Raw genomic sequence first — 280334 nt, 5'->3', positions numbered from 1 at the left:
ATTGGGACAGTAGGAAGTTGAAACGATCACTTCAGAAACTGCTTGGTGTGGAATTGGGGACGGTCCCGGGGCCCGGCTAGAACCGCAGTATGCCACGCAGTGACCCCAGGTGGCCACGGGATTTTCCGCGCGCAGGGAGTGGGGCTTGCCAGGTGGGGGAGGCGGGCGGGGCGGGGCTTCCCTGGGTCCGCCCCTTTCCCAGGTGAGGCGCCTGAGACCTGGGCGCGACCGGATGACGCGCCCCCGCAGTGTTTGAGCAGTGTAGGGTGCCTGGCTGTGGGGTTGTCGGGCCAGGACTGCTTGGTGCCTCGGGACTGGCTCGGCCGGCCGGGCCTTTGGCGGGGGTGGAGAAGGAGGGTGGGTGCCGCGCCCTGCCCAGCCCAGGTGTCGTCTCCGGGGGCGGAGTTTGGGAACCCGGCTGCGGGAGATTCCCAGCCGGACTGGCGGGCGGACGTCGAGGAACAGAAGCGGACGAGATCGGACACAGCTGGCGGCTCCGGGAACTCACAGAGCAGGTAAAGGCGCGGGGTCGCCAGCATGTTCTCCCGAAACCACCGGAGTCGGGTCACCGTGGCCAGGGGCTCCGCCCTGGAGATGGAGTTCAAACGCGGCCGCTTCCGACTCAGCCTCTTCAGCGACCCGCCCGAGGTGAGACCCGCGTCCCGGCCTCCCCCTTCCCCCGGCTCGGGCAGCCCCGGCTGCCCTCGCCCCCCCGCCCCCGGCCGCGCGCACGCCGAGGGGCGGAGACGCCGCGGTCTGGGTTCTAACCGGTTGTTGTTGACTTCAGAAGTGAGGCGCGCACCGTCTGAAAGTTAATCGAACCCGTGCCACCCCCGACACTCCCTGGCCAGTTGGGATGACTTGTCTCTGCCTGGAAAAACTCCGGGTTGGCTTGAGTTTAAGGGTCCGCAGGCTCGATTCCCAAAGTGTGCCTGGACCCGGCCTATCCAGCGCATCCCGCGGCGAAGGGCGGTGAGCAGGTAGGCGGGCCCCAAACAGCTCGGATTCGTTTGGGCTCTCTCTTCTTCCTCGGCCGCCAGCCCTATCTCACAACCTGTCTCAACCATCTGGGACAACCTTCATCACCAACTCGACTTCTAGGCCAGGTCTGACCACTTAGTCGCTGAAGCCCTCCCCAACTGCTCCTCTGTGCCCCTGAAGGGCTGGGAGTGTGTGTGGTGGGGCGGGGGAGTCCCTTTTAATGATTTAGGCGTTTACCACACCAAAACTTTGCAGCCCAGTCTCTACTCACAATTTCCTCCCCGGCCCACGGCTCTACCCCATTACCTTCCTAGTCTGAGCCCTACCTGTAACTCCCCATAGAGGCTTGGGAGCGGCTGAACGTTGTGGGCCTGAGTTAGGACCGAGGGCAGTAGCGACAGCAAAGAGGCTGTCCCCAAGGTCACCTCTCCTTCCCTGCAGGACCTGTAAAGGGTTAAGTGAGGGGGCCTTCCTCCCGCCCCCCTCTCCCTCCGGGCCGAGATTCCAGGCCTGGCTTCTGCCCTTTCCCCCCAGCCTGCCCAGAACAAAGGCCCTTTCACATCCACGTCCTGGTATCCCGGGCCTTCTCTGACTCAGAAGCCAGTGGACCTGGGGGAGAGGGGCTTTGTCGGGTTCCTCACGAGCAACCCAGCGTGTGACCAGCGTGGGGGAGGGAGAGGCGAGGCCTGGGGACCAAGAGGAGGGGCCTGTGGGCTGGGGCCGCCCCTGGGATAAGCTGGGCCTAAGGGGCCAGAGCAGAGGAGCCAGAGGAGCCAGGGCGGAGTCGCAGGGCCCGCCGGCCGCTGAGGGGAGTGTGACTCCGTGGGCCGGGTTGGAGGTGGTGGGGCGGGGGGGCAAAGCTGCAGCTGGCTGGGAATCGGGGCTGGTTTCCTGTCTGGAAGGGAAGGGGCCCGCAGAGGGGAGCGGGGGCAGCAGCAGACAGGCACACCCCTGCCTTTCTCCCGCCCTCTCCTCCCTTCTTCTGGAAAAGCGAGGTAATTGTGAGCCCAGGGTGGGGCGGGCTGGATAAGGGCCCCAAGTTGGAAGAGGTGGCCCTGGGGGTTGGGCCCAGTGTACCCCTTTGTCCCGCTCCCTGGGCTCACCAGTCAAGTCCTCACCTCCATCCCTCTTCTTTCTGAGAGTGAGAACCCCTCTCAGAAAGCTCTGACCTCCTGCCAAAACCCACAACTCTGTAAAACCTGCGTGAGCGTCCCCTCCCTGCCCCCTTCCAGCTGTGCCTGCCCCTCACGCCCTACCGGCACACAGACTCTCTGTCCACCAGGCCAGGGATGTGGGCGGGGGCTGGGGAGGGGCCAGAGTCGGAATGAAAGGGCCTTTTTCTTCCACAGCTGGGAGAACAGCTGCCACCAAAGCAAGACTGGACACTCTGTGCCCAGAGCCCCCTCTGCAGCTGGCCTCCCTTCCTGGGACCTTCCTCATTCTCACCTCGCTTTCCTTTCTTCCCATGCCTGGCTCCCACCAGGACTCTGGAACAGTGGTAGGCAAGGGAAGTTTGTCACAGCTGCCAGAGGGGTGTAACAGGAGTGCAGAGGGACGAGGGCAGCTTCTGCCCTCTGCCCACTTCTTTCAAGACCAGGGAAGCAGCGGGAGGAGGAATTGTGGAGCAGCGTGGTGCCTGTCCAGCACCCCCCCTCTGGAGGGGTCCACAAGGGAAGGGGAAGTGGGGGCACAAAGATGCAGGACAGATTGCACATCCTGGAGGACCTGAATATGCTCTACATTCGACAGATGGCGCTCAGCCTGGAGGTAACGCCCCCACCCCTGGAGTACATCTCCTGTGCATGCACCCCAGCCTCAGTTTGCCCCCACGCATCCCTGCTGGGGCTGAGGAGGGAGGGTGGGACCTGCTCAAAGTGGGGAGAGGGCCAGGTGGTTCTGTATGCCTTGTATTAGATGCTGTGTGTGGACCTACGCTCAGTTCTGTTGAGCAGAGCATTATGTTGGCAGAAGGGTCTTTATACCTGTTTCTGAAAGCTCTGTGAGTGGGTGTGGATGTGTGTTTTGGAGGGGGTCATTTAAGTGTGGAAAGAAGAGAGGACTTTGATGTAAGAGAAGTTTGCAGGAAGGCTGTGGCCTTGCTAGAGAAGGGGAAGGGGGTTCTGAATCAGGATGTAAGAATTCTGTTGGCCCTGGAGATGGCAGGGAGCTGTTTGTTCATTTATTCTTAAACACCTTTATTGAATACCTCTATATGTCAGGCTCCTTTCTAGACCATGGGATACCTCAGTGAACCAGACAGGAAAGGCCCATTCACCTGGGGGAACATATAAACATGCAAACACATAAATCATCTCACACAGTGAAGTGATAGTGAAAATGGGATGTAATACACATCAGGTAGGGAAGGCAGCATTCAGTGTGGAGGTCAGAGAAAGTCTTTGCAATGAGATCATGAACTGAGACCTGAAGGATATGAAGGTATGTAAAGACTGGACAAAGGGCTTTCCTGACAGGGCATAGCAGGGGCAAAGCTCTCAGATGAGGATGTGTTCCAGTTCCAGTGTGGCTATACCTGGGGCTGAGGTCATGGACAGGGTCCAGATTATGCAGGGCCTTGAAGGCCCTAACAAGGCATGTAGATTTTACTCTAGGTATGCTGTTGGCCCATGCAAAGTTTTGTTGGTTTGTTGGTTTGTTTAATTTTTAATATTTATTTATTTTAAGAGAGAGAGAGAGAGACGGAGCATAAGTGGGGGAGGCTCAGAGAGAGAGGGAGACACAGAATCCGCAGCAGGCTCCAGGCTCTGAGCTGTCAGCGCAGAGCCTGATGCGGGGCTTGAACTCCTGAATCACAAGATCATGACCTGAGCCAGAGTCAGCGCTTAACTGACTGGGCCACCCAGGCACCCCTACCCATGCAAGGTTTTTAACCAGGAACAGTACTTGTCTAATGTTTTAAAATAATGACTTCTGTGGACAATAGGCTAGGCAGGGGTTGGGGGTGAGAGAAAGAGTTGGCAAGAGTGGCAGCAGAAGACCACTGGACAGCAAGTTGTTACAGCCTTAGGGGAGTGAACGTGGTGGTGTGGAAGAAAGTGCTGGTGGTGGAGACAGAGTAGGGGCTGGATTTCAAATGACAGTGGTAGATCTGACAGGGCTGGTTGATGGATTGGACATGAGGACTGGACACTGATGGATTTGCCTCACAGCAAAGAGCGTTCCAGGTGTGTGGCTAAGCAGCTGAGTGGTGTGGCCATTTACTGAGATGGGGAAGGAGAAGGAAACCACAGAGGTGACCTCCTGGACAAGGCAGGAGATTGCTGTGGGGGAAGGTCGGAGGTGGGATTGTAAAGAGAGCACATCCTTGGCACAAATTGTGCAGGTTGTTTCCTTCACAAGGGTGCCACGCAGAGGCAGGAGTCCTGGCCTGCTTTGGGGCTACAAACCTTTGGAGGGGACACCTTTATCTAACTTGTTTGCCTGGAGAGGGTCACCTATTTCTAAAATGCAGAAAGATGCTCGGGGTGCCTGGGTGGCTCAGTCAGTTGGGTGGCTGACTTCGGCTCAGGTCATGATCTCACAGGTCATGAGTTTGAGCCCTGCATCAGGCTCTGTGCTGACAGCTCAGAGCCTGGAGCCTGCTTCAGATTCTGTGTCTCCCTCTCTCTCTGCCCCTCCTCCACTCACATTCTCTCTCTCTCTATCTCTCTCTCTCTCTCTCTCTCTCAAAAATAAATAAACATTAAAAAAAAAAAAAAGATGCTCAGTGAGCCCATTGGGACTCTGATACCACCTATTGTCCTGTGTTGGCACATGGGATAAAACCTAGTCCTTTGCACTGTCCATGTTACTAGTTACATGTGGCTATTTAAATGTATAATTTAGTTAATTAAAATGAAACAAACAATTTATTTCCTTGGTTGCTCTAGCCACATTTCAAGATGGCTGCTAAACGTGTCCATCATTACAGGAGATACTGTTGAACAGAGCTGGTCTAGGTATTTAAATGTTTAAATTCTGCACCTTCTCCACTGTCTTGTGCTCCCTTCCCCCATGTAATTTTTCTTCATGGTAAGTCTGTTCAAGTTCTGGGGCAGAGGAGGGGGCTTAGATTTCACTTTGGTCATCTCTCCTTCAGCTACAGGCTGAGGGTGCTGTGTTCTTTCTCCACCAAACTCAGCAGTCTCCTCCCCCCAGCCCCCACCCCCAACTCAAGAGAGAGATCCACTGATATTTCAGAGATTGCTAAGACAGGTACTCATGGAAGAATAAATCCAAGAAGACTTTCTGGAGGAAGCAACTTAAGCTGCAAGTAAAGGGGAGGTGGGAGTGAGAGAAAGGCTGTTTTTAAATATGTGCTGGGCCAAGGAAACAATTAGACTTTCCCACTTAATTCTCAAACAATACTATGAAGGAGATAGAACACTCCCCAGTTTATAGTTTCCAGAGGCTAAGTTCTCACAGCTAGTCAAATTCCCAAGCCAGGATTTGGATTTAGCCCCAGTGGAGATTCTGAAGGGAACAGAGGTGATGAGAAGCAGAGCAGTAAGTCAGGGACAGAAGAGAATGGGAGGGAGGGACAGGAAGATGTCCACGGAGAGCTTAATGTGTGCTGGGCTTCTGCCCATGACTCATCCTCCTTCAGCCCCTTGGGCCTTGACCCAGGTCTGGCTGACAACCAATTCTGGGCTCTTTCCCAGGAGAGTCTGGAGAAAATGCCTGCTTGGGGAGAAAGGGGTGTGTGGGTGGGGAGGGGGAGACAAGAAGCTATCCTTGGGGTGGGGAGATGGGGGCTAAACACAGGGATCTAGAAACAGTGCCAGGATTCCTGAGATGCTCTGCCCAAAGGGAGGAAGCAGGGTTTCTAGAGTCCTCTCCTCCCTGGAGCTGTGGGAGAGTGGGTTTGGGGCCAGAGTAGGGGGGGATGATAGCAGGCTCATTCATTTAGGCTGAGCCCAGAAACTTTTCTATGGCCCCAGTTATTCCAATTTACACACTATCTTCTTCCCCCATGCTTTTGGGCAAGGGGTCACCTTGGAGGGTAACCGCAAAGCAGGAGGGGCCTCTGGCCTCCTGCAGCTCTAGCCGCACCAAGGCCAAAAAGCCCTTTCCAATGCGACGTGGGAGCTCTGGGAGGCAGCCTTGTGCACGACTGGGTCTCCTGGCTGCGCAGCTAGAGCCCGGAGCCTAACCCTGCCGGGAGCTGGGAGGGACCGCCTGCGCCCAGGAACCCCTCGACTGCTCTCGCGGCAGTTGGGAGCTGATGTCACCATCGCCCCAAGCGCCACGGGCGGGAGCGTGCTTGCGAGTCGCCGGAACCAGCGCGTTGCCTGCGTTGGTGCCACAAGCGCAATGGACAGGGCTAGGGAAGGATCCGTGAGTGCTGGGGCCCGGACAAAGAGACTAGCCAGGAGCGGGCTTGAGGACGCCTCTCTGTGCCCTCCCTTCTCTCATCCGTTTGTGGTGTTTGTGACAGAAGCTGGATGCAGAATGGGATGGGGGTTGGCAAGCAAGAAAGCTTAGCAGAGGTGGGACCCTGGTGCAGACAGACATAGAGGGGCTGAGGGGTGGGGGTGGGGCAGGAGCTGTGTAGTCTGGGAGGGCTTCCTGGTGGAGGGGGCATTGTGAGCTGGTTGGCCTATTGCTGAAGTGTCAGGAAGAGAAACAATGCTGGGAGAGGGGTCATGAGAGTCAGGCCTAGCTCATTGGTGGCCCAGGAAATAAACAGTGGAGGAAGAATGTTTTCAGGGAGGCTGGACAAGGCTTTTGAAAACAGGAATTTAGGGTGTTCAGGTCTTGGAGATGTGGAGGCTGGAGCCACCGGGGACAGAAGAAAGTGCCCAGTGTGATAATTGGTGTGAGGGAGAAGACAGGTTTTGGGTGATCACATTCACCCCCCTCTTCCAGCCTGGTGTCTCCACTTGGCTTCCTCTTAAACTAATCTTATACTGTAATGGGGTTAGTTTTCTACCTCCTTTCTGAAGACTTCCCCATCACTTCAACCAGAAGCAGACATGGTCTCTGTCCTGTGAGTGTGTTTATACCATGACATGGCACTTATGGTGCAGCCATTAATGTCTGCATCTGTCACCTCCCAGCTGGATTTTAAATGTGGGCCTTGGACAGCACAGGGATGCTCCAGGTTTGTTGGATGAATGCTACTGCTGTCAAAATAGCAGACTTTAAAAAAGCATCCTCACCATTCATGTATACTATGTGCTGGGCATTGTGCTAAGTGCTTTGCATTCCTGGCTTACTGAATTTTCACAAGTCTGGGATGTGGGGACTATTTCCATCCTCATTTTACAGATGGAGAAACCAAGTCTTAGGGAGTTTGAGTAAACTGTCGAGTGTATTTTAAATAAGTTTTTTTCTCAGCTTATCAAGACTGGCAGGAATGTCACAGACCCAGGTTTGTCTCATGTCAGACTGGTGCTCTCACCCTCTGCTCTCTGCCAAGACCTCCAAGGCTCTTTCTGAGTGAATGTTCCTGAGAATCCTGGTGCCTCTCTCATTGCCTACCCACCCCCATCCTTATGCACAGCCTGTTTAGCCCCTCACTCCTGACCCCCTGCCTTGCTTGCCTTCCCATCCCCAATCCTTGCCTCTGTCCTTAACCTCCCAAGCTCAGATCTCCTTAGGCAGGTCCCCTAATTTGGAGTGCATACAGGGTTCTGTGCAGCATGGGTGAACTCTATACATGGTATGTTCCTTCTCCACCGATCCCTTACTAACTAGATGCCCCCCTCCCCGAAATCATCACTAGAGTCTTTGGTGTAATCCAGGATGGTCTTTAGCATCTTGTCCATTTTCTTTAGTTGGTGGTTCTCAGCCCTGGCTACACCTCAGAATCACTCGAGGAATTTTCAAAAAAACTCACACACTCCACTCTTAGAGATTCTTGTTCTGCACATCTGAGGCAGAGCATGGTAATGTGTTTTTTGTTTGTTTTTAAATGAGAAGATTAAAAATTTTTAAGAAGGTAACAATTTCCAAAAGTATAGTAGTAAAGAAGGGTGTATATATTTTTAAAGGTAGCATAAATCTGTTTTCCATTCCTGGCACCCAGGCCCACAAACTCATATAGTACACTAATGGTAGAATTGTGTAATACTGTTTTCTTTTCTCACTTAATATATTTTGAAGATTTTTTTCATATCTACGCACAAACGTTTACCTCACTCTTTAATGTCTGCAGCCTTCCATATTCCATGATATAGAAATGTTGTGATTTATTTAACCAATGCCTGAGTGAAGGACTTTTAAACTTGGTGCTTTAAAACAATGTTATAATGAGTGGTGTCTGGGTGGCTCAGTCAGTTAAGCGCCCAACTTCAGCTCAGGTCATGATCTCATGGTTTGTGAGTTCGAGCCCCGCATCGGACTCTGAGCTGACAGCTCAAAGCCTGGAGTCTGCTTCGGATTCTGTGTCTCCCTTTCTCTCTGCCCTTGCCCTGCTCATGCTCTCTCTCTCTCTCTAAATAAAAACATTTAAATTTTTTTTTTAAATGTTGCAATGAATATGGCTTTGCCAATAGGTATAATTGTATTTGTAGGATAAACTCCTAGATATTGAATAGCTTGATCAGAGGATACGTGAATTTCTAGTTTTCATAGATTTTTCCAAACTGTGCTCAACAGAGGCTGAAGGAATTTATGCTCCTACCATCAAATGCATGAGTGCATCTGTATTTTTACAAAGCTTTTCTGGTTATTCTTGGGTAGCTGAGGTTGAGTTGCCTAAAACATAAGTTTCTTATCTGTTTCTCCTGGGCCACAGCCCACTTGGGGACTGGAGGGTGCTTCAGCCTGCCCCCAACTGACATTTCCTTCTCATCCTTTCCTCCAACTCTGGCTAGGACACAGAGTTGCAGAGAAAGCTAGACCATGAGATCCGGATGAGGGAAGGGGCCTGTAAGCTGCTGGCGGCCTGCTCCCAGCGAGAGCAAGCTTTGGAGGCCACCAAGAGCCTGTTGGTGTGCAACAGTCGCATCCTCAGCTACATGGGTGAGCTGCAGCGGCGTAAGGAGGCGCAGGTGCTGGGCAAGACAGGCCGGAGGTGAGCAAGGGGGAGGCAAGGCCATATGGGGGGTAGTCGTGTACTGTGTGTATGTACGGAGTGTGGATCACCCTGAAGATGACTTCTCCTTGAAGCCTTGTCAGAGGCCTGGGAGATGCCTTGGTGTTTTATCACCACAGTGTGCTGCCCAAGGTGCACTAAGGAGTAGCTAGGGCTAGACTCAGGAAAGCCAGTGTATCTGGTGAAAGGCTGTCAGTCTGAGGGGTTATAATGTAAAAGGGCTAATTTGCTAAGCCCTGCCTGTGATCCGATGAAGCTGGCTGGCTGGCTGGCTGGCTGGCTTCTGGAAAGATAATTTTCTCAAAGTGGGTTCACCAGATGGCCAATTTACCACAAACTGACAATAGTGTACCTAAGGTTCACCATCACAGGCAGTGCTCGAGAAAGGAAATAATAAAAAAACATTTAAGGGAAAGCCTATCTGCTCCCCTAAATTAGATTGTGTATTCTAAAAGGGGTCAGCTTCTGGATGTGAAACACCAGCTTCATGACATTAGATGTTGCTCATCTGACAAATCCACGGTGAATTGGTTGAGGTGATGCTCTGGTACAACTAAAGTGTTTGGAGAAAATACCTGGCAAATGGTGGTTCTGAGCATTGGCCACTTTTGGTAGCCTGGTCATTTGGAAAACTGGCTCTGGCAAAATAAGCCTGTTTGTCCCCACTGCTGAGTAGGGAGAAGGCTCCAGCTGCCCACTGGCAGGGTGCCCATCCCAGCTTGGCCATGAAGGCTGACACAGGAGAGGTTGCCAGGAGCCCTCCACCTGTGAAGCCCCTGGGGGAAGGCAGATAACCAGCTCTGGCTTCCCCATAAATCTAAAGGGCAAGCAGGCTGGGAGGTGGGGGGCAGTTTCCAATGTGAGCTTGCTATCTTCTGAAAGGCAGCTGTCAACAGGCTCTGCCCTAGCCATAAAACCTAGGCAGTGTGATTTGAAGTACATCCCAAATTGCTGACAGCTAAACACACTGTCATCAGTGCTACATCATTTAGCTTAAGGCCTTACTAAGTTGATAATTAGTGGGGCTGTGAATTTGTATGGATAAACTCACTGTCACTTTAGGAGAGACACATGCTTGGTGACTCCTGCTGACGGGTGGGGAGGGGAGTAAGGCCAGGTGTCTGGGGCCCTGCAGTGGGGTACTGGGAAGGCCCAGCCTACCTGGAGATGGTAAAGGAGAAATCAAAGCTGAGGGGGAGGGAAGAGAGGTTTATCGCAAATGGAACACAGATATTCTTTACTTGAGTTCTTGATTTTCCAACCCACCCAGTATCCTCCTATATCAAAGAAGTGATGAATGAGATGGTGGAGAAGAACAGCCTCCCCCATTGTTAAAAAGAAAGCCTGCAAACTCCTCCAAGTTGGGTTTAATGGAGAAGAACTCTTGAAAAGGAGTCTCTGCGGGCACCTGTTCCCTCAAGCCCCACTCATCCCTGGCAGGGGTCTGGGGAGGTGGTCAGAGAGGATGCTTGGAGGGGGAGGAGCCTGGAGCTTATACTGCATGTGAGCTGATATTCCTCCAGTGTCCCCAAGCCCAGTGACTCCCTGGGTTCAACTGACAGCTCTTACAGTCCCTCAGTCCTGCTAGGTCAGGCTGGTGGGGGACCTGGGGTTGGGCCCTGGGCTGGAGGCAACAAAGAACCCTTGGGAACCAGAACCGGGGGGTGGGGGGGTGGGCATAGTGTCTAGAGGCCAGGTGGCGATGTTGTGATTTGCCCACAGGCCTTCTGACAGCGGGCCGCCTGCTGAGCGCTCCCCCTGCCGTGGCCGGGTCTGCATCTCTGGTAAGAAACACAACTCCCCTAGTCACTGGCACTCTTTGCCCAACCACAAGATCTGCTGCCCTGTCTCAACATCTCTTCCTGCCCCTCTGCCCCTCAGACCTCCGGATTCCACTCATGTGGAAGGACACAGAATATTTCAAGAACAAAGGTGGTGAGTTGCACACATGCTGGGACAAATGGAGGGAGTGACCTGAGGTTGGGTGTTCTTGTGGGCACATCTTTACCAGTTTTGGCCTCTGTCCCCAGACCTGCACCGCTGGGCTGTGTTCCTGCTGCTGCAGCTAGGGGAACACATTCAGGACACAGAGATGATCCTGGTGGACAGGACCCTCACAGACATCTCCTTTCAGAGCAACGTGCTCTTGTGAGCACCTGGTCCCTGTGACGCCCTCCTTTCTCCACTCTGCTCCAATCCCTGGATGCCATAGCTGCAGGGGGAGAGGAGAGGGAGGAAGGGAGATGGGCCTCACCTGGGGAGTTGTCCTGTACTTGCACCACATCTGTCCTTCACCCCTGCCCGCCCCCTCATGCCTCCCTGGACTTCCCCAGGAGCATCCTCCTCTCTTCCTCCCATACTCCTATAGCACTGAGGCAGGGCCAGACTTTGAACTGCGACTGGAGCTGTATGGGGCCAGCGTGGAAGAGGAGGGGGCCCTGGCTGGAGCCCCCAAGAGGCTTGCCACCAAACTCAGCAGCTCCCTAGGCCGCTCCTCAGGGAGGCGTGTCCGGGCATCGCTGGAGAGTGCTGGGGGTTCGGGGAGCAGTCCCATTTTGCTTCCGACCCCAGCTGTGGGGTAAGGCTCTATATTCCTCCACTGCCCTCAGTTGCCTCTGCCCTGGCCACGGGTGACCTCAGAGCTGTGTTGAGTATGCAGAAACTATTTTGTGCTGCTGCCACAGCGTGCAGACCTACATGAAGTAGCAGCAGCCACACAGCTGGGGGGCACTCTGGCCTACACCCCAGAGCAGGCCCATGTCAACTGAGAAGACCAGTAAGAATGCAGGGAGAGCTAAGCTCTGGGGTCTTCAAGTTTTTGCAGCAGCAAATCCATCTTATATGGATAGAACAGAGTGCTCTGGTTGGAGCAAAGTAGCCTGGGTCCTGAGGGGTTGCCTGCTGATGCCTAGAGGCACCCAACAGAAACATGGGGCCTCTGAGAAGCAGTTTGAAAGCTCTAGGGCAGTGAACAGAATGCTGACTTTGGAGACACACATGAGTTCAAATTCCAACTCCACCACCTACCAGCTATAAATTTGGGGCAAATTTCTTAACTTCTCTAAGCCTCAAGCTGTCTCATCTATTAACAGAACAATGCCACCAACCTTCCAAGGCTGTTGTGGGAATACAGTGGAATAACATAATTAAACCACAGGACCCAGCACTCAGCAGGAGCTCAGTAAATGTTCTAAGCCCTGTGGAGGAGGCAAGCTAGTTTTCTGTGGGGCCGCCTGAATGACGGGGCAGATCTGCTTAGCCCTCAGATCTCCTGCTATTTAATACGCCAATCATGGGGCTGAAGCCCACTTCTCTGTCTGTCCTGCAGGGGTCCTCGTTACCACCTCCTGGCTCACACCACGCTCACCCTGGCAGCAGTGCAAGATGGGTTCCGCACACACGACCTCACCCTCACCAGCCATGGTGAGTATGTGCTGTGGGGTGGGGGGGATGCTGGACAGTGAGAAGAGGGGCTGTTGAATGGTCCATTTTCATTCCCTATCCTTACCCTGCACTTCCTGTCCCCCAGAGGAGAACCCCGCCTGGCTTCCCCTTTATGGTAGCGTGTGTTGCCGCCTGGTGGCTCAGCCTCTTTGTATGACTCAGCCTACCGCAAGTGGTACCCTCAGGGTGCAGGTGAGGAGGGCGCCCTGACGTATAGAAGGGAACCTGGAGAAGGAAAGCTGGATCACCTAGGCACCAAAGGACTACTGAAAAATCAAGATCTGGGTGGAGGAAGGAGGGACAGGGCAAGAAGAGAGTTGGATCAGACAAGAGCATGGGCAGAGAGGAGCAGATTCTCACTGGGGGAAAGGGAAGAAGGGTGTTGGTGGTGTGATTTCCCCAGGTAACCTGAGTCATTTACACAGCAAGCTGGGGAGCTGCAGGACTGGGCACGAGTGCATGGAGTCCTGAAAGGCACAAACCTCTTCTGTTACCGGCAACCTGAAGACGCAGACACTGGGGAAGAACCGTTGTTTACTATCGCCATCAACAAGGTGATGGGTCCCTTGGTGAAGCTACCAGGTGCCGGGGCCCAGGAGTGTCTCCTTCAGGTCCCAGGAGGGTGGGTGCAGAGAGATGGAAACTCGCCTGCTGCTCCTAACAGCACCACACCTGGCTTCAGGGCCAGGAATGTTCTCCCTCACCAGCATCACTGGAAAACTCTTCTACTCACCAGCTTCAGCCCCTGCCAAGTCTCAGAGGGTCCCATGGCCAGTTTAGGATTTTCATCCTCTTTCTGCCTTTTCCCTCAGATTCCAATCTGCCCCTACTTCACCCTTTCCTGGATTTCTCTCCCAAACCCAAGTCCAATGACTTCTCTTGGTTTCCGAGCCCTTTTGGTGGCTTTCCTGCCAACTTTTATGAAAGTACTGAGGGACATTAGGCCTCAGCATTCCTGCATGCCTCTGTGCCTTCCCTGCCTCACTCAATCCCTCCTTCCCTGTCTCCATCTGCTCCACGTTCCTGACCGAGGACGATCTGTCTCATCTCCAGTCCTTTCCTGCCATTCCCTCCTGCTCTGCTCAATAGGAGGCAAATAAGAGGGCTTGAGGAGAGACCCAACAAGTTCCTCCTTCTAAGGCAGGGATGACCAAACCTGCCTGATGTCACTGCTGACTTCTGTGACCAACGTGAAGGTGGCAGCAGACCCCTTCCTTCTCCTGCAGGAGACTCGAGTCCGGGCAGGGGAGCTGGACCACGCTGCGGGCCGGCCCTTCACCCTGAGCATCAGTAACCGGTATGGGGAGGACGAGGTGACACACACCCTTCAGACAGAGAGTCGAGGAGCCCTGCACAGCTGGATGGAGGCTCTGTGGCAGCTTTTCTTTGACATGAGTAAGAGGAGGAGGCTGGTTTGAATCTTGGGAGGGATTAAGGTTTGATGTTTTTACCCAAGGCCTCTATTTCCAAAAAGTGTGGAAGGGAACGTGGCAGGGGAGAGGATGGCCTGGCCCTCTCAGTCTTCCTCCTCCCACCCCAGTCACTGCCCTCCTTCCAGGCCAATGGAAGCAGTGCTGTGATGAAATCATGAAAATTGAAACCCCTGCTCCCGGAAACCACCCCAAGTACTGGCCAAGCAGGGGTCCTTGTACCATGAGATGGGTGAGTGAAAGTGCACTCAGGGAACCTGATGGGCAGTGGGGTTGGGGGCTTCAAGGGAGCCTAGATAATGGCAACAGAGAGAAAGCACTAGACTGAGGCAGAGCTCTGGGGACCCAAGGCCCACTCGGTCTTCTTGTATTTGTTTCTCTTCTCCAGCTCTTCTTAGAGCCACCTCCACCAAAGTTCCAAACAAACCCCCAAAGAGCCAGATTCATTTCATGGACTTCTGTCCTAATTTCTTCTTCTCTGTTTCCCTTTCTGCATGTGGATTCCTGTCTCCTCCTCTGACCCTCCACTTGCCTGGCACTGCTTTCATTTTCCTCCTCTTTCCTTGATTTTTTCACCCACTTCTGCCCACCCCCTCGTCTCCATCCCCCCTGCTCCTCATATCCCATAGTTGTATCAGAGCCAGTGGCTCCAGGGGGCCCAGGTGAGGGGCTTCTCCTGCAGGATAACACAGTCTCGGCTGAGATCCGGGCTTTGCTTTCCTCCTATTACAGTGACAGGTGATGGTCAGGGCTGGGTAGGCCTGGGGCCTAAGCTCTGACTAGCCCCCTCCCCTCAACCCCTTCCTGATGCCACAGCTATTGAGCCGCTGGATGACATCGCAGCGGTGACAGACATCCTGGCCCAGCGGGAGGGCACAAGGCTGGAGACACCCCCACCCTGGCTAGCAATGTTTACAGAACAGCCTGCCCTGCCTACCCCCTGCTCACCTGCCTCAGTGGCCCCAGCCCCAGCTCGGACCCACCCCATGCCCTGGGGGCGACCCCGAACATTCTCCCTGGATGCTGTCCCCCCAGACCACTCCCCTGGGGCTTCCCGCTCGGTTGCCCCTCTCCCCCAGCAGCCATCCCCACGGTCCAGAGGCCTCTTCAGCAAAGGCCCGTCCCGCACTTGGCTCCAGTCACCAGTGTGAGAGAGAAAGGTGCTGGCAACAGGATCTGGCCAGAGGAAGAGAAGACCCATGAGCAGTCGGGCTCTGGATGCGGTGCTGTCAGTAGAAGGTTGGCCAGCTTGGCCTCACCTTCCTCTGCTGGACTTGGGGTAGGCTGGGGAGGAGGAGCAGAAGCCCCTCTTAAGCTGTGGTTGCCAAGGTGTTGAGGGGCTCGTTCCTGGGACTGGCTGGTACCCCCGAAACCCTTCCTGGGAGAAAACTGGAACCAACCCTGCCCTACCTCCCTGCACTAACCAGCTTTGAGGATGGCACTGAAGAGCCTTGGGAGGGAGTGCACCTCCCTTGTGACTCTCACATCAACCATTAAAGTTATTTAACGGCGGCCTTCCCCTGGTTCTTGAGGACAGGTTGCCTTGCTCCTTGGTCTGGACCTGCCCCATCCCCTCATCCCTGGAGCTTAGTTGACCAGGAGTTGTGAAGTATAACTGTGATACTGAGTAATCAGACAAGGGCTGGGAGGAGGGGTACTTTATAAACACCACAGGGAGAAAGGAGGACTGCTCTTCTCTCACACGCTGCTGAATCTCAGGATCTCAGCGAGGTCATAGCCAGTCACAGCAAAGGAGCTCCCCGAGGGGTCACAGAATCGGGCACCACACACCTGGGTGTCAGGCACACACTCACCATGACAGTGTTCCACCTGGGGGAGAAGAGGGCTGCTCAGGGCCTGCTGCCTCAGTCTTGGGCCCCCCTCTCCACTCCTGCCACCACACACACCTCAGTGTAGCCACTCTCTGGGCTCCTGCTCAGTTTCCAGATGTGTACAAAGGTGTCTTCGGCTGCAGAGAGAAGCTATAGAAAAGGTGGTGGGCTGAGTGGGCATTGGCACATGCCGACAGGGGACCAGGATAGGCTGGGGTGCCTGGTCCAGATACCCAGGGAGAGGGCTACACTGAGCAGCAGAGGAGTCTGTGGACTTTCTCTCAACATCCCCAGCACCAGGAACAGGGTATGGAGGGATGAAGAAGGAGACTGACCTTGCCCACCTCAGGAGCCAGGTCCAGGGCACAGATGGCCCGGGCATGGGCGCTGATCTGGACATGCAGAGTTCCTGTGCCGGCCTCATACAGACGCACCTGCCCATCCCCGTAGCCTGCTGCTACTGTCCCATGCCACAGCTGCACGGAAGGGCATGGGACCCTGCAAGGGTGATAACCCACTTTAATTTCCTTGGACCCCTCAGGAAGGCATCAGTCTCCTTCCACCTCACCTACCCAAATCCTGGAATTCGGGTCAATAATTTGAATTCGGGCCCTGACCGCCAGACACACAGCAAGCCTGAGTCATCTGCCGTCACCATGTCAGCCACACAGTCCTAAGGAGAAAAGCAGGATCAGTCCTTCCCTTTCCCCCTGCTGGGTCCTGTATACAGAGCAGGAGGGGAGGGGACACAGCATTTGCATCTTTGTCTCTCTAGGGAAAGGGCAAGACATGCAGCTCTCCTGGGCTGAATGGAGGGTTCCCCCAGGATGCATAAAAAGCTTTCTTTGCTTTCCTTAGAGCCTCACTCCCCCTGACCCCACAAACCATGTGTTAGAAGAGGGATATAACTGTCTTCACTGGAAGGATAGTAAAACTGAGCCCAGTGTTACAACCTTCTGGAGGTCCTGCAGGGAGCCAGTCACAGTCATGACTAGAGTCCAAACCCCTTGAGAACCCCCAACTCCAGGCAGCCAACATAGCCCATGGGCCCAGCTGTGGGTCAGGTGCGGTGGAGCATATGAATTAGAAGATACATCCCCTGCTCTCAGGAGGTTTGCAATCCAATTAGGGAGACAAGCGTTGTCTTTGAGAGTAGTGCTGATTCAGGGTTCTGCCAAGGGAGATCAGTGGGAGCGGAAATAGGGGGATGGCTTCCCAGAGAGAGTGGCACTGGGGGTGGGCCTGAATAGGTAGGACTTGCCCAAGTCCAGAAAAGGAAGCTGCACGTGTCAGACTTGGAAAGCATCTTAGAAAACATCTGTCCCAACTCCTCAATCCACACTAGTATTGAAAAGTGTTCATGAACTACTAAATGCCACGTAAATGGAAAGTCGGGCTTCATCACTGGACTTAAGGTTGCTGAAGCCTAGGAAAGTGCAGCAATTTGCCCAAAGCCATCCAGCTGCTTAGTGACAGAGTCAAGACTTAAACCCGGGTGTCCTGCCTCCCAAAGTGGGAAGGCTCCCAAGCTCCCTGGAATTGGTAGGGGGAATCCACTCACCTGTCCCTGGGCAGGTTCAGTGGCAATGTCTGTGACTGGTGTCTGGTGCCCAGCCAGCTCTTCACTCAGTACAATGTTGGGACCCTTGGCTGGGATGTCAAACACCAGTATCCGGCCCGACCATGTTCCTGCGGAACCAGTGCCCCACTGATGGCTTCCTAATCCTCCCCAGTGTCCAACCACCACACGTAGCACTCCTGTCATCCCGTAAACCTTCATAACAACCCCCCGACATGGTGCCCCAACAGCTCTGCTCCTCCAGTGACCACCATTATTCTATCCTACCCTGCCCCTCTGAAGCCCTCCATGCTTTTCTGGAGTCTCTAAGGGCTTCCTTCGATCCCATCCTTCCCTCTAACCCTCAAAAATTCCCTCAAACCTTCAACATCTTCCTGGCCAAAGCCCACACCCCTATACTCCAGCACCCCCCAATTCCCTGCCTTTGGCCCCCTCACCCACACAGATGAAGTGGCCACTGGCAGCAATCCCTCGGGCAAACACAGCCTGTACTGAGTATGAAAGGGGAAAACAATTAGAAATACCACCTCCAGCCCCACCCAACACTCCCTACCCTGACGGCACTCAAGTCCTGCAGGTACCTGGAGATGCATCTCCAGAGTCCAGTGCGTGCCAATAGACCATGACAGAGCCATCTGACTCGTACATCTGCAAGACAAGAAGCAAGGATGGGGGCACAATCCAGCTGACCTTTGCTGAGCTGTGTACTTCACATATTCATGTCAGGCCTTAGCCCATTTAATCCTCAAAACAACTCTGGAAGGCAGGCAGTTTTTATTCCCATTTTACAGAGGAGGACACTGAGGCTCTGATAAGCTAACTAAATTGTCGGAGGTCATACAGCTAGTAAAGGGGCAGGTATTGGAGATGGCACTTGGGAACTGGAAAAGATGGGAGAAAGGAAGATGAGAACTGAGGAAGAATGAGCTAAACATGTGAAAAGTTTGTAAGATTTAGAGACAAGCAGGGAAGGGTCTAGGGGCTTTGGGGAGGAGTTGAGAAAACTCTACTGGGGGAGGGTAGGAAGCGCCTCTTCTTACCTGTATTCCTCGATGTGACGTGAGTACCAGCAACACTCGGAAGGGGAGGACACACCAATGGACCTAGAGGGAAGTGGCCCAGTCGGAAGAAGTGGTCAGAACAGAGGACAGGAGGACTCAGAAGAGCGTTAAATCAGAGGGTTAGGGAAGGCCTACTCCTTGAGGTTTGGAGAGGAAGGACAGAGCTTAGGACCGGGTTCAGCAACACCACTCACCTGGGTGATAAGCGGAGGGCTCACTCCGGCTCCCTCCTTAGCGTGGAGCTGGCGCTGGGCCAAGGGCACACCTTCAGGGGCAGCGCTGACAAGCTGGGCGCTGGGTCCATGGACTACCCCAAAATGTGTGAGGTTGCGGGAGGGCAACTGCAGCACACTGAGGTTGTTGCACAGTGCAGCGGCCGAACCTCGAAGGGGAATGGAGCGCTCCCGGCGGAACATCCTAGTGGAGAGAGGCTCGAATCACAGGCGCGCTGCGAACAGTAGACAGCGGTGATTACAGCGGGAGGAATGGCGGGTGCTGTCATGAGGCACTAAAGACCACTGGGAGTGGGTAAGGATGTGATGGGGAACCCGAGGATGGCGATAGGAGAGTCCGGAGTGGGGAGGTCTTGGGGAGCGGGAAAAGGGAACCCTAGGGCTGAGTCATGGGGCGATGGGGAAATCCCAGAGGAGGAATGGTGATGGCACAGGACCCGATAGCCCCAACCGCCCGAGCGAAGGCGGGGTGAGGCAGGGTAGCCACCGCACCCCTCTTCCCTCAGCTGGCACCCTGAAGCTCCCGGCGAGGGTCAGAGTTCACACCCGCAGATCCGCTTGCCTGACTGCGGAATCTTGAGGTCCCTGCGAATCCACCGCCACCATAGAGACGACGCACGTACGCACGGCCAATAGGCGGGGCCGAGCAACCCAAACGTACAGAGCGCGGCGCGGTTGCCAGGGCAACCGTGGGCGGGGCGAGTCTGCCTGCGAGGGGTGAGCCTCTCCGTGCTAGGCGCCGTTGCTAGGGCGACGGTTAGGCAAGAGCGGCGGCAGCAAGGCAGGGAAGCTGCTTGAAACCCCGGAGTTGGAGCGACCGCTGCGGCGATGGCTCACGAAGGCTCGGTGAGCTTCAGCTCGTCTGGGGGTGCGCTGGAGCACCGGAATCGGCCTTTAAGTTCGGTGGCGGGAACCATGCATGGGGTAGGCTCCGCGCTAGTCGGCGCCGGCCCACCATGGGAGCGTTCGTGGTGACCAAGGAAGCCACATCAGTCTCGGGCAGAAAAATCTACATCTCCACCACGCACGCTAACACGCTCTGCCACAGTCGGAACCTGAAGGAAAAAGTCAAATGGGTGGTGCAGAGCCCAAGAATAGGGCTTTTTGGAAGCAGCTAATGCATGTAATAAGTCTCTTATACTGAGGTACCCATTCAAATGGATAAACCAGAATTGGTCAGGCATTGGGGAGAGGTGTTGCTAAATAAACTCCCTTTCAAGGATTTTTAAGAGAAAGAAATGGATTAAACAACTCTGAGGCTGCACTTAAAAGTCAAATTGTTTATGGGGCGCCTGGGTGGCTCAGTCAGTTGAGCGTCCGGCTTTGGCTCCGGTCACGATCTCAGGGTTTGTGAGTTTGAGCCCCGCGTTGTGCTCTGTGCTGACAGCTCAGAGCCTGGAGCCTGTTTCAGATTGTGTCTCCCTCCCTCTCTCTGCTCCTTCCCCGCTCATGCTCTGTCTCTCTCTCTCTCAAAAACAAATAAAACATTAAAAAAAATTTTTAAGTCAAATTGTTTAAAAGCCAAGGAAACTTTAAATAAAACAGATTTGAGGAGGTTTTGTGCTATAATATTTCTAGCCCCTCTGGTCAGGCCATGTCTAGGCACGGTCACTATCACCGGTGCCACCCATGAAACACTGGGAGGGTAAATACAAGAAACAGACTCTCCTCTCCGGATCCTACGTGCCCTGCTCTGGCCAAGCCTGGTCTGGGCTGTGGGTTATTCCCTGGGTTTGCCACCAGGGCTGTTTTCACCAGCAGAGAAGGGAAATGACACTTAAGGGATTTTGAGGTTCAGTGTAAGGTTTAGGAAACACCAGATTTGGGGGAGAATGAATTTGGGAGGATATCTGGTATGAAGCAATAAGGTTGGGGTGAGGAGGCAAAGATTTGGGAAGATTACATTTAGAGGTAAATTTTGGAAAGAACCAAGTTCAGAGAGACTTGAAGGAAAGTGAGAAGGTTCCCAAGAATCTGCTCATAAATTTCTTATGTCCCTAAAATGAATTTATGGAACCAATCTTTTTCTTTTTACGTGGCGTTTTCTTGATTATAAAAGGATAAAGACTCATTATAGTACAGAGAACTTATAAAATAGAGAAGAGCACAAGAAATAAACATATCCACTGTTACAGTTTTGGTGTTTTCCTTTTCTTTCACACATAATGGTTTATACAACTGAGATGATATTGATATGTCATTTTATATCCTGTTTCTATCATGTATCATTACATCATAAGTATTTTCATGTGCCATTGTAAATTCTTCCTAAAGATTATCTTTAATCATTGCATAATATTCCATAATATAGAGGGCACACAATTAACCATATATTCTTTTTGTTACACATATGTTTTAAATATGTTTTAAATATTATGCTATTGTAAATGACAGCTCAGAGAGTACTGAAGGATATATTGTGATTTTCACTTCAGAATATGCCTTAAAGGAAGGAAGATTGGACACCTTTTCAAATGTTTGTTAGTCATTTGCAGTTCCACTTTTGTGAAATGTTATGTCCTTTGCTTATCCTTTGGGTCTTAGGCTTTTTATTATTTTTATATGAGTTTCTAGTATACTTGGGAATATTTATCCTTTCTTATATTTATTGCAATTTTTTGAAAGCAGGATAAAGTCAGGCTCTAGGGGCAGACAGACCTGCATATGAATTATGACTCCACTACTTCCTTGCTGTGTAATCTGGGCAAATTCTGTAAAATGAGGATAAAAATAGCAAGTAGTCTAAAAATGTAAGACTTGAGTGGATTGTATGTAAATGAAACATTTAAGTGCCAGTAAATGGTAACTACTGTCAGCTTGTACTTAGGAGTGTTTTTAAAATATGTATAGGAAAAAATTTGCATATATATACATATATATATATATATATATATATATATATATATATATATAGCTATTTCTTTATTATTTCTTACATAGCTTTTATGCTTCGGTAGGTCTTTCTCGCCCGGAAATTGTATGACAATTTAACCTATTTTTTCCTACATTTAATTTTTTGCTTATATTTTTATTTCATTTGCATGTGTGTATCCTTTAATTCATCTGGAGTTTATTTAGATGTATATTGTGAAATGAGGATCTAAGTTGATTTAGGGGAGGGAGGAGGCTCTAAAGAGCACTAACCATTTATTGACTCCTTAAGTTCTTTGAACTCTCAAGAACTTTGAACCTTTTGAACTAGTGCCAATAGCAGGGACTGTGTCCTTAGAGCTATATATAGTTTGGGTATACTCTGTAATCTCAAGCAAGTGATGGTTAATTTGTGTTGTTTCAGTTTCTTTGTAAAACGGATTTAGTGAGCTGTTAAGAAAATTAAATTAGCTAGGTCAAACATCTAAAAACGCATCTGACACATCGTAGGCTCTTAGTGGACTGACTGTTCCTTTCAAAAGGCTTTTCCTTCCTACTGGACAACTTGAGAAAGCTTCTTCCTAGCCTATAGCTGTGTCTCCATTCCACTTTTCCAGGTTTCCTGCCCTGATTGCCCCGTTCTTTCCTCACAGAGGCAGATCCGGGACCGCGGGGTGACCCGATCCAAGGCGGAAAAGGCGCGACCGCCTACGGTTCAGGTACCACAGGTGGACATCGTGCCTGGGCGGCTCACGGAAGCGGAATGGATGGCGCTCACGGCCCTCGAGGAGGGAGAGGATGTTGTGGGGGACATCTTGGCTGATCTGATGACGCGAGTCATGGACTCTGCTTTCAAAGTCTACCTGACCCAGCAGGTGGGTCTGGATGGGGGTTCTCCAGACCATCTCCACCCCGCCCCCCCAAACTGGGCTAAGACCCTCTCTCGCCTCCGTAGTGCATTCCATTCACCATCAGTCAGGCCCGGGAGGCGATGCTGCAGATCACCGAGTGGCGCTTCCTGGCCAGGGACGAGGGAGAATCTGCGGTGGCCGAGGACCCCACGTGGGGCGAGGACGAGGAACCTTTGGCATGCACGACGGATGCTTGGGCTCAGGGATCAGTGCCCGTGCTGCAAGCGCCCGCCTCTGTGGGGCTGGAGGAGATCTTCCAAGGCGAAGTAAGCCCAGCCCCCAGCTCCCTCCGCCCCTCATCCCCCTACTCTGCGCCTCGCCGCCGCCGCTGCGTCTTCGTTCTCCTCACGGCCTCTCTGGACTCCCCCACCCTTAGTTCCTCTCTCCCCTTTCCGATGTGTCACTATCCACCCTCCACCCCTAACCTCGGTGTATATCCCTAGGACCGAGGGAGCGTGGACCAGATCTCTTTAGGAAGATCGTGGACGGCGAGAGGCTCTCAGGAGCAGATGGAATCTTGGGAGCCTTCTCCAGAGCTGCGAGTCACTCCGGGCCCCCCACCTACCCCAGAGCTGTTTCAGGAGACAGGGACCGAGGGCCTTTTAGAGGAACTGGACGTCCAGGCCGGAGACCACCAGTCCTCGGCTGGATCCTTGAACTCGAGCAGCCAGCTGTCGGTGGAGATGGCGCTCGACGGCAGTCCCCCACCTTTTCCGGATCTGTCCCAGGTAGCCAGCACCCAGGCCTCGGCCCAGAGGGTACCGCCCCGCAGCTCCCAGTTCTCGCTGGAGGACCTCTATCATTGCACCGCCCAGCCGCACGCGGCTGGGGACTGGCTGAAGCTCAAGAAGGAGAAAGTGCCCCGCATGGACTCGGGCATGTCGGTGGCCCGCCCCTCCTCCTCATTCGAGCCACAGCAGCCTAGGTGCGCGGACGCGCTGCGGGGCGCGCGTCACTACAGGGTGGGACGCATGGCCCGGGCGCGCCTGGACCCCGCGCGGCTGCCGCGCCACTGGGTGCGCCCTCTGGCTGAGGTTCTGGTTCCAGACTTCGAGGCGCGCCCGCCGGAAGCCTACCGCGGGAGGAAGAGGGGCAGGAAGACCGAGGCTCGGGCCAGACCCCTAGCACCGGGTCCCGGTGTCCGCGTCTCCCCGACAGTTTTCTTTTCTCTCTCGCCTAGTGCTCCTTTCCATGTCTTGGGCCCGGGCCCTGCTCTCCAATCCCCCTCTTTGAGCTTAGGCCCACCGCCGCCAGGCTTTGGGTCAAAGTTGGCCTTTCCCAGCCCTGGGCTTCGCTTTCTTGCCACCCACCCAACCCTCCAGGATCTGGCCCGGAGCCCCAGCCCTAAACAGTGGCCAGGTGCCAAGTGGCCCAGTGGCTGGGAGGGGGCGGCTGAGTTGCTGGGCGAGATGTGGGTAGGCCGCTGCCACGTACCTCTGCATGGCCTTCATCCCAGGGACCTGGAGGGTCAGGATCCACACAGGTGGCCTCAGACGGCATCCGGAGTCCTCGAGGCCACCTCCCAGGTGATGTGGAAGCCCATGTTGCTGCCTGAGGCAGTGAAGCTGGCTCCTGGTGTGAGCTTGTGGAACCCAACCACCCAGGTGCTGCTCAGATCTGCAGTACCCCAGCAGGCAGACACAGAAGGCAGCATCTCTCTTCCCATCCAGCAGCACCCCATCCAGACTGGTGCCCCAAAGCCTCAGGTGACCATGAGACAGCTAACGAAGAATTCAACACCCAAAGTGTGGCCACTCCTCTCCAGGGACCTGACCCATTCTGGGTCCTGAAGCTCAGCCAGTACTTTCCTTCTTTCTACTTGCCAGAATAAACACCTCAGTTGCTTTAAGAGTTGGCCTGATGTCTGTCAGTTTCTTCCAAGGGTGCTTACTCAGGAGCAGTTGTCCTGCCGGCCTGGAAGGATATGGAACACTGGGTCCAGGGAATAACCCCATTTCCACCCTTAGGAGACCCTGCATTAGGGCCAAGGTTGCTCCCCAGCAGAGGCATTCTGGAGAACCATCTCCCTCTCTACAAAGGAATAGACATAAGGGCTACAGGTGGGGTCTGCTTCAACTGGACGAACTTAGAGTCTCTTTGCAGCAGGGGACTGAGGGGACAGCCCTGCTTAAGCACACCGTGATTAAAGACAGGAGAAATTTGATATTTTGCTTCTCCAGTTCTGGAGCTCATAAATTCACCTTAGGATGGAAGTCCAAGTTTCACTTGTAGACAACTATGAGCCTACACAGGAGAACACTGACTCTAGGCCAAGGATAGCAGTGAGGCAATCAAGTGACTAAGGCACTCAGCTGAAGGTGGAGTTCACTCTCAGTTTCAAACAGGACGCTTGAACAAATCAGAGAGTGACTGCCTCTTTAAATTTTGTGTCCTGGACAGCACACCAGCCTGACTGCTCAACCCCACTCAGCTTTGACTAGCTCCTCCCCAACTTACCTTCACTTCGGCACAACACTTCTGGTAGCAGGTCAGCAAGTTTTTGCAATGTTGCAGTGGTCTCTACTCAGCACCCTTGTCGGGAGCCCTGGCTCTGTCCTGCTCATTCTGGTCCTCCTGCATAGACTATGTATGTGGCCTTGGCATAAGTCTCATCTTTGGGACCTCCAGCACTGCTCCACAGACTTGACTGGGAAGACAGCGGTGGTGACTGGAGCCAACAGTGGTGAGTGCCCTTCTCATCCTGCCACCTCATTTGGCCTCTCAGTCCAGTCCCCCAGTAGCCCCAGTGAGGCTGGCCAGAGAGCCAGCACGCACTTCAGTCACACCCCAGACTAGCCTATTCTGAAACTGCCCTTCTACAGGTATTGGGAAGGCCGTGTCCCAGGAGCTGGCCCGCCGTGGGGCCCGGGTGATCCTTGCCTGCCGTAACTGGGAGTATGGACAGCAAGCCCTGGCTGAGATCCAAGTAGCCTCGAAGAGCAACTGCCTCCTGCTTGGCCAGGTGGACTTGAGCTCTATGGCCTCCATCCGTAGCTTTTCCCGGTGGCTTCTGCAGGAGTGTCCTGAGATACATCTGCTGGTTAACAATGCTGGAACCTGCGGTACATGCCTTGAACTGCTGCCCCCAGACACATTGCAGGAGCCTCCTTTCCAGTTCAGGGACCCTAAAACAGGCACCCCCAAACCTAACTGGTGCACCCTGCTGAATAACTTTAATTTGCACGTGATCCTAAAAAGCCTACCTTGAGTAATAGCCTCCATCCTTGCACGTACATGTTCCTATGGAGTTTCTACTGAATGCCAATATATGCCCTAGGTCTGTATCCCTCCATCACCCACTACCTATGTTCTCATTTCCTCCCAGGATTTCCCAAGACACTTACCCAAGAGGGCCTTGATCTCACCTTTGCCACCAACTATGTTGGGCCCTTTCTGCTTACAAATCTACTCCGAGGTAAGGAAGGATGGCTGCCTACCTTCTGTGCTGCCCTCACTTCTCATTCCCCTGGCATTTTCGTAGCTTACTGTTTCCAATGGCTACTTCCCTTCCCTTGGCCTCAGCTGCTCACTGAGTGATGACACAGTAAGCTTTTTGATGCACACAGCAGGGCAACCCGCCTGACCTAAGTCAGGACTGGGAGGCTGGTACTGAAATCGGTCAGGCCAAAATATAACCAGCAAGGGGATATAAGATCCACCTCTCTTTCCCCCAGCTCTGAGTTCTAGGTAAACCAGTAGAGTCAGTCATCTCGACAAGAGCTTCTTAAGGGTGGCACTAGACCACTAGGAATATAGACACCAGGAATGCCTACTTCCTGCTCTCAAATAGCTCAATATCCCCCAGGAATCTAGACAGAACACATCACTGTCTTGGACCCAAGTCCTTTGACTTTCCGATTTTTTAATCTTTTCTAATTAAGGAGGTTTGGGTTCTTGCTGGGGAAGCTGGGGCAGAGTGAGTGGTGGGCACTTTCTTCCTAACATTTTCTCCTGGATTGCACCCTCTTTAAAATAAAATCAATTTGGGGGGTTAGGTAATATGTGTCCAAAACATAAAACTGAAAGTGTACAAAAGGGATGACATTTCAAAAACTCTCCTCTCGGGCGCCTGGGTGGCTTGGTTGGTTAAGCGTCCGACTTCGGCTCAGGTCATGATCTCATGGTCGGTGAGTTTGAGCCCCGCGTCGGGCTCTGTGCTGACAGCTCAGAGCCTGGAGCCTGTTTCAGATTCTGTGTCTCCCTCTCTCTGACCCTCCCCCGTTCATGCTCTGTCTCTCTCTGTCTCAAAAATAAATAAACGTTAAAAAAAATTAAAAAAAAAAAACCTCTCCTCTCAGGGGCGCCTGGGTGGCTCAGTCGGTTAAGCAGCCAACTTTGGGCTCAGGTCTTGATCACTCTGTTTGTGAGTTCAAGACTTGCTTTGGGCTCTGTGCTGACAGCTGGGAGTTCAGAGCCTGGACCCTGCTTTGGATTCTGTGTCTCCCTCTCTCTCTGCCCTCCCCCACTCACTCTCTGTCTCTCTGTCTCTCTCTCAAAAACTGAATAAACGTTAAAAAAAATTAAAAAAAACCCCAAAAAACAAAAAACCCTCTCCTCTTCTGCTTGAAAATCAGCTACGCGTTTGCCTCTTGGGAGGCAATTTGTGTTGCCAGGATCTCATGGGCTCTTTAGTGGCTGATTAAATTAGCCACAAATGGAAAGTGAACAAGCGCAAGGCAAAACTGCATGGGTTTGCAAGTAGGAATGTTTTGTCTCCTTTGCAAAAATTCTAACACCCTGGCTGCACCTTGCTTAGTAGTAGGTTCTTAAACTGTCTTTTCTCTTCTTCTTCTCTTATCTATTCTTCTTCTTGCCACTTCTAGAAATCACTTTTCACCATATTACTTGCTTAAAATCCTTGGAAGGAAGGTGCTCTATCCTTTACAGGAGAGACTCTAAACCCCTTATCTCCACTTACAGACCCCCTGCAGACTGAGAGCCTCGCCTTTTGCCCCTCCTTAATCCACACTTTTCTCTCTAGCAGACAATCTGTAGCTCTTGGTCCGCACTTTTTTCCCCCCTCCAGCTGTGCTTTTTGCACGTGTAGTTGCCTCTATCTGCACTGTCCTCTCCCACTCTTTTACCCTAACTTTATTTAGTTCATCCACCAAGACTGAGCACAGATACTGCCTGTGCTGTGAATCTTGTCCTTCACCTCCCCCAGCAGCCTCCCATTTATGGGGCTCCCTTAGCCTTTGTACACATCTCTGTTCCTGCATTGACATTGTTCCAGGATGATCGGTCTCCAGTTAGGCTGTGAGCCCCTTTAGTCTTTATGTCACTATGCCTAAAAGTTTGGGGTCTGTTCTCTTTAAGAATAATTCTGTTTCCAGCAAAATTTTGGCTAAATACCACCTGCTCAATTTTTCATTTGTGATTCTTAATTTAAATGTAGGGCTCAAAATAGTTTTAGCATTTTGAACACTGTAAACTCATATGTGACAACTACTATTTTTAGTATTTTATAGAATCCAGACTCTATATATATATATATATATATATATATATATATATATATAATGTTAAGTGCCTTACTATGTATATATATATAGTAAGGCACTTAACATTTTTTTTAATGTTTATGTATTTATTTTGAAAGGGGGAGGGGCAGAGAGAGAGGGAGAGAGAGAATCCCAAGCAGACTCCGTTCTGTCAGTGCAGAGCCTGATGTGGGGCTCCATCTCATGAACCATGAGATCATGACCTGAGCTGAAATCAAGAGTGGGACACTCAACTGACTGAGCCACTCATGTGCCCCCCACCCACTTTTTTTTTTAAGATTTAACTTGTACTATTTATTGTATTTATTATTATTTTTTTTTACTTTGGAAGATAGTGGTTTGTTTTTTTTAACACTTTCCCAAGTGTCTCTATACACATTTCTTTCCCCACTCAACATAGCACCCTTATGTCCTTAGCACCTATCTAGGTGTCTGCCACAATCCAGAGACCTAACGAACATTTGGGTGACAAATATGTGAAAGACAGGTGACATGATGTCTCCAGTCTCTCCTTTTCCCTCTTGGCCACCAATGAGGTAAAACATAAATAAGGATCCATTAAATTAGCTCCAGCTGGCAAGTGGAAGAAAAACAAGGCAAAAGTCCAAACTCTACAATGAAAGAGGAGGAAAAACATTAGGAAAGTAGCTAATGAAAATGAGTCTCAGTTCACATTAAGCTGTCCTGTGCCTAGCCTGGGGAATGTGGGGGGTGGGCAGTGACCCTATCCTGAAAATCCTGGATGGTCCCTGCTCTCTTGGAGTCACCTGGAGAGGTAGGTTGGGGAGTGGGCATGGGAGTTCACTCCAGAACTTGGATCGAATGAGTGTGGTTCTCTTTCTACCCAGGGGCCCTACAGCGGGCAGGGTCAGCCCGGGTGGTGAATGTGTCTTCCTTTCGGCATGCACATGGGTATGTTGATGAGGAACATCTGACAGGGGCTGGTAAACCCTTGATCTTTAACCAGAATTATGACTGCAGCAAACTGCTCTTGACCTCCTTCACTGGGGAGCTTGCCCGGAGACTTCAAGGGACAGGTAATTGCCTATGAAACCCCATTATTCCTCCATTCCCAACACCACCTCCCAACAGTCCACATCTCATCCCAATATGTTCTGGCTAGTGTCCCCCAACCCAGCTGTTAATCTCTGCCATTTTTCATCTATGCAGCCTGTATTTCACTCAAGTCTGTCTTCACATCTCCCTTTCAAGCTTTCCAACTCTTATCACTCCTAACATCCCTTTCCTCTCAGTATTTTCCAATACCAACACCATCCGTTATGTTCCTCCTAAAGTTCACCCAATGCTTTCAAATACTTATGTCTCCTTACTGGCTTGAACACTACCATTCGTGTAAGTTCCAGAGGACCGACTTCCTGGACACCACCCCAAGCCTCTGGTTACGTCTGCCCACAGACCTGGTAGGATCTTTGCATTATTGCATACTGGAGAACCGCACTTAACTCTTTCTTCCCATGCTCTACTTGTGTCTCATCCTTTCAGGTGTGACTGTGAACTCTGTGGACCCGGGTATAGTGTACACAAATATCATGAAGCATTTTTCTTGGTCATACCGCTTCCTCTTTTGGCTCTTCAACTTCTTCTGTAAGGTGGGTAGGGGAGGAGCTGGCTAGCCTGAAGAGGGTGGGGCAGGGCTCTGCTTCTGTGCGTCCCCAGTAGGCTAAAGTCAGCTTGGCATGACTCCTTCTCTTCTCCCATGTCTCTACAGGATGTCAGACAAGGTGCAGTCCCAGTCCTCTACCTGAGCTTGGCAAAGGAGTTGGATGGCATTTCTGGAAAATATTTTAGCAGTTCCTGTAGGATAATTCTTCCCGCGAAAGCTGCTCAGGATCCTCAAGTGGCCCAAAGGCTCTGGAATGCCACGGTCCAGCTAACAAACCTGGACAAGATGGACTGATCCCCCGTGCCCCCAGCCCTAACTTTGCCATCCTCCCTGATTCCCAGCCCCTACTCTGATCATGCCTTTTGTTTGTTGGCTCCAAGCATCAATCACCTTGTCTAGTATAGCGATCACGTCCTTTTCCTGTTGCCTCAGTGGCATGAGAGCTCAGATTAGCCAGGGGACAGTTTTAGCTTCTACTTTACTGCCAGTTCTCTAATGGAAGTGTTCATTCCTTGGATGCTGGGATCTCCAAATCTACAGAGTCCCACGTTGTGGTGACCGGGGGGTAAAACTCCTTCCAGTGGAGATTAGGGGTGCTGGAAGAAGGGAAACTTCCACCTGTACCTCTTAGTTTCTACCCATGTACTTACTGACTCTGGGGGAGACAGCACCACACAATGCCATCTTGATTAAAGCATATACCACATCCTGTAGGATAGCAGTCTGACTTCCCAGAGTGTTGTCTCTCAACTGGTACTGTAACTGAGCCTGCAGATGATCATTCCACATTTCCGTTAAACCAGCTGCTCCTGGATGATGCGCCAAGCATTCAGATCAGTGAATTCTGGTGGTGGGAGCCAATTGTTTTTTCCCTCAGGTCTTGGTTCATCTGTATAAATTTGGGGATCGGCTCTTCAAATTTCACACACATACATGAATACTTTTTGTGGTTGCATTCCATCTATGATGTGCAGTTTTCCTAACCTTGGACAAGTATACTCCTATCTGTTTAACTCTCTTTAATATCTTTACCAAATTTTCAATAATTTTATCCATAAAGATCTTGCACCAGTTTTACTATATTTAATTCAGGTACCTTGATTTTGACACGATTGTAAATGGGGCTCTTTAACATTTGTGTGCTGATTGTCTATCAAACAACTTGGAAAAGTTGTCTAATTTTAATGAGTTCTCTGTAGGTGCTTTTGGTTTTCCTACATAGAAAATCACCCCATCAAGGAAAAATAAGTTTTACTTCTTCCCTTTCAAGTATTCTAATTTTTGTTTCTTTTTCTGGGAGACCCTCATAGATATTCTGGTGTTAAACCAACCCTGTATTTCTGAAGTAAACCCAGAAGCCACCTAGCATTTCTGGTCGCAGTGTTGCATAGACATTGCTAAATTGAACATGCTCATTATTGTTTAGCACTTTGTACTGTGTTCATAAATGAGATTGACCTATACTTTTCTTCTTAAACTTTTATTTAAGCAATCGCTGCACTCAACGTTGGGCTTGAACTCACTGCTCCAAGAGGAAGAGTTGCACGCTCTTCCAGCTCAGCCAGCCAGGTGCCCCTGGCCTGTACTTTTCTTTGCCTATATTGCCATTGTCTGGTTTTGCTGTCATGGATCTATTCATTTTATACAATGAATTGGGGATTTGTGTTAATCCATGGACGTCATCTGAGAAGCAGTTGCCAAGTTAGGATTGAATGTTCAAGAAAGCTATTATGGGAAATGGCTGCAAGAGAAAATGGGGAGGAAGCTGGGAGAAGCTGAGAGGGCCACCAGACTGTGATCTGAGTATGACCCTGAGTGAGGGAGGGAAAGAAGGCTGGTTGGAGCCTCTTAGAGTACAGTGCAATGATTTTTCCATTTGTGGATTCCCTCTCTTGTTTTGAAAGTATGCAATCTATTTATGTCCTTTAGTGGTTAGTCAAAAAATTTCAACCTGCCTATTTGAAATTTGGTGGGCCTGTCCTAATCAGGTGAGCCCTTTAAAAGTGTTTAGGTTTTCCCAGAAGCCAGAAAGACTCTCCTGTTTACCATGAAGAAATAAATCGCCACATTGTGGAGAGGGCCATTCCTCGGGAACTGAATTCTGCCAATACCCAGTGAGTCTGGAAGAGCACCCGGAGCCCAGATGAGATTGCACCCCTGCAGTACATGGTGATTTCCTCCTGGTGAGACCCTGAATAAAGGATCCAGCTAATCTGTACCCAGGCTCCACATCCACAGAAACAGACAGCACCCGTGTTCTTTCAAGCCGCTGAGTAGTAATTGGTTATGCAGCAATAAAAAGCTCATATGGGATCCAAAGAACCGTCTCAGTTTTATTTGCTTGAAAATGTCTTTATTTCACCATTTTTGAGGGATCATTTTGCTGGCTAAGGAATTATAAGCCGACAAGTATTGTCTTTTATCTCGCTGAGCATAATTTCTTTGTCTCCTGGCTTTCATTGCTGCTATGAGAAATCAGATGTTAATCTAACAGTACTTTGTAGGAAATGCCTTTTCTGTGTTGCTCCTTTTATGGTTTTATTATTGTCATTGCTTTTCTACAGTTTCACTACTTTTAATCCAGATGTGTATTTCTTTTTGTTTGTTCTGGTGGGAATCCCTTGGGTTTCCTGAATCTGAGGATATATATGTCTCCTGTATTTCTATTTATTTATTTGATAAATCTGACACGTTAAATTTTATAAGTTTAACGTGTACAGTGTGTTACTTTGATATATTTATATATGTAATATGGCTGCCATTGAAGCAATATTTATCACATCATTACAGTACAATATTATTGTCTATGTCCATCACACCATGCATCAGACTTCTATGACTTGTTTTCTACTCGTTACAAGTTTATATCCTTAAACACCATTGATCTTATCCTTCCTATCCTCCATCTTGTAGTAACCACCATTTTACTTTGTTTTTTTCACAAGTTTGACTTTTTTAGATTGCCCATATAAATGATATCATACTATATTTGTCTTTCTTCATCTGACTTATCTCACTTAGCATAATGTACTTAAGGTCCATCCGTGTTGCCACAAATGGCAAGAGATCCCTTTTTTCTCATGGCTCAATAATATTTAATTATCTATCTATCTATCTAGATATATACCTACACATATCTGTATATGTATAATACATATATATATATATATATATATATATATATATATATACACACATACATACATACATACGTATAGTAATCCATTCATCCATTGATGGATGTTTGGGTGTTTCCATATTATTTTGGCTATTGTGAGTAATGTTGGGATAAACATGGGTGTACATATACCTTGTTGAAAACCTGTTTTCATTTTCTTTGGGTATATACTCAGAAGTAGAATTGCTGGACCATACAGTAGATCTGTTTTTAATTTTTTAAGGAAACTCCATATTGTTTTCACCGTGGTTAGACTAATTTACATTCCCCCCAACAGGTTTTATAAGGCTTCCATTTTCACCTCATCCTCACCAGCACCTATTGTCTCTTGTCTTCTTAATGATAGCATTTTCTTTAACAGATAAGAAGTGATACCTCATTGTGGTTTTTATTTTTATTTCCCTGGTGATTAGTGATTTGGAACAACTTTTCATGTGCCTGTTGGTCATTTTTATTGCCCTCTCTGGAAAATTTTCTATTTAGTTCTTCTGGAAATTCTTTAATCATATTGTTTTTGTTGTTGTGTTAGTTCTTTGTATATTTTGGATATTAACCCTTTATTCGATATATGGTTTGCAAAACTTTTCTCCCATTCTGTAGGCTGCCATTTCATTTTGTTAATTATTTCTTTTGTTGTGCAGAAGCTTTGAGTTTGATGTAGTCCTGTTTCTTCATTTTTACTTCTGAGTTTGGATAGTGGTGATGGTTGTGCTGGTTTTCCTTTACACTTCAAAAGTATTCTAGCTGATCTAAGAATTAAATTGACGTGGGACAGATTAATAGGAGAAAATCAAATTCTGAGTCTCCCTCTCTCTCTGCCCCCCCCCCCCCATACTCACACTCTGCATCTCTCCCTCAAAATAAATAAACATTTAAAAAAAAAAGAGAGAGATAAGGGACATAGAAGAGACTTTGATCAAACAGGCAGTGCCAGGTTCCTCCCTATTTACCACCCCTAGTTAATATTATAATGTAGTTATCTATGGTGAGAGCTCTCTTCCTGAAGAGGGTCCTCTATTTAAGTTCTTTTAAGCAGTTAGATGGGAGGTCAAAGTTTCTTCCTCTTTTGGGCCTTGATTATTTTTAGCTTGAAATAAGCTGCATGCCAAAGTGACACATTTTGGGGTAGACTGCCATTGGCTCCTACAGTTGCAGAATAATGTAAGTGTACTTAGTTCCATTGAACTGTATGCTTAAAAATGGCTAAAATGAGCATCTGACTCTTCATTTCAGCTCAGGTCATGATCTCATGGTTGTGAGATCCAGCTCCTCATCAGGCTCCATGAGGAGCACAGAGTCTGCTTAAGATTCTGTCTCCCTCTGCCCCTCCTCCACTTGCACTCTCTCAAAAAAAAAAAAAAAAAAAGGTTAAAAGGGTTGAATTTATGTATGTGTTACCACAAGAAAAAGTATGTGCATACAGTGCCTTTTAAATTTATTTTCATATGCCATTTCTCTTTAATTGAAGGGAATGGAGGCCATTTCTACTAAAATTACAGATGCACTTACTATTTGATACAGATTTATCCTATCTGTATATACCTACTCACATACGGAGTGTCATGTGTACAAGGTGATTCACTGTAGCCTTGTTTGCAACTGGCAAAAGATTGGAAATAAAGTATCCCCCCCAGAAGAGGCTGGTTCATACATTATGTATATCCAGGCAATAGAGTACTATGCAGCTGAAAAAAATGAATAAGGAAGATCTCTATTTACTGATTTAGAAAGATCTCCAGGATATATTAGGTAAAGAAACCAAGGTACAAGTATATATAGCATGCTACCTTTTGCGTAAGAAATGGGAGGAGTAAGACTATGTATTCTAATTTGTTTGTATTTGCATAAAACATTTAATGGATAAGCAAGAAACTATAAAAACAAGGGTTACCTGTAGTGGGCAGGGGGAAGGAGTGGATGGGAACTAAGTTTGAAGGGAGGTTTTTCAGTGCATACTGTTTATATTGATTTGATCTTTACACCCCAATGTGGGGTGTAAACACATGACCCTGAGACCACAAATCAAGTGCTCTACTAAGACAGCCAGGCACCCAGGTTGTTTTCACTCTTAGATTAACTGAGATAAACAAAACAATAGTTATCATTCAGTCTTTTTACATGGATTCATTTAATCTAACAACCTAATAATATAGATACTATTATTAACATTCTCATTTTACAAGTGAGGAAACAGGGACATGGAAGGAATTAAGTAACTCACCTAAGATCTCACACAGCCCACAAATTGCAGTTAGAATTCAAACCCTCCATCTATCAAATCCTGGCTCTCCCAACATCCTTGCACAAGTATCTTTGAACACTTGTCCTATTATTTCATTTCTTTGGCTACACTATTAGAAGTGGTTACATTGGAGGCACCCGGGTGGTTCAGTCGGTTAAGCTTCTGACTTCGCTCAGGTCATGATCTCCCGGTTTGTGGGTTCCATCCCCTCTTAGGGCTCTGTGCTGACAGCTCAGACTCTGCTTCGGATTCTGTGTCTCCCTCTCTATCTGCCCCTCTCCGTCTTGCGCTCTCTCTTTCTCTCAAAAATAAACATTAACAACAACAAATTTTTTTTTAAAGTAATGCTTTAAAAAAAAAAGTGGCTACATTGGGTCAAGGAGTTTGTCCTTTTAATTTTTTTTTCTTTCTAAATTAAAAGAACCAAAATGCCATTATGTACATTGGCATTATTTTACATTCCCATCATAAGGGCATGAGGGGGGGTGCCTGGTTGGCTCAGTTGAGCGTCTGATTCTTCGCTTCGGCTCAAGTCGTGGTCTCGAGGTTCGTTTCATGAACCTGCTTGTTATCTTCTCCCTCTCTCTCTGCCCCTTCCTCAGCTCGAGATTTCTCTCTCTCTCTCTCTCAGAATAAATGAATAAACTTGTGGGGGAAAAAAACAAGGGCATGAGAATGCCTGTATCCCCATATGGATAACACTGAGTAGCAGCAAAATTTATTTTTTTCCTCAAGCTAACTGATGAGATATGGCTTGCCACTAATGTTTTAATTAGCAGTTTAGCACTCAAAAGCTTAGCGAATGACCCCCGGGGAGCCATTTGCCTAGGGCAACGAGTCCTCCACTCCCGGTGCGCTGTCTCCCCTCGGCCGGCAGAGGGCACAGGCTTAGAGGCTCCTCTCTCCTGTGGTCCTCGTTGGCTTCCCAGGCACAGTGCGCACGCGCGTATTTCGCTCCAGGTGTCCAGCTTTGTGCCTGACCGAGGTCTCCTCGGCTGCGCTCAGCGCGCAGTTTTTAACCCTGGCTGGTTTTCGGGGAAGAGTAGCGTGTTCCCTGAACCCCGAGCGACTCTGGGCCTCTGGGGCGAGAGGGTGTGGGGCGGGCCTCGAGGGGTCGGGCGGCGCGTCGGGCAGCCCACGCGGGCGGGGCGGGCGGGGCGCGCCTGGCAAGGACTTGGGCGTCGGTCGCCGGTGGTGGGGCCAGAGCCGGGCGCGGAGCCCCTGACAGGACAGGTACGGAGGCGGCCACCCTGCCAACCGTCTCCGCCGCAGCCCCCCTCGTGTTCGCTAGGTTCCCGGCGGTGGACTGGGGGCCGGGTGCTGGACTGGGGCGCGGCATGGAACCCGGTGTGCGGAGCGGGGACGGTAGGGATGGGCCGCGGCGGGGTGGGCGCCTGCCTGAGTCTGGGCCTGTCCGACCCACCTGCACTCTTCAGTCTGGTGGTGTTCTCCCGGGGTCGGAGTGGTGGCGCCTCCTAATTCCTCCGCAACGGCGAGGGCCCCCCTCCTTTCCTGGGAGTGTCTGAGGCACCTCTGAACCCATTCCGAGCTACAGGTTTCCTTGTGGGCACATGGTTGAGAAGTTTGTGTCAAAAGAAAAACAAAAAAACCGTAGAGGACTGAAACGTGGGGGCGTGGATATGGGTTTGTTGTGTCTGTGCCTCCCACTGCTGGGGTCCGCCTTAACTGGCTGCATGACTCTTGAGAAGTCATCTTGCACATTCCTCTTGTCTTTAGGCAGAACTACAGGTAAATCACACACACAGGAACTCCGCCGTTTTTAAAGAGGCAATGATTTAGAAGCTTCCCCTCATCTATTGCAGTGATGAGAACAGCAAGCCCATGTTGACCACTTACTAATCCAGTATGCTTAAGGTACTGAGAGTCAAAGAGCGATGAGGTCAAGATAGACATTCTTTACCCGGTGTACTGCCAAAGCCTCAGCCACTGGGATGTTAAAGGAAATTACTATAACGTTTTTCTTTTAAGGCATTATGTGCTCAAATATGTTTTGAAACTTCATGGTTAAAGTTTCCTCTGGAATATTTCAGAGCCTTCAGTATGCTAACAAGATCACTGAAAGTATGGTATGGAGACTTTCCCAGATTTGAATGGGAAATGCTGTTTTTTCTTGGGTGCTGACTCTGTTTAACATCTGAGATAGTTTAGGAAGTGCAGTTCCAGAATTAGAAAATCAGGGTTTGGAAGGGACTGTGTAGGTCAGTGCTTTTCAAACTTTAATGGCTCATAGACTTGCAGGTCTTGTTAAAAACAGATTCCAGGGGGCTCTCCATTTCTTTCTATTGTTATTATTATTATTATTATTATTATTATTATTATTAAGCACGCACAAGCAGGGGAGGAGCAAGGAGAGAGGGAGAGAGAATCTCGAGCGGTTTCCACACTGTCAGCACAGAGCCTGACTTGGGGCTGGATCTCACAGACTGAACCATGAGATCATGACTTGAGTCATGATTGAAGGTCCCACACTTAACCGACTGAGCCACCCAGGTGCCCCTGTTTCTGCATTTCTAACAAGTTCCCAGGTGATGCTGCTGCTGCTGCTCTATGGACCACACTTTCAGTAGCAAGGGTGTTGATCACTGGATTGAAATTTAGAGACCATGTTCTGCTTCCTGCTTTGTAACATAAATTTTGCTGCCTTGAATGAGCCCCTTCACCTGTTCAGGTCTGTAAAATAGGAGGCTGGACTAGAAGAGTACTAAGGTTCCTTTCAGATCTAAAATGCTTGTGATTCAAGTTCAGTAACCCTTGTGATAGTTGAAGTCCATCTAAAATATCCTTCCCAAATGGCCAGTTTGGACTTGAACATTTTCTAATAATGGGGAATTTACTACATTTCATCCTGAGATAGCTTAATAAGGAACTTTTTCAACTTACTGAAATACATCTCTACAACTTCCATCCTGTTGGTACTAGGTTATTTTTTAGAATTGAACAGAAAAAAAGTGTACAGTCCCCCTTTAAAAAGGTTACTCTTAAAGTATTAGATGATGGTTGTCCTCCCAAATTTGCTGAATTATTCTTAATTCTTCCATGTCATTGTTTCAAATCCCTCTTTTAGTATTTTTTTTTTTAACATTTATTTATTTTTGAGAGACAGAGAGAGACAGAGCATGAGTAGGGGAGGGGGAGAGAGAGAGAGGGAGACCCAGAATCCAAAGCAGGCTCCAGGCTCTGAGCTGTTTGGTAGCACAGAGCCCGATGCGGGGCTCGAGCTCACGAACTGCGAGATCATGACCTGAGCCAAAGTCGGACGCTCAACCGACTGAGCCACCCAGGTGCCCCTCAAATCCCTCTTTTAAATTTAGTCTTTCTGCATGGAGTCTAGTGGGGTTTTGGCTAGCCTTTGAAGGCTGGGTGGGGCTTGCAAGACTAGGGAAAGCATCCTAAGCAGCTGCCAGTGGTGCAGAGATGACGCTGCATATGTCAGAGCCAGGATTGTTTGGTTAAGTAAGAAATGGTATGTCAGTGAAAGATTTGGGGCAGGTGAGTATATGGACAAAATATTTTAGAGTGCATCATCGTGTTACTGTGATATATAATGTGGTTGGAAATGGAGAAGGAGAGAGGCAGGGAGCCAAATATACTTCACATCCTAGTAGTAGAGGACTTATGTTGATGATAGAGGAATGCCTTATATTTGTGTATAAGATTTTACAGATTACAGAACCTTCCACTGGCATGATCTCATTTTATTTAATAGTCCTGTGAGGTGGGCAGAGCAGCTGTTATCCTGCTTTACAGATGAGGCGCCAAAGGGGGAAAATGCCTTGCCTTAATTCTCAAAGCTATTAAATGGTGACCAAAGTGGTGACAATGGTAATGGAGGAAAAAAGAAGGATGCAGGAGGCAATACTAAGGAAGAATTGGTTAAGTTGGGCCTGACTGACAATGAGGATACAAAGGAGAAGAAGTTGTTACAGAGAATTCAAAAGACTCAGGAGACTCATACTACCATTGACAACTGCCACTCTATGTTTTACTCTACCTTCTCTGTCATTGCTAGTGGCTGCCTGGAGTTATGGGTTGAGAGGGATTGTAGTAGAGGATTCCCAGGTTGCTTGGCCTGTCTACAGCTACTGGTGGTACTGTGGGGACTTGGGTGTCTGTCCCATACTAAGGGAAATGAGAACTGGATCCACATCCCTGAGGAGGTAAGTGCTGAGCAGTTGACTGATTGAAATCTACCTTAGGGTCCTTGCCATCCTGGAGACTCTGGATTTGGCTTTATATCATTTTTTTTTTTTTTTTTTGAAGTTCAGGCTAGTACCAGTAGCACTTGGCTGATGGCCAAATTGAGTGTCCATTCTGACCTCTTGAAGCTCCTACATATCCCCTGAGGGTTTCTCTTAAGCAAATACTAGACCTTTGTCACCCGCAGAGCCTCACTCAAGCTGTTTTCCCAGATCTGCACTTGCGCTAGAGCCTAGAGGTCTCTCTGTGGTCCTCCTACTGTGGAAGCATGTGAGATTGAGAATTAGTGTCATTGCCAAATTTCATAGGACCTGGGGCTGTCCCTACATTTTTAGTTTCTTAGGCTCCTATCTGGAGAGGAAAGAGTACATCTGCTGGGGTTCGTGTGTGCATGACTGTTAATTTCCTCCATGGTGGGGGTCTTTTTAGGGTAAGCTACTCTGGGAAAGTTGACAGAGCCAGCTTATATCCCTAGAGCCTGGTGTTGGTACAGGCTTGTATTTAACATTAAATGTCTTCTGTGCTCAGTGCTTAGGATACTGAGATGAATAAAAACTCCCTTCCCTGGAGGAATTCGTGATGGGATAAGAGAGACAATATTTTGATAAAAATGTGGTGTTGTGATAGAGATCTGTCCAAAGTGCTGTGTGAGGGCACAGGGGGGAATGGCTAGCTCTACATGGAGACATTGGGAATCTTCAGGAAAGAGATGATAATAGAGCTGAGCCTTAATGATGAGAAAAGAGAATGGCCTTGGTGACATTTGCAGCATTTATAGAGGCAAAGGGGGGAAGGTAAGTAGATCCATGTAGCTGGAATATACGAACTTTGGGATCAAAGGAGAGGTTATTGATGAGACTAGATGTAATGAGGCCAGGTTTTTAATGGTCTATAGTGCTGTGCTCAGAAGATTCAGTTTTGTGGGCAGGGAGATGATGTGATTCTATTTTGGGAAGCTAACTGAGGAAGTAGACCGAAAGGGGAGAATCTGGATCAGGGACATTAGTAGGAGACTCTTGTAATAACATAGGCATGGCTTAAGACTGAAGTAAGGATTAGGTTAGTGGGGATGGTAAGGGGATGGATCTGAGAGAAACCGTGGAGACAGTCAACCTAACATAATGATTAACTGGTTGTTGAGAACAAAAGAGGGAGTTGTTAAGGATGACTTGGTCTTCTGTTTTGGGTGAGTGGTGGTGCCAGTAGTAAAGAGGGAATATAGGGGTGCCTGGGTTAAGCATCTGACTCTTGATTTTGGCTCAAGTCATGATCTCACGATCAAGCCCTGAGTCAAGAGTCCTGTGTTGAGTCCTGCCTCAGGCTCTGCACTGGGCATGGAGCCTGCTTAAGAGTCTGCCTCTGTCCCTGCTCATTCATTCTCTTTCTCTCTCTCTTTCTCTCTGTCTCTCAAAAAAAAAAAAAAAAAAAAAAAAGAAAGAAAATCCTTTTTTTTTTTTTTTTTTAAAGGGAATATAGAAAAAGAATATTTTTTGAGGGGGAAGTTACCAACTGTGTTGTTTTTTTTTTTCCCAACGTTTTTTTATTTATTTTTGGGACAGAGAGAGACAGAGCATGAACGGGGGAGGGGCAGAGAGAGAGGGAGACACAGAATCTGAAACAGGCTCCAGGCTCCGAGCCGTCAGCCCAGAGCCTGACGCGGGGCTCGAACTCACGGACCGCGAGATCGTGACCTGGCTGAAGTCGGATGCTTAACCGACTGCGCCACCCAGGCGCCCCACCAACTGTGTTTTAAGTTATGTTGAACTTGGGTCTGTGGCACTTAGCAAACAGGTGGAAGTGTGGGTCTGAGGTTCTGAAGAGAATCTGTGCCTGAGGCAGTAGGTGTAAGTGGGAGTTGATGCTGCGGGAATGGATGAGCCTGGCTATGCTTATAGGAGGCTGAAGGTGACAGAGGAGTCAAGAAGGATTGGTGTGCAAGGTAAGAGAATGTTGTCCAGGGAGCTTGGAGAGGAAAATGTTCCAGGAAGATCAGCAGCTTCAGTTGCTACAGGGAAGTCAAAGTAAGACGAGCTTGGAAAATGTGCCTTGAGACTGGATTGTTGGATCACCAAGGCTCTTCTACTTATGGAGTGTGAGCAGCTTCCGAGAAGTGGTAGGGACAGGAGCCAGGTTGAGCCAGATTGAGGAGTGGATGGGAAGGGAGGACAGGGAGGGTGTACTCACTTTGAGTAGTTTGGCAGGGAAGGAAGGGAGAGAGATGGTGGCATCTCATGGAAGAGGTAGCGGTGACTAGAGACAGTTTTTCCTAGAAGAGTCTTGAGCATAGGTTACCTGATCCTGTATAAGAGCTAGTAGATAGGGTGCAGTTGAAGGTAGGAGAAAAAAATATGATTGCTAAATCAGGTCCTCAGAGGAGGGTGGAAGGGTTGGCTCTGAAAAGAATGGGACATCATTTTCTTTGAAAGAGGAACGACAGAAGAAAGAATGTAGGAAGAAAGGCAATGATGGTTGCAGATGTATCTAAATTTGCAAAGGAATTCTTATCTAACAGGTTCAGTTTTCTTTTTCAGCAGAATTATTTGCTGAGGAGAGTGGGTGCTGGTGTGGGCTCAAATAGGAATAGGACTTGAAATTAGTAAGGGAAGCTTGAAATAACTGTGCAGAGGCAGGGAAAGAGAGTAGACCTGATATTCTCTTCAAGAGAATCTGAACTTGAATCTTGCATTGTAGGCCTCTCCTTCCTCTTTCTCATAATAATAATAATAATGGCTGACATTTATTGATGCTCCATACCAGGTGCTCTTCTAAATGCTCTAAAGACATCCTCGTGTAATTTTCACAACTTTGTTAGAAAGGTATTGTTGTTGTCTCTATTTTACACAAGGGGAAATCAAGGCATGGAGGATTACTTAGGCCTAGTAGTGTTTATATTTGATGAGTCTCTTACCTCTGCTGAAATGGCATTCCTTCCTCTTAGGCACCAGAGAAGGCAGAAATTTAATCCCAGCCCCCAGTTTTCTGGACCTAGAGGGGCTAGAGTCTCGGGCTGCTAAGAGCAAGTCTTACCTGGCCAGTGTTTGAGCACGACTGTGGCATGGGTGGGCAGGGAAGTGGGGTCAGTGTTGCCACTGGCCTTTTACAAATAGGTAGGAAACTCTGAAATCCTTGAATGAGAGTAGCATCCTGACTAGAAAGACAAGTAACTGATAGTGATTTGACAGGTATTGCAGGCAGAGATTCTGTCACCTGAGACAGTGAATATGTAAAAGAGAATTGTCTCCATCAACCAGAAAAAGAGAATTTTTTTTCTGCCACATATGGGAGTAGACAGACCTATATAACCTTACATAATAGCATAGATTATTAACACTCGCCTTTTATGTTATCCCCTTTAGTGTGATAGAATTTGCAGGTAAGATGCCCTTGAGTGAAGGGGGAGAATGGTGGGATAGCATGAATGGAAGAGAAACAGGCTTACCTTTTTCTGCTGCAGCCACTGGAGCATCATTTCCGTGTCCTTCCTCTTGTGGTTGCTATGGATACGCCTTTGCGTGGTGACTTGAGGAGATTGATTTCCATTATGATCAAATGATGACGTGGATTTAAAAAGAAAGGACAGAATGCTCTGCTTCTGGGGAGTGGCTGGTGAGCTGCCCAAAAGGCAGAATCCAAGCACAGCCAAGGTGGCTGTGGCTTTGTTGGCTGCCTTGGCTTTTGCTGAAGTTGTGAAATGGTGCATCTCTCTCTTTAGAGCGCAGGCTCAGGGTTCCCTGTCTGCAGGGTCCTAGTGCCAGAGATTTGCAGTTGATTCATGGGGAGGAACCGGCAGGAACTTCAAACAGGCTGTTAAGTAGGACTCCTGCTAGCACTGGGAAGGTTGTAGTTCTTGAGTATGGGGCTGGGGGCTGCACTCAAGTACCTGTTACCTTCCTGCAAAAGTTCCTTTATTGAGGATAAGTGAGGCATATTGTATAGCTTTCCTCCCTGACTCTTCAGGGTCTGAACCCTCTGGAGGCAGGCCTGGTAGTCTTTGGGTATTCTTGGAGGAAGGGGATACTTTGGGAAGAAGTCAAGCTGCATTCAGATTGGGAGTGGGCTGTAGACATTTCTGGGATAATAAGGAGCTGGAGAGGTAAAGAAAGCCATTTAGGTGGTGCCTGGATGGCTCAGTTGGTTGAGTGTCCAGTGCTTGTTTTCGGCTCAAGTCATAATCTCGTGGTTTGTGAGTTTGAGCTCCACATCGGGCTCTGTGCTGACAGCGTGGAGCCTGCTTGGGATTCTCTTTTTCCCTCTCTCTCTGTCCCTCCTCTGCTCGCTTTGTCCCTCTCCCTGTCCCTCTCTCCCTCCCAAAATAAATAAATAAAAGTTTAAAAAGTCCATTTAGGGTTTAAGTCCTATCTGTATGAGATCTGTAAAGCAGATACGAGTCAGACCGAGGAGCAATGGGCTTTGTGTGTGTCTAATTTCTGGGTTCCTGTGTGTGTCTGGAATCCAGCCTTCCACCCTCCTAGTCCCATCCTTCCATACCCCCTGACACTCAGTGAGCAGACAGCTCTTTTTTTCCTGATTCCTGAGGGACTTACATCAGTACTTCTCCCTTCCTTACTAGTGCTTTCAGAGATATACAGTTTTATCCTAGTCTGAAGAAAATCTGAATCTTGTTGGTTACCATTGTGTTAATCTTTGTTGTTTTTTTTTTAATGTTTTTTATTTATTTTTGAGACAGCATGAGCAGGGGAGGGGCAGAGAGAGAGGGAGACACAGAATCCAAAGCAGGCTCCAAGCTCTGAGCTGTTAGCACAGAGCCTGACGCGGGGCTCAAACTCATGGACTGTGAGATCATGACCTGAGCCGAAGTCAGACGCTTAACCAACTGAGCCACCCAGGCACCCCAATTTGTGTTTATCTTTGTAACCAAACTTACAAACTGCCCAGTGCCTGATACAATTCAGTTCAGGTGTGTGAACCTTGCTCTCAGACTGCCTGGGACTCAGACCACTTCCTCTATGAGTGGGATGAGGGAAATGAGACAGTTCAGTTAGCTCAAGATCAAGGTTAATTGAGATGAGACAAGAGGAGGTCAAGGGCTCAAAGGATGCTGGGGTGCTAGTAAAAGCGAGGTAGAAATGGTGCAGGCTGGGCGCCAAAAAGGCTTTTCCTTCTTACTTGTTCCTTCTTAATTCTTAACAGTCTACTCATTTTCCTGTCATTTTCTGAAATAATCTCTAAGATCATTGGTTATCTATTTATCAGACATAGATTTTCCCCTCCTCTCTTCCCATTTTCCTAGATATTTTAACAGTATATAATATCACTGGGGAGAAAAATGGATTAGAAATCCAGGGTGTATCTGTCTCATCTCTGGCTGAGGGAACACATAACTCAGAATTATTCTGTGTGACATGGGATGGAGCCCAGTGGTGCTATGAAAGGATCACCTGTCCGTACAGCTAGTCAAGTGTGCCGCCCTGTCATTTTCTGGCCATGAGACTCAGGAGAGTCCTTTGACTTCTGAGACTCAGTTCCATCACCTGTAGGATATAGAGATACTGGAATCTGTTTTGTTGGCATCACAAGTTCATTTTGGAAGGAGATAGTGAAATAACGTGTCTGCGTGCAGTTACGTTTGTTCCAGAGAAGGCCCTAAGAAAAGACTTATCTTCTCTCCCCTAACATGTTCCATTTCCCTTCCCGGTTCCTCCCAATTCTCTTACTGTTTTCGATTATCATTCTTCTAGTACTCATGCTTGAAAGCTCCTGGGTTTGTTCATTCATTTTCATTTTTGTGCATTCATTCATCCATCCATTCATTTATTCATGCAGCATTTAAGTTCTTACTGTGTGTAAGTCATTATTGATGTATCTTCTCACTAATGATGAAGACAACATCTGCATTTTGTTGAGCATCTAATCTGTGCCAGGCACTGTGCTAAATGCTTTACTTCAATCTTTAATCCTCACAACATCTCTGTGAGGTAGGTATCATTTCCCCCTTTTTTCAGATGAGGTAACTGGGGCTCAGAAAGTTCAATATCTTGACCAGAGTCGTACAGATGAGGAAATAGGAGAACCAAAGCTGTGTGCAGGTCTGTCTGTCTCTGGAGCCGTGCAGGCCCTCCGCCTCTGTCCCCATGTGTGATCTATCCCAGGACCTTCTCAGGGCGTCTTTGTACATCCTCTGAATTGGTTTCTGTCCTCTCCTGCTTGAGTTCAGACCCTCCTCACCCGTTGCTCATTATGCAGCAACCTCCTTGCTGTTATCCTGTTTTTACCAAGTTGCTCCTGCCTCCACTCCAGCCTGTTCTGCTTCCAGTTTGATCTTTGTAAAATAGTTTTCATTATGCCAGTCTCCTGCTCAGGAAGAAGACACACTTGTTGTTATTAGATCATGGAGATGGAGTTATCTTTCTCTACCTGAATGTTAAGCTCCCTGACTATCCATACTTAACCTACTAGTATATCTCAACATTGATGTGTTTATTTATTCAATAAACATTTGGCTCCATGAGCTAATGGTGATGGGATCACAGAGACAAAAAGTTGTGGGCTATGCTTTTTTTATTATTTTTTTTAAGTTTATTTATTTAGAGAGAGAAAACACCAGCGGGTGAGGGGCAGAGAGAAGGAGAGACAATCCCAAGCAGGCTCCGTGCCATCAGCACAGAGCCCGATGTGAGGCTCGAACTCATAAACTGAGATCATTACCTGAGTCAAGATCAGGATACACTGACTGTGCCATCCAGGGCCCCTGTGGGCTATGCTTTAAAAGGCTTATAGTTTGATAGAGGAACTCATCTAGAATTCTTTACTTCAGCCAAACTAGTCTACTTTAATATTTCCTAGTCAAGCAAAGCTATTCTGTCCCTACTCAAAGTGTGTTTACAACTTACAGTGTTTGTAGGCCTTTCCACATATCCAGAACAAAACAAAACAAGGCATAGTCAGGTACCCCTTTTCTTTTTAATTCACCTATTTTTTGTCTGTAATTCCTATAATTATAACATTGCCTAGATATTTTATTTTTAGATTTATATACTACATTATGTCAGCTGATTTTTTTTGCATTTCTACAGCTTCTGTACTTTTTACAAAGCACTTTTATGTGCTGTCCCTTATTTGAGCCTCATAACATTAATGTAGAGATGGCAGCTGATATTCCCATTTTATAGAAGAAACAGCCTCCAAGAAGTTAGGTGACTATATATACACTTGTATGGTTGGTGAGTTATGAGGTCATTTTTAGATATGAGTTCTCCTGTATTTTGGAAGACAGTATGGTCTAGAGGAGGAGCACGCCCTTGGAAGAAGCCTAGAGATACATGTGGTAAACAGTGAGGCTAGTGGAAAGTGCAGAGGGTTCCAGTTCAGGCTTTGGTTCCAGTTTTGGCTCCATTCCTCACCTTGTGTGTAACTTTAGGGAAGTTACTTAGCTCTCTAAGCCTCAGTTTCCTTGTTAGCACTGTCCCAGGCCTGCCTTTCTGTGGAGTTACTGTGATTTACAAATATGAGGATAACAACATTGTTATTAGCTGACTTTTGTTGAGTACTTACTAAATGCCAGGCAATGCCTTAAATGTTTTACATGGATTATCTTGGCTAATCCTCACAACAGCTCTCTGAGATATGTTCTTTGCTCCCAAATGACAGATAAGGAAATTGAAACACAGAGATGTTAAGTAACTGGACCAAGTTTATGCAGTTCCCAGGGGGTAAAGCCAAGAATTGGACATAAGCAGCTTGAGTCTAGAAAAGTACTCTTAACCATGGTACTAAAACTTGTGTTTTTTACGGTGCTCTGTAGGCTGTAAAGTGCTCTGAACATGCGAAGTCCAGGCTGCAAGGAGCTGCATGGCTCTGCCTACCTGGGTAAATGTGACTAGGGAAGAAGAGGGCAAACATGGAAATTTTGCAGGGGAGGAAAGAAATGGTTTCCTATGGGGGTCTGGCCAGGATTGAAGATGTGAAGAGGTGTTTTGGGGCCATATATCTAACTGTTGACTGTCATTCTACTTTTGGGCTTTTTGGCCTGCCTTAGAAAGAGGGTGGAGTGGAGGAAGATTCTGTTCGGCCTGTGAAGACCAGTGCAGAGAAGACAAGTATCCCTAGGCCCAGGGAATCTAGATCCACTCTGCACATAGTGGAGCTATATAGGGCAGACCCCAGACCAGCCTTGAGTGCTTAGGGGCGGAGACTCTGGTTTGTCGGTTCCTAGGCCATGTTAGATGGGTAAATGAATGAAGTGGTATTATGACATAGCCCTCTGGAGACTTCTCACTGGAATACTTAATCTTGTTAAATTAAACATTTTCAATTATAAAAGTAATACATGCTTATTAAAGAAATTTTGTGAACTATAGAAAATAAACATCTCATTTTTTTCTGTTAAGGAGATGCCTAGAAAGCAAGGCCAAGAGTGTAAGGGGCAGGTAGTTGAGGTAGATTGGGCCTTGTGCTGTAGGGGGCATGTGGAACTCTCTGCTCTTACTCATCCAGTTGAACCTGATAGTCTTAGAGTTCAAGCGTGTCCCTTTATAATGATCAGAAGGGAGGAAGGGTATGGTAACCTTTTTCAGTGTGGGGAGGACTGAGGTACTTGACTTGCTTTTCTGTGTGTATGAAATTATCTCCATTACTGCCCTTCCTTTGCTGGGTAGTGGGCAGGGCCTGGCTCCTTTGGCCCAGTGTGAGATTGAAATCCAGACTCTATAATTATATGGGTTTGGGTCCTGAGTTCAGAGTTTAGAAAAAGGAGGGAGAGAGAAGAGCTCCAGATAGCGAGTAAGAGACCCTTATTTTGGCTGTGTGGAGGCCTGCTGGTAGCTGATCTTTTTGAAGTGTCACTTGATGCTTGTGGTCCTGCTGAGGCACATTGTAGGGGGAGGTGTTGGGGGGGGGGTGTCAGTGATGCTGAGGGGTGAAGACTAGGAGGACCCACCAGGGCTGTGCTCCCAGTTTACTCTAGAGGTGACTGCTGAGGTTCCGTGGTGTGGGCCTAGCCCCTTAGTCCCTGCCCTGCTTGTCTGGGCCAGGTGAAGCAGGGGGGCACTAGGACCCAGATGCAAGCACGGTTCCTGACAAGTCTAGAGCAGCACTAGCGCAGAGTGAGACTCATCAGCTGGCAAGCAGGATTCGGTGTCTCTGGGTTCAGGAATCATCAGGCAGCAGAGAGGACTTGCTCCTCAACCCCCATCTCTGCCCCCACCCCTACCCCGGTAGGCCACCGAGTGAGGTCCATGGACTGGGGAGGGCCGTGCCTGACGGCTTCTGTGTCTGTCCATGAGGGCCTGGAGCCCTGACCCTCCTGTCTAGGTTTCTGCCTTTTCTCTCTGTCTTTGGCCCACTGGGGGAGGGGGTAGAGGCCGGGTGAGCAGCATGGCCCAGAGCAAGAGGCATATGTACAGCCGGGTAAGTGGTCCTTATTGGGATGGCCCTGGGAGGGCTGCTCGAGAAGGCCTGGGTGCCTGTGGACACAGCTGTGGGGGCTGGGGAGACAGGCTGGAGCTAGACTGGGGCCACTCGCAGCAGGGAGTGATGGTGCTAGGCTGGACAGGCCTCCCCTCCCAGAGTTGGGCCCTCAGTGGGGAGTGGCAAGGCCTGACCTTTGACTCTTAATTGGACCTCTGGCCAGAGGTTCCTGAGGGGATTGGACTATCTTGGGGCTCTGAATGGGGTTGGTGGGTTGGAATGGCCTTACAGTGACGCCTTTCTTTAGAACTGCTTTGTTGTTTGTCACTTGCTTTTTCTTTCTTCTGGTTGAGATTGAATCTGTACCCACTATTGTGTCCACCTGGATCTGAGAGGCTTGTTAGGATTGGGAGGTTGGGGGAGTCTCTTGAGTGTGGGGCTAGCCCTGATGTCACTGTCAGTTCTTTTTATCGTCAGATCCATGAGAGCCACTCTGCTGTGCTAGGTGTGATTTGGGGTCCTAAAGCCCCTGGGAACTATATCCTTATCTTCCTAGATGAGCTCTTTGGGGAAGGGATTCAGGGAGTGACAGACTCTGGCAGAGCTCCCTTCTGAAGCCAAGTGGGAGCATCAAGGGGAGCCCTGTGGAATCTTTAGGACCAGGGAGTCACTTTCTCATGCCTCATTCATCTGTTTGCTGCAAGGCCCTTGGTTCATGGAGCTGCTGTTGCTAAAAATGGCTTAGGTGTGATTTTCTTCTAAACCATGGGCCTCTTTGGGACCTAATTTCATGTTGTGTCCTGTCATCACGGGTGTGTCAGAAGCTGAGAACTTCTGAAGGACAATGTTTAGTCTATTCCTTTGCCTTGTCCATCCACGGGATAATAAGCTATCCATTTGGACCACTGGCAGAGTCTGGGAGACAGTGCAGGTCAGATCTAAGATATCTGATTTACCTGGCCTTTGTTTTTCTTTTTGTAGCAACATAGCTGGGGGAAGGATCTCCTGAGCTTGGGGTAGAGTTGATAGGGCATGGCTTGGGCCAGGGAGAAGGGAATTAAAAGGTTGAATGGGCTGTGGTGAAGTATCTAGGAATGTCATGGTGGGTGTGTGGATGGGGTGGGGGCTGGGAGTCAGGGCTGGAGGGAGGCACAGTTGTGTGCCTTTGAGAGTGAGAGACCTAAGAGCTGTTTGACCACAGGGAACACAGACAACAGTGGGGAGTGGAACAGGATTCTGTGTGGGAGTAACCCATGAATCACCTGTCTTCCCAACTTAGGCACCTGAGTCAGGGTATTGGGCTTGGAGAGCCTGGTCTAAACTGAGTTATTCGCTTGAGCTTTACTCTCCTGCTTGGGGGCAGTGCTCCTGAGAAAGAAGCCATGTGGTGACATTCACAGATCTGTCATTGAGTTCTGATTTGTTATAAAATTTAAATATAAACTCCTAAAAATTCTGGCAGATTCCAGAGGAGTTTGGAGAAGTCTTAGAACATATCACTGGTATTTTTCAAAAGGGAATTTGGGGTCCACTTCACCCTGAGAATGGGGTTCAGGAAAGTGACTTCTTGTCCTTTTTCAGGCCAGGATCTTGTCCAGACCTTACTTAGGATGCATTAGGATGATATCCTTGATGTGAGGCCTTTAACTGCATATATTTGCATGTGTCTTTCTTTCAGACGCCCAGTGGCAGCAGAATGAGTGCCGAGGCAAGCGCCCGACCTTTGCGAGTGGGCTCCCGTGTAGAGGTGATTGGAAAAGGCCATCGAGGCACTGTGGCCTATGTTGGAGCCACACTCTTTGCCACTGGCAAATGGGTAGGCGTGATCCTGGACGAAGCAAAGGGCAAGAATGATGGAACTGTCCAAGGCAGGAAGTACTTCACTTGTGATGAAGGGCATGGTATCTTTGTGCGCCAATCCCAGGTACTTACACCCTGCTCTGGGTGTATGCATGTGTACATACTCTGTTGCTTGGGTGGCTTTTGTGTTGGTGCTCCCTTTTTCTGGGCATGAGTGTAAGTCTCTGGTTGAGAGAATGGGAGGTAGTGGGGGAGGGAAAATTAGAGATCCATCCTTATGGAAGTTGCCCTGTACCCCAGGCTCACTTGGGGTCGGGAGAGGGGCCCATATTGCAGCCATCGCTGATCTGGCTATATTGAGTTTGTTCTGTGGCCTCAGATCCAGGTATTTGAAGATGGAGCAGATACTACTTCCCCAGAGACACCTGATTCTTCTGCCTCAAAGGTCCTCAAAAGAGGTAACAGCCACCCAGTTAAATTGCTTTTTCACATCCAGGAGTCCTCAGGACTTCTTCCCAGAATACAGGGCCACAGTGGATCCTGAGATTTCTCCATCCCCACCATACTCCCTTGTTATATCTCTTCTACCCCACCACAATGATCTCTGCCCCTACCCCCATATACAAACACATGCTTTGTTTCTGTTTGCTTCCTACAGAGGGAACTGACTCAGCTGCGAAGACCAGCAAACTGGTGAGTGGTTGGGGGTAGGAGTGGGGAGTAATAGTAAGAGGGGAAGGAGAAAGAGAGGAGGGAGACTAATGCTAGATAGATAGAAATAGTAGGTGAGTAAACGGAGTTAGCCTTCCAGTCTCCAACCTCCCTGGAAGCTTTCTGGGTATGAGCTGCTGCTTTAGGGGTAAAGGTGGTAGCATGGAAAAACTGTTAGGGCCCAGATGTTTAGAGTCAAAAGGGGCCGAGGCTAGGAGTGATAGGGAAGATAGGTCTGACCCTAGTAGTGTTGTTGCCAACTTCCTGCCTTATGGTACCCAAGGCTGCCAGGCTCTAAAAGGACAGAGGGTAGGGGTAAGGTGAGAACTAGAGGAAGAAGGAGTCCTCCTATTTGCAAACGAATGGTAAGGAGCTGTGCCTACTGCTGCCTATTTTAGGCTGTATGCAGAGGGCCTGTTCTAATTCTCCTGCACTGCTCTGCGCAGGGTATATGAGGGTGGGGATTCAGATTCTCCACTTTCTCTGGGCCAGGGTGTGGACAGCCTGGAATCTGATCCTTGAGGGACCCCTCATCTCACTTACCAGGACTTGGCAGTGACCTGACTTCCCCCTTTACCTGTGTGTACCTGAGTTGGTCTTAACACCTACACCCAGGATGTCTGGCCAGCTAGTCACACTGTGGCGTTTGTTCTCTAACTCTGCCCTTTCCTACTCCTCATGCAGCGGGGACTGAAGCCTAAGAAGGTGGTGTGTTTACTATTTGTGACTGGGTGGGTGAGGGCCATGAGCCTCCTCCCCAGCTGTCCTGCATGTCCTTGGGCTGCTGCATGCATGTGTGTGTGACCTTGGGGCTGGGATGGCCAGAGGAAATGGCAGCCTTGGCTTTCAGAGTTCCTTTGAGGGATGCAGGGACATCAGGCTCAGTACCAGGCTCAGATGGCACTCATTAGAGATGATTTCTGCACCTATTTGCCCCTCTCCCCACTGCCTTAGGACTTCTCATCAGACACTCCAAACATTTGACTGTGAATGTAAAGCAGCAGCATGGAATACAGCATTTACTGGACTACATTACTGGGTTTTCAGCTCAAGTTTGGGGGCAGTGGGAGGAAACACTGGGAGGCTAGGTGAAAGTACCAGGTGAGATGATTGGGCAAGGAGGCGGGAGGCCAGGGAGAACAGTCCTGAGTTGGAAAGCCTGATAGTCCATGTGCCTCCCTCTGGGTGGGCACTGCCGTGGATGCCCACCCTCACACTGCTCCACTAGTCTTTCCCTGCTTCTTCCTTCCTCTGGTGGTGTGCTTGAGGCCCAGCCCTTGCAGACTTTCATCAGCCATCACTGAATGGGGCTCAACTGTGCCACCCCCAGACTCTTTTGAACTCCTAAGTCGCTGCCATGACCACTTCCTCACACCAGCCCCTGCCTTGGGCTTGTGCCCGGGCTATCTCTGACGTGCTTGTGCCTGTCTGACCTGTATGTACTGTGCTGTACGTATGGTTCTGTGATTTCCTTGTCGCCAATGGTCTCAGGCCCTTATGACCTGCATGGAGAGCTACTGGATCGGGGCAGTGGGTGGGGAGAGGAAAACATCTTTTCAATTCCTGGTTGTTAGTGGGTCCTCATTTTGGAGTCTTGCCACGGAAGAGACCACATACTGGTACTTGCTCTGAGGTCCTGGCTCAGGTGGGAGTGGAGATGTGAGAAGGAAAATCATGCTGTAAAGGATGCTGGACCAGTTACAAGGTCATAGAACAGTGGCTTCTTCCCTTGGTTTTTGTCTCCTGTTGGGGCTCCCATCTTGCCTCAGGCCCCTGAATAGAGAAGAGCATGGACCTGCAGTCTGATATCGTTGGAGGAGTTCTCATCACAGGCTGACCTGACCTGGGCGGGGCCTGAGTCATGTCTGAATGCTGGGGTTTTGGCAGCTGCCTGGGGAAATGTGGCAAAGCCCAGCATAGACTGCCTGTGCTGGGATGCGGGGCCTTCTTTGCTCCTGGTGCGACGTGCCAGTCAAATAGTCAAGTCCGTAGCCAGATCTTCCTCTCCAGTGGTCCTCTCATAGCAGACCACTTAGCCCAGGGCCCTGCTCTCACCCTGTGGGGAATGGAGAGCTAGCACTAGAACCAAAAACAAAGGAACTTTGAAGGGGAGGGCAGAAGAGAACCCAGATGTCTCTAAAAGGTGTCCACTCCCTTCTGGAAGGCCTTTAGAGACAGGCTTTAATCCCCCTTCAACCAGGGGAGGGTTGGGATAGGAGCCAAACTGTCATTAGAGCTACTGCTGAATATTCCCCAGGGTTTCTTAGTGTCATTGTTGCCCCTCAGAGCAGATGCTGTCACAGGAGGGGTGTTCTGGGTAAGGGCGTTGTCTTGTGTGTGTAAAAGACAAGTGGAGTTGATGGGCTGTGGGCAGAGGGAAGTATATGAAAGAGGCTGAGGGAGCAATGAGGCTCCATGTCCCTGCCCAGTCATGCCCTGGCCCCAGAGAGTACCATTTCTGGGATGGCCCCTAGCCCAGTTTCTTGGAGCAGACTCTTGGGGATGGGGTGGGGGAGGGATGGGGAGGGAAGAATCAGAACCTGTTCTTTGGAAGAAGAAGCAGGGCGGGTTCTGCGCAGGACTTTATCCAGTCATGTGGGGGAGGAGGAGCCAGCAGAGCCTGGCGGTTGCTAGGTGACCGTGGAGCAGTGGCTCCACCCCCACGGATCAGAGGAGGGTGGGTGCATGACGTCAGGTGGAGCCGGTGCTGCGGCCACTGAGGCTGCCATCAGCCTTAGCTGGTGAACTGGGCCTGGCGCCTCTCCGGTGCCTGCCGGAGCCAGGCTGACCCACTGCGCACCTGCGGGGGCTTCTGCGTCTGAGCCACAGCCATTTGCAGGCTGGGAAGCAGTCCGGCAGAGAAGCTGAGGCTGCATTGTTGGGATTTGATGCACTAATCTCCTGTCTCCGCCGCCTTTCCCTCTGTTCGGTCTTTTTCCCTCCCTCCCTTCGTCTGTCCTTCCTCTGTGTGTTTGTCCATCCTCCTCTGTCCCTCCTTCTCTTTCCTCTCCTGGCTTTCTTTGGTTTTCTGCAATGATGAGACAGGCACCGACAGCCCGAAAGGTACTCTTGCTTGCTCTGGTCCTGCTGCCGGGTTGCCAGGGCGATGGTGGCAGCAGGCTGCTGGGGTGGGGGTGGGGGCTGATTGACTTCATCTGTCTACCTGGTTGGGGGAGGAGGGTGGGGTTGAAGGTGGGGGGCAGGGAGAGGTGTATGTCACTGCCATGCCCCACACTCTGGAAATTTGCTCCCTGCTCTGCCTGATTTGGCCTCTGACTGAGTGTGTTCTGGGCCTTGTACCCAGTAGCCTCACAACCGTGGGGTTCAGGCAGCTTTTGCTGCAAACTGCCTCTGGGAGTTTCCTGCGAGAGGATTTGGGAAGCAGGTCCCTATGTCTTCATGTCTTTAGCAGGACTACCTCACCCTTATCCTTTGCTAGGATGCCTCTTGGTTGTACTCCCAGCATCCCTCCCCCACCAGGGTGTGTATTAAGGGGCTTTCCCAGGGTGGGATGGGGACCCTGGAGGTTTTTGACCCTCAGCTATGGAGGCTAAACTCAGGGTAGGAGGGGTGGGCGTTGGTCTCCTTGGACTCAACGTCTCCTAGAAGCAGGGCCTAGGCCAAATCTATCTTTGCTGGAGCTATGAGACTCTGGGTAGCAAGAACATAATTTGGGAGTCAAGATTAATCATGTGTTTTAGTTTAGGGCAGTAGTTTATTTATGCTGCTGCCCACCTCCATGTCCTTTCTTGCAGCTGGGTGGGGTTACTTTGCTGAGCTCTGGGCTTCTGGTTAATGCAGTATTCATGGTTCTGTCACCTGAGCCCTCTGCCCTAGGGATGGAGACTGCTGCAGGATCTGGCCCTGGGGAATGGGGTAGGGTAGAGAGGATGGCTGCCTTAGGGGCCTGATCCCCTCTGCTGGGGTCGTATCCCTCACTTCTGGACTTCTAGCATCACTCTGGTCACACAGTATTTCTAGGGAGTCTTCTGTAGAGTCTAGCACTTAAAGGAAAGGGCTGACCTGGGAAAGTCCTTGGGAGTGGTGGGTGGGTGGGGCCTCTGGCTCTGGGCTGGAGTGCCAGAAGGACTAATCTCTGGGGACCTCTACCAGCTGCTGCCTTTGGTCTCCTGTGGCTTAGCCTAGGAGACGGGGATTTCTGGGATATCCAGGGTGTTCAAAGGGGTGAGGTCTGCAAGGGTTGGGCATAAGTGGGACAAGGAGCCAATGGGGGAACAGGAGTTCCGAGTTCTTGGCGTGGGAACAAGGTAATTCACTGGAGGGGAAAAAAGGACGGGGTGGGGATGGGAGTGGGTAAGCAGCTAACTGTAGCCCCATTCCTGGTACTTCTTCTGCTCTCATTGCTGTCCCTTCTGCTGTCTGTCTTTCTGCCATTATCCTTTCTTTCCTGACTACTTCTCCTCTGGCTCCTGTTGCCTGTCCAGACCACAACTCGGCGGCCCAAGGTGAGAAAAAAAAAAAAAAAAAAGCCTCTGTACAAGCCACTGCTGAGTGTAGACACACATTTCAGGCATGTGCATGTGTGTGGGCATGTGTATGAGCAAGTAGAAGTTGGTCACGGTGCATCCTGGGTTCTCTTTTTCAGAGGAGTGAGGGGACTGAGGGTAGTGACAGGCCTCTCCTGCAAAAATGACTTCTCAGGAGAGTGTATGGGCCAGTAGCCTGAATGCAAAAGAGATATGAGAGTGGTTGTGGTTAATCAGGGCTGGCTTTCTTCAAAAAGGGCATTTTGACCAGTTTTGATGCATGAATGGGGGTAGAAGTTGGAAAAAAGGTAAAGAACTTGGCAGTGTCAACGTCAGGGGATAAGGAGCTGGGGGTGTCTGTGGGTAGCATGTGGTCTCTGAATGTCAGCCCACCAGGAATGCTTCGGGGCTCAGTACTTCAAGGGAGAGCACTGGACAGGCCTGTCTGCTCCAGGGCCTGGGGCTTCAGAGAGCTCCTCTGCCTCAGCCCCACAGGGCCTGGGTAGATACTGCCTGATTAGAGCCCCTCTGTCTTGGGGGGAGGGAGATGACAGAAGGTTGGCTGTACTGACCGTGTTTCAAGGGGGAGCCTAGGAGTACAACTTTCAGTCTGGCCCTTTTACCTGCAGGGTCCCCTAAAGTAGACCAAGGGAGGGAGAATCAGCTCAACTTCCAAAGAGTGGGATACAGAGCTTGGTACCTGCACTCCTAGCCCAGAATTCTCTGGGAACATGGAAGTTAGAGAACAAACTCCAGTTTGTTCTTTTGCTCTGGGAATGACATTGGGGTACTTTTTCTTCCTGGGGGAAGAGGGTACAGGCCCAGAGCAATGATAGGACTGGGAGTGTTTGGAAATTGCCAGAATGATCACAACTGGGTCATAGAGGGGAGGTCTGGGGAGTAAGGGATTCTGCTGTAAGTGGGTAGTGCCAGAGCTGGGAGGAATGTGGGGTCAGTGCCAAGGGAGGAGCATTATAATCTTATGTCTTCTTCTATCACTTCCTCCCTCTCCCCTCTGCCTGCCTCCTGTGCCTCCCCCGTCCTTTGTCACCATTTCTGACTTTGTCATTTTTCCTCTCTCCTTCACTTTCCTTCTCTGTTCTCACTGTGCTTTGATATTCTCTCTCACTGTCTTTTTCCTTCTCTGTCTCCTTTCCTTGACATATTCTCATATTCTGTCTCTCACCACCCCTGTTCTTTTTCTGGTCTGCCCCTGCCCTCTCTGAATAGCCCACCCGCCCAGCCAGTACTGGGGTGGCTGGGGCCAGTAGCTCCCTGGGCCCCTCTGGCTCAGCATCAGCAGGTGAGCTGAGCAGCAGTGAGCCCAGCACCCCAGCTCAGACTCCCCTGGCAGCACCCATCATCCCCACACCGGCTCTCACCTCTCCTGGAGCAGCACCCCCATTGCCTTCCCCCTCCAAGGTAAGGACTAGGGTTGGAGTGAACAAGAACCAAGATACAGAGGGGGCCTATGACCCTGGGAAGGATCTTGGAAATTTTCCAGGGTTGGGGGAGACCCAGAATTTGGATCAGCAGGGTGGGGACATAGCATATGGTTAGCCTGTCATTGATTTGGCTACCCTTTCTTTCTCTCCTTCTTCCACACTTGCCCCTTATGCATTGGTCTTTTCTCAGATGTTTATATGCCACTTGCTTTTGACCCTGGGGCTCTAGAATGGTGTTTGCATACAGTCTTGTCCCTTTGCTCCAGCTCAACCTTGGTGGGAGGAGGGGGAGGCTGTGCACTCACTGAGGGGTTTCTCCTTTGTAGGAGGAGGAGGGGCTGAGGGCCCAGGTACGGGATCTGGAGGAGAAACTGGAGACCCTGCGGTTGAAACGGGCAGAAGACAAGGCAAAGCTAAAAGAGCTGGAGAAACATAAGATCCAGCTGGAGCAGGTGCAGGAATGGAAGAGCAAAATGCAGGAGCAGCAGGCGGACCTGCAACGACGCCTCAAGGAGGCGCGGAAGGTGGGACTTGGGGTGAAAGGGGCTGGCTGGGGAGCCTGGGACCCAAGCCACTGTACCAGTAACTGGGCCAGAGCCTAGAACATCCAGTGAGAAGGGGCACATGAGGCATCTCTCTGCTTGCACTCCCACCAACCTCCACTCCTCCTTAGGAAGCCAAAGAGGCACTGGAGGCGAAGGAACGTTACATGGAGGAGATGGCTGACACTGCTGATGCCATCGAGATGGCCACTCTGGACAAGGAGATGGCTGAAGAGCGGGCTGAGTCCCTGCAGCAGGAGGTGGAAGCATTGAAAGAACGTGTGGATGAGCTCACCACTGACTTAGAGATCCTCAAGGCTGAGATTGAAGAGAAGGGTAAGGGGCCAGGAGCTGCTGGGGGCCAAATGGTGGGGTTAGAACTATGTCTGAAAGTGTTAATGGTCTTCCCCAGGCTCAGATGGGGCAGCGTCCAGTTATCAGCTCAAGCAGCTCGAGGAGCAGAATGCCCGCCTAAAGGATGCCCTGGTGAGGTAGGATCCCCTCCCTGCTTGGCTCCGGAGCTCACTCTCCTGTCCCCAAACGTATCATAGCGCCCATTGCCAGTGATGTGGACACACTTTCTCCCTTCTCCCTCCCTGCTTCCCCATAGGATGCGGGATCTTTCTTCCTCGGAGAAGCAGGAGCATGTGAAACTCCAGAAGCTCATGGAAAAGAAGAACCAAGAGCTGGAAGTTGTGAGGCAACAGCGGGAGCGTCTGCAGGAAGAGCTGAGCCAGGCGGAGAGCACCATCGATGAGCTCAAGGAGCAGGTCTGGGGACCCCAGCCTCTGGCCCAGAGGACCCCTCTCCAAGGTTTGTGCCTCTTTTTTCTAGGCACCTTTCAGCAGCCCTTTTCTCTGTTCCCTCCATGTAACACAGGTGGATGCTGCTCTGGGTGCTGAGGAGATGGTGGAGATGCTAACAGACCGGAACTTGAATCTAGAAGAGAAAGTGCGAGAGTTGAGAGAGACCGTGGGGGACTTGGTAAGAGAACAGACCCCAGATTTCCCACCCCGATGGAGGGTGTTTGGAAGACGCTTGCTGAAAGAGGGACTGACACATGACCCCTTTGAGCAGGGTGTGCGGTGAGTGGCCCCACCCTGACCTTCTACTCTGACTCTGCTTTTCCTTTGCCTCTACTGCCTTGGCACCTTCCAGGAAGCGATGAATGAGATGAACGATGAGCTGCAGGAGAATGCGCGCGAGACAGAACTGGAGCTGCGGGAGCAGCTGGACATGGCGGGCGCGAGGGTTCGGGAGGCCCAGAAGCGTGTAGAAGCAGCCCAGGAGACTGTTGCAGACTACCAGCAAACCATCAAGAAGTACCGCCAGCTGACCGCCCACCTTCAGGTGCCTCCGTACCCCCTGCTGTCCACTCATGATTGCCCAGGGCTCCCTCCTGCCCCAGCTGTGCCTCATTGTCTGTCTCTGCCCCCAGGATGTGAATCGGGAACTGACAAACCAGCAAGAAGCATCTGTGGAGAGGCAGCAGCAGCCACCCCCGGAGACTTTTGACTTTAAAATCAAGTTTGCTGAGACTAAGGCTCATGCCAAGGTCAAGAAAATGGATAGACCAGAGAGTGGGGAGTGTTGGGGCATCCAGCCTGGGTGTGGCCGTAGGCTGATCTGGAGTGGGGTTCTGGACTTCAGGTTGCTGGAGGAGGGGGTGCTTTGTGTGGTGGTTTGGAAGACTCCTGAAGCAGGGGACCTGGTGGAGCAAAGCATGGTGGCTCTGAGACTCTTTCCAGCCTGGCTGAGAGCCTGCTTCCCTGTCCACCTCACAGGCAATTGAGATGGAATTGAGGCAGATGGAGGTGGCCCAGGCCAACCGTCACATGTCCCTGCTTACAGCCTTCATGCCAGACAGCTTCCTTCGGCCAGGTGGGGACCATGACTGTGTCCTGGTGCTGCTGCTCATGCCTCGTCTCATTTGCAAGGTATGGCCAATCAGTCTAATCACATGTTCAACAGGAATCTGTTGAACTTGCTGTGTGACGGGCATTGAGGATGCTGAGCGAAGATAGCAGCCAGCATCCCTGCTCATAAAGAGTTTATGATGTAGTGGAGGAATATAGTCAACAAAGTCGCAGAGGAATGTGTATTACAGATGGTGGGTTTTGATGAGGAGGTAGCTTCTTTGAGAGAGCATGGTCTGGGCTCTGATTTAGATGGGGTGGTGTCACTGAAGGAGTAACATTTGAGCTGAGACCCAGAAGATGACTAGGAACTAGTGGGGGAATAATTGTCAGGATAGAATTCAGGTAAAAGGGTAGCAGGAGCAGCAGTAGCTTTAAGGCAGGAAAGAGCTTGGGCCCACTGGCTCCACATTCCAAATCCTCATAACCACCAGTAATCACATCATTATCTTTTCCCTGTGTGAGACTCCCTGACTATCTAAGAGCCGTTTCTGCTTTTCTCCTCCACGTGTGTCCATGCTCCCGACGTAGTTGCTCAGTTTTGTGTCCTGTATTCCCGAGTCTGTGTTCTCTATCCTCTTCTCTGAGCCCCAGGTCCCTGGTGCTTCTTCCCACAGGCAGAGCTGATCCGGAAGCAGGCCCAGGAGAAGTTTGAACTAAGCGAAAACTGTTCAGAGAGGCCTGGGCTCCGAGGAGCTGCAGGGGAGCAGCTCAGCTTTGCTGCTGGGCTGGTGTACTCACTGAGTCTATTGCAGGCCACACTCCACCGCTATGAGCAGTAAGTGATCCCTGGCCCCACTCTAGGGCCGCAGGCTGAGATTGGATAGAACCGACATTGCCTGGCAGGCCTTGGCCTCAGAGGACCCTTCTCTGGTCTCTAGCGCCCTCTCTCAGTGCAATGTGGACGTGTATAAGAAGGTTGGCAGCCTCTACCCTGAGATGAGTGCCCACGAGCGCTCCTTGGATTTCCTCATTGAGCTGCTACACAAGGATCAGCTGGATGAGACTGTCAACGTAGAGCCTCTCACTAAGGCCATCAAGTACTACCAGGTCTGGGGCAAGAGTTCAGGCTTGGCATAGGAGGGAGGGAAGGTTTTTCCTGGTAGGGCTGTTGGCAGCATAGCCAAGGTTGTCTGTCCCCAGCTGGCTGCCTATGGCTTGACTTGCTCTTAGAGGAGCTTGCCTGAGGATCCAGTTCCCTGGGGGTTTCAGATTCTCCTGTACCTCTGGAGTCCCATGATGACTGGGGCTCCATTTACAGTTTGGGAAGAATTCTCCGTCCTTCCAAGACCTAAAGATTGCCTGTTGCTCTGTCATTTCCCCTCAGCATCTGTACAGTATCCATCTTGCTGAACAGCCCGAGGACAGTACCATGCAGCTGGCTGACCACATTAAGGTAAAGGTTCTGGGCCAGTGGTTGAGCCCCCTGTAGATATCAGAAATGGAGGACATCAGATCAAGAGATCTGGCCCTCGAGGTGTCACATAAGACTGGAACAAGGTCAGATCAGGGAAGCCAGAGAACGAACATCTTTATGGGGGTCAGTGGAGGGTGGGGACTTCTTAGAGATGGATGGTGATGGTGCAGAAGGGCTCCTGTTGGGGGCTGACAACCACATGCATCTATCCTTACAGTTCACCCAGAGTGCCCTTGACTGCATGAGCGTAGAGGTGGGACGGCTGCGTGCCTTCTTGCAGGTGAGAGCACAGTTTGATCTCTTGGACCTCCTCCTCCTCCTTGTTAACCCCTGCCTCCTCACCTCCAGCCCTAATGCTGACTTGGTTCCCCGTCCGTTTCATATTCTCTGAGTAGGGTGGACAGGAGGCTTCAGATATTGCCCTCCTGCTCCGGGACCTGGAAACATCATGTAGTGACATCCGCCAGTTCTGCAAGAAGATCCGAAGGCGAATGCCAGGGACAGATGCTCCTGGGATCCCAGCTGCACTGGCCTTTGGACCACAGGTTTAGGGCAGCGATGGGGGGAAGGAAAGGAAGCTGAATAGAACCAGGAAGGGCTTAGAGTGTCAAGATCTGGATCTGGTCAGGGAACAAGAATGGTTTTAAGGTAACTGGGAACTGTGGTGCTGGACTCCGGGTGGGCTCCTGACTCTGGGCTGTTGCACAGGTGTCCGACACACTCCTAGACTGCAGGAAACACTTGACGTGGGTGGTGGCTGTGCTGCAGGAGGTGGCAGCTGCTGCCGCCCAGCTCATTGCCCCACTGGCAGAGAACGAGGGACTGCCTGTGGCTGCCCTGGAGGAGCTGGCTTTCAAAGCAAGCGAGCAGGTAGGCCTGGACGGCAGGGCAGACATGGTGGGGGAGTGATATGGCCAGTGTGAGATTTTCACTACTGCCCTCGGCTCCTGTAGATCTACGGTACCCCCTCCAGCAGCCCCTATGAGTGTCTGCGCCAGTCGAGCAACATCCTCATCAGTACCATGAACAAACTGGCCACGGCCATGCAGGAGGGAGAGTATGATGCAGAGCGGCCCCCCAGCAAGGTGGGTGGGGAGCTCTGTGGAGGGGCTTCGGGGGCTCAGGGGAACAGGACTTGGCAGAGCTGCTGCTGGTTGTGGAAGGACTGGGAGGCGGGAGCGGGGAATCCAGAGGGCACCGCCCTGCTTAGAAGGCAAGGTTTTCCCTGTGCCCAGCTCTCTCTGGAAGGAGAATGTTGGTGACCTCCTCTCACTACCCCTGCCTCTGCTCTCGCTTGACCCCTAGCCTCCCCCAGTTGAGCTGCGGGCTGCAGCCCTTCGTGCAGAGATCACTGATGCTGAAGGCCTGGGCTTGAAGCTTGAAGATAGAGAGACAGTTATCAAGGAGTTGAAGAAGTCACTCAAAATCAAGGTGAGGGTGTAGGGTAGGCTCAGGAGCTAGGGGACTGGGAAGTATGCTGAGGTACAGGTCAGCACTGAGTGTTGGGGATCTCCTGGGGCTGAGACCGGTTGAGGGTTGAGGGGAGAAGTGGCGCCTGTATCAGTGTGGGGAACAGCTGTGGGCCTTTAGGAGCTTTCTGGTTCGTGCTCTGTCACAGGTCCCTGGGGGCCCTGGGAGGATGTAAAGGAGGGTATAAGGGAACTGGACACTCTGACCTTCGCCAGGGGGAGGAACTAAGTGAGGCCAACGTGCGGCTAAGCCTCTTGGAGAAGAAGCTGGACAGTGCTGCCAAGGATGCAGATGAGCGCATCGAGAAAGTCCAGACTCGCCTGGAGGAAACCCAGGCACTGCTGCGGAAGAAGGAGAAGTCAGGCACCTTCCCTGGGCCCTTGCTTATTCCACCCCTCCACTCTGCCAGCCAGTCTCCCTCCTAACTCATCCCCCTATCCAGGTCCTATCAGAATGAGACTCTCCCCAGGGGAGCAGATGCCATCTCCTTTCCCCACTGCCAACACCATTGTGTCACCCCAGTCATATCATGTGCTGCTCCTGGCTCCTCACCAGCAGGGCTGCTCCAAGGACCTGTCTGGACTGAGAAATGGGGACGGGGCTCTGGGGAAAGGGCATTGCCTAAGCCCGGATTTCTTTTTCACAGAGAGTTTGAGGAGACGATGGATGCACTCCAGGCTGACATTGACCAGCTAGAGGCAGAGAAGGCAGAGCTAAAGCAGCGGCTGAACAGCCAGTCGAAGCGCACGATTGAGGGGCTCCGGGGGCCCCCTCCCTCGGGTATTGCTACCCTGGTCTCTGGCATTGCTGGTGGTGAGTGCAGTGGGACAGGCACCATTGGTGCAGAGGAGATTGAATGGCCTCCCTCCTGTCCTTGGCCTCAGTTTGACTTCTACCCGTCTCTTACTGGACGTTCAGCCAGGAATGTGCTCGCCCAGTTTCACTCTGGCAGTTTTTCACCAAGTTTTTACTTCTCCTGAAGATATGTGCAGAGGTTTCCACCCCCCCCCCCCCCCCCCCGCTCCCCCAGCCCTGATCAAGGTGGGCCATTACCAACTTGTCAGTGGACCTCAGAATTACCATAACAGTTAGACTGTAGCATATGTCCCTTTTGGACCTGCAGTCTGGCCTTTCTGTCCCAGCCCTATATCCCAGAGGGTCATCAGCCTGCAGCAGATTGGGCTGACTCTGCTGCCGTATCCAGCCATGCCTGGTTCCTGCACTCGATTGCTCCTCTGCTTACACTTTGCATTTCCCCCTACTGAATTCACATGGCTTTACTCCATGGTGTGGTTGTCTGTCCCCTTGCTGACTTCTCCCACTTGGGGCTTGTGTACTGACCTCTGCCTGGTCTCCAGTGTGGTCAGGGCTCCTTACCTGGAGTTTTTCTGGTTATTGGGCCCAGGCTCCCCAGTTTTCCTGGATCATGGAGGTGGCTACTGCCATGTTAGTTCTCATCTGCTCTATAGTTTTTCAGTTTCTTACCTCCAGAAGACAGACTTCTTGCCCTAAAGCCCTCAAGATCTCTAGCGCTCCCCTGCTATGCCTGTCTTGTCACCTGGCCTCACCCAAGGTCTTGTTCTCATCAAAGCCCCCCTCACTGGTGCCTCTTGATCTTGGGAGGTGACCAAGTACCTTGTTGACTTTGGACTCCTGTGGTACAGTGGGCTCCTGTTCTTTGGGGAAGGGGTCTCCAGAAGTTACCAAGTTGTGTTGTTTTGGCACAGGCTTTTTAAACATACCGGTTCAGACTTACAAAATTTCCCACCAAAAAGAGTGTCTTTTGCCTCAGAACAGTGGGGAACCCAAGGAGCAGGAATGTGGCTGCTTCTTCAACTTCAGCTTTGCTGCTGTGGGAAACTAGGGTGCAGACCTCTCAGGGTCTTGGGAGCATCCCCTCTGCCCTTCTTGGAGATGGAATATGAGGCAGGGAGGCTGGAACGCCACATGCCCCAAGTGCTTCCTCCACGCACACCCCCACTGCTGTTCTTCCTTATGCTCTGCACCCCGTCTCATGGCCTTATTCCTCTTTCTTATCTTTCCTTCACACGTATTTGCTCATACCCCAGATGCAGAGGGCAGAGGCAGGGTCTTATTAGAGGAGGAGTGATTAGGGTTTCCCTGTAGGTTGTGACCAGCATTCCTCTGGTGTGACCCCTTAGCCCCAAATTGTCTAACTCCTCTCTCCTCTCTTCCTGCTCCCCCATGGGCTATTCCGATCACAGAAGAACAGCAGCGAGGTAGAGACCCGCCCTGGTGGGGGGTTACCGGGGCTGTGGGAACCCACCCTGGTGGGGGTTACCAGCCTGGGGGAGCAGGATAAGGCTCCCCCCTTGGGAGCAAGCAGGACTGGAGGTGGGAGTGGATAAGGAGAGGGGTTGAGTGGAGATGGGGCCCATCTTCAGCCCTCTCCACTTGGAGCTGATGGCATTTGTCTTGGTACACACAGGAGGCACCCCTGGGCAGGCTCCAGGGTCTGTTGCAGGCCCTGGGCTGGTGAAGGATTCACCCCTGCTGCTGCAGCAGATCTCTGCCATGAGGCTACATATCTCCCAGTTACAGCATGAGAATAGCATCCTCAAGGTGAGTTGTTCACAAGGAGGACTGGGGTGCAGGTGGAGCCCCCCCTGCCCCATTGATGATAGATGGCAGGGCCTTCTGTCACCTCTCACTGCCATTCCTCTTCTTTCCTTCACAGGGAGCCCAGATGAAGGCGTCCTTAGCAGCCCTGCGCCCCCTGCATGTGGCAAAGCTCTCACCCCATGAGGGCCCTGATAGTGAGCTAACAGCTGGAGCGCTGTATCGTAAGACCAGCCAGCTGTTGGAGACGTTGAATCAACTGAGCACGCACACCCACGTAGTAGATATCACTCGTACCAGCCCTGGTATGGAGCCACCAACCCCTGAGATTAATAATATACCCCCTCCCTTTGCCCCAGGGCTGTAACCCCTACCCAGGCAGCTGCCATACTGTAGAGGCTCTTCCTGGCATTGCTTTTTGGCCTCAGTGTTCAATTTGCTTGATTCACCCATTACGTACCTGCTCCATGAGAAGGTCTAGTATCTTCACTTTCTGACTCTTAATCCAGTACAGCTGCCTGCTTGGGCCTTGGTGGGCCTCACTAGCCTTCCCTCCCCACAGCTGCCAAGAGCCCGTCGGCCCAGCTCCTGGAGCAGGTGGCTCAGCTCAAGTCCTTAAGTGACACCATCGAGAAACTCAAGGTTAGCTCAGACCCTGCCCTTCCTCAGTCTACAGAGTTTGCTTCATAGTGTTCCCTGGTGGAATCCTTAGCACATTTGTTTCCACAGGCACTCCCATATTTCCTCTGAGCCCAGCCCTGTGATAAGAGGTAGAGGGCAAGGTGGGGTTCCTGCTTTGGAAGCTCACTGTCTCGGTGCAGACAGAAGACAGATTCTCATCAACAAAATGGGTTGAGCTAGGATCATCTTAAGAGTGTGTGGTTTGGGTGCAGCTTCTTCAGTGCTGAGATCACTGTGGGGTAGAATGGTTGCGGATGGCTTCCCAGGGGCCGTAGAATCTGAGTTGGACCTTAAAGGATAAGGATCTGTAAAGTAAGGATATTGGATGGGGTTGGCGGTGAGAGCAAAAGTATGATGACAGAGAGGACCAGGTCCCTGCCCCCTGATATTAGTGTCCCTGTGAAGCCAGGGAGATACTGGGCTAGCCTGTGGGGGTCCCCTCAATGAACCCTTGTTCCACTCCTTGCCAGGATGAGGTCCTTAAGGAGACCGTATCTCAGCGCCCTGGAGCCACAGTCCCCACTGACTTTGCCACTTTCCCTTCATCAGCCTTCCTCAGGGTAAGAGGGAGCATCGGGGGGAGGATGGGCAGTATTGAGGGTTCACGCGGGTCCTTCCCCTCTCCTCCAGAATATGAAGAGGGCTTTGGGGTCTCAGGTCCAACAACTACACAACATGAGTTGCCTGGCCAAGTCTTACTTATAAGGGACTCAAGAGTGCTTGCAGTGCTTCCAGAAATTCAGTATTTTAGCAGTTAAACATCTATGATTTTTGACACCAGGAGAGACTCAAAACTCCCTTGTCAGACTATGTACCTCAATTCTGATTTGAAATATGTGGTCACCATAGTTTAGGATCCTCAAAGCCTATCTCACAGGGACTGCCTTAGTCTCCATGCTCAGAGGCCTTGTGAGTGGCACACAGCTCAGGTGACCTCTTCCCCTTGCCAACTCCCAGGCCAAGGAGGAGCAGCAGGACGACACCGTCTACATGGGCAAAGTGACCTTCTCGTGCGCAGCTGGCCTTGGACAGCGACACCGGCTGGTGCTGACCCAGGAGCAGCTGCACCAGCTTCATGGTCGCCTCATCTCCTAAGTGCTCCTTCTCCTCTCCCACACCCACCCCTTGCCCCATCCACTTCTACCCTCAGCCCTCCTGGTGCCACTCTGCCTGATGCACAGCCACCTCAGTTAGTCCCCATTGTAGAACCGTGTGTGTACAGCTGTTCCTGCCCTACTCAGCTTCACTTCTGCCAGTCAGTGCCCTGCTCCTGCCCCTCGACTTGGGTTCCCCTATTTCCATTCCCTGGCCTCTGCCAGAATTTGCTGTTCAGCTGCTCCCTCCTTCCTGAGGGGCCTCAGGGCATGTGGGGGGTAGGCTGAGACCCCACCACCAAAGGTTCAGTGAGGTCCCCCTGATAGAGGACTTCACCCCTTGATTAAAGCAACTTCTGCTTCAGTGCTTTCTGTGTGTTGTTGGGAGTGGGACTTGGGCCTTTCAGCTCAGAGTGGGAGTGGAGAAGAAGGGATGCTGAGGAGGCTTTGGCTGTGCCAAATTTGAGAGGCACAGCCTCTCAAACGATAGAATGTTCACGTGCAATAAGTTACTGTGAACAAGGGGGAAAGGGCTGGACCAAGGGTTTGGCACCTAAGTTCATCTTCAGTTAGGAGAGCTGGGACTTAGGCTCAGCTACCCAACCTCCATGTGTCTCTCAACCAGTTCCTGTTGACGGCAGAGGGACCTTTCCAGATGCAAACTGGGCCATGTTATTCCTTGCTTTAAATCCTGAAATGATTCTTCCAACTAAAATGCAAAATTTAGATAAAACCCTGAAACAGTTTCTCTAAGTATCTAGAGTATAAAATTTGAATTCACTAGAATAGCACACCTACTAGAATAGGCTGTCTATGATTTGGGTCCTGCCCACCTCTCCATCCTCTTGTGGGGCTACTTGTCCACATGTGCCTTGTGGTCTAGCCTTAGTGAATCCCTACAGTTTCTTTGCCACCCTGTGCTCTCTCAGACTCCTTTCCACTGCTCAGAATGCTAGCCCCCCTCCTGCCCTCTGCTCCACCTCCCTGCCCCCATCCCGCCTCAGCTGACATCCTGTTCATGTATTAAGACCACTCTGACATTGCCACCTTAGGGAATCTCCCAATTCCTGTTGCTTGTTAGGTGCTCCTCTTCTGGACGGAGCAGAGACTATGAACTTTTTTTCCAGGTGTGCTTGGATTTAGTTGTTTTGTTACTTGGCAAGGTTTCTAATCTTTAGTCTGTTTCTGAATCACAGCATGGAAAGAATGATACCTTACAGGGTTGCTGTGAAGGCTAAATGAGATAATGCACATGGGCTTCTAGCACCGTGCCTGGTGCATGGCAGGCTTTCTTCTCTTCCCCAGTACACGCACCTGCAACACTGCTTTATGCCAGGAAGCCTCTCTTTCCATTGTAATCGTTAGTTAACCCATCTGTCACTCACTTTAGACCAACAGAATTCCAACAAGATGTCTTTTATTTCTTCATCCCCCCAAACACAGGAGAAGAGTACACATTTGGGGAAGAGAACTGTGAGTTTCATTTTGAAAATGAGTTTGAGGTGCTTGTGAGAATGCCCGAGTGCAGATGGCCATTGGCAGTTGGAGCCAGCTGGGTCTGGAGCTTAGGGAAGTCTAGGTTGGAGATACAGATAGGGGAACGAGCTGTGTCAGTGGTGGTTGGAGATTTGGATGAGGTGTAGTGTCTTAGTTCAGGTTCCTCAGAAAATCGAGCCGGAGGCAAAGCTGAAGTGCTAGTGCTTAAGGCAGCTGCAATCCCCAAGCACTGAGATGGAGGAAGAGGATTGAGGGAAGCTAGGCAGGGAAGAAAAAGAAATGAGGTATGTTTTTAGGAGTTGGCCGCTGCTTCACAAAGACACAGCTAACCCCTTGCCTGTGTGTACCGTCTCTGGATAGACTGTTGAGAAACACTGTGCCCAGCTGGAACATTCCATTGGGATTCATGGAAGGATGGAGAGCAGATTCACCTCCTCTTCCTCTTGTCTTCTTTTGTTGCTCCAAGTTTTCCCTCCCTCACTTGCTGGGATTGCATTACTTGGCCACCAGGAAAGCCGGATCCCATGCCCTGCAGCCATCCAAGTCCTGAAGTAGTGAGGTGAGCAGAAAGGCACTGGCCCAAAGGACTTGGTCAAGGCAGAGCAAGCAACTGAAGGCCTGGAAATGAGGTGAGGCCTCAAGTCACCCGAGGAGAGTGTCCAGGGCAGGGGGAGGCAAGAACCCGGGGCAGTCCTGAGTGTTACAGAGCCTGCAGTGGAGCTCAAGGGAGCATCCATTGGAGAAAGGTCCCCAGAGGAAGTGTCACAAGGCCAAGGAGGAGAGGTAGTCAGCAGGCTCTGATACAGCTCAGAGGTCCTGTGGGCTGCATTCTGGAAAGTAGCACCTGATTCTCAGATGCCTGATGAGCTGACCAGAGCAGTCTTGGTGGGATAGAGGGAGCAGAAACTGGGGCATGGTGGCAAGAAAGGGGAGAGAGCAGCATGTGTGCACTGTGTCCCAGTGTTCAATCGTGGAAGCTGATGCAAGCATCACTACAGATGGTAATGGGAGCTCCTCATGGGGCCCAAGAGGTTTCTGGAAACTGGGATGTGATGATGGGGTAGAGAAGCCTAGTGAGGCACCCTGTACCAAGGATGGAGCACAGCATGGGAAGAACCTCCTTTGATGCATCCACTCAACTCCCAGTTGTGCCATGAGAACCAGGCAGACTGGCTGGCGATTGGCAGGGGCAGGGTATAAACAGTCTCAATTTTGTCACCTAGGAACCCCTCTCTTTTTGGGGCTCTTGGGCAGATTCCTAGGGTCAACATCAATTTCCCCAACATAGCAGCTTTGTGAAGTAAGAATAAGGCTCATATCCCAGCTCTTCCTCTTATAAGCTGTGTGAATTTGGGCAAGTTGCTTAAGCTCTTGTTTCCAGTTTCTGTATCTGTACTGAGGCTAATAACACCTTCCTCAGGTGGTGTTCCTTCCACAGGTAATTTCTAGGGGAAGATTAAATGAGATACCATGCTTGACACAGGTACTCAATAAAAAAGGATATTTGGGAGAGGCTGAAACTGAATAAATGAAATACAAGTAGCCATGTTCCTCAGACATACATATGACACAAATAATCATATTTTGGGTCCCAAGGGATAGGCAGTCCTTGGCGCTCAGCTTTTAGCTTGTTTTCATGGTCTGTTACCATCTTACTTTCTGCCGTCCAGGTACTGTTTCCTCCTACTCTTAGCAGGCCAAGACTGAAGGAGAATCAAAGGTTTGTGGCATTCTCCCTCCCCACCCCAATTTGAATTTGCTCGCTTGGTTCCCATTTTCTGTGCTACCCCACAGTGGGGAGCAGGAATGGAGGCAGTACGGAGACTTGAGTCTCTGCTGGCTAATCCTAGGAAACGTGCAAGGCCCCAGAGCTGACTGTGCCCTACCCAGCCTTGGAGCTGAAAGTGAACCAAGAGCACGTGTGCTCCACAGCTCCAGGTGCCCAACTGGGGCAGCTTCAGAGGATGGAATACCTTTACCCCTGTCAAGTAGGCCCAGGGCACCTGGAGAACATGGGACCTGAGGGTGAGGGTTCCTCCTACCTTCCTGTGGGTGTTGTGATCCATGTAGTTCTCTCCAATATGTATGTTGAGAAACATGTCGTTCATCCAGGCTTCTTTCATCTTTACCACATGTGCAAGCTGAGACTGGTACTGCTGCTCCCCGGGACAGATGGCCGTTACTGCTGAGGTGCTCAAAGGGGTGGCCTGGGACATTTGGCTTCCATTCCTCTCCGGAAGCCTGGGGAGTTTGGGAGTGAGACCTGGATTCGTCTTGTTTAAATAACTGGTGTCGGAGTAAATATATGTCTGTCACTCTGTGTTTTGTTTTGTTACTTTTTATTATGGGAAATTTTAACGTTCAATGAAGAGCGTAGGGTATAATGAATCTCCATTTGCCTGTATTCACCATTTCATGACCATTCTTATTTCCTCGACACTCCTTCACTCTTCTTTCCCCCCAGATTGTTTTGAAGCAAACCCCAGGCATCATCTTACCATTTCATTTCAAAGTATTTTAGTATCCCTAAAAGATAGTTCTTTTAAAAAAAAACTACAATACCATTATCGTGCCCCAAAACTGTACTTCACCAAATATCCAGTGTTCAAATTTCCCTGATTGTATCATAAATGTTTTGTTTTACAGCATGTGTATTTGGGTAAGGTTCAAGGGAAAGACAGCACACTACAAATAGTTGTCTCTTGAGTCCCTTGTTCTAAATTACCATTATTGCACCAATATATGCTTTATATGTATATACTTTAAACTTTATTTTTAATGTGTCAGCAATTTATACACGTATTATCATCTTGAGAACACAAACAACATAACATGGAGGAAGATTGAGAACATAGGTTCCCGGTACTTAGTCACTAATGATTGTGGAGAGTTTCCTTTTAGGGTTTTTTCTCTTTTTTTTCTTTTGAGAGAGTGAGAGAGCGAGCGTGCATGTGTGAGTGGGGGAGGGGCAGGAAGAGGCAGGAAGAGAGAGGAAGAGAGGGACAGAATCCCAAGCAGGCTCCGCACTGTTAGCACAGAGCCCAGCATGGGGCTCCATCTCATGAACCGCAAGATCATGACCTGAGACGAAATCAAAAACCGAATGCCCAACTGACTTAGCGAACTAGGTGCCCCTGTTTTCTATTTAAAATGTTAATTTAAAGATGTCCTGCTATGGCTCTGCAAGCATAGAGCTGCCGGAAGGGGAGTACAATGAAAACAAAATGGACCCAAAGTTAGGAAGAGATAAAGAAGCAGAGTCAAGAGAGAATAGACGTTGAAGCTAAATATAAGGATTTCCTCCATTCAGATTGCTAGCCTCAGTCTTCCCCTGGGCTGCTGGAGCAAAATACCATGGATGGGATGGTTTATTGGCAACAAACATTGATCTCTCTCAGTTCTGGAGGCTGGGAGTCTGAGATCAGGGTGCCAGCAGAATGAGGTTCTGGAGAAGGTGCTCTTCTGGTTGCAGGCAGCTGACTTCTCAGACCCTTACATGGCAGAAAGTAAGTAAACTCTGTGGCCTCTTAGGAGGGCACTAGTCCTATTCATGATGCTCCACACTCATGACCTAATCACCTCCCACAGACCCTACCTCCAAATACTGTCACATTAAGGATTAGATATCAGCATGGATTTTGAGGAACACATTTAGTCCATAAGGGCATCCAAGTAAGTGCTAAGAAATTATATCTTCCAACCCCACCCTCACCCTAACAGACAATCTTCAGATTGTCCTTTAATTAACCAAACTGATGGGCCCCATTCATCTGAGAAGGAACAACCTCCTCACAGCACTGTACACGGAAAGGGGCAGAGGGAAGGAAAAGTGGTGGGACGGTAACCGCTTTTGAGGTTCTCTAGGTGTTGGGTAGTAGAGCCTTCGCTTTGGGAAGCCTGTCAATTAGCTGGAGCTATGGCCCTTCAACTTTATAAATGATGCTATAACATATTTCTACTGAAGAACTGCAAGATTGACCAAAAAATGTTTACAGAAAGGGACCAGATACCCAGGCAGTATGGCAACGTGGGTATTGATCATGAGCTGAGTGCTTTCGAACTCTCTGCTCCACAGGTTAGGTTAGAAACTCCAAACCCATGACTTTTGATTGGACAATGGGGCCAATACCAAGTGAAGCTTTGCTTCACGTGTGACAACAGGATGGAGCTACAAGAAAACAAACACTTCCGTAGAATATAACTGAGAAGCCCCTTGAACTTCCTTCAACCAAGCCATACCTACTGGCCAAAGATGATGTGCTTTTCAACCGACAGAGGATAGTGGAGATGCCATTGATGCCACCTTTTACCATAGGAAGGGACATGTGAATGTACAAGAAGGTGATGGAGCTGCGGTCAGCACTGGATGCAGCGGATGCAGCAGGATAAAGAAGGATACAGAGCAGCGCCAAGAAAGGTTAACTTTCTCCATCCCTATTCCTGCCCAAATTCTGGATTTATAAGCACTCAGGTCATTCTGTCCACTTTCAGAGAATTGGCTTAGGGGAGAAAGAAATGCAGAGATTTTTTGTCTCCTGAAATTGCTAAATAGGACTTCACAAAGAGGTATGTGAGGGTCTGAGATGACTGAAAAAATTTGAATTTAGAAGGTGGAGAATTTTATAGGCATTCGAGTCACTTCTCCCTGGGCTGCTGAGCCATTCACAGTAAGCCACAGGTATGGTAAGTCCCACTATTCTCGCCTTGTTAGTGAGCAGGAGACAGCAGATACATAGCAAGTAACATAACAAGTATGATACCAAATTACATAAACCAGCTTGCAATGGTAAAGTTAAGAAAAAGACTGTCCACTAGTTTTAGTTCTGGGACAGAGAAGGGTTTCCAATTTAAAGATTTGTGTCCCCAGAGTCGTGAGTCCTTTTTTTGTTTGTTTAATTTTTCATATTTTATTCCTAGTATTAATAGGTTAAGAAAGTAGAATTTCCCAATTATTGATTTATACTGTTTATAAATGCACAAAATGCTCAATTTCATAAATAGTGATATTCACTGATCTCTTTAAATGTAATTTCAATCCTTATTTTGAGTGTAATAATAATTTAATACCTAAACACACACAAAATATGTATATCCTGAACTACAGGAAGTTGAGGAAGTGGTTTCCATAAACCATATTTGATTTTAATCGAGTACACATTTTCACAATCAACAAGTGCTAACAAATATGTTAATAAAACACTACCCCAAATGCTTATTCTGGCATCAGCGTTTTAAGCAATTCCATTCCAACTACTGCTAAAAACATGTATTTTAGAAGCTTTAATCTGATCCAGGAAAATGAGTTCTACAACTTGACAAATATTATTGTCTAAGCCCCAGAGCTTTTAAGTCAAAAAAGCCTTCCAACACAAGCATTCACGTGAAATTTAGTTTCTCCCCCAAATCACTTGCTATCTAAAGAAAAGGACATGGAAGGCAATTATCTTTTTTTTTTAAAGTTTATTTATTTTGAGAGAGAGAGAGAGAGAGAGAGAGAGTGAGAGAGCGAGCATGTGTGTGAGTCAGGGAGGGGGAGAGAGAATCCCAAGCAGGCTCCACACCCAGTGCATTAGATGCTCAACCAACTGAGCCACCCAGGTGTCCCTGAAGAAAATTATCTTTTAAGGCAGATAAACAGTAGTACAAAAGACTATATTCCCATATCATCTACTTAAGAGAAACACAAACCAGTTTACTATCTTTTGTTAAATTTTTTATTTAAATCCCAGTTAGATATTAGTTGCAGGTGTACATTATAGTGATTAAACCATTTAGTATCCTTAATAATCTGTTAGATTACTGTTGTCTAGGAACTTGGGTTCAGGTATCACAGGGTAAAGGTGACATTTAGATTTCACATATTAAATAGCTATAGTAGGGGCAGCTGGTTAAATAGTTACATATTTATATATAATATATGATAACATTAAATAGTTATAGTAGGGGCTCAGTCAGTTAAGTGTCTGATTTCAGCTCAGGTCATGATCTCAAGGTTTGTGAGTTTGAGCCCCAAGTGGGGTCTCTGCTGTCAGCACAGAGCCTGCTTCAGATCCTCTGTCCCCCTCACTCTCTGTCCCTCCCCTGCTCGTGCTTCCTCTATCAAAAATAAATCACTTAAAAAATAAAAATAAATAGCTATAGTATAGCTTACAATGGCACAAAGTCATCTAATATAAGTACTACTTCATCATTTAGATAGTCAAAAGTCAGAAGGAACTGTGTGGTTTGCAAGATAATTTAACTTTTGTGTGGTCATTAAAACCCAATGAGTAATTCAAATATGGTATTATCAAAGCAGGCAATTAAAATCTCAAATATCACTCTAAAATTGAAGACATGAAAATTTTGTGTTTCTCCATCTTTCAATTACATGGACCTTACTGTAGAAAATATTCAGTTATTATATATGGTTTCCACACAAGATACTGAAGCTTCATAAATTACAAAAAGTGTCAAGATCCATAGTAGGCTTCATCAAATTATTTTCCGGCTCGTTTCAAATTTTCATTCACAGTAATCACGAGTAACCTTAGCAAACTTCCCTGGGTCCTTTCATATCAAAAAGATGAATCCTCAACTTGTACTTACCTTGTCTTTCATTTGACATTCCCTTGTGCGTCGTTTCAGAATGAACTCTATGGCAATGTCTTCAAGAATATGCACTGTCTTAGTGTAAGTATTCCGATCATCCAGGGTACCTGGGTGGCTCAGTTGGTTGAGTGTCTGACTCTTGACTTTGGCTCTGGTTGTGATCTCACAGTTTGTGAGATGGAGCACTGTATGGGTCTTGACACTGACAGTGTGGAACCTGCTTGGGATTCTCTCTCTCTCAGAAATAAATAAACATTAAAAAAAAGTATTCTGATCATCCACCAAACAAATGCATTATATATTGCAATTCTTTAGAAAAAGTCTTCTCTGTACCTCCGCCATTTTCTTCATCAAACACGGGGTTTTCTATCCTATCTTCTCAAGGTCATTTTTATTCTTCAAGTCTGTTCTTGGTGTTCTGCCAAGGCTATTCAGTCCTGGACTTAGTTGGATGGCTGTGGTGCCAGGTTTGGAACAGAGCTGGAAGCAGTGCCAAAGTCTCCCCAAGTCATTTCTCAGAGACTGGAGCTGGTGTTATGACAAGAATGGGAGAAGCCTAAGATATCTATGTCACTGCCTCCATGGTTAGATTTGGAATGGGTGGTGGGGGCAACATGACTGCTCGTGGCAACCTCTGAGGATGGAGAGGGAAATAGTGACTTTGCCTCCAGGTGGGGCTAGGGCCAGGTGGGGCTTAGGGCTTAGGAGTGCCTAAGTTTAGTAGTCCTGGGCTTAGAAACATATCATCTCTTGGTTGCAATGTTACTATTACTCAACTTGGTGATCTGTCCTTCCTTGAAGCCCAGATCCAATTTGGGATGAATGTCTAGTTCTTGAGATTCTTTGGACATCTTAGATACTTGCTTTACCTACTTGAGGTGATTTTGCAGAAGGATGTTAAAGTCAAAGGCATCACCCTGATCTATGAAGTAAATGTCAATGAAAGCACTATGCCCAGTGTAGTCCCGGAACACAGTAGAAGCTGGAATCTGCCCCTACCTCCTCATCAATGGTAAGATATTGTTTTCTGTTGGTGCCCAAGCAAGGAGCTCCTGTGATATTTTATACTTGAGTTGATAGGCAACCTTTCATTTTGAAGTGATTTGGAGGTGCCCAGTCTAAGCAGGCTGGCCCAAATTCCAGCCTGTACCTGCTGTAGGAGGCCCTGGGCAAAGTCTGGTAGATGTTGACATCTAGCTTCATACACAGGTCAAGTCTTGTATTTCCACCTTGCTGCTATATTGGCCCTGCTCTCCATGCCTGTTAAATCTCTTTTAATCTCTAGGTTCTTAATTTCTTTTTTTTTTTAAGTTTGTTTATTTATTTTGAGAGAGACAGAGTGTGAGCAGGGGAGGGGCAGAGAGAGAGAGACAGAGAGAGAGAGAGGGAGAGAGGGAGAGAGGGAGAGAGGGAATCTCAAGCAGGCTCCACACTGTGAGTGCAGAGCCTGACACCGGGCTCCAACCCACAAAACCGTGAGATCATGACCTGAGCTGAAATCAAGAGTCAGATGCTCAACTGACTGAGCCACCCAGGTGCCTCTCTAGGTTCTTTATTACTTGATTTTTCCATATAATTTATTTGTCAAAGGAACTATTTCTCAGAGTCTGAATTTAAAATACATTCTCATGGTTTAATAGGATCCTCTGCCTTTCACATTTCCTGTAAATTGTTAGCTTTTCCTATAAATCACAGCTGTGATTCTCAAAGTATGATTCTCTGGCCACCAGCACCAGCACCACCTGGAAACTTGTAAGATATGTTAATTCCTACCCCACCAGAGGGGCTGGCCATCAAAGCCAGCATCCCATGGCCTTGGAAGGCTTAGCATCCCATTTTTGAAGTCATCAGTTGAAGAAACAATGTCAAAACAACTGGGGTAGGGAGGGGTAAAATATTGGTGAGGTAGTAGTTGGTCTCTTGATGGGATGCCATGCAGGTATTTCTAGATTTCAATCAATGAAAAATTTAAAAACTTTTTTTTTTGCATCATATCAAAACAAATGGAATGGTAGACTTATGGTTAAACAGCTTAGTTGATTTAATGTACTGTGAAAACTGTATGACTACTGAGGTTCCAAGTTTCCCTGCCTTTCTTGGAGAAGTGAGAGGACAAGTGTTCACTAGGTTATCAAATCTTGACACTTTCTAGATGACAAGGTAGCTCAGATATGGAAGACCCTCTCCTGGAGTCTTAGGTCACCTAGGTACTTAGCAGCTGAGAACACCTGGTTTAGAAGACCCTTGGCTGGGTCCTTCACCTGCAGCAATGGCTTGTCAAGTTTCTGTAGAGAGTTGAAAGCCAGGCCTGTTTTCCCTTCTAATCTTAATGGAAAGAGCTAGCCCAGGACTGGCTGTTCTAGAAGACAGTGAGAACCTATGCAAACAATTGAGCAAGGACCAAAGGTGAAATTCAAGTTTTGTGAACTTGTGGAGTAAATACAGCTTGCCTACCAAATTGTGAAATCAAACTTTGTTTTCCAAAGTCTCAGTGGACAAAATCTAAGATAAATTACTTTAGACCCATATGGACACTCCTTTGTTAAAAAAAAATGCTGTAAATATTTGTTAACACTCATGGAACTGACTGCCAGAAGAGAATGGATTTTACTGTACATTAACTTTTTAAAATGGATTAAAAAAGAAAAAGAGCACTTAGACGCTTAACACAATGATAAAACACAAGTAGTTGACCACAACTTGTTAGAGTTTTCCTATATATTTACACAATGATATAGGAAATTCACTTTTCAGTGGGAAAAAATCCTAACTATTTTATAAAGTAGGTAGTTGGACTCCTGTCTTTTTTTTTTTTTTTATGTAGTTTTGAGAGAACCTGAGTGGGGTAGGGGCAGAGAGAAAGGGGGACAGAGGATTTGAAGCAGGCTGTACGATGACATCAGTGAGCCAGATGCAGGGCTCAAACTCATGAATGTGGGATTATGACCTGAGCCAAAGTTGGACACTCAACTGACTGAGTCACCCAAGTGCCCTTGGGCTCCTGTTTTAAATGAAGACATGTTTTCTGAAAAAGAAACATCCCCCCTGACACTAGGTCAGTGGGGATATAGAATGACGAGGGGTGCAGAGGCTGGAACTTACTTATCCGTTCTACTTTTGATGGACATCTGGGTTGATTCCAAGTTTGAGCACCTATAAACTACGTGATGTAAATATCCTTGTTTACTTGGCCTGGTACACATGTACAAAAGTGAAATTGCTTAGTCATTTTGATGAGGGAGTGTAGGGCAAGCGGAGGGCAAAATACAGGCTAACAGCACCCCCCACCCCAGGAAAATATGTGTGATATTGCTCGGACACTCCTGGCTACCCAAGAACAAAGCAAAGGGGTTTAAGTGCTTGCCATGGTAATGTGGGAAACTAAGGCAAATGAAAAATTGAATTTCTTTACTGCCTACAGCCCACTGACAGGTCCTTGAAACCTGCAGAGTGACCTCCCTCTAGGAGCTCAGCTACCTCAGGATGACACTTTGCTAGGGGCAAAAGAGAATCTTAGCTTTACATTATCCCAACCTCAGGGATCCTGTAAATCTACTTCCTTTATCTCAACTGCCCCAAAATATATGCTGGCAATCATACTCCAAGCTTATAGCCTCCTGATATGCATATGAAGGGTCTCATGACTGAGGTTTTATTAAACAGTAATAAGTGGTGTTTCCCTGGCAACAGCTAGCCCCTCAAGGTCCTGGAAATCTTGTTCTCAAAATACCTTAGAGACTTCATCCCTCACCCCCTCCCAACCTGAGGGTATATAATGAGTTACCCATCACACCCCCAGTGCAGCCCTTTCTGCCCATGGGTCTGTCCCCATGCCTTAATAAAATCACCATTTTTGCACCAAAGACATCTTCAAGAATTCTTTCTTGGCTGTTGGCTACAGACCCCATGAACCCCCCTATCACCCCAAAACTTCATTAATTTGGTATGTGTATTTTCATCCTTATTAACTATCTCCACATTGTTCTTGCAGAGTGGCTGTCCTGGTTTACAATCCCAGATCAAGATGGATCTCCTTGCTTGGATTCAAGTGCTCCCCTGTAGAGACTGGGGGAAAATAAGTGTTAGGAAGAACAAGGAAGTTTGGCAAGGGAAGGCCTTGGGTGCCAATCCAAGGAGCTCAGACTTCATTTGACTGCCCTGGAAATCCTCTGGTGATTTGGGAACAGAGAACAAAATGCAAAAATGCGGTTTTAGGAAGGTGACCCTTTAAAGCTGACAGTTGGTTTGTGTTGTGGGGAGAGTGGGGATGGTCATGGGGCTGGCTTAGGCCAGCAGCAGGACTCAAGTTCACAAGACAGAGATTTGTGGGGTGAATGTGCAAAGGGGGAACTGAGCAAATGCCATGGGACAAGAGATCTGGACCATACCAGCTCTACCAATGCTTGTCCTTGAATAATCCCATTAGGCCATTGCACACTGCTGGTGGGGGTATGCATACCACATTCCTTCTGGAAAACACTGTGTCATTATTTAGCAAAGATGAAGATGCAGATACCTAATGATCAGAAGTCCCAAAATATACCAAAACAAACAGGCAAACAAAACCACTTCGAAACGAGGGACTTCAGGAAGGAAGGAATTTTCAACAATGTCGAAGGTAACAGAGAGGCCCGTCAAGAAAAGCCTTGAAAAGCATCCACAGACTTCGGCTATTAGGAGTCTGATGATGAGTTTTGCCAGGGAAATGTTTGTGACATGATAGGAACAAAATGTAGAGCAGAGTGGTTTGAGGGCAGAGCAGATGGTAGCAAAAGGTAACTGCGTGTATAACGTGCTGTCAGGATGGTTGGCTGAGCACAGACTCAGCACACGGAACATTTGGGATGTGATAAAAGCAGCATTTCAAACTAGTGGATAGAGGATACATAATTTGACAAATGGTGATGTAACACAGGGGAACAATCATAAAGTTAAATCCTCGTCTTACACCATATACTAAATTCAAGTCAGACGGCTTTTAGAACTAGACGGAAGTATAGGTGTACATAAAACTGGTGGTGGTTAAAGTGTTTCTGAGACTGGCAACAAAACTAAAACCTTAAAGGAAAATATGGATACATTTGACCTCATTAAAACATGCACGCACACATGTGCACTGGACCTCCTGGAAAAGAAGGAAAGGTCACTGACAAAATTGAATAACAAATGACAAATACAGAAAAATATTTACAATAGATGATAAATAATTCTTATGCATAAATAAGAAAAAAGAGAAACACACTGATATAAGCATAACTATGAATAGCAATTCACAAAAACTCCAATTGTTTCATATTAGCTGCAAAAAAGTCAATCTCAGTAGGAATCAAAAACTCTAGTTCGAGATGAACTGAACTCTTACATTTACTTCTCTTCCCTCCCTAAGTTCATCTGAAATTACTTTTTTTTTCAATGAAAGAAAGGAAAGAAAAGGGAAAAAATTCCAAAGCAGTGCTGGAAAACAAGTAGAGTAGTTATCCCTTACCCATGGGGTACATATTCCAAGACCCCCAGTGGAGGCCTGAACTGCAGATAGTACCAGGCCCTGTATATACTGTTTTTTCCTATATATAACATACCTATGATAAAGTTTAATTTATCAATTAAGCACAGTAGGATATTAATAACAACAATAATAAAATAAGACAACTATAGTAATATACTATAAAGAAAGTCATATGAATGTGGTCTTTCTCTCTCTCAAAATAGCTTATGGTATGGTACTCATGCTTCTTCTTGTGATGCTGTGAGATGATAACAGGCCCACGTGATGAGATGAAGTGAAGTGAATGACGTAGGCACTGTGACATACCGTTAGGCTACTTCTGACCTGCTGATAAAGGAGGATCACCTGCTTCTGGACCACGGATGACTGCAGGTAATTGAAACTGCAGAAAGTGAAACCGTGGGTAAGGAGGACTCCTATACAGTAGATTCTTTGGGATCTGACACCCAGCACCTGTCCCTTTGGCAGGAAAGTCCTCCAGCCCCACTCTGTTCATGTGGTTCATGAGAGACTGCCATGTTCTTGCAGAGTCAGCTTCCTAGCCGTGGCTGAATGACCCAGGCTTGGGCACAGTTAGGGGAGGGGATGCCTCTCACTCACACCTCCCTTACCTTGCATTCTATTTTATGGCACAAACACATCATAGTCAATTGGAAGACCAAATATAGCTTTACCAGTTGGTAAAGACTTAGAAACCTTGTGGTACATTCTTGGATAGGCTCTCTTAAGATCCCTTTTGCCCTCCTTTTTATTTATTTAATTTTTTTCTCACGTTTATATTTATTTTGAGAGAGACAGAGAAAGAGAGCAAGCAGGGGAGGGGCAGAGAGAAAGGGAAAGAGAGAATCCCAAGCAGGCCCTGTGCTGTCAGCACAGAGCCTGTCTTGGGGCTCTATCTCACCAACCGTGAGATCATGACCTAAGCCAAAATCAAGTAGGATGTTTAACCGACTGAGCCACTCAGGCGCCCCTCCTTTTCACCCTCCTAATTGCACAGATTGGAAAGCCCCAAACCTTATTTCTCAGTAGCCATTGCTATTAGAGTTCTGGATATAAACTGGGTTCTACCAATTAACTATGCTTGCATCACATTTGCTGAGGAATCTGCCTCCTAACATGGAGAAAAGAGGGAGTCACCTGAGAATTAGGTAGAGTAGGAAACCCTGCAGCTCTGAGACAGTGGGCATAGTGGCAGCCAGTGGCAGTGGGGACACTTTGGGCGTGTGCCCCACAGTCCACCCTGCCTGTCCCTTTGTTCACATACAGCAATTGAACGGCTGTTTTTCTACAACAAGGCAGAAAGGCTCTCAAAGTAAATAAGAACTCTTGGAATAACGTTTTTTTGTTTTAAGCCAAAAAAATGTAAATAAGAATGTGCATTGGTTGACAGCGAAGGTGGCATTAGAGCTGGACAGAGGAACAGTCAAGTGCTCCAGGGAACTCTCGGTGGACACTGGATACAAGCAGGACAGCACTCTGCTGCCAGGGCAGTTCCCTCCCCATTTCTTTTATCTGGAAGGATCCTCAGCCTGCAAACCTGTCCCCTTTGTGCATCCTGGAGGGAAAGCTATCTGCCCATACCTTCCTGTCCCCTCACTAACCCAGGGTGAACCTCACCCTCTAATTCCTGCATGAAGTGAAAAACAAAAACTAAAATATCTGAACTAAATATCCAAATGATTTAAACAAAACCTGGGTGGGTGGAAACCAAAGGGTTTCAGTAGAATGCTTGGTGGTAACAGCCCAACGGGCCTTAGCCCCTCTGCTACCATCCACTCTGAGTCCGATCACTCCATTCTTGCACAAAGTCCCATTTCCCATTCCTTTGAGCTCAGACACATTTGCTGATATTTATGTCTCTCCCTAGAATGGCCCAAACCTTTTCCTCCCCAAACTTACTGTGTACGAGGGAAACTGCATTCTTCTACCAGTTAGGTCTTTATTTTTACAGCTTCTTCCCTCTGCCTCATATACACCCTTGTTCTGCTGTTCCAAATCCCACCCCTACCCTTTCCCCTCACTGTCCTTCTGAGGCCATTTTCTCCATGAAGTGTTTCTTTAACACACAGGGCCTAAGCTAGGGCCTGGGCCCTCCGAGACAAGCAACGATCATTTGTGAAATGAGTCAGTCCTCCAAACACATATGATTTTTTTCTTACTGAAACCCTCCTTCCCTTTGTGCTTTTTTTATGGGGCCTTGCACTTTTCTGCTTGTGCTTTTGTCTAATTTCTGATGTGCTAGAGACTCCATGAGGCTGGAGACCGTACCTTCTGGGCCAGGGTATCCTGATGGCCCCAAGATGGAGGGGTCCCCTGGCTTGTTGTCCTTTCAGAGCTAAAACCAGGAAAGTGTCAGACAAAACAAGCTGAATATGTTATCCTAGTCTTGCTAGTCTTTGATTCCATGGATTGTGGAAAGAAACTAGGATGTAGGGTTAATATTATGGCTCAGACATGGTCTCCAAAACATATGCCCATATGTCTGCTACATGTGTGGCTTTTCCATTGGGGGAAACCTCAGTGAGCTGGGAATAGAGGGAGGACTTTATACCAGAAGATAAAATTCCTATCTGAAAGAGAAGGTAAACCCTGAAATATGGGTCTGAAGACCTTCAGTAAATCTACAATAGGGCCTGAGTAAGAAGAGGGGTGGAGTTCATTTTTTAATGGAGCTTCCAACCCCGGCTCTTCCTCCTATATCTATGATTCCATGGGCTACTATTACACTCTCTGAGGCTCAGTTTCCATATCTGCAAGATTTCATCTGGGGATGAAAATCCTTACCTGGCAGGACTATTGAGAGTTAAATAAGGGAAGGTGTATATGTCACCAGGCCCAACACTTGGTGTCTAGAGATGCCTAAGCACTGGAGATTTCAGCATGCTCCTCTTCCTTGCCCCTCCTGTGTGCTAACCCTCCAACCCTGTGTGCCCCCACCCAAACCCTGTGTACCCACACCCCCACCCTATGTACCCACACCCAACCCTATGTGCCCACATCCCAACCCTGTGTACTCATACCCCAATCCTGTGTACACACACCCCCAACCCACACCCCCAACACTGTGTGCTCACTGCCCAACCCTGTGTGCCCACACCACAACCCTGTATTCACCCCCCACACTGTGTGCCCATACCCCCCAACCCTGTGTGCTCATACCCCCCACCCCTGGGTGTCTACACCCCAACGCTATGTACACACACCCCCTAATGCTGTGTGCTCACTGCCCAACCCTGTGCCCACACCCTAACCCTGTGTACACACCCCGATACCATATGTTCACACCCCCCCGACCCTGTGTGCCCACACCCCCTGACCCTGTGTGCCCACCCCCAACCCTGTGTGCCAGCACCCCAACCCTGTGTATACCCCCAACACTATGTGCCTGCACCCCCAACCTTGTGTACACACCCACCAACCCTGTGTGCCTGCACCCCAACCATGTGTACACAAACCACCAACTCTGTGTGCCTGCACCCCCCCAATACTGTATGCCCACATCCCCATTGCTGTGTGCCCACACCCAACAACCCTGTGTACACACGTCCAAGCCCTGTGTTCACACCCCCAACCCTGGATGCCCACACCCCCAACCTGCTGTGTCTGTATCTGAACCCTGTGTGCCCACACCCCAACCATGTGTACACACCCCCAACCCTGTGTTCATACCCCTCGACCCTGTGTACACCCCCCCAGTCCTCTGTGTCCACACTCCCAACCCTGTGTGCCCACCCCCAACCTTGTGTGCACACCCGCCCAACCCTGTGTGTCCACACCCTGAACCCTGTATACACACCCCAACCTTGTGTGCCTGCATCCCCCCAACACTGTGTGCCCACCTCCAACCCTGTGTGCCCACATCCCCCAACACTGTGTCCCCATACCCCCCAACCCTGTGTGTCCACCCCTCAACACCATGTGCCCTCACTCCAACACTGTGTCCCTCTCCCACACCATGTGCATGCCCCCACTACCGCTTCTTTTCCCTCACTTCCCACTCACTGTCTTGTCCTCTTCCCACCGATTGCTCCCTCAGTATATCTTTCCTACTTAAAATGAGGGCAAAAATCAGCACAAAACAGAAAATCACAAAGTACACCTTTTTCTTGTAAGGTTTGATTTGCTCAAATGCCTTCTTCATTTCTCTTGTTCATATCTTTCTCTGAAGAGTCAGGAATTGTGGTTTGCAGAGCTGGAGGGGCTGTGGGATATGGAACGTTCTCCTTAGCTTCAGGCCTCTGAAGAGAAGAGGCAAAAGATCTGCCATTTTCCCAGAGGATTATCTCTTTTAGAGGAGCTGATTCTCTTGGGGTAAATGCCTGAGCAGGCTCATTGTGCTTGGGCAAGCTAAACTGTCAACAATAAACCTCCCTAGGACACGCTGATTAGATAAACCAATAAGAATTACAGAAAACACAGACATTAGATTAAAAAACTTAAAATGAGTGTTACTTTTACAGTGTCTGTGAATAGACAAAGACTTTTGTTCTAAAATAGTTAGCTTGTGAGGCAATAGAGGAGGGACTATGTTAGTAGCAGAGGCAGAAAGAAGGAGAGGTGGGTGGGTTCCAACTGCAAGGCCAACCCTAAAGGATTGGATTCAAGGGCCCCAGAGCAACAGGCCAGTGCACCTGGGTGAGTAGAGTGGATTTTAAATATATGGAGTTACCAGCTTGACTGTAGGTTCTGTTTTTGGGACGTGAATGAATGAACCCAGTAGAATAGGCAGGAATCTCCAAGCCCACAGAAGGTCAAGTGAGAATTTTGCTGCTTTTTGCTAAAGGCCTGTGCAATATTTAGAGAGCAAAGATAAGGAACAGCCTGATGTTCAAGTTAATTTTTAACTATTTCAACATAGCGAAAGACAAGTCAGATAATGACCAGGTTGTCCTGTGGTAGTGCTGCTATTCTGTGTTTCCCTGTCCCCACCTTTGGAGAGGGGAGTGTCCATGCACGTGTGCATCTGTGTGAGGTCAGACCTGCACTGAGGGGCTGAGATCTAGATCTAGTCATATCCTTTGCATGGAGCTCCAACTACCCTTCTCAAATCCATGCTTTTCAGCCATGGAAGTCACAATGGTTGGTCCTGTGTTTACTTCAAGCTTCTTCCAATTCAATAAGAGTTATTTTCAGCATCTTCTTGGAGGTTCCTAAGAGTCCAGGAAACATGAGACTTGTATAAAAATCCCCACATCAACTAAGCGTTCCCACCCGAAGGAGGCATCCTTTGCCAAGGATCTGCTTCTTGGGCTCTAGGGAATCAGAGGCAGGTGATAAATGAGAAACCAGGGAGCCGGTCCTCATCTGTCTTCCTAGATGTAACAGACTGTGCAGTCTTGCAGGACTCCTGGGGATCCATGTGTATCCAAGAAAGGGTCACCCAGCCCTTGATGAAATCCTAACTTAGAAATCTTGAGCCCTTAGCTTTGTGGGCTTCTGTCCCTGAGAAAGGGTATTTTTATTCTACTGGGATTTGGGACTGAGCTGTGAGTTAATGAGCTGAGGAATGTTCTCAGGAACATCCTAAAAACCCCACCAACTATGCTCTTTCTTCCCCTAAACTCCCTAGCTTATTTTGGGTTGCTCAGTCTGAGGAGAGCCATCTTTCCCCATCCACTGAGGGTGTTCTGTAACTGGCTGTTGCTTGACTGAATGCCTGACCATCCTCCCTTCAGCCAGGTTCATCTCAGGCAGGCAGTAATCAGGCACTTAGACCTCTTAATGGAGATACTCAAATATCTTCTCTTTTACCTCCCTGCTCTGTGACCATTGATGGAGGCCATGCCAACAAAAGAGATAACTCAGGATGAGTGAGGTGGTCACATGAAATGGATGGCAGAGTGTATTCTCCAATGTTACCATCCCCAAACCAGAATCAGCTGGTCTTTGGTTTCCTTTTCATAACCTTCATCTGTAGAAAATTTTGTTTCTTGAGCTACTTGAGATCTACTACTTCCTTATTTAAAGAGTTGGGCTCTGTGCTTCTTCAGCTAATTTATTATCTCAGAAGTACATAACTTGGATCATTTTATATAATCTTGAAGACAGGAGCCCTTTAGGATTCCTTACTCAAAAATGAGTTCAGCTCAGTTCCAGGCCTAATGGGGCACTTGCATTGTTCACTCATGGTATCACAGGGCATGCGTTGGGTCTGATCACACCTTCCTCTTGTGTCTTAGCCTTCTCCTTAATTCAGAACAAGAGCAGCCTGAACAGAGAAACAGAACATGATCATCCACACCGACTTCATCTCTGTGCCTTTTACTCTAAGTCTGGGTAACCCGCAACATCATTTTATATCAGAATTCCTTGAACACAGGCTCTGTCTTTAAGAAGAGTCAGTTCAACTCAGCCAGGACTTGTTATTCACCTGCTCTGTGCCAGGCTTGGTGTAAGTACACTAATGGCCTGGTGTGGACTCACTGGGAATAATCCCTCTTGGTCAGCAGTGCAGTCAACAGCCATTTCAGTGCCTACTGTGTACACACAAGGCACTTTGCTGGGTTGTGGTGGCAATATAAGGATAAATAGCACAGGGGCCCTGCCCTCTGAGAGCTTATGATCTAGTGGGAGATGCAAGATCTATGCATGTTAAGTAACAGTTGAAGATAACATTGTGTAACTGTTCCCTTAAATAAGCATGTCTCATGGGGTAAAATCAGAAAGTAACCAAGTTTTTACCTCTTATTGCTCCTTTAATTTATTCTGGGTGGCTAGATCTTGCTCTGCCCCTGGATGAAATTTAGACAAATCACACGATTGTTCTGGTCACACTTGGTCTCAGTCTCATTTCAGAAATTATAATGTTGATCCCAATGATAATCCACACTTCAATCTCAATTCAAAACTGAGGCCTCCATTTGCAGCAATGTGGATGGAACTGGAGGGTAATGCTAAGTGAAATAAGTCAGTCAGAGAAAGATACCATATGTTTTCACTCATATGTGGATCTTGAGAAGCTTAACAGAAGACCATGGGGGAGGGGAAGGGAAAAAAAGAATTACAGAGAGGGAGGGAGGGAAACCATAAGAGACTCTTGGATACTGAGAACAAACTGAGGGTTGATGGGGGTGGGGGCGAGGGGAGAGTGGGTGATGGGCATTGAGGAGGGCGCTTGTTGGGATGAGCACTGGGTGTTTTTGGAAACCAATTTGACAATAAATATATTAAAAATAAATACATACATATACACATACATACCGAGGCCTCTTCCCATCCCAACCTGGTGCTGCTGAAGAAGAGAAGCTTATAGTGGTTGGTGGTCTGGATGGAAAGTCCTGGTTTCTACTTTCCTCACTTATTTAACTATGAGGGTCTGCAAATGCTTGAGGGTTGTTTCCCAGGGAGGGAGAAAAGATGAGAGGAGTAAGAAAATTCTCTCTACTCATGTCTGATATCCAGCCTCCCCAGGGTCCTCAGCGGGGATGTGGCAATTCTTTTACACATCCCTGGTCTGACCCCTTGAAGGTCAACCTTTCTACTAACCTCAAAATCCACCCACAAGCTACATACTCCTGCCTCTCACCTCCTTCCTCATGGAGAAAGTCTGTGTGGTCAGGTGGGAATTACCTCTTCTTCTGCTCTTGCCCTTCATCTCTTCCCTTCCTGTCTCTTCCCTATCTTGGATGAAGTTGCCCTCTTCCCCTGATCCTACTTCAGCCTTTCACCTCCACTCTGTATCAGGGATCCCCCAGAAGCCAGTCAGCATGGCAGGTTCACCTGGCATGGTGAAAGACAGGGTTTGGAGACCTGGGTCATTTTCCAGATAGGGCTTATTCTTTGTGGTGGCCCATACAGTACAACACCTTCTAATCCATTTCTATATCTAACAGAACTCTAATCAAAGTAAAAAAAGGACTATTTAATTTTTTAGTGTTTGTTTATTTTTGAGAGAGAGTGAGAGAGAGCACGAGCCAGGGAAGGGCAGAGAGAGAGGGAGGACAGAAGATGTGAAGCAGGCTCTGTGCTGACAGCAGAGAGCATGATGTGGGGCTCAAACCCATGAACCATGAGATCATGACCTGAGCCAAAGTCAGATGCTTAACCGACTACTGAGCCACCCGGGTACCCCTAAAAAGGGACTATTTTTAAAAAGTGTTTAAGGGGCACCTGGGTGGCTCGGTCGGGTTAAGCGTCTGACTTCCGCTCAGGTCACGATCTCGCGGTCCGTGAGTTCGAGCCCCGCGTCGGGCTCTGGGCTGATGGCTCAGAGCCTGGAGCCTGCTTCTGATTCTGTATCCCTCTCTCTCTGCCCTTCCCCCGTTCATGCTCTGTCTCTCTCTGTCTCAAAAATAAATGTTAAAAAAAAAATTAAAAAATGTAAAAAGTGTTTAAAATTATATTTTATTTAAAATTATATTAAAACTATTTAATTTTTTTGTGGTAAAGTATATATAACATAAAATTACCATTTTAACCATTTTTGAGTATACACATTTAATAGCTTAAAGTATATTCACATTATTGTAAAATCACCATCACCACCATCTGAATCAAGAACTTTTTCATTTTCCCTAACTGAAACTCTATACCCATTACACAGTGACTCCCCAATCCCTGTTTCCCCAGCCCCAGATCTACTATTCTGCTTTCTGTCTCTGTGAATTTGGCTGTTCTAGGTACCTCATATAGGTGTAATCATACAGTATTTATCTTTTTGTGTCTGGCTTATTTCACTTAGCAAAATGTTCTCAAGTTTCAGCCATGTTGTAGCATGTGTCAGAATTTCCTTCCTTTTATTTTTAAAAATTTTTTTGAAGATTTTATTTTTACATAATTTCAACACCCAACATGAGGCACGAACTTACAACCCTGAGATCAAGAGTCACATGCTCCACCAACTAAGCCAGCCAGGCACCCCTCCTTCCTTTTAAAGGCTAAATAATATTATATTGTATGGATATGCCACATTTTATTTTTCTATTCATCTATAGATGAACATTTGGGTTTCCACCTTTTGCCTATTGTGAGTAATGAATGTTAGAGTAGAGTACTAGCACCTGTTTGAGTCCCTGCTTTCAACTCTTTATCCAGAAATGGAATTTATTTGTTTTTTAATAGAAAATACATCCCTATGGTGGACAATATAAAAGGTACAAGTGGTTGTACAGTGGCCCCTGAGCACCTGCCTCCCGGTTCTGCTCCCAGGAATCTTCACTGAACCCAGGTTCTTGTGAATTCTTCCCTGGAGAGACTTTTGCAGCCATAGGCATGCCTGCCCCACACAAAAATGGTGGTAAACCATAAGCACCCTTCTAAACCTTGCTTTATTCCCCCCACCTAACAATAATATTTCTAAAAGATCATTTCATAGCAATGTTTAAAGAGTATTCACTGTATTTTTTTAAGAGAGAGAGAGCGCACACAACGAAGGGAGAGGGGCAGAGGGATAGAGAGAGAATCTTAAGCAGGCAGCGCACAAAAAGTGGGGCTTGATGCAGGGCTCGACATGGGGCTCAATCTCACAACTGTGAGATCATGACCTGAGTCAAAATCAAGAGTCTGACCCTTAATCAACTGAGCCACCCAGGTGCTCCATTAGTATGCACTCTATTTAAAAGCTTCGTGGTTTTCCATGTACAAAACTTTTTTTTTTTAAATCAGTCTCCTATTGATGTATATTTAGGTTGTTTCCAGTGCTTTGCTGCCACAAACAATGCTGTAATAATAACAGCCAGAATTTACTGAGCATTTACTATGTACCAGGCCCTCTTTAAAATCCTTTCCATATATTATATCATTTAATCCCCATGGTAATCCTCTGACATAAATGCAGAAAGGTGGGTAACTGCTCCAAAGTACACATATGTCTTTACCCACTGGTGAGACTATATCCGTAAGATAAATTTCTAGACAAAGAGTTGCTGCTACCCAAAGGTATGTACATTTTAAAGTTTTATAAATATTGCCAAAGTGGCTTCAGAGAGCCTGTGCCTAACTGCAGAATCACCAGCCATTGTGTGGAAGAGGGCCCATCTCCTTCCACTATTGCAGTTGTGAAACCTTTTAATATTTGCAGATCGGAAAGGTAAAAAAATGGTATTTCACTGTGACTGCCACTCTAGTTTGCTTCTTTTTTAAAAAATAAGGTTGAGCATCCTTTCAAATGTTTAAAGACCACTTGTTTTACAAATGAGGTTTTAAAAACTTGACAAAATGGAGCCACTTGGGTGGTTCAGTCAGTTAAGCACTGGACTTTGGCTCAGGTCATGATCTCACAGTTAATTCATGAGTTTGAGCCCCACATCAGACTCTGTGCTGTCAGTGCAGAGCCTTCTTGGGATTCTCCCTCTCTTCTCCCTCTCTTTCTCTCTCTCTCTAAGTAAATAGACTTAAAAAAATCTTGACAAGTGATTCCACAGTTTATCTAGAAGAATCTGTGGGCAAGGTAGCCTGGGTTCCTTAAAATTTCCATTTCCCTCTATATTTTTCTGAATAGGTATAATCACAATATTATAATATAATGTAATCACAAGATTATATTATATAATCACAATGATTATTATATAATCACAAGAATATATTATAATCACAATATTATAATATAATATAATCACAAGGTTCAAAATTTAATAGGAGTAAAATGGTATAGAGTAGACAACCCTCCTTACAAGTCTTTTACTAGCTGCCCAGTTCCTATCCCTAAATGCAATCTGGGTTCTATTTCTTGTCTCCTCCTATGGACATAACCTGGGCCATGCTGTTACCCTGAGCTGTTTCGTGTCTGAAATACTAAGTTCCAACATCCACTCCAATCCCACCAGTGTCCTCTTAACTCCACACAGTACCTGACCTACAACCTCACCAAGACTCCTCTTGTGAGGCATCATCTGCCCCTTCCATTCGCATCCAGGCGAGATTCTCTGCCCCTCTGGAGCTTCACTTTATTGCCCACTGGCCTCTAGTCCCCCCAGCCTGGAAGTCTTTTCTGTTTCACATCACCTAGCTGACAGTTGCTCATCCACAGGATTGCTTGAATTTTAAAATCTTAACAGAGTAACCACGTAACTGATTGCCCAAACCGGAATCCTTTTTGAGAATGAAAAGGGGGCACTACTAACAGTGAAGCCAAGACAAGTGGGCAGATGGTGACTGTCCAAGGCAAATTGGGATGCAAGTTTCAACCCTAGTTTTAAGGACAATCACATTTAATTTCAGGGCAGAGATGAATGTGCTGAGTCCAACAAATGAATACATTGCTGGCTTTGTCCACTGCCCAAGATTCTCCTCCAAATTGAAAACATTTTTAATAGCACATTTCTCCAAATCTATCCTTTGTAATATCAGTTTCAGCCCCTAAACTGAAGTGTATTAGACACAGTTTATTTTCTAACATTCTTCGCATATATCTTGAGCCCCCATTTAAAAAAAGGTGCTGACACTTAAATTTCTGTTGGTTCCAGTTTCCCTTTTGGGGTTGGAATGGGGTGGGGTGCTGGACTCTGAGGGAACTACTTAGGCCCCTACAATTGATGTCATCTGTCCTTGTCCCATCTAGTCCTAAGCCCGTCCCCCAGGCCAGTTTAGCCATTTACCGGCTGTGTAAACTCAGACAAATTACTTTATCCTCTCAGAGCTTAAATTTCCTTATCTGTAAATGAGGGTAACAGTAGTTCATGTTAATTAAATGCTTAGCACTTGACAGGTGCTGTTCCAAATTACCTCATTTGATCCTAAGCCTAAATTCATGAGATACATACTGTTATTCCCATTTTACAGATGAGAAAACCAAATCTCAGGGTTATAACTATCCTGCCCAAAGTCATGTGATCTCCTGCTGTTAACCACTGCCCAACCCTTTCTTTCATAAACAGTAATGATCACATAGGGTTATTGGAGGATTAACTGAGGTAATTTTGTAAAGTTCTCAGCCCAAATCCTGGCACATAGTAAAAGCTTAATAAATTCTAAGCTAATGTTTTAACCATGATTTTTTGGTTGTTTTCATCCAAAATGCCATTGGAATTGTATTTAAAAGATATATAAATTTGGAGCGCCTGGGTGGCTCAGTTGGTTAAGGGTCTGACTTCTGATTTTGGCTCAGGTCATAATTTCACAGTTCGGTTCATGAGATTGAGTCTCACATCAGGCTCTGCACTGACAGCATGGAACCTGCTTAGGATTCTCTCTCTCTCTCTCTCTCTCTCTGCCCCTCCCTTGCTTGCATTCACTCCCTCTCTCAAAAGAAATAAACATTTTTTTTAAATGTATATAAATTTATGAATATTTAACATGTTTGCTCTATTCGGCTTTCCCATTCTGAAATATGTTACCTTATTTTATGTTTCTTAGCAAAATTTTATCATGCATTCTCCTATAAGACATGCATTTCTAGGCAAGTTTATTTCTAGATGTTTTAGGAGTTTTGTCACTATTGAAAATGAAATCTTTCCATCAGACAGTATGGGTGTGCCCAGATTCTTGTTAATGAATCACCCCCCAGGGGCCCTGAGAGGAGTGGCTTTCCCTCTCATTTTAGGCTGACAACCTGAAGGCCACTTGACCCACATGGTGACACACAGTCCGACAGGGAATGAGGCACAGGCTGAGGAACGGCTTTCCATGGGGGCTTAGGTTGGCTGACAGATCACTGTCCTCTGTCTCCAGAAGTACAGCCTGGGGGAAGGGAGAAGTGGTTTTGCTCTGGGTCTCTCCTGGAGTCTGAGGGATGAATTCCCAGGTACCTGCCTTTCCTCTGTGGCCTCAGTGATTCCTAACTGAGTTTGTCAAATGATGGCTCCCACGGCAGCTTTGTCAAGGGCCAAGCTTGCCACCTTGGGAGTGTGGCTTGCTTAAGAAAAGGGATTGCTCATTTTTCTATGGTGAGTAAGTCATCTGTGGAGTCCCTAACAGTCCTCTTTGGCCAGCCTTCACCCAGAGCCTTCAGAGGGCAGCAGAGAGCAGATGCAGAGGTTCCTGGCCTGCAGAGGGATTTTGGTTCCCAGGGAAGTAACAATGACTGCTCCGTTCCTGCAAATGGCCAGGAATACCACTCCCCACCTCCTCAGAATAGGCATATTGTGAACTTCCTGGGAATGTGCTAATTATTACTGGTTGATACTAAGTGTGTTCTGTGGGCCAGACACTGACCTAAGATTTTATATATATATATATATATATATATATATATATATATATATATTCAGTCAGTTCTCATAACAACCACTGGGGTAGATACAATTAATATTTCCATTTTTCAGTTGAGGAAATTGAAGGGAAAAAAAGATAGGCAACTTGCTCAACATCCCATAGTTTGTGGAGCCAGGATTCGAACCAACCATCTATAAGCTATTATGGGTGTCAGGGATGCCTCAGTGAACAAGACAAAGTCCCTGCCATGTTAGAGGATAGACAATAATGAATGAATAAACAAACATATAATGTGGTTTTGGATAGAAATTCCATATGGACCAATAAGGCAGAGTTAAAGAAAGGGGTATTTTAGATAGGCTGGTCAGGAAGGACCTTCCTGGGTAGATAACATTTGACCAGAAAGCTGAATACACGAGAGAGCTGAAGGTTGGGGAAACAGTAAATGCAAAGGTCCTGAGGTGGGAATGAGCTTAGGATGTTAGAGGAACAGCAGGATGTGCAGTGTGTTTGGTGCAGAGTGAGCTGAGGTCTGTGCTGTTGCTGGCCAAGGCCACAGCAGTGATTGGAGGTAGATGGAGATGAAGTAGGGAGAGAACCCATCCATTGTATAACCTGAGCCTGGCTTCCTCAGGCTTCTCAGCTTCCCTGTAAGCTATCTCTCATCTTTTTTTTTTTTTTTTTTTTCCTTCCTGACTACAGTATTGACATCCCACAGTATGTTCCCTCCTCACCCTGGATACAGTTCAAAAGCAGCTAAAGTGGACAAGAATCTGGGGCAGCCAGTCTTGTACCACCCACCAAAGCTTCACACAAACAATCTGAGAGAAAAAATCTCACATACTGGCATGAGGCTTGCCCAGCTTGTGGAAAGCCTCTTGTGGGTCCCCAAATAACTCCTTACTCCCACCAACACAAGGGTAGGAAGCTCGCTTTTCCTTCATGAGACTTCACCCCCTATGCCAGCACCCTATGTCAAACCTGCCTACACCCTACTATATGTGAAACCCAGGTGGGGTTCAGATGGCATATAGCCAGAAGATGGAAGGGAATCTTTCCCTCTAAATTAACCACCCCTGTCTGCTGGGTTTCTAAAGGAAAGGGAGACCCAGAGGTCAAAAGCTGCAAATTACTAAGAATCTTTGCCCCTCCTCCCTCCCTCATAAGCATCCTGGTGATTGAGGTGGGCCCATGTGAAGTGTTCTTTTGGCCTGGGTCACAGGCATCCTGGTTTCTAGAACCAGAGGGGGCTGAACAGTCTAATCCAGGATTTCTCAACCTTGGCACTATTGACAGTTTGGGCCAGCTCATTGTTTGTTGTGGAGGTGTCTTGTACATTGTAGGATGTTAGCAGCATCCCTTGCCTGTACCCACTAGAGGCCAGTAGAGCTCTCATCCCAGTGTTATGTTACAACCAGAAATGTCTCCAGACATTGCCAAATGTTCCCAGGGGTGACGGGACACCTCTGACTAAGAACCCACTGGGTCCAATCTCTTCCCTTTCTCCTAAGCCAATGCATGGGTCTCAGCTGTTACCTCTCTGGTGGTGAGGGAGGACTGAAAACCCTCAAGCATTTGTCTCAATGCATAATGCCAGCTGGGAAAACCAGTCCTCTTGGCAGAGGCCAGAGGTAAGGAAGAGGAGAGAAATGGGATGGGCAGATCTTCTTTCAACATTTTTCACTCACAAAACTGAACCATGGGGAAGGGCAGGGGTCCAGTTGGCTATAGGTACCACTGGACTAGGTCCTCTCTCTCTCTCTCTCCATTTGGTCTCCTTAGTGTCTCTCTCTCTCTCTCTCTCTGTCTCTCTCTGTCTCTTTCTCTCTCTCTGTCTCTGTCTCTCTCTCTCTCTGTCACACACACACACACACACACACACACACACACTCTTCTACCACTCTGTGTCTTGGCTCTGTTCTCTCTCCCTGAAGACAGGCTTTCTCCAGAGATAAAAGAGAGCTCAGTGCAGGAGAAGAAGGGTAGCAGGTGGGTTGACAAAGACCAAAAGATTGGCAGGACAGGAACAAGAGATTTTGGGTATCAATGAGGTAAGAGTGAAGTCATTCATCATGGGGTCCAGGTCAGAGTGGGGGTAAATGAAGCCATGCACAGCTGGTGGAAGGGGAGAAGAGGAAGATGTGTGGATACTAGAGGTCTTCATCAGGTTGAAAAGCAGAAAGGAAGAGAGGCGGAGATTGGAGCTGTCCGCTAGAGTCTCAATCTTCCGCCCAGCCTCACAAATATTTGTTCTGCTTCAGAGACAGGCTTGTAGAATCACAGGATGATAGAGCTTGAAGGAAATTTAGGGACCCTTTAGTCCAATCAACTCCATGGAGGTTCTTTCATTAGTTCATCAGCACTGGAATTTGAGAATGATACTTGTTTACAATCTTTCCCTCTATGCTTGGCATCAAATGAGAAATAAGATATAGAAGTCACATAGGTACAAATCAAAATAACTTTGTAACAAGTAAAGCTGATTAGAGAATTTGGTTTAGAATGTACAACCACAGTCACACTTCCCAATTTCCCCCCAGAATTAAACCTGTGTACCCAGCACTGGAAGACTCCCTACCTACACAGTGAGAATCTGCACTGGAGGTTTCCTGTGAAGAGAGAAGGAGAGGAGCACAGCCTGGACTTGCTCTGAAGCAGGCAGTTCTCAGAAGGATCTGAGTCATGGCACAAACCCATTCATTCTCCCAATCACCTCCTCTAGGTAAGAGTGAGTAGGAGGCAGAGAGGTAAGTGAAAAGGACCCTTAGCAAGACTTCAGAAAGGACAGAAGCTACTACTTTATAAGGAAGGGTACGGGGCTTAGAGGGAGATGGAGGGGTTCCCCTAACAAGATATCATGTCTTAAGTGCAAACTCGGCTTCGAGAAAACTGGAGCCCAGAGAGGTGAGGTGATTATCTTAAGACTACACAGCTTTGGGGACAGAAGGAGGTTCTTCAGACTTCTCATGCCAAGGCCTTACCGTCTCACGCTTGTAATTGCAGCAGGTCCGCTTCATCCAGCGTCCTCCACGTAATAGTCAGTAACAAGAATCTCCTGCTCTATCATTCAGAAGCCTTCTTGCCCCTTTCTCCATCACCACCACTCCCTCCACCACCTCCATCTACCCCTCATCACCTCCATCTACCCCTCTACGACCTCCATGGGCATCTCATCACCTCCATCCTCGCCTCCACCACCTCCATTCATGCCCAACTACCATACTGCCAATTCTACCATTCCACCTACCACTTCTCTCTTTACCATTTCCACCATCATTACTACCATCCCCTTTTTGGTTAGCAGGAAGCCAGCACAGACCACTTGGGTGGAGAGGCAGAGGTGAGCTAGAAGGCTACTCACATGGCTGTGGTCTTGAGATGTCTTCGGGGTCTTTGAGATCGAATATCTCTTCAGCTTTTGATGTCCCCAGTCCCTCCAAAAATATCATCTTGGAGTGTTTTAAGAAGATTGTGATAGAGATACATAAACATAACTGCACACATTTAAACTCTTTGACCACAAGTATAAACTGCCACAGTTTCTTGTCATGCCCTAATCTGATAGCTACAGATTTAGGCACCTGCAATGTGATAAGATTCATTACTGGCATCTCAGTAGTCCTCAAAGCTCTAATGACCTAAAGGCTGAAGATATTCAAGTAAGCTGTAATTTGGTGCCAGCCAGCCGGGGTCCCCCCAGTATATAATACAAAACCAGTATGTAATAAAAACCCAGGCCTCTGCAGGCTCCAGGAAGGGCTGCCACCGATCTGTGCAATGGGTGGCCCTGGGCAGGGGTGGGGGTGGGGTGGGGGTGGCTAGATCACCTGTAAAGTCTCTTCCAGCTCTAACATCCCTCTGAGACAGAATCCAAAAAGGACATGTGTATAAATCATGTAGGGAGATAAACAAGTATTTAAAAACCAGCGCTGAAACACAACACTGCCTTAAGAGGATCACTAAGTTAAAATCCAAGAAGAAATTTAGAGCAAAGTTGTCCGCCTATGATTATGGCCAGCTCTGTTTAGACTCTGCACGACCCTGGTATGTCAGCTAAGCAGGCATCAGTCCCTTCCCCTGCAGGAGTGTCCCTTCCCCCACCCTGGTCACATGGCTGACCGCCACTGAGCCCCACAAGTCAATCTCCAATGCCCCAAATACTGTTCAGCCTGGAAATCACAGAGCGTCCCTCTTGCCACCTAACAGCAACAGAGCAAGTGACTCTGGTCTTCCTGAGATTTGGATCCTGGTTTCCAGTGCTAAGATCGTGAAGGTAAGTTTGCAGCTTGGAGTTTCAGAGATAGTAGACAAGACTATGCAGATAAGGGAAAATATGCTTTATAATATGAACATAGAGTATTTGAGAGTGAGCTTCACACACACTGAGACAGAGAATACCATGAAAGCTGAATAAATCATCCAAATGAGCATTGTATATTTGCCTTTTCTTTAAAAAATTATACTGTATTAGTCACCCTGGTGCCTTGATTTCACTCCAAATTAACCAAAATGACATGAAGAGTCACTCTCTCTTCACACCATGGTGACTTAGTTCATTGTTGTTCTCATCTGATGGAACTGGGAATCTTTTTCTTCTAGGCAATGCAAATTTCTGTTGCCTTTGCCAAATTTACAAGGTTGGCTGAAATTTTTATGAAGTAAGCAAAAAGCCTGAGACCCACTTCTTCCCCAGAAAGCTATGGGAAAATAGATTATATCTGTTGATATAACCTCTCAGGATAGAAAGTAAATAATGGCTAGCCTCTTTCATTACACATTTCTGTTGTTTGGTTTGGAAACTGTACCTGGTCTTGTTGCTAGTGGTTAGCTTGGGGATACTTTGCTTATTTTCCCTTCCTCTTCTGGGGCATTCATGGGTGAGGTCTGCAGGGCCCAGAGGCAACGAATAAGCTACCGGTTGGGAGGGTGGCCTTTCTCTAGCTTCTGAGCTTAGTTTTTAAAGCCCAGCATGACCCTGTGTCATTCTTGTCAATTCAGTTCACAAAATAATCTCAGATGAGCCCTCGGGGAGGTCCTTTTTTTTGCAATTCTTTGGACTATCAGAAGAGTTCACTGGATATGGATGTTGGACTGGCCCCTGTTCTTAGATATAATTAGGTCAAATGGTTTAAAAGATGGGATGGTAGGAAAAACTCCCAAAAGACTGACTGGTAAGTGTGACACAGTCCTTTTTCTAATTAGTTCCCCCCACCCCGAGATATGGATGTCTAATCTTGAGGATTTATTGCTATATTTTGCCCCTCTTCCCTAAGAAACTATTTTGTTCTGTTTGTTTTCAGTGTCTAGAACAAATACCTGGAACAAAGAGGATTTGTTGAGTTGAATTGATGTGCCTCTGTGGACAGGGTTAGGGGGTTCAGAGAGGTGGCAGTGTTAAATGTCAGGTGATTCAATTACCAGAGTTTTGATAGTCAAAATGTATTGCATACCCATGAGGTTGGCTGTATCACCACCTCCTTGCTGCTCTGCATAAGGCTGCTTGGGGAGGGACTCTGATTTCTGTTTCCTGGTGTTGCACTCTGGTGCTTAGCCTTGCAGGCTTAGGACATTGATTTTGTCAGTAGGGTTTGCATTCTCAGGGATCCAATATGGGATTCCAGGCTGGTGGCAGGGGCAGTAAAGTGGGAAAGAGAATTTGGTCTGATTCCTCACTGTAAAGCCATACTCACCCCAGGCTCTAAAGATGGATGGGAGAATAATGATGAGTGAGTCATGTTACCCAGTGGAGGGGCTGGTGTAGGAAAAACTGCTGCTGCAAGTTCTTTCATTTGCAACATGCCAGGGGCTGGTGTGTAACTAACACAATTCCTTTGGCAACATATTGCAGTGGCCGGTTGTACTGGTTAATATTCTAGGGATGTAAATAACTCAAATGGACTGAAGCTAGCTGAAGAGAAAAGAAGGGTTTATTATAAGGCCTTTGGGAGGTCTTGCAGATGGGAATTCAGCTGGACATCTGGATAGGCCTAGAACTCAGAAGTTGATGGCCTCTTCCAGACTCCCCTATCTCTCATGTCTTGACTTCTTTCTTTCCTCTCCTATCCCCTCTCTCCCTCCATTTTCTCCCTCCCTTTCTCTTTCCCTGCCTTCCTTCCTTCCTTGGGTTGGGGAATCAAAGAGAAGCGAATTTCAATTATAGCTCCACCATGCCTGGCCCTGTGACACAGGAAAAAACTTAACTTAATTCTCTGAATCTCCATTTCTTTATCTGTAAAATGAGGGTGAAAATTACGCACTTCACTGAATTTTAGTCTGGATTAAATGAGATTATGAAAGCATTCAATTAATATGGATTATATAAAATGTGGAGATAGAAATTCTGTTTCAAGGGTTAGGTCACTTTTGGAAATTTTTCTGGTGAGCCATTGCTGCTGCTGATTAGAGTAGTAGTTTATTTAAACACTTTGCAAATGGCCAACATGCTGCTTGATTTGTTTCAAATGAATGGTTTCCTTTAAAGATGATCAGGGGCAGCCTGGATTCTTCTCCTACTTCTGCATACTCCTGGAAGGGAGCTTCTCTCAAGTTGTGAGGAGGTAGGAACCAGCACAGAGGAGGTGGGGAAAGAATGGTCTCAACTAGTGCAGAGCTGGGAGACGTGCATCTACTTGAATATGAACTACATTACATCTCCATGCTTCCATAGTTGTGTAAAGTTTTCACCTGCTCACATCCGTATTGCCATTTTGCATTCACTTTTGTTTGGTTTCCAATCTGAGAATCTATAGTACTTCAAATATGAAAGAATATGTTTTTAAACCATGCTGGAAAAGCCTCTTTCATTTGTATTAGTCAGGCCGGTTCAAAATCCACTGACTCCGGGAGTTACAAGTTATCAGTACTTCTGATACTGTTTCTCCACTTTTCTTGGATGCTTTCCTCCATGTGGCAAGCAAGATAGTAGCACCCAAGCTTGTCAGCTTCACAACACCAGCTCCAGAGCCAGAGCCAGAGCCAGAGCCAGAGCCAGAACAGTTAGTTTTTGGATGGACCAAGTGGAAATGTCCTGGGAAGAATTATGATTGGCCCAGCATTGGGCATGGGATCAGCATGCAACCAATCTCTGTGATGGGGGAAAGGGGATTATTTGATTGGCCAGGCTGGGTCACATGGCCTTTCCTGTTTGTGGTTAGGGAAAGGTGGAATCTTCTCCACCTAAAAGATTTGGAGGCAGGTTCTATTTGTTAAAGAGAGAGGATCTGTTACTCATCTTCTCTACTCCTCATGCTATGAGGGTGGAGGAAGATATAAATTCTCAAAAAATCACCAACCAATCGGAGCTACCAGTGCGTCCATGCTAAGCTTACCAGTACACAATACCCGGCTTGAATGCAAAGATGTAATCTTGTTATGTATGTGAGGCTCATGTGAAGCAAACTCCGTGTACGGTGATTCAGTTTAATAGACACTATAAATGGGAGTTGTTGTCTTTTTAAACAGTGGTTCTCAAAGTGTGGCCCCTGGATCAGCAGCTTCAGCATCAACTTGTTGGAAATGCAAACCTTTAGTCTACACGCCAGATCCACTGAATCAGTAACAGTGGGGTGGAGCCCAGAAATCTAGGTTTTAATCAGCCTTCCAGGTGACCAATACATGCTTAAGTTTGAGAACTACTGTGAACCACTTTCTTAAAGATTCTTTGTTTTATAGTTCTCCTGAATATTTTAAACACGATTCACTTTGAGCCAACGGATTTAACCATGGATTTTCAGGGGGATACAATTATGGCATGAAGGGGGAGTACACATGCCATATTAAGTTATTTGCCTTAAAATATTTAAAATAAAAATAATATATACCCATATTTAAAAAATCAAGTAACACATGTAAGAGATTATAATAAAAAGCAAGAAAAACTCCATTCCAGCTTCCTACACACTCCACTGTTCCACTTCCCAAAGATGATCACTTGGAATTCTTTTAGCTTTTTCTGTTGACTACACCCGCCAATAATTATACATATGGTTTATATAAATGTATCTCCTGCAATTTTTCAGAGTTGCATAGTAGCCATCCACAGGTGAATATTTAATTATCTTATACCACACCCATCTCTTCTTCATTCTCTCAATGTACATATATCATCATTGTTTTTAGTTAATTAAAAAATCAGTGTTTATACTCCTATGACCATGTACCATAATCACATTTTATTTCTTGCAGTTTTAATTTTTTCCTGGTGTTTCCAGTTGCCTTTCTTGGCATTTTCTGTCTTTGTCGCTGTCTTAAATTGTTCCAGATTCTCAAGGAGTGTATCAAATCTCTGGCATTTCATCTTTTCCTTGAGTGGCTCCTTCTGAAACCTCATTTTTAGCTCTTCTGAGGACTGACTGGGGCTGTGGCGCAGCTGTCATTATTCTTCTGGTTGGACCCCTCTCCTGGATCCCATTGTCTTCCCCTTCTTGGTTCCTGGTGGTAACATACTTAAATAACTTCCCAGGAAGTTATGAGACTGAAGTAAAATGTAAAATGATTTCTTTTTTTTTTTTTTAATTTTTTAAACGTTTTATTTATTTTTGAGACAGAGAGAGAGAGAGAGAGAGAGAGAGAGAGCATGAACGGGGGAGGGGCAGAGAGAGAGGGAGACACAGAATCTGAAACAGGCTCCAGGCTCTGAGCCATCAGCCCAGAGCCCCACGCGGGGCTCAAACTCACGGACCGCGAGATCGTGACCTGAGCTGAAGTTGGACACTTAACCGACTGAGCCACCCAGGCGCCCCAAAGTAAAATGATTTCTTGCTGAAATCATTGCTGAGTCTGAAAATGTCTTCTACACTCTGTCTTGACTGGCTGAGTAGAGAATGCTAGGTTTGGAAACCATTCTCCTTCAGAATTTTGGATGCGTTGCTCCATCATCTTCAGTTATCCAAGTTGCTGGTAAGAAATCTTCTGATAGTCTGATTTTTATTCATTTATAGGTGACCTGTTCCTGTTTCTTTCACTCTAGAAGTTTTTAGGATTTCTTTTTTCTTCACATTCATCTAGTGTTCTAAAATTTCATAATAACATATCAAGGTGTGATATTCTTTAGTCATTCTTTTTGCAAGGTTCTCAGTTGGCCCATTTTATTTGAGACTGTTATGTCATAGTGTTGGGGATTTCTCTTATTTCTTTTAAAAAAACCTCATTTAATATTTTTAAATAAAATATTTCAAACTTGTAAACGTAAGACATTCACATATCACTGTCCAGAATTAACAGATGTTCACATTTTATCATATTTGCCTTATATCTCTCTATAGCTATCCAAAATATCAAAGATACAGCTAAAACATCAATATTAAATCTTACCTCTCCCCAGAAGTAACCGGAAGTTAGTGTGTCTCATTCCTCTGCATGATTTTATGCTTTTACTTACAGTGTAGCGATGAACAGTAAAATGTAAAACAATGTTTTCAAGTTTTATATAAATAATGTCATTTTGTTTATATCTCTTTACAACTTCTTTTTAAAAAAATTCCTTATGTTTTTGAGATTTATGAATGTTAATACACAGGATCTAGTTAATTCATTTGATCTCCCCATAGTATTCCATTATGTATCAGTTAGGAAGGTCTTTAGCTAAAAGTAACATAAAATTTGGCTAGCAATTTAAATATACAAAGTAGATTTTTTTTTCATGTAATAGGAAGCCCAGAGATAAGTGGTCTGGAGCTCAGTGACATTATCAGGAAGGAAGATTTGCTCTAGCTTTCTGCTTTGTCCTCAGCCTGATCCGTTGCTCTCATACCCATCACATCATTGGTGCAAGAGGGCTCCTTCATGTAGAAGTCTCATGTCTGAGGTCTATGCAGGAAAATGGGGGAGGTAATTGGCCAAATGTGGATTCCAGAGGTGTTTGTTACTTTTTATTAGGAAAATAAAAGCTTTTCTTCAAGCTCTACCCAGAGGACTTCCATTTAAATCTCACTCACTTGATAGGATTACATGACTACTCCTAAGATCAGTTACTGGTCAAAGGCCATATGATCACCATGAGTAATTTAGATAGATCACAATTCATGCCTGGAGTTGGGGAAGGTGTCTACAGCCATGAAGAGCCCTGTGTCTCTACCTGAAAAAAAAATAGGCAAGACAAGGAGAGGATGGATGTTAGAAAGTGTAGCAGACACTGTTACACAACCACTCAGTGCCCATTCTCTGTTTTCCTTACTAATAGAACCCAATCTTATATGCCCAGTAAATACTGTCCCAGAGTCTTTTGTCCTATGACCCAGGTGTGGTTTTGAGAAACAGAAAAGTATAGTATTTAAACAGGAAGTGGTTTAATTGTTCCCCATATCAAGAAGCCCAAGTGTGGGCTGTCCAGTGCTATAGAATGGCTCAGCGAAGACATTAAGGATTCAAGATCCTTCTTCTCCTTGTATCCATAATTAGCATGTGGCCTTCATTCTCATGATGACAAGATGGCTACTGCACTTCCAGGCATCATGTCTATGCTCTAGGAATAGAGGGAAATGGTTTGCCAGATAAAATAGTTTGCCCAAATATTGCTTGGGACATACTTATATTAAAAATTATTGACTGTGTATACAAAATTCATATTTAACTGAGAAAAACTCTATTTGTTAAATCTGACAACCCTCTCCAGGAAGGAAGAAGAAGGAAAAATGAAGGGGCTTTCTTCTGCAGAGGCTTCATCCAGTAAGGGAATCTTCCTAGGTTCTTTCTCCTAAATCTCTTTAGATAGAGATTGCTGAGGGGCATCTGGGGGAAGTGACTGTTTTTAGTCAGCTGCACTGCTGCCCTGAATAAAATCAGAGAAGAAAGGGGGATGGACATCAGGCAGAAGGCTAGCAATGTCCTCTATGTCTTACAACCTCTCTTCACCCTGAAATCTCCTCATCTCTTCAAATAGTTACTTCCAATGTAGGTATTAAAAATATTTAACAACTCATATGGTATTGACACTAACCAATCAGAATGGATACATGACTACTAAGAATGAACACAGCCACAAACAGCAAGCAGTGTAATACTGCACATTGGTGGAATACCTATCATAGTTTTTGCTTAAATTAATATTCATTTAAAAAAAAATTTTTTAATGTTTATTTTTGAGAGAGAGAACGAGAGTGCATGAGCAGGGGAGGGACATAGAGGGAGACACAGAATCCGAAGCAGGCTCCAGGCTCTGAGCTGTCAGCACAGAGCCCGATGTGGGGCTCAAACTCACAAACCGTGAGATCTTGACCCGGGCCGAAGTCGGACGCTTAACCGACTGAGCCACCCAGGCGCCCCAATATTCATTTTTTTTTTATGACTGTATAAATATTCTGACATTTGAGTTACATAGTGTTTAGTGATCATTTTTCCTTTCATAACTCTTTATTCATTTTTTAAATGTTTATTTATTTATTTTGAGAGAGAGAGGGAGGGAGGGGCAGAGAGAGAGAGAGGGAGAGAGAGAATCTCAAGTAGGCTCCACACTATCAATGTGTAGCCCAAGGCAGGGCTTGAACTCATGAATGGTTCATAAGATCATGACCTGAGCCAAAATCAAGTCAGATGCTTAAGTGACTGAGCCACCCAGTCACCCCATTGACTCTTTTTTTCTTTTTTTTAAAGTTTATTTGCTTATTTTGAGAGAGGTGGGGGGCGGAGGGGGAGGGGGTGTGCACATGCATGCAGGGGAGGGGTAGAGAGAGGAGAGTGAGAGTCCTAAGCAGTATTCCAGCTGTCAGTGTGGAGCCTGAGGCAGGCTTGAGTTTACAAACCATGAGATCATGACCTGAGCCAAAATCTAGAGTCCAATGCTTAACTGACTGAGCCACCCAATTGCCCCTTGACTCTTTATTCTTGATAGAATCTCGGTACCCTCTCAAAACAGTGAAACACACCCAGATGATTGTTCCAGGCTTTTCTTGCACAGCCTGTGCAGAGCCTGGTCTAAGATGAACCCATTGCTCTCTGGACTGCTACACAGCTTCTTCCTGGGGCCTCCTGTGCCCATCTTTTGCGGTGGATCCCATTTTCTATATGCCATACTCCTTCCCTAGGTGCTCCTCCATCTTGCTGGAGTTCTTCCTTCAATTGCTTCCTGAAAAGAAGTGCATAAGAAGTAAAATTTTAAGACATTTCTTGTCTAAACATGCCCTTTTCTACCTTCGCATTGGATATTTTGGTTAGGACTGGAATACTACTAACAATTTTTTTCTCACTTTTGGAGGCATAACTCCATTGTCTAATAGCTTCCACCATGTCTGATGCCAGTTCTCATGTCTGATTCTTTGCAGGTGGCTTATTTTCTTCTTCCAGAAGGTTTTAAAGGTCTTCTTTTTATATGTGATATTCTTGAACTTCACAGTGATGTGACTTGGAGTCGATTTTGTTTTAAATTCCTTTTTCTGGGCTCTCAGCAATTTCTTTCAGCCAGGAAATTCAAATCTCATGTCATTTCCTTGATAATTTCCCCTCTATTATTTTTTCTTACCTCTCTTTTGAGAACTTGATGTTAGATACCTGGACTGATCCTCTGATTTCCTTGTCTTTTTCCTATTATTTAAAAAATTATTTGTATTTGTGCTGTATCATCTCACATATTTTTTCAACTTTATGTTCCAACTCTTTTACTGAAAATTTTCTTCTAACGTGTCTTTAATTTCGAAGAGTTCTTTCTTATTCTTGAAAAGTTCCAGATTTATAGCATTCTACTTTTCTTTTTGTCATGGACACAGTGTCTTTTCTAGTCTACTTGAAGATGTGAATTGTAGGCTTTTTAAATACTTCTTTGGCTGTCTACTTTGCTCCTGTTTCCTTGGACTTCCTCTTTTTCTGTTTGTTTTGGTCTCTGTCATTCTGGTGATTCTTGGCTGGCCATCATTCTGGAGTGGAGCTATGAAGCAGCTGTTTGACAAGCTGGAATTATTGAATGACAAACCCAAGATGGTGAGCCCTCACCATTTGTTAGAGATCCCCAAAATGTCAGGATCTGTAAGTCCTCCAGTCTCCCACCTGGAGGGTGTAAGTTTCATTAGTGTTCTAGGACCCAACTAGGCAGAGGACTGAGTGGCTAACTGCCTTTGCTTAAATCGTGTCCCCATGCCTCAATGCCCTTAGTTATCCAAAGGCCTTCAGGTTTAACCCTTCCATATTCTGGAACGGGGTAGGGGGTGGTGAGGGGGAGACATCTAGGAAACTCCTAGGAGAGAGAGATCTGAGTGTTTAATTGACTCCTTATGAAGATTTACAACCAACTCTCCTGCTTTTAGTCCTACCTTGTATCCTGGTCTTCAGATGTTTATACTGCCTCTGATTTCCTTTTTTTCTACTTTTGAGAACCATTTTGTATCAGTTAGAGACTATCTAATCCTTGAAGGTTCAGATAAAACATTTTTTAAAAACTATCTGATCCTGGTATTTATTTTTCTTTTCACTATAGAGAAAATTTCAGACATAACAAAAATAGAAAAAAATGATGATCCTTTTGTACCTATAATCCAGCTTCAATAATTATTCATGGGATATGGGAAAGGCTGTCTGTAATGCCTTTCCCATAAACATTTTGGTTAATGGTTATTGGTTAATCAAGGTTTTCTAATTATTTTAAAGTCAATTTTGATCATTTCTATTATTTTTCTAGTAAAATATCCATTTATCAGCCTTGTGGCTAAGAGCTTATTTTTTTAAGTTTATTTATTTTGAGAAAGAGAGAGGGAGCACACACATGAGCAGGGGAGGGGCAGAGAGTGAGAGAGGAAAATCTCAAAAAGGCTCCTTGCTGTCAGCACAGACCTCCATATGCGGCTTGAACTCATGAACTGTGAGTTCATGACTTGAGCCAAAATCAAGATTTGGTCACTTAACCAACTGAGCCGCCTAGGAACCCCATGGCTAAGAGATTTAATTCCAGAAAAAGATTGTCTGGGTTTGAATATCTGTTCCTCTGTTTTGGCAGTCAATTAAGCTCTCTGTGCCTCAGTTTTCTCATCTGTAAAATGGGAATAATAATGTTACTTATCTCCGGGGTGCCTGGGTGGCTCAGTTGTTCAAGCGTCTTGATTTCAAGTGACTCTTGATTTCAGCTCAGGTCATGATCTCATGGTTTGTGAGATCTAGCCCCACGTTGGGCTCTGCACTGACAGTGCCCAGCCTGCTTGGGATTCTCTCTCTCTCTCAAAATAAATAAATAAACTTTAAAAAATAATGTTACTTATAAGATTGTTGAGAAGACTCAGTGAAGTCATGCATGCAGTCATAAATGCAAAGCATTTAAAATAGTTCCTGACTGGGGCGCCTGGGTGGCGCAGTCGGTTAAGTGTCCGACTTCAGCTCAGGTCACGATCTCCCGTCCGTGAGTTCGAGCCCCGCGTCAGGCTCTGGGCTGATGGCTCAGAGCCTGGAGCCTGCTTCCAATTCTGTGTCTCCTTCTCTCTCTGCCCCTCCCCCCTTCATGCTCTGTCTCTCTCTGTCTCAAAAATAAATAAAAACGTCAAAAAAAAATTTAATAAAAAAAAAATAGTTCCTGACACACTGAAATGTTAATTATTATTATTATCAAAGTTAAAATGTATCGGCATAAAGTTTTTCGTGACATCCACTTTTAATTTTTAAATTCTGCACTATATTTCTAGTTATATCTCTTTTTCATTCCTAATATTGTTTACTTACGAATTTATCTTCATGATTAGTTTTATATAATTTGCCTATTTTAATAGTCTTTTGAAATAATTGCCTTTGGACTTATTAGCCATCTCTAATATTGTTTTCTATTTCATTATTTTTTTGGTTTTATATTTATATTTTTCTACTTTCTTTGGGTTTTCTCTTTATTTTGCCCTAGGTTCTTTAGTTGAATGCTTATCACATTTCTTTTCCTTGTTTTTTCCTCCCTGCCTCCATCACTCCTTTTTCTTTCTCTTCTCTCCTTCCTTCTTTGTTTCCTCTAAGTATGTTGCACCCCGTAAGTTTTAATATTTAGTAGTTGTAATTGTGAGTTCTAAATATCTAATAATTTCCATTGTGGTTTCCTATTAAACCCATGATTATAAATTACTTTTAGTTTCCAAGCTTAGATGTGTATATATATGTATGTATGTGTGTGTGTGTGTGTATACATATACATATATATATATATGTATATATATATATATGTATATGTATATGTATATATTCTTACTACAGAAGTATGATACAGATTCTTTGAAATTTACTAAGGCTTTCCCTGTGACCTAGCATATGTGCTCTCTTTAAATGTTCCATTTGTACTTGAAAAAGAGGTGTGTTCTCTATTTGTTAGAGATAGATATTTGAGCTTTTTCACTTTGTTTATGAATGGACTTGACCATTTCTCCTTGAAATCCTACCTTTTTGTGTCATACATTTTGAGGCTGTGTTCATCTTTTACTTTATAGTTATGAAGGTGGAAGAAGAGAAGGCTGGGGTAGGGAAGCTGGACCCTACTAACTACAGGAGGAGATGTCAGGATCAGGAAGGTAAGGTCACCTTGAGAACTTGATGCAAATCCTAGGAGGTCTGACAATTTCTTTAATATCCTTATAACACCCCTCCAGCAGGGGAATCTAGAGAGCTGGTCCCTTTCCCTTACCCACCCATGGTGTCTTCTCTGGATCTAATGGGACCAGCCTTCACTGTGTCTTAAAGGGACCATATGGTCAGACTGAACACTGGAGACTGGCACTTTGTTTCTATGGATTAGGGCACAGCACCCCTGACACAGAATTAAACTTACCTAATTTTACAAGATGTACAAACCATACAAGATGCCAGTATTTCATAGATTCTAAAAATGGCAGCTCAGTTAAAACCAGTGCAAGAGGATGTTGAGTGGGGATATCTGTTGTTCTAAAATGCTGACTCAAAGACCCTTACTTCCTACACTCTACAGAAAAGCAACCACAGGGCTTATGAAGAGGCAACTAGACAGGCTACTGCCCCACCATTGTTCCGGCCCCACTTGGAGGGAAACGCTAATCTCACTGTCTAGCTGGATGTTTTGTTGAGCTTCAGAATGTGTAGAGCGATTCTGGGGCTGTAGATAGAGAAGAATGCAGCTGAAGAGTTCCTAGGAGAACTTGGCATTGTCCTGAGCCAAACTGCAAGGTGTTCACAGTCAGTGGAGAGGTTCTCCATTGTGAAGGAGGGAGCTTGGGGGAGGGCTAACTATTCTCCACAGTTCACCAGCTACACAGCCACACTCTGACGATTATGATAGGAGCCAGGAAGAAATGGGACAAGTTAGATCCAGGACAGAAAGTAAAATATCTTCCTGACAGCCATCTCCCTGATTTCTTTAATAAGTATATTCTTCATGTGTATAGCCCTAACCATTTTCATAATCATTTTCCCATGTCATCCCATTCTATCTTCTCAAAAACCTTGCCCAGACACTAGAGAAAGGATTTTATTCCCACATTACAGGTGAGGATAATGAGTCCTAGAGAGGCAGATATCTATGGTCATAGAGCAAGTATAGAACAAGCCAGGGAACACCCAGGGAAGCTGACTCTTGGGCAGAGGCCTTTCTGGTATACCAGCTGTTCCTGGTCTCAAGGGTGGAGAATAGGAACTCATCTGCTAAGCCCTTAGAGTAAAACTACTTACCTCTAAATTTTGGTGTCTATGGCTTACTCAAATTACAGATTGCTTAAGAAATGTAGAATAGAGCAAGAGAAATCACACCATGCTGGAGGGAGGAGAGAGAAGAAAGGAGGAGCACCATTCATTCTGATACTGATCCACTAGAAAGCAAGGCTATACTTCATAAAAATCTCCACCTCACATTTCTGGGTACAGCCAAGAAAGCTGGAGGTTCAGAAGAGTGAGCAGTGAGGTGAGCTGGGGCAGGAGTCGGGCTCTAAATAGATTTAGACACTGAAATCCAGTTAACCTCATTTTCCTGTGCCTAGCAATGACTCATAGAGTCTTTTCACCAGGGTAGACACTCAACATATCTCTAAAAGGCTTAGATATACTTCTCCAAGATTCAGCTTGATGTGGTTTCTATGTGATAGCTGCAGCCATTGAATACCCAGACCTTAGTATCTGCATTTCAGGAGTTTGAGCCAAGAGACAGGCCTTCCTTCCAAGGAAAATAAAATCAAGTTAATGCAAATCTTGATGTAAGAACACAGATTCTAATTTCCTATTCTGAAGTAGCTTTCAACTCTCAGTTGCCATCCTTGGGCTTCAAAAATATAGTAGTCCCCTTATCTGTGATTTCACTTTCTTCAGTTTCAGTTATCAGTAGTCAACCATGGTCTGGAAGCAGATGATTCTCTTTTTGGCACATCATCAGGTCAGTAGTAGCCCAATGCTATATCACAATGCCTATGTCATTCATCGCACTTCATCTCATCATGTAAGCATTTTATCACCTCACATCATCACAAGAAGAAAGGTGAATATGTACAATAAGATATCTTGAGAGAGAGAGAGAGACCATATTCACAACACTTTAATTATAAAATTTTGTTACAATTATTCTATTCTATAATTTATTTGTTAATTTCTTACTGTGTCTAATTTATAAATTAAACTTTATCATAGGTATGTATGTGTAGGAAAAAACATGGTATATATATATAGAGTTCAGTGCTATCTGCAGTTTCAGGCATCCACTGGGGATCTTAGAACATATCCCCTGTGGATAAGGTGGAACCACTGTAATTATAATAATTTTTTTTTTGGCCAGCCTGCTCTTTGGAAAATTGTCACCAGGGAATTCCAGACTCAAACTTGTCCTAAATCAGTGGTTCTTGAACATTTTTGCTGCAGTTCACATAAGAAGAGAAAAAGATCTTCCCACTCATTTACCCCACCCATTCTCATTTCTCTTCAAAAAGAAGAAAAAAGAGAACAAAATGTAAAGGCCCAAAAGAGAAAAGTAGCTTTAGAACTCAGGGAGGGGAGAGATGAATAAGTGAAGTACAGGGAATTTTTAGGATGGTGAAACTATGCTGTATGATACTGTAATGGTAGATGCCCATCATTATGCATTTCTCAAAACTCATAAAACTATATAACACTAAGAGTGAACCTTAATGTAAACTATAGACTATAGTTAATCATAGTGTATTAATATTGGTTTATTAATTGTAACAAATGTACCACACTAATGCAAATTGTTCATAATAGGGGAATCTATTCATAGCAATAAATGCCTACATTAAGAAAAAAGAAAGAGCCCAAGTAAACAACCTAACTTTATACCTTAAGGAACTAGAAAAAGAAAAACAAACTAAGCCCAAAGTTAGTAGAGGGAGGACATAACAAAGATCAGAACAGAAATAGGTAAAATAGAGACTAAAAAGACAATAGAAATGATCAATGAAACTAAGAACTGGTGTTTGAAATGATAAAATAAGCAAATCTTTAGCTAAACTTACTAAGGGAGGAAAAAAAGAGAAAACTCTAATAAATGAAATTAGAAATGAAAGAAAACACATTACAACTGAAAACAGATATAAAAAACCAGAAGAGACTGCTATGAACAATTATATGCCAATAATTTGGACAACTTAGAAGAAATAGATAAATCCCTAAAGATACAACTTACCAAAACTGAATAATGAAGAAACAGAAAACCTGAATAGACCAATTACTAGCAAGGAGTTTGAATCCGTAATCAAAAACCTCCCAACAAACAAAAATTCAGGAACGGATGGCTTCACTGATGAATTGTGTCAAACATTTAAATAAGAATTAATACTAATCCTTCTCAAACTCTTCCAAAAAATAGAAGAGAGGAGAACACTCTTTTTTTGCAATGTTTGTTTTTGAGAGAGAGAGAGAGAAAGAGAGCGCGTGAGCAGGGAAGGGGCAAAGAGAAAGGGAGACACAGAACCTGAAATAAGCTCCAGGCTCTGAGCTGTCAGCACACAGCCTGATACAGGGCTCGAACCCATGAACCACAAGATCATGACCTGAGCTGATTTTGGATGCTTAACTGACTGAGCCACCCAGGCACCCCCAGAAGGGAACACTTTCAAATTCATTTTATGATGCTAGCATTACCCTAATACCAAAACTACGACACTACAAGAAAAGAAAATTACATGCCAATATCTCTGATGAACATAGGTGCAAAAATCCTCAACAAAATATTGGGAAACCAAATTCAACAATACATTAAAAGGATCCTACACCATGATCAAGTAGGATTTATTTCAGGAATACAAGGATGGTTCAACATCTACAGATCAATCAATGTGATATACCCCACTAACAAAATGAAGGATAAAAATCGTAAGATTATCTCAATAAATGTAGAAAATATATTTAACAAAATCCAACATCCATTCATTATCAAAAATCTCAACAAACTGAGTATAGAGGGAATGTACCTCAACATAACAAAGTCCATATATGACAAGCCTACAGCTATCATACTCAATGATGAAAAGCTGAAAGCTTTTCCTCTAAGATCAGGGACAAGGTCAAGATGCCCACCCTTGCACTTTTATTCAATATTGTACTGGAAGTCTTAGCCAGAGCAATTAGTCAAGAAAAAGAAATAAAAGGCATTCAAATCAGAAAGGAAGAAGTAAAACCATCTCTACTTGCAGATGACATGATATTATATATGGAAAACCCAAAAGACTCCACCAAAAAACTGTTAGAACTAAAAAACAATTTCAGTAAATTTGCAGGATACAAAACCAATATACAAAAATAAATACATATATATTTCTATATATGAATAATGAACTATCAAAAAGAGAAATTAAGAAAACAATTCTATTTACATTTGCAACAAAAAGAATAAAATACATAGGAATAAATAAACTCAAGGGAGGGAAAAGACTTGTACACTGAAAATTTTAATACCTTGGTCAAAGAAATTGAAGAAGACACAAATAAATGGAAAGATATTCCATGCTCATGGATTGTACAAATTAATATTGTTAAAGTGTCTGTGTTACCCAAAGCAGTCTACAGATTCAATGCGATCCCTATCAAAATTCCAATGGTATTTTACACAGAAATAGAATAAATAGTTCTAAAATTTGTATGGAACCATGAAAGACCCTGAATAGCCAACAGTGACCTTGCAAAAGAACAAAGCTGGAGGCATCATGCTTCCTGATTCAAAAGATATTACAAAGCTATAGTAATCAAGACAGTATAGTATTGGCATAAAAGCAGACACATAGATCAATGGAAAAGAATAGAAAACCCAGATATACACACACAGACACTCGTAAGTTCAATTAATTTATGACAAAGGAGCCCAGAATATACAATGGGGAAAGGATAGTCTTTCTGATAAGAAAACGGGACAGCCACATGCATAAGAATAAAACTGGATCTGGGCGCCTGGGTGGCTCAGTTGGTTAAGTGTCCGACTCTTGATTTTGGCTCAGGTCATGATCTCATGGTTCATGAGTTTGAGCCCCACATCAGGCTCTGCGCTGATGGTGTGGAGCCTGCTTCGGATTCTCTCTCTCCCTCTCTCTTTTTCTCTGCCCCTCTCCTGCTCACATGTTCTCTCTCTCTCTCTCTCTCTCTGTCAAAATAAATAAAGCTTTAAAAAAAAGAATAAAACTGGATCTCTATTTTACATCACATACATACACACACACCTTAAAATGGATAAAAGACTGATGTAAGACCTGAAACCATAGAACTTCTAGAAGAACACATAGGGGGTTAGCGTTTTGGCATCAGTCTTGGCAGTGACAGAGAAAGACAAATACTATACGATCTCATTCCTATGTGAGAACCAAACTCATAGAAACAGAGAACAGATTAGTGGTTGCCAGAGGCAGGAGTTTGGGAGTGGACAAAATGGGTGAAAGTGGCCAAAGGGACAAACTTCCACCATAGGATAAACAAGTTCTGGAGATGGAATGTACAGCATGGTAACTATAGTTAACAATCTGTTTGTATATTTGGAAGTTGCCAAGAGAGTGATTCTAAAATTTTTCATCATAAGAAAAAGAATGAAACTATATAAGATGATGGATGTTAACTAGACTTATTGTGGTAGTAATTTTGCAATATATACATGTACCAAATCAGTATGTTGTACACTTTACACTTGAACAATGTTATAGGTCAGTTATACCTCCATAAAAAAATAATAGGGGAAACTGTTGTGGAGTGGGGTAGGGCAGAGATAAGATGGAAGTCTAAGTACTTATGTATTATCTGCTCAATTATTCTGTAACTATACAACTACATCTATTGATTATTTTAAAAGCTGTTGACCAATTCAACAACACTGATGAAAAAATGATAACAGAATATCCATCCTGAGAGCTGAGAGAATTCCAACTGCTCTTGTGTGAACAGACCTAGTGGGGGCTTTACACAGCAAACAGCCTTCTTAGTGGAATTCCAAATTAAAGTTCTTGGTAATTCTAGTTTTTGAAAATTCTGGTATATAAAACCAGCTTTGAGAAATCCATAGTAACTCACTTTTCTGATAAGCAGTTTATGTAGTTTTTGATTATTAGTAATAAATCGTCCTTGATGGAAATATATACAGCTTTCCCAAAGAGGGGATCGGTATTTTGGACTAAATCTGTGGCTCACTGAGGGACTGTCTCCTGGGCCATGTGTCATAAGGCCTATGTGGTTACTGCCATTCTGGACAAGCAAGAACAGAGTGATGGGATTTCTGCTCATTCTAACAGAGTTCCAACTATAGCACCAAGGGTCTTGTTTCCAGCAACTGCTGAGTTGTTCAGAAATGGGATTCTGTCAAACCCAAGACTCAGGGCAGGGGCCCTGTCCAGGAATCCCATGTCTTCCATTTTGCTTTGGTGGCCCTAGCTCTTTGTAACTAGAGGCTGTTAAAGGGAAATGCCCATTTTCAGTAACTCTTGCCTCCCCTGTCTTTTGTGCTTTGCCCACAGACTGCCGTTCCATCCACATTGGGCTTTCGGTCCCCAGTTACCCTCAAAGGAAAAGAGATCAGCAAGGACGTCTTTCAGGACTGCAGAAGGTCTGCTGGGGCCTGCAGCCAGACAAGCCACAGCAGGAACTGACTGGCACGGGGAGCAGGGGAAGCAGCCAGGATGGCAATGTGGATCGTGTCAGTAGGACCCGTGAGTTCTTGAGGGGCGTGTTCAGGGGAGCCATCTGGTGAGTGCAGCGGCTTGGGTGGCGGGATGGATAAAGTCGGAAGATTCTCTGCAGACTAATGATGCCCCAGACTAATGATGCCCCAAGGCTGTTAGCACCTGCTGCCCTGCTGCCACTGCAGACCAACCTCCCTGCTCAGAGACACCTTTAGTCAGGCTGAGCTCCATCTCTCTCTGGTGACTCTGAGACTTCTGCTCTGATCCACCCCAAGTTGGTTTCATGGGTTAATTCTCAGAATTATTTTCCTCAATTCCAAATTCCTGGAGGCCACACAGCTATGGCATGACTAACCTAACCGCAAACATGACTGTTTGGCATGAAGCATTGTGCTCAGTAAACTGAATTACCTCTTCCCTTTCCTCACCTGAGCTTGATGGAATGGTCGAGAATTGTCTAGGCACCTGCACGGTAGCTTGCAAACCCCTGGGAAGCTGTCTCCCAGGTCAGCAAATCCCCTGAGGCCTTCCTCTGCTGCTGCAGAAATCAGCTCTGGACTGATTAAAAATCAGTATTTTGTTCCTCCCCATGGAAAGAAAAATATCAATCTTAAGAGGAGTGAAGAGTCTGGAATCCTTAGAGCACAGCTGTGATGTTTTATTCTTTTGAGACTTTACTGTTTCTAGGGACATGATTTCACCCCAGCGTATCCTAAATCTGCCCAACAAAAAGCATCTCATTGGGCTCTATTATATATTTCCACTATCTTGAGCAAGGCAAAATGAGTTATTTTACTATCTAAACCTTCAAAGGAATGTCAGAGGCAGTAATAGTGTTTCAGCGTCCCTGTAGGAAAAGATCTGACATTCATGCTCCCAAAGGCCAACTGAGCCACCCCCAACCTTGCAGCTGCCCTGAACAACTGCTCTCATTGCACCAAGTCTACTAAGGCCCATGGGTTTTCCAGATTAAATGTGTCTATGTGGCAGATGGGTTAATGGAAGTCCTTTGGGGCTGTCTAGCATAAGAGATGAGCTCTGATTAAAACATGCATGTGCACACATACACACAATACACATGCACATGCGTGTGCACATGTATCTGCCCAGAGGGTAGGGACATCAGGGACCCAGAGGAGAGCAAGCCTGTTGGGAAGATCTCCCACTCCCCATGTTGGATCTAGATGGGGCATTCTCCTCTAACCCTACCACCTTCCCCACATTTAGGGATGAGGTTCCCCTTTGAAAATCAAATTTTCTGGGTCTCTCCTGAGTTATGGAAGAAATATATAACATGGTAGGTTATTGTGGTGGGTAAGTAAATGTGGTAGGCATTTAATATATATTAGTTTAGTTAATACACATTAACCCAATTTAAGAGCAAGGAACCGAAGTCTTTTTCCTCTACTAGTGGATATTGGTTTGGTTTTGCTGTCCTCACTGGTACCAAGAACTTCTGAAATTCTTCTGGTGGGAGGGGTGTGAAAAGTTATTCTTATACTTGCCTGATACAAGTTCTTATACTTGCCTGATATTAAACAACTTTGGGGCCACTAAAAGATCAAAACCACCCCAGATGATCAGGAAAGGAGAGCTAGGCTGTTTTCCAGTGAGGCATTTGAGCCTTATATTGTTCCAAAGCCTTAGGACCAAGGACATATTTCATTTGGTCTTCTATTCTCATTTCCAGTGAGGAAGGAACAAGGGTTGGGACAGAACACATATTTGTCTCTAAAGCATCTTCTCCATGAACACTTCATGAGACAGCTATTTCCAACATAGGTGCAAAGACAGTTGGGGTTCTTTTAGAGTTTGCAGCTTTAAAATGGGCTAGCGTCCTTGCTTTGGGTACTTACAAATTTGTGTCTTGGAAGGATACATCTTGGAAAGAGGTGGGGGAAAGGAAGAAGGAAAAAGAAAGAAAGATGATCATTCTAACCCTTAAATGCCCCATTTGGGGTGGGGAGCAGGTAGGAAAGCAAGTTAAAATTTATTTCCCAAAGGAAGTCTGGGGCACCTGGCTGGCTCAGTCAGTACGAGGAATGCTTGATCTTGGGGTTGTGAGTTCAAGCCCCATATTGGGTGGCACAGAGATTACTTTAAAAAAAAAAAAAAAAAAAGGGCACCTGGGTGGCTCAGCCGGTTGAGTATCCAACTTTGGCTCAGGTCATGATCTCATAGCTGTGAGTTCGAGCCCCGCATCAGGCTCTGTGCTGATAGCTCAGAGCCTGGAGCCTGCTCCAAATTCTGGGTCTCCCTCTCTCTCTGCTCCTCCCCCACTCATGCTCGCTCTCTCTCTCTCTCACTCTCTCTCTCAAAAATAAATAAACATTAAAAAAAAAAAACTCCTCCCAAAAGAAGCCTATATTTTCTCTCTCTTCTTGTCCTTTGGCACCTTAAAACCTGGATCTCCTAGAATTATCAACATATGCAGCATTCCCTCCCCAGCCATGAGAGCTATTCTAAAAACAAACAAAAAAATCCTATTAGAAGAGAATCCTTAGTTATTGGCATTAGGACGTTGAGGGGAAATTAGGATTGAGCATCCAAGTTTGCAAGTGAACCAGTGAAAGTCTTAATAAATGGAAAGTGTCACCTTTTGGGATGAGCACTGGGTGTTGTATGGAAACCAATTTGACAATAAACTTCATATATTGAAAAAAAATAAATCCAAGTTAATTAAAAATAAATAAATAAATAAATAAATGGAAAGTGTTCATAAACTATACATTAACCAGATTTACCCTATTCTTTGAGAATTAGCTAAAATGGAATCTAGCCTCCCTGGCCTCATCCAGGGGAATGTCCATGTCTTTCCCCAAATTTCTGTGCCTTCCCAGGGGCTGCCAGTCTCACTGTCTGGCTCCAAGTCCCTCCATAGTGGGCTCATCTCACTATGTTTCACTGCCTGTACCTGTTCTCTGCCTTCACCTCTAGGCCTTCTCAGGCATGGAGTTCAGACCTTCTTTGGTTTTCCCCAAATTGGTTATGCATGGCATATATGTGAGTAGAAGGCTTTGCTGAAGGTTCAGAACCAAGTTTAACATTGCAGAGATACATACTAGATATCTGTGTTCCTCTGGCGACTGGAAGTTTTCCACTGCACATTTTTCTGTGCAGTTCCAGCCTCCTGTCACATATTTTGGGGGCTCCTGCCCACCCTTGTCCCCTCCTGAGTCCCCTCATATGTTCTTGCTTTCAGTGTTGAGCCCCGTCCTCACATACATGCTCAGTCCCCTCCTTTTAGTGACGTCAATTTTTCTTCCTGGCCCTCCTTGGCTCAGGGCCCATTTTTGCACAGCCGAGGCCACATAATGGGTTGAACTAAACACAAAGACCATCTCCTCTAAGTCTAGCCCTTCAACATCCTTGAAAACCTGAAGGAGGCTTTGACATTTCCTTCTCCCCCTACTCCCACCCAGGGTCCTCTGCAGGCCATGTCAAGACTCTGTGTGAATCAGGCCCCCACACCCCTGTTGGCTTAGACAGGAGAAGCAGTAACTGTCTAATTTGATTTTAAATAAGTTTCCTCACTTTACTGCATTTATAGTCACCAAAACAAAACAATAAAAACCATATGCTAATTGAAGACTACTGGGGACATTTCATATACCTTACATTATAAATCATGGATATGGTACAATCAATTGCCTTTTACTATTTTGGCTCCCCTTAAATGTCAGAATCTCTTCCTCTGGGGCTCCAGTGAGGTAAGTGTCATTGCTCTCTTTTCTCTGCAGCATATTGAGGATGACGCCCTTCCTGGAGAAGGTGGAGGGATCTCTTATTTGGAATTGGTTGAATCTCCCCCTTGCCCAACACACCAAGATCTGCCAAACCTTGGTTCCACCCACTAGCATGTAGGGGAGCCAGCAGTGCCCTGGCCAGGCTCTGCCAGTCCTCTGACAGCTCCTCACTTGGCCAGGGCCAGGGCCAAGGTTTCTTTTCCTTGGCCTTCCTTCTTTTCTTGCCTTTGGCCTGCTCTGCCATTGCTTTACTCCCCTCTTTTACTGATTCCTGTTCTCTCTTATTCTAACTATTCTTACTACAGTGACCCAACATTCTTTATAACTCTTACACTTGGAGTTTTTAAGAAGGTACAAAGAAGAAAATCTCCAACCCTAGAATTCCCTATAAGGGGCACTCATAGTTAAGAAGGTAATTTGATCATATGTATTAGAAACCTACTTGAGCTGGCTTGGGCAAGGAGGCAGTGTGTGTGTGTGTGTGTGTGTGTGTGTGTGTACGTACGCACACGTGTTATTACAAAACCAAAGAAGTTTTTCACAGTCCCAAAGCAGAATAAACAGCCAGGCTCAATGGGTAGACATAGCACCTCTCAGTCCCCTCTCTGGGACTGTTGGCCCCTGCCCCTGCTTCTTCTGTGGGTCTGCTCCATTCCCTTCTCTCTGTAGCCCTTTCTGCATCTCTGTGCCCTTTTATCTTAGTTTACATGCTCTCTTTTCCAGAGACCATCAGGAAAGGCCCCAGCTATCTTAGAGACCCAATTCAAAATTTCCAGGCTTGGCTTAGATGTCCAATGATTAACTGTAGCCAAGGGGCACAGGTCATACATTCCATAAACACAGCTGCCAGAGGACATCCTTTTGGGTATGGACTGGGCTGACATCCCTAACATTACCATGATAAGAGGAATCCCTATAAACACTAAAGGGGGCAGATTCGCTTCCTCTTCTTAGAGAACACATTTGGAGTTTTAGGACAGCTTCCTAGAAAAAGAATTTTGCTGTCTGTGAAGTTAGGATTGGGGGGCTTTTATATCACCTCTCAAGACCCACCTCACACAATTGCAGGGATGACTTTAGAACCCTAGATCAGTCTCCCAGTCCCCAATATTCAGTTGCCTTGAGCTATCCAAAGTCTCCACCCAGCTCCACCCCTAACAGCATTTCCTCGTCCTTGGCTCCTTTCTTGCCAAGCCTAATCCCAGATGATACGCTCATGAGTGCTAATTAGTGAATTCATTCACCCAGCAAATATTTATTGAGTGCCCATGCTGTGTGAGCCCTGTACTGGGGACCAGCAGCATGATGCAAGCAAGGTAGACTCCGATCTTGCAAAGTTGGCCAACTAGAGATTCATGTGGAACTCAAGACAGAGGGAGAGAATCTCTGAAAGGGCTCATCCAGGGCCCCAGCCCCAGGACGAAATCCTCATCCTGACTTCCTGACTGCCTAATTGCCTTCCGGGTCTTTACTAGTTGTTGAAGACTGGCTTGTTTGTAGTATACTAGATCATTTTGTGCTTTAGTCATCCAATAACTGGACAGTCCCCACCCAGTAAAAGCACAATTCTGCTTGCTTCTTTTAGTGTGCTTCCTGAAGCTTGTTCCTGCTGGGTTATGTTTCTCCCAGCAACTGCTGGGGGAGTCATATCATGGGCCGTCGCTATGTGACTCTCCCTGTGTGCTATCAACCACAGGGGCTATTACCTGTGGCATTTCTCATTATGTGGATTAACTTCTGATGTGCTGCACGCACGTGGGGCCCACAGTGCATTAGAGCCACCCTGATCCAGGAGCCCAGCGTGTGGTGGGCTAAACCTTCTGTGGGCAGGAGGGAGGGGCAGAGAGAGTGGAAGGCCCTCAGGGCAGAGGGCAGGGAGGCAGCATGGGAGCAGCATGAGCATTTAGAGGCTGAAAAGGATTGAGCCCTTGGAATGTTTAAAAGGGCCAGGCTGATGACTGGTAACAAGGGAGAAATGTGTCAGACCTGCTGGCAACAACAAAATAGCAATATCATTTATTGGGTGACTGGTGTATACCAAGCACTGTGCCAACCACATCACATGTATTATCTTCCTGAATGGCTATCACAATCTAGTGAGGTAGGCTTGATTATTCCCACTTAATAGATGGGGAAACTAAGGCTCAGAGAACTTAAATGCTTTGCCAAAATCCTACTGCTAGTAATCAGCAGAGTCAGGTGTTAAACCCAGGTCTGGGCTCTTAAAGCACCACATGGATAAAGAGAATCTTCTGGCATCCTTGACAATCTCTCTTTGGGTGCTTTGGGGTCACCCAAAGCCCCTGACCCAGTGTGGCATGGAGTAGCTACCTAGTGGTGCTCAAGAGGAGATGGGCCAACATCAGCCACAGTGGCTTGTGAGCTGTAGAGCCTGGGACCCTGGGGAGGGGCCCATCTACTCACTGTCTTGTCCTGCTGAGAAGCCCAGCATTGCAGAAACTTCTGGATGGTGGTGTTTGCTTGGAGCCCAGTACCTAAACAGACACCCTGACCTTCTGCTGCTGTTTCCTCAGCTTTATTTTTTTTAAGTTATTTATTTATTTATTTATTTATTTATTTATTTATTTATTTATGAGAGAGAGAGAGAGAGAGAGAGCAAGAGTAGAGGAGGGGCAGAGTGAGAGGGAGACACAGAACCTGAAGGAGGCTCCAGGCTCTGAGCTGTCAGCACAGAGCCCGATGCAGGGCTTGAACTCACAAACCGTGAGATCATGACCTGAGCCAAAGTCGGATGCTTAACCGACTGAGCCACCCAGGCACCCCTGTTTCCTCAGCTTTAAAGTGGGCACCCTCGATCATTGAGCCCCAAGTATGAAAATGTGAGTGGGGCCAGCCATAGGCAGGTGGGCAGTGTAGGGTGGAGGATGTCAGTGGACTTTACTCTCCTCCAGGTTCCCCTAATTTGGGGCCTGATGGGGCCTTTCTGTGGTGTAAACTGGGTCTCAAATTTCTCATCTGTGAAGTGAAGGGCTTAGATTCTTCGACAACAGCTAAGCTCCCTCCTAGCCCTGAGACTTAGAGAATCCAGGGCTCAGTACCCCTTGGAGCAGTAGCCGCCCAGTGACCTCTAATCAACCTTGGCACATTCTAAGTACTCAGTAAGAACTTGTTGAACCGAACCCAGGAGATTAGGAGTTTCTCAGCAGAGCAAAATAATTCCCCGGTGGGGTTCTCCCCACAGCCTCAAGTGACCAGTTCCCACTGTCCATGGGCTCCCAGGAAACATCCACTGAGTGATGGTATTTAGCACTTTGTCCTAGAAGTAGATAAAGAAAGAGCTAGAGGATCAGGAGTCTGGGTTAACAGTTGGGGACAGAGGGGGCTCCTGGGTGGCTCAGTCAGTTAAGCATCTGACTCTTGGTTTTGTATCAGGTCATGATCTCACAGTTCTTGGGATTGAGCCCTGCATTGCACTCTGCACTGACAGCTCAGAGCCTGCTTGGGATTCTCTCTCTCTCTCTCTCTCTGTCTCTCTCTCTCTCCCTCTCTCTCTCTCTCTCTCTCTCTCTGCCCCTCCCCTGCTCATGTGAGCTCATCCTCACCCTCTCTCTCTCTCTCTGAAAATAAATAAATAAACTTAAAAAAAATAATAGCAAAAAAAAAGTTGGGGACAGAGAAAAACCAGCTGCGTGGAACATTACTGACCAAGCATGGTGGCTTTGAAACCCGAGACCCCACAACAACCCTCCCTAACCATCCCACCTCCCCGGGACTCTGCGCAGCTGAGAGAACTCTGTCTTGGCAGCCACTCTCCAGCCGCTCACCTGCAGCCAAGGCTCTTAAGGAGGCCCCGGGGAGTCTGAGGCAAATCCTACCTCTGCCTTTATAAAGGGGCCTAAGGAGAGGAGCTGGGGCTCTCCTGGAGCCCTCATGGGGGAGGCGGGACAGAGGCAGTTCCTCCAGTGTTCTCACAGACCCGCAGCTGTTCCGCCCTGCCCCTGCCACCGTGAAGACCCAGCTGCCTGTTCCAGCCTCTGCGCTGCTGAGCCCCTCTCTCTCTCCAGTGCACTTGAGGACCCCCACCCCTCACACTGCTCTCTCACATTCTTTCCTCTCATTCTCTCTCTCTCTTACACACACTTCTCTCACACTGTATCTTTAATTCACCCTCAATATAGTCTTTCTCTCACACTACATCTCTTTTCTCTCCCACATATAGCCTTCTCTCTCTTCCACCCGTCTTTCACACATTCCTTCCCTCTGTCTGTCTCTCTCTCTCTCTCCCTCTTCTCTCCCTACACCTCCCCTGGTGCATAACTGGAAACAAAGTGAGTTTGTTGTGACCGGTGGGGAAGAGGACGTTTGGAGGCAGTGGCCAGGGCAGCAGCAGCAGAGACAGGCTGGGGCCAGAAGCCGTGCCGACAGCCGGAGACCTCAGTGCTCAGCTCTTCCAGGGAGCAGGTAATGCCCCAGACAGGGCTGGTTCAGGCGTCCTGCTCTCTGCCCTGTCTCATCTCCCTATTGGTTGTTCCATCTCTTTGTCTTCCTATCTGGCCTTTAAGGGGAAGGGGATTCCAAACTTAGGGAAGAGTAGGCACAAGGATCCAAGGAGTAAGGTGCCCTCCTCGTCAGAGAACTGTGTGTGGTGGTTAGGGTCCAGGATATCTGGGATTGGAGGGGGCGTGCTGGGGTATCTGGGGTCAAGGGTAACTGGGTTCCAGGGCATCTGGCTGAGAAACATGATAGAACCTAAAAAGACAGGTAAGGGCCAGATCACAAGGGATGTTTTGGGCCAGGTCAGTGACCCTAGGCTCTAGGTAATACAGAGCAATTGAAGGCTTTTCACCCGGAGAGTAACCTGATCAAACCTACATTTTAAAAGAGTTGTTCTAGAACTCTGATTGCTGTGTCCTCTCAGAATCAGTCATAGGCTTCTCCCAGTGTAAAGAAAAAATAAGGTTATTTGTTCAATTGTTAGTTTTCTATAAAACTTTAACCTTTGATGCCTGCTAGCAAGTGTCAGCAATCCATAACCCAATGAAAAGATGATGTTTAAAGTAATAGAAAAGTTCAGAAATAAAATTCATTTAAATGAGGCAGATTGAGCTATATACAGATAAATTAATAATTTCTGCTAGGTAAAATTATTTCTAACTCAAATGCAAAATATTTTATGGTGCTGCTCAAAGAGCACCAAGACTCCCAGGAGTGTGTCATGTGAATATGTTTGAAATGTTTTAAAGGCAAACTTGGCTGCCACATAGGGAATAGGGTGGATCAGACAACCAGAGGCAGTAGTGGCAGCAGGAGGCTCTTGCAGCAATAGGAACAGGAAATAATGAGCACCTGAGTCAAGATGGTGGCAATGGGTAGGAAAAAAGGGAGACAGCTGAAAAATATTTAGGAAGCAAGGGAAAGAAGTTAGTGTCTGATTGGACATGAACAGTGAGACAGAAAGAGGCTTCAAGAATGAGTCCGGTATTTCTTATCTGAATGGCTGGAGAGTTAGGGGTGCTATTATTCAAAACAGAGAATGGCAGGCATAAAGGAGTTGTTTTGAATATATTAGGTCGACTTGAGGAGGCTGCAGAACTCCCACATGGAATAATCCAGTTGACAGTTGGAAATGTTCAATACAGGCAGGGCCCAGAGACATGGGTGACCTCATCTACAGGGTGACACCATAACACAAGATGGCCCAGGAAGAGCGTAGAAGGAGAAGAGAGAAGTTTAATGAGAAATCTTGGGGAAGACTAAGATTTAAGTGAGACAGGCAAGAGGGGCCAGGGAAAGATACTAAGGATTCCTTGAAGAGGTAGGAAAAAATATCAAGAAAGTGTTGTTACAAGAGCTAAGAGTAGTGTTTCAGTTCAGGAGAGCAGTCAGCACCACTGATGCCCCAGAGAGATAAGCCAGACCTGTTGGTTTGATTGGTTTTATTACTTTACTCGTTGAGAATAAGATAAGAGCGATCTGAGGGCAGAGTTGTAAACTCAGGTGCATAACGTAAATGAGATTAGCAGAGTTGAGTAGGGAGCAGTGGGGACTGTGGCAAACTACGATGCATATGCCCATAACCTTGTGTGTCAACAATACTCAGATAAAAGAACTTTAAAAAATGCATATGCCCACCTAAAGAAGGCAGCTATCATTCAGCTTTGGTTAATTGTTGCCAAGCAGGAATGTAGGCACAGTTGTCAGAGCATCTGAATTTTCAAGAAAAGTCAGAAATGTGGATTATTATATGAAATCTCACAATTCTTTATGTTAGCAACAATTTCAAAAACTTTTATACTCTGTGAGGGCTGAACTAAACACGTCTTTGAGCTGCCAGTTGAAGTCTCTGCCTTAGTCAATGTCCTTTAGAGTAGTGGGATTGAACCAGTTGGAGCAGGTTGGAAAGTAATTGGGTAAGGAGGAAGTGGAGACAGTAAGTGCTGACCATTCCTTCAAGGAGTTGGGGGGAAAGGCAAGCAAGAGAGCAGGGAAGGCAGGCAAGGTCATGGAAGAGTGTTACAGGGTAGGAAGAACTATTTATAGGCTAGGAGAAAAAGAGTGGAGAGATGAAGACCAAGGTAAGCAAAGGCTTGTTGATAAAATAATGATCCAGCAGAAGGGAATGAGTGGAGCCAGAGATTAAGTTGGAGGAAGGACTCCTTTGTTCAAAAATGGACTACAAAGTGGTAAGGGTACAGAACTAGAAGGGAGAAGGTGATGAATCTCACATCTAGAGGCCTTTATTTCCTTGGTGAAGTGGGTAGGAGATGGATCAAGAGGCTTGAAGAGAGGAGCAAAGGTTAGGAATGGCATCAGGGGACATGGGACATGGTGCTAACAAGGATGAGTGGGAGGTGGCTGCACTTCTGAGACCTGCTGAGAGTGGAAATACTTCATTTTCTTTTTTTGTTTTTAAAATTTTGTAATGTTTATTTATTTTTGAGAGAGCGAGAGTGAGAGAGAGAGAGAATCCAAAGCAGGCTCCAGTCTCCAAGCTGTCAGCACAGAGCCTGATACGGAGCCTGAACCTACGAACCACGAGATCATGACCTGAGCCGAGGTTGGATGCTCAACCAACCGTGCCACCCAGGCACCCCGAAAATCTTTTTTTCACCATTGGGTGGGGCTCATGAGCCTGGGTGCTGGGGTTGGTAGTAAAGGGGATCAGCACCTGTTACATTCTAGGCCCCATGTCATGTGTCTTATTCTCCTTATCTGAATCTCCTTGTTCCTCCCAACAACCCTGCTCACTCAAGCTGAATTCACTCATGAGCAAGTGGCAACTCTGAGATTCATACCCATGTCTAGCTGGGTTGCAAGCTCACTGTGCACCTTGTCTCCACTATACCACAGTACCACACTGCCTCTCCCTGTCCCCCCATGACACTCCTGCACAGAGGAAGACTGGGCCAATGAATTCTTGTTTGGGTACTGGCTGCCTGGTTTTACTGGGAAGTCAAGGAGTAAGAGCGAGGAGTATGATGAAAACGTAGTTGAAATTATTGACCATGGGGAAACCATGGAGAAATTAAGTGAGGGCCTGTAAGGATGATAATTTGAAGGGACAGAGGGGCTTGGAGGAAGGGGAAGACTTGATGAAGCCCAAGGGACAATTAAGGAGAGACTGAACCAGGGCAGGGGCAAAGGGATTGGTGAGGAGGGACATATTTTCGAAAACTTTCCATATGAGGGTAGAGGTAAGAGAAAGTGGTAAGGTGTAGGTGACTCCAGAGTGTCTAGCCCATACAGTTGGTGGACAGTTATGCCTTTCTACATGCAAGGCATTCTACATCATGTCATGCTTCTCTCTTGCTCACCATGGTCTAGACACAATGGCCAGCCCATTCTCACGTCGGAGTCTTTGAAACACTCAGAGCACTCTTTTTCCAGAGATGCAAAAGTAATTCATTCTCATCTTCCAAGTCACAACTCAAACACATGCTCTTCAGAGCAGTCTTTCTTAATCAATCTATCTAATGTAGTTCTCTTGTTGTTGTTGTTGTTGTTGTTTTTCCAGGATGTTTATCACTACCTGAAATGATTATTTATGCATTTGTTTACTTGTTTATTGTTTCTGCCACTAGAGCAGACATTCAAGAGAACAAGGATGTATGGGCCTTCTTCACAGCTTTGTTTTCCGACACCTGGAACAATGCCTGGCACATAGTAGACTTTCATGAAATATTGAGAGAAAGGAAAGAAGGAAGGGAGGCAGGAAAAGGGGGAACATGTTTGGGGCAGAGTACATCTTCAGTGTTAGAATGCTGACTTTTGAGGTGCCTGAGAGACACCTAGGAGGTGACATCCAGTGGGCAGTTGGAAGGCAGACCAGGAGTGCAGGAATAGGTTGTCACTTTGCCCATGAAGAAGGTGGGCTCATGTGGCACGCTGGTACAAGCACGTCCTTTTGCAGAGCTGACTGCCCCTTCATGGCCAATACTGGGAGTTGACTGGTCTGGGCCCCAATGAGAAAAGGAGTCCTTCTGGGTTTGTTATGCTGAAGTTGGGTCAGAGTTTTTCTCACTTTTCTGTTTCCTGTCCTTGCTTTCCTGTCCTTGCTACTTCCCAGCTTTGGCCATTTTCTATCCTTCTTTGTTGTCAGCTACAAGACCCTGGAGTCTGAATGCAGATTAAATCCTTCATCCCTTTTATCTCAAAGAATATCTCACCCACATCCAACTGCAGAGGCATGAGTCTAGCTTTCCCAGAAACTGGACTTAGTTTTACTAAATTCGGAAATACTTTTCTCTTGAACCCGGCTCCCGCTCCATTTCTTTTTTTTTTTTTTAATTTTTTTTAACGTTTATTTATTTTTGAGACACAGAGAGACAGAGCATGAACAGGGGAGGAGCAGAGAGAGAGGGAGACACAGAATCTGAAACAGGCTCCAGGCTCTGAGCTGTCAGCACAGAGCCCGACGCGGGGCTCGAACTCACGGACCGTGAGATCATGACCTGAGCCAAAGCCGGACGCTTAACCCACCAAGCCACCCAGGCCTCCCGCTCCCACTCCATTTCAATTGGCCCTGCAGCCCTCTGCCTCCCCCAGGCCATTCAGCAGACCCTGTTGCCCTCTTTTTACAGGGTCTCCAGCTGCTGAGCAGCTCCAGGACATCCTGGGGGAGGAAGATGAGGCTCCCAACCCTACCCTCTTCACAGAGATGGACACTCTGCAGCATGACGGAGACCAGATGGAGTGGAAGGAGTCAGCCAGGTAAGGTGGAGTCCAAGGGAAGGGAGAAGGGAGCTTCCCACTACAGTCTGCCTGGGGCCCAGGCTGAGTTGACCCTCCTGGTGGGAAGGACAATTGACTAGTGGCATCTTGTACTTTAAGTTCTGCTGGGGCACTTCCTGGTCCCTAAAGACCTCCCCTTCTGCCTTCCCTAGTGTCCAGGACTGGGCTGGACACTAAGGAGCAAACAGATACTTATCACTTTGTCTTTATTCTCAAAGAGGTTAAAATCCAAGTGGAAAAGTAGAACAGACATCCATGAGACCATGAGAGAATAATACAAGGATATATATCCTTTCTTGTCAAATGGTTCAAACTAAATGCTGTAGGAGAAGGGAAAGCACCAAGGGGGTAGGGTAGGCAGGGAGGGCTTCCTGGAGGAAGGAAAATATATACCATGAAAAATCCAGGTGGAATGGCCAGTGGGCCTCTGAAAAAAAGAGACTCTGCAGAGTTTGGGGTGGAACAGGCAGAGTGGAGCTCTGGAGGCACATATTGGCGGGGGGCGGGGGGGGGGGGAGAAAAACTGTGCATATAGAGCAGTAGAAGGAAGAGAAGAGTCAGAAAGCTGGAGGGAAACCACGTGGCAAAGTCATGCAGCCAAAAGAGGATTGGAGTAAGGAATAGTGCTGGCCATACACAGTGCTTGGGACAGAGTGGGCTTCTAAATGCACTGCACTGGTCAGCAACACCAAATGATGCCACAAGTCCAAGGAAAAGGAAGGAGGCAGCAAAAAGGGCCAATGAGAGAGGAGGGACCCTGGGAAGGAAGCTGAGGAAGTCCAGAAAATGGACCATACCAACGTTTCTCAACCTTTTTTTTTTTTTTATTAATGTGCCTCTTGCTCCTAAGAAATTTTAATTTAAATTAACTTTATTAAATTGGAATTTGATTTAATTTATTCTAATGAGAGGAATTAAATACTAAGGGACATGATTCTGTGAGGTTGGCTTAAACTTTGGAGTGCCACAAACCATGGTAATACCTAAAAAAATTTTTTTTGCTCCCCCGAGACCTCTTTGGAGCTGATATTGCCCTGGTTGAGAATGCATGGACTAACTTCCACCTGTGCCTAGGACTAGTTCTGCCTGGGAGCCACCAGGATACCCAGATCCTGGCAGCTGTTCCAGCCATGGCCTGGGATCCTTCTTCACCCACCAGCAGTCACTCACCTGGGAAGTAAATTGCTCTATGGAGCGAGGAAGAGGAGGTTTGGATGTCCTAAAGCTCCTCCTTCCAATCTCTCCTGGAACAAAGGCCATTGGGTGGATTAACAAATGCCTGCAGGCCTCAGGGAAGGAATGAATTCCTAGCCTCATGGCTGGCCCCAATCCCTGTCTGGAAGCCCCTGAACCTCTATTTATCAGCCATTCAGTGAGCTCTTTTATATGCTAAATAATTTATGGGCTCATTTCCCTCAAGCTGCCCAATGACCCTGAGGAGGTGGGAACTATTATTATCCCCATTTTATAGATGAGGATACTGAGGTTTAGAAGGGCAAATAGCTTACAAGGGTCAGAGTATGCAGGTAGCTGAGTCTGGGTTATAGCCCAGGCCTGTCTGACCCTAACTTGAGGGCTTATGTACTTTGTCATGCTTTCCCCATTTTCTCTGCTACCTCCTTCCATTTCCTCCAACTTCCAGGGACTCTGTTTGTATTTCCATGGGAAGACATAAGTCTGGAGGCAATTCCACTGGGATGGGAAATAAATGGAGATAGCCACAGAGACCAGAGCATCTATTCAGGGCTGAGAAGAAAGGATAGGACATTTCAAATGACCAGAGCTCAGTCTGGGCTACTGTGGCTTAATGCCTCTGAGGAGCTAGTGCTTCCCATCCCTTTCTTGTCCAAGGTGGGCAAGTAAAGAGATGGAACATTGCGAAGGGTCTTCTCAGAGACCCAGTAAGGACCGAGTGCCTTCTTTCCACTGGGCAAGGTCTGCATCCAGGATCACTGGCAACAATTACCAGGACAGACCTTCCATGAGGGCCTATCACACACACCCACAGAGCCCTTGCTAAGAAATCCTCAGGGCCCTCAGAGACCCAATTGTCTGCCACTATAGACAATAATAGTGCTTCTAGTTTCTCTGAGAATGAATCCATAGAGCCTTCTACACTATGGAATCTGTAATGAAACTGATAAACTGTAGGTGATGTTTCTAGAAGGAGGCTCCTCCTGAAATATAAAGGGATCTGATCTGACAGTTACCATCTGTAAGCTGGTGGGTTTCCTCATAAGCTAGGCTTTGAGGATAGCATTTGAGGAGATCCTGGAAGGGTCCTGAATGGACCTCAAACCAATAATGAGAGGACAGTAATGACTAAAAGAAGTCCAAATGGCTTAACCCAATTCCAGATGTGAAAGAGAAGTAGCTTGGGGGCCAGTGTGGGGCAGGAAACAGTGGGGAAAAGAGGAGCTCAGACCTCCCTACCTCCCCTTTCTCTACCTTGCCTCCTTTAATCTTTTCTCCAGCTAACCCCATCAGGTTTCCAGCTCACTGTTGGAGGTATGACCAGCAAGCTTGTAAAAAGATCAGGGGAAAGGCTTGACCATTGGCCAACAAGTCCACCTTGGCCTGGACAGTTGTGCCGGAGACTCCTCCAGGCAAACTGCAACAGTAGAGGTGCTTAGGGCCAGGCCACACCCCCACAAAAGAATGGGAAGCATTTCCCTCAGCTGACAGGCTGTGAGATCTACTCCGGGAAGCCAGAGGTCTTAGAAGTTTCCAGATCCAAGAATCTGCAAATCCCAGTGGGTTCTGGGGCCCCTTGGGGGTAACAGGAGAAAATGATGGTGTTTCAGGGGTTGACAACCCCTCACACAGACACTCAGGCCCTGGGAGGGTTGCAGACCTATACCCACATCAGAGAGAATGGAGGAGGGGACCCTTTAATAAAAGTACTTAATTTGCTGCAGCAGGAGTGTTTGCTTTATTGAGTTAGGAGATTAACAGAGTAAAAATCTCAAATCCGCAAGGAATTTTCCCTGGTGGTGCTTTGTCAGGGGTTATTAGTTTGGGGGATGTTTTGAGCCCTTGGAGAAGGAGTCACCCCTGGATGGATTTAAATGGCTTTTTGAGCTCCACGGAAGCTTTGCTCCTGTGCACATGATGGGGACTGTGTGTGCAGGCGTCATTTCTAATGTGATCAATGCTGGTAGGTCAGGCTGTTAATAAGATAGATTTTTACTAACTCAGTCTCTTTAGCATTCCCAGGAGGAAAATGCAGCTGGCTGTTTGCTGATACTGACCTTGCCTGAAGGGAGGGCTGGGTCAGGTGGGTGGGGGCACACTCCCCACCCCCCTCACTTCTAGCAAACAATTTACCCAGAATTCCATCCTCTCTCAAGAGTCTGCCTGGCTGCAAGGACAGAAAGAGAAGGAGAATGACCTGGGCTGGAACCCACCCAAGTGTGGAGAGTCCTTTGAGGTTACTCAGAAATAGCTGGAGCTTAGACCCTTCCAAGAGTTCTGAAAGCAAATTCCAAATCCAAGCTGCCTCTGATCTCAACTCAGAGAAAACCAAAAGAGTGAACTTTCCAGAGGTTCTTATGAGACACATATGCATTGAGAACATTCCTGCGATGACCAGGAATGGTCAGAAAGAAGGGCAGGAAAAGTGGGTCAGCTTAGTTGGGTAGAACCATATCAGTTTATTTTCAAAAGCATCCTACATGTGGAGATGTTTGCACACTCCCATGTGATGGAGGGGAAAGCCTGAACTTTGCCTCAACTTTGAAACTGCTCCCACTTAAGATCTTGAAGAATGCCCTCCTAGTATCATTTCCCTGATTATCTGGAGTAGAATCCACCCCCAGACCTCTGGTCTCACCACTTACCTGGGATCATGCTTGTGGGGCCATAGCTGCCTACTTGTATGGAGTAAAGCAGAGTAGGAAGCTGAGAGCTCTTAGCACAGAAGTCAGGAAACATCCTTCATTCATTTAACTAATATTTACAAAGTGTTTACTGTCTGTAAACCTGAGCCAGGTGCTGGAGATACAAAAATGAACATGACAGATGCCATCCCTGCTCACTTGGGCTTTCAGTCCAATGGGGCACAAAAGGCATATTATCCAAACAGGCATTTGATGAGGGGGGTTCTGTGAAAGCACAGTGTAGGGACACCTAGCCCAGACAGCAGGGGCTAAGAAGACATCCAGGAGGAAAAGGTGTTCACACTGAGACCTGAAAGTTGGGTCAAAGTTAACCAGGAGAGGGTATGGAAAGGGGAAGAGGAGAGGCCTCTGGAACACAGAGGAAGGGGCAGAAATTCCCTGTGGCTCTGCTAGAGTGAGGGCTAATCGTGGAGGGCCTATGCAGGCCATGTTGTGGAGCTTGAATTTGATGCTGAGAGCTTTGGAGGGCCACTGAGGGGGAGAGGAGCAGGATTGTCTGTTTGAGAGAGTCCCCTCTGGCTTCAGTGTGGAGAATGTATAAAAGGAGGCAAGACTGGGCCTGTTAGGAGGCTGGACTAGGTGAGAGATGAGACCCTGGACCAAGACGTTGGTAGTAGGAACAGAGAAAGGGGGTGGATTTGAGACATATTTTTTTAGCATATAATTTTATATATATATATATATATATATATATATATATATATATATATATATATATATACATACACACATATATTCCTTTTAGATATATTTTTTTAGAAAGTTTTAGATTCACAACAAAATTGAGAAGGTACAGAGTTCCCATATGCCCCCTGCCCCTGAACATGCATAGCCTCCCTTGTGACTGACAGACATCCTCCATGACAGCGGTACATTTGTCACTACTGATGGGCCTACATTGACACATTATCACCCAAAGCCCATAAGTTATGTTAGGGTTAACTCTTGGTGTTGTACCTACTATGGGTTTGGACAACTGTATAAAGACATGTAGCCACCATTATAGTAACATACCTGGTAGTTTCACTGCCCTAAAGATCTGCTCATTCATCTCTCTCTCCTCCCTAATCCCTGGCAACCCCTGATCTTTTTACAGGATTTGAGACCTATCTTAAAGGGTAGAATTTTGACAGGACTTAATGACAGATGGTATATTGGGAAGCAGGTTAGTCAGGGAGATGCCCAGGTTTCCAGGTTGAGCAGGTGGGGGACTTGTAACAATTTAGGAAACACAGGAGGGGTAGCACGTTTTTCTAGTGTTGACTGATTTGTTTTGGTGGAGGTTGTTGATGAGTTCCCTCTGGACATGTTCTGTTTGGGGAAACTCCAAGTGGAGACATCCATCAGGTCATTATATAGATATGGAGGTCTGTAGCTCAGTAGGGAAGCATGAATTTGTGAGTGATGAGCATCTGGATAGGAATTAAATCCATAGACAAGGAGACTTTCCAGGGCAGAACCCCACCCCCAGGTCACTCACATTTAAGGGATGGGCAGAGGAAATGGAATCCACAATGGTCACTGAGGAGCAGCCAGAGAGGTTGGAGAGGAGCACGAGGAGTGCTATGTACTAGAAACCAGGGGCAGGGAGACATTCAGGATGGAAGGAGTGGCCAAAAGTGGGGAAAGAACTGAAGAGTATCCAGAGAATGGAGAGATGAGAGCAGTCTCAGGTGGGATGGGGCAGCAGGTGGAGAAGAGAGTCGGAAGGACGAGGGTGGGTACGGTTGAACAGTTCTCGCAAGATGCTTGTCTGTGAAAGGCGGCAGTTAGAGAGGTCTCTCAAGGGAGGCTTTTGTTCTTTGTGAGCAGGAGAGATCTGAGTATGCTGACTGCTGACAGAAAGGAGCCAGGTGAAGGAGAGTGGTTTAAAGATGCAAGAGTCAGAAGAGAGCTGTTGGGTGGAGGGTGCGGGGTCCTGAGCCTGCAGCTAGAAAGGCTGCTAGCCATGTGACAGGTCCCAAGGAGCAGAGGGCAGGGCGGCTTCAGTGAGGCTTGGGGGTTCCTAGCAGAAGTGTAGGGGGCTGGTAATTGCCAGACCCATCTCTCGTTGGAGGAGACATGGGAGCAGAAGAGCTCCTGCAGGAGCTGCGCGTTGCCAGGTGGTTCAGAGGCAGGTAAGCAGTGCCAGGAGCCTCCTGTTTTATTGCAGTGGAGCCATGCATGGAGATTTGTGGTCAGATGAAAGTTTTTAAGGTTGTTTGACTTTGACTAGATGCTTATTTCCTGGTCTGAATAGTCACACCATTATTATCAAGCCATTTTCACATCTAATATCTAACATGGTCCTTCCCTGTCCCTCCACTAGTCAAACACTGATACCTGACCCTTATGCTGGGCAAGTGGGAAATAGTGATTGTATATGAATAAGAACTTGGATCAAGGCCCAGGTAGAAGTGGGCAAAGTTCCCCCAGGCCTCAGAGGCCCAGGTTGCAACTAGTGCTCTCACCTGTGAGCTGTGTAAACACAGAATAGGGGCTATGCCAGGGTGTCTGTGCCCCAGGGATTTAGTGATCACTTACAGTTAGCACACAGCTCAGTGTGGGGGCTGCATGAGGCCTAACACACCAGAAGGGGCCACCTTCATAGGGCCTGCCATTGGGTGGGAGAAGCACCAGTCTGCACCTGTGTGGACAGCCAGGCAGTGACACAAGGCCACCACCTGGTGGACTCAGGATGCTAAGATAGGATTAGCTGACCAGTGAGTGGGATAGGAAGGCTAGCTATGTGAGGAGAGAGGACAGGAGTCTTCCCAGATGTGGCTTGACTGGCTGGCAGTTCCTCAGAACCCCTAGAAGCTAGTTGGCAGGAAGGGTCACCTCCCCACAACTGAGGACATCTTCGGGTGGCTCCCACAAATGCAGTTGTCAAGAAGGGAGAAACCCCACCATCAGACCACTTTGCTTGCCAAGATGCCAGTTGATTAATCCACATATATATTTGTATGTAAATATGTTTTCATCTAAGTCCAAGTATATAATATTTTACTTTTAAATATCTAAATATCTATCTATAACTTTTTATTATGGAAAATTTCAAACACAAAAAGTAGAGAGAACAATATAATGAGCTCCCATGTATCTATTACCCAGCTCCGTCACAGATTAATATCAATTTTTCTCCATCACTTTTTTTTTTTTTGCTTTTAGGAATTCCATTTTGTTGTTTGTTTTCACCACAGTGTTTTGAAGAAAATCCCAAGGGTACCTGGGTGGCTCAGTTGGTTGAACATCTGATTCTTGATTTCGACTCTGGTCATGGGTTGTGGGACTGAGCCCCACATCAGGCTCTGTGCTGAGCATGGAGTCTGCTTGGGATTTTCTCTCTCTCTGTCTTTCTCTCTCTCTAATAAAAAAAAGAAAATCCCAGACATTAGAAACATCTTAGTACACATCTTTATGAAATTAGACTTCTTTGTAAACACAACCACAATGCCATTATATCTCCTTACAAAGTTGAGAACAATTCCTTAATATGATATTTCATCTACATTCAAATTTCCCTAATTGTCTCAAAACCTCCCTTTACTGTTGGTTTGTACAACTTCAAATCAAAACAAGGTTCACACATTGATTTTAGTGGTTATGTCTCCTGTCTTATTAGGATAAGAACTGTCAGACTCCGAGATGCTGAAGGAATAAACCTTCCTGAAAATGCTTTGTCAGTCAGGAGCTCTTTGTGCTAAAGTCAAGAGCTTTCCCATCTGATATGTCTAGCTTCACAACCATAGTCTAAGCTCAAGTGAGCTGTCAGGGCCTGTGTAGGATGCCCAAGGGAAAGGTAATGCCCCTGTCACTGTTAGGACATTTGAGGCTGCAAGTAACAGACACCCACCCAAGCTAACCTACACAACAGAAGGAGGCATCAGCAGAACACAGGCTGACCTCATGGTACCCAGGGGTCAGATATCTCAAGGTTTGGTCCCAGGAAACCAAGCTGTCCTTTTTCTCTGCTTCTGGCTCTACCTTTCTCTGGGCAGCTTCTTTATTCTCTGCAGCTGGCTTCTCCCATTTGTCCCTATCCTTGGCCATTCCTTAGCTTCCGTGTTTACATCTACTCAAGGGACCATTCCACAATGCATAGCCATTTCTCAGTCCCAATTCCTAATTCTTCAAAGAGCATTGGATTTGCCCAACTTTGGTTGTCCCATCATTGTGACCCAAATCAGAGTTATGGGGAGGTATGGGGAAGGCTGGCCATGGTTTGGGGAGCATATCCCCATGTATGGAAGCAGAGCAGACACCCCAAATATGTCTTTTTCACATGTATAGTAGTGAAGATATGTGCTTTATGTACTCTAGTCTTTGGCCACAGTCATGTGTCTAATGCCAACCAGAACTTTAAGAATTCTTCAAGTCACCATGAGAGTATATGTGGTGGAGTATTGCAAACCTGTCCCCCCTCTTAGACAAGCACCTCAGAGATCATATCCTATCTTTGTACATGGATATCTACTGTCACTACTGCTCTATATCAACTCATAGGGCTGTGGAAAAGTGGAAGCTCTAATCTGTGGGTCTAGGAGAACTTCGGAAAGTTGATCTCATCCACACCTTTCTTCTTTCATTCTAAAAATATGTTAGGGGACGTTGTGTTAGGTCCTGTGGGAGAACTGAAATGAGTCAGGAATGAATCTCTTCTCAAGATGCTTATGATCTATTGCAGGTGTCAACAAAATTCTTATAAGGGACAGATAGTAAGTATTTTAGGCTTTCTGCTCATATATGATCTCTCCTTCCTCTTTTTCTTCTCCTTTTCCTCCTTTATTACTACCCTTTGAAAACTGTAAAAACCATTCTTAGCTAGCTGGTCATACAAAAGCAAACTGTGAGGCACTTTTAATTCATAGGACATGGGTTTTTTGACCCCTGATTTAGTGTAAAAGGCAGGCATGTGCTCATATACATAGATAACTAAACCCAAGGGGAGTGCTGTGATGTAGTGAGAACAGACCTCTAGAGTCAAAAGATTTGCCCGTAAACATTGTCTTTTATAAGCTGCATGACCTTGAGCAGGTTCCTTATCCTCTGAGTCTCCAGTCTCCTAACGTGGACAGTGTGAATAGTAACAGACCTTCCTCAAGGGGCTGATTTGAGGATAAAATGAGATAATACATGTAAAGTACTTGGTATAATGTCTGGTGCATAGAATGTGCTCTGTAAGCTTTAGCCACCGTTGTTATGGTAAGTGCCATGTGACAAATGACACAAGATAGGATGGGAGGTCAGAGGAAGGAGCAGTCTCTTCAAGCTTTGCCTTGGAAGAAGTGGCCTTTGAACTAGGGCCTGAATAGCACAGGTGAGCGAGAGAGAGCATCCAGGTAGAGAGGAGGGCCTTTCCTGAGAGGCAGTGAGGAGCAGGTGCCAACAGACTCTGAGGGAGACTGACAAGTCTATAAATGACAGTCCTTTGGGAGTAATTACAAAAACCTCCTGGACACACAAACAAGTGGCCTTCAGAGAGATTTGCCTCCAGAAGCCTTTCCCTGAAGGAGCCAGTAAGGAATTTGCTAATAGCTGTGTCTGATGGCATTCACTTAGCTCTGGGCTCCCCCTTACCCCTGAATGAAGACATGATGTACAGCAGGATGGACCCTTCACCAGATGCATGATCTTGGGCACAGAGTAACCACCCCCATCCCACTCAACACGGCTCCTGGAATGATGCACCTCTGCCTCATCCCTGCCAGCTGACTACTGGGTACTCTTTCTGAGAAGTGGGTCTCCAGCAGTGCCCAGATCGCACTGGATAACCAAAGGCCCTTAGAGGGGACTCCTATGCTAGCAAAAGGAAAGACTTTCAATCACAGGGAATTAGTCAACTATGAAAGCATGTGGGGTTCATTTCAGAAAAGTCTATGACAGAGGTGCCCACTTGTCTGGTCCCAGACCCAGGCAAATCTCATTTACAGAAATGGAAGGTTCCAGACATTTTATCCTGAGTCTTTAAACATTTGAGTCACTTAGCCTCAATTCTGATTCTATATCTTTCTGATGATAATTTGGCTTTCCCCATGCATCTGCCTGTAAGGAGAGAATGCAAGGGCTGCAAGATGACAGTACCTAACCCCTATAACCGTTGTAAATCTCATTGTAAATTTGGGCTAATACATCAATCCTTGTGAACTTGGTTAACATTAGTCAGTATCCTTGGACCTAATCATCTCTGGGACGATATGAAGACAAATTTCCGAACTTGGTCTTGGATGGAAACAACTTTTTATATTATTTCAGATACATTTTTTTAAAACAGGCTCCACACCCAATGTGGGGCTTGAGCTCACGGCCCTGAGATCAAGAGTCAGATGCTCTACTGACTGAACCATCCAGGTACCCCACTCCACATACATACTAATGGTTTCTCACACATCTCCAGGAAAATTTTTTATTGGTCCATAGGAGAATTAACACTGGCCTTTGGTTTCTGCTGGAAAAGTCAAGGTGTTAATATGACTCAAAGTTCAGTTAAATAGCTTTGCTGGATGATAGGGGAGAACTCACATTCACATTACTTTTAAGAAATCAATCCATTAAAGTCACAAAATTTATTACCAAGTGGCCTTAGCAGCAAGCAAAAACACTATGTCTTGATACTTTGTAACTAAAACGTGGAAGTCAAGTCTTTGGACAATGGGTGATGGAGTAGGGATGAGAGAGTTACAGAATAAGGTCAGTGAGGGAGGCCATGTAGATGGAGAATTACCACAGTGTGGGCATGTACTTCTCAACTTTTAGGTGAGTAAACATAACTTCATCTAAGCAATGAATTCGTACAAATATAAGTCTTAAACATTTCGAAGCAACATAACCTTAACATTAAAGTTCACATTCTATAGATTACATTTTTTTAATCTTTGAATTTAGGATTTTCTGAGAGGAATTTTTGGTAAGTTTATTTATTTTGAGAGAATGTGCACAAGCTGGGGAGGGGCAGAGAGAGAGGGAGAGAGAGAATCCTAAGTAGGCTCTGGGGTGTCAGCTCAGAGCCTGACGCAGGGTTTGATCTCTTTTAAGGGGAGTTTTTGCAAACAAATTAACCAGGACACAATTTAATGGTGATTATATGCAAAATAAGCACAGAAAGAAAGGACCTTCACCCCAATCAGAATTTCTCCAGATTTTACTTATATTCTCCAGATATATTCTATATTCTCCAGATTTTACTCTTAGCTAACCACACAAAATGTCCTGTTCACTGTCCTCTTAAAGACCTGGGTCTTCCTTTTAAAAAGTCCTAATGTCCGATTCTCAGGCCCTTGAGATTCTGATGTCATTAGTCTGGGGTTCGGCCTCAGATGTTGGAATTTGTAATAAGCTCCCAGATGACACTAATGCAGGGGAGGTGAAGAGCCACAGATGCACTAGCCAGGGCAGGGTCAGTGGGGGTTAGAATTTAAGTCTCCACCTGAGGATGGAACTAGAATTTAGGTCTCCTAGTTTTTAGCCCTTTCCAGGGCCTACAAGGACAACCTCCCTCTTCTTCTCACATCCTGAGTTGAGTATTGGAAAGCCTTGGCTGTACTGGTAGCTTGCCCCATGACACTTTTTATCAGTCTTGGTGTAAACTGAACAGCGACTTCTCTAATTGCATCTGTGATTGAGTTTCTAGTCACAGAAAAGGCCTCAATTCCAGACCCTCTTTGCGTGACAGAGAACTGCTTTCTGTGACATGTGACTCTTTAAGGTTCTGTTTAGCTCCATCCCAGACGGGAGAAGGGCATCTGGTGCCCTGCCCTGGCCTGGACAAAATCCTTAGAGTTCTTTTCCAGCCTGGAGATTTTCTTTCCGCTTGACCTGCTTCTCCAACTCTAATTCCCCACCTTTTGAAGCCAACTGTGGTGTAAAGATCACTTTGCAATGAGTTGTTTGGGATTACACATTAACCATTTTATCAGGCTTCTGAGTGTTTTTAAGCCAGGCTTTGGTCAAAGGCTTTCTAAAATGCCCATTCCTTTATTCATTCTGAAAAGTGGTTAAACATTTAACTATGGAAAATTTAAATGTATACAAAAGTAGTATGTAGTAGAATGAATCCCCATGTACCCATCACCCAGCTTCAGTGGTTACCAGATAATTCATGGCCAATCTTGTGTCTCTACCCCCTCCTTGCTGCCCGCCCCTCCACCCACACTGGATCACACTGACACAAATCCCATACACCATATCATTCTATCTGCAAATATTTCAGTGTGTGTTTCTAAAAGATAAGGCCTCTTTCTTCCTTCCCTTCCCATTTTTTTATTATGATAAAATATGGTACTATCTTAGCTATTTTTTAGGTGTGCAGTTCAGTGATTTTAAATACATTCAGCCATCGCCACTATCCATCCTCATGGTTCTTTTAACTTATAAAACTGAAACCCGGTACCCATTGAACAGTAACTCCCCCTATATTCCCCTACTCCAGCCCCTGGAAACCACCATTTTACTTTCTGTCTTCATGATTTTGACCACTCTAGATGCCTCACAGAAGTGGCATCATACCATATTTGTCTTTTCATGCCTGGTTTATTTCACTTTGCATAATATCCTCAAGGTTCATCCATGTTGAGGGATGTGCCAGGATTTCCTTCCTTTTTAAGTCTCAATAATATTCCATTTATGTATATACCACATTTGGCTTATCCATTCATCCATTAGTGGACACTTGGGTTGCTTCCACATTTTAGCTATCATGAATAATGCTGCTGTGACCATGGGTCCTGATCCGCAGACTGTCTTCAAAACCCTGTTTTCAATTATTTGGGGTAAAGGCCTCTTTCTTTTTAATACAACCATAATACCACTGTCACATATTTTTTCTAAATGACACTAATTCTTTATTTTCACAGAATTACCTAGGCAGTGTCTATATCTCCCAGATTATCTCATATTTTTAAAATATAATTGGTGCACATACTGCATTTGGGAGATCTGTCTCTGAAGCCATTCTCTACAGGTTCCTCCTCTTTCCCTTGTGATTGTTGTCATTGCTAAAGAAGCAGCATTTTTCCCATATGCTTTCCACATTCTGGATTTTGTTGTGTCTCTGTGATGGTGCTTAACCTGTTCATCTGCCCCTGTATTTCCTGTGAATAGGTGGTTGGGTCCAGGCTTGTCTGATTCCTGTCTGAGGTGTCTGCTTCTATCAGGAGGCAGCTCCTGCCCCACTGGTCTATGTGTGTGTTTGTGATGTTACTAGACTATGACGATCATTGCTCAGATCATTCTAAGTATTTTTAAGCACACTTAAGCCCTATGATTGTGTCTTTTCCCCAGTCATTTCCTCATAACTGGACTTCACCCAAAGTGATCAGTGAGGCCTCACTGCCCTCAAGCAGGAAGGAGCAAGCATTTAAAGACTGTAAGGGAACACCAGTGAGGAAACAATGGTCCCTGTCCTCAAGAAACTTGATGTCTATTTGGGGGAAGCACGTATCTATCAAAATAACCAGGAAACACAATTGACTACAATTAACTGTTTGTTTTAGCCTCTGAGCCCCACAAGTCAGGAACGTTATGTAGGGCAGTCTATTGCAAAGTTGCCTGGGTTCCATACAGGTATTCTGATGTAATAGATCAAGATAGATCTAGAAATCAAGATTTCTAGAATAGATCTAGAAATCAAGATTTTAAAAGCATCTGAGGTATTTTTCTGTACACCTAAATTTAAGAACCATCATCCTAAGACAGTGGTTCTTTTTAGAAATTTTTTTGTTTATTCATTTTTTAGAGAGAGACAGAGTGTGAGCTGGGGAAGGGCAGAGAGAGAGGGAGACAGAGAATCCAAAGCAGGCTCCAGGCTGTAAGCTGTTAGCACAGAGCCCAACGTGGGCTTGAACTCACAGACTGCGAGATCATGAACTCATCAAAGTCAGACGCTTAACCAACTGAGCCACCCAGGTGCCCCCTAAGACAATGTTTCTTAAAGTGCAATCCCTAGATCACAGCATCAGCATTATCTGGAAACTTGTTAGAAATGTCCAAATTCTTGGTGTTCCCTCTCTCTCCAAAATTAATAAATAAACTTAAAGAAAGACTGACAATGCCAGGGTTTGAGAGACTTCAGAGAAATGTGAGGTTTCCTGTACGTTGGTGGAAGTGTAAATTGGCAGAAGCTTTCTGGAGAAGAGTTTGGCAATGCATATCTTACACTTAAAAATGTACAGACATAGCAGTTCCATTTCTGAGAGTTTATCCTAAGGAAATTATGGAGCTGGGTCAAGGACATTCAGTCCAGCCTTGTATATGATAAAGAATAATTAGAAATAACCTAAATGTCCACCAAGTGAGGATTATTCATATCAGTTGTCATCCATTCACACAGCGAAATACTAAAGAGCCTTTAAAATGATATCAGTATTTATAGACATGAAAGAATTAATGTCCAGTAGATACTCTGCCTTTTCAGTGCTGTCATTAATGCAAAATTGTGTATGTGCCCATGTACACATATGCATTTATACACACAGAGATCTATAATGGGAGTCATCAAAATATCAACCACGGTGTTCTCTGGTTGGGAGATCTTTGAATGCCTCTACTTTCTTTTATTTTTTCTAAAATGACAAAAGCAATATTCTTTATTTCTACATTAATAGCTAACACCAACAGAATTAGCATTATATGTCAGGCACTGCTCTGATTGCTACTGTTAATAATTATTAATAATATTAATTAGTTAATGCTGTTATTCCTGTAGAAAACAAAATAAGGTTCATAGCTAGTAAATGATGAAGCTGGGATTCAAAACCTGGTTGTCTGGCTCTATAGGCTGTGCTGTTGCTACATGAATTAACCCAAACAGAGTGAAAGTCTCTTAACCCCTCCCCCACCAGCAAACCCACTCCTCTCCCCAGAAGTAACCATCTTGTTAACCATTTGACAGGTAGCCTTCCAAAGCTTCTGCCAGGCACTTTTAGACACATGTGGCCAAACAAATAGATGTGTGTTTGTTTGTTTGTTTCTTTCTTTCTTTCTTTCTGAAATGGCATGGTATTATCTATCTTGTCAGTATGCATAATTCATCCTCACACTTTTGACCTCTGAGGGGTATTCTGTGGCAGGGATGCAGGGAATCAATGTGACGATGGCCCTACTGGAAACTGGCGGTCTCTAGTTCTTCACCTCAATGGACAAAGCTGCAGTTGAGTATTCTTGTAGACATACTACTGTGATATTTCTGCATTAATTTCCTAGAAATGGAACCATTACAGCAAAAGACATGCACACTAAATGTTGAAAGCAGCTGCCCAGTCCCCACACCAAGACCATGCTGCTACACAGCATATACACACATTGTGTTTACATACACATGCACTGTGCATGCACATCTACTAAGTTAGTGCCCTGCCTGTATCCCCTTGTGTTTTCACCAACACAGGAAGTTGTCAGCCCTTTTCATTTTTGCCAATAGGAGAAATAAAGAATGTCATTTAATCTCCAATAATGTAAATGTCCTCAATTACCAGTAAAGTTGAAAATCTTCTTGGCCCTCTTCATTTCTTTCCAGAAATGTTTGCTCGTCATTTGGGTAATTTGACTTTTTCTTATTGATGTGAAGGAGTTTTGTTACAGTATAGATACCAGTTTTTTTGATGCCCTGTGTGTTATAACAGTTTTCCCACTATGTTGCATTTCTTTGAACTGTGTCTTATTTTGTAATACAGATGTTTTAGTTTAGTTTATTTTTATGTAACAAAATCTGTCCATTTTTCCCCTTGTGGCTTCACATCTTGTCTAGGAATTCTTTCTGTACAACTAAGAATATTAGAAGACTCTTTCATATTCTCTTCTAGTATATTCGTATTGTTGTTTATACATTTTTAATTATTTATTTGAATTGTGGTGAAATATATAAAACATGAATTTTACCATTTTCACCATTGTTAAGTGTAAGGTTCAGTGGCCTCAGGTATATACACACTGCTCTGCAGCCATCACCACCATCATCTCCAGAACTTTTTTCATCTTGCAAAACTGAACCTCTCTACTGTCTCAAATTCCCACTCCCCACTCTCCTCAGCCTCTGGTAGCCGCCACTCTGGTTTCTGTCTCTGTGAATTTAACTACCCTGTGTCTCCATGCAAGTGGAAATCATATAATGTTTATCTTTAGGCCTCGCTTATGTCACCTAGCATAAAGTTTTCAAGGTTCATCCATGTTGTAGCATGTGTTAGAGTTTCCTTTCTTTTTAAGAGTCCATAATATTCCATCATAGATTTAATTTTATGTTTAGATTTTAACCTACGTAGAATTTAATACTGTGTTTGGTGAGAAGTAGGTTGAGAGGTTATGGGTTTTTTTATTTTTAGGTTGGTCATCTTTTAAACAACTCCTATAAAAACCCACATTCCCATAGTGGGCCCAGGTCTGTTTCTGGACTGTTGTTCATTGATCCTTTTGTCTATATCTAGACTGGAAATAAACTATTTTAAGTACTCCAGCTTTTCGGCAAGTTTATCTGCTAAAAGCATGTCCATCCGTTCTTCTTCCTATTTAGCCTTTCTTCAACCACTTTTAGACAAACTTCAGAATTAGGGCCCCAAAATACTCTTTTAGGATTTTGACTGGAATAGCTTGAAGCTACCCAGTAAGTTGGGGGTTGACATCTTGCAAAATGGAGCCTGCTAACCTTGCTCTCCTGGCAGCTTTCCAGGCTGTGTGGTGCTGCCCTCTGCAGGGGAGATACGGGTCACTGCAGCCACGGCTGCCTCTGTCCAAGGCCATCTCACTCCACTCCTCAACTCAGCCTCTGATGCCAAGTCTTCCAGAAAGAACAAATTCCTACACATCCTTGGTTTAATTTCTTTCCTTCCCCAAATGACATTTGTATTTTAACATGAACTTTCAGAACCAAAACCCAGAGTGGACGTGTAGAATCTTCATGCCCCGCAGTAGAAGCCATGGGGAAATACTTTTTTTGTCAGCAATGCTTTCTCTGCTCCCAGTGAACCACACCACATAAGGCAGACACTGAACACATGTGTGACCAGCCCTGAGTAACCAGGTTCCAGTTGATACTTTAAAAAAAATTTTATTTAGTTAACACACAGTGCAATATTGGTTTCAGGAGTAGAATTAAGTGATTCATCACTTACATACAATACCCAATGCTCATTACAAGTGCCCTTCTTAATACCTATCACCCATCCAGCCCATCTCCCATCTACCTCCCTCTATCAACCTTCAGTTTGTTCTCTATCGTTAAGAGTCTCTTGTGGTATGTTTCCCTCTCTCCTCTTCCTCCCCACCCCCCACCTTCCCATATGTTCGTCCAAATGTCACATATTGGTGAAATCATGGCATTTGTCTTTCTTTGACTTATTTCGCTTAGCATAATACATCTAGCTCCATCCATGTTGTTGCAAATAGAAAGATTTCATTCTTTGTTACGGCTGAGTAATATTGCATTGTGTGTGTGTGTGTGTGTGTGTGTGTGTGTGTGTGTGTGTGTTTATCGATTCATCAGCCAATGGACATTTGGGCTTTCTCCATTGTTAGTTATTGTTGATAATGCTGCTATAAACATTGGGGGACATGTACCCCTTCAAATCTGTATTTTTGTATCCTTTGGGTAAATACCTAGTAGTGCAATTGCTGGATCATAGGGTAGTTCTATATTCAGTTTTTTTAGGAACCTTCATATTGTTCTCCAGAGTAGCTGCACCAATTTGCATTCCCACCAATAGTGCAAGAGGCTTCCCCTTTCTCCACAACAACACCTGTTATTTTTTGTGTTAATTTTAGCCATTGTGACAGGTATGAGGTGGTATCTTATGGTTTCGATTTGTATTTCCCTGATGATGAGTGATGTTGAGTATCTTTTCACGTGTCTGTTAGCTATCTGTATGTCTTCTTTGGAGAAGAGTCTATTCATATCTTCTGCCCATTTATTCACTGGCTTATTTGCCTTTTGGGTGTTGAGTTTGATAAGTTCTTTATAGGTTTTGGATACTGACTTTTTATCAGATGTGTCATTTGCAAATATCTTCTCCCATCCCATAGGCTGCCTTTTAATTTTGTTGATTGTTTCCTTTGCTGTGCAGATGCTTTTTATCTTGATGAAGTCCTAATAGTTCATGTTTGCTTTTGTTTCCCTTCAGAGATGTGTCTAGTAAGAAGTTGCTCTGGCTAAGCTCAAAGAGGTTGCTGCCTATGTTCTCCTCTAGGATTTTGATGGTTCCCTGTCTCACAATTAGGTCTTTCAGATACTTTTTTTTTTTTTTACACAAAACAGCTTTATTATTATATTTTAAGGTCAACTTCCCTCATTTTAAATGTACAATTAAATAATTTTTAGTAAATGTACAGATGTGCAACCATCACCAAATCCAGTTTGGGAACATTTCTGCCACCCCAAAAAGATCCCTCATGCCCATTTATGGTCATTCTCTGGATGTCACTGTGCCCTGAGCATGCCATCATCAGAGGAAGTGGGGATGGAGTGAGGGAATTCCCAAGATCCTCTGCCTGTCAGTCTAGCACCAGTGTCCCAACAACATGCAGCAGATGAGTTGCGGGCCAACATCCCTCACCCTGAGGGGAACTAACAGGTGCTCCTCCAGAGGGTGCTGGCCACACTAAGCCCCATCCTAACCCCTTTCAGGTGGATAAAGTTTGAAGAAAAGGTAGAGGAAGGAGGCGAGCGCTGGAGCAAGCCCCATGTGTCCACACTGTCGCTGCACAGCCTCTTCGAGCTCCGGACCTGCTTGCAGACGGGGACGGTGCTGCTGGATTTGGACAGTGGCTCCTTACCACAGATCATAGGTGAGGCAGGGACCACTGGGGCCCCTGAAAGCCATGGCCGCCTTATGCCCACTCTGGGTCTGTGTGGCACCCACTTCATCCTGCAGAAACCAGGCTTTGGGTCTGACGATCCCAAAACAGTCTCAGTCCCATGTAGAGCTCCAATGGGGAAAAGACCATCCTATGAATGCCATTCAGCAATGGAGCAAAAAGGAGATGGGCTTTCTAGTGTTCTCAGAGACACCTATTGCCATGGCAACCTGTTGCTTGTTAGAGTAAATGGATCATCATTCATCTTTAGGAAATTAGCTCTTATTTAGTGGAGTGGTGAAGGAGGGGGTGGCTCACCTTATTATCCCTAAAACGTCTTATGAATTTTGTTCAGAAATTTGCCACCAGTATTTTGCCTGAAATACTTTTCTAAAAGGAATTCATGTTAGGACTAAAACCATTGAACACAGTAGTTTTGTGCTTCTCAGGGTATTTCGTTTACTTTTCACAATAGCACTGATAGAGCATAGAATTTTATATACACATACATACACACAGACACACACACATGTACAGACATGCACATACCCAAAGGTTGTGACTTGCCCATGTTTCTGCAGTTTGTGGCAAGCCAGGACTATTTCCACATCTCCTGCTTCCTTTAGTCACTTTTAATCCCACTAATAACAAATGAAACCGAAGACTCCCATACCCCTGGTCATTCTGTCCCACATGGACGAGGCATGTCTGTTCCCCACTTAGATGATGTCATCAAGAAGCAAATTGAGGACGGCCTCCTGCGACCAGAGCTCCGGGAGAGGGTCAGCTATGTCCTCCTGAGGAAACACCGTCACCAAACCAAAAAGCCCATCCATCGCTCTTTGGTTGACATTGGAAAGTCCGTCTCTTCCACCACCAGTGAGTTGGGCCATATGCTGGTGGGCATTGGGCATGTGGGAGCCTGTGTCAGGTCCCAGCCTCCAGGTGAGCTTTCCTCGGTGGCTGCAGGGTCTTAGCAACTTGGAGGCTCCCTGGACTTCATGATCCTGGAAAAATTCTGAGGTTCTGGGGATCCCTCAGCCTCCTTCTCCAGCAGGCCTGCAGAGACTCCAGCCATATCCCAAAATTATCCCCACCACCAGAGCAGAACCATTCCTAGGAAGAGAGTTGGTTCTCAGCCTGTGCTGCACAATGCAATCACGTGGGGCTATGAAATATGTCCCAATGCATAGGCCCCACCCTGGGAGTTGGATTCAGTTGGTCTGAGGTATGGCCTGGAAACAGGAAGTTTAGAAAGCTCCCCAGGAGATTCTCATGTGTGGTCAGGCTTGCAAAATGCTGGTGAAGATGGCATGTTTATGGAAAGAGTTGAAAAGTTTCCCATTGAACCCCCAAGAAGAGCCAAAAGCCTTGGCAGAAAATTAAGCACATCAAGGTGGTAGAAGGTTCTGGGTTCATCTCAAGTGTGCCAGGGCTTGTAAATCTGGCAGCTGTGTTACTCTGATTAGCAGAGCCTGGGTCATTAGGGAGAATGGATTGTTCCACACACATAGCTCAAACCTGCAACCCTCCACTGTTGATATTGCAGAGTCAAGTGTCCAGACAGCAGCCTTGCTGAACATACTAGATAAATGCAGTAATCAGAAAAAAGTCCAGAAGGTTGCTAAATGAAGAACCTTGAGCAATTTCTGTAGATGAATTGTTTTAAAATGGAAAGTGTTTAGCATATACTAGCAGGTACATAGCACTTACCATGTTCCAAGCACTGTTCTGAGTGTCCACATGTGTTAACTCACTTCATCTTCACAATAACCCTGTGGCTAGGTACTGGTCTTGTTATCCTCATCCTCATTTTACAGATGAGGAGCTTGAGGCACCAAGAGGTTAAGTTATTTGTCTAAGGTCACACAGCAAGTAAATGGTGGAGTCAGGGATGAACCCAGGCAGTCTACAACACCTGCTGCATATTTAACAATTGTGTGTCTCACTCTCAAGAGTACAAATATTTTCTGTAATCTTGTTCAGACTATTAACTTCAAAAACGAACACAAAACAACCAAAATACACTTTCTTCCTGAAAGGGAAAGAGCTGCATCTCACAGCCCAGCTTTGTTTAGGTGGAATGACCATGCCAACTGCAGGGGCTGTGCTGTAGATCAAGGCTGCTGAAGCCAAATCCCTTCTGTTCTTCCTCCCAGATCGCAGCCCAGCCCGGAGCCCAGTGGCTGGTCCAAGCCTACACCACTCCACCGAGGACCTGAGGATGCGGCAAAGTGCCAATTACGGAAGGCTGTGTGAGTGTGTTCTTGGCTGCTGCAAGACAGCTTTGTTCTATGTCGGCTTCCATAGACTTTCAGAGTTGGAGGAGATAAAGGTCAGGACCTGTCTAGAATTTTCAGGACAGGCATCAGGAGAAATCTAACCTTCACCTCAAACCTAAGGCTGTCCTTAGGACCTAACTCACTGCCCTACGTTTCTATGTAACTACTCTGAATAATGCAACTCTAAATCAAGTGCTGGCATAATCAATAACAATCCTATGTGCTAGGCATTTTTTATCTTAGTCTCTACCTTTGTCTTCACCAAACTGATCATTAGCCCCATTTTTGGTAAGAAGTCTTCCTTGAAACTGAATTAGATACAAGCTAAGAACTTTCCCCCGGGACAGTCAGAGAACACTGCTATCCCTGGGTGAGAGTCTTGTGCACCACAAAGGTGGGATGCTGGCAATCACAGCCCCCTGAGGAAATGGGTGAGGGGGCTTGTAAAGTACAAAGTCATAGACAGGGCTTTTCAGGCAATTCATGGGGGTGTGTGTGGGGGTAACTGACAGGTAAGCTGTGAAGCAAAGAAAAGAGAGAAGTTGCAAAATGGAAAGAAAAATGAGTGAGAGGAGTATGTTCCTTTAAATACTTTTACTAAAATGCCAAGGTATGTACAGGTTATGTCACCTGTACCCTGACCTGGTTCAAGGAATGATTTGGAGGGCAGTGTGGGCCCTGCCCAAGACCTCAGGTAGTCTTTTCTGTTTGTTGTTGGTGACCCCAGAACACACTTAGTCTTCCTGGCATTGGTTATTCCATGTAGGGATGCCAGGAGGCAGCAAATGGCTTTGGGGCAAGCCTTCCTCCCAGTTGTTCATTGTGTCTGAGGTCACCCTTGTGCCCAATACTGCAGTGGAGACCCAGATAAAACATTCTGTGTGCACACCACCCCATGCCCAGGGTGGGCCCTGGAAGGCTCAGAGAGGAGACACGTCTGAATCTTGGGGAATAAATAGGGATTTTCTAGAAGCATGCAGTGGGGTGGGGGCATAGAAGGAGGAGGCTGCTCCAAACAAAGGAAACTAACAGCAGAAGGAAGGCACTGTGAAGTGAGCGTTCACTTTACCAGGAGGGCAGGGCCTGAGGGCAAGAGGGTCAAAGCAAAGAGAGTGTACACACACATGCTGCAGAAGGAGCCTGTCTTTATGGTGAAGGTAATGGGGTCCCCTGAGAAATTTTCAGCAGAGGCACACCATGATCAGATTCTTATTTGAGAAAGAATAAACTAGAGGGGGACAAGATCGAAAGTGAGAGACTGTCAGAGCAAGACTGGAGAGGACAGGGCCAAAGTGGGATGCAAGGACCAGGAGAAACAGGAAATGAGGAGGTGAGGCCAGCACCTAGGTGGGGTGGATAGGAGGGAGGGGCATTGAACAGACTAAGATGTGGAGGGGGAGTCATTTGATGGAAGCCAGTGAGTTCCATTAACTGGTATGTGGAGTTTAAGGTCCCAGGTGGGGCTGCACAACAGAGTCTGGGGATCAGGGGAGAGGTATGGAGTGGAGACCCAATCTGGGCATCCTCAGCCCAGTGTAGACATTAAGTGATGGGGGTGGAGGGGGTGGATGTAACTGACCAAAGATGGAGGGGGTGAAGACTCTGCAAGGGATGAAGCAAAGCAAGGCCCTGAGCCCAGCAGGAGAGGATCCTGAATGCATATAAGAGGAAGGGAGCCAAGGGAGGACAGAGTTCTAGAAGTTAGGGCTGCCACAGGCCACAGAAAGCCAAGAAATAACAGATCTGAGAGTGCCCGCTGGATTTGGCTGCTGCTGGGAAGTGAGAGCTGACTTTCTCCTGCCTCAGCTAGGGAAGGAACAATTGGCCAGTTCAAATAATTTGTCACCACTGTTTTCCCCACGTTCCTTCCTTCTGCCAGAAAATACCTGACCATTTGAAAAAAAAAATCTCTAACGTTTATTCATTTTTGAAAGACAGAGTATAAGCAGGGTAGGGGCAGAGAGAGAGGGAGATACAGAATCTGAAGCAGGCTCCAGGCTCTGAGCTGTCAGTGCAGAGCCCAATATGGGGCCGTGAGATCATGATCTGAGTTGAAGTCAGACACTCAACTGAGTGAGCCACCCAGGCGCCCCAACACCTGGCCATTTTTAAACACTCATATGGGTCATGGAGGACAGAGGTGAAACTGGTCTTCTTTCTCCAACAAGCCCAAACTCAGTGACACTGGCACCTCACCTGATCATGTGTCTGTGTCCCTCACCTCCTCCAGTGCCTGGCGCAGAGCAGACATCTCGGTCTCTGCCCAAGAAGGTGGGGGTGGAGGAATAGAAAGCAGAGTGTAGCAGACTGAGGGGTGAGAATGGAAAGGAGAACCTGCAGTAGAAGGGAAGAAAGGGAAGGAAAAGGAGCAGAGGCTAGCTCCAAGGGGCCGAGCGATGAGGGGACAGGGGGTCTTGCTTTGGTTATGAAGCCGGGAGAAGCATGTGGAGGGACAAAGGGAAAAGGACCTGCAGGAGCCTGACTTCCTCTGATGGACCTTCTTTTCCTTCTCTCCTAGGTCACGCCCAGAGCAGGAGCATGAATGATATTTCTCGCACCCCAAACACAGACCAGGTAGTAAAGGCCTGGTCCTTGGCCACCGTGAAGGCCCAGGGTGGGAAGGTGCCTTTGGTTTCAGGGACAGGGAGCCCCTATGGGCAGAACTCCACTCCCATGAAGGAATAGGAGTCCCCAGGGAGGACCCAGGTGGGGGCTCTGGGCTGCCTTTGTGACTGCCCAGCCCATCAGTCAGGTACTCACTAAGCCCTACATGCTGGCTCTGTGCCAGGTGCTCAGGGAGTGGGGGACAGAGAAGTATGATCAGATGAGGTGCCAGCTGTCCCTGAACTTGGGATTTGTTGGACAGAAGAAGACCAGCACACAGTCTCACCTTCTCCACAACCCCCAAGCATGGAGGTCGTGGATTTAAGGATGGAGTGGGGACTTGGGTTGGCAGAGAAAAGCAGTGGGGCCTGACTGTGGAGACAACACTGCCAGTGGATCGACTGGACTGCCCACTAGTGTGTCTTCTCCTAGGCCAGGGCAGGACATCAGTTCTTGTCTCCCACCAGCTTGGCTGAAACCTCCATGAGGAGATCAGAATCCTACAAACAGGTTGAGTCCAAGTTCTAAGGCCCACAACCAAGGTACCCTGTGACTTTGCCCCTGGGGAACTCTAGTGGCGGCCACCTTCAACTGCAACCCTCATACATCTTGATGGTCCCCTTGCCTGTGCCTCCAGAAATAGGAAGAAAGGTGATGGAGGAAACCTGAAATTTGATGAGAATCCCTCAGGAGTGTGGGTGACCTCCAGGCCTTCAAGGCACCCCCAAGTTTGGTGGAAAGCAAAACAAAAAGAGTCCCTCATGTCAGAGTCCCAAAGTCCCTTTGGTGGCTAAAATAATAACAATAACAGCATCAACCAACATTTCAGGTCCACATGCTGCATGCACTACATTGCACAGAGCTTTTTGTTTGCATCACAAAGGTATGCTTATCATCTCCATTCTACTGATGAGGACACTGAGGGCTTAAAGCAGTTAAATAATGTGCCCAAGTTCATGTAGCTGAAAGGTAACACAACTATGATTTAACCCAGGCAATCTGATTCTAGAGTCCTTAGTTTGGGGGTGACTTGGGAAGGAATATTCTGGAATATTATTTAGAGAGGAAACCCACTTTACTATAGTCATGCACACAGACGGTAAAGCCACCATAAGAAAGCATTGCCTAGTAAAAGTCTTTCAGAGACTATTTAAATAAATATCTAAGTGGTAATAAGAATGCTAGCTATCCCTTTCCCCAGGCAAAGCTGCATCAATCTAGGGATTGGAGCCCGGCATACAGCTCCCCCGACTGATTGAGTGATGCTGCTTCTCAGTATTTGCAGCAGCATTGCTTGTTGTGGGGTCAATGGCTCGCAGGCCAGTGGGTGCCCTTTAGGTCCATCTTTCTTTAAAACTCCACACCTGCCCTAGACAGGTCAACAGGTTTCTAGTGAGCAGAGCGTGGATTCACTGTGTGCAGAGACTCAGCAGAGGTGGACCAGAGTTCCCATGGAGTTCAGGAAGTGGGGTCGGCAGGGCCCCGGTTAGACAAACCCATGTCCAGATTGTCGCCAAGCCACGAGGGCCAGAATGCCAGTGTGGCTCATTTCTGGGACACCACCATGGCGACCTCCTTACCAAACATGTCACAATCTGCAAGGGCCCCTTCTCCTCTCCTGGGTTATGGATGTGCTGGTTGGATAACGCCAAAGCATTGTTGTTTTCAAGGTCCAGGGCATTCCTGCCACCCCTCCCCTCCTCCTGTCCTGTCAGGGGGATAGCACCTGCTTGGCACACCCAACCCTCCATCTTGAAGAACCTCCTTATGAATCAGCTGACTATGCCTGAAACAAAGGGACTTTTTGAACCTTTGGGACTCTGGCTTTCTCATTTAACATCTGGCCATACTTATTCTCACTGTTAGGGTCCTTGGTGCTATTAGCTGGGTGGCTGTGAAGAGTTTTGTTTGCTTATTTGTTTAGATTTCAAAGATTATAAGGGTGCAGCCATTGCTCACATGCCTTTTCTTCTGCTGGTAGGCTGCCGAGCCCAGTCTGTATCATGCCCCCCATGAGTGCATCAGAGAGTAGCCCCTGCCTGTGCCCAGGGACATGGAACAGGAAGAGACACAAGGAATCTGTGTCTACACTGTGCTTATGAGAAATAGAGATTCCAGACAAGGAGGGATTGGGGGGCAATGTTGTGGTGTCCACGGGATCTCTCGTTAGCACTTGTCTCCCCCTTCTGGCCCTTTCTTCCTTTGTTGGCCACTTTGGACTTCCACCAGCCCTACCCCTACAAAAGCCTTCCTCTCCATCCTCTCTGTACAAAATTATCTCTCTGTCCCTTGTTCATCCCCTTGTACCCAAGGAGAAGCAATTTGAAAAACTAACATAACCTATGATGTTAAAGACTGAGAAGAGGCTTGTACATGACTGTCCCTGAGGCATTTTCATTATAAAAGAGAACTCAGGAGGAGTCAGTATCTTAACCCTATGAATGAAGTCATACACGGACAGAGTGGGAATAAGTTTGGGATGAGGGCCTGCCTCCTGTGCTTCTTATATTGGACCCCACTCGCTCTGCCTATTTGACCTTCCTGCCCTGAACAGACACTAGCCCCCAGCATCTCAGTGGTCTTAAGTCGGAAAGTCTCAGAAGCTGAGTTTCCTGGGAGTTCCCCTGGTGGTGGCTCAGGGGCACAGAAGTCTCTCACAGATTTGGAGGTGGGGTCCAGGGGCTCCTGTCAACCAGGAAGCTGATGGCAAAGGGAAAACAAAGCATGTCTGCCCTGTCATCAGAATGGGCCTCATCCTTTCCACAGTCACCCAAGGTGAGGGCAGAGAGGGAGGGCTGGGCACCTGGTGTGGAAGAGCCAAGACTCCCATCTGCTTGTGCTGCAGGGGGCTGGGAGATAAGGCCTGATGGCCAGCAAGCCTGGGCTCTCTTCTTTGACCCCTTGACTCACACTTCAGTTGAGCAAAGTTTTCCCCCATCAAGGAATATCTTAGGGTTCAGATCATCGCCTGTTCCTTCCCATCTACTAAGGCTTACTTGGTCCTGGGGTTAACCAATTTTGAGTCTCCTCATCTGCAGAATAGGGAAATTGTTTGGTTATTTCAGTCTCTTGAGAAGTGCATGGAGAATTTTTTTTAAAGTTAGGCCTTCACAGCAATCTGAAGGGGGGTGAGGGATTGAGAGCTGAAACCACTGATGTGAGTATCCATGGGTATCTTGTTTTCCCCTCCCTGACCAGCGGAAAAACAAATTCATGAAGAAGATCCCCAAGGACTCAGAAGCCTCCAATGTACTCGTGGGTGAGGTGGACTTCCTGGACCAGCCATTTATTGCCTTTGTGCGTCTCATCCAGTCAGCCATGCTGGGAGGAGTGACTGAGGTCCCTGTCCCCACCAGGTGAGGGCCACTGAAATCTGCCCCCACACCCGCTTGAAGGAAGCCAGCTGTCCAGGCAGTGGTCCCAAAGTGCTATTGGAGACACCCCTAAAATGTGGAAGGAAAATTAGGGAATTGCTGGGGAAGAAAGTCTTCTGACTAGGGCAGTATTTTAGATTTTATTTTAAATAATCATTAAAAAAAGAAGCCAACAGCTGAGACAGACACCATTGGCTGGGCTTGGACAACAAGACAATGGTGAGGATGCTCAAGTGGGAGCTGGAGGGAGTGAAGAGGTGCCTCTGCAAAGCAAGTGTGGGATTCAAAGGAGGGAAGGGACAAGTGTATGGTCAATTCATGAGTTAAGAATGAATCATGTCCAGGGCCAGAGAATCCTTTTCACCTGCTTCTATTTTTCCTTCTCACTTTCCTCCTCCTCTGCCTCCTCCTCCTCCTCCTCCTCCTCCTCCATCATATTTTTGCAGATTTCTGTTCATATTGCTTGGACCTTCTGGGAGATCAAAATCCTACAATGAAATTGGCCGTGCCATTGCAACCCTCATGGTAGACGATGTAAGTGGGAACAAGAAGCACGTACTCCAGAATGTCATGGCTCCTGCAACAAGCACTGTGCCTTTATTCACTCACTTATCCAAAAGGCACATATGAGCACCTACTGTGTGCCAGGCTTGTGCAAGGCACTGAGGGTTATAAGAATCAGGGAACAGTCCCTGCCCTTTAGGAGCACTAATCAAGTGGGAGAGACAGACCTGTAATTCTAAAATGAACCATATGCTAACTGTCCAGGCAGCCAGGTGAGGCTTCACATAGGAGGGGCCTTTAAGCTAAGGATGAGCAGGAGTTACATAGACCTTGCATAAGCCTAAGAGGCAGGCATTCCAGACAAAGAGAACAAGAGCCAAAGCTTGAAGATGGAGACGCTGGATAAAAGTGGTTTGACTTAGGCTCAGTGTAAGAGCTTCAAGAGCAAGAGGTGAGCTAGAGACTACACAGAGCCTGTAGGCACAGCTTAGTGTTCCCTCTGTGCCTGGGGTGGTGGGGAGCCTAGAGGACTTTAAACACAGGCATGATCTGTAAATCAGAAAGAACACCCTGGAAACAACCTGGAATGATGCAGCCTGACCCTCCGAGGCTGAGGGGCTAGGAAGTTATAATCAGATTTAAAGTATCTGAGCTTCTTGGACTGGACTCTGCATAGGTTTTCTAATGAGCTTGCTGTGTGCAAAACTGACAACAGAAAGGTTGAGTGACTCAACCAAAGTCCTACAGCTAGGGCACAGAGACCTGGCCTTCAGGTCTTCCCCCAAGGCCCTGCTGTTCCCCACTGTATCTAATTTCACCTGAGGGGCTCTGTCCTTACCTCAAAGACAGAGGGTAAGCTGGCAGGAGCAATGGTTCAGAGGAATCTTCTCCAAAACTATATGTGATGTGTTCCCAGGATGTGGATAAGAAGCAGACAGTCAGCAAGACGTCCCCTTACTCTTTCCTCCCCAGCTCTTCAGTGACGTGGCCTATAAAGCCCGAAATCGGGAAGATCTGATAGCAGGGATTGATGAATTTCTGGATGAGGTCATCGTCCTTCCCCTGGAGAATGGGACCCAAATATCCGAATTGAGCCCCCCAAGAAAGTGCCCTCTGCTGATAAGAGGTATGTATGTGGATGGAGGGGTGGCAGAAGAGGGCAGTGGTACAAAGGGAGCTCCGAGTCTGTCTGTCTCTGGCTTTTCTGGTCAGCATGAATTAGTTTACACTATTTCTTTTTCTGGTGTCGTTTTATTGCTCTAAAAAAAAAAAAAAAAAAAAAAAAAAAAAGGCAAGCAATATGCTTCATATGAACATCTATAAAGTGTGGGTGACCCGTGCATGGGTATTGCAAGTTCATTTTTGGCATTTTTCTCTGCATTTTAAGATACTTCACGATTTTTGTGGGCGAGGTCAGAGGTGTTCTCCAAACAGTTCTAGAACAGCTAAGCTTGTCCCAGGATTGGGAGCCCTGCTGTCACCTGCCCCTTGCTCCGTACAGGAAATCCGTGTTCTCCCTGACGGAGCTAGGCCAGATGAACGGCTCTGTGGGCGGAGGCGGAGCGGTTGCTGGAGGCGGCGCGGGAGGCGGCGGCAGTGGCGGCGGGGCCGGCGGAGGGAGCAGCGGGGAGGACGGAGAGATGCCAGCCATGCACGAAATCGGGGAAGAGCTTATCTGGACGGGAAGGTGCCCACCCCAGGCTTGACGGCGACGCCAGCCGTCCTTTAGGCTTCTCCCCTCACCCACCTGCGGGAACCTTCTCCACTTCTGCCTGCAGCGCCCCCTCCCGGCCATGGGGTCTGGCCTCTGCACTCTTCCTCCCCACGCCCTCCAAACCTCTCTGGATCCCGCATAAGGGTTGCAGCAGAAGGGAAGTGGGGCCCAGCACAGGAGTGGAGGAACCCAAACTTTTCTCTAGATACTCTGTGTTCCTGTATGAGTTTTCTAGGGTTGTCATAACAAAGTGGCACATTCTCGGTGGCTTATACAATAGAAATTTTCTCTCACGGTTCTGGAGGTAAAAGTTCCAAATCAAGGTGTGGGCAAGACCAGCTCCCAGACTCTGAGTGGGATCCTCCCTTCCCTCTCCCCAGCTTCTTCTGGTGGCTGCCAACCCTTGGTGTCCTTGGCTTGCAGCCACATAGCTCCATCTCAGCCTGCGTCCTCACGTGGTATTCTCTCTGTGTGTGTCTTCCTATGACACTTTCCTCTCTGTATGAGGACACCGGCCATACTGGATTAGGGCCCACCGCAGTGACTTCATCTTAATTTTATTACATCTGCAAGGACCCTATTTCCAAATAAGGTCACAATGATAGGTATAGAGGTTAGGATTTTAATGTGTCTTTTGGAGGTGACACAATTTAATCCATAACAGTACCATCTGAAATTTTTTCTTTTCTCTTTTTCTTTAAAAAGAGAAAGGATGGAGGGAATCTCCTGGCTTGGGTTTCCTTGCTGGTTCTTGGAATAATTTAGGAAAGGACGAGGACATGGCCCTACAAAGCTATATGTAAATTATGACTTTGAGAATGGAGTCCTGTTTTATATACCTTTGGCTCTATGCCAGCCAGTAGTTCCAAATCGGAGGTAACTTTGCCTTCACCCCCATCCTCCCCCAGGGAACATTTGACAATGTCCAGAGACATTTTTGTTTGTCACAGTTAGAGGGGTGATGCTGCTGGCATCTAGGGGATAGAAGCCAGGGATGCTGCTCAACATTCTACATGCATAGGACAGCCCCACAATAAAGGATTACCCAGCCCTACATGTCAATGATACCAAGGCTAAGAAACCCTGCTCCATGCCAAGCATTGCATTAGGGGCTATGGGCAATAGTATACCCAGTAAACACTATCTCTAAGCCTAAAATTCCCCACTCAGTTGTTCCAGAGAATAAAGAAACTAGTTATAAGATTAAGAACCTACCCTTGATAAATATGGGATGTCTAACTCTCTCCTAAAGTTGGACGCATCTATGTTTACCAAACACAGGGAGGTGTCCTGCAGATGATCAGGGACATCACTGAAGAGGACGGCCAGGATTTCTGTGGACCCCAGGATTTCCATTCCCCATGGAATGTTAGATTTACTCCAGGACATGTTCCCATCAGGCTTTCCCTCTCCCATCCAGGCCGCCTGTGACCACCTTTCCAGTAGGGATGTTGTTGACCACAAACTTTCAGTCCTATGAAAATCCTTCCCTGTCTTTAAATGTTCTGGTGGAAAGATCCCTGTCCCCATCCACCTCTAGTCAAGTTCCCTTCCTTGCCCCAGATTCTGCAGGCTCCTGTAAATAGCCCTGACCCTGCACTGGTGTTTGTGGTGAGAAAGCAGCCCCCGGGCCTGTCTTGAGCAGGTTCTTCGGTGGCCTGCGTCTGGATATCAAGAGGAAGCTGCCCTGGTTCCTAAGTGATTTCTACGATGGCTTCCACATTCAGTCCATCTCTGCCATCCTGTTCATCTACCTCGGCTGTATCACCAACGCAATCACCTTTGGTGGGCTTCTGGGGGATGCCACTGACAATTATCAGGTGTGTGCGGACTGTGAACATGAGTGCAAACCTCCATAAAAGCTGCTGCCACCAGGTGGCAGTAATGAGCTTCATCCCATTATCCCAAAACCAAGGCTTGGGTTTCATCCACCATGGGGTTCAGACCATCACTTTTTGTAATCCTTTGCCATTCAAAAAAAATAATAACCAAAATTATTAAAAGATCTAAAGTTAAATCATGTTACTAAAGTCCAATGTAAGGATGACATAAATAGATCAAACTTTTTAGTTTATTTTGTTATATTTATTAAGCAGTGTCAGTTGCCCTCTAGTCTTTTTTGTTAATTTTTATCATTGAAGTATAGTTGACTTGCAATGTTATATTAGTTTTCAGGTATACAACATAGTGATTTAACAATTCTATACGTTATGCGATGCTCAGACTTTTAAGGGGAATTATCTGTTTTGTTATTTGATACTTTCCCCATTGAGGTGTGAATGAACAATCAGCACAATTAAGTTATTAATTATGGACTTCTCTGCATATTTTTTTAAACACTCTTAAATTCTTAGCTGGAATTAAGACATGTTTAGAAAGATGGTAAGCTCTTACCATGACAATAACAGAGGCCTCCCTGGGGAAAACCTCAGTCAACAGAGATACCAGCCCATATCCCAGGCAAGGGGCTTTTCCCATGGGACCTTCAGGGTAGAACCATTGGAAAACTCAGACATCAAGATGGAAGACCTATTTTCCCAAATACATTGAGATGAATGCTTCTCTTCAGACCATACCACTCTCCTGAGCTGCAGGTCCAATATCCAACTTTCTCCTGGGTATGTCCACATGGCTGCCCCCAGGAATCCCCCAATGCACAGGGCCAGCATCGCATCCATTGCCTTCCCTCTAGACCTGCTGCTACCCCCAATATAGCAAGTGACACCATGGTTCACTCAGGTATGCATGTATCATCCATGACTCAGAAGTCCCAGCTTCCCCACATGGCCTTCATGAATGACATGGCCCTACTTCTCAAGACTCCTCTCCCAAGGAACCCTTTCGCAGATTCCTGTTCTTACCCATTCTGTTTTCCATCAATCTTGATCATCTTTCACTTCTTCAAAGGCATCCTCCCTTTCAGCTCCAGCCTTTGTAAATAAGAGTCCCTCTTCCTGGGACAGTCTTTTTTTGTCACCCCGCTTACCCTATTCTGGTCAATTCCGTGCTGATATTTTGGGTCTCAGCTGCTACATATATACCTCTTAGGAAGCCTTTCTGACCACTCCCCTTACTCCTACTGTGTGTTCCTATGACACCTTGAACTTATCCCTGGTTATCACACTCCTTGGCAGTGATTCTCAACAAGGAATGATTTTGACCCCCAAGAGACATTGAACAATATCTAGAGACAGTTTGGATTGTTATAACTGGGAGGGGGTGGTGCTACTGGCATCTTGTGGGTAGAAGCCAGGCATGCTGCTAACTAAACATCTTAAAATGCACAGGACATCCCCCTACAACAAAGAATTATCTAGCCCAAAATGTCAATAATACTAAGGTTGAGAAAGTGCTGTATGGACATTGCCTGATTACTTGTTTGTATTTCCCATTAGACTGAAGATGCATTATCTTGTTCACTGATGGGCCCCCAATACCTAACAAAATGGCTGGTACAGAGCAGGCACTTAAAGGATTTTTTCTTTTTTTCTTTTCTTTATTTTTTTAAATATGAAATTGATTGTCAAATTGGTTTCCATACAACACCCAGTGCTCATCCCAACAGTGCTCAATGTCCATCACCCACTTTCCCCTCCCTCCCACCCCCCCCCCCCATCAACCCTCAGTTTATTCTCCATTTTTAAGGGTCTCTTATGGTTTGGCTCCCTCCCTTTCTAACTTATTTAAAGGATTTTGAGCAAATGAGTGGTCTGACCTCTGAAAGCACCTAACAGATGTTTGAATGAATAAATAACTGGATGGACGAATGGACTGTCCTCTGGGAGTAGACTGGGCATGAGGACAATCACATGCATATCCACTGGCAGCCCTATTTTCTAAGCTGTAGGGTGCCAAAAGGAAGTCATGTGGGACCTTTATCCAAATGGAAATTGAGACTAACAGTGGTGATGCAGGGGTTGTAGAATAGGAGATAGGAAGGAGAATTTTTGGAGGAGAGGGCCTGGAATACAGATGAGCACTGTAGCCTGGGCCCTTGGCTGGGTTCTAACCTATGCTGAGAGGCCCCTTCTCCAGCTTCCGCTGAGACTCATATTCCTCATCTCCCAGGGAGTGATGGAGAGCTTCCTAGGCACTGCCATGGCCGGCTCCTTGTTCTGCCTCTTCTCGGGACAGCCCCTCATCATCCTCAGCAGCACAGGGCCCATCCTCATCTTTGAGAAGCTCCTCTTCGACTTCAGCAAGTAGGTGCCCTTGGTAGTTCCCAGTGCCTGCTCTCACACTTAGGGCAGTACACTAAGGCCAGGAAGGAGAATAGGCCTAAAAGGGAGGCAGGGGGAGGAGGTATCAAAGCTGTCTTTACCTATGGGAAGGACTGCCAGGAGGTCCTTCCTGACTCTCTCCAGCTACCTGCTTCTAAGCCATCTTAGTGCTTTTTAGCATAGCTGATAGGGAGACATGGAGGCAAGACAAGAGGAAACAATTCACACCACTGTGCTTGTAAGCAACTGTGATGGGAAGTCAGTGCAGTCTTGAGCTGGAGGTCCAAAGGCCACATCCTGACCCAGGCAACTCCTGTGATCACCCTGGGCTCAGTTGCCTCATCTACAACATAAGTCTATTTTAAGGCCTCCCCCAGCTCTGTCACTCTGATATTCCCTGTTTTTCATTTACCCTGGGTGTTTGTTATCAAAGTTGTGAGAACTGAGATGTCTTAGCCTCTTCCTGCCACCCCTGTGAAATTCTTTCCCAGAATTTACAAAGAGGAGACAACCCAACCCAGGAATTGTCCCTGTCCCTAGTGTTCTCACAGCTCCTAGGAGGGCATCTGTGGCACAGGAGGGACAGATGATCCACTCAGGGTGAGTCTGGAGAACCAAGCACAGTGAAGAGCCCTGGGCTGGAGGTCCCTCCCTTCCCTCTGTCTTCCAGAGGCAATGGCCTGGACTACATGGAGTTCCGCCTCTGGATTGGCCTACACTCAGCCATCCAGTGCCTTATCCTGGTGGCCACAGATGCCAGCTTTATCATCAAGTATATCACCCGCTTCACCGAAGAGGGATTCTCCACCCTCATCAGCTTCATCTTCATCTATGATGCCATCAAGAAGATGATCGGTGCCTTCAAGTACTACCCCATCAACATGGACTTTAAGCCTGACTTCATCACCACCTACAAATGCGAGTGTGTCGCCCCTGACACAGGTGACCGGTAACCCCAGACATGCCCTGCGCCCCCACCTACTCACTCCCCCCACCACAACTCTCTACTCAAATGTAGGAGATATCACCCTGAGAAGTATCAGTCCCCTTGGGTGGTCACAAGATACCTGGACACTCTCTGGATGTCCGTCTACCAAGGGTGTTAAAAGAATCCCTTCACTGGGTGGGAGGTTGACTCAACCAACTGGTCAACCTGATAATACTCAGTGCCATTCCCATGGAGTTCCTTACCATAAAAGTGTCATCTGTAACGTTAGGGCTTCCTATAGGCTGAAACACTGGCCTCCTTCACAGTCATAATCATGCCCCTAAGAGTCTCTAGTGGAATGTGCCCAGAGTGCCCAGGATGCTACAGAGCAGAGAAGGACACTCATGGATCTATACCTAGATCTATATCTGTATATCGAGAGAGAGAGAGAGAGAGAAGAGAGAGAGAGAGAGAGAGAGAGAGAGAGAAGAGAGAGCCATTCATATATCTCTGACACTACCAAGCTGGACTCACAGAGAGCAAACTGAGGTCCAGAGACCACCCAATTCACACTGAACCTCAGTTTCCCTGGCTGTAATAGAAGGATATCAATGCTGTCCCTGCCAGTCTCATAGAACTCTTGTGAGGCTTTCAAATCTATACCCAGATTGGATTGGAGTTTGACATAAGTAGATTTTGTGTGTTCAGCATTGTAACACAACTTATTGATTAAAAGATGATCATAAGTCAATCAAAAATATTATACAATCATTGTGCACCCTGTTTTAGGCTAGGCCTCATGGAGATGAAGATGTCCTGACCTCAGGGAGTACAGTTTTGTACTCTCTCCCTCTGTCACTGCACTGGTTTTGTAAAGCAGTCTAGACTTAATTTTTGTCTATCATTAATTTTGGGTTATTTCATGAAAACCCATAAAGAGGTGAAGCCAGACGTCCTGAGCCAGAGCACGTTGCTTGCTGTGGGAACAAGGAGATCCTACCTACACGCCCTTCTCACTCGTGTCCTAGAGTGAATCTCACCTCCGTGGCCAAGGCCCCATCAGGGCATTCCCATTTGCTGCTTGTGCCCACTGAACTGTGGCTTTATTGCACTGACTGAACACAAATGTTCCCACAAATGTGCCTTTTGGAAGTACATGGCCTTGATCTCTTTTAGAAACTGTCCAAATTCTGGGGTCATATGTGGGTGGCACTTCAGCCATTCAGAGAATCTTCTATCTGCAGGAGAAACCAAACATGGACATGCCCTAAGAACAGGTGATGTAGGAGCAAATAATGTTGGATTTGAGGGCCATAATAAAATCCACTTGCCTCCAAATAGTGTCCCCTCTGGCCTTGCCCAGGTGCCTGACATTGCCTCATTCTTTTGAGTCCCTGTATTGCCGTGGTTCTCAAACTGTGGTCCCCAGAAGCAGCAGCTTCCAGGAAATTAGAAATACAAATTCTTGGGCCTCACCCCACACATGCTAAATCAGAAACTCTGGGGTAGGGCCAGCTGTATATTAACAAGCCTTCCAGGTGATTCTGATGCATATTTAAGTGTGAGAACCATTGCTCTATTGAACTATTAATTAGTAATACGGGACCATTATTAGCCACTAACTCTAGTAAGATTAGATTTTCAGTTTCTCCACCAAGAGTAAAGGAACTGGAATCAGGACAAGTTACTTTTGATTATAATGTGAAAAGGAAAGTCCTAGACATTAGGAGATGGGGTGGGGGGAACTAACTGAGGAAGGTTTCTCCAGTCCATGGGCCAATTGCTTACAAAATGTTCCATATTCCTAGCTTTACTGGAAAGTCCAGTCTGGCTATGGCACCCTATCAGTGTCCATCTCTCTTCATCCTAAGAGCTTGTTGTAGGGGGGTGCTCTCTTTTTAAATTTAATCTTGTTTCCATTGTAACTGATTTGTATTCTATTTATGGATGCTGCACACACTGATTTGGCTGCTTTCAATCCCAAGTGAGTACTACTTTGTAAACACTAGAATTTAAAAATATTTGATACTTGGACCCTTTCTGGAATTTTCCATGTTATATTTCATCCTTCTTCATCTCAAAGTGGCTTTCAGATAAACCCTACCCAATATAAAAGAATGGCTAAGCCTAAGCTGAAGACATCAAAGGAATATCTGGTCTGACAAGCTTGGGCAATGGAAAGGTGCCTGAACTTTCCAGTCTCTAGCATTAGCTGGGAATCCTCTAGCATTTGTGTGGGTAGGCCTAAGTTAGCTTTCCTGCCCACTTTCTATGCTTTGTTGGTAACTGCATCACGTTCTCTTGGTCAGTGGTATGAGGTAAGGCAGCAGATGTCCTGATTTCTGTAAGTGAAGCATTCTTCAGAATAATAACAAACCTCTGGTTTGGAGAACTTTCAGGAATATTCTGCCCTAGGTCAAGACTGAATTCCTTGGCCACTTCCATCCCCAACTGCCCTAGAAGTGGGCTACACAGATGGGTCCTGTGATCACATCCACCCCACAACAGTTTGTTGGAGGTTGAAGGAAGCTTCAAGAATAGCCTCTACTTCACTCTGGGTCCCCAATCAACCATGGATAGCCAGCAGGAGCCAAATGGGACTTGCAGTGTATTTCAGATTTATTGCCAGAAAACTGGCTAGCAGATCTCCTCCCTCCCTCCCTCCCTCCCCAAACCTGCTGCATAGGAACTACTTAATCACCTTCCACCTGGAGAAGAAAGGCAAGAAGGACCTAGCCCTTCTCTACGCATGCTGAGCAGGAGCAAGAGAGAAGGCAAACAGCAGCCTCCAAGGCCTGTCTTTTTAATGAATGGCTACATCCCACAGGAAGGGAATTACAGTTCTTCTCAATTCTTCTTGTGGCCTGTGATGGGAAGCTTTGTATGCTCCACTTACAATTAGGGATACTGAGGCTGGGGAAAGGGAGTACCCAAACAAAGGATGTGGTAAATAGCTAAGAGCAGCATCTCTGGGCTCTGATTCTCCTTCAGATCCTGGACTTGGATTTAATTTTTCTCACCTTGCATTCAAGGGGCAGATTAGAAAATTTAATATCAAAGCCAGTGTGTTTCTTACAGTTGACCTAAAAACACATTTGGACAGGTAGAGTAGAGAAGAGAAGCGTGTGTGTGGGAGGGGGGAGGGTAGGTACAGGCAAGGATATTTGCTGTGTGGGGCTTGAAGGTATACAGGCTCTGGGCCAACCTGTGTGGGATGGATCATGACTTCTCCAAGTAGTAACTATGTGACCTTGGGCAACGGGCAGATTACTTAATCTCCCTGGGCCTCAGTTCATCTTTAAAAAGTGGGGAGACTACTTGGGGATTTAGGAACTTAGCAAGATGATGTGTGTAAGGTTTGGCATAGTGCATGGCATAGAGTAAGTCCTCTGAAAATGTCTAAGAGCACAGACGTGGAGCCAGTTTCTGGTAGGGATTCACAAGGCACATTATTCACCAGTTTGTGTCGGCACTTTGTCTTGGCAGCAGATTCCTCACTTTGGTTTTTAAAGCCAGCCCTTCACGGTGAGATAGGAGCTGTCCTAGCCTGGCCCAGTGGGTCTGTCAGAGCTGTGACCCGGACTCCTCCACCACCCCTGTCCTCACTGGGCAAAGTGAGGAGAGTGGAGAGGGGTTGGGTGCGATGAGCTACCCTCATGAGGGAGGCCGCTCCCGGGCTCTAAGAAATGGCAGGCGATGGGAAAGGTGGGGGCCGGGTGGGGGCTGCAGCCTCCCAGCCCAGCAGCTGCTGATGCGTTCCCATGTCCTGTGCTCATCCACAGCGAATACAACCGTGTTCAATGCTTCAGCCCTGCTGACGCCAAACACCAACACCTCTCTGGTAAGTCTTCTCCACTTATTCAGATATTTGAGGGCTTTTGTTTGTGGGGAAAGAGAGAGAAGTTGGGAAAACAGAACATTTTATGGCAACCCAGACTTGCAGGGGTCAGTCCCAGCTGTGCATCAGGATCACCTGCGGAGCAGTGGAAATGCACATTTTTATCTTAAGTACATACTGCCAACCCCCGCCCCCCTTTAAAACACATCTCATTCTACTAAATCAATGTGCAGAAATATCACACAAGCACATGCACACACATACGAAGGGGAGGTAGGGGTGAGGAATGGTAAACAGGGCCACAAAAGTGGTATAGTCACAGTTTCCTAGCCATCTTTCTATATTCTTTCTTGCCTTTCTACCTAGCACCTCCAACTCCAGCCAACAATGCCACCCCCCCACCCCCAGCCCCAGAAAGGTTATTAATCCCCCCTCGCTGAATCTGATCTGTTTTGTGTGCTCACAAGTCCCGATCAGGTCTGGTCTGCCTCTCCCAGTAATGAAGAGTAGTGGCCCTCAGGAGAGGTATCCAGCCTAAGCGGCTCCAATGGTGGGAAGTCCAAAACCAGGAGAAGGGCAGCCCCTGGCGGGCTTTGGGGGAGATCTTTGGACTTTTTGGATCCCTTGAGGTTGCTCCTTTAGTTACCCCTGCATAAGCAGCTGACTGCTCAGTTGGCAAAATAACCTAAGATTTTTCAAATTCTGGTTTTGAGGGAGGAAGGCTGGAATCAGCCAGTGTCTATGCCTGGATACTTACTATGTGCAAGGAGCTGTGTGCACTCTGAGAGCTAAAAGGACATAGACAGACGTGGCCCCTGCCCTCAAACTTGCTTGTAATATGCGTGTGTAGACAAACATGAAAGGTAATGAAACAGCAAAAGCAGAGCACGCCATGTGTCAAATATAGGCCAAATGTGCCTTTCTAGCCATGGAGACAGGAGGTACCCTGCAAGCTGGAGAGGAAAGCCTCAGAGAGAAAGTAGAATGTGATCTGGTCTTGAAGGCTGGGAAAGTTAGTTTCATAGAGAGAGAAGCACATTCCAGGTCCAGGGACCAACACAGACAGAAGGGGAACAAAGGAAACACAAAACCTGTTCTGAGGACAGAGTGGACCAGCCTGGCTGAGACCAGTGGCATTGAACAGGGAAAGCAGGAGAGTTGAGCTAGGAGAGAGACCAGTGGGGCAGTAGAGGCATGGGAGGGGTGTGTGGGCTGCCTGGGGACTACAGGGGGGAGGATACAGCTGAACCCCCAGGAAGACCCTGACCCTTTCTCTCCTGTGCTTCATCGCCAAGTACAACCCCCTTAACCTCACAGCGCTGGACTGGTCCCTGCTGAGCAAGAAGGAGTGTCTGAACTACGGTGGGCAGCTGCTGGGGAATTCCTGCCAGTTCATCCCAGACCTGGCACTCATGTCCTTCATCCTTTTCTTTGGGACGTACTCCATGACCCTGACCCTGAAGAAGTTCAAATTCAGCCGCTATTTCCCTACCAAGGTAAGCTCACCTTGCAGTTAGGAGGGGACCTACAGTTAGGCAATTTACAAGGAAGCCTCACTGGGTCTCCTTGTGAGGGTTGTGGCCCACTCACAGGATGGACATCACATCAGCACTGGCTCACCAGGGTTTTTCAAGTTAAGAGCATGGATTTAGAGTCAGAGAGAACTGAGTTCTCTTATTGTCAAGTCCCCTTGGCAACACTTGGTATTGTTAGAGTTTTATCTTTAGTCTTTCTGTGTAGTAGTATCTCATTGTGTTTTTAAAATGTTCATTTTCCCAATGACTAATGAAGTTGAAAATCTTATGTGTTTGTTGGCTATATAGCCATTTGACTTTCTTCTTCGAAGTGCCTATTTAAATCTCTTGCACATTTTCTATTGGGTGGTCTGTCTTTTTCTTTCTGATTTGAAATTCCTTATACAGAAAAAGGATAGAAACCTTTTTGTGATCATATGTGTTGCAGATATCTTCTATGTTACTGGCCTTTTTACTTTCTTAGTGGTATCTTTTGGTTAATAGAAATTCTTAGTTTTATTATAATCAAATATACCAAAATGTTCCTCAAGGAGACTATTGGACAGAAGATATTCTGTTACCTTCCAAAAGCTTCATTGTTTTTCCTTTCACGTTATATTCACAATCTACCAGAATTACTTTTGACATATAGTGTGAGATAGTGTTTCTACACACACACACACACACACACACACACACACACACACACACACACAGCAATTTGTTTTTAAAGACCATCCTTTCTCATTGCTCTGCAGTACCTCCTTTGCCATATGTCAAATGTTCACATATGATGGGGTCTGTTTCTGGGTTCTTTATTCTGTTTGACTGGTTTATTTGTATGCCAATATCACAGTCTTCATTTATGTGACTTATACAAAGCCTGTATGCCTTACAGACCAAACTTTCCTTCTTTGTCCTTCTTTTCCAAAAAGCATTGTAAATTTTACTAAAATAAAAACTTGTTGGAATTTTGATAGGATTATATTGACTCTACATGTCAGGGGTGCCTGGGTGTCTCAGTCAGTTAAGCTTCCAACTCTTGATTTTGACTCAGGTCGTGATCTCAAGGTTTGTGGGATTGAGCCCCATGTCTGGCTCTGCACTGACAGCATAGAGCCTGTTTGGGATTCTCTCTCTCCCTATCTCTCTCTGTTTCCCATATGTTCTCTCTCTCTCTCTCTCTCTCAAACTAAGTAAATATTTTTTAAAAAATGTCAATTTGGGGAGGACTGACACCTTTTAAATTTTGAGTCTCTGACCATGAGTATTATATACTTCACCATTTGTTTAGTTCTTTGTTCTCTCCATAATTTTTTTAGGTTTTGGCGTTAAGCTCTTGCACATTTTTAAAAAAGTTTATTTATTTATTTTGAGAGTGAGAGTGTAAGTGGGAGGGGGCAGAGAGAGAGAGGGAGAGAGAATCTCAAGCTGTCCCTGCAGAGCCTGACTCAGGACTCGAACCCACGAACCATGTGATCATGACCCGAGCCAAAACCAAGAGGTGGATGTATAACCAACTGAGCCACCTAGATGCCCCACACTCTTGCACATTTTTTATTAGATTTATTCCTGAGTATTTGACTTTTTATGCCATTGAGATGCTAAGTACTAGTTTTAATTGCATTTTCTCTGGCCAGAATAAAACATTAATTAATCAAAACAGCACTTGCATATGTGAGTAATAACTGTGCCATGGGAAGGGGCACCCAGAAGAATTTTAGCAACACTCTTCCACCATAAATCCCATGAGCACTCTCCTAAAGCCATCTTAAATAAATATTACGGCTACTGCTACAACTACTATAACTAATGATGATGATGATGATGATGATAAAACTGATATGAATGATTGGATTTTTCCAATATTTCATAAGGACTAAATAAAAGGCTCTTTAGGGAGCTTTGCAATATACAAGCTGAGTAAACAATAGAGTGCTCGCAACCCAAATGCATCCTCAAGACAAATTCCTTCCCTTCCACTTCCAACTAGATCGTATCCAAGTCACCTCTTACATAAAAGTTCTAGAGCCATGATTGCATCTGAGAATGTTGATTTCCTGGAGAATGAAATATAATTCATATAATAGGAAATTTTTTTACCCAAACTTTTTCTCCCTCAAATTTCTTACGTATTACTCTGTTGCCTCCTGGGATTTAGTACTGCAGAGAAGGATGAGATTATACCATTGCATATCCATCAGATTGGTAAAAATATGAAGGTCTTGAGGGATAACAAATGTTGGAGATGAAAAGCGGGTGAGAGTGTAAACAGGAAGAAGCAATTCAGAGAGCCAGTGGCACTCTCTGATGGAACTGAAGATGAATATGATTTTCCAGTGGGCATTTTCACTCTCAGGAATACACCCCAGAGAAATTGTCACATGTGTGCAAGAATGCTCTTAGAAGCATTGATTTTTAAGAGGAAAACAATGAAAATAATCCAGATTGACCTATCAACAGGAGAATGAAGACAGAAATGGGCAACAGTCATAGGAACATAAAGCAGCAATGCATACACATAGACTACAACCACATGTATCCATAAGGAAAAATAGCTCCAACACAAGGTTGAGCAAAGAAAGCAAACTGCAGGATATTACAAATAATATGAAACCATTTATGTAAAATTTTTAAACGTGCTGGGGGCTCCTCCTGACCGGCTCAGTAGGTAGAGCATGTGACTCTTGATCTTGTGGTCATGAGTTCAAGCCCCACATTGGGCATAGAGCTTACTTAAAAAAAATTTTTTTTAATAAATAAAATGTGCTAAACAATGTCATATTTTGTTTAGGGCTGCATACGTATTTAGTAAAAGTATAAAGACATTCATGGAAATAATTAAATCCAAATTCAGAGCAGTGGATCTGTCTAGAGAGCAGGGACAGGGATGCCACTGGATGACAGAGAGGCATCGACTGAATGGCTATATTTTCATTTTTAAGGTAGAGTTCACAGCTGTTTATTATATACACCTTTATACTAGGTTGGACCTAGTATATGGCCTGCATTGGACTGCTTTACCCTATTAAAAAATGGCAAATTCATATGGTTTAACTTAATAACTTTTTGATCTGGATGTTGGGAGTATTGCAGAAAGAGAGTCGTAAATGTGCATACTGCTTGGTTCTGCCATGACCAATATTTTATCTGCTTGTAGTAATATTAAGCTGTTGTTGATTTTCAACTTTTAGAATCAATTCACAGATAAAACACACAAAAAACATATGTTTATGGAAGACAGTATGATTGTTCTCAGCCTTGACAATGTGAAGACCAACATGGAGGAGTCACGGATGGAAGAGGATGGTGGGTGGGGGCAGCTAGCCTCACATGATGGAGCATGAGAGGGACTGGCAAAGCCAGCGGAAAGAGAGGTTTAATTTTATAACTTGGAAGTACAAAGGAAACCCATAGAAAGAGGTTAAAAATAACTTGCAAAGATTGGGAATGAGGAAAGGGCAGGAAGGATGGTGCAAGTAAGCTAAATCTTTATCAATAGATGATGCTTTAAATTAGTAAATCAAAATATAAAAGTATAGCATATTAAGTTTTTTAAATGTTTTTATTATTTTTTTTTTAAGAGAGAGATACACACACAGAGTATGAGCGAGGGAGGGGCAGAGAGAGAAGGAGACACAGAATCCTAAGCAGGCTCCAGGCTCTGAGCTGTCAGCCCAGAGCCCGAAGTGGGGCTTGAACTCATGAATGGTGAGATCATAACCTGAGCCAAAGTTGGATGCTTAACAGACTGAGCCACCCAGGCACCCCAAAAGTATAGCATATTAGATAATGACATGGAGGAAATCACCAGAACAACTAAAATCAAGCAGACATATGGATATATCTGAAATGAGGACAGGTGCGTAGGGGACTTTGCTTTCTACACTCTGTGGGTTTTTAATTAATTGTATATGTTATTTTACTAACAATTTTAAAGAAGAGTAGGGGGTATAGGGAATGCATTCAATGTGTCATCCATCGCCTGCCCCTGCCCTTCCTAACTTCTTTCCCTATTGTTCTCTGGAAACTGCTATCTCTGAAGAGATACAGACAAGGTGGCAGTGTAGACATTGGTCAGGGGGCAGGGGGGTGAGGTCAGGAACCTGGTCTAGGATGGGCATCCTGAGACGGAGCAAGAGGGTAAGGACTTCTCATGGATAGAAGGTCTGAGAGCAGACAGGGGTCCCCAGCAGAACCGAGGAGCTCCCTCCCAGCCCAGGTGGCAGTACAGCAATGTGCCACACATTCTCAGGAGCTAGGATTTCCGTTAGACTTTAGCCTTGCCCTCACCACCCCTTATGAGTTCAGACTGTCATACCAGGAAATATCTTCAGCAATGGCTACCATGCCATGTGGATATAACACTTCCCACTTTCAGTAATGTATGCAAAGCCCTCTGAATGTGTCAGCACTCACTTATGTCTATGTGATAGGTGCTGTCATTATCTGCATTTTGCAGTTGAGGAAACTGAGAATCCAAGAGACGATATGCTTCCCCAAGGTCACACAGCTGGCAAGGGCACAGCCAGGATTCGAACCTAGGTCTCCTGACTTCAGAGCCCAAGTTCTTAACCGTTCTTGTGCTGCTGGAGGACTCAGTCCTTCAGGAAGCAGGAGGGTGCTTCATTCACTTGTCCATCTCCTTTATGCAGGTCCGGGCTCTGGTAGCAGACTTTTCCATTATCTTCTCCATCCTGCTGTTCTGTGGAATTGATGCCTGTTTTGGTCTGGCAACCCCCAAGCTGCATGTGCCCAGCGTCATCAAGGTTTGCCCCTGGCCCCTGCTCCAGGCATTAACTTTGCCTGCCCACCAGCTGCAGTTATTTTCCCCTCTATGCTGATCAAACTTTCATATACTCTTAGCCAAGAGACTTGTGAGTTGTGTGTGTATGCTCCGCCCTTCCTCCCCACAGCCTCGGCGGTGGGGCGGGGATGGGGGGGGACGGTGGAGGGGGGTCCCTTGAGATGGTAGGCTGGGGACTTATTCACAGTGAAATGTTGCAGTGTAGCCACTGAAAGGAGAGGGTACTGAAACCCACCCACCAGCCTGGCAGAAGCCTCCCTGATTTCCATTTAAGGGTCTACAATCCCATGGCTCAGGCAGTCTATAAGCAGGGCCACCTGGGGTCTATTGAAAATGATCCCTTAGAATTCCGATTCTCAAAGTGTGGTCCCCAGACTAATATCACATTATCACCTGGGAACTTACTAGAAATACATATTCTCAGCCCCACCCCAGACCTGTGGAATCAGAAGGTCTGGGAGTGGGACCCAGAGTTCTGCACTTTAACAAGCCGTCCAGGGCTTTCTGGAACCTGCCAGTTTGAGAATCACTGCTGCACAAAGTCCCAGTCAGTCCTGAGTTGGTATTTGCTCGTGGCTAAACTCAAGCCCTGCTCCCTCACAAGGAGCACCATCCACCTGCACTGGGCTTGGAGGTTCTAGAACTGACCCTCCCTGCCTTTGAGGGCTTGACCTCCTCGGTATTACTTCAGGGCTCCTAAAGTAATTTAAACACAGAAAGTACCTCTTTCTCTTAGATAAAACAAAAGACAAATTTCAGCCCAGCCCCTGCACAGATAATCCCTCGTTTCTTTTAAATATGAAATTTATTGTCAATTTGGTTTCCATACAATACCCAGTGCTCCTCCCAACAGGTGCCCTCCTCAATGACCATCACCCACCCTCTCCTCCCTCCCACTCCCCATCAACCCTCAGTTTATTCTCAGTTTTAATCCCTCATTCTTAATATGCAAGTCTGAATTAATGTTTGGTGTTTTACAGAGCATCCTATAATGCTCCCCAGACAGGTGACTCAGAGGAGAGGCAGAAGCGTCAGGCTCTGTATTCTTGCCTGTTGGGTCTCATTCTCGCTTCTTGTTATCTTGCAGTTAGTGATTGCAAGCTCTTTCCCGACAGCCTCTGGCTCTGCACCTCCCCATTCCCAACCAATCTCAGGGCGGCTGCCACCAGTGATCTTAGTTCAGCAGACACCATGTCCTTCCCAAGTCTGTCTGCCTCCATGGTCTCTTTAAAGTCGCAGGTGCCTAACATCTTGAAAGGAAAAGATTGCACTCAAAAAGCACCCCAGGTCGGGGGTGGGAGGGCAGGGAGAGTGGGGCCCCAGACAGCAAGTGCACTGGGACAAAGGAGAGAGGAAAGTGCCCTTTCCATTTGTTCCGCTCAGCCTACGCGGCCTGACCGAGGTTGGTTCGTGGCCCCCTTTGGGAAGAACCCATGGTGGGTGTACCTGGCGAGCATCCTGCCTGCCCTGCTGGTGACCATCCTGATCTTCATGGACCAGCAGATCACAGCCGTCATAGTCAACCGGAAGGAGAACAAGCTGAGGGTGAGGCGGGTGCTAGGAGCAGGAACACCACTTCTTTCTTCCCACAAAGTCAGAAGGAAAAAGAAGGAAGATGGTGCTTCTGTCAAAATTTGAGGCCATTTACAAAACAAGATATGAGGTCAGAAGACTGTGGAGCTCTGGTGCATGTGTAGGGAAATGTGACCTCCAGATGTAGGTAAGGCCACCAGAGCCAGGGTGACTTGATCCAAGGATCAGGACCAAGCCCAGGGTGGGCTACTGGGCACAGGCTCCTTGTTTCTCCCAAAGTGACCTTCTGGCTCCATGCTTCCTGACAGGAACTTGGGAGTCTGAGCAGATCCTAACGGGAAATTTTGACCTAGAACCATGAGGCAGAAGAGAATCCTAAGCCCTCCTGGCCTCTGCAGCTCCCTCCCTGCCTCTGGGTTTGAGGAGATTTGGGCTACCCTCTCCCCCATCCCAAGACCTACCCCAGCCAAGGCCTCTTGTTCAAGAACTACAGAGATATTATGGCCACTGGTAGGAAAACTTCTTCCCAAGGACCCAAGCCCAAGGCCTCTCCAAGCCTGAACACCCTTCTCCTCACCTTCCCGTGTCCCTTCCCTGGCTCAGCAAACCCTGGGGTTGGGGAGGCCTGAACACTACAGGGTAGCAGCACCCTAAGAGTACCTATTGAATGCTGAGGGGAGCCTTTGAACCGTGTTCCACAAAATGGCTGCTTTGGGGAGATTTCTATCTCCCTCACCCCATACCAACCCTCCTCCTGCCCCATGCAGAAGGCTGCTGGCTACCATCTGGACCTGTTTTGGGTGGGCATCCTCATGGCCCTGTGCTCTTTCATGGGGCTGCCCTGGTATGTGGCAGCCACGGTCATCTCCATCGCCCACATCGACAGCCTCAAGATGGAGACGGAGACCAGTGCCCCTGGGGAGCAGCCCCAGTTTCTGGGGGTCAGGTATGTGGGGAGCGGTGACTGGGGACCACCTGAGCAGGGGTATTGATTTTGGGAGAAGGGAAGCAGATGTTGCTTTTTTTTTTTTTTTTTTTTTTTTTTTTTTTTACCATCGAGGTATCTGGGCTAAAAGGGCCCTGCTCTGACAACCCAGGAACTGCAAGGATGGGAGTAATATTCCTGAGGGAGAGAGGAAGGAGACAAAAATTCAGTTCTAAGTAGTGTTTTTTTTAGTAATGGATTGCAAGCAGTATCCCACCACAGTCTGTATGCACAATGACCACTCACCTGCATAGGCTACTCAGTGTCTCCACATTCCCCTCTGACCTGTCCTTTTGTCTTCTCTTCTTCAAGACCCCCACTACCACTGTCCCCTAACCCCTCTTGTGGGTACAGGTCCTACCCAATTCCCATTCATCCAGAGAGGCTTCCCAGGACCACTGCCACTCCCTAGACTGTGGCCCATGGCCTATCACTTCCATTCCCTCAATCCTCCTTCTCTCAAGTCCATGTGAATCCCATACCTGTTACAGGCAGGCATGTGCCTCTTAGGGGCTCTGGGGTGAGCCCACACCAGACACTGGCTGTTCAAAAAGTTTCTCCTCACTACTGTAGGATACCTGGGCTACCCAGCTTCCCTGGGGTGAGCCTTCTCTGGTCAGGGCAGGGTCCCCTCCTGGACCCCTGAGCCCTAGAGGACTGGGCCTGAACAATCTGCCCCCCAGGCCTCAGTTCCCACTTGGGTTGTGCCTGGGCCTGGGCCTGGGCCCTCAGGAAAACATATCTGCTCTGCCAGGCCCCCTTCCTCCGATTCCTCTTAGTCATGCCCCACAAATGTAACATCTTATTACAATCAAATGGCAGGGATAATAAGCAATGTATATCCCATTTCATTCTCACAGCAACTCCCAAAGCAGTTGTCATTATCTTTCTTTTGCTGAGGCTGAAGACATTTAGGGCCTTTCCTGATGCCACTTAACTACACACCCAAGTCAGTCTGGCTCAAGTACCTCCACTGTTAGTCACTGCACTGGACAACCTCCCAAATGCCCCTACAAACTGCCTTGGTCAGGGCTCCTCTCCTCCCATGTACCTGTCAGCTGGGCCCAGGCAGCAGGTTTATTCTCTGGAATGGGGAAACAAGACAGAGGCTAGGGCCTTGGACACAACTTTTAGGTGCACACCAAGGGCCAAAGGGCTAGGATGGTGATGGGGCATCTCCCAGTCCACTGTGACTATGTGCCCTTCTCTTCCAGGGAACAAAGAGTGACCGGCACCATTGTCTTCATCCTGACGGGCATCTCTGTCTTCCTGGCTCCTATCCTGAAGGTAAGGCTCTATACCCTATCTCAGAGCCCTAGCCACCTGAGAAGGCACTGACTTGATGCCTGAGTTGGGGAGAGGGTCGCCACATGAACCCTAAAAAGGAAGGACCCAAAGAGATATTTCATCGTCATCCTTGTTTTCTGGAATGTTGCATTGCTTATAATCGACACCAGGCAAACCTCACTGATCTTTTCCACCTTTCTAGAGGGCATTCTTCCCTCAGAAAGTTTGGCCAAGTTCCATCCTTGCTTGGATCAGAGCTTCCCAAGCAGGTTATGTTTTCCACGTTGTGATTTATGGCTCACTAGATGCCTCTTTGCTCACCCATTTTCTGAAGTTTAAAACTTACAGAGGGAAGCCTTTTATAGATTATCTTGCGGCCTGTTCTCTGCTCCTCTTCTTACATCTCTTGGGAACATAACTGATTTTTCCCCACACAGTTGGAAGCTCCTTTTGCTCATGTCCCTCCAGACCAACTGGAAGAGATGAAATCAAATGGGAGTATATTCAGAGCCTGGGTCCCCAGAACAGTCTCTTTCTGCTCAGATGTCTCTGTCCAATTCAGCAACTCACCTGTTGTATTCATTTGCTACCATAACACAATTCCACAGACTGGAAAGCATACACAACACTTACTTTCTTACAGTTCTGGAGGCCACAAGTCCATGACCAGAGTGTTGCCAGGTTTGGTTTATTCTAAAGTCAAATATGGGGCAATGTTCATTATTACTCTGACCATCATGGAAAAGTTTCCACGAGTCTACAGAGCTCCAAAAGCTCCGGTATCATCATTGTATTCAATGACAAAATGATCTGAAAAGTCCTACCCAAGTTCTTTTACAGTAAGAGTGGAAAAAATACAATATCATTTTATTCACCACCAATTAATCTATTTGATACATTTTATAGCAGAGAAGACCTATCTAGATTTTTCTTGATCATAAGATTTAGGATTTCTCATTTGATTGTATTAAGGTACATACCTTTTTGTTTTGTTTTATTTTATTTATAGTTTTGTACTTTTTTATGAACATAGGCTTTCAGAGGAAGCCACCAACTTTACACACACTTCTTCAGAGACTGATTCCACCCAAAACGGCTCCTGGGAATGAGAGCTGAAGAGTGTCTTTGAGACAGACCTTCCCCATCACAACCTGACAACTATCTTATTCAAGAGTCTTCCATCTTAACCAAGCAAAAGAAAATCATCTCTAACAACAGCAACAGAAAAAAGAGATAGGCTTTCAAAATAATTGGTTAAGTGATGAAAGCATTATCACTAGCTGACACCAGTACTAAATACTACATTAAATTTAGGTGAAAGAAAAGATATTCTGTATAACCAGTTCAAGAAAACTATGACTTAACCCAGATCTGAGGTCCTAGATTTAATCCCAGCATTTACTTCCAATAAGAAAAATTTTCCATAAAGCTTATTTAACTTTCTGCAACTCTATGTTTGCCCGTGTCTGTCAAATTAGGCATAGCTGAGTACCTATCAGCCTCGGAGAACTTATACCCAAAACATATCTTAGTTGAGATCTTTAATTCTTGTTTATGTAGCCAAAAGAGGAGAGGTCTCCTGGGTGCTGCAAATTTTAAAGGATCCTAGTTATCAGTGTTTCTATTTTTATCAATGTTTCTAAGTTGGTTATTAACTCTACCTTTGTACCAGTTCATCCAGTAGAATTCTGCTCTAAAGGCTTCTCAAATTTTAATGTGTATAAAAATCACCTGGGAATCTTGTTAAAGAAAGATGCTATTATAATACTGTATGTTAACCACACTGGAATTAAAATTGAAACTTAATTTTTAAAAAAGATACTGATTCAGGAGGTCTGGGTGAGACCCAAAACTCTGCATTTTTAACAAGTTCACAGGTCATTCCAATAACATTGGTCCAAAGACTATACTTTGAGCACTAAAGAATGAAATCTCCCCCTTGGTGGATGTATACTAATTTTAGACAGTGATTTTTACTGCTAGAGGACCGGTGTTAATCTTCAGCCCTTTCAACACCAATTTGCAAATCTTTGGTTATCTTGCCACACAAGGGCTCTGGGGGATGAGGAGGCCATGTTATCTGACAGGCAGCATAAATGATTTACTCAGTCCATCCCAAACCCTGAAGGTTTGTCTTGTTTCAGGTTTTGCTTGCACCTTGCCACTACTGTTCCGTACTGTAGATTTCAGAAGTCTGCCTCAGGGGAGCCTAGACCATATCAGTAGCTCCCCCTCTGAGCTCCATGAGTTGTTCTCATGGTCTCAGCCTCAAATTATATGGGAGGGCTGTCTTACGTTTGTGATCATTGTTGACTCCTCCAATAGAGGGTAGAAAGTGGACCCTAGAGGCACTTTTTTTTTTTTTTTTTTTTTTTGCCACTGTACTGTTTCATTAATACTTGAAAAGAGCCTGTCTTTGGGCATCCAAGGAATATTTGTGCTAATATAGAATTTTAGATCACAGCCCATCACTGGCCGGAGTGTGATGTCATGGGCCTTTGGGATTTGCCAAGAAAGCTGTTTGAGCTTACAAGTGACAGGACAGGAGATAATTTACTAGGGTTGATAGGGGACTTTAGGACCAGGCACTGGTAACTGCAAATTATCTAAGAGTTAGCTCAGTTCTCCTGTTTGATGTGGTTTTCACACAGGGAAGTTTTAAGCCATCTAAATTTGTGTTATTACAGACAGTAGCTAAGTCTTTTATTTAAGATTTTATTTCTCTCTCAATTGCTCCCACACTTTGAAAATGATTAGGACAGTGTTGTTCATGGAAAGTTTTTTTTTTTTTTTTTTTTTTTACTTTGTTTCGTAATTAGGCAAAAATCCCATAAGCCATGTACAAATGGAATGATGCAATGGCCCAGATTTCCCTTCTTTACTTTAAGATCAATGTCTTGAATTAAAGTTTATGCTTTATAGGTCCAAATCATGGTTTGTGTTTAAAAACTGAACCAAGTCTAATTTATTTTAGATATGCCCAATTTATTTTAAAAGAGCGGTTATTTATTCGGTTGGATTTATGGACATCCTAAATGGCATCTAAAAGTTGGGTACAGGACTTGTGTTCTGCCACATGTTCCAATATGACAACCCTGGAATCGAGGCAGAGTCTTGTTCCCAATGGTAAGCCCAAGGGGCAGATAAAGGGAAGGATGAAAGAAGCAGAAACACAGCTTAGAGAGACGGTAGAGAAATACCTCAAAAGCTTCTAAAAAGTCATAATGATATCTGTAGAACAGTGTGAATGATATGTATGATCCCATTTTTTAAAAAGCTAACAAACTACCTGTGAGCATGACTGGAAGGAAAGATGCCATCAAACCATATACACATCTGTTTTGCTTCTTTTTAAAATCCAATTGTGTGTGGTATATGATTTTTGTTAATCAGCAGGTACTCTCTGCTAATGTAGGTCAGCTCACTAAAGGTCCCCAGAGCAATGCAGCTTTTTTGGGGTGGGAGGCAGTCTTCCGCTGGGGCTGGAAGTAGAAGCTGACAAGAATAAACAGGGGGCTTTCTATGGAGCTTTTCCCATGTTCCAGAAGGTGTGTCTTCAGCCAAAGCACATGGCTTCTGCAGGGACCAAAAGAGGGCAGCCAGGCTGGGAGAGCAGCTGCACAGAAAGAAGGGGGCAGGTCAGCCCTTCCCATGACACTGGCTCCAGATCAGTGTTCAGAGGCTCAGTTCCCCAGAACATCCCACTCCTCCATGGCTAGGGGCAAGCTGAGGGAGGCCAGGCTGCCTGTGACTTGGCAGGCACCGTCGTGCAGAAGAGGGCAGCCAACAGCCTGCCCCTGGCAGAAGCCGGGTCCAAAGCTCCGCATCCCTGTCTCATTTCAGTACATCCCCTTGCCCGTGCTGTATGGAGTCTTCCTCTACATGGGCGTGGCCTCCCTGAATGGCATCCAGGTAAGGTTCTCCCCACCCCAACCACCGCCAGGCTGATGGGATGGGAGTCAGCTGCCATGTTGCCCAAACCCCAAGTGCTTGCTTTCCCAGCGCCGTGGAAGAATAATGGTGATAAAGATACTGCCATTTACCGTGTGCCAAGTAAAATAACTATATCGGGCACTTTATAGGTCTTCTATAGTGAAATCTATATAAATAGGTGCTGTGTTACCTATTTTACAGATGAGCAAATAGGCTCAGGATTCAAAACCCTGATGGGTCTGACTCCAATGAGCATTTCACTACATCTCTTCTCTAAGGCAACTCTGGCGGAAGAAAACATTTTGTTTTGTTCTTTATTTACCGTGATGCACCAGATGTCTTGGATAGTTTGTGTTGCAATTAGTTGCATTTTCCTTGAATGTGCATAGTTTTCATTTGTGGCCCGCTCCTCGGGCAGGGCTCAGGCCCCCCTCCCAGACCTCCAGTCCCCTCCGGTACGTCCTTAGTACCGACGAGGGTCTACCTTCTATGAGACCCTGCCGCATCACCCTTTCCCCCAGTCCCAAGCTCCCAGCAAGGCCACCTCACTCAAGGTGTCCCCACCACCTGGCTGAGCCTTGCACTCTCAACAGTTCTGGGAACGCTGCAAGCTCTTCCTGATGCCAGCCAAGCACCAGCCAGACCACGCCTTTCTGCGGCACGTGCCCCTGCGCCGAATCCACCTCTTCACCCTGGTGCAAATACTCTGCCTGGCGGTGCTCTGGATCCTCAAGTCCACGATGGCCGCCATCATCTTTCCGGTCATGGTAAGGTGGGCGTGGGCTCCCCATCCTGCTCAGCGGATTGGCCCTGGGCAGGTGTCCGCGGGAAGGTCCACCGTCGCAGATGGTCTGACTCTCTCAGGGTCACAGAGGCAAGCACGGACAAGATTCGCATCGTGAGTGCAGGCCAGACGGAGCAGCGTGGGGGGGGGGGGGGGGTGCCAAAGTGGGGGGAGAATGGTCCCCTGCGGGGGGCGGACCCACAGGTCTCCACCCAACTCAGTTTCAGGCACTCAGCAAAACGCAAAAGCCCACCAACCTACCGGCTCTGGGATAGAATGGAGAAGCTGGGCAAAGTCAACAAGGACATAAAGTCCCCACTGTCAAAATTCAAACCAAGTGCAGAGGAACACCTGTACTAAATAAATATAACTCTTTTAACTATTCAAAATAACAATTTGAAAAGATAAGTGGGTGGGGAGGAGAACTAGAGCCAAAGAGTAAGAATTTCATAGTCTAATGTCACGAACGTGAGGTTTGGTGAAGTTGTGGAAAGTGCAGGAGATTCTTTAACTATTCTTGAAATTTTATATAATCTTGAAATTATTCCAGAATTAAAAGTGAAAAGAACAGCCAATAACATGTTGCATCTGGCCCCTAGATAATCCCACCCAGGGGAAATGGCCCCAGGCCCCTGCTGGGGGTAGGGGCTGGGGGTGGGGGGGAGGCGGTTACTGCTGGAGCCTGTGGGTTAGTACTTAGGGAAAGCCCTGGGTGGGCCCCAAAGCCTGGCAGGGCCAGACTAGAGGCCAAAGTGAGGATGCAGAGGTGGGATTTGTAATGTGCTTGCCTGGGATTCTCAACCCTGGGTGACCACTGGAATCACTTGGGAGCTTTTTAAAATTGTGTGCCCAGACCTCATCCCAGCTCAATTAAATCAGTGTCTTTTGGGGAAACCCAGGCATTGGTATTTGTAATATACCAGGTGAGCATAAATATGCAGTCAAGGAAAGGGAAATGGATCCTCCCCAATGGAGCCCTCATGGGGTTCAGTGTTAACAAGGAGAAATGAAATTATAGTCACAATTAGCATGTATGGAGTGCTGTTTCATTTAGTCCACACTAGACCTGAAGTACTATTACTAATCCTACTTTACAGGTGAGAAAGCTGAGGCTCAGAGAGCATGCGTAAGTTACCTAGCTCACACAACAAGGAGGAGCAGAGCCAAGATTCCCCTACCTTCCCTTCATTGATTTTTTTTTTAATTTACACGCAGTAAAATTCACTCTGTGGTTCTGAGTTTTGACAAATGCACAGAGTAGTGGTTCCGCAACCACAGCCATGATAGAAAATAGTTCCATCACCCCTAAAATGCCCTCATGCCATTTCTATGCAGACAGTGCCTCTTCCCACCCCTGTCCCTAGCAATCACTATTTTGTTTTCAGAGCCAGGATTTTCAAAACCCAGGTCTGTCCATTTCCCTAGATCTACTTGCTCTCTAGAAAGGGTCAGTGAGGAGCCAGAGTTAAATTCAACTGAATGGTTTTCTCCCTGATCTCATTTGATGGCCAGTTCTTGGTAGTGAAGGGGCAATATTTATAACTAGTTACTCTGAGCCCATGGAGTCTATTGAAAGGCCAGTATTTAATCTTCCCCAAAGTGCACATGTGTTTTCTTTTTAATTCATTTATCCCAAACAGAACCAAACTTTCTAGACTTTACTGTAAAAACTCTGGATATCCCAGTACACTTTATTCAGTATGCTTTATACTTTGTTAGCAGAGAGATTGGCAGCTCTCAGAAATAGGGACAGTGGGTCTCAAAATGTGATCTTTGATCCAGAAATATCCATATCTCCTGGGAACTTGTTAGAGATTCAGATCCTCAGGCCCCACCCCAGACCTGCTGAATGACAACCTCTGGGGGTGGCACCCAGAAGTGTGTGTATTCACAAGTCCTCCAGGTGTTTCGATGGAAGCTCAAGTTTGAGGACCACTGATTTAAAGAATAACTGTAGTTCTCTAGTCCTTGGTCCTCAGCTGCAACAGGCTCCATCCCCTGGGTCACTGATAGGCTTTGTTAGTCAACTGAGGAAAGACCAGATGAGAGGAACCAAGCTGGGCAGAAAGTGAATGATGTTTTGTGGGAGATCTGAGATGGCTCCAAAGGCACCAGAAAAAGTCCCTGAGTATAGCTGACTGAGAGAGAAAAAACAATGTCTGACTTTGGGGCCTTGAGCCCATGTTTTTCTCTGAACTCTCACCACAGATCCTGGGCCTCATCATCGTTCGAAGGCTTCTGGACCTCATCTTCTCCCAGCATGATTTGGCCTGGATTGACAATATCCTCCCAGAGAAAGAGAAGAAGGAGACGGATAAGAAGAAGAAGAGAAGGAAAGGGGTCCCTGAGGACAGTGATGAGGAGGTGGGGAGGACATGAGGCCAGGGTCAAGGGAAAAGATCAAGAAACCCTCCCTCCATTTCTGGCAGGGTCAAGGAGGAGGTAGCTTCTCAAGTGGTCAGCTGTGATCACCTGGGCCTAGTCCAGGATGAGCTGAGGCTTCTCCTCATACTGGTGTGGGGTGCTGAGAGCTTGTTTGCTTATGTGAATATTCTCAGGGAGGGCCACAGTGAATGAACCACCCCCCCCCCCCAATCCAGGGAAAGGCTGGTTGCCACGCTCACTCTTTCCCATTTCTGTGAGTTCCTGGGGCCATTATCAACAGCAGTGCAGGTCCTTGATGGAACGGGGCAGAAGACTCAGCTCCATCATGGAGATTATGAGGACTGATCTCCAAAGAATAGAGCAGACCTCAGGGGAGAAGTCTGATGGGTACCCACATCAGTAGACTAGACTCCTGGACAGTTGTAAGGACTGGGGGACAAGGTTTGCTTGGCCTGCCCTTGGAGTATTAGGGAAGAAGGTGGGGGGAGATGCTATGTCCTCCCTGAAAGGAGAGTGGCTACATTCCTCAGATGCTGGGGACCACCTGGTTGCCCCATCTACCCTTCTTCTCTCATGCTTCCTTCCCATCCCACCCCCAAAACACCCAGGGAGTCAACAGACAGGAAGCCAGTCCAGAGCTTACAGTAAATCACAAAATGTTAAGCAGGAAGATTATCTAGTTCAAGTGCTTATTACAGATGATGAAATGGTCCCCCAAAAGGGAAGTAGTTTACCCAAGATGGACATATGGCTAAATGTCTAAAAGGGAATTAAGAAAACTGTTCCTGACTTTGAATTTGATCATTTCCAATATGCTAAGCTACCCATGCCATCTCCTAACACCATGCCTGTCCTTGCATTCTCCCGGTTTGACCTGAACCCACATCTCTGCATCTATCTTGAACTGTTCTAGTGATTTTGCCTTTTGCAGATCAGAGCTGTTCACAGACAGATCCTTGATTAGTGGCAATCAAACCATCTTCTGATGGTAGTGATAGTCCCAAACTCCCCTTGTCCTTAATTACTTTCCTCTTCAAGAGGCCCATCATTCATTCACATGTTTTTCATTGGTGATTTAGTTGGTTTGCAAAGATAGGCTTGAGAACAAAGAAACGGAGAATCTAAGTGCCTTTTAAAGACAAATACTTATTCTTTCATTGATTCATTCAATAAATATTTGAGTGGCTACCACGTGCCAGGAACTTCTGCAGGGTTGGGGAAAAGCATGAAAAATTCAATGGAAAAATGGGATTCTATTTACATAAATTCATTTTACACGTGTCTTTACAGCAACACCAGCCATTGTGTGAGATTCACTCCCAAGAGATTGGTTACTCTAACAGTTGAAACTGTTCTGATCAATAACATTCCTGGAAGAGTTCTGTCTTGTCTAGGACAGCAGGCTAACTATGATTGCTCCTCACCGGGCCCCAGGGTATTTGTAGCACCTCCTAAGTGTTTAGATGTAAAGAGGATGGTGGTTGGCACACATTGTGGTGCATGTATTTTCCATCTTGGCAAGAAAGCCAAAGCTGTTGTATTGCTGGTGTTTATCAGCTTTTCCCACTGTTTCTCTCCAGCCCCAGTTCCCTCCTCCCTCAGTTATAAAGATTCCCATGGAAAGTGTCCAGTCAGATCCCCAAAATGGTATCCACTGCATTGCCAGTAAGTAAAACACATGGTGTCTCTCCCTTCCTACTTACTACTAATCCTCCAGCTCTTCCTCCAAGGAACTTTCATCTTTAATTCAGGGGGATCTAATAGTCTTAGAAGCTAGAGGACTCCTGTGGTAGGCAGAGTTCAATGAGAACTGGGTCACAAGGATTGAGACTTCAACCAAATAGAAACCCAGAATCAAACCCTGCAGACGCCAGTAATCAATCTTCACTTCCATTTAGGCAAAGTCCTTCATTCCTTCCTTTCCCCTGGTGCTTCCTGATGTCTATGGCACTACCTGGCCCTCTCTTGAATCGTTTCAGACCACATTTACCCAATCCTGAATCCCTGAGCCTCCCATGTTTTCCAGTGGTTATTGAAAATGATTGGGAGTTCAAATCCCAGCTGAGTTGTCTCCTTTAGAGAAATAGTATAGCATTGGGATCACAAATTTTTGTCAGAAGGGGAGGTTTTAGTGGTTGGGCTGTGCTTCCATATGAATCACAAGTACCTTCCTCCTGCTGAAATGGAGGCTGTCTGGGAGAGATGGGGCTTTGCCTACGAAGATCCTGGGGAATCTGTGGCTGCCTTTACCCACTCCCAGCATCAGCGCCCTCCCAGTGGACACTTCTGTCAAGACAACATAGCCTTGTCTGAGAGTAATCAGAAAGATTCCACTTGAGTCCTGACCCCAGTGCTCCTAATATAGGACTTGCCACTTTTCTAAAGGACCCAGATTAGAATCCTGCCAGGGCCCTTGAAGGGCTTCCCATCACTCTCTGTCAGAGGTATCTTTCCTTTTTTGTTTCTAATTCTCCTTCCTCCTTGCCATTTGTATATTTCCATCACCCTTTCTCACTCTTCCCTGGCCTCACCCATGCCTCACACCCACCTAACCTGGCTAAGAAGCGTCTGGTGAAGTCACCCATCCCTGTGAGGCCCCTGAATTTCTCTTGTGTAGTGTTGGCCATAGGGGTTAGAGAATAGGAAGAAGGGTGAGGGAGGCACTGGAGAAAAGCCTTCTCCAGTATAGTACTCAAACCTGCTCCACAACTGACATTTTAATTTTCCTGCCAGGAAAAAGATCTTCCAGTTGGAGTTACTCATTCTGATTCTTCCTTCAGTGACTCAGACCTTGACCGAAGGTAATGGCCATGAGGTAGACTCCTTGGGTTTTAGATAAGAGACTAAGCAACGGCCTGGAAGGCTGAGGGCCTAGGATTTCTCAGGCTAGCCAGTGTCTCAGTAAAGGCCTTTGCTGGTCCACCAGAAGTGGACAGACATAGTTATTGGGGTCAAGTAACAAGTATGACATAACATGATTACAATACAAAAGGTACTCAACTTTAGAAAAGGAAATTTTTACAGAATACTACATAGAATAAAACTGAAAATACTGGGGGAAAAGAATATAGAGAAAAACTACACATTACTTAAGTATAGATTATTGAATGCCAGGATAAAAGCAGGTCTAAGAATCAAAACACCAGGTACTCTGATACCAGTGGAATAAAGTAACAGCATGGTTAATTAGCAAAGGGCAGAAAGGCTATCAAAGAAAGCTATCTAAATATCAAAGATCAAGTGGAGGGGTGCCTGCCTGGCCCAGTCAGTGGAGCAAATGACTCTTGATCTTGGGGTTGTGAGTTCAAGCCCCACGTTGGGCGTAGAGCTTACTTAAGAAAAAAGATTAAATGGAGGTAATAGTCAAGAAAGGATTCCAGGCCATTTCCAGGAGCCCCTCTGCCAAATGTGATACCTTGGTGTTCTGAATGAGAAACCATGAAAAAATGGGACAACCTGATGACTGAAAACACAGTAGTCTCGAAAATGGAAAAGAGAAGTCCAGGGGCAAGAAAGTTGGCCTGTTATTACTGGGAAGATGGTAGGGCGCTCCTACATGGTGCTCTAAACTGGACAGGAATCACTGTACTACGTCACCCATGAGCAAAAGCACAGGCTATCCCAAGTCCAAAGGCAGATGAATCTCCACACTCAGATGGCACTCATTCAAGAGATTTTAGAAAACTGAGAAGTCAAAGCTGTTCCCACACTGCTAGGATGAGAAGACAGACCTCACTGTAACAGCCTCCCTAAGCAGCAGACCCAAGGCCCAGGGGTATCACATGTCCCAGTTATATCTCTGCCTGGCTTCTCATTCCACCCCTCAGGTTAGGATTCTACACCATTACAAATGCCACGGATTTTTAACATACGAAGGTGTTAAGAGAAAAGCAGTCTATCTGGATCTATTTTCATTTTTAAGTAGCCTACACCACATTGAATCTCTGTCCCAATTTCAGTCCATGGAGAGAAAATTTGGACCAGGATAGGGGATTTTCAAAAATCTGTTACATTGTACAAAACCTGGGACAAGATCAGAAATGGAGAAAATTTGATAATTGGTGATGGCACCTCCCAACTATCCTGGTGTTTTACCATATCTATGGAAGTAGGTGGAAGCAGAGACCACTAAACAGGATTCCGTTTCAGTGGCAGAAAAGGCTCAGCAACACGATCTAGTTTAACAAAGATTAAGCATCTGTGATCCACCAGCATGATGCTTAATCCCTGGGGATATACAAAGGCCTATGAACAAAGACATACAGCACCATGTGCCAAGAACAGTGGAGCGCATGGAAGAGAAAGGTCAGTGTCTAAGGGAGGGATTTGCCTTATCTAGAGAGTCTGGGAATGATAAATAGGAGTCTGCCAGTTACACAGAGTAAAGAAGAAAAGAGGCAGAAGAAGGGCATTTCAGGCAATGGGAACATGCCTGAAATACTATTTGAAAATATACACACGGCAAAGACTGCTGGGATAAGCAGGCCATCAAACTAGAAGTAATCAGGAGTGCAAACAATAAAAGGCCCTGTCTGCCACTAAGGAGCTTGGATTCTAACTTTTGGACAGTAGGAATCACAGAAAGACCTGTGATCCAGAAAGTTCACCTTAGCAGTAATGTGAAGACCAGGCTGAAATTCATGGCGAGACTAGCTAAGCAACCACAGCTGAAGGCCAAGTGCAGAGGATGCCACTCATTCCCAGGATGTGTTAAGAGTTCATAAGCAAAGACAACTATTTGCACTAGAACCTGCCCTGGGGCATAGCAGTTGAAAACACCCAGTACTAGATAAGTCACTCTTCCCTCCCTCTTTTTCTCATTCAGCATCACTTTGCACTTCAGAATTTCCTGTCCAGCTTCACCTGCTTTCAACTACTCACAGAGCCCAGTGTTCATGGTGCCACAGGTGAAGATAGAAATGGAGTCAGACTGTGACTTCACAGATGTGGACAGATACGGAAAAGAAACTGACGGCGAGACCACCCTCTAGGACGCAGCTTCCCCCAGATGTGGTTTAATCTTCATTGTGAGGTCGGGGCCGAATCCCTGAACTTCCCTGTACCCGGTTTCCTTATTTGCCAAACCGAGGGTCACTCCACTGGATAAAAAACTGATCTGTGGGTGAAAAGTACTACTTATGTGCAAAGCTATCTCCTTTTTGTAGTTATGAAAACAACAAAGGAAACATACTTTATTTTAAAATGCAGTCCAGGATAGAAATTATAACATGTCTTGAAATGAAAAAAATGCTTGCCTCCCCAAATTATAGCTAGGATAAAGGGGCAGTAGTAAATTTTTATTAAAACAAATATCAATTAGATTTTTTTTTAAGTTTAGATGTTAAAGTATCTAGATGGTCTTGAAAGAACTATTAAAATGCTCACACTTCAGTACACCAACGTTGGAAAATTTGTTTTGCAACTTGGCATTGGGAAGAAATATTTCACAGGTCCTATCTTTCCCTATCTCATTCAGTTTTCAAAGGGTCATTTGTCAAGTCTGAACCATCTGCATGCATAGCGGCCTTGTTCCAGCACAGAAGTGTGACTGGAGCTTTCCCAGATTGAAAAGCCAGTTGTGAAAGTCTGTTAATGAAAGAACCAACACATTACAGTGGGTAAATGTTTCTAAAATAAAATTGTTCTTGTTAAAGTGAAACTTCAAACCACATGTTACATCAACAAAATGACCCTTTAAATTAATAGCACTGGTTTTTCACATCCAGAATAAGATTTCATTACACCTTCAGGTAGGCTCTTCCTACAAGTTTTCAATGGCCTGATTCCCAAAGTCAAACTCCCATCCACATGACTGCTGCATGTTAGGCAGAGCTAATGTAAAATATTAAATTATAACTTTGCAGTATTAGATTACTACTTTAAAGGAATGATTAGAAGCCAAGTTGGATAGATTAATGACACATTAGTAAAGAAGCATGAAACTTACTATCAGTCTGTCTTCAATCCCCATTTGACAAACATCAACATTGTTTATTTAACACCTACTATGTGCCTGATAGCCGCAACGCATCTGACATTTACTGTCTCCAAAACAACTATGGATTTGAATTTCAAGTAAATCTCTTTGGTTAGTCGCCACATTTACTCAAGATTACAAATGCAGGTGCTTTTTTCTTTATTCTTTTCTATTTTTTAAAGACAAATGACACTAGATCATTAACATTTGGGTACTAGGACAGCTAATTGCCTCTGCGATCTTCAGAGCCTTGTACAGTGCCTGGTCCATGGAAAAACTCTCAGTGTTTATTAAATCTCAGAGCTCCTTTCCAAGGGATACTGCCAAGAGGTAAAGCTCTAAACCTCTCCCACTTAATCACAGCAGAATGACTAAGCTGCTCACTAATCCAGAACCATCCCCTGAATTTAAGTGTAAATTCTGTATCTTCATCTGCACCAATCCTGGAAGAGCTAACAATCTACCCTTAACATTTATTTTAAAACTTGGCTGATTTCCAATGGCACTGTGTCCAAATTAAACTGTAGGAATGTTATGGATTCCGGAGTAAATGTGCTTGATTAATCAAACAAGTTGGAAAAGTATGATGTTAGTTTTTTGTTGTTGTAAATTGATCACTGTAATTTCCACCTTCTATGTCATTTATATTTTGTACACACATGAACATTGTAATTTTGATAGCTTTTAACAGGTTGACATATTGTTACTTCTCCTTGCAGTAGGTCAGAACTATTTTCCCATTTGTAACTATAATTCAATAAAACTTAATCCTGTCTGCTCATCTTGCAAACTATCATCTTCTTACATCTCCAGAAAACTATCAAAAGAATAAAGGCAGGAGCGCTTGGGTGGCTCAGTCGGTTGAGTGTCCGACTTCAGCAGCTCAGGTCATGATCTTGCAGTTTGTGACTTCAAGCCCTGCATCAGGCTCTGCTGTCAGCACAGAGCCCACTTCAGATCCTTTGTCCCCCCAACTCTCTCTCTCAGAAATGAATAAACATTTAAAAAAGAAGAAGGCAGTTGGCAGAAGAACAAGGAGGGAATAAGTCAACTCAAGTAAGTAAGTAACTTAAGTTGACTTACTCCCTCCTTGTTCTTTCTCTATCTCAAGCTGCCTGGAACAGGAGCTGCATCATCTGCCTGCTTGGAAGCCAAAATACCCAGTCCTGGTAGAGAAGAGAGGATACACAGGCACCTGTCCCAGACTCAAAATGCGCACAGCAAACACCTTCCAATCTGTCAAATCAAACACACACATCGAAAAAAATAAATGTATACAGAGGAAGGGGGCAGAGTGAAGGGGGGCAATGGCAAGCACATCAAGAAGGGCTGTGTAAATCCAACAATGTGTACATTGAACTGCATGGTTTAGACAGCACCTAGAATAGGCCTAACCACTGACATGAATCTTACAGATTAAGCTCCTGGCTTGGCACAATCTGTTGGGATGTAAGACTAAAAGGACTAGACTTGTTTCTCCACCGTGCTTTGTATCAATTTAAGGCACAGGATTAGGTGTCACCGAATACAAGAATATCTATGTCAGTTACATCCAATGAAAAAGATTAACTGTGATTAGGACACAACTAAAACTGTAGCAGGAAGATACGGTATTTTGGAAACTCATTCCACACCAGTCAGAAGTGTTTTATTAAAAAAAAAAAAAAATGGGGAAACACACACACACACACACACACACACACAGAAAACCCTTTTAATCAGAAAGTCTGATTAAATTCAATATTAAGTTCTCAAAAACCCATCGGGGAAAGCCAACAGGTTACATCAAAGCAGGCAGCTGCTGACAAGTCTTTGGTGGAAAAGTAAGTTGCATACTTCTATAAGCTGCCCTAATGATTATCAAGCCCGAGTTTTGTTTTTCAAAAATAGTTTCAAGATATATCAAGGAAACATACAGACACCCTCAACAGTACAAAGATGTAACAATGAAGTTTAAGGATATAGGAAAAGCCAAATATGACAATACACACAAATCTATAAAATAAGCCTTTCAATCCTAGAAAAAAATGGGAAACCTCATGAATGTAATGCACATAAAACGAGGACTAACAACACATGGAACCACCCTAAACATTTTCCCAACACTCAGCCATGAAATGACAGCTTAGGACACCATTAACATGTAGTTTTTACATACATTATGTATGTAAATTAGAGTAATTTTTTTCTACTCAATTACCATTTCTTCCTTTTTACCTTTTCCCTAATTTTCTCTAGCAACACTTTTCCTTTGGTTTAACCAGTTGAACTCAAAAGGTTTGGAACCTAAAGTGAGTATCAACTCTTATTGGAATAGCACTTGGGAAATGCAATCCTAGAAAAGGCAAATTTTAACTGAAGTGGCTTGACAAAGTTAAGCATCCGTTCTCACTGTGACAATGTCCTCCATGTTAATCACTAGGTTGATGGCTTCTCTTGGCTGGATCACACGACCCAGCATGATACTGGCGTGCTCCGTGGTGAGGTACTGCAGAGTTCTGTGCACAAACTCCCAACCATTTAAGCTTTCAATAAATACAAAGCATCATTTTAAACCATTTCGGTAAAATAAATAAAAAATATTGCATTTCTATTGGCCTGTTTTGCCTCTTGAACTGGCTTGGACTGTTGTTTGTGACAGAAGACACAACAGTTAATTAGTAGCAACTCCACGCTCCTTAGGCTTCAATACTTCTCGCTCTTCAAGCCTCAGCACCTTTTTTGCAGCAATAATGGTATTCTTCATTAGCATCGCCACTGTCATGGGACCAACACCCCCAGGGACTGGAGTGATGTAACCGGCTTTCTTTCTGACGCCTATATAGAAACAGGATAGGCAGACTGCCTTAATTATAGCAAAGGAAATGTATGCATTTTTAACATACCATGGAAGAAGCATTTAAAGAAAAAGCAAGAATATATGTAAGCACCTTCATAAACCTCAAACTCATTAAAAAAAAAATCACATCTACATGACTCAGGGGTAAAGCTTTTTGAACATACTAATAAAATAACATTCACATAATAAGGAGTTGTTCAATGAATATTTATACATTTAAATAACCTATAATTTACTAGTCATACTTTTCCTCCATATTAAATCAATTTCAAAAGAAATATCTGGATGGGTTAACTATATGTGAAGTATAATAATTATTTTTATGTTATTAATATTAATATATTAACAATACCTACCTACAACAGTTTCTTAATTTTATTCTATCTTATTTTTTTACTATTTATTTACTAGATTTCTTTAACTATATACTGTTTACCCAAAGCACCAAAAACAAAGTAATTTTCTGGAAAGTGAGAAGATTTTTTTTTAACGCAATCTTAAAGCAAAAATACCTAAGCACTTAGCCTTGTGTCTGATTGCTTATTAGAAATGGAAAGCTAGAAACAGACTTATCAACATAAAATTGAGATAAACATGATACCTTAAAAACTGAAAGGAGAAATCTACTAGTATACTTCAAAAGTCAGGAACGTGACTTTTTCCTGGACCATTTTTAACAGGTTCAGGTTTGCGATCTCCCCTTTCAATGTGAAAATGATAAATCTGTAACACCTTCTAGGAGACTGAATGGTGTCAGAAAGTCACTTCATTAAATTTTCAGACTTGTTAAGTCATGAAGTCGTTTCAACTATGAAGTAACCCTAAAGAAAGAATGAACACCTTCCTGAAAAATATAGCTGGTCCCCATAATCTTATGATATAAACATCCTAAAATGATTCTAGAGTGACTACCATTTCTTAAAAGATTTCTCTTTAATTCATGTGGGATACATTTTAAATTACCAGAGTAACCTAAGTGGTTTTTTTTTTGTTGTTGTTGTTGTTTTTAAAGTACTCTCTACCCCTATCATGGGACTCAAACTCAACGACCCCAAGATCAAGACTCGCATGCTCCACTAACTGAGCCAGCCAGGCGCCCCCAGAGTAATGTAAGTTTAAAAGTTAAAGAAAAAGTAAATGATCTGTCCTAAATGTCCATTAAAGGTAGTATTTACTGACTTTATATTTTAAGAAAATTATACTATATACCTTCAAAATCCACATCTCCAACCAACTTGGGTTTAGCAGTGATGGGATCTTGAATTCTATTTATTCCCACATCGATGACTGCTGCTCCCTCCTTGATCATATCTGCTGTGATCAGATTTGGAATGCCTGCAGAGACAGGAATGGCAGGAATGGTCACTAGTACTGAAAGAAAGATTCCACCTGTCACAGTCTTATCTGATTTCAATTTTAAGGGACATGGAAGAACTAAAAAGCTTATTTCGTGAAAACCTGTGAAAATTGTTAACCAAGGAACGAATGAAACTTCACACAGTAAACAGAAATATTTGAGCCCATTTGAAGTAACATTACCCACCAAGTTTATAGTGAAAAGCCAAAAACCAACACCACGCGTACAGTTCCCACCTCATCTTTGTGGGCAGCTCACAGGGTCATCCCTAAAGGAATGGGAATGGGGTAGCAGAGAGGCAGGCAAATTCTAAGATTCTAAGGGCTGTCCTTCCACCCCCTCCCCGGTGTTCATACCTGCAGCAGAGACCACAATGTCTGCGAGAACTGTATGTTTCTTCAGTTGCTCTTTGGGAGTGTATCGATGAGATATTGTAACAGTGGCATCGCCTAGGAGTTAAAATATAGATGTCCTGATTTCTGAATCAAAGCTGAGATTGGATTAGGTCTTAATTAACCAACCCATTTTAGAAATTCACCATCTCTGAAAAAAATAATTGACTTAATTCATGTACCATATTTTCTGGCCAGCTCAGTAATCATTTACTTTTCAGAAATTAATACCCAATTTCTTATAACTTTCATCCCCTCATCCTATCTCTATCCTTTTGAATCATATATAATTAAATTTATTCCTTATCCCATTTAGCAGCCTTTCAAGAATTTTACTTTTCCTAAGCACAATGTCAGAATTACTCAAGGTTTAAAAAAATAAGCGTGCTGAAACATATTTGGAAGTACATAGTTTTGCCATTATTTCTGATGTAATCATGTAAGATCATGATAATCACGTGTGATAACTGATTTATGAGGCTTTTCAGACAAACTCACAGAACTTGACGTAATGACACACTACAGCCTTTTCAAGTCAATCCTTTGCAATGGTCTCAGATTTCTTTTCTATCAAATGACATAGAATGGGATACTAACTTTGAACTGTTTCTTAGCCCCAACTATCCAAGCCATAAAGGAAAATGTGTAATTGCCATCAACCATGCTTACCCTCAAAACTCAAATTTAATTCTGAGGCATATCCATTTCTGTAGTAGGATTTAATTGCATTTAATTTTAATAAATGCATTTAAAATAAATGCATTTAATAAATGCATTTATTTATAATAATAAATGCATTTAAAAGTCTCAGGTGACACGAGTTCAGCTTGTCCTACCAAGATCATTCCCCAAATATGCCAAATATCTGCTAACAAAATCACAATAAATACACACGCAAAGTTTAACAAACATAGGACAGCCTCTGAAGGTTTGCACAAAAGGGAGGAGGGAACACTCCTCAGAACCCCACTGCCTTACCTCCAGGGCGCTCGTGAGCCCCATCTGTGTGTAGTAGCATTGCAATGGGCATTCCAACGTTTTTTGACCTCCCAGCCACAACCACATTCTTCCCCAGGGTTGGAATGCCTATGAAGAAATATATATATTTGCATTAAAAAGAGTGCTAGACTATCTTAGAATGAGCACCAAAGAAAAAGGCAGACAGATAGCCTTGGACATAAACCAGTGATAATGAAGGGAGTTACTAAGCTTGTTGCCTCATCAGTCAATGGGGCCTATCACCTGCTACATAGAGTGAAGGCTAAAAAGAAAGAGAAAGCACCCTGTAAGCTACAAAATGTTATAGGAGTGTGCACTATCAACACAATCAAATCTTAAGTTTCCTTTATGGGGGCTTCTGGATTAAAGAGCAACAAAGTTAAAATAGGCAAACAGTCAAAATAGGCAACTGCAGAGAGAGGTAAGCTCTGGGGTCAGGACTAGAGGATGTGTGGCCGGAGTATCGGAGCATCCATTCTGCTTACTGTAGGACTTTTTATCATCTGTAAGTACTATTTTTATAATAGTTAACACAGACATACAACTATAGGATAGACCTACCAGTTCGCTTAATTATTTCCCAGACACCCCATGGGGTAGCCGGTAACATGGAATACTGGTCCAAACACATTCGCCCTACATTAATTACATGAAAGCCATCAACATCCTTGTCTGGAGAAACGGCATTGCAGATCTTTCTCTCGTCCATGTGCTCTGAAAAAGAAGTCAGAGCAGTGGCCTTAAGTCACTGTTGTATAGTTACCATGGTCTGACTCCAATTTATCTGGTTTATCATGCAAACCAGTTCCCCTTCCATGACTTGCCTCTGTGATTTACTCGTTTGTCTGCACAGAAGGAACACACAGCAGGCAAAGACAAATGCTAATATCAAAGCCAATATCCTCTTGTACAACTGCTTCCCTCCAATGCCATTTTGTATCAAGATCTCAATAGCAGGGGTGCCTTCGTGGCTCAGTTGGTTAAGTGTCTGACTCTTGATCTTGGCTCAGATAGTGATCTCATGGTTCGTAAGTCCAAGTCCCACATCAGGCTCCACACTGACAGCATGGAGCCTGCTTGGGATTCTCTCTCTCCCTCTCTCTCTGTCCTTCCCCCACCTGCTTTCTCTGTCTCTTTCTCAAAATAAATTTTTAAAAAAAGACCTAAAAATAAATAAATAAATAGGAGTGCTGGGGTGGCTCAGTCGGTTAAGCATCCAACTTAAGCTCAGGGCAAGGTCTCAGTTTGTGGGTTCAAGCCCTGCATCAGGCTCTGTGCTGACAGCTCAGAGCCTGGAGCCTGTTTCAGATTCTGTGTCTCCCTCTCTCTCTGCCTCTCCCCTGCTCACACTCTGTCTCTCTCTCAAAAATAAATAAGCATTAAAAAAATTTTTTTTAATCAAATAAATAAATAAATAATCTCAATACCAAATTAAGGAGCAATTAGTATTCTGAGTATTTATTCTAATAAAATATTCACTCTTTTGAATTTAACTTCCTTTAAGTCAAGTCCACATGAGGGGCCAGGTATATAAAGTAACTAAGAATCCTCTACTCCTCAGAAATCATTCTAAGTGGTGGAGCCCAAAACTCACCTGGAAGAGGCAGCTGAACAAGGAGGCCATCTACATTATCATCATTATTTAGTTTATTGATTAAATTCAACAGTTCTTCCTCTGAAATTGAAGCTGGTTTCACAATTGTCTCACTGTTGATTCCTATAAGATTATTTCAAGGTTAAAAAAAACATTGAGGCATTTAATGAGCAATGTTATGTTGCCTGCCATGGTATTCTAACCTAGAATGTTTTCATCACACTCAACCCTGGTAGCTAAAAAGCCTGAATCAGTTCCCAAGGCACCTAAAAAGGTACCTTCACAAATATACACACTACAGAATGTTGGCTTGACAATTCTATACATTATTCTACGCTATCCTCATTAACTTCAATTTACAGACAGGGAGACTGAGACTCAGCAAAATTGAAACACAAGCCAGTTAGCAGTGAAGGCAATCCTTCCAGTTCCAAAGTCCATGTTCTTTCCACTGCACCGTGCTACCTCCCAGTGTCTTAAAAAGCCACAGCTTGCTATTTTCTAGAGGTTCTAAAGGTTTTTCAAAGAAAAGGGGAGCAAATGTCCACTGACTGATGAATAAAGAAGATGTGGTATAGGGACGCCTGGGTGGTTCAGTCAGTTAAGCATCCGACTTCAGCTCAGGTCATGATCTCATGGCTCGTGAGTTCGAGCCCCACACCAGGCTCTGTGCTGACAGCTCAGCACCTAGAGCCTGCTTCAGATTCCGTATCCGTCTCTCTCTACCCCCTCCCCTACTTGCACACTGTCTCTCTCTCTAATATAAATATACATTAAAAAAATGTAAAGATGTGGTACATGTATCATGGAATATTACTTGGCCATCAAAAAGAATGAAATCTTGCCATTTGCAATGATATGGATGGAGCTAGAATGTATTATGCTAAGCGAAATAAATCAGAGAAAAACAAATCCCATATGATTTCACTCATATGTGGAATTTAAGAAACAAAAAGATGAACATATGGGAAGGGGAACAAGGAGAGAGGGAAACAAACCACAAGAGACTCTTAACAAGAACAATCTGAGGGTTGATGGAGGGAGGCGGGTGGGGGATAGGCTAGATGGGTGATGGGTATTAAGGAGGGCACCTGTGACGAGCACTGGGTAAGTATATAAGTGATGAATACTGAATTCTTCTCCTAAAACCAGTATCACACTGTATGTTAACTAAATTCAAGTTTAAAAAAAGAAATAAGTAAAACCAACAAAGAAAAGGGCAGGAAGCCTCAATCCTCAGTGGTAATGAACGGAGTGTACTAAAAGCTCATGGTCCACCCACACGTCGTTTCACAGCCTTTCAGAAGGGAAGGGCACCAGGGGCTCACACCACTGACCCACAGAGGAGCAGGGAGAGGCAGAACTGAGACCAGGAAGTCTGTGGTATAACAAGACCTAGAACACAAACCTCCCATCACCCATACCCTCGGCTTCTACATTCAAAACTCTAACCGCCTCTAACCTGCATGATTTAATTGGCTTTGGACTCAATTGCTGGAGAAGCTGAAAGCTATTTCCTAGAAGTCAGAGTCACTTCCTTCAAGCCTAGGACGGTGTTCTAGGCCACATCACTGAGGTCTCCTCAACCAAATCAAACTCAAACATCTCAGCCAGACTTGCATTATTGCTCAAGGAAAGCAAATGTAAATTGTGTTTAGTGTCACTTGTCAATGTCACAGAATTTAGCTTACATTCCAGAAGGCACCAAGAATACCAACCATATTCCTTCCATCCTAGTCTATAAACCTCCCCAGCAGATAGGCTGGATTTCTTTATGACAACATTTTGGATACAGTTCAATCACATTAGCCTCCTCTGACTGTGTCTTCTAATCAGACAAAATAATGAATGACAATGAAGTTTGCCCCAGGTAAGCCACAGTTTAGCAGCAGAGTCTGAGAGTGACACATACCCACTTCTGCAGCTGCCCTGGTTTTGTTGAGGACGTAGGAGTGACTCGCAGGATTTTCACCAACCAGAACCACGCTCAGGTGTGGCCGCTTGTTGCCCGATGCCACCCATTCTTCCACCTCCTGCCGCACTTCCTGCTTGATCTGCTGTGCAAGTTTCCTTCCAGAAATGACAACAGCCTCATTTCTGTGGAAGGCAACAACAGTCGCAAAACCAGAGAGCTTAAAGTTTTGTGAGAAGTAAAGATCAAACTATAAAATAAATAAATAAATAAATAAATAAATAAATAAATAAATAAATAAATATTATTAAATACCCCAAACTTAAAAAGTAGATTAAAACACATGGTGCCTAATCTGAGGGACAATGGAAATCCGAAGGCCCAGTTCAAAGTGGTAAATCTGCGTCCAGCTACATGTTCAGGAAGATAAAGTTGACGGAAATAGTTATCATTATCACGCTGAAGCTCAGAGAGCGAAGTGACAGTGAGGACTTGGCAAGCTGGCTCTCAAATCCAGATCTGTCTGAATCCAGAGTCCAGGCTCTTCCTGCTACACCATTCTGCCTCCTGATCATTGACAAATTGATGGACCAAAAAAAAGTTTTTCATTGCTTTATTTGACCCATCATCACTATGAGGTCAAACAGGGTTTCCTACGCACTTATATACCATTTGTAGTTTGTGTTTTGCCCATGTTATTCGCATCCAGTCATATGTTTCAAACCATTTCCCAGTTAAGTCAATTGGCTTTTAATTTCTATGATGCTTTCAAATATATAAATTATGTTATGCAATTAAACCAATAAACAACATTCTGGACAGGTCAAACCTCAAAATAACAACTGCTGCCCCCAGCCCCTCCTGGAGAAGACTTTCCCAGTAAGAATAGGGGCTGGGAGGAGACTAGTAGAGGTTCCATCTCATGGGTGGCAGTGTGCTCTACCCCGGAACCCCATGGCCCTTCCACAGCTGACCGACTAGCAGTGAGTATCTGACATCAAGGACGACAATTTCTAGGCAGGCCAGTGGTCCAGTTGGTACAAAAGCTCAGTAAAGTGGGAGCAGTGGTAGTTAACCTAGACTGGTAAGAGCTTCTCCCCAAACCACATTCACACACTAGAACCACAGGGGACCTGTTGGTGGGAGGCCCCGAAGAAAGACATAGAAAAAAGCAAAAAGAGAAAACAGCAGTTACACTCATGGTAGACAGAGCAAGAGATGCAGAAACTGCTACTGGGGGTGAGGCAATGAGAAAACTCAGGGTCCAAAAGAACCTCCAGTTCCCCAAATCATGTTCAGATCTCTGAAAGGCCATCTCTTTCCGATAAGAACTGTTTATGCAGCTCTTCCTGGGTTCCAATGTGGAAGATTCCTGGTTTTCTTAGCATCTGCTCCCTAAGCATAAAGGTCTCAGTGTAAACAAGTCATCCCCTTTAGATTTGTCCTCAGTATCATGAAGAATGCTCCAACCTCAAGGCTGAGATACACAACTATTTGAAATACTGAAACAATTTCCCCTTACAGCACATATTTAATTGTCAGGGATAATAACATCAAGGTACTAGTTATTTTGTAGGTCAGATATGATTCATTCCTTTTTTTCTTTTTAAAGATTTTATTTTTAAGTAATGTCTACACCCAGTGTGGGGCTCAAACTTACAACCTCAAGATCAAGAGTTACTTGCTCTATATGTGCCCCAGAAATGATTAATTCTTAAGACCACTGTTAACTATGGGTGTCTGGCTGGCATGTCACTCTTGTTCTCAGGGTGGTGAGTTACAATACATACATACATACATACATACATACATACATACATACATACATACATAAATGCCACTGTTAACTACAATGGAATTTTAAAGCTCCAACAGTCTTTAAGCCATCCATGCTTCCTTTCCATTTGTATTAAGATTAAATACCTGCTTTAAACCAGATGAAAATGTCTTAGATGTACAGCAGTAATTTTACGTTTAAACCTTATATTAATTTGTACTTGTATCTTGGGAGGTATTAAAAAGATATAATTTTAGAGTAAACGAAGTACTTTTACCCACATTTTATGTAATGATACTAGCATAGCACAAAGTATATAATAGTACTTCATTATGCCCATGGTATATTAAGGAATTGAAAACATGTTCACATTTGCAAATCTATTTCAGAATTACATCTGAAGGGGACTTAATTCAAAGGGCTTTGAACACAAACCCTCTGGCAACATTCCTGGGGAATAGCCCCAGTCCAGAAATGCATTTCCCAACCCTGGAGAAATTGGTTAGAGTTACACACACACACACACACACACACAGATCCTTAATATATAATAGATATATTTATCTACTTATACACTCATAAGGATATGTGTGTAAACGTATATACACATGTATAAATATTCAGAAAGTCTTAAACTACCCTTCCTTAAAAGGTTCCTTTTGAAAGCAATGAACTTAGAGAAAATGATAGCAGCGCATTGGGGCTAAGAATGATATACTCAAATTAAGGACACAGGGTTCTGAGAGAACCCAGTGTTCCAAGTCCCAAAGGCAGGTTCTGGATGTTATGCCAATTAGCTTTCTAAAAACTGTCAAAGAGTAACAAGAACCAAAAACAAAGCCACAACACAATGAGTATCTTCTGTAACAGAACCTGTTTTAGCCTTCCTCTGCATATACAGCTCTGCAGAATGTGAAACACAGTCCTGCCAGTGAGTCATTACCTAATTTTCCATCATCTCTTTTGCCAAAGGGCAGATAAAATAACTGCTACCCCAAAAGAAACAGAGGCCCAACTTAGCCCCACAGGGAATCCAAAATGTATTAACTATATTAACTAACACTTATTTAAGAATTAAACGCTTTCACAGATGTGTTTAGAAAACCTTCCATTAAAATTATGAATGAATAAAAATAAAATAAAATAATGAATGAACAGACTAGAAAAAAGTCACAAGGACTGTTCAAATAAAATTCAAAACTAAAAGCCAACTCAGTAGTATTTTTACTTTCCTAATTCAATAGCTTTACAGCACTGTAATTTTCCATAAAAAAATTTTCAGGTGCACTTTATGATTCCTGATCAGGTTATTCTAGAAAGACTTCAGTTATCTACTAATTAATGGAACCAGTAATGAGTAAAGAAATCTACAAAGGGGGATGGAACTAACATCTATTAAATACTAGATATTTTGCTAAGAATTTTGCATACATTACTCTCAGTTACCTTGGGGTTATTATACTAACACTGGTATATAGAAGGGGAAACTGAGGACAGTAGAAACAAGATTCAAACACACTCAAACCTCTGCCTCCAAAGTCCATTTTTCCCTATGCCCCACTGTGTCCTAAACTATAGTACTATCTCTGCAACCATGAGTTTATGCTCCTGAAACTCTCTGCCAACCTCCTCTTCGCCAAAAAAGGAATACACACAGACTCATAAAACATATCATTGTTTTACATTTACTAGCCAGCAGTGATCAAAGCAATACCAGGAAACCATAAACACCAAACACAGTATTGCCTTCAGAGATGTGGAGCCTACTTGTTCATTCAGAAAGGCAAGTCAAAGGAGGGCATTTGTTACTGGAGAGTGAACAAACTGGTCCAGTTTTCTAGGTGATGAATTGAGGATCCTTACAAATCTCTTCAGTCATGAAAGCCACAGGCACACATGGCCAGAACTCAGGAAGGGGACAAGAGGGAGGTGAACAGACAGTAATGAGAGATGGGACTGGAAAGGCAGGTCAGGGTAAGACCAAGAGAAGTCTTGAGTGTCCTGGGTCTTCTTTCAAAAACGTATTAATCCGCATTCTGTGTTACAACAGCACCTTGGCAATGCCTCTAATAACATTTTTACACTGACTGGAAATTACACATGTGTTCTGCCCCCTGAATTCCATTAAGGAAAGAAGACTTGATCACCCCTGAATTCACACAGCTTAGCGCAATGCCTGCATGAAAGAAAGAGCTGCTGGTACAAGGCTTAGATCGCCGGCAATGCAAAGGCTCTAAAGGTGGGCGTGAGAGTGCGCAGGTTTAGGGTGACAAATCACAGGCCCCCTGAAGACCCTTCAACCTAGGTTTAAGAATGGGAGTTTGAGGTCCCGAAAGATCAGGAAAAAACCTATTACCTCCCTAAGAAAATGCAAACAGCTCTTTCTCTCCTTTTCTTGGGTATTTAACCCTTCAGTTTACTCAGCCTGGCAGACCAACTCCGGGTGGACTGCATCAAAGCCCTGGTGAACACAGCACATGTATTCTCCTGGGAGGGGAAAGAGGCAGCCAGAAGAGCAGCCCGAGCCACATCCACCTCCCGAAGGAGGAGGGAAGTGCGGGTACCCGGCGAGCAAGCCGGCTCCGGGATTTCATCAGACTGCACCAACCCCCTCCGCCGCTAGGGTCCGGACTCTCACTGAAGGCTGCTCATTCAGAGCCCTACCCGGCGCTCGCCAAAGCGTACCCTCTGCTTTCCGCAAGCGGCTCGGCATCACAGCCAAGGGCGGCCGGCAGGTTCTGGCCAGTGACCTCGGTACAGTCCTGCGTTAATCGGGGCGCCCCAGAGCCCGCCTGCCCCTTAGCTCCGCACCGTGGGCCCCGTCCTGCGGACGGACTGACCCCAAGAGAGGGCGACGCCCCGGGGCTGCGGGAGACCTGCTTCCTCTGAAAGGCCGGTTCCGGGTATCAGCCCATCCCACGGAACGATGGCCCAGATCGCAGCCGGGGGCCGCGCGCGACTGCCACGTCGTCCCGCCACCGCCCGGGACGGAGATGCTCAGCAGAACGTCCCCCAGCGCCCCTCCGGAGCCCGGCCGGCCCCCCGCCCTCGGTTCCCTCAGCTTTCGGCGCTGACCTGGCTCCCGATCCTCTTACCGAGCTACCGAGAGGTGGAAGGGGCGATGACGGAGGCGGCAGTTCTGCGCGGGCCGGAGCAGCCGGATGGCCAACGTGGACACGAGGGAAGGAGCAGCCATCACCCGCGCCGGTGTCCGCGCCAGGAGAGAAGCGCGCGCGCGGGCAGCGCAATTATACCGCGGCCGCGTGGCAGGCCCCGCCTCCCGCCCGCACCCGTTGGTCCCTTCCCAGTAAAGTCCTGCTTACGATTGGAGCAAGAAGAGCTAGGGGCAAGGCCCTGAAAGGCTCGGAAGCTTCGATAGCCTGCAGAGATTGGCTGAGGAAGGCAAACCCCTGCCAAACACAGCTAGTGTCACGGAAGCCCGGCTAACGCGAACAAGAGTTTGTTCATTCATTGCTTGAACAATTATCTGAGCGCCTACTGTGTGCCAGGCACCGTAAAGAGTGGATAGGAAGATAGAATACCAACTAATAAATGCAGAGGAATGATAGAAACTATTTGACAAAATCATAGTAAAAACAGATCACCGATAGATGTCAAAACAACTGGATGAAACTGGATTAGGAAAGAGGTATGTACTTACTGGGTTGCCAGATCTTGCAAGTAAAAATACAAGACACTCAATTAAATTTGAATTTTAGATAAATAATTTGGGAAGAGGGATATACTTATACTAAGATAGTATTCGATGGCCATCTGCAATTAAAATTAAATTGGGCTTCCTGTATTTTATCTGGCCACCCTTTTTGCATAATCTTAAAGTATCTCTCCCACAAAATACTTATTAATAGCAAAGGGGGAAAATAGTAAATTTACAATATGGAAACCTGACAGTCATGACCTTAATTAAGTGATCAAAGTTAAGACCATCAGTAGTGGGACAAACACACATGGTGCACTGAGGAGAATGCATCACCTCGTAATCTTAAGTCTGAAAATTGAGTGAAATGGTTTTTCTAAGCCATTAAGTCCCCTGAAAACTGTTACAGATTTTTTCATTTACACACCAAGAGGAGAGAACACAGACCTGGAATATTAAAACAAACAGTCCAGGAAAAAGCCACATTCCTAAAATTTTGGAATTTACTAGAGGACATTAATCACAAGGAAATCCCAAATCGAGAGACATTCATGAGAAAAGCAGCCTGTACTCTTTGAAAAATATCAAAGTCATGAAAAACAAAGAATGAGGACCTGTTCTAGATTAGAGAAGTCTAGACATGACAATTAAACATAATGTGTGATTAAGAACAACAAAAAAAAATGGTTTTCTTTCTCTTTGTTTCATTTTTCTTTTTTCTTTCTCCTTGCTATAAAGGATATTACAGGGAAACTGGCAAAATATTAATAAACTTTGTAGATCAGCTAATAGCATGGTATCAGTGTAATTTCCTGATTTAACTAATCATATAGTGGTTGCATAAGAGAATGTACTTGCCTTTAGAAATAAAGGGGCGTTATGCCTTCAACTTTCAAATGGTTCAATATATATATATATGTATATGTATATATATATGTATATACATATATATATGTATATACATACATATATGTATATACATATACAGTTTACCTTTGAATAACAGTGGGGTTAGGGGTGCACACTCCACATAGTCGAAAACCCACATATAACTTTTGACTCCACAGAAATTTAACTACTAATAGCCTACTGGTTTTTTAATGTTTGTTTGTTTGTTTGTTTATTATATTTATTTATTTTTCAGAGACAGAGTGAGACAAAGTGAGAATGGGGGAGGAGCAGAGAGAGAGGGAGACACAGGATCCGAAGCAGGCTCCAGGCTCCAAGCTGTCAGCACAGAGCCCAATGCGGGGCTTGAACCCACAAACCATGAGGTCATGACCTGAGCCGAAGTCAGTCGCTCAAATGACTGAGCCACCGGGGCACCCCTATTTATTTATTTTTAAATTTAATGTTTATTTATTTTTGAGAGAGAGAGAGGCAGAGCATGAGCAGGGAAGGGATAGAGAGAGAGGGAGACACAGAATCTGAAGCAGACTCCAGGCTCTGTACTGTCAGCACAGAGCCCTACACAGGGCTCAAACTTACAAATTGCGATGTCATGACCTGAGCTGAAGTTGGACGCTTAACTGACTGAGCCACCCAGGCCCCTAATATTTATTTATTTTTGAGAGAGAGAGAGAGAGAGAGAGAGAGAGAGAGAGAGAGACAGAATGTGCAGGGGGGAGGGGCAGAGAGAGAGAGAGGGAGACACAGCATCCGAAGCAGGCTCCAGGCTCCAAGCTGTCAGCACAGAGCCTGATGCAGGGCTCGAACTCACGAACCGTGAGGACACGACCTGAGCCGAAGTCGGATGCTCAACCAACTGAGTCACCCAGGTGCCCCTAAGGTTACCTGTTTAAATATTTGTTTGTTAGGGGTGTCATAACAGAATATCACAGACTGGGTAGCTTAAACAACAGAATTTATTTTCTCCCAGTTCTAGAGGCTGGAAGTCCATGATCAAGGTGTTGGCAGGGTTGGTTTGTTTGTTTTCTCTTGAGGCCTCTCTCCTTGACTTGCATATGGCTGCTTCTCGCTGTGGTCACATGGCCTTTTCTCTATGGCAGTACACCTGTGGTATCTCTCTGTGTACACCTTAATCTCCTCTTCTTATAAGAACACCAGTCAGATTGGATTTGGAGTCACCCTAACCACCTCTTTTTAACTTCGTTGTTTTAAAGGCTCTATTTCCAAATACAGTCAGACTCTAAGATACTGGGGATTAGGGTTTTACCATATGAATTTGGGGGAGGGCACAATTCAGTCCCTAACAATGGATATGCATGAAGACAAACTGATAAAGCATGTGGCAATGTAACATATTAACAACTGGGAAATGGGTGAAGAGCATACAAGCATTATCTGAACTTTTCCTGCAACCTTTTTGTGTGTCTAAAATTATTCCAGAATTAAAAAAAAAAGAAAAAGACCAGTAAGATTTCTCACTCTCATGGTGCTTGGGGGTAAGGTAGACGTACAGTGAACAAGAAAAGAAAGTAAGAAAAAAAAGTATGTGGTACCGAGAACACTCTAGACAGCAGATATGAACTGCCGTATGGGTCAGAGGACTTGCAGAACCTGTGCCCAGTCAGCTGCAGTGAAGAGGCCCTTCCAGTCACCTGGATCTTACAGTGGTGGCTGTGAAGAGGGAAAGCAAACAGACATGCCCAGATGTCTGGACACCTAACCCTCTGAACAGATTTTGAAAATTCTCTTTTCCCCAACTGTGAACTCTCAAGAGTGAAACCATGAGAACATTATTATAATGTTTTTAATGTTTATTTATTTTTGAGAGAGGGAGAGAAAGCACGAGCAGGGAGGGGCAGAGAGAGAGGGAGACAGAGGATCCGAAACGGGCTCTGCACTGCCAGCACAGAGCCCGATGCGGGGTTGGAACTCACGAAAAGCGAGATCGTGACCTGAGCCGAAGTTGGACACTCAACCAAGTGAGCCACCAGGTGCCCCCATGATATTTTTAATATATTCAGCACAAGGATTTACTTCTATACTCCCCCATATTGAAATATCATTTATTTAACAAAAATACTTTACGCTTTGATTTTTAGTCCAAATCCTGTGGGGTGCAGGTTCTCAAGCCCTTCTATAGTCAGGCTCACCTAGCCTTTCTGCTCTCCTCTTCCTTTGCTCTGCCCTCCACTCAGTACTTCACTTCTACCTGGTGTTTGGTTGGCCTCCTCTCTCTGTTCCCAAGAACCACTGCTGTTCATCCCTCAAGGCTGCACCCCCAGTCTGCCTGACTTAAAAGCTTTGCCTGTGTCTTTGTCTTCACTTTTTTTTGAGAGGGAGAGAGAGAGTGAGAGTGTGTGAGCAAGGGAGGGGCAGAAGGAGAGGGATAGAGAGATTTTTCTTTTTTTTTCTTTTTTCTTTTTTTTTTTTTTTTTTTTAGAGACAGCACAGGGGCAGAGGGAGAGAGAGGATCCCAAGCTGACTCTGCACTGACTCGGGGCTGGATCTCATGACCCTGGGATCATGACCTAAGCCCAAATCAGATGCTCAACCCATATAGTCACCCTGGCACGTCTGGTCTTCACTTTGAGTGGCCCCAAATGTTTCACCGACACATAAGGAAGAATCGGGACCACACACAGGCAAAATCAAAATTTTTTAAAAGTTTATTTTATTTTGAGAGAGAGAGAGAGTGGGGGAGGAGCAGAGAGAGAGGGAGAGGAGAGAATCCCAAGCAGGTTCCACACTGTCAGCACAAGAGCCCAGTGCAGGGCTCAAACCCATGAACCATGAGATCATGACCTGAGCTGAAACCAAGAGTCAGAAGCTTAACTGACTGAACCACCCAGGTGCCCCAACAAATCTTTGCTCCAACACAACTTGGACTGGCGGTATGAATTGCCCTCTCCTCTGGACTGTCACAGCATATAGGACTATCTTCTTTCAGCCCTCAGAATGACATCTTGAGATTATTTTGCACCTGTCTATCTCCTCCAATACAGTGTGGCCTTATTTAAAGAGAATTCATATCTCATGACTCATCTCATTCATGCAAGCACAAAGCATAGGAATGACCAAACATCTATTAATAATCATTCTAGTAATAGCTAACCTTTACTGAACACTGACTATGTGTCAGGCACTGTTTTAAGCATTTTGTATATATTATCCTATGTAAGTCTCACATTTACCCCATAAAGTAAGTGCTATTACTATCTCCATCTTATAGATAGAGGAAATGAAGCACAGGAGGTTTAAGGAACGTGTCCAAGTTCACACAGCTAGTAAGGGAAGGGGCAGGGGCTGAACAGGCTGGCTCCAGATCCCCTGCTCTAATATCACTACCACTTATTGAGCATTTGGTCTGTGCCAGGAGAATCCCAACTTCATGGTTCGTGAGTTCAAGTCCCACATGGGGTGAACACGAGCTCCGCTTCAGGTGAACAAGAGCCCCATTTCTCTCTCTCTCTCTCTCTCTCTCTCTCTCTCTCTCTCTGCCCCTCACTCACTTGCACCCCCCCAAAAAAAAGAATAGAGGCGAGGGGCGCCTGAGTGGCTCAGTTGGTTAAGCGTCTGACTTGATTTTGGCTCAGGTCATGTTTTCGCAGTTTGTGGGATCAAGCCCCGAGTCCGTGGTGTCGGCTTGAGATTTACTCTCTCCCTCTCTCTCTCTGCTCCTCCCCTTCTCACTCTCTCTCTTTCTCCCTCAAAATAAATAAATAAACATTAAAAAAAAGAATACAGAGATGACGCTTTACCAAAGTGGTTAAAAATACATGATTCTGAGAGCAGCACCAATCAAGAATTGTTATGTAAAATACTGTTGGTCTCCCAAACATCAGTGCTTAGATGCCAGTCCATCATGTTCTTGCTTATTATTTCCTTATGATTAATTATAAATCAATTACCTCTTGTATTTTATCGTGAACATAATTCAACACATTTTCTATTTGTCCTGATTTTATTCCATTCAAGATTAAAGGTGGTAGTAATATTGAGGGGAGTGATTTGCTGCAGAGAACAACATAACTAACACTGTGTGCCAGGCTTTATGTTCTAAATGCTTTATGCTTAGGGGTGCCTGGGTGGCTCAGTTGGTTAAGCATCCAACTTCAGCTCAGGTCATGATCTCACAGTTTGTGAGTTCGAGCTCCGCATTGGGCTCTATGTTGACAGCTCAGAGCCTGGAGCCTGCTTCAGATTCTGTGTCTCCCTCTCTCTCTGCCCCTCCCCTGCTCACATTCTTTCTGTCTCTTTGTCTCAAAAATAAATATTAAAAAAATAAATAAACTAAATGCTTTATGCTTAAAAACTCGTTTAATCCTCATAATAACCCTATAAAGTAGTATGCTACAATATTCCCATTTTCTAGTCAAGAAACGGAGGCACAGAGAGGTTAGTAACTTTGCCAAAATCATATGGCTAGTAAATAGCAGACTATTTTTCAAATTCCTTTCCTTTCTTTTTTTAAGACACAAGAAAATTAGTTTTTGAAAATTAAGAGAATAGGAAAGAAGTCAGCAGCCCAAACTTTGGTTTCTGAGACTAATAATAGCAGCATATACTAGGCACAGTTGTGTTTTACATGTATTATCCAATCCTCATACCTATCCTATTATTACCCTTATTTTTCAGATGAGAAAAGTAAGACACAAAGAGGTGAAATAACTTGGCCTAGGTGCACAGCTGGTCAGTGGCAGAGCAAAGTAAAATGCTGAAAAAAAATGTAAGAGAAGAGGCATTATAAACTTTAGGATCACTGGGATCTCTCCATGACAGAAAGCAACTTGACCTGAATTTTGTCACTATTGCTCACTCAAGAAAGAGTATGCTTTCAGAGAAAGCTACTACTCTTCGGTGAGTACTGCAAGCCATGCCTGGGTGACAGAAGTTTTCATCAGTACATCTGGTTCCTGCCCCAGTCCCTTCCCGAACATGTAGGCAGTTACAAGGCCTTTGTCCTGCATCACTGTGGTGGAACCTGAAGACGAGAATCAGATTTCCCCATAGTCGCTGCTTTCATAGACTTTCCCTTTAGTCTTCATCTTACCGGAACCTTCAAGATCACTCAACAGGGTTGACCCCCTCTCTTATTCTTCAACACTCTTCTCTTGCTTTCATAACATCCCCTCCTAGTTGCCCTTCTACTTCTCTGGCTTCTTCCTCTCAAAGTCCTTTGCCAGTTTCTTCTCCTCTATGTGGCCTTTAAATATCAGGTTCTATCCTGGCATTCTCTACTCTCCCCTCGGCTATTTTATTCTCAGCCATGGCTGTGACTATCTCTATGCTGCTAACCCCCAAGTTTATCTCCATCCTGGTCTCTTCTGTGAGCTCCACATCTGTGTCTATCCGTATCATCAACATTTCAGAGTTAATACATTCAAAATACAACTCCTGATCTACCCCCAAAGCTGATTTTCCTCCTAGTCTTTTCTATCTTAGTCATTGGGAAAACCCAGCTACCAGCTAGTTGTTTGTGCCAGAAACACAGGACTCAGCCTTGAGTCACACCCAGCTCTTCACAGACCTGTATATTCTTTCTCCAGAATAGGCCTCAGTTCCATCCACCTCTCTCCATCACTCCAGTCTGGGTCAACTCCATCTCCTGCCCAGACAACAGCACTAGCCTCTTAACTGATTCAGTATTTCACAGTGTAGCTGGCACCATCCTTCTCCTGAAAACCTCTCGATGGCTTGGCCACCTTACTTCAAATAAGATCCAAGATTCTTGTGGCTGCCTTTAGCCCCCTTCACCTTTCTTCTTGCCTGCCACACTCTCATCACACTGGTTTCTTTCACAGCCTTGATCACAGCAAACTCTTACCTGCTTCAAAGCCTTTGTGAATGCTGCTGGCTCAGAGCAGATCCTCTTCTCTGGCTCTTCAGTTGGCCAACTCATCTTCTGGGGGCTCGGCTTCAATAGCATCTCCCAAGACTCTCCTGTCTCTCTTACATGTCTCTTATTAGACTCTCTGAATGCTCTTGATGCATTCTGTGCTTTTCTTCCTAATAGTAGTTATGTGATTATTTGATCAATATCTATCTTCTCCAACCAAATGTATGCTCCAGGAGGAACAGGACTATGTATTTTATTTATTTATTTTTAAATGTTTATTTATTTTGGGGGGGAGGGGCAGAGGGGGGCAGAAGATCCGAAGTGGGTTCCATGAACCCACAAACCACGAGATTATGACCTGAGCAGAAGTCAGATGCTTAACCGACTAAGCCATCTGGGGCCCTGCCCATGTATTTTATTCACCAGTCTATGTGACTGACAGAGGTCTGACCATAGACTTAAGATATTTTCAAAGTGGAAACTTTCACCCAGCTTCTTTGCTGAGTGTTTTCGGTGTCTGCTCAGTTGGGATTTCTCTGTCACAATCTGCCACCTGAGTCCTGAGATAACGGCCAGGGGCAGCTTAGCAACTTGACTGCCTGTCTTTTCCCACTCACTTGTGAGGGGGGGGCTAAAACACAAGCTGCTGCTGACTAGCATCACTGGGAAGGGCAGGAACTTTGCTGTGAGCCATGTAGGAAGAGGCCCCACGTGTGGGTGAGGTTGTCATTGCAAAGTTGGAGTTTTGCAAATGATGAGACAGGACACTTACACAGAATGAAAATGCAAGGTTGCAAATTCTGTTCGAGGGAGCTGGAAAGGGGAACTGCATGATGAATGGGGTTGGGGGGGGGTTGGGAGAGGTTCAGAAAAGGCAATACTGGCTACTTTATAATTTACTGCTTATAGCTTCTGCTTTCAGCATCTGTTGTGAACAGATGGTGGGCTAGGATCTCTTTAGCCAACCGAGCCAAGGATGGAGTGAACCTCCCCTTGTCTTTGTAAACTATAGGCTGTGGTTGTCGGCTGGGGGGGGGGGGGGGGGGGGGGGCGATTGCCCTGTAGCAATTGGCAATTAACTCGATATCTCTCTCCCCCAACTCAGAAATCTTATCTCTGATTCCTAAGTGAACTATATTGATATCCTGGTCTCATATTGACCTATGTGTGTTTTTGTTTTTTCCCAAATCCCTGAGACTCCTCGCTTCTCTCATCCCCAAATCTAGTTATCCTGAAAGGTTTTCTAATAAATAGGTAGCTTTTCATATCATCAGGGGTTAGGCCCAACTTAAAGAACAAACCATTAAGAGGGGGAAGAGGGGTGCCTGGGTGGCTCAGTCGGTTAAGCGTCCGACTTCGGCTCAGGTCACGATCTCGCGGTCCGTGAGTTCCAGCCCCGCGTGGGGCTCTGGGCTGATGGCTCAGAGCCTGGAGCCTGCTTCCGATTCTGTGTCTCTCTCTCTCTCTGCCCCTCCCCCGTTCATGCTCTGTCTCTCTCTGTCTCAAAAATAATAAAATAAACATTTAAAAAAATTAAAAAAAAAAAAGAGGGGGAAGAACTTTCATGGATTCCTTTCTCGCCATGCTGTTTAGAAATATTTTCAGGGTAATTACATTACTTAATAATATAAAAGTATAAATACAGAAGTATTTTTATGTTTATAGTTTTTACAGCTATCAAATCACACAGTTCTAAATTAAACACCAACAAAACTACTAAAGTTAATAAAATCAAAATACCATCATTACTTAATGTGACAGATTACACTTGGATGAAATGGAATCACCTGCAACATGAGTGTGGTCGTGCCAGGTACAGGGCGCTGGGCGTCCTGAACCACCATTTCCTGAGCTATGACTCTATTCTCCTACAATTTTCCTTTCCCTTGGTTTCTTCATTCCACCATGGCATCAGGGAGCTGTCACTTGGTGCTAATGTGTTGTTTTCATATCATTTGCTCCTGTTAATGTTTCATCAAGTCCTAACAACTTGGCACTTTGGTACCAACAAGAGCAAGCACAAATGGACCCATGGTACTGAAATTGTATTGTTGGGGGATCATACAGATGATCTAGAATTGCACTGTCCCATATGGCAGCCACTAGCCACCTGTGGCTGCTGAGCACTTGAAATGTGGATAGTCTGAATCGCGCTGTGTATAGATGTAAAATAAACTCATATCATATTTTGATGACTTAGAATGAAAAAGAGCAAAATATCTCATTCAAAATTTAAAAATTGATTCCATATCAAAATCACATTATTTGGGGTATATTGGGTTAAGTAAAATATATTGTCAAGATTAATTCCACCTGGGTTTTTTGTTTGCATTTATTTTTGCTTTTTAAAAGATGTATACTAGAGGGGACCCTGGGTGGCTCAGTCAGTTGAGCATCCAACTCTTGATTTCGGCTCAGGTCACGATCTCACAGTTTCATGAGTTCGAGCCCCAAGTCGGGCTCTGTGCTGATATCGTGGAGACTACTTGAGATTCTCCCTCTTTCTGCCCCTCCCCCACTCACATTCTCTCGGTCTCTCTCAAAATAAATAAACTTTAAAAAAAATACATATATATATATATATATATATATATATATATATATATATACACACTAGAAAGTTTTAAATTGCACATGTGGCTCACATTGTATTTCTATGAGACTACATGGTCTAGAATAATTGTGTGTGTGTGTGTGTGTGTGTCTGAGAGAGAGAGAGAGAACATGTGTACAACTTTCTGAAAATACTGTATAAAAATTCTCATAGAAAACACATGGGTATCCAAAACACATAGACCTAGCAGTTTACCACTGCTCTAGCATTTAAAGGCTACATTCTTTCTCAGAAGCTAAGGATACAGAACCAGCATAGGACTTTCCTTGGCTTTCACTCCAGTATCCTAGTGATATATTTCTGTGGTTTTCCCACACGGTTTCCTTGTAAAAGTATCTGGGGGAAGAATCCAGGCACTTCCATTCCTCCCAGAACATATGTATTGCCATATATGGTCATTTCACAGTCATTTGATCAAAAGTGTTCTCCACTGGGGAAACCCATGGTAGAGAAAGACAAAAAACAAAAACAAAAACCAGTGAGCATGTACTTTCTAGGCCAACTACTTCCCAAGCACACAAAAACTACTGAAATTCAAGGACTGCATCAGTTAAAGAATTGGCCTAAAATGATGTGTAGCCAGATATCCAATTGCATTCATTTCGCAAATATTTTCTGAATATCTACATTGACACAAAGCCCCACGGTAGACACAATTAAAATAAAAAGATAAATAAATCAGGAATTTGCTGTCCAGAGGTGATAATGATACAGTCTGGGAGATTCTGAAAGGAAAACAGCATGAGTCTGGTCTTTGCTTGGGGCCTGGGGTTTTTATTAGCGATTGTGGTCTGGTGCAGTATGAGTATCCTCTTAGGCAACCAAGAACTGGTGAGAACAAGGACAGGATACAAGTGTCCTTCATAAGTCACTCATTTCCTGAAGCCAGGGGTCTTGGCATCAAGGTGTTTGGAGTCAGTGGTCTTGGAGAACATTTATAGGGACCCTGCCTGGTCCCTCCTTAGATGTTATCTGTTGTGATGGAAGACTCCAAACATATCATTATTTCTTTGTCCATTACAAGGCATATGTGGAGTGAGGTAGGGGTGCAGGTCCTAGGAAGAATAGAAGCTGGAAAAGAAGCAAAGGGAAAAAAGCCAGCTTTTTTTTTATGGGGGTCCCTTCATTTTCCTGTCTCAATAAGCCATGTCAAAATTTCTTCCTTTTTAAATAGCTAAAGTTGCAGTGCATGGGTGGCTCAGTCGGTTGAGCATCCAACTTCAGCTGAGGTCATGATCTCATGGTTCATGAGTTCGAGCCCCTCATTGGATTCTCTGCTATCAGGGCAGAGCCTGCTTCGGATCCTCTGTTTCTCGGCTCTCTGCCCTTCTCCCACTTGCAAGCGCATGTGCGTTCTCTCTCTCAAAATGAAATAAACCTTAAATAAGTAACTAACTAAATAAATAGCAAAAGTGAATCCAGTATATGTTCTAAGAATAGTCTAAGTGAGCTCTATATCTGAACTCATTTAATCCTCACAGCCATATGAGGTTGTCCCCCATTTTACAGGTGAGAAGATTAAGGCAAAGGATCATGAAAATACTTAAGGTCGTATGATTATTAAGTAGCACTGGCAGGTTTCAAACACAGAAATCACCTGCAAAATCTCAGCTTTTTAGTCACTATTCGATCTTGCTTCACTTTATTATTTTTTTAAGATTTTATTTTTAAGTAATCTCTACCCCCAATGTGGGGCTCATGACCCCAAGATCAAGAGTCACATGCTGTTCCGAATGAGACTGCCAGGCAGGCCTATCTTGTCTCACTTAAAAAAAAAAATTAAAAAAATAATGTTAGTATTTGCTTATTGGAAAAAAAAACTGAATATACAGAAAAGTAGAAAAGAGCATAAACCCTCAAATTCCTACCCCCAACACGACAGTTGTTTAATATGTAAATACTACTTTTTTTAAAAGTTTATTCATTTCAAGAGAAAGAGAGAGTGGGAAGGGGCAGAGAGAGAGGGAGAGAGAGAATCTTAAGCAAGCTCTGCACTGTCAGCGTAGAGCCCATCGCAGGGCTCGAACTCTCAAGCTGTGAGATCGTGACCTGAGCCAAAATAGAGTTGGACGCTTAACCAACTGAGTCACCCAGTCTCCCTATAAATACTACTTTTAATTTGAACCATAATTATGTATTGTAAGAAGGATATACATAAAGGGCTACAAAAGCTCAGAGGAGGGAAAGAGGACTTCTGGATGGATCTCGAAGAACAGGGTATGATGTAGATGTTGGGGCATTCCAGACAGAAAATTGCAAGAACAGCGGTGAGGATTCAAGTCAAGGAGGTCCAGGGCTTATTGGCGAAACAGCAAGGAATTGTTGGGGAACAGTGTTCATCTTGAACAATGAAGCTAGAAAACGAAATTAAGGACATAAAGTCATAAAAAGTCTAGAATTCCTCCACCTTACATCTTATCAGTACAGGTAATACCGCACTGATTATCATTTATTCCTGTCAATCTCCCCAATGAAAGTAGGAATTCCAGTTTATGTCCCCATTCATTTGATGAGTGCCTAGTTTCTGTGTGCTAGGCACTGTGTTGAGCAATGGGGATGACCAATGACCTACCTATATCTCTGCCCCGAAAAGAATTCACAGTCTAGTAAGAAAGAAAATATAAGACAGGTCAGATAGAAATATGAACAATGTAGGGTTCTGTCACTTGCTAACAAAAAAGTGTGGCTAAAGTAAACTATTACAACATCTCTGGCCATGGTCTCCTCTTTTCTTATAATCTCACCTTATAGAAGCCAGATCACAGGGAGTAATAAAGAGGTTTTTTTGGTTTTATATTTTGTTTTTGTTTTTGTTTTTTTTTTTTTTTGTTTTTTAAGGAATCACTGTGATCAAATGAGGAGTCTGGTAGAATAGGCCAGATAGAACTAAATGACAAGTAAGATAAGGACTAAAAAATGTTCATGGACTTTAAAAACTAAGACACTGGAGAGCTTGATGAGAAAAATTTCTGCAGTTTCAAGCAGTGTGCAGAATCCAGGTGGGTGGGTGTTGAGGAACAAAGGGATGGTGATGTCCTGGAGAAGGTGAGCTACACTGTTATTGAAATGGAACCCCTTTTGGGTTGTTGTATTGTCCTTTGAGGGGCTGAGATAACTTTAAAGGAAGGTGAAAATAAATTTGTTTCAAATGACCAATAAGCACATGAAAATGTTCTCAACAGTAGCTGGCAGGGAAATGCAAATCAAAATCTACAATGAGATATCACTTCACACCCACTATTATGATGGCTATAATAAAAAAGACAATAGTAAATGCCTAGGAAATAGTAAAGGATATGGAAATATTAGAACCCTTAGACAGGTGCCAGTGTGAATGCAAAATGGTGCTGCCAATTCGGAAAACAGTTTGGGAATTCCTCAAAAAGTTAAACATATATTTAGTTAGCATACTATCCAGCCCCTCCTGGATATAATACCCAAGAGAAATGCACACATTTATCCATACAAGAACCAGTACAGGAATGTTGGTAGTAGCATTACTTATAATAGTCAAAAAGTAGAAACAACTCAAATGTCCATCAGCTGATGAATGGATAAACAAAATAGGTATACTCCTACAATGGAATATTATTCAGCCATAAAAAGGAATTAAGTACTGATATATAGGAATTAAGTACTACAATGTGGATGAACCTTGAAAATATTATGCTAAGTTGAGAGAAGCCAGTCACAAGACCATATTTGTATAATTCCATTTATGTGAAATGTCCAGGTGCAAGACCATATGAAAAAATGTAGACCAGTTGTTGCCAGGGTTTGCCAGAAGGAAGAAAGAGAAATGATGGGTTTCTTTTTGGGAAAAATGTTCTAGAATTAGAGGTGATGGTTGTGCAACTCTAAATAGAGGAAAAATACCACTAGAGTGTATATTTTTAAAGGGTCAATTTCACATTATGTGAATTATATCTCCATTTAAAAATAAAACTAAATTTTTAAAAATTGCAGCGCTTATAGAGACTCCTGCTATAATGAGAAGATGGGACGGAACCCAACAGCAACAACGCAGACCAAGCACAAGGTGAGCCACTCCTCCAGGTCAAGGAGCGCTACCTGACCACGCCTTCAGGAGAAGGCAGTCCCGGCGTAGAGGCCGCTGATTGGCTGAGCTTTAGGAGTGGGCGGGGCGCAAAGGGGCGCGCCCAGTCCCTCTCGCAGGGGCGGGGCGAGCCGAAGCCTTCGCTCGCGAGATTTTGCTGGTTCCGCATTTCGGGTCGGCAAGGTGGGGGTGGCGAGCGTAGCAGCTAGCACCGGCAAGACCCCCGGCCCGGAGCAGCGGCGCTCGGTGTTTCCGCTGGCGGAGAGCTGAGGGCTATCCGCTTCCTCGTGGTTCCCGCGCGGGTTACGAGTCCAGACCGCGGCGGGGGCCAGCGGCCCCTCCCCTCCGAGGATAGAAGATGAGCTTCCTCTTGTGAGTGTGGCCGAGCCGAGGGCCCCAGGGTTTGAAGGCCGAGGGCAAGGGCGAGGAAGGGGGCAAGGAGGCGCCTGAGGCTAGGGCCGGACGCCGGGGTTGGGGTCGAAGTGACTGACGTTTGCTTTGCCACCCCTCCCCCCACTCCCGCGGGCCACGGGGGAGGCCCGGACGTGGGCCCAGGCAGATGGAGGTGAAGGTCGAGGCAAAGGAAGCGGAGCGAGAGGGTTGCGGAGTAGTAAGGCTCCGAGTCCGGCAGTGCCTCCAAACTTTTCCGCCCGAGCGCCCCTGAGGGCGGCGGGACGACCCAGGGGCGGAACCCCGAACCCTGTCTCTGGGCTTCCCATTCCTTTCAAGTCTGGAGCCGTCTAGTCTAATGACCCATTCTGACTTAGCTTTTTACTCCACCGTTTGTCAAGTTTTATTACCTTCAGTATTAAATTACCCCCGTGGAAAAACACTGTCCCCGGAAAACGGGTAGTGCTGCAGTTTGGGAAGCTTGAAGTTAAGCTGCGGGCTTGCATGCAGACTTCTGTCCAGTGCGAATTCAGCCACATTGTGAATTTGTGTAGATTTTATTTATTCATTTTTAAGTAATCTCTACACCCGGTGTGGGGCTCAGACTTCCAACTCCTAGATCAAGAGTGGCATGCTCTCCTGATTGAGCCAGCCAGGCTGGCCCTGTGACTTTGTGTAATTAACTTTTCCTGGGTAGAATCATATTTTAGAGATAAGGCCTGGGGCCCAAATGAGTCTTAAATGGAAACTTTTGTAAATTATCTGACGATTTTTGAAAAAATGTTTATTTTGAGAGAGAAAGAGAATCCCAAGCGGGCTCCGCACTGTCCCTGCAGAGCCCTGCTCAGCTCCACCTTACCGTCAGATCATGACCTGAGCCAGAATGAGAGTCTGATGCTTAACCAAGTGAGCCACCCAGGCGCTCCTCTGATGATTCTTAAACATTTTTAGGTTTGGGAAGCATTGCTCCAACACATTATTTTCAGGTGGCTCTCTCTACCTGGTACATTACTTGAATGTGTGTTGTGTGATTGAGTAAACATCCATCGTCCACATATTTGATATTTTCATCAAATTTATTATTAAATTGTATAGTATTCTGTAACCAGAGTTTATCCAGTTTCTTACTGTGAGAATGTTTTGCTTTGGGAAGCAAATTACACTCAGAGGCTGAGTTGGTCTTTGCCAGCAATTTATTTAACCTAGGTTTGCTGTAGGAATTTCATAAGCCAAGTGCATACAGGATAAGTTTCTTAATAAGCTAGTGAAATATTTCAAATCAGTGATAGATTGTTTACACTGTTGTTCCAGGCAAGGGGACATGAAAGAAATAAAGTCCAAATTTAGTTGAGGTGTATCTTTATACGAGTCAGTACTGAGGAGAGGAGTTGGGCTTACCCAACCCAGAGCTGAGGTCCAGCTGCCAGCACGAAAGTAAAAGTTCCTTGTTGCCAGGGAACCATGGCGCTGGTGTTGACCGGCAGGTGGATTTTCCTTCTGGGGCTGGGCATTTTCGTGGCAGGGGCTAATTGTCCCAAGGTTTACAGAGAACTGTTTAGATCATCAGAGTGTCACCTTGCCCAGACCCAACACTCTTGAGGACTCTTCACAAATTCTTGGTATTTGTAGTCAAAATGTCTCCTTGCCATAGTTACTTCTTAATAAGTTTTCTTTGTTAAGCCCCAGCAGGGTCCCTGAGCAGCTGAACTACTGAGTTATGGGTGAGAACAGATGAGAGGATGATGTCTTGACACAATTTACTTTATTCTTATATGAAAACTTTTTTTTGTCTTTGTCATAAACAAGTGAATTAAAACAAACTTAAGTCATAAACAAATGGATTAAAACAAGTCATAAATGGATTTGAAATCTTATCAAACCAATACAGAGCAGAGAAATTTGGATTCTGTCTAGTATTTTGCTGTTATAAAATAGCACTATGGAGAATATCTGTTCAAATTATTTTTTCCTACCTGTCGATTATTTTTTAGGAGTATGGTCTACACAGTATGATTACCATGTCTAAAAGTTTGTATGACTTAGATTATAATTGTAAATTTCCATATTACTGGAACAGTCTCTCCCTTCTCCCCCAAGGTCTTTCTCTTATGAGTTCATGTTAAATTAGTGGTTTGATTGTGGATGCTCAGTTGCTTAGTTACTTTTTGGATCTAAATGTGAGGCCCTTTTTTTCTTTTAAACTTTGTTTTGTTGACAGGCATTTGAGTTTCCACTTTTTGACTTATGAATAATGCAGCCATTATTCATCTGTAACTTTTATATACATCTGTAACTTTTGTGTACAGATTTTTGTATTGGATGTACACGTTCATTTCTCATTCTGTCTGAGTAGAATGAGAAGTTATATAGTAACTGTGTTTAACCTTTTGAGGAACTGCCAAACTTTTTCAAAACACTGCACCATTTTGCATTCCCACCAGCACTTGAGAGTTTCAATTTACCTACATCCTAAGAAGCACTTGTTAATTGTCTTTTTGATTATAGTCATCCTGAATGAATGTGAAATGTTCTCTCATGATTTTAATTTGCATTTTCCTAATGACTAATGATGGTCAGCATATTTTTGTATGCTATTGGCCATTTGTATATCTTCTTTGGAGTAATGTCTGTTTGAATCTTGTGATCATTTTTATTTATTTATTTATTTATTTATTTATTTATTATTATTTTTAACGTTTGTTTATTTTTGAGAGAGACAGAGACAGAATGCGAGTGGGTTAGGGGCAGAGAGAGAGGGAGATGCAGAAGCAGAAGCAGGCTCCAGGCTCTGAGCTGTCAGCACAGAGCCCGACGCGGGGCTCGAACTCATGAGCTGTGAGATCATGACCTGAGCTGATGTCGACGCTCAACCGACTGAGCCATCCAGGCACCCCTCTTGTGATCATTTTTAAATTGGGTTGTTTTTTTGGTTTTAAGTTGGAAGAATTCTTTATCCTGGATACAGGTCCTTTATCACCTCTATGAATCGCAAATACTTTCTCCCGTTTTGTGGATTGTTTACACTGTTTTGATGGTACCATGTGAAGCATAAAGGTATTAATTTAGATGAAGATCATATTGAATCTTGAGATATCATTTCATGTTAGTCTTCTTTTTCTTAAGATTTTATTTTTAAGTAATCTCTACACCCAATGTGGGCCTCAAACTCAACCCTGATATTAAGAGTCGCATGCTCTTCCTCTGGTGCCCCCTTTCTAACGTTCTCTATGCATTTACAGAATGGACTTCCGCTGTACATTTTGTCTTTTAACATGTTAAACTATGTCTTGAGATCTTTCCATGTGAATACATGTAGCTCTATCTTGTTCTTAACTACTGTATAGTATTCCATGTTATGGATGTATTGTGATTTATTTATTCCACTACTAATAAGCTTTAGGATTGTTTCCACATTTTTCACTGTTAAAACCAATCTTGGGAAGCACATCCTGATCCATATCTAGGAGAAATACCTAGAAGTAGAAGGGATGGGTTAAAAGTACTTCCCATGTCTGTAGATCTTGTTATATTGCCTTCCCAAAATATTATACACTTTACCCTTTCACCAAGTGTATTAAAATACTAATTTCTCTTTTACCCTAGCTCACACTTAATGTAATTATTTTAACTTTTGGCACTCAGATTAGGATCATAACACCCTCCTCATCCTGGCACTTTTCAGGGAGCATTTTTTATTTTCAGAACAATTTATATGCCTAAAATTATGCCATGCTGCTTTCAGTCCTAAAAATTGATAATACTTTTACTTTCAACCTAACAGCAGCAGCCGCTCTTCCAAAACGTTCAAACCAAAGAAGAATATCCCTGAGGGCTCTCATCAGTATGAACTCTTAAAACATGCAGAAGCAACTCTGGGAAGTGGGAATCTGAGACAAGCTGTTATGTTACCAGAGGGAGAGGACCTCAATGAATGGATTGCTGTTAACAGTAAGTTTTCAATAGCATTCAGCTTTGCTGATTTATAAGAACATTTTGCCAACATTTTTTTGTTAATGAATTTCCTTTTACAGGTATAACTGTTGTAGTATAATGCTGTACCTGTAAAGAAACTCGGAAGTACAAATACATTAGAAACTGTGTTCTTTTCAGAGTGCTTGGTTGTAGCCAGTGTGGTTGAGTAGATAGACTGGAGGAGAAACGTTGAGTGCTTTGGGTTAATTTCTGAGGATAGAATGGATGAATTGCTGAGTAAGGTCAAATAAAAGATTGGAATGCAAAATTCTATGACTTTGCAGGGAACGCATCCTCACAGTTGCACCCCCACTCCCAGCAGCTCTCACCTGCCTGCGTATACACAACAGTCCGTTGCAGTTCATATGGGCAGTCACTTGATTGTTGTGACTTAGAAGTGGTCAGAAGGAAATTAAGAAATTGGGAGAAAACAGGAGGGACCCATGAGCTGAAAATCACTCTGAGTTCAAGAAAGCTAGCATTACATGGAAGGTTATATGTACTGAAGTTAGAGATTTGAATATTTGAGCCTGTCATTTCTTTTTTTTCTTTTTTCTTTTAATTTTAGAGAGTCCGTGCACGCGAGTCGGGGAGAGGGGTGGTGGGGGAGAGAAAGAGAATCTTAAGCAGGCTTCACCTCAGTGCAGAGCCCAATGCGGAGCTTGATCCCAGGACTCTGGGATTGTGACCTGAGCCCAAATCAAGATTGATGCTCAACCAACTGAGCCACCCAGGTGCCCCAAGCCTGTCATTTCTGAGATCAGTGCTGGGTGATAAGGTTTAAATCTGTTAGGAAATTTAGATGTTACAGGAATTTTTAAACTTCTTAATGGAAAATTTCAAACATACAGAAGTAGAGAAACTAGTATAGTGAATTCCTAGGCACCCATTATCCACTTTCAACAACTGTCAATTCATGGCCAGTTCATGCTTCTGTATCTCACCCTGATTGTTTTTTTTCTTTCTATATTTTCATTCCTCCCTCTCCACCTCCCTCCCCTCCCCACCTCTCCCCACTCCTCTTTGTTCCTCATTTGCAGGCCGACCCACCTCTCCCTGATTGATTTGAAGTGAATCCCAAATATATTTCATTTATAAATATTCCCTATCTCTAAAAGACAAGAACACCCCCTTTTAAAGATAATGACAATACTGTCATTCCTTTGTTAGCAAATATCCAGTCAGTGTTCACATTTTCCCTGATTGTCTTATAAATGTTTCTCTTTTTTTTAATTTTTAAAAATGTTTTATTATTTATTTTTGAGAGAGAGAGAGAGAGAGAGAGAGACAGAGCATGAGTGAGGGAGGGACAGAGAGAGAGTGAGACACAGAATCTGAAGCAGGCTCCAGGCTCCAAGCTGTCAGCACAGAGCCTGATGTGGGGTTCGAATTCACGAACTGTGAGATCATGATCTGAGCAGAAGTCGGACACTCAACCAACTGAGCCACCCAGGTGCCCCTAAATGTTTCTTTTTAAAAAAATTTATGGTTGTTTTAAATCAGGACTAATAAGGCCTGTGTGTAATGTTTCTTGAATCTCTTAATCCACAGGTTTCCCTGTGGATTGCAGTCTATTTTTCTTGCTATTTTGTTATTGTTGAAGAAACCAGTTCATTTGTTTACCACAGTATGAATTCTGTTGATTATACCCTCAGGGCATCCATTATGTTCTCTTCTTCCTTTTATTTCCTGTAAATGTTAGATCTACAGCAACACTGTCCAGTATAATTTCCTGCAATGATGCATATGTTCTATATCTGTACTGTGGCCATTTAGCTCTAGAAATGTGGCTAGAGTGACTGGAACTAAATTTTAAATTTACTTTTAATGTAAGTAGCCGTATGTGGCTAGTGGCACCCATGTTTGCACAGATTTGGAGCTTTGTTCAAATTCAAGTTTGATTTTGTTTGTTTGTAAGACTACTTCAGTGGTGGCGTATACTCCCAACCGTGTGTATACTTCCATGGTGTCTAGCTATCTTTTTATGTGGAGTTAATTCAGCTAATGCTAATCACTCCTTTGACCAGCACTGTCTGATAGAAATATAATGTGCACCACAAATGTAATTTAAAACTCTAGTAGCCATATTGAGAAAAAGTTTTGTTTTCCTCAGCACATTAAAAAGCCATTATTCATATTACTAAGAGAAAAAAACAAGGTACAGAACTATGTGATATATTTTGTGTAACACAGGACAAAGGTACTTAGGAGGCAGGAGACAAAAATAAATAAATAATGTAGTGGTTATCTGTAAGAGGAAGTTGGCGTGACTGGGATTAAGATTTATCATTTATAGGGGTGCCTGGGTGGCTCAGTTGGTTAAGTGTCTGACTTTGGCTCAGGTCATGATTTCACAGTTTGTGAGTTTGAGCCCTGTGTCAGGCTCTGTGCTGACATCTGAGAGCCTGGCGACTGCTTTGGATTCTGTTGTCCCCTTCTGTCTGCCCCTCCCCACTCATGCTCTGTTTCTCTCTCTCTCTTTCTCTCTCTCTCTCAAAAATAAAACATTAAAAAAAATCACTATATATTTTTATATATCTTTTTATTTGTGAACCATGTGAAGCATAATATATTCAAAAAAGACCCTCCCCTGTTCTTTTATTTTTAATTTTTTAATGTTTATTTTTAATTAAAAAAATTTTTTTTAATGTTTATTTTTGAGGGGGATGCCTAGGGTGGCTCAGTCGGTTAAGCGTCCGACTTCAGCTCAGATCATGATCTCATGGTTCGTGAGTTCGAGCCCCGCGTCAGGCTCTGTGCTGACAGCTCGGAGCCTGGAGCCTGCTTCCTATTCTGTCTCCCTTTCTCTCTGCTCCTCCCCTGCTCACACGCTGTCTCTCAAAAATAAATAAAGATTAAAAAAATTTAAATGTTTATTTTTGAGAGAGAGCATGTGAACAGGGGATGGGCAGAAAGAGAGGGAGACACAGAATCCAAAGGAGGCTCCAGACTCTGAGCTGTCAGCACAGAGCCCGACGTGGGGCTCGAACTCAGGAGCTGTGAGATCATGACCTGAGCCAAAGTCGGGCATTTAACCACTCAACCTACTGAGCCACCCAGACACCCCTCTCCCCTGTTCTTTTAAACCTTAACTCAAATTATCATCTGTTATTTTGAAGGCATCTGTTGGCCTTCTTCAGCCTTCAATTTTTGAGACTTTTTCTTTAGGTTAGCTATTCTCAAAACTTTCAGTCTCAAGATCCCTTTATTCTCTAAAAAATTATCAAGAACCCCAAAGAGCTTTTAATTATGTAGGTTATATCTAGTGACACTTACTGTGTTAGAAATTAAAATTGAGACATTTTAAATACTTTTTAATTTTTTTATTAAATTTTTTTTAACATTTATAATAATAAATAAATAATAAATTATATATTATATAATTAATAATAAATTGAGAGACAGAGAGAGACAGAGCATGAGCATGGGAGGGGCAGAGAGAGGAGGAGACACAGAATCTGAAGCAGGCTTCAGGCTCTGAGCTGTCAGCACAGAGCCTGACACGGGGCTTGAACTCAGAAACCACGAGATCATGACCCGAGCTGAAGTCGGACACTTAACCGACTGAGCCACCCAGGCGCCCCATAAATACTTTTTAATTTTTTAAAAATAACTCACTGCATGTTGACCTAAATATATTTTTATGAAAAATGATTGTTTTCCAATTTGAGTTTTAGTGATGAGTATGGCATTGTTTTACATGTTTGGAAATCTCTTTTCATGTTTGGCTTAATAGGAGACAACCGAGTTGTCCTGTCCACTTCTGCATTCATTCTGTTGTGATGCCTCACATCAGGAGCCTCTGGACAACTCCACTGTGCCTTCTGAGAGGATGAGTGTGAAAAGAGCCATTGAAATGCTCTGACCTCACAGATGCCCCTTGAAACTAGGAGGGATCCCCGGACCACATTTTGAGAACAGCTGCTTTAGACCAATAAGCTAGCACACCATCTGGGCATACTGTTTGTTTTGAATGAATATTGAATGCCTATTACTTTCTTAGAAACATGACTCATTAAGAGGAAGGTTTATAAGTGAGGGAGTTTTATATAAAAATCCTTTTGACAAGGTAGAACTTTTTTGTCTACTTGATTTTTAAGAAACTTGGAAAAGCCCTAGTTGGTTTTTAGGTACTCCTTTAGACAGGGAACTGAAACATTTTTTCAAACTTTCCAAAGCTTATGTGGGTGTCTTTGCAGAGGAACATTTTACTCAGATAAGTTCATTACTTACCCCCTTCCTCCTCCATTTTCTTCCATACCTAGCTGAAGCTCCTGTAGGAAGTGCTCTCTGACTACCTCAGCCCTTCAAGATGTTGTCTTTTCTCTGAACCCTTAACCTGTTGTACTCTTTGTTTCAATTTTGTCCCTTCTCTTAGCTGGAGTCTCGGAGGCAAGGGATATTATCCCACGTCCTTTTTATGTCCTCAGCATGAGTTAGGCTTCAGGTTGTTTTTTTGTTTGTTTTGTTTTTTTAAATAATTTACTTATTTTTGGGAGAGTGCAAGCGGGGGAGGGGTAGAGAAAGGGGGACAGAGGATTGGAAGCAAGCTTTATGCTGACAGGCTGACAGCAGCAAGCCCAGTTTGAGGCTCAAACTCACAAACTGTGAGATCATGATCTGAGCCGAAGTCAGATGCTCAACCGACTGAGCCACCCAGGTGCCCCTAGGCTTCAGGTTTTTTATAAGATTTTTCAAATGCTTATTAATATAGCTGCTACACCTTCTCCTTTGCAGTATATTCCACAACACTTTCTCCTAACACAAATGGTATTGTCTGGTCCAGATTGATAGCAAGTAATAGATTTTTTTTATTCCTTTGGATATAATCAAATTATATATTCTAATGATCCAATAGTCACCATTAAGTTAGAATTGTCGCTAATGTTTTATTTTCCTGCTCTTCTATGCTGGGTAAAAGCTTAGTATATTAAAGTGAATATATATTAAAAGTTAATTTTATTTAAAGTTAAGTAAACAACTTGAGAAGAAGCAACTTAGAAGAGAATTTGTAGTACCTCTGGATTGTTGAATCTCCTGGGGATTTATTCAAGAACTTGAAGGCATTGTCCATTTTTCTTCAACTGAGCGGTCTGATATTTTACTGTGTTGGCACAAACATTTTAACACAATTTTCCTTTTATCTTTCCAGCTGTGGATTTCTTCAACCAGATCAACATGTTATATGGGACTATTACAGAATTCTGCACTGAAGCAAGCTGTTCAGTCATGTCTGCAGGTCCAAGGTACATATACTGCCTATTATATAGGTATTTGAAGTACTAAATAAAGCTAACTGCTAATTGATGCAAATCAAATTATAAAGCTTTTTTGTTTTTCTTATCTGTTTGCTTGTGTAAAAGTAGTTCAGTTTTATGAGTTCTCGAATACTTCCCTATAAGCTTTTTGTTATTAAATATTTTGGTATGTGGTATTTAGTATTTAATTGCATTATAATAAGTAATGTTCAATTTTTTCTTGCGTGTAACTTATGTTAATTACTTGCAAATTGTGCTGCTTTAATTATCTGGCTCAAAGATGCTAGGTTTTAAAAGTCTGACTATAGAGGCACCTGGGTGGCTCAGCTGGTTAAGTGTCCGACTCTTGATCTCAGCTCAGGGTTTGTGAGATCAAGCTCTGCCTTGGGCTGCGTACTGTCAGCTTGGAGTCTGCTTGGGATTCTCTCGCTCCTTCTCTGCCTCTCCCTAGCTTGTGAGTGGGTGTGTGCGTGTGCGCGCGTGCTCGCTCTCTCTCTCTCTCAAAATAAATAAATAAACTTTAAAAATAAAAAATAGAAAATTTGACTATAATAAATTTCAAGAAATATTAAGAAACATGGAACTCTTTATCACCCATAATGTCAAGTCAAGGTGTGGTGGGATTAATGTTTTAGTGTGTTTCTTTCCAGTCTTTTTGCCAATAATTGGCCATTTTATGTGAGGATAGATGGTATTGAGTGAGATATTTACCCTTGGGAAAAAACTGTCCTTCCTGAATTTGCTGCAGGTATAAAGGAAAAAAGTCTCCAATGAGTTTATAGTCCTATTTTTAATTACAGTATTTTGGAGGAATGTTTTTATTTTGTGTTAAGTTTTATTAATTAAACTTCTCTATGGCTTAAATGCTTCACACAGTGAAGTTTTGCAGAAGTCTTAATCATTCTAGCTCAGCAAAGGGAGAGAGGAAAAGATGCATGCCTCAGGGTGTTTCTTTACTTACCCTCTCCAAGAAACAGTCTTACTGTCTTGACTCTGATGTTGATACTTTGATGGCCAACTGTTGTAGAATGGGGTGGATGCATCAGTCTCTTACCCTGTCCTCAGCACCCTCTGCCTGGAATGTGTAGTTCCTTTATCTTTCCTAGGGCTGTGTTAAAAAAAAAAAATCCATTCTGGCACTGTCAGCTGCCACATTATCCTCCTTTTCTCTTTCAATTATAGCTCTCATATTTCAGGATAATTCTATAGGGAACTTTGAGTAATCTTCAGTAGAACTTGAGAGGTAATTTAATAAAGTTGTAGTAACGTCTACTGAGAAATTGTGGGCCTACTTTGATTACAAGTTATAGATTTGTTAATGTTTTTGAAAACTCCTATCAATAAAATCTTTTTCTCCCCAGATATGAATATCATTGGGCAGATGGTACCAATATTAAAAAGCCAATCAAATGTTCTGCTCCAAAATACATTGACTATTTGATGACTTGGGTTCAGGATCAGCTTGATGATGAAACTCTTTTTCCTTCCAAGATTGGTAAGTTATAATGTTGAACTGTTTTTCTTTTTAACTGATAAATGTGTTGTGTTCTTTTTAATATTCTGTTACTTAAAAAAAAAAAAAGTAATAAAGACTGCTAAATTCCTCTCCAAAAAGATAGTACATGCAAAATCCCTCCTGTTGTGTTTGTGTCTGCCTGTGTTTTTTCACTATTACTTGTTGGCTACTCAGTTTTTATTCTTTTCAATTTGGGTAAATTTGTCTTAATGTACTTAATGTATTTAAAAAAATATTGATTTGGATTATTGATCATTATTTTCTGTTTCTATCCTTTGTCCATTTCTTTGTGTGGTAAGGATATTAGCTCGTTGTATATGTTATATGTATTTTTTCCCAGGTTGCCTTTTTCTTATTTTGTTCATGAGGTATTCTTGCTGTATGTAACTTTCTTATTTTGTCCTGCTGATCTTTTCCTTTACGATGTATGGATTTTAGTACAATGATTAGAAAGGGTTTCCCTATTTCAAGATTATAAAAATATTTGTCCACTTTTTCATTCAGTACTTTTGTGGTTTTGTTTTTATGTTTAAATCTTTGTTCTTGCCAGAAATTTTTTTCTCAAGGCTCCCTCCATTTTTTTCCAGTTATAAATGCTAATCAGTTTGTCCAACACCATTTATCAAATACATGTGTCGTTTCTCCCCACATTATTTATGTGTACACCAGATTGCCATATAATTTGGAGTCTTTCATTCTCTTTATCTGTTCCTACAGGGATTCCACACTGTTTTAATAACCATGGCCATATATCTTTGAGCATCTTGTAGGGCTAGTCTCTCTTCCTTCCTCTTCTTTTTCAGAATATTCACCACTATTCTGGGATATTTATTCTTCCAAAGAACTTAGAATCATTTTTGCAAGGTAAAATAAAAATATTCATGAGATTTTGATTATTATTTCATTCAAGTTGCAGATTAACATAGGCAGTCTTATTCTCTTGACAATACTGAGTCTTTCTACCCAAGAACAAGATATATTTCTTCATTTCTTCATGTCTTTTATTTCTTCCTCTTATGCAGTTCTATAGTTTACTTTGTTAATTTTTCAAGTTTCTTAAGTTTATCCCTAGACATTTTGTGTTTTTTTAATTGATACCTGCCTTCCAGATGGTTATTGATTTTCATATAAATTTTTATATAAGTTGACCATCAGATTCTGATTATTTTAGTTGTTTTGGTTGGTTTTCTTGAGTTTTTAAAGTATGCAATCACATTAAGATAATATTAATTTTGCCTCTTCCTTTCTGATATGGGTGTTTCTTGTATAACTCTTATCTAATTGCCCCAGAGCAGTGCTGAGTAATGGTGATGATGGCAGACATCCTTTTGTTTCCTTACTTTGATGCAAGTGCTTCTAATACTTCAGCATTAAGCAGGAATCGTGCTTTTGGTTAGAGGTTTGTGAATTTTTAAAACTCAGGTATGGTTGTTGAGTTTTGTGATATTTTCCCAGTATCTGTTGTTGATCACCATAAGGTTTTCTCCAGTATATGTAGATTTTTAATGTTTTACTGGAATCGTATTTTTTATTTGCTAATATTTTGATTAAGATTTTGGCTTCACTATTCATGAGATCATTCCTTGTCATTTTCAGTTTAAGAGTGTCTTATGAGCAACAGGTTGGATTCTGTCTTACTGTTCTGGCTGCTAATAATAAAAATGCCAGAGATCAGATAGCTTATGAATAACAAAAAGTTACTTTTCAGTTCTAAAGGCTGGAAGTCTAAGATCAGGGTGCCAGCATAGTTGGGTCCTTGCGAAGGCCCACTTTTGGGTCTCAGGCTGCTGACTTCTTACCTAGTCTTCACATAGTGGAAGGTGTCAGCAAAAGTTCTCTGGGGCCTCTTTTATAAGGGCACGATCCCACTCCTGAGGGCTATGCGCTTGTGACCTAATCACTTCCCAGAGTCCTGCCTCCTAATAACATCATCTGGGTGTTAGGATCTCAACATAGGAGTTTTGAGGAGATACACACATTCAGACCCTGGCAGATTCCTTACTGTAATCTAATCAGTGGCTCTTTCGGGGGAAAGCATGTATCACATTACACCTGGTCCGTTTGCCGTTGGTCAACTTTTCCATTTTATTATTAAACCTTTTATTTCCTCTCTCGCCGATTCTTTTTTTTGTTTTGTTTTTTAATTTTATTTTTTATTTTTAAAAATTTACATCCAAATTAGTTAGCATATAGTGCAACAATGATTTCAGGAGTAGATTCCTTAGTGCCCCTCCCCATTTAGCCCATCCCCCCTCCCACAACCCCTCCAGCAACCCTCAGTTTGTTTTCCATATTTATGAGTCTCTTCTGTTTTGTCCCCCTCCCTGTTTTTATATTATTTTTGCTTCCCTTTCCTTATGTTCATCTGTTCTGTGTCCCATACGAGTGAGTCCTCGTATGAGTGAAGTCATATAATGTTTGTCTTTCTCTGACTAATTTCGCATAGCATAATACCCTCTGGTTCCATCCACGTAGTTGGAAATGGCAAGATTTCATTCTTTTTGATTGCCGAGTAATACTCCATTGTATATATATACCACATCTTTATCCATTCATCCATCGATGGACATTTGGGCTCTTTCCATACCTGGCTGTTGTTGATAGTGCTGCTATAAACATGGGGGTGCATGTGTCCCTTCGAATCAGCACACCTGTATCCCTTGGATAAATGCCTAGTAGTGCCATTGCTGGGTCGTAGGGTAGGTCTATTTTTAGTTTTTTGAGGAACCTCCATACTGTTTTCCAGAGTGGCTGCACCAGTTTGCATTCCCATCTCACTGATTCTTTATTGTATATTGACTGTGCTTGAATGTTTCTGTTAAATTCAGTTTGGAAAGGGCTTGGTTTGAAACAAATTATTTACAGTTCTTTATTCATTAAAGAATATCTTCCCATTTATGGAAGATAAAGAATAGTTACAACTTTATTCTCTTTTTTCAGCTTTCCATTCTTCAGTAATTCGGCCTAATGTTCTGGAATCTTTTCCCCCCTCGGTTAGGCTGTTATCCACATTTTCTGCCGATTATTTATTCTTATTGGATAGAATTGTTTATTACTCATTTTGAACTAATACATCCAATTGTTAACTATTCCTTTTATTAGCAAGATGCATATTTGTAAATTCTCAGAAAGGAGTTTGACTTAAAAATTCATCTCTTCAATACGGGAGTACAAGACCCAGTCCAGGAAAACATGCCCACAGGCTCCAGGATTATGTTTGAAAATGCAAGTTGTTAGGGGCACCTAGCTGGCTCCATCAGTAGAGTGTGTGACTCTTGATTTCAGGGTTGTGAGTTCAAGCCCCATGTTGGGTGCAGAGCTTACCTTGAAAAAAAATAAATAAAATTTAAAACGAAATGAAAATGCAAGTTGTTAGCTAAGACTGATGTGGGAGAAATGAAAAAAACTAGCTTGAAAGAGTAAAAGACATTAAATTTCAGGCTATTAAATGGACTGGTTGAGAAAATGCATGAAGGGAGAAAGTGTTTTAACCTTTGTTTTCTGAAAGATTGAAGAAAGGAAAATGTTTCTTGAGCGGTGCTGTGGAATAGCTTATTAAGGCTGTCTAATCTAGGTTATTTTGGAAGCTGATGACTTATATGTTTATATACTGTTCTCCATGCCACTGTATTGTCCTTCTGTCCCTGTTTTCTAAGACTTTGATCTTATCAGCTGAATTCTCAGGAATTGAGACACATCCCCACCTACACTGCTTGGAGGGAGATTACCAAACCATCTCTCAGTTCATTTCTAAGGAAGTGTTAATTTTCTTTGCAAAATGGTGAGGTGCCCTTCCTCTCGTTTTCAGGAAGTGTATCTCTGTCTTGTACTATAGGAAAATGAAAATAGCACTTTGAAAAAATAAGATAAACAGTTGGGGACTCCTAATTTAAAGAATAAAACTAGTTTTTCAGAGTAATTCAGAAGATAAAATACTTTATTTGTAGACCATAGATTATAATGCCTTTTTCTTTTGGAATTTTCATTCCTAATTGAGTGCATGTGTGAGTGTAAAAATTTTTTAGAGTTACAAATTACAAAAATAGAAGTTTTTATTTATAGTCAAAATATTTATTCTTGTTGCATTGAATCTTGGGAAGAAACTCTAGTGTTAAATAGCTGAAATTATGTTTATTTTAACTTTGATTCAACGGCACATCATAGGTTGATGTCTGTGCCTATTAGTCTAAGGCAGTCAGAACAAGCATGCTATGTGAGGATACCTCATATATTTGTTTGAGATTTTTTTTCCCTTTGCCCTTTAAAAAATATCTGGAAAATAGGCTTGTATTTGTGAATGTGTGTGTTTGTGTGTTGGAGTTGCATATGGCAGTTTCTAAACTTTCTACTGTTAGATAAAAGACCAATTGATATGTGTATAAATGTATGTATATATTTGCTTACAGGTGTCCCGTTTCCCAAAAACTTTATGTCTGTGGCAAAGACCATTCTAAAGCGTCTGTTCCGGGTTTATGCCCATATTTATCACCAGCACTTTGATTCTGTGATGCAGCTGCAAGAGGAGGCCCACCTCAACACCTCCTTTAAGCACTTTATCTTCTTTGTTCAGGTAAGTTGAACTGTGTTGACTTCTTTGTCCTTTGTCTTGGACTCATTTGATTGGTAATTTTAATAAAGAGCAATTTACTGAGTTGTCTAATTTATAGACGTAGAGTGAAAGTATAAGCAGAATTCTCTCTTTTCTCCTTTCCGTGTTGTTTACTTCATTGGTGTGCAGAGCGACATAGAAAGCTTCCCCCCCATTTTGGGCCTTCTGCCTCTGGCTGCCCCCACCGGCTCTCTGGTTAGGATGTGACAAAGAGCACCGGAAACCCAGGATAGCTTTCCGTACCCCCCCTGTTCCATCGCCACTGCCGAGTGAAGGGATACTATGAGAAAACGTCGGCAGTTGGGTTGTTTCATGAGATGGCTATATCCGAAAGAGAGACTTTTGGAAGAACATGTTAGTCGCTGTCTTGGTTTAACCTTCCAGAAGTACCATTTCAGGCCAAATCTTATGAAGTCATCAGCTAGAAACTTCAAGGACCATCCCCTTCAGAGATGTGGCCTATTATTTATGGGCCCTTAATTGCAAGTGGAATTTTTTAAAAATCAAAAGAGGGGCACCTGGGTGGCTCAGTTGTGTAACCTTCTGACTCTTGATCTAGGCTCAGGTCATGATGTCACAGTCCGTGGGGTTGAGCCCCATATCAGGCACTGTCAGTGGGATTTTCTCTCCCTCCTTCTCTGCCCCTCTCCCACTCGCTCTCAAAATATATAAAAAAAAGAACATTTAAAAATAAAAACAATTCATTGTTTGAAAAAGATATTAAAGCAGCTTTAGAGATAGATAATTCTATATGCAAAATGTAACTAAATCTGTCTAGACAGTGTTTTTTGGTAGAAAAGTCAGTAGTTTTATAGTAGATCCTGTGTATTTCAGTTATATGTGCCACACAAAGGAGAATGTACTGTGCTTTTCTCTGTCTTCCTTCTGAGATTGTTGCACAGCATAGTTATAGGTATAGTGTAGGTGCTGATACAGACATATAGGTACAGATAGAGGGTGGGGGTGTAGTATAGCTATAGAATAGACAGACACCAGATAGATGTAGGTATAGATCTATGAAAGCAACAGATCCACTGCCCCTATCAAAAGCTCATGGCCACTATCAAAAAAACTCATTGTATAGTTTTAAGATCATTTCCATGTAAATGCAAAAATATATATATAGTTTTGATTTTAATGTTTTACTCAGTGAAGATCATGCTGATATATACAGTTGTTTTTTTAGTCCCCCTATATTTCAAAAAAATGAATAAAAATGATCCCATTTTAAAATTTTATAGGGGTGCCTGGGTTGCTCAGTCGGTTGGCTCAGGTCATGATCTCAGGTTCATTGGGATGGAGCCCTGCATCAGGTTCCACGCTGAGTATGGAACCCTGGTTGGGATTCTCTCTTTTTCCCTCTGCCCCTCTTCCCTGCTCAGGTGTGAGTACATTCTCTCTCTCTCTCTAAAAAAAAAAGTTTACAGAGATGATTTCATCATTTTTTGGATTTCAGAAAACTAGGGTTAGGAATCCCTTCTCTGATATTTGCAGAGTTTTAATATTAGATCTGTTTTTAAATTTTACTTTTCTTCTCTTTTTTTAGGAGTTTAATCTGATTGATAGGCGTGAGTTGGCACCTCTTCAGGAATTAATTGAGAAGCTTGGATCGAAAGACAGATAAATGTTTCTTCTAGAACACAGTTACCCTCTTGCTTCATCTGCTAGAACTCTCTCATTGCTCTCTGTTATAGACTAGTGATACAGACTTTAAAAGAACAGGATAAAAAGACACCTGTTGTTTGTGTCTACTGATAAAATTGTCCCAAAGGTAGGTTGGCCTAATCCTTCAGTGAGAAATTCAAGACACAGCTGAATCTGAGGCACTGTGTGACCACTCCTGTTATTGTCAGAGTCATACTTGGTTGTAATATGTGATGACTAACATAAAGTCTATTAGTTTACTTATGCTTTTACTGAAGAAAATGTGCTTCGGGTAGCAGCATAATGACTATTGAGAATTCCCACCAATAATTTATTAACAGGTTTCCAGAGCAAATTACCTAATAATGCATTCAGATCTGTTTTATTCTGCTTTTATTTACACATAGAAGAGATATTTTTAAGTTTCCTTAAGATTTAGAACATTTGTGTGTTACTTTGGATAACCTTTTAGTTTGAAGTTTGTATGCTAGTGTTTTTATAGATAAGAATATATATATATATATATATGTTTATTTTTTCAAAATTCATGATTGCATTTTAAATCCTCATATGACCTGTGTGGTTGGTATGGGAGTAACCAGAGTTATTTCTAAAATGACTTTATTTTTTAATCTTTATTTGGGATTTTATTCACATAAACCTATCTAAATTTTTAGGAGTGTGTATATCACAAATAATTTTCTTAAGGCATGTAAGGGTAGTCTTTTACATTTTTATTTTGAAATGCTTCATTCAGATTAATTTGAATAGGTAGCTTTTGGCTGAGAAAAAGACTGCAAAAAATTATAACAAATTTAGGTCTCAGAACCACTATTTTCATTCATGTTGTTTTTCAGAGGCCTTGAAATTCTGGATAGGAGAATGGAAGAAAGTACTCAGAGTACTTGATTATTTTCTTTTGAGTGTCCTTTAAAAAAAAAAAAAAAGAATTACTTCTATATGTTTTTGTTGTGACTTGAGACTTAATTAAGAGTAGTGTAGAAATACTTAATCTTTATCCCAATAAGGATAAAACTTAAGACCATAATAAAAAACCTTGAAGGTGTACACATCTTATTTTATAACACAGCTTAGTTTGGTGTGCTGTGTGTGTGTGTGTGTGTGTGTGTGTTGAAGGGAAACAAAATGGGAGGAATAAGTAAAAAATCTTGCTTCATTCTGTTAGTAGTCCAAGGATGGATTGAGTCCCCATAGGTTTAATCCTTTTTTAATTGTTTTTGTATCAAAACTTGAAATTCTTCTATTGGGATAAAAAGAATCTTCCCCTTTAGTGAAATAAAAGCCGTTAGGTTTCTAGGATGTAGTAAACTCCAGCTGCCTGTTGAGAATGTACCGGGCACGGGTATACTAAAGACTGCCAGACCGGCGCTGCTTTAAGTTTGTCTGCATTCTGGGTTTAAGAGCCGTGATTTTTGCAGAGTACTCACCAACTCCCGTGATGGTTTTGATAAAACGTTAAGATTTGTTAGGGTTTTTTTTTTTGCTATTGTTATTTATTTTTATTGTCCTACTAAAGTATGAAGAATTGCGTAGCTACTCCATTTTTATAGTAATTCAACTTCATATCCAGATATCCAGAATTTTAATTTTTTTTTTTAATGTTTATTCATTATTGAAAGATAGAGACAGAGCATGAGCAAGGGTGGGGGAGACACAGAATCCAAAGCAGGCTCCAGGCTCCGAGCTGTCAGCACAGAGCCCGACGAGGGGCTTGAACTCACAAACTGTGAGATCATGACCTGAGCCAAGGTCAGACGCCCAACGGACTTAGCCACCCAGGTGACCCCACATATCCAGAATTTTAAAGGAAACAAAACATCTTATCTATTTTAGGCTGAAACCATATATCGTTTCAGGAGTTTAAAAGTGGGATGATTAGTCCCTTATGAAAAAAAGGGAAAAGCCGTCTAAAACATTCCACAATCCATGTTTAAAGCTTATCCAAAGGTCCCTGTCAGAAGTTCAGTGTGTTTATGTTGATCATTTATGAACAAGAAAGCAGGTTTCTAGATGCTGCCTAGAACGTTACTGCCTCTCAACTTTGGCTTTGATTAAGTCTTCAAGGAATGAAATTATATTTCTCAGCTGAGGTTGTACTTTGCATCATTTCTAATATTTCATGATTCTTAAACAAAAGAGTTCTCACTTTTCTCCATTTATTTTCAGTGCTAGGAATCCCCCCCCTCTCGTCATGACTCACTCCCAAAACAAACCAAAGATGGTCACATGCTAGACATAAATAAAAATTTGTTGGTAATTTAAGACTCAGAACGTCCTTTTAAAAAAAACAACAACAACAAAAACCATTATCAGGTTCCCAGGCTAATCGGGCTTAACCAACAATGCACCTAACCATTAAGTTAAAGCTGTTTTGTTTACATCTAAAGCCAGGGAATGGAGGGCAAGAGGACCCGAGAATGGGGAGAGGATGATGCCCTCCTGATTGGGCTAGAGGGCCAGCCTTTGAGAAGAGTTGGAAGAGATCAGTCTGTCTCGGACCCTTCTCTCTTGTGATTTATCTCCCTGTGCCCAGTGTCTGCCTGTTCCACAGCGTACCCCCTGCCCCCCCGAATCAGAGGTCACCTCTTGTCAGTGTCTTCTGCTCCTCACCCCTGGGTACAGTCATGGGGTGGGGAGTGCTTGCTAAATTATGCAGGTAGTTCTATGGCGCTTTAGTTTCTGGGCCTTTAAAAAAACTTTTGGACAATGCTATGCAGGTTTTTGTTTAAATATTGAAACTTCCTCATTACTACAGTTTTTGTTTTGATAGCCAAATGTATCCTTTATGCTCCAGACTGTGAATAGAGTGATTTTTAGAGGGCTACCAGCTAACAAAGTATTTCCTTCATCTTAAGACTTGTAGAGCCCTAGCTTCTGTAGCTGTGTGCTTGAGAAATGCAAATCTGTACTTATTCACCATGACTTTGATAACAAAGCAAAAGCTTTGCTAGTAGTGCAGAGGCATGAGAAGCAGTCTGCTGGTGCTTTTAACTTTTGCAAACATTGTTGAGGTTTTCTGATTATACCGTTGACTTTCTCTGAGTGGTGGGGTTATACTAGAAGTGGAGCTTCTAAACATAACATCATTACCTCATCAGCATAAACAAATCAGCCCCGAAGAGTACAAGTCTTAGAAATTTGTTTCTGAGCAGCAGCAGCCTGGGTGCTGGTGTTAGCGCCTGGCTACAGGAGGCTGTCTCCTGGCGGCACGACTCTGGCCTGAGAAATGCTGGCTGAGACCCCAAACACTGAGCACCTTCAAGAGGGACATTGTTTCTTCCTGGAATCAGTTCAGTAAGTGGATTTGGTTTTTACTATCGTAGAATCCTGTGAGAGAGGGAAAGTAGTTGTCCCTCAGTCTTCCTTGTGTGTTTGCATTAGATTTTGGTATTTCAGACTATAAAAGGCTTTTGGGGATGATATTATACGTGATAGCAGTGACTTTATTGAAGGAACTGCATTGAAATTCACTTGGGTTTTCTCTCATTCTCAGATTCTATTCCAAACAAGTGTTCTGTCAATCCAAATGGATTACCAGCATGCTATATAGGTTTTTTATAGAACGTTCTATGTTTGGTCTACTTCAAAAATAGTTTGCATAAGTTAGTCTTGGTTACCATCTAAAATATTTTTGGATGTTCTTTACATGAAAATTTATGTTGTATTTTTAAACCTTTAGGGGCTTTATCTATTTTTCTAAGTCAGTTAATTGTACTTTTAAAGAAAGTATTTTGTATCTACTTTTGTAACTTCATCAGAATAAAATATATTAAAAGAAAGAAATGACTGATTAAAGTATGTCTTAACACACATTTCTACTTAAATGTGAAACTTGAGATTTTTGCTTCTATGGAAGATTGTCTTCTGTGTATCGTTCAGTAGCTAAATTGTTTCCTTAACTCTTAGAGGAAAAGGAAGTCCCTAAATAAATATTCTGTAACACCAGGGCCCCACCCCAAGAAACAAACCAAGCCTACGATTACAGTGGCTGAAACCTATCCCAGACAAAAAATTAGTAGTCTCCTTTCTCCTGAACTAACCCAAGCTTGGGACCTCTTTTGCATATTCCTGGTTGTGAGATTGAGAAAAGGGAAGAGGAGGCAATGGAGTGCTGATTTTCTGACCTTGAACTGAGTGCTCAGCATATCTGTAAGACACTGCCCACTCCAGACAGTCAGTTTTTGTTATTGTAGGAGAACTGTTAGAGTTCTTTTTAGAGGTCCAAATTACAGGTGCCTAATTTTAATTCAAAACAGCACTGCTAGAATTGTTTTGATTTTTTGATTAGAGTTAAAATTTGGAAGTTAATGTGGCTAAATAATATGGGTTAACACTCCTATTTTGTATGAGATACTGAGAAGCTATCAATCAGTTTTGGATTTTTTTTTTTTTGATAGTTACATTTCAGTAGTAGGATTAAAATCGCTCACAAAAATGGAAGAGTGTCTAATGGCTAAGTTGGAAAGCTGTTTTAAACTTTATAAATGAGTAGTAGAATAACCCAAATAATCTTTGAGAGGGCCAGAGTTGGGCTTCAAAGCTACACAGCCAAGAACAATGTCTATATCATGCCTTGGGCCTCATGGCTAAAGGGCTTGGAATGGACACTATAGCCTACACCATTATTTCTGATCACTAGATGTCAGTCTCTGCCTCAGCACCTCCCAAAAGCTAGATTCAACAGCCCTGACCAAAATAAAGGATTTTACCTAAAACCGTCTTCCTTTCGTGTGTCTTCCTAATAAAAAATGTACATGGGCGACAAAAAAGCCTCAGATTGGCAGATCTTCGGTCACATATATCTGTCCTGGCTGCAAGAGAGGCTAGGGAAGTTTCTGGATTTTACTCGGAGGTTTAGGGCTCATAGTAAAATTGATGCTGGATGTTCCGAAAGCGTGGACTGGCTCCTGCTCTGAACTTTTTGTTCCTGCTCTGTGAAAAGATAAGGGAGTTTTCACTAGAATGTAAGGGTCTGGGCACACTGTTTAGCTCAACTGACATTTTTTGTAGCGTATTTGGTACGTGAAGGAAGTACAATATTGATTCAGAATTATGGCCAAGCTCTTTATCTCGTGGCTGATGAGCATTTTGAGTACCACTTTTTAGGGGAACCTACCTATTTAGGGGACTCCTTCAGCAGGTTATCTTATTTAATCCTTACAGCCACCCGGGAAGGGGGTTGTAACTGAGAGGTATGCTAAGAATTTTTCACTTTTTCATATGGTGGCACAAATGCTCTGACTTCAAATAGCTAGTTCATAATGAGACCAGTCTGTTTCTCTGGGGTGCATCTGTAAAAATTGTATTTGCTCATGAGTGCTAGGAGGCTCTATAAAACAAAGTGACTGCAATTTAAAACCATCTCTATGAGGTAAAAAAGATGTATTCAGAGAGATCCTCCTGAAGGAGTTTTTTACAGTTAGCTCAGATGTAACTAGAAGTATGAAAGCAGGGAGTAACCATGGACCAATATAAGTGAAGATTAGAGAATCTCAAGTTCGGGGCAAAAAAGTAAGACACAGAAAGGATACACCCATTTCCTGTGACTAAAGCTGTTATACTTTATAGTAAAAGTAAGACTGGCCTTTTATTTGCTTCTATCATAAAAAGTTATACTTGAAATGTTAAATTGGAACTAATTTGGAGCCCAAGATTTGTGAGGTTCTGCAAATCCTTTCCTGAAATGGTTCAAGTTCACACTGTGGAGCTAGAATGGCTAAGCCACTGTCAGCTGTGTTCAGTAATCAGCACATGGACTTTTTGTCCCATGCCATGCTGGGTGACAGGTTGACAGGACTAAAGCAAGATCCTGTCATGGAGCTCAGGGATCATTTGGAAAAACAGACACCTACATAAATTGATAGTTCTCAAGGGCCACATGTGCAATAAAAGTTATGTACAAGTTGTGAGCCCTTAAGTGTACTGTGTGGCAATCAGAGGTGGCTCCCTGGAGAAGACAAGGCTTGAACTGGCTTCCAAGGTGGGTAACAGCATAACCAAGCTTACATGTAGCATGGCTTGTACAGAAAGGTACAAGCGGCCCAGTATTACTGCAGGGTGGATTTCAGGTAGTGGTTAAGTCATCTAAAAGACCTTGGGTTTTTTCCAGTAGGCGATAGAGAGTCTGAAGGGATTTGAGTTAAGCAAATAATGGACAGGTTTGCACTTCAGAGGACCCTGACAGCAGGGTGGAAACGCCAAGGGGAGGATACTGGGGCAGTGACAGTCCAAAATATAATGTGAGCAATTGTTAAATTATGAGGAAGAGGAAGGTTGGAGATAAGCAAAAGTACTGACTTTCAATAAAGGAAAGAGGAATTCAAATAGAAATCAGTGAGTTGAACGTGGTCTCTTACAAGTGACAAAGCCAACTAAAATCACTTCAGCGCTCCTTTCTGGCACTGCTTGTCTCCCTCCAACTCTACTGTCTCTACTTCATTTCCAAAGTGGGCACTGCCCACATGATTACAAAGATGACAGCCAGCTGTTAAACAGTTTAGCAACTCAGTGGTAAATGACCATTTCTTAGTTCCGGACAAGTCTGTACACCAACTCTCACTGGTCTGGCTCAGGTCATGTGACCAACCCAAACAAATCCGTGTCTGATTGGCCAAATCTGGGTCATATGGCTACTCCCTGAGCTGGGGATAGTTCGGCCTCCTTTGAACCTCAAGGTTTGAGGAGCAAAGGCTTGTTCACTACCACACCGCTGGGAAAAATAGTTTTGGTAGTTTTTATTACACTAGCAAATTATCCTTAATCCCACCCACCATGATTTTTAAGGAATCAAGCAAAAAAATGTGAGAAAGGTTATTACAGTAATCCAAAGGAGAAATTATGAGACCCAAAGCATGGAAGACACTCAATACTGAAGTACGTATCTAGGTGATCACTTGAAAGAGCAACTGTAGGTCCGTCCAACTCATCCAAGTGCCACGCTGAACATAATTGATTGCACAGACCAGAAGGCAATAGCAAAAAGAACTAGTCAAGCCTGCAGGATATACCAGACCACATGTTGCAAACAATTACTGCTAGAGAGAGAAAGCTCTTGGTTGAATTTTGACCTTGACATCAGTCTGAATTACTCCAGAGGTGGGGCAGGTTTGCTGGATAGCCTTACCCATCCTCACTGGAGACAGCTTCCACTACATTCTCAGGAGCCCGCGGTCTGTGGTTCCAGCCTACTTCTCTGCAGGGCCGTGTCCTGCAGGCACCTTGAAGTCAGGCAAATTCAAAACTGTGTTTGTCGGCACTCTTCACCCCAAACCTAGCCCTTCTCCACCCACTGCACTTTCCACGCCAGACGCCTCCCTCATCCTCGCCGCCTAATCCAGTCACTCCATTCCCTTCCCTTCCCAAGTGACCTTCATCTCTGCTGCCCCAGCTCCCGTTGAGACCTCAAATCTCACCTGGATCATCGCGGTAGCCTCAGAATTTCTGTCCTCGCCTCCAAAGTCCGCCCCCTACAGCCCCTCCTCTTCGCGGACCCAGAGCGATCTTTCTAAAACGCAAATCTAAAAACGACTCCCCTGCTTAAAGCCCCTCCACGGCCCCCTGTTCTGGAGGGAGAAACCCACACTCCCCAGTTTGGAAGCCAGGTTGCGGTGGGGACACAGGGAGGTGTTCCACCTAGGGCGCGAGGGGCATAGGCGTAAGGGCAGCTCAGAACCGAGGGTCGAGAACACCGGGCGTCTCCAGGCTGGGCAAGAAGGGCCCGCCGGTGGTGGAACGGGCCCGGGAGGCTGGAGCAGCATGGGGCGGATCCGGCTGGGGAGGGGCGTGAGCGCGCCGAACGGCTGGTTCCGGGGAGGTGTCCCCGGGATGCGCACGGGGCCGGACTGGGGCGGCTCGCGGCCTCCGGGCGGCAGGGGGCGGCGTCGCCCGCGGCGGCGACTCCCGGTCCAGGGCTCCGCGCCTTTCAGGGGACGCGGCGACCTCCGGCGGCGGGCCGCGTCGGCCGGGCATGGCGGCGTGGAGCCCGGCCGCGACAGCGTCTCTGCTCCGCGGGATCCGCGGGGTGAGCGCGGGCGGGGCCGGGCTGCTCTTCACGGGTGGGAGCTGCGGAGGGGCCGCCGGGCCGTCCGGGGCCGGAGCTCGAGGACGGGCTCAGGGAGATCGCGGCGCTGGGCCCTGCGGCCTCCCCCCTTCCTTTCTCTCATTCATTCCTAGTTGTTTCGGTCACACAGTGGATCCGGGCGGCTGGCTTTCGGAGAAATGTCAGACCCCGGCGCACGCTGGCGGAGCTTGAGAGCCGGTGGAGGTTGGGGGCGAGGGGAACAAGACACATAAACAATGGTAATCCGGTGGGCACCGAGAGAGCGGTGTTGACGTACTGAGCCAGAGACATAGCAGTCACAGCTGTGCCACAGCCGGGAGTCCTGGAGTGGGTGCCGGAGAGTGTGAGGTGTCTGGACTTTGGGCAAGTCCTCCCAGCCTCTGTGACCTTAATCCTCTCCAAAATCCCACTTGCCCGGAGTAGAAGCCCAGCAGAGGGCACTCACTACGCGCTCTATAGTTTTCTCTTTTCTGATTCTTTCCTCACTTCATCCACTTTGCTCTCATATTCCTTCTCTCCTGCTGCCTTTGAACCCGCCTCCACCAAGTATAAAAAGCTGGTGACTTTCAGCGTGGACAGTCAGAATTCTAGGGATTTCGTCAGATTGCTCGTTTAAAGGCCGCTGCCCACAGATTAGCTAAAATGGAGGAAAGACTTATCCCAAAAAATCAGCAATGCTAACCACCCACACCCCTTAGCGATTATTGGTTCTGCCTGCCACCTCTGCCTTTGCACCCCAGGGCTCTGTCCTCAGAAAAGTCTCCTTCTCTCTGTCCCTTCCTCCACCCCAACCTTAGCCTGGCCTGCAACACCAAGTTTCTGTCCCTCCACTCAGTCTCACTCCAGATCTTTCTTCTGACCTGTATTTCAACTGCCTGCTAGAATCGAGACTTCTTTGCAGGTGCGAGTAGGCATGCCCTGAATGGTGTGCTCATTCCACTAATCCATTTGTTCATTCATCTTCCCATCCATACCCAAGTCCTCCTGAGGGCCTGCCCTGGCCCAGGTTTGGAAGGCTGCAGTAACAGGACAGACTCAGTCTTGGCCTTTGAAATGAGCTGATGAAAGCCAATGCACAGGTCATTTTAAGGAAGGTGCTTCCAGATTCTCTAACACAGGACCCTGCTCTGGGCCATCAGGAAAGGCCTGAGGGTGGGCAGGACTGACAGGTGAAGGGATGGCACCTTCAGCACCAGCACTGGATGAACAGCACTCACGTATCCCACCTGCCGTCCCCCTCCAATCCCAGGCCCTAGCACTACTCCCTTTGTAATGCCTCTTATCTGGGCACCTTTACAGACTAGCTTCAAAAGGCACTGTTTTGTGCAGGTTACTTTGGCCGCCATGCTCTATTTTCAGTCTCCCTTTCAGCATGTACTCAACCCAGCCAAGGGGGTGCAGACCTGGCTTTTTGCTCCTTCTCCCCTTAGGGTTGAGACATGTTCCCATCAGGTGCATCAGATGCACTGGCTCCCTATGGTAGCCATCCGGGGGGTAGGGAGAGTGTTGCTGCCAATAGTAAATAGTGTAAAACTGTTTTTCCTTCAGATCACTTAATAGAATTCTGCTCCTTCTTTCCAGTAAGAATTAGTATGTGTCACAAAGTGTGGTTGGCTTAACGAGCAAGGCCACATCCCACAGGAGGGTGTGGAATGTTGACCAGGCCTATGGGATAGGTGGCGTTTGGTCTCACCAGTGCATGGTCAGTGGCGTGCTGGCATAATGAGGCACATCTGAGGCCTGCTGCCCGGCCTCTCCAGGCTCTGCATGTCACTAATAGATCCAACCGTGGCACTCTTTCCTTAGTGCCTCAGTTTCCTCACCTCTAAAACTGAAATCATGACAGTGTCTCTCTCACAGCAGTATCATGAAGAGTTTAGTATCTATTGAGTTTGGTCTCTGGAGTCAAAGCGAGTTATTTACAATTCCACTCCCCACCTCCATTTACTCCCCTAGAAGTTGATTCTGTGTTCTGGGGAGCTTATGCGGACATCTGACACCATGCAGCCCCTCTGATGTAGCCCGTGGCCATGCTGGCGGGGGCCCGGGGCCCTGGCTGGCAGGGCAATGGTGGGTGGGGCCTGCATAGTGGCCTGGGCCGGGCTGGGAGTGGCATCATCTTGCTCAGCCATGACTTCTTTGTTGTGTGGCAGCTTCCTCTTCTCCACTGCGCCCAGCGGATGTTTGCCTCGCAGACTGAGGGGGAGCTCAAAGTAACCCAAATTCTCAAAGAAAAGTTTCCTCGAGCTACAGCTATCAAGGTCACCGACATTTCAGGCAAGATTTTCTCTCATCTTTCCCACAGGGTTTGGTAGGATGTTGCCCTCTGGAGGGGTAGAGGGCAGGGGGCTTGGCAGAGTGAACTTGTCATCAGTGGCTTTTCAATATGTGTGGCTATTGGAGAGATGGAATTCTGGCTCTCCCAACTGATGGGGTGGAGGTGGGGCTGTGGAAGCGTCAGAGGGAAACTGTGTGAGGGGATAAGGCCCAGCTGGGAGGACTCCTGGTTGCCAGCCTGGCCTGGCTCAGATGTGGTCCCTCTCCGTCACCCTGGGACTCCCGTCCACAGTCTTTTTTTTTTTTTTTTTTTTTTTTAAGTTTATTTTTATTTATTTTGAGAGAGATAGAGAGCAAGCAGGGGAGGGACAGAGAAAGAAAGAGGCAGAATCCCAAGCAGGCTTGGCACCATCAGGGCAGAGCCCAATGCAGGGCTTGAACTCATGAACAGTGAGATCATGACCTGGGCCGAAATCGAGAGTCAGATGCCCAACCGACTGAGCCACCCAGGCACGCCTCAGGTCCACAGTCTTTAATTTGACTTTGAGAAGGACATTACTTTATTTATTTATTTATTTATTTATTTATTAACATTTTATTTATTTTTGAGACAGGGAGAGACAGAGCATGAACGGGGGAGGGTCAGAGAGAGAGGGAGACACAGACTGAAACAGGCTCCAGGCTCTGAGCTGTCAGCACAGAGCCCAACGCGGGGCTCGAACTCACGGACCGTGAGATCATGACCTGAGCCGAAGTCGGACGCTTAACCGACTGAGCCACCCAGGCGCCCCAGAAGGACATTACTTTAATTTCTCTGCATTCTTCTGACACCCTATCATGTCAGGTCTGGAGAGGACCCCAGAAGGATTTTATCCTTTTGACAATAACTTCCTCACTTTCCCCACGAGGAGCCGAGCCCGGAAAGGCCAAAGACCCCGCCCAGCCCCTCGCAGGGAGGAGGTGGCAGAGCTGGAACCAGCACCAGGACACGGGTAGACTCTGTCCTGAGCCCGGTTACCAGCCGCAGCCAGGCCCTTTCTCAGATGCCACTGGCACCTGAGAAGTTCAGGCTGGCTGCGTGTTAGGAGGAGGCTGGGGAGGCGACTTGCGCACAAAGGGAAGATGGGGCCTTTCTCCAGACACATGTGGAGTGGCCTAGTGGAGGTAGTAAGGTGGGCGTGGACCTGCGTCTCCCCACACCCAGACATGTCTTTGCCGCCCAGCATTGCTGTGAGCCGCTGGCTTCTCTGAGAACGTAACATCTGCAAGGATTGGGCGAAAGTTTAGAAAGTAGTTTTTAGAAGTTTCTTCTTTGTTGTTTAGTAGTTTTTAGTAGTTTCAGAAGTGTAGAAAAATCAATCAATCCAAAGATCCGTTGGTGAGCTCTCTGCAGTGTCCCAGGGCGGCGCCGAGGCCTTGACGTCACCGGTCCTATACCTGCCCCAGGCCCAGGTCAGGCAGAGCTGGAACCTGACCTTCAGTCTGGCCCTGCCTAGCCCTGAACAGAGTGGGGAAGGCTGGGAAGCTAGGTTAACCAAAGCTTGGACTCCCAGTACACATAAAGCCCGTTGAGTAAATTGCACTTCTCGTAAAACGGCCGGGTGTTAACAGCACGGGACGTTTTCCTTCCTGCCCATGTTGTTTCCTGCTCGGGCAGCATGTTGCCATTAGTCCCTGTCTCTCTCATGCTTCCACTCCTTTCTTTTCTTTTGGTTAGTATTACACAGTTTTCAAGCCAAACTTTAGTGTATTTTTTGCATTTTTAAAAATATTTTTTTGCTGGTGCTTAGGAAGGTTGAACACTGAACTTCGGTCTCTCCCATCCTCTTCCCTGGGGATTATTGGCCTATTAAAAAGAAATACAAGGCAAACCTACATTTCCTAGGTTTTCCATGCTTTGTGCCTTATCTTTCGCACCCCACAAGTAATCATCCTGGGTAGTGCAACTGCCTTGAAAAAGGAACAGCACGTTTTGGATCGAGGCAGCCTGCGGGGAGGGTGTGGTCAGGTTAGAAGCCATGATGTTTTCCTAACAGTCTTAGCAACTTTCTGCTGAACAATAACATTTCAGACCTTCTTTGGATCGTACGGTACTCTAAGGACATATGGGACTGTGGCTACCGTAAGTTAATAATTGAAACACTTTTGAGTCATGTTTATTTCAGGAGGCTGTGGGGCTATGTATGAAATCCAGATCGAGTCAGAAGAATTTAAGGAGAAGAGAACTGTCCAGCAGCACCAGATGGTAAATCAGGTCAGTACAAGCAACAAGGCTCCTTTGCCGTTGATCTCCAGCATCTTGAGAGGGCCTGACGAGTGGGGATGGTATTTAACTGTTAGTCCTAGGAACAAATACTACAATACCGCACTCATGCAAAGAGCATTCAGGACCTGAGCAAAACATAATCTGGAACTACCTGGAATCGGACTGTGGGCAAATAGGAATTTTACTCAGAATTGAAAACAAGCCTCCCAATAGTTTCCTTGTATATTTCCTTGGATAATGCTACAGGTGTTTACTGTTATTGACACATATTAAATGTATTTTGTAAAAATAGATGTTTTTGTAGATTTGAAGATTTTTTTAGCACTTCTTTGGACTGCTTTAGAGATGGGCAAATTGAGGCATGGCATGATTGAGAATTGCTCTAGCTGCCCCAGACCCAGTGACATAATGTTAGGGGTCTGGAACATCAGATTTAACCAGACCCAGGCCCGGTTTATTCATTCTCTATGCTTCTTTTACTTGGAATCTATACCAGCCTTGACCCTGGGCCTATATCTGTAAACTTGCCCCCTCCCCTGCATCAGGTGTGTTTGAATCATTCTGGAAGGTCTTGTACATTGTGAACTGGTTTAATTTCTGTACAGCACAGCTCTGGTCATAAGAATCCCTCGGTGGCTCCTTGTATATCAAGTTCTGGTGTCCCAGACTGCTATTCCAGGCCTTTCCCCACCCTTCTCTGAATGAACCCTCCCCTGGCCCCTGCCTACCGTTCTGTCTTTGCATCTGGACCTTTGCCAAGATCAGACCTCCTGCCTGGGCTCCCTTCCTCCCCTCCTGCACCCTGCTCAAATGCTGCCTCCCCTACCTGCGTGGCAGGGAGCGAATGCCCTTGCATTCTCTGACTCCAATATTTTCTGCATTGTGTCCTGGATACTTACATCCCTGCCATCTGTCCCTTGGCCCTGTCAGCCCTTTGTAGGCTGTTCCCTTTGGGATCCATCTTTGGGTTCCTCACGGAGCCCAGCCTTTCCCTCGGATGTGGGCATCCATGACCATATGGTGTGCTGCTGGTCTGCCTGGGAAGTCTGGGGTGGAACAACTACTTTGCTCCCCCAGAAGTGCTTCTAGTCTCACATGATGTCAGGGGTTGGAGCCAAGACAAGACAGGGAGGACCTCAGTGACCCAAATCATCTCCAACCGGTTAGACTTTGGGTTTTGTCCCCAAAACTACTCAGGCTGCCTAGTGAGCCTGCACTCCTAGGGGCACTGTTCATTTGAGTGCATCCCCCGGTCGGGAGCCACTGTTACAAGTGGTCAAGGATGCAGGTTCTGGAGTCTGTCTGCCCACATTACAAATCTGGGCTCTGCTGCTTTCTAGCTCTGTGACCTTGAGCAACTTACTCAACCTCCCTATGCCTCAGTTTTTTAATCTGTCACTGGGGAGAGTAGTAGTACCTGCCTCAAAGGACTGTTTTGAAAATTAGTGGTAAAGCACACGTAGAGCACTGAGAATACCGTCTGACACCTTACTAGTAAGCCCTCGGTAAACATCAATGGCCATCACCATTATCATCATTGTTGTCTACAACATTTTCATCTGTGAGCCCAGCACAATAGCAGGTGCTGAGAAATGTGTACCCAAACTACATTTTACAAACTGTGGGGCTTTGGCCAGGTCCCTTCCCTACCAGGGACTCGGTTCCCTCAACTGTGATGTGACCCAGGTGATCTCTAAGGCCCTCTGTAGCTGGGAGATACAGTGACCTACCTAGGTCACAGGTCCTTAGAAGCCTGCAAGAGAGTTGGTGGAAGGCATTCAGAGGGGTAAGTATACAGGACATGAGGGGTCAGGGCCTTCCATGTGAAAGTGTGGCTGGGCCCTCGCCTAGCCAAGGAGGCTTTAAGAATTGTGGCCCAGGTTGCAGCTCAAATATGGTCAGGGACAGCCTTTAAGGGGTACTCTGTGCCTACAGAAAGCAGAGAGCTTGTGACCCAGGGGTCTGTGTTCCCTTCCCCCAGTGATCACAGGAAGCTTTTTCCCCCGGGGACATTTCTGTTGTCTGCAGAGCTGAGGGGGTTGTGTGTGAATACGCAGGTGGTGGGGCAGTTCATTGGCTCCCAGCACAGATGAGCTTCCAGCATCAGGGCTGACCAGGAGCCCCAGGGAAACCAGGAGTGGCCAGGACATCGGGCTCAGGTCCTAATTCTGTTATTTGCTTGCTGAATTTTGACAGGGGATAGATTCTATTTCTTTTTTATCAGAGAAAGGGATGGGACCAGATTCTCTCTAAGGATCCTTCTGACTATAAACCTGACTGCACATGTTAAGAATTTTTTTCGTGTAAACTAGCAAAAGCAAACAAAGGGAATTAATTGGCCCATGTAATTAATTTATCTGGTTTCTGACATATCTAAATTCAGGGTCTTAAACAAGTTCATCTGCTTGTACTCTCTCTCCTCTGAGCTTTTGGCTTCTGTGTGTTGGCCTCATTTTCTCCTATTGGAGACAGGCTTGCTTGCTTGCTTGCTTTTTTTTTTAATGTTTATTTATTTTTGAGAGAGAGACAGAGCGCGAGCAGGGGAGGGGCAGAGAGCAAGAGGGAGACACAGAATGCAAAGCAGGCTCCAGGGTCCGAGCTCTCAGCCCATGGCCCGATGTGGGGATCAAACTCATGGACCCTAAGATCATGACCTGAGCTGAAGTCGGATGCCAACTGAGCCACCCGGGTGCCCCAGGCTTTCTCTTCTTGTTGGAGAACATGGCCCCCAGCCATCTCCAATTGACCTTGTTCAAGTAGAGTGACTCAAAAGACTGGCTCCACACTGAAAAATCCCAGCAGAGATTCTGATTGGTTCAGTTTGGGTCACGTGTTGCCCCTGGACCTATCGGGCTGGGCCAGAGGCACATAGCCACCTAAATGCAAATTGGTAGGTCTACCAGCAGTACATAATTAAGACCTCTAGTGGCTAGTGGAGAAGGGGAAGTATAGAACAATGTGTTTGAAATGCTACCATTTGTGCTATTAAAAGGCAGCTGGGTGGATATATATTCATAGTAGCCTAAACATGCATTTTTCAATCGTTGCAAAGACACACAAGAAATTAATAAGGGTTCTCTATTTGGGGATGGAGGTGGGAATGGGGGGGTGTGTGGAGGTCAGGTGTGGGGGAAACTTCACTGTATGCCTTCTATAACTTTTGATTTTTGAGCCTCATTGGATATTCAAAAAAATAAAAAACCTTTTTTTAAGAAGGTAAAAACTGTTTAGACAAAGCCTCCTACAAACACAGAGCTATACGCAGATATTCTCACAGAGACTTAATGTATTCAATGTCAAATGCAAAACAAACAGTGATGCTTTTCTACTTACTTAGGCACTAAAAGAAGAAATCAAAGGGATGCATGGATTGCGGATATTTACCTCCGTTCCCAAACACTGACCACATCCTGACTGTGTAGATGCTGCTGCTTAAAACCTTGGATGAACTTGGCTGACACCATTCTTTCCTAGGCATTTGCCAAAAAAATTATCTATTTTGTCCATAGACATTTGCATATTATAATTATAGAAGAATATGTTCTCTATTTAGAGATTAATTAAAGGCAACAGACAACTGAAACTTTTGAAGAGTCATTGGTGATGCGTCTAGTTCCTTTGTTTCAGAGGCAATGTCCTTTTATCCAAAGTGGTCTCGTCCTTGGACAGTTCTGTCCAGCTGCTACAGAGTCAGAATGGAGTGCCAGCTAATTCTCTCGTGTCAAGAAACTTTCTTATTTCTTCTCTATGAAGCTGCTCCTCTAGGACACTGCTGTTAAGGCCTCTTAATCTTACCAAAAAGGAAAGAAAAAAAGGGAAGAAAAAAAACCCTTTGGTTTTGCTATTCCTTCAGTTTAATGCTCTCTTTCCCTTCCCCTCCAAACTTCTTACGAGAATGATCTTAGGCCTTCCATTTCTTACTCCCTGGAGTGGGCTCTGAGGAGTCCGGGATGCCAGGATCAAGGTCTTCTTCCTGTTTGAAGATTCCCCTACCCTTTGCATCCCGGAGGGAGGTGCAGCCCACCTCCCACAACAGCAGCGGAAAACGTTTGGCTTCCTAGCTCCCTTGCAAATGGACACAGGTCGGTGGTCTAGACTCAGCCCATCAGATAGATCTGGACTTTGAATTGGGAGCAAGTGAGCCAAGAAGCAGGGGTAGCGGCACATCCACTCCGGCCGCTGTGGCTGCCGTATCCGTACTCTGGGTACTGGCAGCCACAGAGCGCTACAAGCTGCTGTCTCTTGAGTCCATGGTGGCGGGCACGGTGTCTGGGTCTGCAGCGGGATATGGGCCCTGGTAACGGAGCCTTCCTGTTCCTGCCCCTGCCCCTTTTCAAAAGCTGGTTCACCAGCGTTCCCAGAATTTCTGTGATTGTCCCATGTCCTTTCACTAAATTCTTCACTGTTCACATCGGCCTGGTCAGTGTCTGTCACTTGCAACCGAGAGCCCTACTGTGTTCACCCGCCCTCACAGTGTGGCTCCTGCCTTCCCACCCCCACTTCCCTCCTGGACGGCTTTCCGAGAGACTATGTCCACTGCCTCTCCCAGTCCTCGGCACCCCAGTCACCATGGTGATAGCAAGTTGACCATCTGCTCCTTCCTCAGCCACCTTCTTTATCTTTCAGGGAGCTGCCCACCAGGGAAACCAGTGTTCACTGTCATTTCTGAAGATCCCTAAGAAATGAAAGTATGTAGTTAAAACAACCTTGGGCCTGAGTTTTGGAGCAGCACAAATTTTAAATATTCTGTTCATATACCATGCCCCCATTTTCTGGTTTAAAAATATTCTCTTTCTCCACAGTATGGGGGAGGGATTGGTGTCCTGCCAAAGAAGAACCACCTTTTACATGGAATACATGTACTCAGTTGTATAATGGCTGACAAGCCAGGATGAAACAGAACTGAGGATCAGAGGCACCTCTGAAAGAGGTGTTTTTAGGTAGCGTAATAAGGAAAAGCCTAAGAATGGAGTCCCACAGGGGTGCCTGGGTGTCTCAGTCGGTGAAGCGTCCGACTTCGGCTCAGGTCGTGATCTCACGGTTGATGAGTTCGAGCCCTGCATTGGGCTCTGTGCTGACAGCTCGGAGCCTAGAGCCTGCTTCAGATTCTGGGTCTCCCTCTCTCTCTGCCCCTCCCCTGCTCATGCTCTGTCTCTCTGTCTCTCTCTCAAAAATAAACATGGAAAAAAAAAAATAGAATGGAGTCCCAGAGACCAGAAGAAGATAGTGCTTCTGTCTCTCTGTCTCTCTCTCTCTCAAAAATAAATAAACATGAAAAAAAAAAAAAAAAAAAAGAATGGAGTCCCAGAGACCAGAAGAAGATAGTGCTCAGGGAGAACTGAGAGATCACAGAATTAGATACATGTTGGTTACTTGTGTGGAGCCTGATTGAGGGTGGGCTGGACAAAGGGATCTGCTTCTAAAGAACAGAATAAAGCAGAAATGACAAGGTGCAGCTTCAGAGACTAGGTCATAAGAGGCACTGTGGCTTCCTCCTTGCTCTCTTCAGTTGCTCACTCTGGGGGAAGGGAACCGCCATGTTGTGACAACACCCAAGCAGCCTGCGGGGAGGTCCACGTGAGGAACCGAGGCCTCTTACCAACAGCCAATGAAGCGGGCCTGCCAATAGCCAGCAGGGAACCAAACCTGCCAAAACAAGAGCCATTTGGGTAAGCCATCTTGGAAGTGGGTCCTTCCAAGTCACAGTCACAGTTAAGCCTTCAGACAACTGTCACCCCAGCTGACATCTTGACTGCAGCTTGAGCCGGAACCACTCAGCTAAGCTACTCCCAATTCTTGACCAGCAGAAACTATGAGATAATAAATGTCTGAAGTCACCGAGTTTTGGGGTAAGCTACAGGGCGATAGCTAACTGGTACGCTTTTGCACTGCTGGCTGGACACTGGGGCATTTCACATATTGAAGGAGAGGTTGAAGAGCCAGACTGCAGAAAGGATGGGGTCCAGCTAAATGTCAGGAACATACCACACCCCTGGGTCTCCACATCACCTGTTTGCTTCTCCCTGCAGGTCAGCTTTATTACAGATACATATTTTATTTACTTTTTTTCTTTGAAAAAATTTTGAACTCACCGTGAGATCATGACCTGAGTCGAAGTCAGACATTTAACTGACTGAGCCAGCCAACCGCCCTTGTTTTATTTATTTTTAAGAGAGAGTGTGTGCACGAGTTGGGGAGGAGCAGAGAGAGAGGAAGAGAGTATCTGAGGCAGGTTCTGTGCTGACAGAGAGCCCGATGAGGGACTTGAACTCACGAACCGTGAGATCATGACCTGAGCCAAAGTCGGATGCTTAACCGGCTGAGCCACTCGGGCGCCCCTAGATATGTTTATTGTCGATTGGTGTTCACCATATACTGCCAGTATATGACTCACTGCACTGCCTATAGATAGCTCTTAATTTTTATACTTCACGTCCTAGCCGCAAGAAAGGCAGACTTTCCTTCCAAGTTCCGGTTCAAAGAACGCCAGGGAATGCCTCTGATGGGCCCATCTTGAATCAGGAGCCACCCAGGAGTCATGTGACATGGCAGCCTCTCCCTGGACTCTGGTTTGGGGCAGGGAGAGGAGCAATCGCCGGAATAAGCGGGGTTCTGTTCTCCCAAGAAGAGGCTGAGGACAAACAACAGGTATTCTTGACCAGAGGGAACGGTGATGTGGCCTAACAGGCCTGCTAGAAGGCTGGGGATACCAAGGAAACTTGGACTCTTCCCTGGCTTCACCCCAGGCAACTCTTCAGGCCCAGAGAAATGTGTCAGCCCTGCCTACCACTTCCACATGTCTGCTCCCAAACCTGGCAACAAGAACTTTTTTCAAGTAGCTCCCCTACCCTCCCTGCGGTTGTTCTTTCTCCAAAACTAAAGAGGAAGTTGGGAGGGGCGCCTGGGTGGCTTTAGTCAGTTAAGCCTCCCACTCTTGATTTCCGCTCGGGTCGTGATCTTACGGTTCATGAGTTTGAGCCTTGAGTCGGGCTCTGAGCTGAGTGTGGAGCCTACTTGGGATTCTCTCTCTCTCTCTGCCCCTCCCCTGCTCTCACTCTCTCACTCTCTCTCAAAATAAATAAATAAGCTTAAGAAAAAAGAAAAAAGGAAAGTTGGGAGAGGAATCTTTTTAGTCTCTTTTTAGCTGATTACACAAGGAGAAATTGTTTAATCTGAGTGGCCAGAGTACGACATTGCATCTGATACAGCCAACTCTTTGCTTTTTGATTAAGTGCTACTTGTGGAAATTGCTGAATTGAGATAGTACATTTTCTGAGTCAAGTGTCCTTTTAAAAATAGTGTACATGGGTGCCTGGGTGGCTATGTCAGTTAAACGACCCACTCTTGATCTCAGCTCCGGTCTTGATCTCAGGGTCTGAGTTCAAGCCTCCTGTTGGGCTCCATCCTGGGTGTGGAGCCTACTTAAAAACAAACAAAAAACAAACAAACAAACAACCCCCACTATGTGCAGTTTTCCAGTGGAAAAATCCAAAGCATCCTGAGATAGGTGTTTGCTGACCAAGTAAATCAATCTAAGAGACATTGCCCCTCCCCTAGCCCTCCCCCAGGCCCATTCAGTCCCAAAGGCTCGAGTAGTGCCCCTCTCTCCCCCTATTACACTACCCAACTAGTAGTCCTGGGGTCGAGCTGGCCTGCAGCCTGGGAGGGGACCTGGGGCCACGAAGCCCCACCCATACTCTTGATGGTGGCAAAGAGCGAAGGAATCCAATTCTCTTTCTTGGGAATCCAAATCGGAAAGGGTGAGTAAATACCAAAGAAAAGCTCATGGCTGGTGGAAAGCTCTGGACAAACAAATCTGGGCACTCAAATCAGGATATATGGAGAGAATCAATCTAGGAGAAACGGAAGTTGGAAACATGGCCTGAGAGATGCCACGCGGGGCATTGGCAAATCTGAGTGAAGAGGAAGCCTCCACTAGGGAATAAAGAAAATGGTGATTCTCAATCCTGCTGCGAACGAGAACCACCTGTTTAAAAATACTCACACCTGGAGCGCTCTCAGGTCCATGAGGCAGAGACCAGGCAGTTAAATACAGAAGTGAACCGCCCGGCCCTCCTTAGAGCCGCGTGAATCAGGACCAGCCCCTTAACTCTGCCCCCAAACCTGGGTGAGGCCTGCCCTGCCCTCTCCTTTCAGGTTGCTGCTGCGCCTGCGGCAGTTTGCCAGCTCACCTCCAGCCCCTACCTGGCTGAGGTGGGTGGCTGCCCCGCCCCCTAATTCCAAGGGGTGAACAGTGGGAGAGCACCCATGCTTCCCCTCACACCGCCGGGCTCCCACCTGCCCCGGGAGCAATCCGGTCTTTGGATCAGAGGAAAAAGGAGCCAGGCCTCTGCCACCTAAGACCACCGCGCTCCACGATGCTACCCTGAGCTTCCTCCCGCCCAAAAGGTAAGCCGCCCCTTCACCCCGCACGTGCCATGTGGGAGTCAGAAACCTTTGGCTTGAGTCAGCAAAGTTGGTTTCTTACTTGCAACGCAAAGAGCCTTAAGCCACACCACCCATATCTTACAATTCTCCCCGTGCGGAATGAGCCCGACTTTTGACATCTTTTATACATGGATTTGCTCTAATAATGTTGGTAGGATTAAGTCGATCACTAGGCATCTCCTTTCAGGAAATTGATCTCATTTCTCAGGTCCTAGTAAGATACCCTGACACTGAATTTAAAAGAACATGTCTGCACTTTAATTTTGTTTTGTTTTGTTTTAGAAAAGTGTAATGTTTATTAAAGAGAGGCAGATAAGAGGGTACAACTAAAAGATGCCAGTTTCTTCAATCATGTTGACCTTCATTCAAACACGATTTATTCAGAACCCAAGCGTCTGTAACCTTCTCTTGCCTCAGGGAGCAGGGGCACCTCCCCAGCAGTTATAAAAACACAAAGTTCCTCCCGGGAGCCGAATAACCAGCAAATGGATGAAAGAGTAAAAAGTGAGAACAAGTGAAGTTCAAGTAATAATCTTAGCTTTTTAAAAAATAAACTTTTAAATAAAGTTTTTAGGACAGTTTACATAACTTTTTAGAACTATTTTAGATTTACAGAAAAATTGAGTTTCTATATATCCCACACGTTTCCCCTACTCTTAACAGTTTAATGTGGTGTATTTGTTACAGTTAATGAACCAATATTGATATGGTATTACAAATTAAAACTCATAGTTATTGAATAATTCTGTACATTACCTTCAACTATTTCTTGATTCTCTCCTCTGTCCCACCTCCAGTGTGATAACCATCAGCTTGTTCTTTATAGTTAAGAGTCTGTTTTTTGGTTTGTCTCTTTTTTTTCTTTGTTTTATTTCTTAAATTCCATATATGAGTGAAATCATATGGTATTTGTTTCTCTGACTAATTTCACTAAGCATTATATTCTCTAGATTCACCCACATTGTTGCAAATGGCAAGATTTCATCCTTTTTTACGGCTGAATAAATATTCCATTGTGTGTGTGTGTGTATGTGTGTGTATCACCTTTTTTTAATTTTATTATTTATTTTTTAAAATTTTCATCCAAATTAGTTAGCATATAGTGAAACAGTGATTTCAGGAGTAGATTCCTTAACGCCCCTTACCCAGTTAGCCCATCCCCCCCCCAACCCCTCCAGTAACCTGTTTGTTCTCCATATTTATGAGTCTCTTCTGCTTTGTCCCTCCTTTGTTTTTATATTATTTTTGTTTCCCTTCCCTTATGTTCATCTGTTTTGTCTCTTAAAGTCCTCATATGATTGAAGTCATATGATTTTTGTCTTTCTCTGACTAATTTCACTTAGCATAATACCCTCCAGTTCCATCCAAGTAGTTGCAAATGGCAAGATTTCATTCTTTTTGGTTGCCAAGTAACACTCCATTGTATATATATACACCACATCTTCTTTATCCATTCATCCATCGAGAGACATTTGGGCTCTTTCCATACTTCGGCTATTGTTGATAGTGTTGCTATAAACATGGGGGGTGCATGTGTCCCTTAGAAATAGCACTTCTGTATCCCAATACCACCTCTTCTTTATTCATTCATCTATCGATACACACTTGAGTTGCTTCCTTGATTTGGCTACTTTAAATAATTCTGAAGTCAGCACAGGTGTGCATACATCTTTTCAAATTAGTGTTTTCATATTCATTGGGTAAATACCCAGTAGCGGAATTATGGGTCATATAGTGATTGTATTTAAAAAATTTTTTTAAGTAAGCTCTAGTCCCAACGTGGGGCTCGAATTCGTGACCCTGGGATCAAGAGTCACATGCCTCTACTGACTGAGCCAGCCAGGCATCCCCTATTTTTAATTAATTATTTAAAATCCACACTGTTTTCTACAGTGGCTGCACCAGTTTGCATTCCCACCAACAGTGCATGCATGAGGGTTCTTTTTTCTCCACATCATCGCCAGCACTTGTTGTTTCTTGTGTTTTTGATTTGATCTATTCTGAGAGGTGTGAGGTGATATATCATTGTGGTTTTGATTTCTCTGATGATGAGTACCTTTTCATGTGTCTGTTGGCTTATTTGGAGAAATGTCTGTTCATGTCTTCAGTTTTTAAATTGGATTATTTGTTATTTTGGTATTAAGTTGTATCAGTTCTTTATATATTTTGGATACTAACCTCTTACGGGATATGTCATTTGCAAAAATCTTCTCCCATTCTGTAGGCTGTCTTTTAGTTTTGCTGATTGTTTCCTTCACTGTGAAGAAGCTTTTTATTTTGATGTAGTCCCAATAGTTTATTTTTGCTTTTTTTTACATTTATATTTATATATTTATAAATTTATTTATATTTCTATTTATATATTATATATATAATATATATAAATATATTATATATATTTTTATATATTTATATAAATTATATATATTTATATAAATTATATAATTTATATATAAATTATATTTATATTTATTTTTGGTTTTATTTTTTATTTTTTTAAGATTTTATTCTTTTATGTTTATTTATTTTGAGACAGGCAGAGTGTGTGAGCAGGGGAGGGGCAGAGAGAGAGAGAGAGAGAGAGAGAATGAGAATCCCAAGCAGGTTCCACACTGTCAGCACAGAGCCCGATGTGGGGCTCGAACTTATGAACAGTGAGAGCATGCCCTGAGCTGAAGTCAGATGCTTAGCCAACTGAGCCACCCAGATGCCCCTAATTTTGCTTTTATTTCCCTTGCCTCAGGAGACAAATCTAGAAAAATGTTGCTCTGGCTGATGTCAGAAATTACTGCCTATACTCTCCAAGGATTTTTAGGGTTTCAGGTCTCACATTTAGGTCCTTAATCCATGTTGAGGGTTTCTTTGTGTATGGTATAAGAAAGTGGTCCAGTTTCATTCTTTTGTAGGTAGCTATGCAGCTTTCCCAACACTATTTGTTGAAGAGGCTGCCTTTTTCCCACTGTATATTTTTCTGTCCTTTGTCAAAGACTAATCAACTATATAATTGTGGGTTTATTTAGGGGCTTCCTATGCTGTTCCATTGATCTACGTGTCTGTTTTTGTGCCAGTACCATACTATCTTGATCACTACAGCCTTGTAATACAGCTTGAAGTCCGGAATTGTGATACCTCCACCTTTGTTTTTATTTTCCAAGATTGCTTTGGCTATCTGGGGTCCTTTGTGGTTCCATACAAACTTTAGGATTATTTGTTCTAGTTCTGTGAAAAATGCTGTTGGTATTTTGATAGAGATGGCATTAAATCTGTAGATTGCTTTACAACAATATGGCCATTTTAACAATATTTGTTCTCCCAATCCATGAGCATGGAATGTCTATTTCTTTTGTGCCCTCTTCAGTTTCTTTCATCACCATTTTATAGTTTTCAGAGTACAGGTCTTTCACTTCTTTGGTTAAGTTTATTCCTAGGTATTTTATTATATTGAGTGCAGTTGTAAATGGGATTGTTTTCTTTCTTTAAAAAAATTTTTTTAATGTTTTTATTTATTTTTGAGAGAGAGAGAGAGAGAGAGCGAGCATGAGAAGGGGAGGAGCAGAGAGAGAGGGAGGCACAGAATCCGAATCAGGCTCCAGACTCTGAGCTGTCAGCACAGAGCCCGATGAGGGGCTCAAACTCATGAACCACAAGATCATAATGTAAGCCAAAGTCGGATGCTCAACCCACTGAGCTACCCAGGCACCTGGAATTGTTTTCTTAATTTCTTTTTCTGCTATTTCATTATAGTTTATAGAGATCACCAGATTTCTGTATATTGATTTTGTATCCTGTGACCTAACTGAATTCATTGATCAGTTCTAGTAGTTTTCTTTCTTTCTTTCTTTCTTTCTTTCTTTCTTTCTTTCTTTCTTTCTTTCTTTCTTTCTTTCTTTTTAATTTACATCCAAGTTGCATATAGTGCAACAATGATTTCAGGGGTAGATTCCTTAATGCCCCTTACCCATTTAGCCCATCCCCCCTCCCACAACCCCTCCAGTAACACTCTGTTCTCCACATTTAAGAGTCTCTTCTGTCTTGTCCCCCTCCCTATTTTTATATTATTTTTGCTTCCCTTCCCTTATGTTCATCTGTTCTGTGTCTTAAAGTCCTCATATGAGTGAAGTCACATGATACTGTCTTTCTCTGACCGACTAATTTCGCTTAACATAATACCCTTTATTCCATCCACGTAGTTGCAAATGGCAAGATTTCATTCTTTTTGATTGCAGAGTAATATTCCATTGTATGTATATACGACATCTTCATCCATTCATCCATCCATGGACATTTGAGCTCTTTCCATAGTTTGGCTATCGTCAATAGCTCTGCTATAAACATTGGGGTGTATGTGCCCCTTGGAAACAGCACACCTGTATCCCTTCAATAAATACCTAATAGTGCAATTGCTGGGTCGTAGGGTAGATCTATTTTTAATTTTTTGAGGAACCTTCAAAAAAGTTTTCCACTCTGTTTTCCAGAGTGGCTGTACCAGTTTACATTCCCACCAGCAGTGCCAAAGAAATCCTCTTTCTCCACACCCTCGCCAACATCTGTTGTTGCCTGAGTTGTCAATGTTAGCCATTCTGACAGGTATAAGGTGGTATCTCATTGTGGTTTTGATTTGTATTTCCCTGGCGATGAATGATGTTGAGCATTTTTTCATGTGTCGGTTGGCCATCTGGATGTCTTCTTTGGAGAAGTGTGTATTCATGTCTTTTGCCATTTCTTCACTGGATTATTTGCTTTTTGGGTGTTGAGTTTGACAAGTTCTTTATAGATTTTGGATACTGACCCTTTATCTGATATATCATTTGCAAATATCTTCTCCCATTCTGTCGGTTGCCTTTTAGTTTTGCTGATTGTTTCCTTCGCTGTGCAGAAGGTTTTTATTTTGATGAGGTACCAATAGTTCATTTTTACTTTTGTTTCCCTTGCCTCCAAGATGTGTTGAGTAAGAAGTTGCTGTGGCCAAGGTCAAAGAGGTTTTTGCCTGCTTTCTCCTTGAGGATTTTGATGGCTTCCTATCTCACATTTTGGTCTTTCATCCATTCTGAGTTTATTTCTCTGTATGGTGTAAGAAAGTGGTACAGGTTCATTTTTCTGCATGTCGCTGTCCAGTTTTCCCAGCACCACTTGCTGAAGAGACTGTCTTTATTCCACTGAATATTCTTTCTTGCTTTGTCAAAGATTAGTTGGCCATATGTTGGTCCATTTCTGGGTTCTCTATTCTGTTCCATTGATCTCAGTGTCTATTCTTGTGCCAGTACCTTAGTCTTGATGATTACAGCTTTGTAATACAGCTTGAAGTCTGGGCTTGTGATGCCTCTTGCTTTGGTTTTCTTTTTCAAGATTGCTTTGGCTATTGGGGTCTTTTCTGATTCCATACAAATTTTAGGAATCTTTGTTCTAGCTCTGTGAAGAATGCTGGTGTTATTTTGATAGGGATTGCATTGAATATGTAGATTGCTTTGGGTACTATTGACATTTTAACAGTATTTGTTCTTCCTATCTGGGAGCATGGAATCTTTTTCCATTTTTTTTGTGTGTCTTCTTCAATTTCTTTTATAAACTTTCTATAGTTTTCAGTGTATAGATTTTTCACCTCTTTGGTTCGATTTATTCCTAGGTATTTTATGGGTTTTGGTGCAATTGTAAATGGGATTGATTCCTTGATTTCTCTTTCTGTTGCTTCATTGTTGGTGTATAGGATGCAACCGATTTCTGTGCATTGATTTTATATCCTGCAACTTTGCTGAATTCGTGAATCAGTTCTAGCAGTTTTTTGATGGAATCTTTAGGGTTTTCCATATAGAGTATCATGTCATCTGCGAAGTATGAAAGTTTGACCTCCTCCTGGCTATTTGGATGCCTTTCATTTCTTTGTGTTGTCTGATTGCTGAGGCTAAGACTTCCAATACTATGTTGAATAATAGTGACAAGAGTGGACATCCGTGTCTTGTTCCTGACCTTAGGGGGAAACCTCTCAGTTTTTCCCCATTGAGGATGATGTTAGTGTTGGGTATTTTGTATATGGCTTTATGATCTCGGGGTATGATCCTTCTATCCCTACTTTCTTGAAGGTTTTTATCAAGAAAGGATGTTGTATTTTGTCAAATGCTTTCTCTGCATCTATTAAGAGGATCATATGGTTCTTGTCCTTTCTTTTATTGATGTGATGAATCACATTGATTGTTTTGCGGATATTGAACCAGCCCTGCAGCCCAGGTATAAATCCCACTTGGTTATGGTGAATAATTTTTTAAATGTATTGCTGGACCCAGTTGGCTAATATCTTGTTGAGGACTTTTGCATCCATGTTCATCAGGGAAATTGGCCTATAATTCTCCTTTTTAGTGGGGTCTTTGTCTGGTTTTGGAATCAAGGCAATACTGGCTTCATATAAAGAGTTTGGAAGTTTTCCTTCCATATCTATTTTTTGGAACAGTTTCAAGAGAATACGTGTTAACTCTTCTTTAAATGTTTGGTAGAATTCCCCTGGAAAGCCATCTGGCCACGGACTCTTGTTTTTGGGGAGATTTTTTATTACTAATTCGATTCATTTACTGGTTATGGGTCTGTTCAAATTTTCTATTTCTTCCTGTTTCAGTTTTAGTAGTGTATATGTTTCTAGGAATTTGTCCATTTCTTCCAGATTGCCCATTTTATTGGCGTATAATTGCTCATAATATTCTCTTATTATTGTTATTTTTGCTGTGTTGGTTGTAATCTCTCCTCCTTCATTCTTGATTTTATTTATTTGGGTCCTTTCCTTTTTCATTTTTATCAAACTGGCTAGTGGTTTATCAATTTTAATTCTTTCCAAGAACCAGCTTCTGGTTTCATTGATCTGTTCTGTTTTTTGGTTTTGATAGCATTGATTTCTGCTCTAATCTTTATTATTTCCTGTCTTCTGGTTGTGGGTTTTATTTGCTGTTCTTTTTCCAGCTCTTTAAGGTGTAAGGTTAGGTTGTGTATCTGAGATCTTTCTTCTTTAGGAAGGCCTGAATTGCTATATACTTTCTTCTTATGACTGCCTTTGGTGTGTCTCAGAGGTTTTGGGTTGTTGTGTTATCATTTACATTGGCTTCCATGTACTTTTTAATTTACTCTTTAACTTCTTGGTTGGCCCATTCATTCTTTAGTAGGATGTTCTTTAGTCTCCAAGTATTTGTTATCTTTCCAAATTTTTTCTTGTGGTTGATTTTGAGTTTCATAGCGTTGTGGTCTGAAAATATGCACGGTATGATCTTGATCTTTTTGTACTTGCTGAGGGCTGGTTTGTGTCCCAGTATGTGGTCTATTCTGGAGAATGTTCCATGTGCACTGGAGAAGAATGTATATTCTGCTGCTTTAGGATGAAATATTCTAAATATATCTGTTAAGTCCATCTGGTCCAGTGTGTCATTAAAAGCCATTGTTTCCTTGTTGATTTTCTGATTAGATGACCTGTCCATTGTTGTAAGTGGGGTGTTGAAGTCCCCTATTATTATGGTATTATTATCAATGAGTTTATGTTTGTGATTAATTTATATATTTGGGTGCTCTCACATTTGGAGCACAACTGTTTACAATTGTTAGGTCTTCTTGGTGGATAGACTCCTTAATTATGTTATAATGCCCTTCTTCATCTATTGTTACAGCCTTTATCTTAAAGTCTAGATTGTCTGATATAAGTATGGCTACTCCAGCTTTTTTTGTTGACCATTAACATGATAGATGGTTCTCTATCCCCTCACTTTCAATCTGAAGGTGTCTTTAGGTCTAAAGTGGGTCTCTTGTAAACAGCATATAGATGGATCTTGTTTTCTTATCCATTCTGTTACCCTATGTCTTTTGATTGGAGTGTTGAGTCCATTGACATTTAGAGTGAGTACTGAGAGATATGAATTTATTGCCAGTACGTTACTTGTAGAGTTGGAAGTTTCTGGTGATGTTCTCCAGTCCTTTCTAGTCTGTGTGGCTTTTGGTGTTTGTTTGTTTGTTTCATCTTTTCTCCCCTCAGAGAGTCGCCCTTAAAATTTCTTGCAGGGCTGGTTTAGTGGTCATGAACTTTTTTAATTTTTGTTTGTCTGGGAAACTTTTTTTAAATTTTTTTTAAACATTTTATTTATTTTTGAGACAGAGAGAGACAGAGCATGAACGGGGGAGGGGCAGAGAGAGAGGGAGACACAGAATCGGAAGCAGGCTCCAGGCTCTGAGCCATCAGCCCAGAGACCAACGTGGGGCTCGAACCCACGGACCGCGAGATTGTGACCTGAGCTGAAGTCGGACGCTCAACCGACTGAGCCACCCAGGCGCCCCTTGTCTGGGAAACTTTTAATCTCTCCTTCTATTTTGAATGACAGCCTTGCTGGATAAAGAATTCTTGGTTGCATATAGTTCTAGTAGTTTTCTACTTTCTTTAGGGTTTTCTGTATCTGGTGTCATGTCATCTACAAATAGTGAAAGTTTCACTTCTTCCTTACCAATTTGGATGCCTTTTATTCCTTTTCCTTGTCTGATTGCTGTGGCTAGGACTTCCAGTACTGTGTTGAATAAAAGTGGTGGGAGGGGACATTCTTGTCTTATTCCTGATCTTAGGGGGAAAACTCTCAGTTTTACACATTGAGTATGATGTTAACCTTGGGTTTTCATATGTGGTCTTTATTATGTTGAGGTATGTTCCCTCTAGATCTACTTTGTAGAGGATTTTTATCATGAATGGATGTTGTACACTGTCGAATGCTTTTTCTGCATCAGTTGAAATGATCGTATGTTTTTTATCCTTTCTCTTGCTGATGTGATATATCATGTTGATTGATTTGTATATATTGAACTACTAGTCTTGTTTCCTGGGAATAAATCACATTGATTGCGGTAAATGATTTTTTTAATGTATTGTTGGATTTGGTTTGCTAATACCTTGTTGAGGATTTTTGCATCTATGTTCACCAGAGATATTTGGCCTATCTTTTTTTTTTTTTTTTTTTTTGGTGTGTCTTTCTGTGGTTTTGTTGTCTGGGTAATGCTGGCCTCAGGGAATGAATCTGGAAGCTTTCCTTCTTTTATTTTTTGGAATTGTTTGGGAAGTATAGGTATTAACTCTTCTTCAAATGTTTGGTAGAGGGGTGCCTGGCTAACTCATTTGGTAGAGTGTGCAACTCTTGATCTCAGAGTTGTAAGTTTGAGCCCCACATTAGATATAGAAATTACATAAAAATAAAAATATTTTTTAAAATGTTTGGTAGGATTCACCTGTGAAGCCATCTGTTCTTGGACTTTTATTTTTTGGTAGTTTCTTTCTTTTAATGAATATAACTTATTGTCAAATTGGCTTACATACAACACCCAGTGCTCATCCCAACAAGTGCCCTCCTCAATGCCCATCACCCATTCCGCCTCTCCCTCACCCCCCATCCACCCTCAGTTTGTTCTCTGTATTTAAGAGTCTCTTGTGGTTTGCCTCCCTCCCTTTCTGTTTGTAAATATGTTTTCCCCTTCTCTCCCCCCATGGACTTCTGTTAAGCTTCTCAAGATCCACATATGAGTGAAAACACATGATATCTGTCCTTCTCTGACAGACTTATTTCACTCAGCATAATACCTTCCAGTTCCATCCACATTGCTGCAAATGGCATGATTTCATTCTTTCTCATTGCCAAGTAGTATTCCATTGTATATATAAACCACATTTTCTTTATTCATTCATCAGTTGATGGACATTTAGGCTCTTTCCATAATTTGGCTATTATGGAAATGCTATAAACGTTGGGGTACATGTACCCCTATGCATCAGCACTCCTGTATCCCTTGGGTAAGTCCCTACTAGTGCTATTGCTGGGTCATAGAGTAGTTCTATTTTTAATTTTTTGAGGAACCTCCACACTGTTTTCCAGAGCAGCTGCACCAGTTTGCATTCCCACCAACAGTGTAGGAGGGTTCCCGTTTTTCCACATCCTTGCCAGCATCTGTAGTTTCCTGATTTGTTCATTTTAGCCACTCTCACTGGTGTGAGGTGGTATCTCAGTGTGGCTTTGATTGGTATTTCCCTGATGATGAGTGACATTGAACATCTTCTCATGTGCCTGTTGGCCATCTGGATGTATTCTTTGTAAAAGTGTCTATTCGTGTCTTCTGCCCATTTCTTCACTGGATTATTTGTTTTTTTGGGTGTTGAGTTTGGTAAGTTCTTTATAGATTTTGGATACTAGCGCTTTATCCGATATGTCATTTGCAAATATCTTTTCCCATTCTGTTGGTTGCCTTTTAGTTTTGTTGATTGTTTCCTTTGCAGTGCAGAAGCTTTTTATTTTGATGAGGTCCCAATAGTTCATTTTTGCTTTTAATTCCCTTGCCTTTGGAGATGTGTCGAGTAAGAAATTACTGTGGCTGAAGTCAAAGAGGTTGTTGCCTGCTTTCTCCTCTAGGGTTTTGATTGTTTCCTGTCTCACATTTTGGTCTTTCATCCATTTGAGTTTATTTTTGTGTATGGTGTAAGGAAGTGGTCTAGTTTCGTTCTTCTGCATGTTGCTGTCCAGTTCTCCCAGCACCATTTGGTAAAGAGACTGTCTTTTTTCCTTTGGATGCTCTTTCCTGCTTTGTCAAAGATTAGTTGGTCATACATTTTTGGGTCTAATTCTGGGTTCTCTACTCTATTCCATTGGTCCATGTGTCTGTGTTTGTGCCAATACTATACTGTCTTAATGATTACAACTTTGTAGTAGAGGCTAAAGTCTGGGATTGTGATGCCTCCCACTTTGGTTTTCTTCTTCAATATTACTTTGGCTATTTGGGGTCTTTTGTGGTTCCATACAAATTTTAGAATTGTTTGTTCTAGCTTTGAGAAGAATGCCAGTGCAATTTTGATTGGGATTGCATTGAATGTGTTGATTGCTTTGGGTAGTATTGACATTTTAACAATACTTATTCTTCTTACCCATGAGCATGGAATGTTTTTCCATTTTTTTGTGTCTTCTTCAATTTCCTTCATAAGCTTTCTATAGTTTTCAGTGTATAGATTTTCACCTCTTTGGTTAAATTTATTCCTAGGTATTTTATGGTTCTTGGTGCAATTGTAAATGGAATCAGTTTCTTTATTTCCCTTTTTGTTGCTTCATTTTTGGTGTATAAAAAGGCAACCAATTTCTCTACATTAACTTTGTACCCTGCAACTTTGCTGAATTCATGCATCAGTTCTAGGAGTCTTTTGGTGGAGTCTTACGGGTTTTCCATGTAGAGTATCCTGTCATATACAAAAAGTGAAAGTTTGACTTATTTGCCAATTTTGATGCCTTTTATTTCATTTTGTTGTCTTATTGCTGATGCTAGGGCTTCTAACATTATGTTCAACAACAGTGGTGAGAGTGGACATCCCTGTCGTGTTCTTGATCTCAGGGAGAAAGCTCTCAATTGTTCCCCATTGAGGATAATATTAGCTGTGGGCTTTTCATATATGGCTTTTATGATGTTTAAGTAGGTTCCTTCTATCCCGACTTTCTTGAGGGTTTTTATAAAGAAAGGATGCTGTATTTTGTCAAATGCTTTTTCTGCATCTATCTACAAGATCATATGGTTCTTATCCTTTCTTTTATTAATGTGATGTATCACATTGATTGATTTGTGAATATTGAGCCAGCCCTGCAGCCCAGGAATGAATCCCACTTGATCATGGTGAATAATTCTTTTTATGTGCTGTTGAATTCAATTTGCTAGTATCTTGTTGAGAATTTTTGCATCCATGTTCATCAGGGATATTGGCCTGTATTTCTCCTTTTTTGTGGGGTCTCTGTCTGGTTTAGGAATCAAGGTAATGCTGGCTTCATAGAGTGAGTCTGGAAGTTTTCCTTTCCTTTCTATTTTTTGGAACAGCTTGAGAAGGATAGGTATTATCTCTGATTTAAGTGTCTGGTAGAATTCCCCAGGGAATCCATCTCGTCCAGGACTCTTACTTGTTGGGAGATTTTTGATAACTGATTCAATTTCTTCAGTAGTTGTGGGTCTGTTCAAATTTTCTATTTCTCTCATTTGAGTTTTGGTAGTGTGTGGGTGTCTAGGAATTTGTCCATTTCTTCCAGTTTGTCCAGTTTGTTGGCATATAATTTTTCATAGTATTCTCTGATAATTGCTTGTATTTCTGAGGGATTGGTTGTGATAAATCCATTTTCATTCATGATGTTATCTGTTTGGGTCAAATCTCTTTTCCATATATTTTTAAATTTCTTCTTTAATTGCCTGGTTGACCCATTCGTTCTTTAGTAGGATGCTCTTAAAAAAATTTTTTTTTAACATTTATTTATTTTTGAGAAACAAAGTGAGACAAAGCATGAGTGGGGGAGGGGCAGAGAGAGAAGGAGACACAGAATCCGAAGCAGGCTCCAGGCTCCAAGCAAGTGGTCCAGCACAGAGCCTGATGTGGGGCTCGAACCCACGAACTGTGAGATCATGACCTGAGCCAAAGTCAGACGCTCAACCAACTGAGCCACCCAGGTGCCCCAGTAGGATGTTCTTTAACCTCCATGCATTTGGAGGTTTTCCAAACTTTTTCCTGTGGTTGATTTCAAGTTTCATAGCATTGTGATCTGAAAGCATGCATTGGTATGATTTCAATTCTTTTGTATTTATTGAGGGCTGTTTTGTGACCCAGTATGTGATCTATCTTGGAGAATGTTCCATGTGCACTCAAGAACAATGTATATTCTGCTGTTTTAGGATGAAAAGTTCCAAAAACTTATGTCAAGTTCATCTGGTCCAGTGTATCATTCAGGGTCATTGTTTCTTTATTGATTTTCTGTCTAGATGATCTGTCCGTTGTTGTAAGTGGAGTATTAAATTCCCCTGCAATTACCACATTCTTAGCAATAAGATGCTTATGTTTGTGATTTGTTTGTTTTATATATTTGGATGTTCCAAATTTGGTGCATAAACATTTACAATTGTTAGCTCTTCTTGATGGGTAGACTCTATAATTATTATATAATGCCCTTCTTCATCTCGTTACAGTCTTTAGTTTAAAATCTAGTTTGTCTGATATAAGTATGGCTGCTCCAGCTTTCTTTTGGCTTCCAGTAGCATGATAAATGGTTCTCCACCCCCTAACTTTCAATATGAAGGTGTCCTCCAGTCTAAAATGGGTTTCTTGTAGACAGAAAATAGATAGGTCTTATTTTTTTAATCCATTCAGATATCCTATGTCCTTTGGAGCATTTAGTTTGTTTACATTCAGTGTTATTATTGAAAGATATGGGTTTAGAGTCATTGTGTTATCTGTAGGTTTCATGCTTGTAATGGGGTTGTCCACATGACAGGGATGTCCACTCCCACCACCATAGATGTCTCTGGTCCTTTGTGGTTTTTACAACACTCACAGAGTCCCCCTTAGGATCTCTTGTAGGGCTGTTTTAGTGGTGATGAATTCCATCAGTTTTTGTTTGTTTGGGAAAACCTTTGTCTCTCCTTCTATTCTGAATGACAGGCTTTCTGGATAAAGGATTCTTGGCTGCTTATTTTTCCTATTCATCACACTGAAAATTTCCTGGCACTCCTTTCTGGTCTGCCAAGTTTCAGTAGATAGGTCTGCCACTACCGTTATGTATCTACCCTTATAGGTTAAGTCCCGTTTATCCCTAGCTGCTTTCAGAATTCTCTCTTTATCTTTGTATTTTGCCAGTTTCACTAGGATATGTCATGCAGAAGATCAATTCAAGTTACGTCTGAAAGGAGTTCTCTGTGCCTCCTGGATTTCAGTGTCTGTTTCCTTCCCCAGATTGGAGAAATTCTCAGCTATGATTTGTTCAACCACACCTTTGGCCCCTTTCTCTTCTTCTTCTGGAACTCCTAGGATATGAATATTGTCCTGTTTCATTGAATCACTTAGTTCTCTAATTCTCCCCTCGTGATCCAGAATTTTCTTCTCTCTTTTTCTCAGCTTCATCTTTTTCCATAATTTTATCTTCTATTTCACCTATTCTCCCCTCCACCTCTTCAATTCCTGCTGTCACTGCCTCTAGTTTATTTTGCACCTCATTTACAACATTTCTTAGTTCATCATGGCTATTTTTTAGTTCCTTGATCTCTTCAGCAGTAGATTCTCTGCTGTCTTCTATGCTTTTTTTCAAGTCCAGCAATTAACCTTATGACTATTATTCTAAATTTGTGTTCAATTATATTGTTTATATCTGTTTTGACCAATTATTTAGCTGTCATTTCTTCCTGGAATTTTTTTGAGGCGAATTCTTCCGTTTCATCATTTTGGCTTTTTTCTGTCCCTTAGTGTTTTAAAAGCTTGTTATGTGCCCTGCACCTGTGAGCACTACTATATTAAAGAGGGTTCATATACTGTCCAGGGGCTGGCCCTTCAGGAGGTGTTTTTTGGAGAGTGTTACTTGCACTCTGTTGTTGTGACTTTGATTACTTTATCTCCCTACTCGTAGTGATATTTTGAACCCTCCACTAGATGTGCTTTGATTTGTTTGTTGAAGTAGGCCTGGAAAGGAAAACAAACAAATAAACAAAAACCCAAAATCAAAAAACCAGAAACACCAGCTGCAAGTAAACAACAGGGTGGAGGTGGTACTGATGGAAGAGGCCTTGTCCCATTCAAAGAGAGAAATGACAGGGGCAGAGAAAAAGAAAAAAATAAAAACTGACCAGAGAAATTATTCAGCTTAATCCAGAGAGAGAGAAAGGAGAATAAGGAAGGAGGTGTGGAACAGGTATGAAGAGAATGGATTAAATAGGTCTGCTTAAAGAAACCAACAACCAGAGTAACCAGACTAGAGGAGGGAAGAGATAAGGAGAAAACGAAGGAAGGCTATATCTGTATAATAAGAATTGTCTGAGAATTAAGCCAGGCAATGCAGCAGTGCTGGTCTGGAGAAGGGGCCGTGAGGTTCCTCAGCATCAATCCCACTCCAGTAGATAAGCAGTTACCAGCTGCAGAGGAGCGTGGTTTGGTGTAGGCCGATCCTGCCTCCACTGTGGGCCCTGCTGTCTGATCCCTGAGGCCCCACCTTGGTGATGGTGGGGAGAAAAATGATGACATCCCAGTGTCTCCTCTATGGACCAAGTGTTCCAAACCACTTTTTGAGCTGTCCTCACTATGCCACAGGCACAAACTAGGCAGTTTATCCCACTCTGCCGACTTCCATGCCCTGGCATTTGGTTAGGATTCAAACTCCTGCTCCATACCACCTAATATATGATTTCTGACTGGCAGGTGCAAGCAGGCTTTGTCCTGTCCCACAGCACTCCATGGAGGGGATCACTTTCTTCTACTGCAGACTGCACCTCTGAACTAGCCAACGAGCCCGGGGCTGGCTCCCCTTCTCCCCAGGTTCGTGATCCAGGCAGCTGGCCCCAGTCTGGAGAAAGCCCCTCAGTCAGAGATTGGATCTTTCTCTGTCCTGGTCTGACATTTTTCTCTTGTCCAGATACAGTCCTATGCTTCCCCAGCCTCTTTTTCTCTTCCTTTTGTCTCTCTGCAGAAGGGGATTCCTCCCCTCTGTTCGTTTTATCTCTCCTAGTTCTCAGTCATGCACCTATGGCCCGTCAGGTTGTCCCGGTGGGTCCCTGGAAGCAACTGTCTCTTTGCTTCCCAGACTCTCAGAGTTCAAAGTCCTTTAGCTTCAACACTGCTTTGTTTGAGAGATGAGGGAACATTGGATCCCCCTACTTCTCCACCATGTTGGCCCCTCCTCTGGTAGTTTCTTGATTACCAATCCAATTTTGTACCAGTAATTTGTTCAGATTTTCTATTTCTTCCTGATTGAATTTTGGAAGATTGTATGTTTCTAGGAATTTATCCATTTCTTCTAGATTGTACAATTTGTTGGCATATAATTCTTCACAGTATTCTCTTATAATTCTTTGTATTTCTGTGGTGTCAATTATTATTTCTCCTCTTTCATTCTGATTTTGTTTGAGTCTGCCCCCACCTCCAATGAGTCTAGTTAAAGGTTTATCAATTGTGTTGATCTTTTCAAAGAACCAGCTCCTAGTTTCATTGATCTGTTCTATTGTTTTTTAGTTTTTATTTTGTTTATTTCTGTCCTAATCTGTATTATTCCTTCCTTTTACTATTTTTGGGTTTTGTGTATTCTTTTTTCTGCATCCTTTAGGTGTAAGGTTGAGTTGTTTGAGATTTTTCTTGCTTCTTGAGGTATAGGCCTGTATTGCTATAAACTTCCCTCTTAGAACAGCTTTTGCTGCATCCCAAAGATTTTGGATCATTGTTTTAATTTTCATTTGTCTCCATGTATTTTTTTTATTTCCTCTTTAATATTTTGGTTAACTCACTCATTGTTTAGTAACATTTTATTTATTTTTTATTTTTGTAATGTTTATTTTTGAGAGAGAGAGAGAGAGAGAGCATAAGTGGTGAGGGGCAGGGAGAGAGAGACACACAGAATCTGAAGCAGGCTCCAGGCTCTAAGCTGTCAGCACAGAGCCCAATGCGAGGCTCAAACTCATGAACCGTGCAATCATGACCTGAGCCGAAGTCAGACGGTTAACTGACTGGGCCACCCAGGCACCCCTAGTAGCATTTTGTTTAACCTCCAATTTATTTTTGCTCTTTCCAGATTTTTTTCTTGTGGTTGACTTCTAGTTTCATAGCGTGTGGTCAGAAAAGATGCATGGTACAACCTCAGTCTTTTTGAATTTGTTGAGACTTGTTTTATGGCCTAACATGCAATCTGTTCGGGAGGATATTCCATACACATGTGAAAAGAATGTGTAATCAGAATGTTTTGAACGTCTGTTAAATCCTTCTGGTCCAATGTGTCATTCAGAGACAATGTTTCCTTGTTGATTTTCTGTTTAGATGATCTATCCACTGATGTATGTGGGGTGTTAAAGTCTCCCTACTATTATTATATTATATTACTATAAATTACTTCCTTTATGTTTGTCTTTAACTGCTTTATGTATTTGTGTGCTTTCATATTGGGTGCATAAATATTTATAATTGTTATATCTTCTCATTGGATTGTTCCCTTTATGATTATGTAGTGTGTTCCTTTATCCCTTATTACAGTCTTTGTTTTAAAGTCTACTTTGTCCAACATAAGTATTGCTCTCCAGGTTTTCTTTTCACTTCCATTTGCATGATAAATGCTTTTCTATCCTTTCATTTAAAAAAAAATGTTTATTTTTGGGAGAGAGAGAAAGTGCACATGCACCCACATGAGCAGGGGAGACAGGATTCTAAATGGGCTCTGCACTGACAGCAGGGAGCTCCATGTGGGGCTCGACTTTGTGAACCAAGACACGACATCATGACTTGAGCCGAAGTTGGGTGCTTGACCGACTGAGCAGACCAGGTGCTCCCCACTACTTCACTTTTAATCAGTATGTGTCTTTCAGTCTGAAGTGAGTCTCAGGTAGGAAGCCAGCATATAGGTGTGTCTTGCTTTTTATCCATTCTGTCATCCTATGTCTTTTGATTGGAGTGTTTAGTCCATTTACACTTGAAGTAATTATTGATAAGAATGTATTTATTGCCATTTTATTTATTCTTTTAAGTTTATTTATTTTGAGAGCGAGAGAGCGGGGGAGGAGCAGACACAGAGAGACAGAGAGACAGAGAGAGAGAATCCCAAGCAGTCTGCAGGCTATCAGCACAGAGCCTGATGCGGGGCTGGAGCTCATGAACTGTGAGATCATAACCTGAGCTGAAGTCGGATGCTTACCCAATGGGCCACCCAGGCACCTTGCCATTTTGTTTCTTGTTTAATGGTTGTTTTTGTAGTTCTTCTCTGTTCCCGTCTTCTCTTGCCCTTCTCTCACAGTTAGTAATATACTCAGATTCCTTTATCTTAATTGTTTGCATATCTATCACTGGTTTTTGCTACAGAAAGCAATTTTTATAACAAAAACAAAACTACAAAAGTCACAATCCACTTGGCCAACTGAAAGTTACTCTATCCCAAACATTTTGGCAAATACTAAATAGTCACATCTTAGACACCACACCAAAAACAGTGCTCTGGCATTATTAAAAATAAAACAAGTGCCCTGAGTTAGAGGCATCAGAAAGTAGCAGCTTCACCGAGACAGGAGGAGTTTAAAGGAGGACGTTGTCTAGAGAAAGGTTTGGTAGATTTATTTACTTATTTATTACTCATTCATTCATTCATTCATTCATTCATTCATTTTAGGGAGAGCGCAAGCAGGGGAGGGGCAGAGAGAAAGGGACAGAGGATCCGAAGCGGGCTCTGTGCTGACAGGCTGAGTGCAGCGAGCTGATGTAGGGGCTCAAACTCACGAACCGTGAGATCATGACCTGCGTTGAAGTCAGAAGCTCAACCGACTGAGCCACCCAGGCACCCCTGGTTTGGTAGATTTATAAACAAGGTTAGGTAGGGAAAGGCTTCTCCACACACATCATTAACCTGTAAGCATGTTATTAACTCGTGAAACAAAGGAAGAAAACTTTATAAACAAGCTATTATCCTCCTTTTATTTAACAGATAACTGTTGGAAGAAGAAAAATACTTTGGGTGGAAGTGGAAAGTTCTGATGCCTTGAAATTGTTTTAGTACTTTTTCTAATACTTCAGGCATTGACTAGAGGAACTGAAAATACAAAATACCTTAAACTGTTCAGTCTGCATCCCACATCTTCCCCTGTTCTCAGAGCTGAAGCATACAAACAACGCAAACTAATGATCATACATTTATGCACAAGCCGCCTGCCCCACCCTGTACAAACCAACTGAGCTATTTTCTGAATCAAATTTGCACAACTCTGAAGAAAAAACTTCAAAGAACAGGATGTTTTTCATGGCAGGCTTTTTAGGAGCTAATGTTGACTTTGCCCTGTTTTAGGCTTTTTCAGTGTTTATTTTGCTTTCTCTGGTAGCTAACAGTTTGGTAATGAGCTCATCATCTGGTATAGGAAGGTCAGACTTTTACATCTTCAGTCTCCCCTTCCTTTGGTTAAATGCCTGAAGCTGGTAATCTATTGTTGCTGCAGAGGGGAGAAGCATTTCTGGCTCATTAAAGTAAATCCTCGTGGTGGGGCGCCTGGGTGGCTCAGTCATTTGAACGTCTGACTCTTGATATCAGCTCAAGTCATGATCTCATGGTTCGTGGGTTTGAGGCCCACATCAGGCTCTGTGCTGACAGCAGAGACTCTATTTGGGATTCTGTCTCTGCCCCTCCCTGGCTCTTGTGCTCTCTCTCTTTCAAAAATAAATGAATAAACTTAAAAAAATACATCCTCATGGTTGGAGGATCAGCTGATTTTCTTGCTACAATACGTGAAAAAGAGAACTGAATTCCCCTGAAGAAGTCTAGATCAAGATGAGTGGCTTTATCAATATCGTGTCCGTAAAGACATAACTCAATTTTAATTGCAAAATTTAAAAAGTTGTGTAGTTGTAAGTCAGGTTGTCATTAAGTTAAATCCACTACATTTCACTTTGATAGCCCTTGTAAATGTAAGCTGGGGCACCTGGGTGGTTCGGTTGGTTAAGTGTCCAACTTTGGCTCAGGTCATGATCTCACAGTTTGTGGGTTCAAGCCCCATGTTGGGCTCTGTGCTGACAGTGTGGAGCCTGGAGCCTGCTTCGGATTCTGTGTCTCCTTCTCTCTCTGCTTTTCCCCTGCTGGTATTCTGTCTGTCTGTCTGTCTCTCTCTCAAAAATAAATAAACATTAAACAATTTTTTAAAAAGTAACGTAACTCACTGTGCTAGGATCTTGAAACATGAGCCATTCAGCAAGCAGGACTCTCTTCCTGCCCCTTTCTGATCCTCTGATTTGAGCTTCTGAAATGAGCCCATAATGTAGACACAAGAAGCTAATTTTCTTGTCTAAAAGCAGGAAGGAAATGAATAAATATTTCTCAAAGGAAAAAAAAGAACATTTCAACCTGACACCTTTCTTCTGACCCATTTAATAGCTGGTTCTCTGTGATCTTGGGGTAGATCTCATTACGGAACATGATTAAACACTGGGCTTTAAACATGACTAGTTTCATTGTCCATCCTCCTGCTTCACTGTCAGTTTAAGAATGCAAGTCCTATGTGGGCAGGTTTTCAAAGTCGGTGAGAAAATTTTATTTTATTCTGGCTAAAGTTAATCATATTATTTTCTAAAGTGAGCCTTCACGTGTATTGCTATTTAAAAATCCCAGTCAACTCGAAAGTGAAGTTTTAAGGATGCCAATGATTTGGGGACACGTGGGTGGCTCAGCTGGTTAAGCGTTGGACTTTTGAATTCAGCTCAAGTCATGATCTCCTGGTTTATGAGATCGAGGCCCGCGTTGTGCTCTGCACTACAGGATTCGCTCTCTCCTTCTCTCTCTTCCCCTCCCCTGTTCTCTTTCTCTCTCAAAAATAAATAAGCAAACTAAAAAAAATGTTAAAGATGCCTGCAATTAAAAAATCTGCCCTTTGAAAAGCAATATGCTGAGTGTCCCTGTGTGATAGTTACTGCCACACTGTATTCCAGTTATTGGCCAGCCTAGGGAAGTGTGAGCTGAATACTGCTACTCTTGCCACAAAGCCTCCAGATGAAACAGAATCAGGGTGGTTGAGAAGTAGACAAGGAGTGTTTGCATATAAATGTGTCTACACAGCAAGAGAACATCTGATCTACTGTGTCAGTTTGGTGAAGAGAAAAGGTCAACTGATGTCAGATTTTAGTAAAAATCAACAGGTTGATTGTCCAAACGTTTCCAGATTCCAGTTGGTTATTTGGGATCAGATAGACATGCCAGCATAATCATGATGAACTGACTGGGATCTTGACTGCGTTTAAGGAAACATACAAATGTTTGGTACCGGTGTAAGGATTTTCTCATTTACTCCTTTGCTCCAGAAGGGCGGCATTTTATTTTGTTCGTGATTTCCCCTAAGTGGATGAAGGTAAGATTGAACAAACTAGCATAGGTCAATTTATTAAGATACCCAATGTAACATTCTGACATGGTCTAATTTCCAGTAGACACTGTATCTAAATAAGAGAGCCGAAGTCTTCTGCACCCCCATGATGCTATCCTTTTTGGTTTAGAAATAACGCTTAAAAGGTAGAGTCCAGCTTTTTTGTCCTATACGGATGCTGCCAAAAGAAAAAAGGTTTCTCAGATTTCAGCTGACAGCGTTGTAAATTGGCGGCTGGCAGGCGTTCAGTGTAAAACCTCATCTTAGCAAGAGAAGCTCGATTAGAGTCCAAAGTAGCAATGTTTTTTTCTGCTGTCTGTCGCGCGTATGCTCCCGGGAAGGGCCTGACTCCCTCACAAATCGTGTGACCCAGACGCACTCACAAGGTGTTGCGTAAGCGCATTTTGTGACAGGCAATAAACTCTCGAGAGTTCTTAAGGCCTTGCTCCTTGTCCTTCTGAGGACCTCTACCATTTGATGAAGAAAAGCTCTTGCCATTTGAAAGCATCTTGAGAGGAACAGAAAGGGTAAGGATGCTAAATTCTTACTGATTCCCATAGAGAATCACCAGTTGGCTCGATGTTATAAAGGCCTCCCCCTCCCCCCCATTTGGAAACCCCAGTCGTCCACAGCCTCTGTTCTTGTTGCATAAATGTGTCTGTGTGTTCAAGCAATAAAATCATTGTGTAACTAGAAAAACAAAGTAGCTGAGAAAGGATGATGCAGAAAAGCCTACTATGTGAGGCCATAAAAATATATACTGTGGCACTGCCCCCCCATCCTGTCTCCTGAAGAGAGAGCTGCCTGTAACCATCACAGTTGTGGGGAGAAATAATTCCAGTTTTGTTTTTTTTGTGCTTTTTTTTTTTTTTTTTTTTTACAAAGTTTTAAAAGTGGTAGTAAATATCCATCTTAACGCCTTTGGCATTTTTGTCCAAACAGACTTTGATAGAGAAAGTGGGACTGTAACCCTTTTCACTTTCTTTCTCCCAGGGCAGATTCATCTTTAGTTTCCTCTGTGACAAATGGTGTTTCTGCTTCAGCTGCAGAAGGATTCCTTCATTCTTCCCCTCACAGGGAGAGCTTTATAAGTCCCTGCGGTGGGAGGGGGTTCCTCATCATCAAACTCATGGTTAAGGTCCGTGCCCAGAACCTACCCCTGCCTCTCCTGACTCGGCTCCTCTGTGTAACTGCTGCCTGTGTCCCCCTGGGCTCGCGCACCATTGTTTGGGGCTTGGGGGTTTGGTACATTTTACTCTGGTGTCAGGCCTGTTTGCCTGGTGCTGGGAGCCCGCCTTCAGCCTCAGCCAGCCGGGCTTAGTCACGGTTTTTCTATATTTTTGGCCGACGTCTGTTAATTTGTGACCCAAACTGGCTAGGTCTTCTGTCTGAGGATTCTTTTTTTTTTTTTTTTTTTTAAATGTTTATTTATTTTTGAGACAGAGAGAGACACAGCATGAGCAGGGAAGGGGCAGAGAAAGAGGGAGACACAGAATGTGAAGCAGGCTCCAGGCTCTGAGCTGTCAGCACAGAGCCCGACGCGGGGCTCGAACTAACGAACTGTGAGATCATGACCTGAGCCGAAGTCGGACGCTTAACTGACTGAGCCACCCAGGCGCGCCTGTCTGAGGATTCTTTAGAGTCATTCTCCATCCTTGTTATGCCTCCTCTTTGATACATCTCCATCCGGATTTCTTTATTGAATTCATTGACTTTCTTTTATTGCTTCTTCCTTCTTTGTTGAGGTGGAAGGTTACTGAAATCGTCTGGTGTTGCACCCCCTGAACTTTCGGCTTTTGAAGCCGCGACTTTGGGGTTTGAATATCATGAATTCACCGAAGCAACGAGCTCCTTTTTCCCTTCGGGAGGCTTATTTATTCTTGGGAACCGCCATAACTTCTTTTGGGTTTGCTAACAGATTTGACCTCTGGTTTGCCTTCTCTGGAATGGGAAAGATTGTTATCAGACACAGTACACTTCTTTGGCTGAGCGTTGTCCTCAGATGTCCCCTGGAGGCTCAAACCCTGACCTGACAGTTTCTATTAGCAGCTGTGACATTTCCCCGATCACTGATTCAACTGCCTTTATGATTCTCTCTGAGAACTTTCCATTGACTGCTTATTGCTCGTTAATCAATCTCTGCACGTCTTCAGTGATTCTCCAGTCCTCACCATCCTTCTTGCATCCGTCTCTTGTATTTTCTGCAAGATGTTGGAAATAGGAGGATGGTAATATTCACGCAGCTCATGGTAGAATTTCTCAGAATTGATGAGGATTCTTCTTTGTCCTCTGCCGTTGGCGACGCTTTTGAGCTTGTTGGTGTGCCTTTTCTCCAGCTACTTTTAAAAACATTCCTGTCGGCGTCGTTTTCTCAAAACATTGCTGTGCTCTGCCAGTCCTTTTACAGTCTTGCTCAAATCATCTTTTACTTGACTTAAGTTTCTTCCAGCAAGTATGTGTCTTCTGTGCATCGTGGAAGTGCAATTTCCACGCCCGTGCAGGTCTTGAACATAGCCTGCTAACTCTACAGTGATCTGTGAGATCAAGTTCTGGCAGTTGGGTTAGTGCTTCCCGGCGTGACCACTCAGTATGCTCACAGGGTGTAAACATGATGTATGCCTGCATTCTTCTTCCTCCTTCGACTTCTTTTGTGTTGGTATTTGTTCAAAAGATCCTGAGTTGCTCTGTATAGCTGAGGTTAATCTCTGTCCCTTCCCTGACAAATGTGATGTGTTTCTCAAGAATACCAGTTTCCCACTGTGTGTGGTTTTCTGAGTCAAACTGATCCCTCGGTCTCCCTCTCCAGGTGCAGGGAGTGAGAAGGGGTGCTCCCGGGGGGACAGCTACGGTGGGTCCCTCCCTGGCCACACCCATCCCACCCCCTCCTCGTGCATCATGTAGCTGCTCCCTTCCGGGTATCCTCAGCCCCCTGCCCCCTCACTCCTCACCTGCACACCAGCCCTGCACCTTGTGTGCTTTAATTTGTAAATGACCAGGAAGCAGACTTGGACAAATGGAAAATGTAACCTTGTTCTTGAATAGAAGGACTCAACTGTATAAACATGTCAGTTTTTTTTTTTTTTTTATTTACTTGTTTTGAGAGTAAGAAAGCATACATGGGTGGGGGAGGTGCAGAGAGAGAGGGAGGGAGGGAGGGAGAGAGAGAGAGAGAGAGAGAGAGAATCCAAAGCAGTTCTCTGAACTTTTCAGTGCAGAGCCCAGAGCAGGGCTCCATCTAATGAACTGTGAGATCATGACCTGAGCCAAAATCAAGAGTCGGTCGCTTAACCAACTGAGCCACCCAGGCGTGCCAAAAACATCAGTTCTAAGTAACTTATAAATTTAATGTGAGTCAAATACAAGTATCAACAAGTATTTTTGTTTCCTGGCACTAGGCGAGTTCATTCCAAAGTTCATAAAGAACAATAAACATGCAAGAACAGCTAGGAAACTCCCGAAAAGA

General features: G+C 44.9%; 9 protein-coding genes across 21 annotated transcripts; 7 read left to right on the top strand and 2 right to left on the bottom strand.

Moving 5' to 3' along the window:
* The first annotated feature begins 373 nt into the window (after positions 1–373).
* Positions 374–15415, top strand: RTKN (rhotekin). Its single transcript, XM_042932763.1, is given in 13 exon segments — positions 374–648; positions 8802–9001; positions 10745–10806; positions 10904–10957; positions 11053–11170; positions 11391–11600; positions 12351–12445; positions 12552–12658; positions 12892–13020; positions 13693–13861; positions 14025–14075; positions 14078–14128; positions 14713–15415. Coding segments are annotated over 13 exon segments (1692 nt in total). The 5' UTR covers positions 374–537; the 3' UTR covers positions 15048–15415.
* Positions 15416–15539: 124 nt separating this feature from the next.
* WDR54 (WD repeat domain 54) lies at positions 15540–19254 on the bottom strand. Of its 4 annotated transcripts, none has more exons than XM_042932765.1 (10): positions 19164–19254; positions 18563–18785; positions 18348–18410; positions 17889–17955; positions 17745–17798; positions 17290–17417; positions 16301–16401; positions 16064–16226; positions 15804–15878; positions 15540–15726 (listed from the first exon to the last, which is right to left on the bottom strand). In XM_042932765.1, exons 1-10 carry the CDS (start codon positions 19205–19207, stop codon positions 15595–15597), a joined length of 1050 nt encoding a protein of 349 aa, XP_042788699.1. In that variant the 5' UTR covers positions 19208–19254; the 3' UTR covers positions 15540–15594. The 4 variants fall into 4 exon arrangements, with proteins under 4 accessions (XP_042788699.1, XP_042788702.1, XP_042788701.1 ...); XM_042932768.1 differs by having other exon boundaries at positions 19148–19212; XM_042932767.1 differs by having other exon boundaries at positions 19115–19190.
* Positions 19255–19338: 84 nt separating this feature from the next.
* On the top strand, positions 19339–24234 carry CA3H2orf81 (chromosome A3 C2orf81 homolog). Of its 2 annotated transcripts, none has more exons than XM_042932761.1 (4): positions 19339–19447; positions 22126–22347; positions 22428–22649; positions 22827–24234. In XM_042932761.1, the coding sequence occupies exons 1-4, from the start codon at positions 19430–19432 to the stop codon at positions 24171–24173; spliced, it is 1809 nt and encodes a 602-aa protein (XP_042788695.1). In that variant the 5' UTR covers positions 19339–19429; the 3' UTR covers positions 24174–24234. The 2 variants fall into 2 exon arrangements, with proteins under 2 accessions (XP_042788695.1, XP_042788696.1); XM_042932762.1 differs by having other exon boundaries at positions 19443–19525.
* An 85-nt stretch (positions 24235–24319) lies between these two features.
* Positions 24320–32112, top strand: LOC122216226 (retinol dehydrogenase 12-like). Of its 2 annotated transcripts, XM_042932769.1 has the most exons (6): positions 24320–25066; positions 25206–25445; positions 25709–25798; positions 28733–28921; positions 29388–29494; positions 29614–32112. In XM_042932769.1, exons 1-6 carry the CDS (start codon positions 24889–24891, stop codon positions 29800–29802), a joined length of 993 nt encoding a protein of 330 aa, XP_042788703.1. In that variant the 5' UTR covers positions 24320–24888; the 3' UTR covers positions 29803–32112. The 2 variants fall into 2 exon arrangements, with proteins under 2 accessions (XP_042788703.1, XP_042788704.1); XM_042932770.1 differs by lacking the exon at positions 25709–25798.
* A 3970-nt stretch (positions 32113–36082) lies between these two features.
* DCTN1 (dynactin subunit 1) lies at positions 36083–67019 on the top strand. Of its 7 annotated transcripts, none has more exons than XM_042932752.1 (30): positions 36083–36161; positions 50191–50436; positions 50692–50770; positions 50971–51005; positions 55469–55489; positions 56741–56932; positions 57282–57479; positions 57629–57833; positions 57910–57988; positions 58108–58267; positions 58377–58481; positions 58656–58847; positions 58936–59052; positions 59282–59434; positions 60031–60191; positions 60295–60463; positions 60741–60809; positions 61048–61110; positions 61226–61375; positions 61539–61700; positions 61784–61915; positions 62136–62261; positions 62516–62658; positions 62947–63113; positions 64526–64540; positions 64750–64883; positions 64999–65185; positions 65443–65522; positions 66032–66121; positions 66519–67019. In XM_042932752.1, exons 2-30 carry the CDS (start codon positions 50209–50211, stop codon positions 66654–66656), a joined length of 3750 nt encoding a protein of 1249 aa, XP_042788686.1. In that variant the 5' UTR covers positions 36083–36161; positions 50191–50208; the 3' UTR covers positions 66657–67019. The 7 variants fall into 7 exon arrangements, with proteins under 7 accessions (XP_042788686.1, XP_042788688.1, XP_042788687.1 ...); XM_042932759.1 differs by lacking the exon at positions 36083–36161 and adding an exon at positions 36214–36293; XM_042932754.1 differs by lacking the exon at positions 55469–55489.
* A 31339-nt stretch (positions 67020–98358) lies between these two features.
* Positions 98359–190389, top strand: SLC4A5 (solute carrier family 4 member 5). Its single transcript, XM_042932750.1, is given in 27 exon segments — positions 98359–98509; positions 108713–108793; positions 115181–115372; positions 128133–128262; positions 146770–146930; positions 147663–147818; positions 149099–149194; positions 151740–151795; positions 155024–155181; positions 155646–155733; positions 156676–156760; positions 156763–156829; positions 157205–157390; positions 159063–159237; positions 161486–161619; positions 162308–162579; positions 166348–166406; positions 167699–167899; positions 172573–172686; positions 174108–174269; positions 175025–175203; positions 176457–176529; positions 180373–180441; positions 181056–181229; positions 183455–183610; positions 186365–186432; positions 188457–190389. Coding segments are annotated over 27 exon segments (3546 nt in total). The 5' UTR covers positions 98359–98421; the 3' UTR covers positions 188623–190389.
* A 171-nt stretch (positions 190390–190560) lies between these two features.
* MTHFD2 (methylenetetrahydrofolate dehydrogenase (NADP+ dependent) 2, methenyltetrahydrofolate cyclohydrolase) lies at positions 190561–203688 on the bottom strand. Its single transcript, XM_042932749.1, has 8 exons — positions 203574–203688; positions 198702–198886; positions 196790–196912; positions 195757–195909; positions 195175–195282; positions 194161–194253; positions 193657–193782; positions 190561–192425 (listed from the first exon to the last, which is right to left on the bottom strand). The coding sequence occupies exons 1-8, from the start codon at positions 203672–203674 to the stop codon at positions 192262–192264; spliced, it is 1053 nt and encodes a 350-aa protein (XP_042788683.1). The 5' UTR covers positions 203675–203688; the 3' UTR covers positions 190561–192261.
* Positions 203689–217700: 14012 nt separating this feature from the next.
* On the top strand, positions 217701–236584 carry MOB1A (MOB kinase activator 1A). Its single transcript, XM_042932748.1, has 6 exons — positions 217701–217924; positions 221724–221890; positions 227067–227160; positions 228534–228667; positions 233095–233258; positions 234844–236584. The coding sequence occupies exons 1-6, from the start codon at positions 217911–217913 to the stop codon at positions 234919–234921; spliced, it is 651 nt and encodes a 216-aa protein (XP_042788682.1). The 5' UTR covers positions 217701–217910; the 3' UTR covers positions 234922–236584.
* A 6297-nt stretch (positions 236585–242881) lies between these two features.
* On the top strand, positions 242882–251147 carry BOLA3 (bolA family member 3). Of its 2 annotated transcripts, none has more exons than XM_042932745.1 (4): positions 242882–242982; positions 245175–245298; positions 247464–247552; positions 250902–251147. In XM_042932745.1, exons 1-4 carry the CDS (start codon positions 242929–242931, stop codon positions 250965–250967), a joined length of 333 nt encoding a protein of 110 aa, XP_042788679.1. In that variant the 5' UTR covers positions 242882–242928; the 3' UTR covers positions 250968–251147. The 2 variants fall into 2 exon arrangements, with proteins under 2 accessions (XP_042788679.1, XP_042788680.1); XM_042932746.1 differs by lacking the exon at positions 242882–242982 and adding an exon at positions 243170–243260.
* The last annotated feature ends 29187 nt before the right edge of the window (positions 251148–280334 follow it).

Source organism: Panthera leo, chromosome A3, assembly GCF_018350215.1.
Source record: "Panthera leo isolate Ple1 chromosome A3, P.leo_Ple1_pat1.1, whole genome shotgun sequence".
In the NCBI taxonomy this organism is placed as follows: Eukaryota; Metazoa; Chordata; class Mammalia; order Carnivora; family Felidae; genus Panthera; species Panthera leo.
Note: the sequence above shows the minus strand (reverse complement) of the source record. Positions and strands in the feature narration are given on the sequence as shown.

Bases quoted from the DNA above. Each gene is read 5' to 3' on its own strand.
- CA3H2orf81 (XM_042932761.1), top strand. The intron at 22,348-22,427 runs GTGGGTCTGGAT...TCGCCTCCGTAG, and splicing joins AAGTCTACCTGACCCAGCAG to TGCATTCCATTCACCATCAG. The intron at 22,650-22,826 runs GTAAGCCCAGCC...GTATATCCCTAG, and splicing joins AGGAGATCTTCCAAGGCGAA to GACCGAGGGAGCGTGGACCA.
- DCTN1 (XM_042932752.1), top strand. From the start codon at position 50,209: ATGAGTGCCGAGGCAAGCGCCCGACCTTTGCGAGTGGGCTCCCGTGTA. The intron at 56,933-57,281 runs GTAAGGACTAGG...TCTCCTTTGTAG, and splicing joins CATTGCCTTCCCCCTCCAAG to GAGGAGGAGGGGCTGAGGGC. The intron at 59,435-60,030 runs GTATGGCCAATC...TTCTTCCCACAG, and splicing joins TGCCTCGTCTCATTTGCAAG to GCAGAGCTGATCCGGAAGCA.
- LOC122216226 (XM_042932769.1), top strand. From the start codon at position 24,889: ATGTTGCAGTGGTCTCTACTCAGCACCCTTGTCGGGAGCCCTGGCTCT. The intron at 25,067-25,205 runs GTGAGTGCCCTT...GCCCTTCTACAG, and splicing joins GGTGACTGGAGCCAACAGTG to GTATTGGGAAGGCCGTGTCC. The intron at 29,495-29,613 runs GTGGGTAGGGGA...ATGTCTCTACAG, and splicing joins TCTTCAACTTCTTCTGTAAG to GATGTCAGACAAGGTGCAGT.
- MTHFD2 (XM_042932749.1), bottom strand. From the start codon at position 203,674: ATGGCTGCTCCTTCCCTCGTGTCCACGTTGGCCATCCGGCTGCTCCGG. The intron at 198,887-203,573 runs GTAAGAGGATCG...TGCCTTCCACAG, and splicing joins TTCCACCTCTCGGTAGCTCG to AAATGAGGCTGTTGTCATTT. The intron at 192,426-193,656 runs GTATATAGTATA...GTTTCTATATAG, and splicing joins TGGAGATGTGGATTTTGAAG to GCGTCAGAAAGAAAGCCGGT.
- WDR54 (XM_042932765.1), bottom strand. From the start codon at position 19,207: ATGGTGGCGGTGGATTCGCAGGGACCTCAAGATTCCGCAGTCAG. The intron at 18,411-18,562 runs GTGAGTGGTGTT...ACTTCCCTCTAG, and splicing joins GCCCTCCGCTTATCACCCAG to GTCCATTGGTGTGTCCTCCC. The intron at 15,727-15,803 runs GTGTGTGTGGTG...CTTCTCCCCCAG, and splicing joins CAGAGAGTGGCTACACTGAG to GTGGAACACTGTCATGGTGA.
- MOB1A (XM_042932748.1), top strand. The intron at 227,161-228,533 runs GTACATATACTG...TTTTCTCCCCAG, and splicing joins GTCATGTCTGCAGGTCCAAG to ATATGAATATCATTGGGCAG. The intron at 233,259-234,843 runs GTAAGTTGAACT...CTCTTTTTTTAG, and splicing joins ACTTTATCTTCTTTGTTCAG to GAGTTTAATCTGATTGATAG.
- BOLA3 (XM_042932745.1), top strand. From the start codon at position 242,929: ATGGCGGCGTGGAGCCCGGCCGCGACAGCGTCTCTGCTCCGCGGGATC. The intron at 242,983-245,174 runs GTGAGCGCGGGC...GTTGTGTGGCAG, and splicing joins TGCTCCGCGGGATCCGCGGG to CTTCCTCTTCTCCACTGCGC. The intron at 247,553-250,901 runs GTCAGTACAAGC...CTACTTACTTAG, and splicing joins AGCACCAGATGGTAAATCAG to GCACTAAAAGAAGAAATCAA.